General features: G+C 47.5%; 2 protein-coding genes across 3 annotated transcripts; both read right to left on the bottom strand.

The window, feature by feature from the left end:
* Positions 1-6,471: 6,471 nt before the first annotated feature.
* Positions 6,472-28,451, bottom strand: LOC144806136 (uncharacterized). The gene is made up of 2 exons (XM_078672567.1): positions 27,383-28,451; positions 6,472-8,685 (listed from the first exon to the last, which is right to left on the bottom strand). The coding sequence occupies exons 1-2, from the start codon at positions 28,449-28,451 to the stop codon at positions 8,018-8,020; spliced, it is 1,737 nt and encodes a 578-aa protein (XP_078528693.1). The 3' UTR covers positions 6,472-8,017.
* A 90,176-nt stretch (positions 28,452-118,627) lies between these two features.
* LOC144806152 (uncharacterized) lies at positions 118,628-262,398 on the bottom strand. 2 transcript variants are annotated; one of them, XM_078672582.1, is made up of 3 exons: positions 186,445-186,489; positions 166,557-168,358; positions 118,628-121,767 (listed from the first exon to the last, which is right to left on the bottom strand). In XM_078672582.1, the coding sequence occupies exons 2-3, from the start codon at positions 168,325-168,327 to the stop codon at positions 120,395-120,397; spliced, it is 3,144 nt and encodes a 1,047-aa protein (XP_078528708.1). In that variant the 5' UTR covers positions 168,328-168,358; positions 186,445-186,489; the 3' UTR covers positions 118,628-120,394. The 2 variants fall into 2 exon arrangements, with proteins under 2 accessions (XP_078528708.1, XP_078528707.1); XM_078672581.1 differs by lacking the exon at positions 186,445-186,489 and adding an exon at positions 262,300-262,398 and having other exon boundaries at positions 120,016-121,767.
* Positions 262,399-288,358: the final 25,960 nt, after the last annotated feature.

The following is a 288,358-nucleotide window of genomic DNA, read 5'->3' as shown; positions in this document are numbered from 1 at the left end:
TCTGGATCTCTTGTGTGCGATGGCGAGCCCTCCGTCTGGGCGGTGGGGGAGGTCCTTTCTCTGATTCTTGAATCCGTCAGGGATGCCGGTGGCGATGTCAGGGGCTGAGGAGGCATTGGTCAGTGTTTCTGTGAAGAAGGCGACTTCTGGCGAGAGGGTGGTGAGCAGGTCCCAGATCTCTATGGTGTGTCTGTGTATAGAGCACAGTTAGTGGAAGAGTTAGGGTTAGATAGTTAGTGGAAGAGTTAGGGTTAGATAGTTAGTGTAAGAGTTAGGGTTAGATAGTTGGTGTAAGTTAGTGTTAGATAGTGTATGAATTAGGGTCAGATAGTTAGTGTAAGAGTTAGTGTTTGAAATGTTCTAAAATGATAATTTGGAACCTGAGAGCAATATTGTTTGCGAGGCCCGGGGCTCAGATCATGCTTCTTTTTGTTTACCTAATTTTCACAGCTGCCAATCATAAAGGAGTAATCTCAAAAACAAGATTTATATAGTATATATCAGTAACCACTGCCTACCAATCACTGCCCTTTATTCTCCTCAAATATGGCCGGCATCATGTTGACTACCTCTTTTTTTGCTGCTCAGTAGCCAAAATGAATGCGGAAGTATTTGAGTGCAGAAGTTATTAAAGGAATGTGCCCCTTTTTGACATGGTCACCCCTACTTTATCCAGTATTTGATGCGATTTTGACTGGAAGTGCATTGGGTTCCTGCTAACCAGGTTCCCATTGCCAGATCCCTTTCCCAAAACTGTTCAATTGTTTCCACAAAAGGCAATATCTTTAGCACCCTCTGTAAGTCCTTAGTAAATGGTACCCCAGGTACCTAGGGCAAGGAGGATAGAGGGCACCTAAGGGCTACAGCATATATTGGGCCACCCTAAGGGACCCCTCAGCAAAAACATACACACTGCCACTGCAGGCTGCATGTCTTGGTGCAGACAAAAGTGAAAACACCACATCGCTCACCTCTCTGTGTGCCATGCCAGCATACACTGCATGCAGTGTGAATAAGTCACCCCTACAGCAAGACTTACAGCCCTAAGGCAGGGAGCACTATGCTACATGTGTGGACATATTTGCATGAGCAGATATGGTGCTGTGTTGGTTAGTTCCATTACTGCCTGTAAAAGTGAACAGGGAAGGCGTTTTAAGTGCATGTGCAGAACACTGGTGAAAACGAGTTCCCCAACTACATGATGGTATCAAACATCTCGTATTAATACGCCCATGCTGATTCCAGTGGTGATTTATTTATACATGCACCCAGAGGGCACCTTAGAAACCTACCAACTACTAGTGTGCTACGCTGCCTGGTCCTAGCCAGCCTGCCACCGCAGACAAGGTTCTGGCACCCAGGGGTGAGGGGCTTTCTCTCAGGAGGTCTGAAACAAAGCCCGCTCAGGCAGAGGGTGTTTACAACCCCTCCCACAGGATGACCAGTGAATTAGCATTCCAAGGCAGGGAGCTTCAAAGAGCCCACCGCCTTTGGGAACCTGGCTTTGCTCACAGGAGAGGATGCTGATCCCCCTTTGCCAGGGTCTGCTCGGTGCCTGGACAAGGTGGGAAAATTTGTAGTCAGAAAGGTGTGTTCACCTTCAGGATAGTTCCACCCCTAAGATGGGCTACCGGAGTGAACGTGAAATCTCAGAGTCATCTTTGTGATGGCAGAATTAGGAACTCTGGGACAGAGTTAAGCACACTTCCCTCAGGATTCTTTGGCTACTACCCTTCACTCCCCTAAATCTAGTATTTAGGGGAGCCCCGGCACCATGAAATGAGTTCCTGATGACCTGAAATAAGAAGACGGTTGTGAAGATTCGAAAGAAGGAACAGAAGACACTAACTGACTTGGTGCCAACCGGATTGCTGTCCTTGACGACTGCGACAAAGACCACTTGTCCTGCCGCGTCTGCAGAAGCCTGGGAGAAGTGCCAGCACTTCACCCACGAACCAGGATCGCCCATGGAGCAGTAGAGCTGCTTTCCTGCATCCTGCAGGCACCCAAACAGGACTGAGAGGACTCCAGACACCAAAAACCCAACACGGCATGCACCGTTGGCGAAGAGGACCAAAGGTGTCCCTGAGCATCATAAGAGCTCAGTCCACCTGCTGATTCAGCCTGACTGGCCTCCCAGTCCAAACCCGAAGCCTTTTTGCAACCAGACCGATCCCCGTAGATTAAAATTGGGCACCAGATGCTGTATTGCACCACTGCACCTGGCCGTCGTAGAACCCCTGGGGGTGACCTGTTGATGCTGCCTTGGACCTTGCCCCATACTCACCTTAAGACCAAGAGAGTGATCAGGTGAGGCGCTGTAAAGAACTTGTATGCAGCATTTGTTTTTCCCCCATAGGATAGCATTGACGCTTATGAAAATTGCACTGTTACCTGATCGTATTGATTCTGGTGCCTAAATATATATCAGGATATGTGTTTTTTTATAAATTGGTGTGGCTCTCCTTATTGAGTCGTGTGTACCATTTATTGACTCTGTGCGTATCACAGATCTCTGACACTCCTCTCTGATAAACCTAAGGCTGCTCGACCTCACTACTCCGTCGAAGAGCACCTTGAAGATTGCTAAAGCAAACCCCGTCCACTCATACAGGAACCCCTGGGCTCCGTGCACAGTAGACCTCTTTTTGGTATACTTTATAAAGAGCCAGTTTACCACAGTTATCATTCATATATCTGTTTGTGGTCAGATCTTCTTATATACGCTTATGTACGTGTTTGCTTCTTGATTGATTCTTTTATTTGATTGTTAATGTAATTGAAAGAGAAGCTTGTCTGCCGAGTGATGCAATCGGTGGGTAATTGTCACAGCGTTTTCATCTGTGGAGCAGTAGATTTGGGTCAGACTGCACCCTCTCTGATCGGAGGACCGCAGTCTTCTACTGCCTGCTTTGATGCACGCGCCCCAGTGTGCCCACTCTGCTTTGCACGAGCGATAAGCCCATGGCCGAGCTGTGATAATTAGACCCACAAGACACGTTCAATACCACCTCATACACTGATCGCGGGACCCTGAGGGCCTCATTTACCAAGAATTGGCATACAGCAGCATTGCAAGTCTTTTTTGTTGCCCTGCGCCAATCAAAAGGGCAGGAGTGCACCGTACAGGACACAGTGCATTACTGGCCTGTCAGGCGCACATTTTGCAGCCGAGCACCAACACAGACACCCTTGCACCATGGTGCTCTGGGGTCTATGTCTGCTGAAGAACGTGGCACACATGGAAAGAGGAATAAAAGAGGAGAAATTAAAACATTTCTCCTCATTATGCCTGCTTTGGGGAGGTGTAAAGTTTTGGCATTGCCCCAGGTTTACTTGAGTGTCTAAATCTGGGGCGGTGTCAAAATAAATGGGTGTTTGTGGGAAAACCCACATCAACACCCATGGAACACCTCCTTGATGCAGAGTAAGCTAATGCAACGCTTTGCACTGCCTAGCCTTACTCCATATCCATGAAGCGTTTTGCGTCGCCTTGTAGATATGATTCAGAGGCCTGCACCACACGAGCTTTAAAAGAAAGTGACGCTCCAGCTGGTCAGGCCTCTTGGAAATGAGGCCAGAGTTTGCACCAGCAAGATCAAAACTATTTTTCTACAGAGAGTAGCTGACAAGTACTAGGGTACTCGGCCCCTGATGCCCTTACCACTGAGAAGGACTACAATAATTTCATTAAGGGGGACCGCCCAGAACGAGACCTCCCTCCATGCTTATTTTTCAGGGTATAGATCATTCCATGTCAAATAACATTTGGGTGGGGGGAAAAGTGAGATATTTCTTTAACAACTGGGACATGTTGTCTCAAGACACCTGGATACTAGACACGGTAACAGACTTCAAGTTGGAGCTTTACAGCTCTTCAGCTGAGTGACGTTTATGCAACTATTGCAGGTTTCCAGGTTAGACAAAGAAGGTAATCCCATCTAGGACCGGGATATTGTGGTTGAACTGTTTGAAACTGAGCATACTCAAAGACGAGGCAGTAAGATGGTGCTGGCCATACCTGAGCATAATGGGCAGTGATTTGTGGACTGTGGTTACTGACATCATGGGAAATGTAGTTTTTTAGTGAACTGTTGATTGGTTGCTGTGCAAATTAAGTAATAGAAAAAGAAGCATTATTCCCACCAATATGTGCTTAATAACATTTTTAATTCTTGACGTGATAGCTCAAATAAAATTTCTCTCAACACGTACATACAGATACATAAACATTAGGTCTGGGCGGTGAACTCCGCTCCGTTTGTAGACATTGTGGAGTTTTTCGCACTCCGCAGAGCACTCGGAATTCAGAAAAACATTTCTTCGCTTGTGCTCACCAACGTTAAATTGAAGAGCGTGAGCAAGGAAAATCCAGCACTAGACCATCTCCCAGCCAAATTTCTCAACGCGGCTGCCCGGGGATGGGCACTCGCACTCATGTCGAGAAACCTTCCATTCACGTTGAGGAAGCTGCTGCTCTAGTAGAACTTCTACTCAAGTGGCGGAAAGATGCGGTGCCCTCTTGCACTGTGCGTGGTGCTGTTCGCACTGATTTTACTGCGCGGGACAAACATCTGGCGCCAAAAAATCACTGTGTTTTAGTAAATTAATTTTGAGTCTAATATGCTAGTAACTTGTACTTTTAGAGCCTGTGTAAGCCGAATAAAGTTTTATATCTGGCTGATATGCCGTAAATGTGCCAACGCAGCTGTAACAATCTTGTGACCCGCTGGCTTGCTCTTGACAATAATCCAGTATCACAGCTTCAGCTGAGGCCCCCAATTCCTAGTCTCATCATTCACCATTGGACACACATACATGCCACCATTGCTACTTAGTTCATTCCTAGAGATCCACACGTCACTGCAGATCCAGGGCTTGCTACCAGCCACAGCAAGCTCCAGCACTTGCCCAAATAGGATAGGATATAAGTCTATAGAGCGCTCGATTGCCGTGCCGTCTTGGCGCTAATGTATGTAGAATGGAAGTATGGCCTGTGTTACCGGGGCACCATGTGGAAGTGAACAGCCATGTTTTCAAGTCCTTCCTAAAGACCTGCTGATTAGATTGAAATTTCATGGCCATAGGCATTTTGTTCCATAACTTTGATGCACAACTTGATAAAGTCCTTCCATCCCATCTTGCCCGTCTGATTGTAGCAATCTGGATAAGGCCCAAATTAGCAGATCTAAGGGCACTTGGGGGGGTATAACATAGGAATTTTTTGGCGAGATCCTCAGCACCTCCACCATAAAGTGCTTTGTGCACCAGGCATAAGGCCTTAAATTCCACCTGCTGCTGGATGGGAAGCCAGTGCAGTGACTTAATTCCTGCCAAGGTTGATTGTCCTTTAGGAATGTTTAGAAGTAATCTTGCTGCAGTGTTCTGTAGAGACTGCAGTTTTCTCAGCTGGGTCTTATCAATGCCCAAAAAAAGGGCATTGCAATAGTCCAGTTTAATAGGAAGAGCGCCACCACCAGCGTCTTTTGCAATTCTTGTGAGAGTAAAAAGAAGCAGGAGGAAGTGAGACTGTTTACCTGGGCAGAAAAATTAAACTGGTCATCGAAGATGAATCCGAGGTTCCTGACCTTGGGGACAGGACACGGGCATTCCCCGGCCTCAACCGGCCACTAGGAGTCATTCCACAGGCACCGGCCAGGGCCAAACGCTATCACCTCCGTTTTGTCAGTGTTCATTTTCAGGAAGCTATGGTTCATCCAGGTCATGATCTCAGTGAGACAAGCATGAAACCTGGCGGCTGTGGCCTCAGGCTGATTGAAGATAAAGATAACAAGCTGAGAATCATCAGCATATGAGACCAGGGCAAATCCTTGCCTCCTGATAACTCTGGCCCAAGGAGAGACGTAGATGATAAACACTGTTGGGGATAGGGGTGTCGACATGGGTACTGGTGTCTGAGTGACCCCAGAGCAGCCTCGCACCAGGCATCTGTCTGTCCCTTGCTTCATGGTCACTGATGACTACGGGTGGATCTTGTGGGGGACACTCAACATTCACCAGGATGATTCAAGACTTCATACACTAGTGCTGTTGCTTCCATATAATAGTTTGGAGGCACGCCTTGTGCGCTCACAGATGGCACAGGGTCCAGAGTAATCAGACTATTTTAAGCCAATCAATTCGCTCAGTGAAAGAAAAGGTCCAAGGGACAAAGGTGTTCCCAAAGCAATTACACTATTACACTTCAAAAGTTGTCTTCTGAAACATCAACAGTGCATATTGTACTTGTAACGCTTGCACTACTCTAATAAACACAGTGATGGAGCGAACTACACCCTGGAACGCCTCACATCTGAGGGGCTGGTGGTTGCAGGGCTGCGGGGGAGCATAAGCTCCTCCCCACCCTCTTCCGGGACAGACTAATCACCAAGATAGAAAACAGACACTCTGAACGTACTGATGAGTTTGAAGTATCTCCCGTCTCATCACCACATGAAACAGGCAGGCAGATTGGTTTATTAGCAAAGTTTTATTGCGTAAAATAAGACATTCTTGGCAAACAGCTCACTGCGGCAGTATCCTTTGTCTAGTTTCAATCTCCCCCTCACACTAGAACAGGACACAACTGAACTCACAAACAACATCACAGCATGCAATGAAATACTCTTTACAGTGTCTTTATCAGACAATCTGCTTTGTTTTGTAATGTATGTGAACGTTAGTTTTTGGGTATTTAATTCTCACCAAAATAGCAACCAAACTCCGGCCGACTTCTACCATATGGTCAGGCTTTGCCCAGGCCTTGACCCCTTTTGGTCCGAGGTGGAATCTGAGCTCACACAGACCTTGGGTCGCCAGGTTCCACACGATCCCTTACATCTTCTCCTGGGTGTATTTGAAGGTTTGGACGGCTCTATAGCGGACAAACATTTTCTGGGAACAGCGGTCGCTGTGGCTAAATGAGATATTGCAGTGGCCTGGGCTCAGCCCAACCCCCTACTCTGCGAAAGTGGCACCAGGGAGTGAATTGGTGCGTGGCCCAGCAGGAACATGGTTGTCGCACGAGGTGCCAAATGGCTGAACCTACTGTTTTAAATTGCCAGCTTTGGCTCTCCCATGTAACGGGGTGCTGCTTTCCAGCTTGGGTGGCTTGCATAAATACGCCTACCCACAGAGTGGGGTTTTTTACTGTCTGTCGTAGATGGAATTGGCTTTACTGTGTAAGATGTATGCGGTCTTTTTTTTTCTCTCAAAATGATAATAAAATTGATTATATAAAAAAAAGAACATTCACACCAGAATAAACCATCTCAAAACATTGTGAATTGTGTCACGGTTTTGGCAGTTGAAACTACAGAATGATATGGTTGGTGCCACCTTTGCAAGTTGTTAGAATCTAGACAGCCATGAATCCTCTTTTGATCTCTCAGCCTGGATGGGTTGTACAGAATATTTACACAGCTGGTCCGAAGATACTGATAGGGAGTAGATGTTCCTGCTTTAGTGATGAACGGAGTTTATATTTTTTGCCCTCAAGTGGTTTTTGATTCCTATTTCTTCTCCTAGTTTCTTTTTCCCATGTGCTCAGGTCTTTCAATAGTTTTTTGTTGAATCCCAGACGTTATGTATATCAGGATAGTTTATGATCCACACTTGGTAACATGTCCTCAACACTGCACACATTTCATGGGAGTCGGACAGGTTTAATTCGCAGTGAAGCAGCCTCTACGAAGTTCGTTGCTTGGTGAAATGACATTAGTGACGTTGAAGAACCTACATTCTGTTTGGAGACGCTGCGAACGTTACAGTTTGTCCTTTAACTCAAAGCTCTTCTGACATTCAGAGGAAAGGGAGGATCTCAGCCCGGAAGGGTTGTTAGATGTCATAGGAGATCTAACTTTAGCTGAAGATTCTTAGATGATGTAAAAGATCAGATTTATTTTTTTAAATTAAGGGTTTTTGGCAGTGCTTCAAGAAGGCTTCCATCTTGTATGTGTTACTTGAGGTTGCTGAGCACCACCTTTTGTTTACAGCAGTTTCCATATCCTGTACAGCGTCATGGCCGTCGCCTGTGTGTTCTTTGATGGCGTACAAGGCTTGCCTTAAGATCAAAGCTCTTGCTACACACAGTGCAGTGATAAGGCCTCTCTCCTGTGTGTACGCTTTGATGCCGTACAAGGGTCGCCTTCTGAGAAAACCTCTTGGAACACACAGTGCAGTGATAAGGCCTCTCTCCGGTGTGAGTTCTTTGATGCATTACAAGGTGTGCCTTCTGAGAAAAGGGTTTGGAACACACAGTGCAGTGATAAGGCTTCTCTCCTGTGTGTACGCTTTGATGTTGTAGAAGATTTCCCTTCTGAGTAAAACTTTTCTCACAGACATTGCAGTGAAAAGGCCGCTCTCCTTTGTGAGTTTTTTCATGTGTTGCCTTATCAGCAAACCTCACTTCATTCTCAGTGTAGGGGTACCGATCTGTGTGTGTTTGTTTGTGCAGTAAAAGATGCGTCTTTCCAGTAAATGTCTTCTTACACTCAGTACAGGCGTAAGCTCTTACGCAGGTGCATATTCTTTTCTGCTTTGCAGGTAGTGTTTTATTGTTAAAATTCTGTCTTCTGTCTATTCCTTGGTGTTTTCTTTCATTCATTTTAAAAGCAAAATTCTTCCTTCCTCTAGAAGCTTTACGTTTCTCATTCCTATTCATACTTTCTGTCTGCGACTGCTGTGCTGCAGAATGAAATGAACACTGAAAATGATACGTGGGAAATATTTCTTGAAAGAAATGCACAGTTATAATATGAGAAAGGTGGACAGTAATATATATGAAGGAAGGAAAATGTTACTACCTGTAAACAATCATTTGTTGCTTGTAGTTCTACAGTTCACATGTGGTGATCTCTCATGGGTTGGGTTCTGACTACTAAAAATAAATTAATTGAAGATTGAGTTTTGATCTGGAGAACGACTCGTAATCCTATACAGAAAGGCATAATGCATCAGCGCGCAGACTTCAATTAAAATAAGTGTGTTGTTTTCTCCATTGGAGTACAACTGCTTATATGTGTAAAATTAAAAAAATAAACTGCTTAATCTGAGCAACCTATATACTTTACAACCATACAGCAAGTGGGTGATGCATGTGAGCCTGCAACATGCAAGTGAGTAACATTTTCCATTTGCAGCAAGCTGTGGCACATCACAGGTTGTGCCATAACTTAAAAGAATAGGTAAGGTCCAGAACGCCGCAGCCAGGCTCATTCTAGGGACACCACGCCACAAACATATGACCCAACACCTACGAAGTCTCCACTTGCATCCCGTTGAGAAGAGGATCACCTTCAAACTCCTCACCCATGCCTACAAATCCCTCAACATCGGACCCACATTCCTCAATGACCGAATTTGTTTCCACCTACCAAAGAGGAACCTCTGCTCCACTGACCTCGCCCTGGCAGAGTTTCCCCGCATCAGCAGAAACAGAACCGGCGGTAGAACCTTCTCCTACATCGCAGCCAAATCCTGGAGCAAGCTCGCGGTCAACATCAGGCGCTCCCCAACCCTCCACACGTTCAGGAAGGGCCTCAAAACCTGGCTTTTTGACTGACCCGGAGCTGCTCCCCCCACCCCCAGTGCCTTAAGACCCTCACGGGTGAGTAGCATATAAACCGCTGATTGATTGATTGAAACGAAAGAATGGCTAATTGAGTTACTAATATGCATAGAACAATTAAACACTTCTGGGTATCTTCCTTGCATTGATGTCACCAGAGAAATACTTTATGAAAATATGCACAGAACCACATGTTTCTGCTTTACAATTATCTACTAGAGGTATGTTGGGTAGAAAATCCATGGTTGCATCTTTATCACACGTGGACTCAGCCTGTGGTATTTCTATGTGGTGTCTCCGCTCTGCCTGGGTGGTAAATTCAATTCCACTTGCGGAATTTGAGGAATTTGGGTAATTTCACATTCCGCGGAGAAAGTGGAATTGCCAAAACCTCCGCAATCCCCGGCTTCGTAGAATTTTTTGCTTGTTCACGCTTTCAAAATGTGTGTTCGCAAGAAATTTCCCCCCGAGCACGCAAACAGCGTTCGCGTACAGGAAAAAAGCATTGTGAACAGGCGGAAGAAGCAATTCAGCGTGTTTGCAGAATTCTGCGTGCTCATGGAGATTTTTTTCGTAGAGCTTTGCGTAACATGACTACACAAATTCCGCCCACCCCTAGTCTCCGCACGAGTAGAAAACCATTTGCCAAATTGTGCCGGTGCAAAAAACGGTCTTATTTTTCATACATTTTCAATTCTGATAATGTAGAGCATGAGTGCATGTTTAACTCTGGGTGCATATTTAACTTTGTCTTTGTAAACTTGCAGGAACTGTTCATCTACTTATGGGGTGTGTAGTTTGCTAACTGTTTGAGGAAGTGACTGCTACTAGGTAGACAACTATCTCCATTAAGGCTTGCAGTCATGTAGTGGCTTAAAAGGTGGACTTGTTACTCTTGATAAAATCTTAACTGGATGCCAGGGGTGCTCTGGTGGGATAACCAACTTTCCCATGAACATGTTCACAAGAGTTTTTTCAAAAGTATTCAAACGTTAGTGTAGGCTTGGCCAGCTTCTTTATGTATGTATCTATATGTTATTTCTATACTGCAAACCTAGCCTAAAGCTAGGGCCAAAGATGAGCATAAATAATTTTTAAAGAAGGGAGTCTTCAACTCTTTCCTAAACGGGAGCAATGTCGGGCGGTCCTGATGGATACAGGGATGTTGTTCCAGATCATGAGTTCATAGATGGAAAAGGCCTGCTAACTTTTTTTTATTTTTTTTACAGTTCTAAGTCTGCAGTCTGATGGAGTTCTCCAACTTCGCATTGAAAATAAGAGCTGAACTTAAGGACAACGAGAATGATGAACAAGTGACAAGAAAGAGGTAATAGCTACAAAAGAGGAACTTTTAAAGGGAAAAGCAAGACTACTGTCCTCAAAGAGTCTTAAACTTTGTAAGATGATACGAATAAGTAAGGAGAGCAGTCAAAATATAATTGACACAAAGACGACATGAATTTCTGACAGAGGAATCAAGCTCAGAAGGTGACTTAGACAACTCTACCTAGGAAAAAAACGTACTTGCCACTTTTTTCGCTGAGTAGGGTTTACTGAGACAAGGACGGACAATGGAATATCCACACAAACAGAGGAAGAGAAAGACAGGAAAGAGCAAATGGAAAAGATAACTCACCCCTGTAAGATGATACGAATAAGTAAGGAGAGCAGTCAAAATTTAATTGACACAAAGACGACATGAACTTCTGACAGAGGAATCAAGCTCAGAAGGTGACTTAGACGACTCTACCTAGGAAAAAAAACTACTTGCCACTTTTTTCGCTGAGTAGGGTTTACTAAGACAAGGACGGACAATGGAATATCCACACAAACAGAGGAAGAGAAAGACAGGAAAGAGCAAATGGAAAAGATAACTCACCCCATAGGAAGAGAAATTAATTAATTCTCCATTATTAACTCATCACAACATTAAATGACAAGGGATGAACTAAATATCCAGAACCTTGGCTTATATTTCTGCCCTAGTAGGGACTTAGATTACAGTTCATGTAGAATTGACATATTTCCGTTTCTAAGATATCAACATAAAATCAGACCCAAGCCAATGAACATGAGAATGGGGGAGCCCAATACAGAAAATATGACTTGTGTTCAAGAGACACTGATACTTCATGACATTGGCTGGTCTGGATAATGGAAATATATGTGCTACGAAATAGCGGGAAGCGTTACTTGGAAATGAGGCACAGATAGATCAGGGAAGCCTAACTCGCTTCAAAAAGCAAGCTACATATAACTCCTCCTTGCCTCATGATAATCTGGATGTCTTTAGTGACTTGGTCGCCAAAGACTTGTTCAAATAAATTGTTCACCAGTCAAGGCAAGAAGGGAAGAATCAGATCCAACTTGAGTAATGGACAAAGGGAGGCCATTAACACATTCCGTAATGACAACATAAGTACCAATGTCATCCGATAAACTGCAAGAATGTGGTTTTATTTTATTTTATTTTTTTATAAACTTTTATTAAGAAAAAAGAAACAACATACAAGGCAAAATACAGTGCGCATGGACATGTGTTCACAGAGGAGGACATTCGATCAAAGTGTTATAAAGCAGATCAGCACTACAGAGAGGGGGGGGGTCAGCGGGGAAACAAATCAGAGATAACAGAAAGTACGAAGTACATAGAATGTCGGATCAGGGGGAGAGGGGGACATCTTGGCTCCCCATAAGTGGAGGTGTACATATGTTCCCCCGGTATGCGTTCTACTGGCTCCAAATTTTATTTCCTTTCCGAGGTCTGCCCCGCGCCACATACACAGGCAGCGTCTGGCTCCACTCCAGTGACCCTTTCCATTACAGCATGCACACGACTCCAGAACGTCACCACCTCCGGGCACTCCCAGACGATATGAAGGAAAGTACCAACCATTCCACAACCGCGCTTACAAAACCCATCAGAGGAATAGCTCATACGAATCAAGCGTGGACCCGTAACATATACACGATGTAAGATTTTGAGCTGAACGAGTCGGAGACTGGCAGGAATCGCCACTTCCTTGGGCGAGGATAATGCAGATTGTCAATCCTCGTCATCCAGCTCCAGACCGTCACTGGTCCAACCCTCCCTGAGGCGCACCAACAGATCCACCCGACTTTTGATCAACTTTTTGTATATCAAAGAAATAGTGCTGTCGGGCACGTAGCCGTCGAGGACCCGATCTTCAAGGGGGGAGGACTCGGGGATGTCGGTTCCCGCAGGGAAAGCCGAATTCAAAGCATGGTGAATCTGTGCATACCTGAAGAATTCCCTATCACTCATGTCATATTCTATCTTTAATGCCACAAAGGTCTTGATTTTGCCCTTGGCCCTGAGGTCCTCCACCCTACTGATACCAATCATATCCCATTTTTCAAAGCCTTTCGTTTTCCAGAGACATCCCAATCTTTCCGACGCATACAGAGGGGTCGCTCGAGTCAATCGATCCCTCCATCCCACAGCCGCAGTCGCATCATGCCACACTCGTACAGCAATCTTGGTGGGTCCAGATAAATCCTTCCCCGCCACCTTGGAATAGAGCGCCCTATTGTAGTCCCCGCCCGGTAGCGGATATTTGTCCATCTCAAATGCAGGGTTAGAGACAGGAGCATAGGTTGCATGATTGATCGCACTCAGCTGAGAGGCCCAATAATAACGCCTGATATCCGGAAGTGCTATACCTCCGTCGTACCAGGGAAGTGTGAGTTTAGCAAGGGCGATACGCGAACGGCCATCCCAGATTAAACGTCTCTGCAGGCTCTCCACCTCTCGAAAATAGCTCACCGGAATAGTATCGAACGTATTCTGGAGCGCGTACAAAAACCGCGGCAAGGACATCATTTTGAAAAGAGCTGCGCGCCCGAGTGGAGATAGCGTCAGTCTGCGCCAGCGCACGACATCTAGCTTTAACCTCTGAAGAGGAGGGAGCAGATTACGCTCATAGCGAGCAGCGGGGTCCAGAGATACAAAAACCCCCAAGTACTTGAATCCCGTCGGTGAGACCTGAATAGGGCACCTGCGAGGCAGGGGAGGGAGACCACCCGAAAGCACATACACAGAGGATTTAGTCCAATTGATCACAAGGCCCGAGTTCTTTCCAAACGAAGTGTAGCAAGTCAAACAAAACATTCAGCGATTTTCGAGGGGACATGAGATACAACAAGGTATTATCTGCGTAGAGCGATACGCGATCCTCGAAATCTGGGGACCATTGGATATCCTTAATCGAGGGCTTCCACCGCAGCCAGGCAGCCAGTGGCTCCAGGGCGAGGGTGAAAAGTAGTGGTGACAACCCTGCCGTGTGCCCCTGCCGAGGACAAAAGACTCAGATACTCGGCCATTCACGACCACCTGCGCCAGTAGCTCCTCATACAAAAGTTTCACCCAACCGATGAATCCAGGACCAAAACCAAATTTCGCAAGAGTGGCCCAGAGATAAGGCCACTCTAGTGTATCGAAGGCCATCGTGGCATTAAGGAAGCCAAAATGGCCGGCTCACGAAGAGACGCTGCCCTCGCGAGAGCACCATGCAAGCGCCGCAAGGTTGAGTGCCGTATTACGGTGTGGGATAAAACCGGACTGATCCGGGTGGACCAAATCACCAATCACCTTTATCAGACGGTTGGCCAATAATTTGGCAAGAATTTTCGGTTCGGCATTTAGAAGCGAGATGGGCCTATACGAAGCACAGCGATCCCGCGGCTTCCCCTCCTTATGAATCACCACGATAGTGGCAAGATGCTGATCACGAGGAAGGGAGCCGATGTCTCGTGACTCTAGAAACATATCACGAAGATACGGAGCCATTTTATTAGGACGCAATTTGTATAATTTAATGGGCAGGCCATTGGGACCCATGGCCTTGCCAGAACGCATGGAACAAATAGCGGTAGCTACCTCATCGGCCGAAGGTGCCGCGTCCATTAGGTCTCTGTCAGCCTCAGACAGGCAGGGCAACGCAATATCACGGAGCAACAGATGAGAGTCTTCCTCCGGCCTATCAGAGACCGGAGAATAACAGTTCGGAAATGTTCCACGAAACACTCAACAATGTCAGCCGGATCCGTCACACGCACTCCATCAAGCTTCTCAATCACGGGAACCACACGACTCGCCCTTTCTTTCTTGTCCAGCCACACGATCAATTTACCTGCCTTATCTCCAACATCATACAGTCTGCCCTGTTGCTCTCTATTCATGACTTTCGCAGCATCAGTCACCAGGGCTCTGTAATCTAGTTGTTTAAGGCTGAGGGAATGAAGCTTAGCACGGGTCATGCCAAGCTCCAAGTCACTTTCCAGCTCGGTTATTTCAGTCTCTAGACGGGCCACTTCTTCATGTTTACTTTTCATGGCACCAGCGATTAGAGACAAAGCCTGCCCACGGATCACAGTCTTAAAAGCCTCCCACAATGATACAGCAGAGGACACAGATCCCACATTTTCAACAAAGTAGTGATCGAGGGACTTTATCAACTCGGCGCGGGTCTTAGGGTTGTGAAGATACCAGGGGTTTATCGGAGCGACCTCCCGCCGCATTACTCATAGTAGTATCCATGCTGAGCCACAGTGGGGAGTGATCGGATATGCCCCTGGCCAGGTGTCTTATCTCTCTGACAGAGGAGGCTTGCGCCGCTGGCATCAGAACATAGTCGAGTCTAGAGAGACTGCCATGGGCTCCAGAGTGGAAGGTGTATTGTACCTGCTCGGATGCATCAACCTCCAACAATCCACCAGGCCCAGGGTCTCCAAAAACCCACTCAACCAGGATTGAGACTTGGTAAGATCTCTGGGGGGGTAGCGAGCCACGTTGCCGGAGACAACAGAGTTAAAGTCTCCGCCCATCACCAGGATACCCTCTGGTAGCCCCAGTACCACAAGCCCAAGATCCCCAAAAGTCGAGGTCTGTAGAACCGGCGGGATATATACAGTAATCAGTGAGACAGTCCTCCCCTCCCATCTGCCGGTGAGAGCAGCATAGCGCCCCCTATCATCGAGAATTACATCATCTATTTCCAAGGGGAGAGAGGACCTGACAAGGATGCCCACGCCCCTAGAACCAGAAGTGAATCCAGAGTGTACCGCGAGACGATACCCTCGGCGATTCATGGCATGGCACGTATTTCCAATCAGATGCGTTTCCTGCAATAGTACAATATCGGGGGAGAGGCGCCGGAGTAACACCACACCCCGTTTTATCCTATCTCCCAATCCATTGACATTCCAACATATTAGTTTCAACCCACTACCCCCCATCCCGGAAAGAAATGCAGAATCCACCCGACAACGAACACAGTAACCAAATCAGAAAGGAAAACAATACGTTGCCTTGAGAAAAAATACCAAACACCCAAACTCCCCCCTCCACCCCCCAACTTGAAACCGTTACGATACCCCCCACCCTGCACCCCTGCCACACCAACTTGCAGTGTGCCTGTCGCCCTAACATTAAACTAATCTACAGAAAGAACCCCTGAGGAGGATAGAGTCCCACTCCCCCGCCACCCTCGGGTATACATGAATAAGACACAGTGGTATGAGAAGCATCGAACCCAGCTGTATGACATGTCAATTGTTCGAGAGTCGGGAATCATAAAGTCACTCTTGTTCCAACAGGCCACCCTCGGCTCCACCCGGATGCCCGGTTCGGTCATTCTGTTTGGGTAGAGTATCCAGCCAGTCACTAACTCTCTCGGGACGATCAAAGAAGAATGTCCGGTCCTTGTATTCAACACAAAGCCTAGTTGGAAATAGCATCGCATATTTCAGGCCCATGTCTCTCAGCCTTCGCTTCACCCCGTGAAACCCCATCCTTTGAACGAGCTGGGTGAAGTCCGGGTAGAAACTCACCGTCGTGTTCTCGAACTTTACGGGGCCACCCACTCTCGAAGCCTGCAGGATAATGTCTCTGTCCATAAAGTTGAAAATTCTGGTGATGATAGGCCTCGGAGGGGCACCCGGCTTCGGTTTCCCGCCCGGCACTCGATGGGCATGCTCCACAGCGAAAAGTGTACTCAGTCCTGTAAGGGCGAGGTGACTTAAGACGAGGTCTTCCACAAGGAGATCCGTTGCCAGATTGTCGGAAGTTTCAGGGACACCAATGATATGTACGTTATTGCGTCGGCCCTGTTTTCAAAATCCTTCAGTCGATGGGCAATGAGGTCATTAGAGGATCGCAGATTTCCGATTTCCGTCTGCAGGTCGGACACATCGGTCGTGAGGCTAGAGGTCTTCAGATCTAGTGACTTGACCCTTTCATTGGTCTTCGACAAGTCCGCTCTAATCAAAGTAACATCAACGGCTACAGTGTCAATTTTGAGAGCTAGAGCCTCATATTGCTGTCCAATGGAAGCCTTCATGTTGGCAATGGCACCCATGACATCCTGCAGAGTCAATTTGGTCGACGCGGCCGGGTCTTCCTTGGAATCTGCCAGAGCCCGACTGGTGCCTTCGGGGGACCCCTTGGAAAGGGTATAGCGATCCATGATGTTAGTCTGGATCGGTCCCCCACCGTAGAGGCTTTTGGTTTTCCGCTTCTCGTTGTCAGCCCTAGCCGACATCTTGAAAAGTGTGCCCCGAAGGGGCCCGTGAGACCTGGTAAAAATGGCCGCTCACAACCAAACCACCGAACACCACAAAGGTGGGCTCCAGAGGCACAAGCAGCAGCGTAGCCCAACACCCAAGCATCCACGACCGCTGGCACACAATGGATAGGCAGCGTTAGGCTGAACCTCGGGGGGACCGAAGCAATCCTGTGATCTGATAAGGCCAAAGACCCAAAAAACAAAACCGAAAGTCAGATCAGGGCAGCAGGGGTAACCCCTCAGGCCGTTGTCGTTCAACTACTCCCCGGCGTCCTGGTGTGTCAAGCCCCCGGTGTCACCGTGGGGCGGGCCTCAAAAGTTCAGATCGATGTAGCGGCGGTTCCCGAAGTCCAAATTAAATTTTATTAACAGCTAAGGTGTCAGCTGAGGTTCATCTACAAGAACCCGTCATCAAAATCAGGATATCTTTCAGGATATGTGCGGAGGGCGGCGAGGGTCTCGGGAGCCCTGTGCTCACGCGGCCATCTCGGATGCGCGCGAAGCTCCTCCTCAAGAATGTGGTTTTAATGATGGTTTGCAATTATGAACGAAAGGCTTTTCAATAATTATTAAATACGGATTGTTGTGAAATGGGAAAACCAAAATTTCCATTTGTGTAAAACACTACCCTGTACTGTACCGTGCTTTTATCTTCTAACAAATGTATGCAAGAACAAGGGGGCGTATAGTGCCCTCCAACAATAGCTCACTGGAAAGCACAGCAATAAACTAAAACCATGTATTGCTGATTCTTGAGGAGAGCCTCCCATCATATTGTATAGATAGTGAGAATTATTTTCTACAAAAGATATACACAGGAGACAATCATATTTGACAATTACCTAGGATGTGATCTTGCTAATTATGAATACAACATACGCAAGGTCTAAGAGCCTACGAACATGCTTTTTGCAATAGACCAATATCTCCATATGACTATACATGGATGCTTAGGACCATGACTTTCGACAAAATAACAATATTTTCATATTTAACAATAGATATTACAGACAAATCTCAGGGACAGCAATGGGCACCTGCTCTCCCAGCTATGCAAATGTATTTGTGGTCTGGTGGAAGGAACAGGTCTGTCGTGTAGTTCCCACTAATCCGTAGGACCTGCGCATTTGTTGGATAACATAAACTTTGGATGAGGTGCCTAGACTGGCTCCGGGCACCTCCGCAGGATGAGTTGGCTTAGAGACCAGCTAGCTCACAGTGCCACCATAAGACTCCCTAACCTTACCAGGAAGCGAATGGTTTCTGGCAACCTCTGAATGTGACAACCCTGACCCCTCAGGGATCTTGGAAACAGAACAGAACCTTTCGCTCAGTCACTCAAGCTTACTTGCTCTCAGAGAAATATACAGAGAAAACACAGAGGGACGTTTTTAATATATTTATTGAACCAATGTTATTATTGTATAGAATACATAAGCTGCAATAATCAGTAGACCGAAGCAGCTGAAAGCGATTACAAGCCCGTAAATAGTAGATATAGTTCTATCATGGTGCTAAAACAGTGTATATATGCAGTCATATAAACAAGGCAGTAATCAGGCGGACTCCTACTATGCACTCCCTACTCTGCGTGTACCTAGAGTGTGTGTGGGTGTGAAGCCAAGAATCCCCACTAAGGGACATGACAGGAGAGAATGCAGGCCACAAATTGGTTACAAACTGAACACCCCCCACGGAGATGCCAAACCGCTGCACAGTGAAGTCTCAGCCCGCACAGACCCTGGGTGTCAGCTGTAGTGCCTCCTCTACTAATCTATTGGGATGCTCATTATTTATAATAGAAAGCATCTTGTGATGTACGTACAGGTTAGACAATGTTATAGATATGTAAATAGCCCTGTCACCCTGTGGATGAAGATACGGCATTTGTACATAGTGCGTCAAGAGGCCTTGTACTTAGTGTTCAAGGCATCGTGACAATGTTGGGCGAAGCTAGATGTGTAAACAAAGTAGTGTCAGAGAAACCAATCCAAAATTGTTGTGCATGCAAATATGTGCAAAAGGTCACAGCAGAAATGTTACAGTAAAAAATATGACAATATATGAAATGAGCCACTTTGCTACATGGGCCTAACCCGGGCACATAACAGGTGGTCTGGACATCACAGAATGAAAACATGACAAACCATGCGCTGATTTGGATCCGGTATATAGATGACCTTTCCCTGCTGTGGGACGGAAGTAGGGAAATGTCTAAAAGATTACTCCAGAGACAGACAAAAACTGATCTCAACTGACAATTCACTCATTAGATCAGAAATAAATCTATAAATGACCTGGCTATCCATACTGAGCTAGAGAAGCACACATGGTCACAAGCCTACATAGAAAGGAAAAAGCAGGGAGTTGTGAATAGCGTGCATCCACAGAAACTGATAGAAAGTATCCCCTATGGTGAAATGCTACGGATCCGTAGAAACTGTGATAGCCAAGAAGTGTATGAGAAGGAAGAAAAAAGTAAGCGGCCAGCAGCCAAGCGAGAACCCAGAACATGAATAAACTACTTTTAAATCAGAGACACCAAAGGAGAGACCTGATATTACAGTAAGGTTCATCACTACATACAATACGAGGTACACAGCAGCAAGACAAATTCTAAACATTGGAAAATAATAAAAGCTGATCAGGTGATTGGACACAATATTACCTCACATCCCTCCATCACATACCCTATCCTTAAAGGACAAACAAGCCCATAGCTATGTAGATAGTCCAATGAAAGAAAGGGGCCATCTAACCTAAAAGGTTTCAGAAAATGAGGGAAATGTATGGCTTGTAAATCTGGTATCAAAATAAAGGAGGTTATTCTTCATAACAGGAAGGAAAATCAATCAATTCATAACCTGTAGCACAGATTTCTGTGTCTATATACCTGAAAGAATGTACAAACAGAAAATAATATGTGGCCAACTTGATGTTCCCCATTGGCAAGTGATGGAGCACATGAGAGGCATCAAACACCCGGACTTAAATTCACCAGTGTCTGGAGATTTTGTAAAATGCCATGATATCATTGTAGACGCGCTCGGTTTCTTTGGCCTTATGTCAGAGGAGGTGATCAAGAGAAGAAATTGAAAAGGATCGATTTAAGATCTAATACAGAGCTGGGTACCGAGGAAGTCAAGGGCCTGAATAAAGATTGGGAATTACACGGGCACATAGGATGAATACTGATGTCGAATCTGCAAACTTTCCCACTACTGACACTCTCTGGAACACATGTTAAAAAAGCCATCATTTCCTTGCAAGATTCGAAATATAGAATTTCTTTACATTTCTCAGTGCACTACTTAGGGTAAAGGGGGTATACCCCACAATCATACTAGATTGATAATGCCCACTGAAGGCACAAAAAGTTGGACTTAAAAATCAGTGATGCCACTGCGATCCCCTGCGGCTACAAAACCACCCCCAAATACAGCGTCGACCGACCAGGAGAAGGCAAAGCCATCATCCGCAAGAACACCCACCAACTGACCACTTACTCGAATGACTCAATGACTACCATGGAACACTTCCCCTTCCAGATCCAGAGCAACCCCAACACCATCCTCCGTGGCTCCCTAATCTACAAGACCCCCAGCCCCCACCCGACCTTCAACTAAGCCATCGTAGACCTCATCGCACACCAGGCTCTAGCATCCACCGATTACATCCTACTCGGAGACCTCCACTTTCACTTGGACAAGCCCAGTGACCAAAACACCGACTCCCTACTGGAGAACTTCGCCAACATCGGACTCACTAGTCACTACATAGACCCATACAGCCAGACACACGCTAGAACTCATCTTCTCCATCAGTGGGAACCACACCTACAGCCACACCACCATACTCTTCCTGATCAACCCGCACTGTGTGCACTTAACCATTCCCACTGTTCACCGCCACCCTCACCCCCCCTCCGCCCCATCTGTTGTAGCTGAAACAAGGCCACCGAAGAACTTCTTGTCAACTTTCTCAGCATGAACGCACCACCAGCAGATGCCAACACCGCAGCACACAACCGTCATCAATGGATCTCCAACTGAGCCGACACACCAGCACCCCTGAAGAAGACACCAGGCAGGCAAAACTTCAAGAAAGCCACCTGGTTCACTTCAGCCCTCCACAAGTGCAAACGTATCAGCAGACAACTCGAGAAGAGATAGAGGCACAACAAAATCCCAGAAACCCAAGCAAACCGCTGTCAACGCACACCACCTTCTTAAAAGCACAAAGAAAACAGCCATCAAAGACAGAATCAACGCCTATGCACACATCAACACAGAAGTCTTTGCCATCGTCAAGGAGTTCTTCAGTCCCAACAGTGAGACCACAGACGTTTCACCCTCCCTAAGACCTCTGCAACAAACTCAGCACATTCTTCACCACAAGATCAGGCAGAACTACAACAGCTTTGACACCCAAGACCCTGCTACAATGCCTGCCACCACCACACACAAGAAGGCCTTACCCCAACATATCATGCTCAACTGGACTCCACTCACCACAGATGACACACTCAAGCATCCACTCCAGAGCCCCACTGGATCCTTGCCCGTATCACATCTTCCATTGAGCAGCCGCAGCACCATCAACTGCGCCATCAAAACAGCCACCTTCCCTGCCGCCTGAAAACACGCCAAGATCAACCCCCCTGCTGAAGAAGCCATTTGCAGACCCGCAGACCTCCAGTACCTCAGACCTATCTCCCTCCTCCCCTCCCTTGCCAAGGTCATCGAAAAGGCCCTCAACATCCAACTCTCCAAGTTCATCGAAGCGAACCATGTCCTGAACAACTCCCAATCTGGCTTCCAAAGCAATTATATCAATCCTCGACAATGGTGAGCAAGATGCGGGCACACAGCGGCGGCAGCTCTCCCTTAGCTGCAACGGCCCACAGGACAAATCACGATGAGGCAACGTTGGCAAAGGTGCGGGCGCTCAGCGGCAGCAGCTCCCTCTCAAATGCGGCGACCCACAGGACAGATCCCAATGATGCAAAGTTGGCAAAAGTGCGGGCACTCAGCGGCAGTAGCTCTCTCTTAGCTGCAGCGGCCCTCAGGACGAATCATGATGATGCAAAGTTGGAAAAGGTGAGGGCACTCAGTGGCAGCAGCTCTGTCTTAGCTGCGGCGGCACACAGGAAGAATCACGATGATGCAAAGTTGGCAACGGTGCGGGCACGCAGCGGCAGCAGCTCTCTCTTAGCTGCGGCGGCACACAGGACGAATCACGGTGATACAAAATTGGCAAAGGTGCGTGCACTCAGCGGCAGCAGCTCTCTCTTAGCTGCGGAGACCCACAGGAGGAATCACGATGATACAAAGTTGGCAAAGGTGCGGACACTCAGCGACAGCAGCTCTCTCTTAGCTGCGGCGGCCCACAGGACGAATCACGGTAATACAAAGTTGGCAAAGGATAAACAGAACTATAAGGACGGTCAGTCCATTTACAAGCGGGCTATTATTCATCAAAAAAGTGTGTTCTACTCCTCTCAAATTGCTTCTGCTCAGAACTCAGCCAAAAAACTCTTTCAGGTGGTTAATACACTATCTATCCCACAATCTAGTGAACCCACAGATATATCCCAAGAGTTATGCAACTCCTTGGCTGATTTTTTATCTACTAAGGTTACTAAGATTTATACAGCGTTCCCCATTCCACCCCTCCCTAATGACCTAAACCCCTCCCCTCCTCAAGAACCCATCCCCCCCTTCATTTCTCCATTTTGACATGGCCAGCGCTGATCAGATCAGCAACCTCATTTCATCCACTAGATCAGGGTCTCCATTAGACCCTTGTCCTCCTTCTATTCTCAAGCTAATACCAGATGTAATCACTCCCCCTCTTTTGGAAATCTGTAACACCATTTTCAGCTCTGGAATATTCCCCGCAGCCTGGAAACAAGCAGTGATCAAGCCATTATTGAAGAAACCATCCTTGGACCCCACTGCCTCCATCAATTATCGCCCTATAGCATGTCTCCCTTTTCCTGCTAAGATAATTGAAAAACTACTGAATAGGCAGTTATCTGATTACATTGAGAGTAACCACTTACTAGACGATACTCAGTTTGGCTTCAGACAGACCCACGGGACAGAGACGGCCTTGATTAAAGCAACGGACGAAATCAGGGTAATTATGGATCAGCAGTACTTATACTTTTGGACCTATCCGCGGCTTTTGACAAGGTCGATCACTCTATTCTGATCGACCGTGTCGCATCTGTTGGCATTAATCATCTTGCAAAGGACCTCCTGGCATCTTTTCTATCGGACCGTACGCAATCTGTCAAACTGGGTTCCTACTACTCTCCCATCTTTGCGCTTCCCTGTGGGGTGCCGCAGGGTTCCTCGCTAAGTCCCACGTTATTCAACATCTACGTCTTGGACTTAGCAAGGGTAATCAAATCATATGGACTGAGCTTAACCACCTACGCTGACGATACCCAGCTGGTCCTAGCAGTTCACAAAGATGGAGCAGAAGTAGCCTCAAGATTTCAGGAGGCGATGCTAGCCACCAGTTCATGGATGACCAATAACTGTTTAAAGTTAAACTCGGATAAAACCGAGGTCATGACGTTTGGAAATCCATCTCCCGTCTGGTCGTCCATCTGGTGGCCCAAAGTTCTGGGCCTTCCACCTCAACCTGTCCCCCAGGTTAGGAATCTGGGAGTGATGGTTGATGACAAACTCCTTTTCAACCACCACGTTAATAATGTGGTATCCTCCTCCTTCTATCTTTTAAAGAAAATCAAAAAATTGATTCCCTATCTTCCATCTTCGTCGAGTAAAACCCTTGACACTCCTTCTTAATGCCCAAGATAAAGTGCTGAATAAACTTCAGTCTGTGCAGAATGCTGCTGCGAGGGTGTTACTCCGGATTCCCAAATTTAAATCAATTACGAATGCCATTCGCCATCTCCATTGGCGTAGGGTCCGAAACCGGATCAAGTTTAAGGCCCTTTGCATCGCCTACAAGGCCATTAATAACTCAGGGCCTCAGTTTCTTGTGGATGCCTTTCGCATTTACATTCCCACTAGAACTCTTCGCTCTTCCACGGTCCTTCGTCTCCCTGTCCCTCGGACAAAAACATCATCTTGGGTAGACAGACGTTTTCTTGTGGCCACCGCAAAATTATGGAACTCTCTTCCCATTTCCATCAGAAGTTGTCCCACTCTCCTAATCTTTAGGAAACAACTAAAGACCTGGTTATTTAATCAGTAGCGTCCTCTTGTTTTTAGGCTGGTATTGTCCTATGCGCCGAGACACCCTAGGGTAGTTGTGCGCAATACAAATTTCCCAAACATAAACAAACAAACAAACAAAGGTGCGGGCATTCAGCGGCAGCAGCTCTCTCTTAGCTGCGGTGGCCCACAGGGCGAATCACAGTGATACAAAGTTGGCAAAGGTGAGGGCACTCGGTGGCAGCAGCTCCCTCTTAGCTACGGCGGCCCACAGGATGAAGGATGGTCTCGACCAGGCTGGCACAACGGTGGGCACTCAGCGGCTACAGCTCTCTGTTAGCTGCAGCAGCCCACACAGATTCAGCGAAGGTTCCGAATGTTCATATTCGGGCAGGCTCTCAGCGGTGACAGCTCTCTCTAAGCTGCAGCGGCCCACACAGATTTAGCAAAGGTTCCGGAGGTTCAAATTCAGGCAGGCTCTCAGTTGCGGCAGCTCTCGCTTAGCTGTAGCGCCCCACACTGATTCAGCAAAGGTTCCCAGTCTGCGTTCCTCACAGTAGAACTAGAGACTCCGGATTGCAAGCAGAATTCCTCACACAGGAATTCCAATGGGGTGAAGTCTAATGTCCCTGAGACTTCGGCAGGAGGCGCCCTTGATTCAGGCCCTCGAGTATTTTCTTCAGCAAGCTTGGTGAAAGTTTCAAAAGCCCTTTCCTCTGTTCACTCGGACAGAGTTTCGTCTTGACATCCACAAGGAACACACCTGGACAAGGTTCAGGGGCAGTGTTTTATACCTAAAAAGTCTTTGTTCTCTAAAGCCACAAATCACTAAATCCAGTCAGAACCAGTCGGTGGGGTCGGGGAGAACTTGGTTTATGAGGCGACATCTTGCCCTTTCAGAATGCAGGGGTCTCCTATCAGACGCACAGTGTGGGGGCGGGGGGGGTGGAGCCATCATTCACGGCCTTGCTCAGATCAAAGAGTCACCCCTCCCAATCCTCTGAGTACTGATCTCTCTCTCCAGCCAGGTCTGACCCAGCTGGCCCTGCTGCTCCAAAACCAGATGGCCAATACATATACTAGCAAAGCCTACAGGAAAGCTTAGGCAAGAAAACCTAGAAGAGCCATTTTCGAACATGGGATATATAAATGGTTCTTACGAAAAGGTGTATCTCAATGTCCTGAGCATAAACATATCAAACTTGAAGTTCCTATCAGGTTCTGGGGGTTAGATAGGATTATAGAAGGTAATGGTCAACCTGCCCATTCTGGCCTATGAGAACGATGGTAACAGTGAGATGGAAGGTAACTCGCTATTGGAACATGCTACACAGACCTAGGCATTATGGTTATCCTAAGTCATACAGTCATCTTTACACAGGGAGCATTTGTGCTGTGGCACAAGTGATTGGCAGTGGCACGGTGCCCAGAGCATCTAAATCCAGCTAACATAAAAGATAGGAAGAGAAAAGAGGAAGGGAGACCCACGCCAATGATGCTAGGTCTAACAAAACATAATTGAAGCAGCTGTTTAAAGCAACACATGGAATGTTGATTTTCTTTCTTCTGCTCTATTTTGCTAGCTTACTGTGACAAGCAGAGAGAACAAGCTTATTTATTCAACTCCTTAGATAGAGGAAAGGTGGAATCATGGAATCTTTCTGCATGTTTCTACATGTTCCGAGGTACTGCAGCTTTTATATGACTTGTATTGAACTGTTTCTAATATCTGTGTGCAAAAAATATCCCACAGGTTTTTGATGTGTTTAATTTTGCACTAGAGGCTTTATTTTTATTCTTCATGTTTGCAAACATAATTGCTCTTTCATATGAAAGAGCTACGCAACAAGGTTTTAAGTGGTTTGTGGGAAAGGTGATGGTGTGAACATGTATTATATGAGATAAAGTACCACCTGGCACACATTATAAGATTACCGCAAGTCACCTCGGAGTCACATAACCTTATAAATTAACTCTGCCTTCGGCCTCGTTCCTCTATATAGTTATGGAACTCCTCGCTGACATGCAATATTCTTATAATGTGTGGCCTGAGGTACTTTATCCCTAATATATTTTCACTGAATAAGGTTAAAGTGAAATTATAGTTGGTTTTGTTATAACACCTTAATGGATCTTTAAAAAAATAAAAAATAAATTTGCTTAAAAAACAAGGGTGAAGTGCATTTATAGTTAAAACTTAAAACTGATCAAACCACTGCAATATGCAAGTTCTAGTTAGAACCACAATCCATAACTCGCACTACGGGTGTGCAAACCCTAACTCATGATGCGATGAGATTTTACATACTTAAAGAGTTTGCTAAAGGCAGGATGTTGCTGTAGGGAGATCATCTCTACTTTTGTCTGTGCATAAAACAATTCATAACACACTTGGGACTGAGCTAGAGGTTGGGAGGGTGAACTCACCAATGACACATAACAAATCACTTTGTGTAACTGTCTATCAGGAGAAGGTGAGCAGTCCTGGAGAACCCTGCAGTGACAAGAACATCCCTGGTGGGCCATGCTGTTGAGGCTGAATACAGGCTAGGATTTTTATATCAGGAACTGGAGATGACTGCGTTTAACCCACTGTAACTGTGCAACAGGAAACAGTTCCCTCTCTAGACTGCGCATGTCTTCTATTCTCAATGAACACCACATCACTTGCATCAGACTATTAAGTTTGATTCCAGCCAGTAATTCCTCCCATGAATAGCTCTATTTCCAGTTCCTCAGCCTGGAATGGGGACGAACAAGGAAGGACGAGAGGTACTGGCCTACTTGTCTCATGCAGAGTCCCATTACCAGGCCTCTTTCTGCACAGGAAGGATGCAGTCCTGTGTGGAACCAGATAAGAGTGCAGGGACACATCTGCACCCTGTGTACTCTGGGGGTCAGTATCTCTCAGGGGGTTCCACCCACCCAAACCATATTAATCTCCTCGGAGACTTACTAAAATCTGCCCATATGCATTCCAAAGAGGTTACATGTGTTAGTGCCCTCCGCGTGTACATGTATAGCAAAACACATACCTGGGGTGGCTTTGGACGGCAATAAATGTGACTGTGTTGGTCCTGTCTCCATTGAGTCTGGGGGGGCGTCTTCATCTGCAGTAATTGTGTCCAGTTCTAGGCATGATGGAGGCACAGGCTGACCCCGCTCTTCTGGACAGAGCAGTTCTGCCTTGCAGTTCTGATGTTGATCCTGTGATTCAGGGTTCAGTAGCTTGTAGTTCCGATTTGAATCCTGCTCCTCAGGGTGCAGTGGTTCCACCGTGTTGTTCTGATCTGTTTTTTGTGCTTCAGGAAACACTGATTCTCTCTCTCGGAACACTGACTGTATGCTTTGATCTTCCTCTGGTGCCTGGCCAAGAACAAATTCTGAGTGAAGACACAGGTTTGCCTCCAGTGATCTGCCTGGAGGATCCAACTGAGAGCATCTGGATAGAGTACAATCCAGCTGTAGTCCATTTCCATCTGGAAACCCAGGCTGCATGCACTGGTCCTGCTGTGATTCATGTACATCTGGAAACTCAGGTTGCAAGCACTTATCCGCCCGTGGGTCACGTTGATCTGGAAACACTGGCTGTAGACAAAGGTTTGGCTCATATGGACGCACTTGAACATCAGTCGGAGAAGAGAGCGTACACTCCTGCTTTGGTGCATGCCCATCAGAGAACACCGGCTGAAGACACAAGCTCAGATCCCCTGTCCTGTCCAGTTGAGGTGTCACAGACCGGCTAACAGTACAATCTCTAATGCTCACTGGACAGACCATCTCCAAAGACACCGTATCATTATCTAGGGAACCTTGATCCTTTTCTATCCAGATTTTCTTAATCAGCCCAGCGACTCTAGAAGGTACGTCCTCCACAGTATTCATCAAGTTATCCAGTTTGGCTTCCAACTCCTCCAGCATGGATAAAAGGATAATGTGGGGGAGGTCATCCAGAAGCAGTTCCTGCTCCTGGTCCCTCTGAGCACCATTTCGGGATCCTGAAGTTGAGATGTCATGAAGAGGTAAAGACGGGACTATGGCTCTTACGTATTCACGTGAACACTGCGCTGTCACTTTCTTTCCTGGAGCCCGTCTTCTGCCCATTCTGGTACTCTAATTTTCAAGTCTCAAGTGTCTACAGAGGAGAGGAAATAGGAAAAGATAACACGTTAATACAGAACCACTAGGCCAAAATATTCCTTCCTGTCTCACCAACCCCAGTGTGATCAGAGGAAATTGCGAATTTCTAAAGCCAGAAAAAAATTGAATCATTAAAATTTAACAATATCCATAACATAGTTCATATATTATGAAAGGCACTGATTTGAAATGCATTTCCAACTCTATGTGTGTTCCTTGGTCTGCTCAAATTGCACACTTTTGTAAAAAGAATTTATACTGTAAGAGCCTTGCAGCAATGAAAGGTTTATAATACCCTAACAGACAAGACTGCTCTATCATTCTCACTTGCACTGTACACCTCTCTTTTGCAATATTCAGTTCAGTGACGGAAGCACGAACCAACATACCAAACCTCTACAGGATCTACAAAACACTTGTTATGTCATTACATGTAAAGAGAGCATGTTCAACCTGGGGTTTCTTGGAATTGAATCAGAAATATGCAAAATAGAAGACAACGAATCAGACCAGGGAAGAATGTGGTATGAGTAGGCTTGTGGGCTGTTAGATTTCTGGGAAAACACTTGAAGTTAGATTCAAATGGATTTAGCCGGGAGAGAGCTCCGTATGGAAGGAGCTTGTACCACAAAGCTGCGTCCACCTGATCTGATCACCTATAATTTCGGAATAGCAAGTAAATTCAAGTGAGATCGTAAGTTTTTTGCGGGTGTATCTTCTAATGAAGTGAGGGGCTAGACCTCTCAACCCTTTAGGGCTCAGGCAGAGGGTCTTAGACTGGATTTGTTATTTCAATATAGGTGTGACGTGTGCCCACCTCGGTAGATGATGTAGTAAACAAGCTGCTTCGCTGTGAATTACTTTTAGTCTATGAATGGTGATACTGGGTATTCTTACATATACTCGGTTGGCATAATGCGCTCTAGATAGGACTGCAGCCACCACTATTGCTTTTCTTGTCTGAAGTGGGAGGAGTTAGTTTCTTAAGCAGCTTCAGCATAAATCTGCATTTAGATCCTACGGCTCCAGCCTGCTGGTTCTTGCTAAGAATACTATCGATTATCACTCAGAGGCTTTTAGCTGTGGGTTTAGGCTCCGGTGTCAATCTAATTTTTGTTGGTGAGTAAAGTTGTTTCCAAATGTTCTTTTGAACTACAATCTCAGTTTTGTCCACATACGGTTTTAGCTGATTCAACCTCATCAAATAATCATCAAATTGCATCATATTTTGATACTGGAGTTGTGAGGCTGACATTCCATTGATAATAATTATCTGAGAGCTGGTGTAGTTATAAAGCCTGGAACTTCTTGAAGACAGTTCTCTGACCAATAGTTGTTGCAGGTTAAGGGAGCGGAGGTATTACCCTATAATTTTTGGTTATATCTGGGACTTCTCCCTGGTTTTTCAGTATCGTGAGCTCTACAGAATTTTGAAACACACTTGGAACGACAGCTTGAGCTGCTGAATTGATGAAAACGCTCTGCAGGGGATTGCTCAAAACATGGCACAGCAGTCTCAGCGCCCAGATACCATTAGGGGTGCACTTTACAAATGCTGATTGATTGATTGCTGAAGTCAGAGATTCCATGACTGCTGGAGGGCAAGGTCATTGGTGACCCGGATTTGACCTTGATCATAAATTCATGTAGCTTGTTTATTTCTTCAAACAAGGATAAGGTGGTTGAGTTCTTTTAGACTTGACATCAGAAAAAAAGCCTTACATAAGAAAGTAAGAGATAAGGAGATAAATAGGAAATGTAGGAAGCTGTACAATGAAGCTAGAAAAACTAGGATAAATGAAATGAAAGAGAAGGCTTGGGAGAACATTAAAGAAGCTTCAACGAGTAAAGACAGTTCCCTATTTTGCCTATTGACTTTTATATCATGCTGGAAAATGTAACCATGGCCACAAATGCAAGCAAGAGTAGCAAGGCCCCAGACCTGGATGGGGTACCAATTAATGTATTTAGGTCAATTCCGCAGCTGTGGTCCCCAATATTAACACAGGTTTTATGAGCATGCTGTGCAAAAGAATTTATAGATACATGGTGCGAACCGATCATTGTCCCACTTTTTAAGAAGGGGAATCGGGAAAATCGCGCCTGCTACCGCCCGATATCCTTATTAGAGTCACTTATGAAGGTAGCAGGAAGGATTGTTTTAGATCGGTTGCAAACACGGGCAGAAGAAAATAATATTTTAAGTGATGTACACTAGGGTTTTAGATCTGGTTTAGGAATCAACGAGCAGGCTCTTACTCTTAGTATTTTAATTGGAAAGTACACTCAGGCTAAATCAGGGACATTTTATTTGGCATTCGTCGACCTTACAGCCGCATTTGACTGCATTATACACAGAAAACTATGGGGCATTCTTAGTGATATCAAGGTCGACCCAACACTAATCCAGTTTATAAGAAAGGTATACCCTGGGGCAACAGCTATTGTTCGTTACGGACTTAAGGGAGAGTGTACCGCACTGTTCAAAGTGGAGAGGGGAGTCAGGCAAGGATGCGTTTTGGCACCACTCCTGTTCACTCTTTATACCAACGCATTGGAACAGGAGTAGGTGTCAAATGCTAGGGAGCCGCCTTATGTAAATAAGCGCCCGATAGTCTCCCTTCTCTACACGGATGATGCGTTACTTATGGCACGTACACAGATTGGTTTACATGGGGGTCTTACTTTTTATACTAGTGTTATGGACAACCTGGGTTTGAAAATTAATGCAAAGAAAAGCTTTATAATGACTTGTGGGAGAGGGAAACAAAAGTGTAGAAGCTTTCAAGCTTCAGGGAGCAGGGTGGAACCTATTAACTATTTTACATATCTGGGTGTCCTATGTAACCGTACAGGGTCTTGGGCTCAAGTGATCAAGACTAGGAACCTTTTGTTTATGAAGTCTACTGCGGCCTTAATTAATTTTACAAAAAACTGGGCTAAAGGACGCCCGAAATTCTCCTGAAAATGTACCAGGCTAAATGCGTGAGCATAGCAACCTTTGGGACGGGAATATGGGGATTTCACGATTGTGCACCAATCCAACATGTCGAAAATGCTTTAAGATTTATATTGACAGTTTCCACCAGCACCCCAGTTTTTACCTGCCACACAAGTTAGGTGTATCATACATCTCAGACTTAATCAAGGTACAACCTGTGCTGCTCTGGCATAGAATTTAGACCTCCACCAGCACAGGCCTAAATAAGGAAATCCTAACTGACGAAATGAAATTAGACCATGCCAGCAAGATTACTTGGCTAAAATACGTTAAAAACTTTATGCAGGATATTGAGCCTCCATAATACTTTTGCCTACCTGAAGCAATGAATTCCATACATCGGAAGGAATTCAAAAATGCTTGTATGACTTTCCTGGAAGAGAACAGGTAAGCTCTGGAAATGAATAAACGTATGGTGGTTCAGCACCAAATAATTACTATAACGTATAACATCCAACCGTATCTATTGTGCTGTACAGGGGGATACCATGGGAACGTGTTAACATGTTTTAGATTTGGGACCTTCCATCGTTTGATTAGTCACCCAGACATTAACAATTTGTCAAAGGGAATAATGCCCGTGCCCCTGCGATAATATCTCTCCATAAGCAACTATCCATGTAATCCTATTCTGTAAATTTTCCGTAAATGAACGACGTAGATGGATTATACCTCTATTAAAACAGGGGGGATGGAGACAATGCCATCCAGCTCTTTTGTATTTACAGATGTCGGATAACTATTATCGCATTGGAACGATGGTGGGTTTCCTAAAAAGCATACTGAGAGCAAGGAACATTTTAAATGTTAGGTGTCCAAAAGAAAATATATGCGATGTGTTATTTCTATGTTGACGAACTGGAAATAGCGACAGTAAATGAACTGTTTTATGAACTTGTACATATTTATGTTTACCATTGTATTTTTAGAAGTGAGATGAGATGTTTTTAATTGACTGGTTTTTTGATTTTACATTTGCTGCTTGTGGATCAAGTTAGAAAAATCTACCGGAATACAAACGCTGATCAAATTCTGATTGGACCATATGCAAGGAGAGATGATTATATTGGATTGATTCAAATTATACGCCCAGATCAGATCTAAGGGATTTTTTTTATGTGAGCTGAGCATGTAAACTCAACATTATTCACTCAGCAAATTCATTATCTTTAGGGACCGAGTTGAAGTCATCAATTCCAAAATTGAGAAAGGGAGCAGATCTACACCTTCAGTTTGAGTAATTTGTTTCAGAGATGTGCGGATCCACTGGTGAATAATTGCTGCTATCTCACCTCCTTTCTCTGAGCTCGTTCTCTTTTGGTTATCTTCGGGTATGGCTTCTGGAGATCTAGAGTAAATTCCTCTGACAACCAGGTTTCAGTTAAGAACAGGATGTCAGGCTTAGGAGATTCTAATAATTGTAGTATTTCCACCTTATCTTTGCCTAGGGAGGGTGGGTTTAGTTAAGCCGCTTTTAACTACTCCTCAATCTGAGGATGTAGAAGAGTCTTATTGTTTTTATGTCCGCAGTGAGGGCTGTTGAGTACCAGATTACTCTATATGTGTGGCTGGCATACACGCCATTTGCTTCTAAAGTTGAGACAAGCATGGGGGGATAATAAAATCTCTGTACCTGAAAGACAATAGATCTCATGCTGAATATGCAACATTTTGAGTATACTACCCGACTCCTGGTCCGAGCGGATATGGCTAGGCATGCCTGGGAGCAGACAGGCTTGTCTCTGGCAAAATGCTTGCAACACACACACAAAATGTTTGCAACACAGATGCACACAAAATAAAATGGCTCTTTAAAAACTCCATTCAACTGTATACTCACAGATGTGACACAAACTCCAACTCTTCTTGTACATCCTCACACCTCATTTATAAATGGATTAATGTAACACACCAGATTTCTCTCAAACACATCAAAAATCGTCAGTTCCACACAATGCTGCACAAAGACATACAATTACACAGGCATTCAGCTCTGCCGTGCACACACATTTCATGAAACACAATTCATACACAGATTGTACCCCAGGCACAAAGACGTACACATTAGAAAGAAGCAAATGTTTTTATCAGACTGATCAGTCGCTTTCAGACTCATATAATATTTAACCACCCAAGACGACCAGTCACACAAACAAACACACACACACACACAAATCACTTCCATACATTTAGTCACGGAACATTAGGCTCATTTAAGCCATTCACAGCCATCACCTACTCCCAGAGATCTACACACAGGGCGGGCAGAAGGCGGGCACAGTTCTGCACAATGACATGCAACACCTCAAATAATCACGGCTCACTCTTCACACAAAGTTCTTGCAGCCTCTTCAACAGAGCTGTGACATCCCAGAGTCTCTGAGGCAATGTGGAATGCTGTTGATGGAGTTGGAAGGTGTCAGTATCTGAGGAGGAAGCAGATCTGTGGATGGAGCATTCTGTAAGGAAATGAACTCCTCCTTTCTATCACCACCATGGACACGCGATACTTCATATATTAGCAACGCGCGGAAATATGGAAAAATGTACAGTGCTTCAATATAGCATTGTGAGAGTACTGAGGATCTGTGAATTTTATGTTAAAAAAGCCACCGAAGTGGGTGATAACACAAAGAAACTTTGTCACTTCTTCAAACACTCCGCACATTGCATGTGCGCTGCACTTCACAGCACAAACACAACCTGTGGATTGTGTAAGGATTACTTTATGTATAGGATTTTGTACTGAAATGGTGTGTTCCCAGTATGAATCCTATGCTGGACAGCACACACACCTGTGTCCTACGGTGTAAAGGTTTTGCGTGGCACTAGGAAGACTGTGTACTTGTGCTGGGGCAGTGAGCAGCAGCGTGCAGTATTTCATAAATCTGGCTCAGCGCTGCTTTCTCCCCCTCGCACATCATCGTGCTACAACTAATTGGTGCACTGTGTTGCACTAAAAAATAATAAATCTGCTAGGTAGTGTGCATGTTTGGTCTGCTCAGCCTTAACCCTCACATTCTCTAGTACATGCTTGGTCTGCCCAGCCTCAAACCTCACATTCTCTTGTACTTGCGTGGTCTTCCTAGTCTCAACCCTCACATTCTCTTGTGCATGCTTGGTCTGCCCAGCCTCAACCCTCACATTCTCTTGTGCATGCTTGGTCTGCCCAGCCTCAACCCTCACATTCTCCTGTGCATGTGTGGTCTGCCCAGCCTCAACCCTCACATTCTCTTGTGCATGCTTGGTCTTCCCAGCCTCAACCCTCACATTCTCTTGTGCATGCTTGGTCTGTCCAGCCTCAACCCTCACATTCTCTAGTGCATGCTTGGTGTGCCCAGCCCTAACCCTCACATTCCCTTGTGTATGTGTGGTCTGCCCAGACTTAACCCTCCCATTTTCTTGTGCATGCTTGGTATGCCCAGCCTTAACCCTCACATTCTCCAGTGCATGCTTGGTCTGCCCAGCCTCAAACCTCACATTCTCTTGTGCATGCTTGGTATGCCCAGCCTCAACCCTCACATTCTCCTGTGCATGCGTGGTCTGCCCAGATTTAACCCTCACATTTTCTTGTGCATGCTTGGTCTGCCTAGTCTTAACCCTCCCATTCTCCAGCAGCTAGTGACAATTGCAGTGAAATGAGTGTGTCTTATCACTCTCTCCGTACTTCACCTCACCGTCACGCTTAACATATCTATACTTCTCTGTGTACCTCCACCCTCTCTTTTATCTCTGAAATCTTTAGCTCAGCTTCATCTACCTCACCTCTCATCCAATATGTGTCACTCTTTTCACCCTTTGTATACCTCTTTCTCATGCCCTTGCCTCTCTCTCTCTTTAGTCTCTTTACCTACATCTATATCACTATTAATCCCCGCTCTCTTACTCAACTTTATCTACCTCATCCCTATCTCTGTACCACACTTATTTTGTTTCTCTATTACATCCCTGTTTCTCTCCTCCTTCCATTTCACTTCTCACTCAAACTCATCTCCAGCTTTACCTCACTTCCATCCTCTCTCCATGTCCTACTACTTTACCTCCCTCACCTTCTCTCTCATCCCTTTCCATGCCTCACCATTCTCCTCTGCTCTCTAGCTCATTTCTCTCTGCCTCACCTCTCTTTGCCTCACCAACCCCTCCCTCACTGAATATATTTTAGATGCATCTAATTATTAATTTACTACCTAATCTCTCCACCTCTCTTTCTCACCCTCTACCTCTGTTCTCTTTCCTTCACCTCTCTAAATATATTACTACTTTCTGGCTACCTCTATTGCTCTACCTCAACCATTAACTATTCTCTCTTTCTCTCTCCATCACTCGCTCTTTCACTCAAACACACATCATTCTCTGGAACTCCTTCTCCACATGACCTCACCCCCTCCATCTCAACTATCTCTCTCAAACTTTATCTGTCCAGATCGCTCTACCTAACTGTCTCTTCCTCTTTAATTTTCCCACAACTCGACATCTCTATTTTAACATCATCTATCTTTCTCCAGTTCATATATGTTTTCAAATTCCTTGTTTCACTCTACAGCGGATTCCTCTTTCTACACTTCACACCTCTCTACTCTCGTTACCTGAAATGTTGTGCTCTATCCCTTCTCATTTTGCACTCTCTATTGTGCATCGTCCACTTCTTGCTGCTTGTACCTCTCTCTAATTCACCTTTTATCTACATTGCCTCTCTCTTCACCCCCCCCCCCTTGGAAAACTGTCCTCTTCTGTCTCTCTACATTACCTTCTCTCTAAACTCTGCCTATTTCTCTACCTCTCTTTCACATCTTCCTCTTTCTACCACTCTTCATCATTCCATCCGGCTACCTCACATTTTTCTATATTCTTTTCCTCTCTCCACCTCCCATATCTTTCTACATAATTTTCGTCTCTTGCTTCCACCTCTACTTCATGTCTCTCGCTCTACTGTTCTCTTTCAGTCTCAGTGCATCTCCTGTATCCTGGCCGGTCCCATTATCTTACTCAGCAGGGTCACAAGTAACTGCCGAGCTGGAGAGGTTTACACATATATAGAAGTGATGATGGACAAGGCAGGGGAAGATAAATAAAGGGAAAGTTATTAGATGGGACTGTGAAAATCCTCAAAGCAGAGCTTTGATTTTTCGTTGCTGTAGCAGGAATGCCAATGGTGAAAGGGATATATTTACAGTAACATATTTTCTGCAACTAAAGCTTCAATTTCCTGTGCTATATGCATATGTCTTCTTATTGTAATATTATGCACTAGTCCACTAAACGTAGCAGGTTTCCCTGCAATGGGAATAACAAGCTGGCTGGATATCCACTTAAAATGTTTTTGCAAGTAAAAGATCTAGACTCAAACTCAATCTTTATCAATGTCTGTTCAAGCTTCTTTTGATAGTACCTGGCTGGTGGACTATAGCCAGCTTGGGCTTTAGACGCTTTTGCCGGCCCGGGGTTCTGAAGGTTTAACATGATTCAATCTTTTTTTGGCATCATAGGGACTTCAATTGAGCCTAAAAGTGGTAATAAATTCAAATGTATTCCAAATAGGGAGCCCCAAATATGTGTCGCCCGGGGTTCTACAAACCCTTAATATCTCAATGAACTGTAAGTTATAGTTTCATAAGCTAGTTTGAACAAGCATCGCCAACTGAATGCAACACAACTGCCCCAAGTCTGACCCAACTGTTCTGACCTGCGGCCCCCCTGATGTATGTTCAACCTCCGCCAGTGAGCCTTGGGAGAGACACCCCTAAATGAATGGAGGGAGGGGCAGCAGGAGTGGGACAGAGAGCCTTTGACCCCCAAGATACTCCAAGGGCCGATAACCCCTCAGTAAACACCCCTTCAGAGAGGAATACTATGAGAGCTGGCACTACAAGAACTGCATTCACACTTCATAGATTGCACGACGAGTGTGAGAGGCTCATCCATGCACACTGCATCGAACGCCTAACTTACCCCACTGTGGGTCATATGACTGTGTGAGCATTTAGTGCTGCCCCCTGCATCTGACCCCGAGTCATAGCACTTCACATCTGTATGAGTTCATGTGCTGCACCATGCAGTGCTACCACTGCAGCAAACAAGGACTGCAGGAGGCCTGGTGCTGCTCAACTCTCTGCACCCACTGGTTTTTGTTTATTAGTTTTATATCGCGCCAACTAGGCCAACCCCCCCTCGCCTTCCTCTGCCTCGGGCCCCACCTCCCCCCATCTCTGCCTCGGGCCCTCCTCATCACTCTGCCCTGCCCCCCTCCCAGCTACTCTGCCCCGGGCCCTACCCCCTCTACCCAGTACTCTCCCCCCTACTCTGCCCTGGGGCCTCCCCCCTTTGCCTGGGCCTTCCTCCCCCCTCTGCCTCAGCCCCTCCTCCCTGCGCCCCTCCCCCTCTGCCATGGGCCTCTCCCTACTCTGCCCTGGCCCCTCCTCCCTCCTCTGCCTGGGCCCCTCCTCCCTCCTCTGCCCCGGCCCCTCCTCCCTGGGTCCCTCCCCCCTCTACCCTGGGCCTCTTCCTACTCTGCCCCGGCCCCTCCTCCCTGGGCCCCTCCCTCCTCTGCACTGGCCCTCCTCTCCCCTCTGCCCCAGCCCCTCCTACCCCCTTCTGCCCTGGGCCACTCCTCCCCCTCTGCCTGGGCCCCTTCTCCCCCCTCTGCCCAAGGCCCTCCTCCCTCCTCTACCCAGGGCCCTCCTCCCCCTTCTTCTGCCCTGGCCCCTCCCCCCTCTTCTGCTCCAGCCCCTCATCCCCCTCTTCTGCCCGGCCCCTCCATCCCCCTCTTCTGCCGGGCCCCTCCACCCCCCTCTTATGCCCCGGCTCCTCCTCCCCCTCTTCCCCCACCTCTGCCCCAGCCCACCTAAGTCTCACCCTCTCCCCTTCCCCTCTCCTTTGCCCCGGCCCCTCCCCCATTCTGCCACAGCCCCTCTTCTGCCCCGACTCCTCCCCCCTCTTCTGCCCTGGCCTGCCTCCCTCCTCTTTCCCCCACCTCTGCCCAGGTCCACCCAAGTCTCACCCTCTCTCCTCTGCCCTGGGCCCTCCTCCCCCCCTCCCCGTCCTCTGCCTCGCACCCTGCTCCCCCCTCTTCTGCTCCAGCCCCTCCTCCCCCTCTGTTCTGGGCCCTTCTCCCCCCTCTTCTGCCCTGGCCCATCCTCCCCATGCCCTCCCCCCCAGCCCTGGCCCCTCCTCCTTCCTCTGCCCTGGTACCTCCTCTTCCCTCTGCACTGGCCCCTTCCTCCCCCTCTTCTGTCCTGGCCCCTCCCCCCCTCCTTTGCACAGGCCCCTCCCCCTTCTCTGCACCAGCCCCTCCTCTGTTCAGCCCATCTTCCACTCTCTGCTCTGGCCCCCCTCCCCCCTTCTCTGCCCAGCCCCCCTTCCCTGCCCCCGCCTCTGCCCCAGCACCCCTTCCCCCCTCCTGCCCCTCACCTCCCTCCCACTCCTTCCTCCTCTGCTTCAACCCCTCCTCCCTCCTCTGCTCTGGGCCCCTCCTCCTTCCTCCCCCCTCCTTTGCCCCTCCCCCAATCCTCCCCCTCCTCTGCCCTCTTCCTCCCCTCATCTGCTCGCCTCCTCTGTTCCCCCCTCCCTCGGGCCCTCCTCTCCTCACCTTCTTCTGCTCCTCCCCCCTCTGCCCCCTCCTCCTCCCTCTGCCCCTCCTCCCTCCACATCTGCCCATCCCCCCTCTACCCCCTCTCTGCCCTCTCCTCCCCCTCCTCTGTTCCCCCTCCCCCTCTGGCCCCCTCCTCTCTCTACTCCTCCTCTGCCCCTCCCCTTCTGCCCTCTCCTCCTCCCTCTGCCCCCCTCCTTCCCCCTCTACCCTCCTCCCCCCTCCACCTCTGCCAATCCCCCCTCTGCCCCACCTCATTTCCCCTCCCCCTCTATCCCCACTCCCCTTCCTCGCCCCCTCCTTGCCCCCTCCTCTCGCTCCTCCTCCTCTGCCCCTCCCCCCTCTGCCCCCCTCCTCTGTTCCCCCTCCCTCGGGCCCTCCTCTCCTCACCTTCCTCTGCTGTAAGAAACTGAACAGTTTCACTTCCGGGACAGCACGTGCTGCTTCTCCCTGGCCTGTGAGTGTAGTAATCACTCCAGGCTAGTTGAGATGTTTCAAGAGTATTTATTGTAGATCAAGAGTGCATCAGTAATACAGCCCCACCAGGAGCAGCCAGCAAGGCCCTCAGACCTTCTCCAACGGTGGTTTTCATACAACAACATTCCATGTTACATCATCCTCCCAGGGTTCTGCTGTTGGAGAGATGGATGATATAAACTACAACATAGCTAAAGTGTAATACATGTTACATCATCCTCACAGGGTTCCACTGGTGGAGAGATGGATGATACAAACTACAACATCGCTAAAATATAATCCATGGGACATCATCCTTACAGGGTTCCACTGGTGGAGAGATGGATGATACAACCTACAACATAGCTAAAATGTAATCCATGTGACATCATCCTTAAAGGGTTCCACTGGTGGAGAGATGGATGATACAATCAACAACATAGCTAAAACATAATCCATGTGACATCATCCTTACAGGGTTCCACTTGTGGAGAGATGGACGCTACAAACTAAGACATAGCTAAGATATAATCCATGTTCATCATACTTACAGGGTTCCGCTGGTGGAGAGATGGATGATACAATCTACAACATAGCTAAAATGTAATCCATGTGACATCATCCTTAAAGGGTTCCACTGGTGGAGAGATGGATGATACAATCAACAACATAGCTAAAACATAATCCATGTGACATCATCCTTACAGGGTTCCACTTGTGGAGAGATGGACGCTACAAACTAAGACATAGCTAAGATATAATCCATGTTCATCATACTTACAGGGTTCCGCTGGTGGAGAGATGGACGATACAAACTACAACATAGCTCAAATATAATCCATGTGACATCATCCTTACAGGGTTCCGCTGGTGGAGAGATGGATGATACAAAGTACAACATAGCTAAAATGTAATCCATGTGACATCATCCTTAAAGGGTTCCACTGGTGGAGAGATGGACGATACAAACTACAACATAGCTAAAATATAATCCATGTGACGTCATCCTTACAGGGTTCCGCTGGTGGAGAGATGGATGATACAATCTACAACATAGCTAAAATGTAATCCATGTGACATCATCCTTACAGGGTTCCGCTGGTGGAGAGATGGATGATACAACCTACAACATAACTAAGATATAATCCATGTTACATCATCCTTACAGGGTTCCGCTGGTGGAGAGATGGATGATACAAACTACAACATAGCTAAAATATAATCCATGTGACATTATCCTTACAGGGTTCCGCTGGTGGAGAGATGGATGATACAAACTACAACATAGCTAAAATATAATCCATGTGACGTCATCCTTACAGGGTTCCACTGGTGGAGAGATGTATGATACAAACTACAACATAGCTAAAATGTAATCCATGTTACATCATCCTTACAGGGTTCCACTGGTGGAGAGATGGATGATACAAACTACAACATTGCTAAGATATAACAGAGAGTAATAAAGACAGAGTCAGCACATGAAGAATTTCACTTCCGGGTCAGCGGTGGCAGCGACAGATGAGCTCCCCTCAGGTCTGTGGGTGTGATAGTGTGGGGTCATTTGTGGCAGAGTCAGCACCAGCAGCGGAGGCTGAGCTCCTCTCTTCAAGTCAGTGTGATCGTGTCCGGGTCAGCGGGGGCAGAGTCAGCACCAGCAGTGAGTCCTGTCCAGTCCCAGCCTCCTGCAGTGGGAGGAGCCCCTGAGGGTCTATGCCTCCTGCAGGGGAAGGGGGCCCTGAGGGTCTGTGCCTCCTGCAGGGGGAGGGGACCCTGAGGGTCTGTGCCTCCTGCAGGGGGGAGAGGTTCCCCTGAGTGTCTGTGCCTCCTGCAGCAGGAGGGGCCCCTGGGGGTCTGTGCCTCCTGCAGGGGGAGAGGGGCCCGAAGGTCTGTGCCTCCTGCAGGGGGAGGGGCCCCTGTGGGTCTGTGCCTCCTGCAGGGGGGAGAGGAGCCCCTGAGGGTCTGTGTGTCCTACAGGTGGAGGGGCCCCTGGGGGTCTGTGCTTCCTACATGGGGGAGGATCTTCTGAGGGTCTGTGCCTCCTGCAGGGGGAGGGGCCCCTATGGGTCTTTGCCTCCTGGAGGGGGAGGGGCCCCTGAGGGTCTGTGCCTCCTGCAGGGGGAGGGGCCCCTCAGGGCTTGTGCCTCCTGCAGGGGGCAGGGCCCCCGAGGGTCTGTGCCTCCTGCAGGGGGAGGGGCCCCTCAGGGCTTGCGCCTCCTGCAGGGGGCAGGGCCCCTGAGGGTCTGTGCCTCCTGCAGGGGGGAGAGGGGCCCCTTAGGGTCTGTGCCTCCTGCAGCAGGAGGGGCCCCTGGGGGTCTGTTCCTCCTGCAGTGGGAGGGGCCCCTGAGGGTCTATGCCTCCTGCAGGGGAAGGGGGCCCTGAGGGTCTGTGCCTCCTGCAGGGGGCGGGGCCCCTGAGGGTTTGTGCCTCCTGCAGGAGGGAGAGGGGCCCCTGAGTGTCTGTGCCTCCTGCAGGGGGGAGGAGCCTCTGAGGGTCTGTGGCTCCTGCAGGGGGAGGGGCCCCTGAGGGTCTGTGCCTCCTGCAGGGGGAGAGGGGCCCCCGAGGGTCTGTGCGTCCTACAGGTGGAGGGGCCCCTTGGGGTCTGTGCTTCCTACATGGGGGAGGATCTTATGGGGGTCTGTGCCTCCTGCAGGGGAAGGGGCCCCTATGGGTCTGTGCCTCCTGCAGGGGGAGGGGCCCCTGAGGGTCTGTGCCTCCTGCAGGGGGAGGGGCCCCTCAGGGCCTGTGCCTCCTGCAGGGGGCAGGGCCCCTGAGGGTCTGTGCCTCCAGCAGGGGGGAGTGGGGCCCCTTAGGGTCTGTGCCTCCTGCAGCAGGAGGGGCCCCTGGGGTCTGTTCCTCCTGCAGTGGGAGGGGCCCCTGATGGTGGGTCTGTGCGTCCTGCAGGGTGGAGGGGCCTCTGAGGGTCTGTGCCTCCTGCAGGGGGAAGAAGGGGCCCTGAGGGTCTGTGCCTCCTGCAGGGGAAGGGGCCCCGGAGGGTCTGTGCCTCTTGCAGGGGGAGAAGGGCCCCGGAGGGTCTGTGCCTCCGTCAGTGCCTCCTGCAGGGGGAGGGGCCCCTGGGGGTCTGTGCCTCCTGCAGGGGGAGGGGCCCCTGAGGGTGGGTCTGTGCCTCCTGTAGGTTGGAGGGGCCCCCGAGGATCTGTGCCTCCTGCAGGGGGGAGATGGGCCCCTGAAGGTCTGTGCCTCCTGCAGGGGGAGGGGGCCTCTGAGGGTCTGTGCCTCCTGCATGGGGGAGGGGCCCCTGAGGGTCTGTGCTTCCTGCAGGGGGGAGAGGGGCCCTTGTAGGGTCTGTTCCTCCTGCAAGGGGGCAGGACCCCAGAGGGTCTGTGCCTCCTGCAGCAGAGAGGGGCCCCTGAGGGTCTGTGCCTCCTGCAGCGGAGAGGGGCCCCTGAGGGTCTGTGCCTCCTGCAGGGGGAGGGTCCCTGAAAGTCTGTGCCTCCTGTAGGGGGAGGGGCCACTGAGGGTCCTTGCACTTATCCTCATTTTTAGACCCTCACAAACCTCAGACCCCGAGGGGGGGAGAGGGTCTGTAAATATCTGCTCAGGGAGGAGACTGTCAGCCCCTCCTTCTGAGTTTAAAGAAAAGACTGATTAATCCTTGAGCAAATCTATTAGTGCTGACCCCTGATCTCATGCCTTTGACCCCTGACCTCATGTCTTTGACCCCACTCTCTGTTGAACTGTGCTTAAAATGGCCGCTGAGACTCCATTTTGTGTTGCCATGCTCTCGGCAACTTGGTGAAGGATTGATTTCTGTGTCCCTGTTAGAACTTGCTTAGCCCTCCCCGCTCCTTGCGGTTTAGCAGATTCCGAGAAGCTGCTTGTGTACCTCTCCCCCGGTTGTGCCAGAGACTGACACTGTCAGTAGTTCAGCCTCCCACGACCAACGGCTGTGCTCCGTGACCACGACATCTGGGCGCGGAAGCCAGAGGCTGTGTACATTGTGCAATCAGAGACAGATACTCCCTGGCCACGATTACGCCACCCGAGACGGATAAGGAACTAGTATTTTGATTGGATATGAAAGGGTGTGGCTAGTGCTATAATTGTGTGTGCGCTGCAGAGTGAAGCAGCAGTCTCCGTAGAATTGTATTTGTACCATTCTCCGACCCTGTCCTTAGTTCGAGCTAATAAAGTAACTTACTTTCCTCCACAGCTAAGTTGTCCTGGTCTCTTTGGTAATGTATGAGTATGGAAGGTGAACCCGTAGATTCTAGGTGTCCCCTGCACCACTGGCTTTAACCCTCCAGTGGGGAGGGGTCTCCAAAAGCCGGTATCTCCACAACTTGCCTCTCTTTCACTTCACTGACTCAAAAGCATATGTTTTAAAATGTATCTTTTTAATAAATGTTTAAACATATCTCCATATACAAGAAAAAGAACAAAAGAAACTAAAGAGTGGCAGTTCCATTTATAAATGTAAATATAAGGAGTGACAACCAAAGTTATAAGAAAGATATCCAATTTCCCATCACACTTAATACATCTGTCAGTTTACCAAGTCAGCCTGCAGTATCAGGTTGGTAGTTTTCTTCTTTAGGGACAGGTGTAGTGCAGCGGCCAGGGCAGCTGACTCCGGTGCACAGGGCTCACTGCTCGAGCCCCAGCATTGGCCGCAGCTCAGCATCATGTGACTCTGGGCAACCAGATGGCCCCAGCACCTGGATACCCTTAGGGGTCATAAGTCACACTATATAAATCTGCAATTTAGGGACATGCTTGAGTAAAAGGAGGAATTTGCTGAATTCTTTCATGCTTAGGTGCATTCTTTTAATCTTGAGGGAAACAGCTTCTGTATTTAATGTTACTGGTGTTTCTTTTTCCTAGGCTGTTGTACTTTATAGGGCGTGGGTGCTGATGGCTTTTTCCACTTATCTTCTAGCGATCAGAGAGTCTGCCTTTCTGTATTTAAAGTAGGTGAAAGATATTCTTTGTTGATACTGTTTTTCACTTTCGTTTTGAATTTAGGTGCAAGAGTTTTCATGATGTTCCACCAGGGAGGAGGCATTTTCAAGTATCGGCCGTGCCAAGTGCCACGCATCAGGGGTTAGTGTAACACATTGCAGTGCATCGCACCACATTCCTGCACTAAATTACATTTATCACACCTTTTTAGTATTTCTTGAGGCGTTTTGCTTTCATGGAGGCTTGAGTGCAGCCACCCTGTATTTGTTTAATCTTATTGCAGTCTTGGCTGAGCCAAGAGAAGGGACTGGGTTGTCATGGAAATGTCTTCTGGGCTCAGCTTATTACAATATATGGGCATTGTTTCTCGCGCACACGTCCGGAAACAGTAATGAAAGCGTCTCTGATCCTGAGCACATGTCTGTTCCTACCACCAGTCCAGGGATGGACCAGCCTATAGGACACTGTGGCTGTGCCAGGACTGGTCCCACAGGACAGTATGGGAGCCATTGTGTTAGCCACTTGTGGGCCTGTTTCATGGACTGGTGGGAAATTTATGTACTCCAGACTTTCCTGATATTATCACATGGACTGCAATTTGTATAGCAACCAAAAGTCTGGACACCAGCACATTACCTGTATCCATTGGGGTGTTTCAGCACCCCCAGCATGCCTTAATGATTGTGCACCCGCCAATTTACAGACAGTGAAGAAGACCTACATTGGTCAAATCCAGAGGCTAACATTTCAGCCAACCAGGGCCTGGACACCGCTAGTGCTCCAGATTAAATCCCCCACCCTAAACTACTCCCTAAGGGTTTGTAACAGTCAAACTAAATCAGACAGACCAGGGAAGCACACTATTAATCGACCAGGACACTCTTCTATCATAGACTACATCCTGATATGTATCAGCATGTGGCACCAGGTGGTGGACTTTGCTGTTCTGACCCGACACAACAGCGACAACAATGCTCTAATCTTGGTCTTGGAACTGCCATTTAACGAGGAAGTCTCTGGTCTAAACATACTGAAAGATAACAGATTAACCTAGACCAACAACAGAAGAAGAGTCCGGTGGTAAACCATACAGCAATCCCATTTTAGGATGGCGTCCCTATATGACTTAGTGATTCTGTATCTAGTGGCAGCGGAACAGTCCATTTTCAGTGATGGTACATTCATCTCCTTCACTCGAGTTGCAGAGACCTATGAGGTGTTGATTTCCACTCTGGCTGATATATTTTTCCCTTGTCATACCCAAGTGCATGTAAAAAGACCAAACACCCCTGGTTTAAGGACATGTTGTCAGATGGCCAAGTGAGCATTGATAAAGGCAATCAAAACCAGAGATAGGCCCCTAATCAGAGAAAAGAGGCTGCTGTATAGAGCTAGCATAACCGAAGCAGAAAAACTGTGGGAGCTGGACAAGTGGGATACTTTGAAACAGGCCCTATCCACCCATGACATGAAGGCTTTTGGGTGTATAGTTAATACAGGTAGCAGGTAAAGGGAAGCAGGTCATCAAACCAAAAATTACAGCCAATGTCTGGAAACAAAATATTGAGACCCTGTATCTTAGGTTGGAGGATGAGGGCACTAGTAAAGTTAAAGATTTTTTTCCACCAAAGGACATCTACTCCTAGACCCCTTCAATTACGCTTACAGAAGGTATCAATGCCTTAAGCAAAATTGCCTCTTCCAAACTGTTTTATTTTGGCAGTGATCGGTGTTAGCATTTAGCTGAAACCATCTTGTTTTTGACAGCCATCTTGCCTGCCATGTGCTCACCATGTGCTCTGTACTTCCTTGCTGTTGTTTACTCTTGTACTCTGCTTACAGACAGACTATATTTAGGCTCTGCTACTCTGCACATGCACAGAAGAAACTGTAACTGTTCATACACCTGTTCTAGTATGTAAGTGGCAGGGTATTCTTCTTGGAGTCAGCAAACTGCTAGCTCCTCCCTACTGTTGACTGTGCATTTCTGTATGACCTTTTATATATGTAAACCTTCTCTTCTGTACTTGTACCACCTTCTTCTGAGCCCCTGTGTGGGTATAAAAGGACCATGTTCCTTCTGTTCAGTGTGCTACTTCATACACTACCAAAGGGTGTTGTGTGAATGTAGTTCCACCTCATGAGGGGAATAAAAAGCTTTGCTTTATATTACAGTCTCCGTGCCAACTTTTATTCTTTTGGTATGAGGACTTGTGTAGAGAAGGGCGAAACCCGAGCACTGGTAGGCCTAGCTGAGGCTCACATGGCAGACGAGATGGCTGCCAAAAACAAGATGGCTTCAGCTAAATGCTAACACAGATCGCTGCCAAATTACAACAGACGATCCTTTTAGCATTAGATGAAAACATTCATTCATTTGGGATAGTCCGAATTCACATCTTGTACGTTTATTAGCATAATTTCAGTAATCTCTTTATTCAGCATGTGTTGGGCTTTTATTTCTGCAACATTTCGCTTAGTTGGTGTACAGGCAGTGATACAGATGGAGCAAAGGATTGGACCACATTGTATACATATACATCATGTAAATAGGATTACAAGTATCACACCTAGGATGGTCAATAGCTTTCAGCCCCAAGTGACAAATAGTGTCCAAAACCAGCTGGCAAAAGTCCAGGTGCCAGTCTCTGGGGGAATTTCAGACAAAATAGGTATTGGGTGGGGATATAAAACTGCTGTTATTGTCACCTTCAATAGTCAGAGCCACAGTACACTCACTTCTTCCTACTGGAATTCTCCCAACACTGCCTTTACACAAGTCTGCTTTTGCTTTAGTAACAGAAATCACAAATGGTCCATTGTTCTTAATAGTTCTCATATTTGAGAAAACATATGGTGTGGAAATATTTTCAGGTCGATACTCCTCCCATTCCCATTTAGATCCCTCAGCTCGAGGATAAACATCGTCATCTGCAAAACACACTTTATTGAGGTGATAGTTAATCCATCCTACTGCCGTACCAGAGATGTTAGCCTTTCCAGAAGCAATTAAAAGCGCAAACTAAGTTTGGCAAGAACCATTGTACGAGAAAGGAAAAGGAATAAAAGGTGTTCCTCCTTTCTTCTGGTCAGCAGGTATCATCCCACACATTTAACAGTCAGTAGTATTCATGGCATTGTGAGTGTGATGCAACATCTGAATAAACGTATTGTTCAAATAGGATTGTCGATGCTTCTGCTCATGGTATGGAAGCGTAAAGTAATGATGTTCAGCTGGTACTGGTGTAGTGGTGATCAGCAGTTGCCTAGCAGGAGCCACTTTCTCAACAAACCTGGTTGTCACTGCTACAACTACCATAGCAACAACAAATCCTACAGCACAAATGGTCTTCTTGTTACAAATCTTAGCAACAGTTGATCTCCCTGCAGACGTGATCACTTCGTCATTAAATCAATCGTTGGAGCTCTAAAGTCATGGGCAGCCGTTGGTTTCTTCACCGAGGGTCAAGACGGGTGTCACTATGTAGGACTGATCCCCCCCTTGCCACATCAGCTTCGGTTCACAAACCCAGGACGGTAGCTCAACCAGTCTTTTTCAACAATGCAGGCTCTTTCCGTGGTCTCAGTTGGTATCGGGATACTCCAGGGATCGTATGGTCCGTGAAGACTTCCTCAAGTTCGTCAGCTGATATAGTTTGGCCTTTCTCTGTATTCCGAATCTCTCGATGGTCAGTCAGCACAGAAGGTTCCACCAAAGTAGGCGACACTCTTTTACAATGAGTGCTGTGAAATCAGTTCTTCCTGTTCGTCACTCGAACCGCTGCCCTTGTAGCTAGGAGCACCTGTTCCGGTCCTCCCCACCTGGGCTCCAAGCTGTTTGACCTCTCGAAGACCTTGACCATTACGTGGTCACCGGGTCGGAGTTCATGGGCCTCACCTCTAGACCTGTCAGGAAGAGCTTCTCGAACCTGTTGATTAATAGAAATCAAACTGTCAGTCAACTGTGATAGGTAGTCACTCATCAAAACGCATGGTACATCATGTATGGGGCGTGGCTTAACGACTCCCCAAATGTTCATAGGTTTCCCAAATACCACCTCATATGGTGTAAGTCAAGATCGTGAATGTGGCACTGATCTAATAGACAACAATGCCAAGGGCAACGCATCAGGCCATTTCAAAGACGTGGAAGCCTGTATTTTCGCTAGTTTCAACTTTAGGGTAGCATTATACCTTTCCACTAGCCCTGCTGATTGTGGGTGGCAGACTGCATGGAACTTCTGTTTGATCCCTAATCCTTCAGAACATACTCAACAACTTGCCCAATAAAATGAGGTCCGTTGTCACTCCAAAAATATTTGCAAACACCAAATCTAGGGAAGAATTCTTTCAATAGAACCTTTGCTGTAGTAAGAGCCGTATTATCCTTTGTAGGGTATGCCTCTATCCATTTACTAAAGGCACATATCACCACTAGAACATACTTCAAGTTATTGCAACATTCAAGCTGAATATAATCCATTTACAAAACGTCAAAAGGTGCGATTGGTGTAGCAAATCCTCCTCTAGGAGTCTGTGTCCCTTTACCAGGATTGTACTGCAAACAGATCAAACAGGACTGTACTATCCTTTGAGCTGTGCCGGCAATTTCTCAATGCTCCCAAACTTGCGTAAGCAATTTCGCTATTGTTGAAGCTCCAACATGTGCCGGCCCATGTGCCATATGAACCATAGCCTGTAAATAGGCTATAGGCAGTTTCCATTTATCCATCTCTTTATCGCGCCAACAGCCCTCATCATCCAACATTCCCTCTTTAGACCAATGCTCAAGCTCCTCCACAGAAGCAGATCTCTGTATGTCTAGCACTTCTTGTCTAGCATCATGCCCACACTCAGCTTGTGACTTCACTACATACATAGATGTAGTGCTTTGCTGCATCGCAGTCTCACTGGCTACGCGATCTGCAAAGGCGTTGCCTTGTTCTGTCTTGTCAATCACTTTCTTGTGTGCGCTACACTTGATAATAGCTATTTTTTACGGATATGTCAGCGCAGTCAGGAGATTATGCACTAGTTCTCCATGCAGTAGTAGTAGTAGTAGTAGTAACTTTATTCGACAACATTTTTATCATAAAAGTTGACATCAATTACAGTACCAAAGAGACCACCGAGCCATACATACATATAGTTCTCCATGCATTATCTGCATCCCGTGGGATGTAAGAAAGCCTCTTCCCTTCCACAGTAGACTAAAATCATGGTCCACTCCAAAAGCAGAGCGGATATCTGTATAGATGTTCACACACAAGTCAGTGCTAAGCTCACACGCTCGTGTCAAAGCTATTCGCCCAGCTGCTTGAGCTGACTTCTGTGGTATACGAGCTGTCTCCACTACTGTCTGAAGTGTCATATGCAGCTGAGGTCGTGCCATCTGGTAACTTCAAACAAGACCCATCAACCCATAGTTCCCCATCTACATCTGAAGGGGGCGTATGTTGCAAATCGACGCAACCCTTTGTCTGTTCCTCAGTAAGGAATATACAATCAGGAGACTCCTGTGACTGAGTCTGAGTCGCTGGATATGGCAACAAAGTAGCTGGGTTCAGAGTCGCACATCTCTTTAGGGTAATGTGAGGGGCCAATAGTGTCAACTCGTATCCTGTCAAACGAGCACTAGTTAAGTGCAAATATTGCTTTTCTGCACAAGAAATCCAAGGCAGGCAGCATAAACCTTCTGAAAACGATGATTTTGATCAGAATAACTCCTCAGATTGACATTTGGCTGCACTTTTTTGTGCAAGGAATCCATTTGGGGGGGGGGGGTGGGAGGAAGGAAGTGCCCCAGAGTCTCCAACTTGCTGTTCCTGTCCAGCAGGCTCCTCCCAGTGCTTTGTCAATGCCTTGGTCACTTTTGATTTGGATCTGGAGCTGGAAGGATTACTTTTTGTGGCTACTGCTGGATATTTGTATTTGAGGACTTTTGGGACTTTGGAGTTTGGATCACTTTTGGATTTGAGATTTTACAAGTAAGTTGGTGTTGTTTGTTTGGGGCATTGCAGTTGCTGCAGCTACAATTTTAAAACTTTTTCACAACTTTAAAAAAAATATATTGTGGGTAGCCACAGTATCCAGTAGGCCCAGGGTTAGGCATGGGTGCATGATACAACTGTTTCTGTGAGTTTTTTTTAACTTAAATCTCATTTATGTCATGGAATTTTAGCTCACTGTTATATGTGGATTTTTATTTTTTTATTTTGGGGTGCCTGTAAAGCCTCACTAGCCAGTAGGCCCAGGGGTAGTGAGTGGTGCATGTGCCACGTCTTTCTGTGAGGTGTCTTGAATGTAAACACCCTGCCTGGTGTGCAGCCTGGGCCTCTCCTGTTAATAAGGGGGCCAAAAAGAAAGGCCATTTATGTTCTGGCCACCCTGACGCTCGAGCGGCCTGTTCAAAATTTTGTAAAAAAGTGTCTGGGTCCTCTCCTGCACTATACTTCTGTAAGGGTATGGCCGGAAAAGCAGTTTGGGCTCCTGGTTTGTTGGGAACAAGTTTGTTGACATCGTCCTCTTTGTCAGATACCCTATATAAATTTTCAAGGTGTTGATTAATGGTTCTACTGAATAGTTCCCTATCAGTTTGGGCTGATGACATGTGTCTTTCTACAGCCCATTCTAATTGTTCCTGACCTTGTATGAGTTTCTGGATGAGGTTCTCCATTACAGCACTGTAATGGAATTATCCCACTTCTGACACCACGTGTGGATAATTATGAATAAACTCGTACTATGAAGTGGTCAGAAAAAGGGTTTTATTTAGGGGGATTCTCTAAATCCACACATATAATATATATATTTTTTATATATTTTTTTAATTATTTTATTGAAATTAAACAGACATACAGAGAAAACAAACCGAACTTCACGAGGCAAAAACACAGTAATACATCATCATGAGGCCATGCGGGCAGATCTCCAAAAGTACAGAAATGCATTGCTATCGGCTAATACGGGGATGGGGCGGACAAGGAAACAATCAGAATCATCAGCAGTAAGTGAAGGGTGAATGTCGATTAGGGGGACGAAGACCCATCAATGGTGACATCCTGTGGGGGGGTACATATATTACCACGATAGGCATTCCATTGGGACCAGATTCTACCCCACTTCTTGGGCACACATATAATATTTGGTGCACAGACATAATATCGACTCCAAAATATCGACTGGAAAGAATATCAAGTTGTAAATATCGTTTGGAGAAAATATCGACTAGACAGAATATCGACAGTCAAAATATCGTTTTTAAGGTAAGTGAAGTAATATCGACTGTAAATAATATAGACAGTGAAAATATCCAAGTATATAATCTAGATAGTAAAAAATATAGTTTTTTAAATAATATTTAATTATTTATAGTGTTTTTATGTTATATTATATGTGAAAAGTGTCATTTTTTTTAATTATTATTTTTAATTAATAATTTTTTTTAATTATTGTGTAATTTTATTCTGTAGCGGGTTGTGGGTTTATAGGGGAATAGGGTGGGAAGTAATTTAATTATAATAAATTAAATATGTAAATTTATTAATTGGTAGTAATAATTAATTAATTGGTAATTAAATAATATATGTTAAATATTTACAATTTAATTGGTAATTAATTTAATTTAATTGATTAATTGCTAATTATGTAAATTAAAATAATGTATTTTCTGTAGCGGGTTGTGGGTTTATAGGGGAATAGGGTGGGAAGTAATTTAATTATAATTAATTAAATATGTAAATTTATTAATTGGTAGTAATATTTAAATAATTGTTAATTAAAAAATATTTTTTAATTAATTAAAATGTAATTGGTAATTACTTTAATTTAATTGATTAATTGCTAATTATGTTAAATTAAAGGGGTATTTTTAGGGTTCAGGGTCAGTTTTCAGTTTTTGGGCAAAGGGGTATTTTTAGGGTTCAGGGTCAGTTTTCAGTTTTTGGGTAAAGGGGTATTTTTAGGGTTCAGGGTCAGTTTTCAGTTTTTGGGTAAAGGGGTATTTTTAGGGTTCAGGGTCAGTTTTCAGTTTTTGGGCAAAGGGGTATTTTTAGGGTTCAGGGTCAGTTTTCAGTTTTTGGGCAAAGGGGTATTTTTAGGGTTCAGGGTCAGTTTTCAGTTTTTGGGCAAAGGGGTATTTTTAGGGTTCAGGGTCAGTTTTCAGTTTTTGGGCAAAGGGGTATTTTTAGGGTTCAGGGTCAGTTTTCAGTTTTTGGGTAAAGGGGTATTTTTAGGGTTCAGGGTCAGTTTTCAGTTTTTGGGTAAAGGGGTATTTTTAGGGTTCAGGGTCAGTTGTCAGTTTTTGGGTAAAGGGGTATTTTTAGGGTTCAGGGTCAGTTTTGGGTTTTTGGGGTACATATACAATATTGCCTATTATTTAATTAAATTTTGTTACTATATATATATGTTTTAAGAAATATGATGAAAAAAAAATTATTTTTTTAGTTTCATTAATTATTTAATTATTAAAAGTTATTTTAAGTATTGTTAATTATATTTTAGTAATTAATTTTTATATTAATGTAATTAAACATTGTTTTTAGTAAAGTCGATATTTTTTACAACGATATTTTGTACTCGATATTTTTGTACTTACCTGTTTGTAGATAGAAACTCGATATTTTGACTGTCGATATTTTCTCAACGATATTTTGGGTAGTCGATATTCTTTCAGTCGATATTCTTTCAGTGATCCATAATATTTGATATCAATATGATGTGTAGGACATCTAACCTGGGCTTCTATTGGAATTATATAGCGCATATTAGCAAGCCCATTATCGCCGATTTAGCTGCAGTTTCCTGCCGCTAAAACAGCAATAATTTTAACAAAGTTCTTGCTAATATGCCACATAGTTCTCTCAGAAATATCACCAAGTCCGAGAACACTTTTACCAGGCACTTATTTGGTCTATCCGCCAGCTCTCCCCTTACACCGCTTCATTTGGACTTGGGGGTTAAGTCAATTGCAGACGAAATTGCCCTTAAACCCCTGATATATTGGCACCACGTATGGGTAAACTCGGAACTGGCTATGTATAGGGACGAGTTAAAGGAGATACTGGGCCTGCAGGGCGCAGGGAAACTATAGTGGCTAGCGTATGTCAGGAACTAATTTTTGAAGCTGGGCATAGCGAGGTTATGGCATAACTCTGAGGAAGCCTGTACTACAATCGCTAGAAAGGAACTGGTTTGGGGATACAGGGAGGGAAAACTTGCCTGTTTACGGGGATGTGGCTTACCAAGCCATCACGTGTGCTGAGCAAGCTCCATCTAGCCCGCTTTTCATCCTGCAATTATCCTGGTTCCTCTGACCCCCAAGTGATCCTGGAGGAGTCTCCACAGTGCTGACTCACCCTTGAAGGATGCCCGGTGTGATTTTGAGGCACCCACGCAGGCTACTGGCGGAGAGATCGTGCCGCATGAGGGGCACGGCCTGGTTGCCGGCCGAGGAGCCGGAGCGTTGCGTGGTGATCTCCAGGGGGCGCTGAGTGCCTTGTGACTATCTGGGTCCCACCCGCAGGCGGAGTCGACTATCATGCAGGCCTAAAGGGGACGGCGGCGGTGGCGGGAAGATTGCCTGCCATCCTGTGGCCTTGAAGTGAGGCCGGCGGCGAGACTATGGGGAGACGGGCGGGAGCCGGATCGGGCCGCGCTGGTGAGGAGAGCTGTAGCGAGGCCGGACCAGCGGCTGTGGTCTGGACCCCCTGATTATCAGAGCGCTTTTCAGTGGTTGGCACCTCGGTGGGGAGAGGCCAGCGATGTGGGTGCTAGGGGCAGCCTGCAAAGATTCCCCCCCCCCGGGGCCACAGTGCGGGATCGGCAGCACAGTGAAGCTGCATGGTGAAGGACTGAGTACTTACTTTTGGTCCCTCCCTCCTCTCGAGCGCTCCCAGGCCTGGAACGCACATGGCGGTGGCCTGTAGGATCTTGGCCCCTACCCGCACATGTGACGGATCACCCGGGAGGCCCTGGAGACATCGCGGCCTCTGGGATTGACTGCCACATCTCGGGTCTGTAGTGTCGCCTGAGTAGGACCGGAGAGAGAGGCATGGAGGTCAAGCCGGGCCGCGCAGGTGAGGAGAGCGGGGAAGAAACGAGCGCTGTGGCCGGTGGTGGAGTCTTCTGGTGTGGGCGAAGAGACGGCTCGTCGCAGCAGTTCCCCCCATACGTAGGGCTGCAGGAGGGGATCGGTGGCATAGCCTCGCAGCAGGGGATCGGTGGCACAGCCGGGCCACTTGGGGTGAGACTGGGTGCTCTGCAATCACGTCCGCAAAACACAAGGGCTCCCCCTGGGACACCTACATCAGCGGCTAATCAGACCACAGGGCCCTGGAAATTGGTGGTTGCTGTGATCAGTGGAGGCACACGCCTGGGACGTGCTTGGGCCCCTTCCATCACCTCATAAGCGTACTAACATTGGCGGTTGGTCGGACCGCACACACATTGCAAGGGGCCCCTAGCGGACTCGAGCCCCGGGGGGGTGACTCAGCGGCCCTGGTTCCGTGGCGACCCTCATAGGCGCCGAACGGGGTTTCAGATCGGACTGTGTGGCCTGCCCTGAAGAAGATCCTTGTGTTTGTGCCTGGCACAGCTCTTCCCAGGTCTGCAACAGGACCCATGGGGCAGCTATGACAAGGGACAAGGGTGGCAGCGGCTCGACCAAGCAGGGGCCCATTGACAAATTCACCGGTCCGGGAGCGGCGGCTGGTGCTGCTGGGGGGTCAACCGGAGGCTGTTCCGGACAACGCAGCCCTCATGGCAGCTATCACCCAATCCAGGGAAATGCTAGATGCTAAAATTGGGGCAGTAGGGTTGGATGTTATGCTGCTGTGACAGGACTTGCGTAATGCAGTGTCCCGTATCACCGAAACTGAGACTCGCATCTCGGAACTGGAAGATGACGTCACGATTCTAAAGCAGAAAATGGTGAAAATGGAGACGGCTCAGAAGGGTCTAGCGCTCCGCGTTGAGGATTGAGGCCCGGCATAATAACCTGAGATTTGTGGGATTTCGGAGGCTCCCCCCAGAAGCTATGTCACGGTGTTTTGTCGTGGAGCAGGCCCACAGAGCACTCATGCAGAGAACTCCGTCGGGGGCTCGCCCAAGCCAGTGATAGCAAAGCTCCTGAACTATCTTGACCGCGATGCCATACTGAAGCAGGCCCGGGCCAAGGAACCTCTGCTCTATGACAATGTGCGCATTTTAATTTTTCCTGACTACACGCGGCAAGTGCAACAACAGCGCCAATCGTTCATGGCTGCGAAAGGCCGCCTGAGAGACCTTAAGCTCCCATACACCCTCTTGTTTCCTGCTCATCTGCGGGTGGTATACCATTCCTGCACCCACTTCTTTGATCCCCCTGGAGGAGGTCTTCAAATGGATGGACGAAACAGTAAGAGTGAGGGTGCACATGCCGCCCAGGAGAGAGTTGGATTCCTCCTCCAGTGAAGTGGCCCGGAGGGGTCCCCGGAGACAGAAGCAGAGGGGCATTAGACGGTCGCGAACCCGGAGGCGCTCCTTGTCCTGCGGGGCCTCCTCTAGGGGGGGCCCTACTCCTGGGTGCCAGACATTGGAACCCTGACATCCGGGGCTGATGTAGTGCTGTGGAGTTCTCTTTGGTTCAGCGTGTATTCTGATGTATAATTGTCAGGGGAATCTTAATGTGGGCTGGATCTATGCCAGTCTCGTGCTGGTCGGGGTCATGCCCGAAGAACATGGGCTGTAAGTTGGGGATCCATTGGCTGTGGCGGTACTCGTTCCCCCATTGGGAATCAGGATCTAGCCCTGCCGCAACAGATACTTCAGTGTTTTTGAGGTGTAGGGTGGGGGGTTTGTTGGGGGGAGTTGTTTGAGGTTACGCGTCACACTTCCTCTATGGGTCCGTTATTCTACACACACACACGTCGCCACGGTCTTCTATTGGTGCTGCAGGAAGATTCCCTCCCCTATGGCTAACACACTTCATAGAGATTGGCTAACCCGGGTACTCTCCGCATTATAAGCAGGAACGTACGAGGGGCTCTGGACAAAATCAAACGTGGGGCTATACTTCATCTGGCAAAGAGGGCTAGGGCCGACATCCTTATGTTGCAGGAAACGCACCTCATGGGCACGAAGGCACTCTACTTGCAGCGTTAGGGGTTTCAGCAAGTCTTTCATGCTGGGTTCACAAGGGGCTAAAGGGGAGTAGCGATTCTGGGACACCACAGGATCCCATACATACACGCGCAACAATGGACTGACACACAGGGACGGTACCTCTTTATCCGGGGCAAGATTGGGGAGAACTCCCTGGTTCTAGGCTGTGTATATGCCCCCATCTTACAGTGGACTCTCGTGGAGAGGTTACTTGCCCTATGGGCTGATATACCCGATGTGTTCTCCGTGGTGGGCTGGGACTGGAATGATGTTATGGACTTGGCCAGGGACAGATGTGGATCTGCGGGTGGCCCAGGGAGTGGACATCCCACGAAATTACACTCGCTGGTGACAAGCCTTGACTGGGTTGATGTGTGGCGGCGTGTCCACAGTGACAGGCAGGAGTACACATACCTCTCAGTCATTCATAGGTCCTTCTCCAGGCTCGACTAACTCTTTATTCCCAGGGCAATGGTTAGTAGAGTGGCGTTGGCTGAGATTCTACCCCGCGGCCTCTCGGACCACTCCCCAGTGTCCCTTGAGCTCCATATGGGCAGGGGGCGACAACCCTTTAGGTGGCGCCTCTCGGTGTGGCAACTACAGAATGACGAGTATGAGATGCATATGAGCGAGGCTATTGCTCAATACCTAACCTCAAATGAGGGGTTGGTGTCCAGCACCAAGATTTTATGGGAGGCTCTGAAGACATATCATGGTGCGCAGCGGCCCGCTCGAATCGTAAGGAAGAGTTGACTTGGGTGGAGGCCGACATAGAGGCACTTGAGCGCCGGACTCGGGAGGAAGGTATGTGAAACAACTGCTCCTTGCTCAACAGTCCTGTTCCGCTCTCCTGATGGATGAGGCCTGCCAAGTTTGGCTAGCAAGGCGCAGCAGGATATACCAATGGGGGGACATGTCTGGCAAGATGCTTCATCGACTTTGTCAGGGCAACTTTCACTCCCAGGCCCTTACGGGTATTCTAGACGAGGTGGGAACACCGATTACTGACCCTATCGCTATAGCAGAGAGCTTCGCTACGTACTATGTGGATTTATATGCTCCCCGAGAATGTTTGCCATCGTCCACCGTTGATAAATTCTTAGCCAATCTACTGCCCAAATCGGTGTCGGATGAGGTGCGTGACCAATTGGAGCTACCCCTGACTGACGAGGAGCTGGGCATGGCCCTGGGTGAGCTCAATTCCAGAAAGGCGCCTGGACCCAATGGGTTCCAGAGTGAATTCTTCAGACGCTATAATACGCAGCTGGCCCCCTATTATCGGGCAGTGGTAGAGGAGGCCTGGGAAAAGGGCCTGCTCCCCCTGGATTGGAGGCAGCGGAGGTGGTGGTGTTCCTTAAGACCAGCCGCCCCCCGGAACAGCAGGCCTCATATCGCCCCCTTCTCCCTCCTAAGAGGCTAAAATCTTGGCCAAGGTGTTGGCCAATCGCCTCCTGCCTCACATCTTGACGCTTATACACCCCGATCAGACTAGGTTCATGCCCCAGAGGGCGACCAGGCATAATATAAGGCAGGCACATGTGGTGGTAGCAGCTGTTCGACAGAGGGGGGAATCAGCAGCACTCCTTTTGGTCGACATGGACAGGGCATTTGATTCCCTAAGTTGGGTATATTTATTTGCATTACTGCGCAGACAACCTTGGCCCACGTTTCCTTTCTTACCTAATGCTTCTATATACAGATCTGATGGCAGCGGTACAGGTGGCAGGTGCGGTCTCTTCCACCTTCTCCATTCGGAGGAGCACACAGCAGAGATGCCCCCTGTCTCCATATTTATTCGCCCTAGCCATGGAGCCATTGGCGGCATGGGTGCGCATTGATGCGCAGGTCGGGGTTTCGAGTGGAGTCCGGGTCTGTCCGACAGGATCGCACTATATGCTGATGATGTCCTGTTTTTCCTTACAGCTTTGGACAAGAAGGGGCCGTGACTCCTGCAGATCTTTGGAGAGATATTGGGATTATATATGAACCCCCACAAATCTACACTGTGGGTTCTGGGCGACTGGGCGACCACGATCCAGTTGGCTGTTGGGGTTCTGAAATACTTAGGGGTGTTCCTCTCAGACGTGCCAGCCAATTCCTGGGAGCGGAAACTTGCCCCGGGAGTGAGTCCGTGCTGATCTTAAGTCCTGGGCGCGTATGCCCTTGACATTATACAGCAGATCAGCAATTTTCAAGATGGTGGCGCTTCCTTGCCTACTTTACCAGCTACAGAATCACCCATAACCGATCCCGCCCAGATGGTTCCGGCTGGTGAATTCTGTGCTTGGGCACTTTCTATGGGAGGGGAGCCAAGTGCCTGTGGCTCTACGAACATGCTTTCTATCCACCTATTGTGGAGGACTCGCATCCTCAGACATTCGCTCGTATTACCAGGTCTCACACCTCCTTGTCCTCAAAGAATGGAGGGACCCGGCATATGCGCTGGAACGACGACTCATGGGGTCCAGTACACTGCATAATATCTTGTACTCGGCGCCGCTGCGAGGCGGGATGCCGTCAGCCACGCGTGTGGTATTCCTGATCTGGAGGCAGGCGCTGCGCCGCATGGGTTGGTGGTATACCCTGACTAAGGAGACCCCCCTTTGGAAAATGGGTGCCTGCCTGAGATGGCGGCCTTGCAGGGCTTCCGGGGATGGGATGATATTGGTATTTCAACTCTGGGGGATGTTATGAGGGGCGCGGCACTCAAGTCTTTCCGGGACCTACAGAGGGAATTTCTTATACCCCAGTCACAATTCTGCTGATACCTCCAGTTTTGCCATGCTCTATCCCTTATTCTGGAAGGTTTGGAATCTCTCCCTGAATTCAGCCCACTGGAGGCGAGAGTCTTTATGGGGGATCTGGAAACCAAAAAGATCTCCCGGATCTATCAATCTCTAGTTACGCATTGTTCCACCACACTTCAGAAGCTGCGGGGGGACTGGGAGAAAGATGTGGGCACACTGGAGGAGGAGGATTGGAGGGAGGCCCTGGCAGCCCCACGGGGAGCGGCCATAGCGATACGCCTTCGCCTCATCCAGATTAAATATTTGCACAGGGTTTATTTGACCTGAGGTACTGGGTTTTTCAGAACCGGTACTGAACCGGTAACCCAGTGGTGTCAGGGTACACCCTAAGACCTCGAGTACTTTCCTGATTCAGACACAGAAACTCAGAGTCTTCTAGGTGAAGTCAAAGATCGAATTTATTGGCTGCAACCAAGTAACAGGCGTCCTAGAAGTACAACAACACGGTGTGTATATTCTCAGGAGACTGCTCAATCTTACAAAGTCAGTCTTCTCTTTTTATACAAAATATTATGCTTCAGGCAAACATTCCTAGATTTACAGTAGACTATTCACATATTTTCACTACAAAGAAAAAGCAGAGTCATGATGACAAGCACATATTTCAGTTTGTCCAGCCCACAACAAATTACCCAGCAAGGCCCAACATTTTCATCAGATATCGGTGTACCTCCAATAAAAAGGGGCACCTCCTCCTCGTAAAGGGAGTAAGAGAGAAAGGAACAGGGACAGGTGGGAGCAAGATTAGGCAGGGTGTGTGTGCGATGAAAAGGTTTATGGCAGGCTGTGCCTTGGGGCTATGTCGCTCGGCCACTGGGAAAGGAACTGGCCGGGCAGGTTCAGCCTGGGGCAATGGTTTCAGCTTGCCCAGGTCAGAGAGAAGTCAATTAAGGTGTACGTGTCCTATGGAATCGAATTTAGCTGTATTATAAGCCTATGTGAGGGCAACTCACAAAATGGCTGCCGTACACAAAATGGAAGCCAAGGGTTCAGGACGAAAATGACGATTTCGAGGTGAAATCGTTACTGGAATATGACGAAAATGCGTGTACATAGTGTACTAGCCATTCTCCGTCTTTTGATACCAAAATCGTCATACTATGACAAAGTTTATTACACGAGTTCCAGAATTTTCAGAACCACAAACCCTCCTTTTGCCCTTACGTAGGCAATGAACCTATCCTCATGCTAATCTGAGTCCAGGTCTATATTCCTAAAGTCATTGAGATGTTGCTGTAACATCATCCTAGTACTTAGCTCGTCTCTTGATACAGGTTGCCTTACACATGATGTAGCACAGAGGCCACATATTGCAGGAGCACACTGCACGCACAGACAGAACAGGAAAAGAATGGCTAAGACCATCCCAATGACCATCAGAATTTTCCATCCCCAGGCGGATATCAGTTCCCAGAACCATCCCATTAACGACCAATCTCCTTTATCCACATGAATAGATTCGGAAATCTTATGTAATTTGGAGATGGCCTGGTACACTGTTGGAGCGTTATCTGGAATGAAAACACAGCAACTCGATTGGATCAATTTACATACCCCACCTCGGTCTGCAAGTATGACATCTAATGTGACCCTGTTCTGAAGGGTCATGAGACGATCCGACTGGAGCTCAGCAGTCCAGTTACTAAGGGCACCGGCAGTTTCAACTACGGTGGATTCAACCACCCTTGTCAATTGCCTTATGTTCCTGCTGTTAGCCATGGGTCCCCAGAACGGCAGAAAACCCTTTACGTCCCCAAATTCTTGTCCCGCAGTGTCTTCTTTATTCAAGACACCTCTAACTATCCTTGTCTTGAGGTAGTCCGCCGCTGCTGTGTAGGTGGGAGGCAACAGGAACGAAACAAAACATGTGCCCGAAAAGTCAGGGGGCAACCATGTATAGGCTCTGTCATGGCAGATGAAATAGGTACCCTTAGCTGCTAAGAACGAAGGGGAAATCTGGGCTGCAAAAACATACATTTTAGTACAGATACTCTTCCCTAACTGAGCTCTGGGATTCTTGCCATTACCTTGCAGACACAGGTGACCCTGATGGGGTACAATCCAAATCGGGGAAGATCTCTTAGCTTGCTGTTTCTCACTGAGAGTAGCTCCATATCCGGTCACGTTCCATCCTGTGTATACTAGTGTCTCATCTCTAGGGATAGTCTCGTAGGAAATATCTTCCTTAATCATGTCTACTATACCCTTAACTAGATCACTATTCTTAGGATTGTCTGTTACAGAACGTAGGGGGTAGACTTCATGTGCATAGATGAACATTGTTCTGTATGCCCACACAGAACCATTTTGGCTGAATGGCAGGACCAGAGAAGGGATACCTTTATCTGTTGAGTGAGGCATAAGACCACACACCCAACAGTTAGTCGTGTTCATTACTAGTTGGTGTTGGTGCAAAAGCTGAACGAAAGAGTTATTAATAAACTCTAATCTCCTAGCGGATTCATGTTCAGGAAGGGGCTGAAAAGAATGAGGGGAAACAGTAGAAGGAGGAGGCATAGGCGATGTAGTGGGTGCGAATGTCACTCGAAAAGAGAATAAAACATACCCTATTAAAAATATCATTACACTGAATAACATGAAAATGCATATTATCAAAAAGCTTTTCTTTGTCATCATTTTACATATTCTGCTTTTAAAGTTCATTTCCTTGGCAGGTCTTTCCATCTCGAAAAACTCCATCCTCTCTAATATGCTGCTCGCGATGGTTGGGTGTTCTATGCTAAGGAATGCTTCTGTCAGTCCAGGGCAACTCCCTTAGACCAACCAGAACTGTCGACCTAACGTCTTCAGCTGCACCCCAAAGACTTTGGGCAACCGCGACCCTACAGCGGAACCCGGATGGTGGTTCGAAAAACAAAAATAAAAAAGTTTCTCAGATGGGAGAGCTGCACTTTCAAAAATAGCAAAAAGGAAAATGTTATTTATTTGTTCATAGGTCTCGGCCTCAAATTCGAACGTTTTCTCCCAGGTACTGTTTGGTCTTGGAAAAGGAGTCCAGGTTCTGTAGTGTCCAATCGAATTGAAGGTGATACAGCTGGTTGCAAAATATTGTCACTCTCTTTTTCAGTAAGTGTTCCTTTTATACGTGCATCACTGAAAGGCAGAAAACGAGGCACGGTTTCAGTCTCTGAGTCGGCGACACCCTCCTGGACCCACCGGTCGTACGGCAGAGGCAAAGGCACCCTCTTGCAATGTACACCGTGGATCCAGTGCTTCTTTCCTTCCACTCGAACAGCTGATCTCGTTGAAAGAAGGACGAGGTGTGGGCCGGTCCACCTGGGCTGGTCTTTCTTTGTTCGTTGAAAGTTCTTTACCAGCACCCAGAATCCAGGATCGATTTGGTGACCTGGAGCTTCAGAGGCTTGAGGCAGAGTGTTGTGGACCTGTTGGTGTAAAACACGCAATTTAGCCGTCAATTCGTACAAATAGTCAAGCAAAACAGGGTGTTCGATTTCACTAAAGTTTGTGGGCCTTGGCACTCCCCATATGTTGGCCGGGCGGCCGAAAACTATTTCGTAAGGACTAAGTCCCACTCGCGAATGCACAGTCATTCTGGTTGATAGGAGTGCTAAAGGGAGAGCGTCAGGCCATTTAAGACCAGAGCTCACTTGAATTTTGGACAATTTAAGTTTCAACGTGCCATTGTAGCATTCTACTAGTCCAGCTGATTGGGGGTGATTTGCAGCATGGAATTTCTGCTGGATGCCTAGCCCTTCACATACTTTCTTCATCACACGACCCACAAATTCACTTCCATTGTCACTCCAAACCATTCTCGGCATTCCAAATCTAGGGAAGAACTCTTTCACAAGGGCATTAGCTGTGGATAAGGCAGTGTTGTCTTTTAGGGGGTAGGCTTCCACCCATCTTGAAAAGGCACAAACAACAACGAGTACATATTTTAAATTGTTGCACCTCTCCATGTGGATAAAATCTAGCTGCAAAACCTCGAACGGATACGTAGGAGGTGCAAAATGACCAGCTGGAGTTGGGGTTCCCCTACCTGGACGTATTTCAGACACACCATGCAATTCTTGACCACGCTTTCTGCACACTTGGGAATTCCAGCATTTTGCCATACTGGAGCCAACAACTTGCAAATCCCTTTCACACCGATGTGAGCCATTCCATGGGCCATTGTAACCACTGCAAGCACATACGCATCGGGTAACAACCATCTCTGATGCTCTGACAATTCAATCCAACAACCATTGGCATCCAATTTACCCATACTTTCTCTCCACACACTCAATTCTTTCTCTGTAGCTTCAGCTTGAATAGACTTCACACTCTCTATCGTGTCTTCACACATTCCAACGTCACCAGTCCATCTTGCAGGGCCCGCAACATACATTCAACTCATCACATTCCTTGCTGTTTCTTTCGCGATTTCGTCAGCAAATGCATTTCCACGACCAACATCATCAGTCACCTTCTTATGTGCACTGCATTTCACAATCGCAACTTGCAACGGCAAAGTAAGTGACTCGAGAAGCTCATTCACCAACTGACCATGCTGAATCTTAGCTCCATGCGAAGTCAGGAACCCACGTTCTTTCCACAATCGTCCAAAACTGTGAGCCACACCAAATGCATACTGGCTGTCGGTATAGATGGTCACTTTCATTCCTTTTGACAACACACATGCTCTCGTAAGTGCAATCAATTCTGCTGCTTGAGCTGAATTATGTGGGATACGTGCAGCTTCAACAATTGTATGCAAAGTCGTGACAGCATATGCTGCAGTCGTATCACCATTCGGAAGCTTGAAGCATGAACCATCCACCCATAAGGTACCATCACACTTTGCAAGGGGAGTATCTAGGAGGTCTATTCTCCCTTTGGTCTCTTCTTCTGTTCTAAGAAAACAATCATGCTGTTCAGAAGCATCTAACTCTGCTACACTTGGCAACAACGTAGCTGGATTAAGTGTGTTGCATCTTTTTATGTGCACATGACTTGCTAACAATGTTAACTCGTAACCTGACAATCGAGCACTAGTTAAGTGCTGTGTCTTGGTTCTGTTTAACAACGTGTCCACTGCATGTGGAACCATCACAATTAACATGTTATTCATCACCAGACCAGCAGACTGTCGGATAGAAACAGCTGCTGCCGCTCTCAAACAACTTGGCAATGCTTTAGCTACCAGGTCCAAAGTCGACGAAAAATACGCGCATGGACGCTGCTTGTCTCCAAAAGACTGAGTCAACACTGATAATGCACAACCTTCTTTCTCATGGACATACAATGTAAAGGACTTACTGTAGTCGGGGGTACCCAACACAGGAGCCAAACATAATGCTGTGTGCAATTCGGAAAAACTTTTCTGACACTCTTCAGACCATGGAACGGGATTCGGTGTATCTTTACAGGTTAATGCCACCAAAGGTTTGGCTAATAACGAAAAATTTGGTATCCATTGCCTGCAATATGATGTAATGCCCAAGAAAGCACGCACTTCTCTCTGTGTTCTTGGCACACTCAATTTCGCTATTGCCTGAATTCTTTCTGGGGTCAGTTTCCTTCCCTCCTTCGATAAGAGAGGACCTAAGTAGGTCACTTCTTGTCGACAATATTGCAATTTTGAGAGAGACACTTTGTGATGCAAATCACACAGATGACGCAACAATGACAATGTGGCTATTTTACAGATTTGCTCAGTATCTGCAGCAACAAGCAAATCATCAACATACTGAATGAGGGTAGCGCCATCATGTAAAACAATCGTATCAAGCTGTGTTTTTAGAGCTTGACTATATATTGATGGACTTTCACAGTAGCCCTGGGGAGCGCGTTTAAAGCGGAAGCTTTGACCTCCTAAACTGAAGCCAAAAATATCCCTACTCTCCTCAGCAATCGGGATGCTGAAGAAAGCATTCTTCAAATCAATCACCGAAAACCAGGTGGCAGAAGCTGGAATCATAGTCAATAGGGCAGTGATATCAGGAACAATTGGAAATTGTGGCACAACTATTTTATTGACCTCTCTAACATCGATCACAAATCTGTAAACAGGTGGCTGGGAAGGATCAGTTCGTTTCAACACAGGCAGAACAGGACTATTGCAAACGTTGCCTCTTGTCTCTTCAATCGCATCTTTTTCAATAAGATCATAAATGATCGCTAGTAAAGCTTTCTCACTATCACTAGAAATTTTGTATTGGGGAATTCGTGGCATTTTAACATTGGCTTTCAATGTCACAACATATGGCGGTATTTCCAAAAGACCCACATCATTAGGACCAGTAGCCCAAAGAATATCAGGTAGAAACGACAATTATGTCGGAAGTTTATCCCTCGATAAATACATTGGAGAAACCACTTTCTTACCCAGTGTAAGTTGTACTCCAGAAGGAGAACAATACAAAGTCGCATACAATCTTTTTAACAGATCCAATCCCAACAAGTTTTCACCACAACCTGTCGTTAGAATAAGGGGTGCTTCGAATTCACAAGGTCCAACAGAAAGGGACAAAGGGTCAGACATCGGGTTTCTAACTGGGGCGCCAGAAAAACCTACTGATACATTCGTTTCGCCAGACAAAGGTGCGCCAGGGAGTTTTGAGTGCATAATAGAACTCTTTGTAGCACCAGTATCCAACAGAAAAGGTTCTGACACATCTGATGTAATCACCTCAACGTAAGGTCCACTCTGATCTACTGGAACTGAAACAACTCCCTCTGTTTGTCTATGGCTGTCCTAGCAATCATTACCTTCCATATGCTCATCTTCTGCATAGTAATCATCAGCATAGTACTGAGCTGTCCTACCAGACGCGTTATTCTGCTGATCAAAACTATTCATTGAATTTTGAGGCAGAAAGGAACGTGCGTTCTGGGGGAAATTTCCACGTCCTCTACCTCTAGGCGCTTGCTGAACACCTCGACCTCGTGCACCTGAGACACCATTCGCGCGCTGTAACAAAACAGGGCAACTATACTTAAAATGACCCTCTTCCTTACAATACGAACACTGATTGGGACCCACAGGGACACGAGGTTGAGTATACTTGACTCTTTGCGAGTTCCTCTGAAACTGTTGAGGCTGCTGATAGTTATTCTGATTGTTACTCTGAGCACCACTATTCTGACCACCACGTGGCGGGTACGCTTGCTGTAACAGAACCTTCGTTTTTAACTCTTTAGTTTTCTTCTCTGCTCTATCTTTCTCATCTTTATCTCGATTTTCATAATATTGTGCAGTAGCCAGTATTTGTGCTGAAGAGGAAACTGCCCAAGAACTCTCTGAATCTTTTAACTTTTTACACAACTCGGGTAACAAATTGTACACAAACTTATCGATACACAACCGTTGGCCACCTTTTGTACTCATATCCTGACCACTGTGGTCGACAAACGTTTCTTCAAAGCAGGTGAAGAAATCTGACACCGTTTCATCTTTCTTCTGCTTACACGCAGACAATTTATCCCAATTTACTCTCATGGCAGGCATTAAAGTTTTCATGTAATTAATGATCCTACCAGGAAGTTCCGCTACTAAAGGCTCAGGTTTAGCACCACCAACTTGTCGGCCATCTGCAGCCGTGATGTTAGCCCATGAGTCACCTAACTCCTGATCATGATCTGCATGACGAATCTTTCCCCATAAAGGCTGTGGAACAACATTCCCAAATAACATGTCTATGTCCGCCAAATTCATAATGCATGAACCTGCAGTCTGTGACAATTCCTTGTAATACCCTGCAGGATTTTTACGGGGATCAGGCAATGTCTGCTTAAAGGCCAAAACTTCAGCTCGCTTCCATGGACCATGTACCCAAACACTCTGAAAATGTGCTGGTATAGCTGGTGGAACATTACCAGGACCAGCTGCTACTTCTTCCTTCCAAACTGCAGGAACTTCTCTCATGGGATATTGTCTTCCCTTCTTTTTAACAGAGGAATCAAACTCAAACAATGACTTAGAAACACCTTCAGTCCTAAGCGACAACAACGTCGCAACTGCTTTCTCAACATCTGAACCCACAATTGCGCCTTTTGAAAACTCAAACCGTACATGGCTCAACTCGGGCGGATTAGAGTCCAAATCATTTTCCTCTAAATCTTCACATAGAAAAGCACACATTTTCTCAAAAACGTATCTTTGCTTCGATGCTTCCCACTGATGGAAGACATCCATAACAGACTCTAGCCCGTACCTCGTCGGGTCGGTAACCTATTTATGTGCTAAATAATTCAACGTTTCCTTCTCCCTAGAATCAGGCAGTTGGCTACGCAACTGCTTACGCTCTGTGTCAGGAGTTACACTTGTTGCACCAAAGAAAGGATACAGAAGACTAGTGACAGTACTAGCCACTCTCTGATGAACAGAAGGAGAAGTCGATGAAAAGACAAGCGGAAAAGCAGGGTGAGGCGAGGCAGACGCAGACGCAGTATCAGAAGGAATACCAGGAGTGGTAGTCGTTATAGTAGTTAAAGTTGTAGGAAGTAAAGGCAGAGCAGATGTCAAAGCCGGTGGCCCTTGAGGAGGCTGCACCGGAGGAATAGGAACCAACTGAAGAGCAGCTGGTAGTTGTGGAGGAGCAGGAGGCAAAACAACCAAAGGTTGCGCAACTAAAGGTTGCGGAGGTGCCGTAGCATTCTGTGCATAAGGGGATGGCGAACTTAATAAATGCGACATTAGGGGATCTTTTTCAAGGTCTTTTGCTGCATCTTGCTGAAGAGGCGGCAAAACTGGGTAGCATGTATCGATTACCATTTTACGTTGCCTGTGCAACTGCTCACTCATCTGTTCCTCTTCGTTATCTTTAAACTGCATAGCAGCTTGCATTATCAAAATACCCCTTTCTCTCTTCTTTTTCTTCGCTAATTTAATTTCTTTCTGTTTGGCTTCCTTACGCCATAGGCGGAAAGAGTCAAACATCGCCGGCCGGGCTTTCTTCTTAAAAAGTTTAACTTCGAGGTTATCTAAGATTTCCTTATCAAAGCTACCATATTGGGGCCACTTTAAAACACCATCTTTTCTGGTGTATCGGATCCACACTTCATTATATGTGATGGGGCCTACTCCATGTTTCACATATAATTCATAAGTTGGAGTTCCAATCGGAGGAACCGGACACGAGTCCTCCAATCGGGAATCCCTATTACTACAACCAAGACAAAACAAATGTCCAAGTCTGCTAAGACCAGGCATCTTCGCTCTCTAGTCTAGCTTCAAACTTCAAAGGATTATCGATTACGATATTCTCGTGAATACACGAGTCCTTCGGCTTTGGTACTTGCAAGTTCCAAATCAAAGATCCCAAGGGGATACCCAAAACTAAGAACCAACTAAGGACTGGGAGACGCTCCACTTATACTTAACTGAGATATCGATGATGTCACCAGAAGACTCGTCTATCGTTTCGCTCTACCAAACATCAAGGGTCCAAATCAGGGCGATAGCCAGGGCAGCAGTCCTTCGTAGCCGTCGGGAAGCGGGGAACCTCGCAGCAAAGACTTTCGGACCACGTCGACATTCAGGGGTCGATGAAGTGGCGGCCGTCCTCCAGAATTTTCACACGAAGCTCCTCACGAACCTCTGGCATGGACCGGTACCGTTGGTATTGCCCCACGTTGGGCGCCAGCTGTGGATACTGGGATTTTCAGAACCGGTACCGAACCGGTAACCCAGTGGTGTCAGGGTACACCCTAAGACCTCGAGTACTTTCCTGATTCAGACACAGAAACTCAGAGTCTTCTAGGTGAAGTCAAAGATCGAATTTATTGGCTGCAACCAAGTAACAGGCGTCCTAGAAGTACAACAACACGGTGTGTATATTCTCAGGAGGCTGCTCAATCTTACAAAGCCAGTCTTCTCTTTTTATACAAAATATTATGCTTCAGGCAAACATTCCTAGATTTACAGTAGACTATTCACATATTTTCACTACAAAGAAAAAGCAGAGTCATGATGACAAGCCCATATTTCAGTTTGTCCAGCCCACAACAAATTACCTGGCAAGGCCCAACATTTTCATCAGATATCAGTGTACCCCCAATAAAAACGGGCACCTCCTCCTCGTAAAGGAAGTAAGAGAGAAAGGAACAGGGACAGGTGGGAGCAAGATTAGGCAGGGTGTGTGGGCGATGAAAAGGTTTATGGCAGGCTGTGCCTTGGGGCTATCTCGCTCAGCCACTGGGAAAGGAACTGGCCAGGCAGGTTCGGCCTGGGGCAATGGTTTCAGCTTGCCCAGGTCAGAGAGAAGTCAATTAAGGTGTACGTGTCCTTTGGAATCGAATTTAGCTGTATTATAAGCCTATATGAGGGCAACTCACAAAATGGCTGCCGTACATTAAATGGAAGCCAAGGGTTCAGGACGAAAATGACGATTTCGAGGTGAAATCGTTACTGGAATATGACGAAAATGCTTGTACATAGTGTACTAGCCATTCTCGGTCTTTTGATACCAAAATCGTCATACTACGACAAAGTTTATTACACGTGTCCAGAATTTTCAGAACCACAGACCCGGGCTCGACTGTGCCGAGCGGGTCTGATTGCTTTCCTGGAGTGTCTCAGATTTGGTCTGGAGGAGGGCACGTTCATACATACTATCTGGTAGTGCCTTTGTCTGGATCGTTTCTGGAGGGGGGTGTTCTCCTGCCTGCTGGAGGTCCTGGGGTGGGAACTCCCACGTACGCCGCGACTAGCTCTGCTCCACGTAATGGAAGGAATAGGGGGTTACATTTACAAATGACATCTCGTGAAACTAGGCGTCACATTGGGAAAGCGAGATATCGCCAAGGCGTGGAAGGCGCCGCAGGCCTCATTGATGGCCGCATGGAAAAACGGCTTGGACTTTTGCATGGGGATAGAACAGCCTGTTTTGGTAGCCAGGGGATGTCAACGTAAACATTACAAAATATAGAAAAGATGGGCGGATTATCGGGGTCTGTGGCTGAAGCCGCCAACTGTTGTAGAGGCTCATCCATTGGGATAATTTCTGATATACACAAGGATGTGGTGGTGCAGGGCAGGGGGGGATCCGGGGAGGTGTGTGCTATCGTGCTAAGACTCTGTTGTTCTGTATAAAGGCTGTGGCCAGAACTATGGGGACTCTGTGCGGCTTCAGGGGAAGGGAGAGGGAGGGGGGAGTTGGGGGGGGCTTTGTTGTATTACCTTGTTTATTTTCATTATGTATCTTGATGTCACTCACAAAAGTCAGTTGCTCCTGTGGTAATGTATGCTTTGATTCTGCAGATGTCTCTGGAGTACAGAGCCCTGCGACGTATGTGCAATTGACAAATAAAATATGTTTTAAAAAAAAAAAAACTTGCCCATTTACAGGGGTGCGCAACAACAGGTACACTAACAGTTGCATTTCTGAGAATAAAAGACCAGTACATCTTAGAGTCTGCCCTGGATGAGATACAACCTGCGCTAGCAAGGAAACTGTGTATTCAGTTTAGACATGAGGTTCTCACGCTGTGCGCTTTCTCTACAAATGGTCATGTACACTCTCTCCAGGTTGTCCGGCCTGTAACAATGCAGTGGAGTCAGAGCTGCATGTATTCTTTTTCTGCCATGGCTAAAGAAAATCCAGAAGCCATTGGCTGATCCAAATATGTAGAAACCTCGGGACCAAACACTATGTAGAGGCTTTTAGATTGCTGAAATACAAAACTCTATCCCCAATTGTATTTGCGGTGTCACGGTTCCTACTATCTATGTGGTGTATGCACAAGTCACTTCTGAAAATTAATGCACAGGATTAAGCTGACAAGACTCTCTTTTTCTATTTTAAATTGGGCTCCCTCTATCCTTCTTAAAGTAATTTTTATTTGTGATTTTAAAGAGTGCTTTTTAATGTTTTATTATTCTGAGATGTATCAGATCTATTTCTGTGAATTAACTGTATATTTTAATAATAATGCACTACGTTCCCCCCCTGCCCCATACTGGCCAGACTCCTGACTATAGAGACAGAGACCTCATTTTGCAAACGCCAGGGTGGCACCTCCAATACGGCTTGAAAACTCAGAGGTCAGCTTCTTTCCGGACTTTTCCCAAGTGGTACAAAGACAGCGTAGATCATTTCTTGAGATCAAGAAGCGTCTGAGGGACAGAGGCCTAAAGTATGCCATGTTGTTCCCGGCGTGGCTTCGAATGGAGGCCGGGGGAACGACCAGGTTTTTTGGCACTCCGGAGGACGCTGCCGGATGGATGGAGGAATCTGGCGGAACAGGGCTCCCAACGTGATTAGGAGGTACAGAGGCTCTGCTGATTGACTTTGGGATCATTGGGTTCCATCCGGGGTGTCTCCCAGTTGTACTCCATATGTAGAACAGGACACAGGACAAACAGGGACAAAAATGTAACTGAATGGTACAGGGTATCCATTTCATAATCACAGTGGGAATGGGGGAGAGATGAAAGAGAGTGCACCCCTAATTTTCTTCAGTTAGTCTTTGTTAAAGGGCGACAGGCACTCTGCATAGTTGGTAACATGGGCAGTTTGGAGTCCTGGGTGCAGGGGAGCAGGGAGGGGGCAGTTGGGTGGGGTTCATGTTTAGTTATTTGTTTTTAAGGAATCATCTAGGCACCGCAATCCGGCGACTTAAACACATAGGTGATACATGAATGTCAGGAATGGCGCAATGGGATGAAGGTTTCAGAATGATGAGCTGGAATGTCAACGGCTTAGGGGACCAAGTCAACAGAACGGTGGTGCTACAACACATCAAAAGGCACGCCACTGACATAGTACTTCTACAGGAGACACACTTGGTGGGTAATTCCTGCAAGGCCCTCAACAGGTGGGGGTATAACCTGGCAGCACAAGCGGGCTTCACCTCAGGATCGAGAGGCACGAGCATACTATTGAGAAAATCCTTTGCCCTCACTTTCAAATCGACATGGGTGGACACGGGGGGAGAAACGCGGGCATCACGGGCCAATGGGAGGGGAAAGTACTCACTCTCATGTTGGTCTATGTACCGCCAGCCCTCCAGAAACTAGCATTTAAGGACCTAGGATCTATCCAGATGACGATCCCGGAGGGACTGTTGATAGTGGGAAGGGACCTGAACGCAGTGGTAGATGACACCCGCCTAGAAGACTTCGCCCATCTAACAGTTGGTTGCCTAACTTTTTGGGGGCGCTGGGGCTACAGGATGCATGGCGCTCACTTCACCCAAGCACCACCCAGTACAATTTTCATTCAGATGCCCACAACTCATAATCCAGATTGGACGACTTGTTGGTCCCCCCTGACCAGATACAATATGTCCAGGAGGTCAAACACATGGCGAGAGGCATATCGGACCATTCCCTGTTGTGGATGCAACTAGTGGTGGGCCAACAGAGAGTGGGTAGAGTGGCACCCATCAACCCCTGGCAGCTCCGTAACCCAGTGGTTCATAAAGCGGTCCATGCCTCCATCAAACACTACTTCCTAGAGAATGAGGAATCAGTAAGTTTACACCAGACACTGTGGGAGGCGTTTAAGACTGTGGTCAGGGCTCAGGCTCTCTCCCAAAAAGCCGGGGTGAGGAAGGAAAAGGTCAAGGAGGTGGAAGCACTAGAGACTGAAATCTGTAGACTAGAGGAAGAACAGGCGGATCGACCTAACCCAGACACCTTACACACCTTGTAATTCAAACGGGATAGCTACAGGGCCCTGGTAACTGGTAAGGCCAAAGAGCTGGGGAGAGACACGTTGGGCAGAATCTACGATCAAGGAGACAAAGCAGGGAAACTGCTTGCTTGGCTCGACAAACAAAAACTGGCAAATAGACTGATTCAAGAGCTAATAGATAAAGACGAACACATAATTACAGACCCCCAAGACATAGCAAACACATTTGCCCTACACTTCCAGGAGATATAAGCTTCCCACAACCCATACTCAACGCCGGACTCTATTGCCCTTCTAGGAGAGGTAACAATTCAGAGCTTGAGTATCTGGAGGGGGCACTAACACCAGAGGGTCGCGTTAGCAACCAGAGGTCTCAACTCAGGGAAAGCGTTGGGGCCCAACGGGCTACCGATGGAACTCTATAAACTTAGGACAGATATTGTCGCCCCCCACCTCTGCTATATGTTCAAGGAGAGTAGGGAAATAGGGGAACGGCCAAGGGACCAATGACTAGCCACTCTGGTGATTATCCACAAAGAAGGTAAAAGCCGGACAGATTGCTCCTACTTTTAGGCCAATCTCCCTATTGAATGCCGAACCAAAGATCCTAGCCAAACTCCTTGCTAGTAGGTTAATTAAGGTCATCAATAACCTCGTTCACCCAGATCAATCGGGCTTCATGCCTCAGCGCAACACGGCGCTGAATTTGAGCAGGGTCCACAGAGCAATGGAGAGGGCGACTACAATCCAAGAAGGGGCGGTTCTGGTCTTGCTGGACGCCTCTATGGCGTACGACATGCTTGAATGGAAATACCTATTTGCAGTGCTAGAGAAAATGGGTTTTGGACCCCAATTCATCCAGTGGGTACGACTCCTTTACACGAAACCACTAGCCCAGATAGTGGTAAACATTAAAAAATCTGAAGTGTTTGAACTAGGCAGAGGCACGAGGCAGGGTTGCCCGCTCTCCCCCCTCCTGTTCGCCTTAGCCCTGGAGCCCCTGGCGTCCTGGATAGGGGAGGATCCAATGATCCGCGGATTCAGATGGTCAGAATCCTGGGAGGACCGCATCTCCCTCTAATCGGACGACATACTGCTGTTCCTAACTTCTCCGAAGGTCTCGCTCACAGCAGTACTTGACATCTTTGCCACCTTTGGCAGTTACTCATGGTACACCATAAACTGGCTCAAGTCAGTTCTATATGTCCTCAAGGGACCCCTCATATGCTTAGCCAGAGGCCGCCCAATACAAATAACCACTCAAGGCTTCAAATACCTTAGCATCTATATCACCGCCAACCCTGCGGAAAGATTCACGAGGAATCTGCTCCCACCTCTGCTGCGACTTAAAAGAGACTCTGAGCGCTGGCTACAACTCCCACTCTCACTGCTAGGTAGAGCAGCCCTGTTCAAAATGATTTCCCTTCCCCGATTCCTATATGTCCTACAAAACTCGCTAGATTTGGTTCCCACCAGCTATTTCAAGGAGATCGAATCCCTACAACGCCGTCTGCTATGGAATGGGAAACCGCGCATTGCGCTATCCAAACTCAATCTCACCTGATACGACGGAGGGATCACTCTCCCTGATCTCAAAAAGTATTATTGGGCTGCCCATCTGGCAGCTATCAACCATGGCACATATAGGCAAGTCGGCGACCGGGGCTATTCAATGGATCGCTGGATACTACCGGGAGGGAACTATAACCGGGCGCTTTATTCAAAGACCGGGGGCACCTTCTAACCTGGCCGACTAAACAATCAGTACAGGTGTGGAGGGAAGCCTCCAGGAGAATGGGATGGGACAATAAAGTAACCTTTGCAACGCCACTGTGGGACTCCGAAAGACTGGGGAACCTATGGTCCACTAAAGGTTTTGACAAATGAGACCTCATAGGCATATCAAAAGTAGGCGACCTATGTGTGAAAGGGGAGGTCAAGTCATTTTCCACGTTACAACGAGAGTACGAGCTTGCCTCCACAGAACATTTTAGGTACATGCAAGTCCGCCATGCCCTGTACTCCTGTCTTCAGAGGGGAGATGCCCCTCCTGACGCGACACCCCTCGAAGATAGGCTCCTTGATGTGTGGAAAAGTAAATTTTGCCATGTTCTGTGTCCCTACGTGTTCCCCATGTTATGTTATATGTGCATGATTAATATGCATATGTATTCCCATGATCGATTAAAGACGCAATTACAGTTGTGTCCATCTCTAGTATGCCAGTTCCCAGTTCTCGTGAAAGCTACGAGTATTAGGCCTATGTAAAGTTACGTTGCCACGTTTCACAGTGTGCACGTTATTTCATTGTAAAGTCCCCGTTTCTAGGCCTCAAAAGGGCCCGGACTCAGATTCAGCTCCTGTCTCCTGAACCCTCGCTGAGGAGCGATACAGCCCCCACCTGTATCCCTGACCCTTCACTTACTTCCTGCCTCACAGTGCCCGGCTCGGCCTGGCTCTGCCTGCCAGTCTGCCAAGAGCATGCTATGATTCTAGTTATCAGTCCAGCCCTCCTTCTCTGCATTCCTAAGCTACTGAATCGCATCAATAGTTTCAGTCATCGTCTAGCCTTTACGTCTCCATGTAAGAGAAATACTGTATTAATGGTCATTTAATATTCTTCAACACGCACTACATGTAGAATAATGCATGCACCAGTCTTAGAGTCTGTTAGCCTTTACCCTGATAACTTTTGGATTCTATCAATATGTTCTCTAAACATCAGATACTAGATAGTGTTTAGGTACATGTCGCTCTGACTCTCCAGACTTTAGTCTCTCCTTCCAGCGCAGAAGTCATAGCCCCCAGCTTCTCCCTAGTAACACGTCATTGCCAGCTCTCGCGCACCACTAGGTCAGAGGTCCCGGCTCCTTAGGTAGCCCCCTCCATGTTTTTTCGCCCCATTTATGACATATTCTGTTACGTTTACATCACATGTCTATGTATACGCCCTGTTCACGCCTCTCGTTACACCTACTTTCTTCCTTATCTTTCGCGACTGCTACAGGCCCTGCCCACTGCTACGCCTACTGTATGTACTGCAATGTATTTTGTTTAAGTATATATACTTGTGCACTGTTATTAAAAGTTGCTAGCCATCCCAGATCTTGCCCGTGCAGGTTGTCCTGTTCCTGTCCTTTATGCTATATTAAACCTGCAAACTCCAGCTACCTCGAATCTTGACTCTTATTTATTGAGCTATCTGTTATTAATATATCTAGTCAAAAATAGAGGTATTATTTATTTATTTACCACATAATGGCGCCCGAATAGGGACTTGCCCTTTCCCCACGCGCCGGAGAAGCCACGCAAGCCCCCTGATCCTCTGCAGCCGTGACGGAACCATCCTGCGCACCGGCAGATATTTCTGCTTCAAGTATCCCTCAGGTCCACGGAGGAGACGGAGGTTGCGGTCCAGCATCCAGACGAGGCGGTGGAGGAACGCGGCGAGTCCCGACCAGAGCCCAAGCCGAGAGTCCAAGGTCCGAGGTATCCGGAGGCCCACCCGTAACTGAAGTCCGAAGTTCGTCGTCCGTCGTCGTAGCAGTCCAGTCCAGTCCGAGGCCTTCCGTTCTTGCTGCCCGGTGAGTACCGTTGCTGGGGTAGTATCTAGACAGGGTCAATTAATTTGTCTCTGGTCCGTGGGTTTGGGTACACAGATCCAACACGAAGTGTCCACTCAGGTGGATGCGGGTCCTGACGTGTCTCTTTATGAGACCGGTAAGTTTCGTACTGTTTTAGCAGTGCATCTAGTTTCTGTTCTAGTCAGTTCTGTTCTCGAGAAAATTCATGTGTTCTGTTCTCAAGTATTCCAGGTAATATTCTGTTCGAACTGTTATTCTAATGGTATTCATGTATTTTTATGTCGTGGTATGAATGATCTGTTATTCACTGTGTTCATTGTGTATTGTATTGTGTCTAGACTCCAGCCCAGTCATGCCATTGTTTTCCAAGTTACGTCAGTTAAAAACTAGAAAAGGTCTGTTAGAAGAAGCAGTTCCTGTCCCGCCTAGGGACAGTCCAGGTCATTTTATGTATCAAAAGCATGGCATAAGTGCCATATTATATCTAGATTTATGGGTGGAGTACACCAAGGAATTAGAAGAAAAGTATAGATGGCCCGTATCAGGTACGTGGGATGCCGAGTGCATCATGCGAGTAGAAGAAGTATTATGGAAAAAGAAAGCCAGACAGTCACAGAAAGATGCCATCGAGTTATGGCGCAAAGAATCTCATAAAAGAACCGAAAAAGAAATCAGGAAGTCAGAATTAAGTAGAGAATCCTCAGAAAGAGCCCAAGAAAGGGAATTAATCGAAATAGGTGAACGAGTTAAAGCCGAACAGTCAGACAGACAGAGGAATGCCCTTATTAAGGGTATGTACCCTCTTCTTGCCGAGGGCTTGCCAAAAGCAACCCCGGAGGCATCCAGTAATTTTCCGCCACCTTTAGTTCCGACCAAGCTACGTCACAAACCGACCGCAGCTGATATTTTTCTCTCGTCCTATTTGGACGACACAGTCCCAGAATATGCAAATCCTGTTCCACCAGCTCCTGTAAATAATGTAATTCATGGTCCTCCAGTCACCGGGGCACCTGGTGCAGTACCTGTTACGGTACCCCCGGTTCAGCCCGTAGTACAAATTACCGCCACATCAGCCACTCTGCCAGCACGAAGAGTATCAGTCGACGATTCCAGTATAGGGGCCGCGGGAGGAGGTCCTCCTGGTACACCGCCGCCAAATAGACGTCTAGGGGTAGTCGAGTTACATGAACGTGCATTACAGCGCACGCCTAAATATCAGTCCATTGCAGAAATCAGGCGAGCTCTTACTGAATGCTGTTATGATCCAGTCCCAGGCGAGGATAGTATGGTTATATATTCCGTACGTATAAGGCAGGTGTCCGAGTATTTGGTCACCCTACCGAATATGAAAGAAGATCTAGACAGAATGTATCGTTTCATTCGTACAGGACAAGATCCAGAAAGTATCGGTGAAGTCATGTCTCACAGAAAATCTGAGATCCAGTTCATGCTATTAAAGTTTCTGATCAATTGTTTAATACGGGAACAAGATTCCCCGACTAAAAATCCGGTCGAAATGAAAATACTGACAAAGTGGAGTGATAATGTAGCCGAGGGTAAGCACAAGACACTCAATAGTATAGAGAGTATGTACAAGAGAATACGTAAAGAAATAATAAGGTTACACGAACAACGCAAAGAAGCTCTAGGAAGCGAGAAAGAAAATGACTCTCCTACTGAAGAGGTAGACGACGAGAATACCGCCAGAATAGCGTATGTAGGTAAATCTAGATTTCCAGACCGACATTTACGCCTAGAACACAAGAAAGTCTTTCATCTTCCAGCACCAGAACAAGGCTCTCTAGAACAAGTATTTCAAGCTACCGACCAAATTCTAAAATCACGAATCGGTTATAGTGAGTTAAGTACTAGGCATGAACAAGAACTAGCCCGATCAGCAGTCCGATGGATTACTGATTCTACCACTTTTCCAGACGAAATAGTGGCACAAATGTTTCTGAAACTGCCCCCAGCCGAGCAGCGACTGGTGGGTATGTATATGATCCAGCACCTCATTACATTGTATGAGGGTCAACATTCTGATCCAGGACCGTTACACGATGTCCTGAACGAGTTACTCCAGTATAGATGGAAAGGTTTAGGTACCGATTTAATTAGTGTCATTCTAGAACAGCGCCATAAATATAGAACGTTTTTGAACCCGCATTTTGTTCATGTCTCACCCCCGGAAAGCAAACCGTTTTACGTAGACAGACAGAATCCGTTACGAGAAGTACACCCAGTTAGGACAGCGGGTGGTGAAATGCAACGAGTATTTGTTTACACCCCAGTTACAAAGATGGAACTCTTAGAAATGAAGAAGTTAATTCCCTGTCACGACAAAGATCCAGCAGGGTTCCACCGAGAATTAAAAGACATGCTCCGTATGGGAGAATACACGTATCCAGATATAATTAAAATGTTAAAAGTCCTGTTGCCCGCAGGGGTATACGAAAAACTTAAGGAAAAAGATTGGGAGGTGGGAGAGAAAAAGATCGATTGGACAGCTCTAGAAGCTGAAGATAAGATACGAGTACCAGGTACCGGTCTTGGAGACAAATGTAAAGAATTACCAGAATTATTAATACAAGTTTTACCTAGATTATTAGCTACTAAAAAGGAAGACTGGGATGCAATCTCAGCCTGTAAACAGAAACCAGACGAAGATACTAGTGATTTTTATTCTAGATTCGAGAAATGTTTTATAATAAACAGTGGTCTCAAGACGAGTAGTGAGTCATATCCTCATCTTTTTGTTACTAAATTAGTCGAGAATTCAAGCCCACAAGTTAAGAATCGAGTTTTGAAAGTCGAAAGTACATGGCAAGCTAGTACCCCGTCACAGATGTTACAGATGCTCCAATATCACCAGAATAGAATCAGGGAAGAGCAAGACCACGAGAGAAGACGTATGAAAGACACGAAAATGAAAGTATTAGTTGCACAATCTGTTCCACAAGACAGCCAGAAGAGGGGTACGAACCAAGCCAGTCATCCTGCAGTTCCCGTTAAAGGGACATGCAATTATTGTAAACAGCCAGGTCATTTTATAAACGAGTGTGCAGTTCTGAAACACAATATAGCTACTGGTAAAACTAAAGAAAGACCACGTCCGCCTAGACAAGAACAAGTTTCACAGACTTCTCATCCACCACAGAATGCACAACAGACAGTTCCAGTACCGCAGCCTATTGCTGCAACACAGCATGTTACAAAGCAGATGTACCAGTATGCACAGTCCGAGTATCCAGAGTACCAGCAGTATTCATGAAACAGCCTAGAGAGGGAGGTAGGCTGGCATCTCATCGAGATACCTGTAGATCAAGAGGGTCCCTATGTTCATAGTCAAGTATTAGGGAAAGACAGAAAGTTTCTGATTGATACAGGGGCAAGTAGGACGACTATAAGTCATGACGAGGTTCCAGGGGCTCCGCTCTCAGGCTCTAGAAATGTTTCCCTTGGATTTTCAGGAAAGCCAATAGTTAACGAGATATCAAAGCCAGTTACTCTAGAAGTTGGTCCATTGTCCCGAACTACTGACCTATTACTTACGAAATCATGTCCCGAAAATTTGTTAGGCATTAAGACACTGAAAGAATTAGGTGCAGTTATTTGTTGTTCCCCAGAGGGAATACATTTGTTTTTACGTGACTTCAAGGGTCACTATGTATTACGTGATTTTGATCCAAGATTATTGAATGTTCCGCAGCATCTATGGGCACAAGGTCCAACTGATGTTGGTTTCATGCAAATCACACCCCATCGTGTGACTCTCAAGCAAGGCGTAGTCCTGCCACGAATCAGACAGTACAGATTGCCACCTGAGGCTGTAGCAGCCTTATCTAAAATTATTGACGAGCTCATTGCTCAAGGAGTGGTTGTAGAAACTGACTCCAATGTATGTAATTCTCCTATCATTCCAGTCATGAAACGTACTGATCCAAATGCAACCCCAGTATATCGATTAGTGATCGATCTTCGAGAACTCAATAAATGTATTATTCCCCAGTACCCAGTTGTTCCAGATATCTCATCTCTATTGACAGCCATTGATTCTGAAGCAATATTCTTTACCGTAATCGACCTCAAGAATGCATTTTTCAGTGTCCCCATTCATCCAGACAGTCAGTTCCTTTTCGGATTCTGTTTAAATGGAAGGAGCTATAAATTCACACGAGCTCCTCAAGGTTTCACAGAAAGTCCTAGCATTTACAGTCAAGCACTTAAGAGACAACTAGACAATATTCACATGCCAGCTGACACTGCCCTGCTCCAGTATGTCGATGATCTACTGATCACAGCCCGTTCTGAACGTGCTTGCGAGCGAGCATCACTTACAGTCTTGTATTTCCTAGCCGAGATGGGGCACAAGGTGTCCCCTTCGAAGCTTCAATTCTGTGTCCAGCAAGTGATCTACTTAGGCCACTTACTGTCCAAGAGGGGTAGGCAGTTGACACCTGACCGTATCCAGTTAATAGCGAGTCTTCCTCAGCCCAAGACCCAGAAGGAGGTACGTGCTTTTATCGGCCTCACTTCTTATTGCCGACAATGGATTCCTCAGTATGCATTCCTAGCCAAGCCACTGATACAGTTAACGACACAGGAGGCAGCCGTATCGACTGTTCTCCCTTGGACATCTGAACATACACTTAGTTTTAATGAATTAAAGAGAGCTTTATGCCAAGCTCCTGTTCTAGCTACACCAAACTACAGTAAGCCTTTTACACTTTTTGTCACAGAACGTGATGGTACAGCATTATCTGTTCTCACACAAGATCAAGCAGGACAATACAAGCCCTGTGCTTATTTTTCGAGTACACTAGACCCAGTAGCCCAGGCTCTGCCTGCGTGCCTCAAGTCAGTTGCAGCCACAGCATTAGCTATCAGACAAAGTGATTCCATAGTATTAGGACACTCCCTGACAGTACAAGTTCCACACTCCGTGGAAGTTCTCTTAAACCGAACACAGACCCAGCACTTGACAATTGCACGTTTAACAGGTTATGAATTGACACTGTTCCAGCCACACATAGAAATCAGACGCTGCAACGTTCTAAATCCCGCTACACTGTTACCGTCAGTTACTTCAAATCCGGCCACACATGACTGTGTGGAAGTAGTTAACACTATGACAAAGCCAAGACAAGACCTGACAGATATTCCATTACCAGATCCTGACCTGACACTTTATGTGGATGGTTCATGTATGAGAACAAGTACAGGAGAACTAGTAGCCGCGTATGCAGTGACTACTGACACTAAAGTTATTGAAACACACCGTATTGACACCCTGTCGGCCCAAGCAGCCGAGCTACTTGCTCTGACTCAAGCCTGCATACACGCCAAGAACCTGAAAGTTAATATTTACACGGATTCACGTTACGCCTTCGGAGTTGTACACGACTTCGGAGTGCTCTGGCAGGAGAGAGGTTTCATGACTTCTCATGGAACCAAGATTCAGCATGGTCTCCTTATTCAAGCTCTGTTAGATGCAATACATTTACCGACAGCTATCGCTATCATGAAGTGCAAAGCACATACGAAAGTTACAGACATTATTTCTCAAGGAAACGATCTAGCAGATCGAACAGCCAAGCTCACAGCTCAGACACCAGACATTCCAGTTAACAAGACACAGACACACACTCCAGATCCGACTACATGTATGACAGTTAAGGACCCCACACAAGATGTCATAGATATCCAGTCACATGCTACTCCCGATGAAATCAAGAAATGGTCCGAACAAGGAGGGGTCCAGACAGATCAGGGATGGTTGACGAAGGGAAAGGCCACATGGTTGCTCCCCGACTCAATGGTTCAAGTCATTATCAATACCGCACATAGTCCAGCACATTTAGGAGAAAAAGCTATGTTAGACAGTATCCAGAACATTTGGTTCAACAAGCATTTACGAGCTGCAGCCAAGCAGAAAGTCCGTACCTGTATGATATGTTGTCAGTTTAATCCAGGTAAAAGTGTCCCGGTGGAACAAGGTGGATTCCAGCCTCCTGACCACCCTTTTGAAGTCCTCCAGATGGATTACATTCAGATGGAGCGATGTCGAGGTTTCAAGTATGTCCTTGTAGTTGTATGCGCTTTGTCCAGGTGGACAGAAGCATATCCAGTTCCAGATTATACAGCCGCGACCACTGCCAAGCAGTTGGTTCGTGAATACTTCCCCCGCTATGGACTCCCTAGGGTCGTGTATTCTGATAACGGCCAGCCATTCTCATCCGAACTTATGAAGCACGTTTCCCTTCTGTTAGGGTACCAGTGGAAGTTCCATTGTGTACGCCATCCTGAAGCAGCAGGTCTCGTAGAGAGACATAATCAGACCCTGAAAATCCGTATTGCCAAAGTCTGTAAAGAGAAAGGTGTGGACTGGCTAGTAGCTCTGCCAGTTGCCCTATTTTATATGCGCATGGTCGCACATTCCAGATCAGGTCTGTCCCCGTATGAGGTCGTATTCGGCCGCCCCCCGAACATGTGGGGTACACCTAGACCCCGAAGTATTACAGATGTTTCCAGTAATATGCTGACAGATTACCTAGCTTCCTTGATGTCTGCCCTACACTCTTGTCGTTCACAGGTTGCCGCTGCATTTCCCGACAATACTGAAGTCAAGCCACACGAGATCCTTCCCGGCACCCTGGTTCTAATCCGGAATTTCGATCGTTCAAGTCCGCTGGAGCCTCGCTGGAAGGAGCCGAAGTTAGTCCTTTTGACCACCCGTACGGCCGTGAAGTTGGAAGGAAGAAAAGGCTGGGTGCATCTGTCACATGTCAAGAAATTTCACGGACTCCGACTAAAAACTGTTTCCAAGAACATTTCCAAGGATTGTCAAGATTTTAAAGACTGCCAAGATACTATTCTTAAGGACTGTCCCGCAAATGACATTGATACCAAGCCCTCCCTGTTAGAGAAAACTCCGCAGCAGGAGTATAAACAGAAGCTACGGTCTAGTAAAATAAGTCAGCCAGATTAATTGTCTAAGTCCTCCCCTAGGTGAAACGGTTAGACAGGTATCTGACATGTATGAAATAGACCCCCATAGTGAGAGAGTTAGTCAAAACTCAATCCGATGTATCGTTTTTCTAAGTTTTATATTATTTTTAAGCTTGATGGTTACCTGCACAAGTTATGCATTTCATTTATGTTTTCCAATTTCTCATATAAATATGTTTTCTAATGCTACAGTAGAGCACACGTTTAGTGATTTGCCTCCTCATGAACTATCCTATCGTCTTGCTATGCGCAACAATTCATTTATCCGTATGTTACACTATTCACACCAGACCAGCAATGCCACTAATTGTTGGGTGTGTGGTCGACTCCCCCCTTTCCAGACACCGAAGGGAGTTCTGCCACTGTTTCCTTATCCATTTTCACATAATGGGTCATGTGGAGCATGGTCCACGTTAACGTTATCCTCAACAGATATGTCCTTCCTGAACAGTACATGTTTTCCAGACAAGCAAGGTCTTCCCCACAGAACAGGGTTAGATCTAGAAAATGAAGTTTATAATTTAGGTAATTATTCTTCGAATTTTATGGTCCTGAATGTTCAGTCTGATCCTACTCCAGACTTACCTGCTATTTCAGTACTACCAGTCAAAGGCGAATTATGTGTCAGAAATAATGGTTCCGTACATGTAGGACACAGTGATTGTACTTCTATTGTCAAGTATAGTGACAGTGGGAAATCTATTTTCAAAGCCTCACGTCATTCTTATTTTGTTTGTGGTCAGACCGCATATGTTCGTCTGCCCCTCGATTGGGAGGGAACCTGTTACATTGCCTTCCTACTGCCACCAGTTTTCCTAGCCCCATCTGATTATCATAGAAACACACATCTAGTACACATTAGACATAGAAGGGAGATCGAGTCCCCAATTGTCGATCAAACTGAAACTACTCTAGAACAGTATCAAGATTTTAATAAAGGATTCTTCTTCTTTATAGGCCCTATCCAGAATAGTAAGCTAATCCGTAGGTTAACCAGAACCCTTGAAGCAGTAGTGAATGAGACTGCCTCTGCTCTGGGTAACTTAACCGAGGAGCAATCTGCTATGAGATTTGTCGTGCTCCAAAATCGTCTCGTTCTTGACGTCATACTGGCCGATAGAGGAGGAGCATGTAGAGTCATCGGATCTAGTTGCTGCATTTTCATTCCTAATAACGCGCCGTCTGTTTATTCAGCTATAACCAGACTTCATAAAATTGCCCATCTGTTACACCAGAATCCAGGCACCTGGACATGGTCCGGTTGGCTCTGGAGTATAATTTCTGCCTGGGGATGGAAAGTATTGTCATTTCTAGGTATTGCAGTAGCGATCATATTCAGTTGCTGCCTCTGTATACAATGTGGCCCTGCGATTTGCGGCATTTGTGCTACCTCTTGTATTCCTAGTCCCAAGTCCCGTTCTAGATCCAGTTCCAAGAAAATTCGAGACGAGCAAATGATACTGTATGAAATGATAGATGGTATCATGAATATAGGTGTTTCCTGATGGAAACGTAGTGACAAGGAGGGAATGTGGAAAAGTAAATTTTGCCATGTTCTGTGTCCCTACGTGTTCCCCATGTTATGTTATATGTGCATGATTAATATGCATATGTATTCCCATGATCGATTAAAGACGCAATTACAGTTGTGTCCATCTCTAGTATGCCAGTTCCCAGTTCTCGTGAAAGCTACGAGTATTAGGCCTATGTAAAGTTACGTTGCCACGTTTCACAGTGTGCACGTTATTTCATTGTAAAGTCCCCGTTTCTAGGCCTCAAAAGGGCCCGGACTGAGATTCAGCTCCTGTCTCCTGAACCCTCGCTGAGGAGCGATACAGCCCCCACCTGTATCCCTGACCCTTCACTTACTTCCTGCCTCACAGTGCCCGGCTCGGCCTGGCTCTGCCTGCCAGTCTGCCAAGAGCATGTTATGATTCTAGTTATCAGTCCAGCCCTCCTTCTCTGCATTCCTAAGCTACTGAATCGCATCAATAGTTTCAGTCATCGTCTAGCCTTTACGTCTCCATGTAAGAGAAATACTGTATTAATGGTCATTTAATATTCTTCAACACGCACTACATGTAGAATAATGCATGCACCAGTCTTAGAGTCTGTTAGCCTTTACCCTGATAACTTTTGGATTCTATCAATATGTTCTCTAAACATCAGATACTAGATAGTGTTTAGGTACATGTCGCTCTGACTCTCCAGACTTTAGTCTCTCCTTCCAGCGCAGAAGTCATAGCCCCCAGCTTCTCCCTAGTAACACGTCATTGCCAGCTCTCGCGCACCACTAGGTCAGAGGTCCCGGCTCCTTAGGTAGCCCCCTCCATGTTTTCCGCCCCATTTATGACATATTCTGTTACGTTTACATCACATGTCTATGTATACGCCCTGTTCACGCCTCTCGTTACACCTACTTTCTTCCTTATCTTTCGCGACTGCTACAGGCCCTGCCCACTGCTACGCCTACTGTATGTACTGCAATGTATTTTGTTTAAGTATATATACTTGTGCACTGTTATTAAAAGTTGCTAGCCATCCCAGATCTTGCCCGTGCAGGTTGTCCTGTTCCTGTCCTTTATGCTATATTAAACCTGCAAACTCCAGCTACCTCGAATCTTGACTCTTATTTATTGAGCTATCTGTTATTAATATATCTAGTCAAAAATAGAGGTATTATTTATTTATTTACCACAGATGGATACTTACTGACAAAGGCAATCTCGCTCACATACAAAAAGCTTGTGAATCACACAGAAGACCCCTTAGTGAAATTGAAAGAGAAATGGGAAGGGAACGGCATGATTCTAGATGATGAGGACTGGGTGGCGGCAGTGTCTTCGCCACAAGAGGTAGCCATCACAGCAAAGTTGAGGCTAGTACAACTTAAAATATTGCACCGCATCTATATCACGGGACCTGCAGCTGATGGTAAATGCAGAAGGGGTTGTGGAGGCGAAGGTACGTTCCTTCATATACTATGGGGCTGCCTGAACGTCCAGAGGTACTGGAAGTCATTACAGGAGACTCTGAGTGAAGTGTTAGATCAGACACTGGAGGCCAAGAGATGTCTCCTGAACGTGTGGGAACCGACAGACCTGAACAACAATCGTGTCACCTGGGTTAGATTGGGGCTTAGGATCGCTAAACGCATCATAGCCCAGAAGTGGGGGGCAGTGCGGACACCGGCTGTGGGTGATTGGAAAAAGGATATGGACTGGTGCATGTTTCCTGAGAAATATGTCTATGTGGCCAGGGGATGTCCCAGGAAGTAGTCCAGAATCTGGGAGGGCTGCAATGCATATAGGGGGAATCTCTGTACCCCGCCGCTGGTGCCAACTCAAGATGAACCGTTGTAGATATGACATGTATCACCAATAACTACATTGGGTATTTGTATACTGCCTTGTGATTGATTCCTATGGTTAATAAAAAGAATAAAAAATAAATTACGTCTACGTATGTTATGTACCTTGCTTATTTATTGGGGTGCGGGATAATAACTTGCAATAGTAATATAGGACCCTGTATGCTTTTATGATTTATAATCTAAATCGAAATAAAGCTCAATTTGATTGAGTGACCCTGGGGCCTTGAGTTTAGGCCCTGGTGGATGCTTGTATGTATTATCATTTTTATGCACTTGCGTTTTTATGGTCTAATGACCGCAATAAAGTATTTGAATGGAATTGAATATTAAGTTTCTACTAATTTGCCAAATGTTTCACTAACATTCTGTTTTTCTTGCCTGAAAATATATTGCTCATAATAAAAAATGTGGCATTGGATTGAATTTTATATTGAGCCCCTCTTTGATTTGATGGTAAGAAGCCTTGTTCGCTTGTAATATTTTCTTTATCAGTTTCTTCACTCCTTCACCTGCAAGGTTCTTGAGGTATTGGATTATCTTTTTGTTATCTACTTCTTCCAGTGCATTAATGAAATCATCAAACGTTCAATGCAGGCAGTCCACAATGCGCAATATTTTGTTTCTTGGCTGTATGAAATGGAAGCCGTGGTTTTAGGAATGCATTTGCTGTTCAGTGTAACCTGGGACTGCCGGATAAACTAATAATAAACATTGAGGTTGGAGGTAGACGGATATGGAACCAAGATGATGAAAATCACACAAGTACCAGTCAAAATGACAATGTATGGTCGTGGTTACTGTTGTACCTTGATTCATCCTCCCCTTAGCTGCTCAGCCAGAATGAATGTGATGTCTGCGTGGAATTTTGGAATGCTTGATCAACCATGCAGCTCCTGGTGGGACCTTCCATATGATCTTCTTAAGACCTACTAAGACTTCTATGGAACCTGTAACAAATTACCAATAAACCTCTTACATGGATATACCTCCTGGCTACCTGTGATTATCATTACAATTCATCTACAACATTTTGGCGACGTTCTGAGGAAAAGACCCTGTCTGCTGGCTTACTGAGGTACAATATTTGAATTTATTAAGAGACTCTTTATACTGGAAACTGAATTAAGAAAAGAAACAAGTAACAGTGAGATGAACGCCCGTTTAGTCTCACCAGTGTCCTCCACCATCAGGACAGTCTGCTCCGGGCGCTTCACACTCCTTAATTTTATTTATTTCAAGTAAAAAGAAAAGTGAAGATGTGGTTGTGTCGCTTGAAGACAACCTGTCATCTGTTTGAAGCTTCCTGCTTTCCATCAAGCGTATGAGAAGATCGTTTGTGATGAGAAGATCATTTGTGTATATTCAGTGAATTAAGAAGAAATCATTTATCCATGTTTAAACAGTGGATTACAACGTGAGAAGTGTTGTACATATTGCCGCCTTTGCCTCGGGCTGTGGAATGTGGAATCTGGAATCATGCATTACATCCACTTGATTCCGGGTTCCGATCATTCCTATGAGGCGGTTGCTGAGGCAGGATGCTTTGAACTTACCTCTTCTTCAATAAATCATACTGCTTCTCACTTACCTTGACTCCCGGAGCTGATTTCACTTACAATATTTTGGCGACGATCCTGCGAACCCGCTCTACCACCGCCAACCCTCTGCCACCGCGTCTCTTCAACAACCGACGCTGGACCCGACACTGACTCCTCGAGATCCTCCAGCGGTTCAGCAGTACTTTCCACAATTTTGATACTGCTGCCGCGATACTGCCGTGAGTGTGTTCCCCTTCCTGAATTTTCAAGGTAATTTACTTTGTTTGCTCATCTTGAGTTTTCAACCGTCATTTTGTGAGGCTTATACCGCGAGGCGCCACGAGACTCCTTCACGCGCACACTGAACGCGAGCTGCAGCATTCAGCCTACGCGCGCACAGCCTCGCACGCCTCCATTACGTCATCACGCTCACAGCCAGCACGCACAGCGGCCATTTTCTTCGCTTTTCCTTTTTGCCAACCAGTTTTTGCCAATCACGACGGTATCCTTACACCAAAGCTTCATTTTCAACGAATTCGCTCTGGTATTCAGCCGCAACTGTACAAGCATTACTAGTTTATTACTTATCTTCATTACAAAGGCTGTGATTTACAAGAAATTGGTTTATTATAAAAAAAAAAATTAAGACTTGCTACAAAGACTGTGATTTACAAAGAATTGTTTTATTATTGAAATTCTTACAAAACTTTGCTGTGCCAACTTTTAAGTTTATCCTGCCTCAGCTTAATTCCGCATACGATATCCACAATTATTTATTACAATGGCTACAACAGCAAATTCGACCATTGCACCACCTCCCATATTTTTAGCTGAGGGAGATACACCTATCTTAGAGTGGGAAGAATGGATAGGTGTTTTTGAAAATTATTTGGAAGCCATTGATGGCCTTAGATTTCCTTTGACTCGCAAAAAGGCGATTTTATTGAACTCTCTAGGAAAAGGAGGTCAGCATGTTTTTAAGTTCCTACCTGAACTACGTGGTGCAGATGGTGAGCTGGTTGATAATCCATATGTGGAAGCGAAAATGAGGCTTGAGAAGTACTTTGGGAAGAAGGTCAATATCGTCATGCAGAGACACAAGTTTTATACTATGCCTCAAAGAGACAAGGAATCTGTCGATCAAATGGTCACACGGCTAAGGGAACTTTCGTTGAAATGCGACTTTGGTCCCATGACCGATCAAATGATCAGAGATCAGCTAATTGTCCAATGCAAAAATAAAAGGATGCAACAAAAACTTTGGGCTGCAAAAAATCCAAGCTTAATGGAAGCTATTGCTATTGCCAAAGTGGTGGAGGAATCCGACAAGTGTATGGAAGAAATGCACAGTCTAGAATTGAAGAAAGATGATTCTGTCAATATCGTGAACAAAGTGGATAAGAACTGTACTTCTACAGATGTCAAGCCGAAAAACTTTGTTTTTAGTGAAGTTAAACCCAAGTTTTCACATTTTAAACAGAGAAACAAAAATGTTGTTTCTTTTGGGAAAAGTAAATTTGTGGGTTGTTTCCGCTGCGGCAGCATGGCTCACGCAGCTGATTTTGCAGGGTGTTTTGCTAGAGACAAAACCTGTATGAAATGTGGTAAGAGAGGCCATATCAGCAAGGCCTGTAGGTCTCCTTTAATCAATAAGGTTGCTTTTGTTGATGATGACTATGTTCCTAATGAAATGTCTTTATGCATTGAGGGTTGTGATGATTTGGGAACATGCCTTTGCGTTGGTCTTCAAAGGCCAAAAGCTATTTTTGTTGTAAATGGAGTTGCCATAACGCTCCTAGTTGATCCGGGATCTATGTACTCTATCATTCCCTTGTGTTTATTTAAGAAACACTGGCCCAATGTAACACTTCAAGTAAGTGACATTATTCCGAAAGGATATACTGGGCAAATCATCAATATTATGGGCGTTATGGATGCTTCATTTGAATTCAAAGGCAGATGTTCTTCTGGTAAAGTATACATTTCAGATGAAGGTCCAGCTATTTTAGGCTGGATACAACAATACGATCTGCACATCATTTTAGACCCGCGGTCAGCAGAGAGTTTCCTTGTCGTTGATGATTTTCCCAATATCAATGTAATTCTAGATAGGTTTTCTGATGTTTTTCGAACAGATTTAGGCAAATTAGATGGTTACATGCATGAAATAAAACTTAAGAAGGATGCTTCTCCCGTGAGACATGCTCTTAGGAGAATTCCTATTGCCATTCGCAAAGAAGTGAAAGATATGTTAGATGACATGCAGAAACAGGATATTATAGAGCCTGTAGAAGTTTCAGAGTGGCTTTCGCCTGTTGTTATCACAAAGAAGAAGGATGGAAAACTGCGTTTTTGTGTGGACCTTAGGTCCCTCAACCAGAATATTATTGTGGATAAATTTCCACTCCCTAACATTTCTGAGATGGTGCTTCTAATGGACAAGGCCAAATTTTTTAGCAAGCTAGATCTCCGTTCAGCCTACCATCAGGTTGTTTTACACCCTAAGTCCAGAGAACTTACTGCTTTTGTCACTGTAGAGGGAGTGTTCCAATTTAAAAGATTACCATTTGGGCTGGCCTCTGCAGCCAGCGTGTTTCAGCGCATGATGCATTCTTTGTTAAGAGACTTAAAACAAGTTCATTATTTTCAAGACGATGTTTTGATCACAAGGATCAATGAATCAGAACACAATGATAATTTAGCCAAAGTTTTACATATATTTTCTGATGCTGGTCTCACTCTTAGAAAAGATAAGTGCCAATTCTTGTTAACAGAAGTAGACTATCTAGGATATACCATATCCCATTCTGGTGTTAAACCCAAAGAAGATCTATTAAGGGCCATTAGATGTGCTCCTCTTCCCTCAAATAAGGACCAATTGAAATCATTTTTGGGGCTAGTGGAGTATTACTCCAAGTTTGTTCCTAATTTTTCTCACAAGACTGAAGCATTAAGACAACTTCTTAAGAAAGGTGTGCAATTTGACTGGGGTCCACAACAATCTGATTCTTTTGAAAAAATTAAACTTGAGATCATCGATGCAGGTATTCTCTCCACATTTGAACCGGGTAGAGATACTTTTGTGACTGTTGATGCCAGTGCCCATGGCATTGGCGCTATCCTATCTCAAAGAAAGAATGACACAGAAAGAACGGTGGCTTTCGCTTCACGCACCCTTACTGCCTCTGAACGCAATTATGCGGTCATAGAGCGTGAGGCGTTAGCTGCTGTTTGGGGAGTGTCTCACTTTCGCACATATGTGTGGGGCACGCATTTTTCATTAGGAACAGACCATAAACCACTCGTTAAAATACTTTCACCTGGTGGTGCCAACAAAGGTTCTCCTCGCCTGATGAGATTTGCTGCAAAATTACAAGAATATGATTTTTCTTTACAGCATATCTCTGGGTGGAAGAATGTTCAAGCGGATTGCTTGTCTCGCCTTCCCATTGATCCTCAAGAGTACTTTGATTTTGATGATGAGACTGTGTGTTTAGTTGCTGGTTTTGATGACGCTTGTTCAAGTTGTTTTAACTCTATTTCTAGAGAGGAGTGGCATCAGGCTGTTGTGGCTGACTCAGACTTTGCGGAATTGATTAATGCTATTCGTCTGGGGTGGAAACGAGAAGGTGACGTTAAACCTTCTTTGCGTAGTTTTGTGAAGGTGCAAGAAGAACTCAGTGTGGGTAGTTCTGATGACTTTGTTTTGAGAGGTGAACGGTTTGTACCTCCACAGTGCTCAAAGAATCTTTTTCTAAAGTGATGTATTAGTTAAAATGTATTGCTTTACTTGATTAACTATAAGTACTTAAATCTTTATATGCTTCAACTCTAGAGTGTATTTCTGCATTTCCTGTTCATACTTGTATTAATTTATTCTGAGCTCTCATGATTACAGCATTCTCATCCAATGTTCTCAGTTGACAATGTTTTATTTGCTGTTATACTCATTTCACTGTTCTGTAGCTTTATATTCTGTTTTGTCCATTAAGAAAAGAAGATATGTTGTACATATTGCCGCCTTTGCCTGGGGCTGTGGAATGTGGAATCTGGAATCATGCATTACATCCACTTGATTCCGGGTTCCGATCATTCCTATGAGGCGGTTGCTGAGGCAGGATGCTTTGAACTTACCTCTTCTTCAATAAATCATACTGCTTCTCACTTACCTTGACTCCCGGAGCTGATTTCACTTACAATAAGAAGCAAGTGCCAATCTTCTCAATGAAACTTCCTGTCTTCTAACAAGCAATAGAAGAGTTTGTTTATCTATATTTGAATTGTGATTTACACTGTTTCACAATGTGAGTGACTAGCGCCATCTACTGAGGCTTCCCGGGTACCTCATCTGTTTTGTCATCCTTTAAAGCTCTTGTGAGGAAACATTTGTGACGCTCGTAAATTTGATTTATGGAGGCATAAACTGGGTCAGTTTAAGACTCTCTTAATGCCATCTGCGCATTTTTAATGTGGATAATTTAAACCTATTTAAAGCCATCACCGGAGGCTATTTAGACTATGTTTGTTCATTTGCGCAGAGTTTTCATCGTTTCTCTTTGGTGAGTCTTTGTCTTTTATTTTATGAACGTTTTTGATGCTGTTACTCTATGTGGCATGTCACGAGCACACTGATTTGAATGAGCGTCTCGAGCACAGATTGAATACAAGTGCATACACATCTCACCTGAGCCTCCAGTATTCGGTGATGTATGAGGTCTGAGGATGCGTCATAGTGATGGCCTGCCTGGCATAATTGAGGAGCACGTACGCTCTGTGAGCCATCCTACCCAGATTATTCTGACGTGCCGCCATCTTGTGTTTCCATTGCAGTTCTGCACTTCAGTGACGCTGTCCTCTGTTGTTCTTCCGAGGATGTGACATTGGTAAAATAAAGTTTAACTTCAATGGTGCTCCTACGCAACATCAATGCATCATGCCGGTTTCCTGTCAACCTTCGTGGCTTTTCAGAGAAAGTTCTTTGTTTTGAGAAACACTGCAACTTACTCATCATCCCGACTTTAGACATAACCATGGTCACAGCAAGCGCGACGCAGCTCCAGCAAGGCTCGGGGGTGCCCATCTTAACAATGCTGCGTCAAGACCTACGCCTGCTTCAAGCAGGCGCAGGCTTTTGACGCAGCATTGGCCTGAAAGTGACTGAGTGAAATCTCATAGATTTCACTCAGCCACTTTTGTGAGGCGCACCTGCCCCGGAACGCCCCCCCTGCGCCAAAACGCCCACAAGCGGCACAGGGCTTTGCAACGTGACGCATCTGCCTAGATGCGTCACCTTGTAAATTTCCGTAGAGATGCGCCACGTTTACGCCGCCTTGCGTGACGCAACAGCGGCGTAAACGTGGCGCAAGGGCCTCATAAATCTGCCCCTTAGTTTTATCTTTTAGGGTAGGAGTGTATAGGAGCAGATCTCCATACACGTGTTCTTCCCTTCAGTGTAGGTGTGAGCACACCTTTTCACTGTTCCTACCCTACATATTTTTGCTGTGCCTAACATTGCACCACCCTTTAAGCGAGTTTACTTAGCCTTATGCCTTTGGTGATGAGTTATGTATTCACACTTTTGAGCCTTTGTGCCATTATGCTATTATAAGTTGTGATAAGTGTATCCCGTTTCATTCTTGATATTTACACGGGTTAGGGTAACCCTGTAATTTACACATATGAGTGTATCCCGTTCCGTTTGTGTTGTTTTCATGGGTGAGGGTATTCCTGTAATTTACACAGATGAGTCTATCCTGTATTCTTCTTGTTGTTTACATGGGTGAGGACATTCCTGTAATTATCACGGGTGAGTGTATCCCATTACTTGCAATTTACACGGATAAGTGTCTGTATTATTCTTGTTGTTTACATGGGTGAGGACATTCCTGTAATTATCACGAGTCAGTGTATCCCATTACTTGTTATTTACACCGTTTCATTCCTGTTCTTGAGCTATGAGTTATAAGTTATGCATTCATACCTTTGAGCCTTTGTGCAATTATCAATTATATATTATGTTTTTGTGCCTGGTGCGATGGGCGATTTGCCTTACATTGGGTTGTCTATCCCATATAGTTGGGTGTTTTACCATCTCAGCTTTAATCTCTTCCTATTAAAAATAGCCCCTTAAAAAAGAAAGGCTCGATAATTAACCTCCTTTTTAGGAAAGTAAATAAGCTAAGCAGGCTGCAATTTACAAATTTCTCTCCAGCTAGGAAGGCCAAAATTTCCACCCTGAAGGAAAGACAAAAAAGGCTCTGCATGAAAGAAAATAGAAGAAGAATGGACAGATACTGGGTAGACCTGCAAGAAGCCATTTAACGTAACATAACATACGCCTCCCTCTCCGAGTAGGGGTGGTAGTGGAGGTGACTCGGGCATTTGAGGGCAGGTTCACGGCTCTGAGTCTGAGAGGGCTTTCTTCGGTCAGCCAGGTCCAAGCCAATTCCAGGGTGTCAAAGAAATATGTATTATCCTGAAAGACAATGCGTAGCCGAGCTGGGATGAGCCATCTATATTGAAGGTTAAGAGTGCACAACTTTTGCTTGACTTCCATGTACAAACGTCTTTGGGTCTGGACCTCCCTTATGTAGTCTGGGAATATCATAATAGTATGGTTTTGGTAGGATAGGGTTTTCTGAATGCGGGCCTGTCGTATGATTGAGTCACTGGCTCTGAAATTGAGGATCCTCACAATGATGGGCCAGTGCAGGGCACCTGGAGGGGTTTGATGCCAGAGAGCTGTGGGCCCGTTGTACTGCAAACTAAGATGATAAAGCGTCTTTGGGCATCCATGAGGTGATCCATTGCTGAACAAAGGACTCCACAGGGCCTTGCTCTTAGCCCTCTGGAAATCCCACCAGGTGCAGATTGTTGCATCCAGATCTGTTCTCAGCCCGTTTATGTAGTTCCTTGGCTTCGGTTTGATGTTGGGTCATCTGTTCTTTCAGTCTCTGGGAGTAGTCTTCAACCGAGGAGATGTGGGATTCAGTTTCTGTAATGTGGGCTGTCTCATTGCGGTGATCCAGTCGTGCTGTCGGAGCAGGACTTTATCCACCTGAACCTCCCCGATCTTATTGCCAACCGAGGCCTGGGAGGCGCTAATGGCTTGCAGGATCGTATTAAGGTCGTATCCTACCAGAGCGGGCCTCTCGGCGGTCCCGGACAGGGGACTAGCATCGTTGCCAGTGTATTGGTCGATTTTGGTCTGCGTTGCAGAAGGTTTTGGACCGCAGTCTTTCCCCATGGTTCACGGAAAAGAAGGGCAGGCAATGGATATTGTTGAGGCTGCTTAGAGTCGGGCGGTCTTTACAGTGATTCCCGTGGTTGGTTTTGTCCAGACATCTTGTGGGTTCATGTGAGTCCTTGCTGGTCTTTCGGGCGGAGAGGGGGATCCCGATATCGCCCAGGTGGGGCCGATTGGCGGTGCTGAGGTAGGTTCCAACGTCAGGCAGAGCGGGTCCCCACCGTCGATGCCTCAGAGCCACAATAAGGATGGGGGTAGGCAAGTCCTTGGGATATGGCCACTTCAGCCCGAAGTTTCACTAGATTCTCCGATACTTGAAGTGCAGGGCTGATTGGGTTGGCTGGGGAAAGACAAGGTCCTGGAAGAGCTCGTGCCAGGGGTTGCCGCCGTCGTCGTAGTGTGCGTTTCTCTTCCGGGCTGAGCCTCCAGTGGCCGTGCCCGATGGGCATCGCCTGGGGTGGTGGTGGGGGGGAATTGGACCAATTTCACTCAATGTCGGGCCTTCCCCACTCAGCCCCCCATGCCTCCCCCTCCGCCGGCAGTCAGAGCAGTCCAGATCAGTCTGGTGACAGCTGCACACCCGGCACAGGATGCTGTTGCTGGAAACCATGTGCTCCCAGGGCCAAGTCAGGGGTTCGCCCCCCAGTCTGCCCTGCTTGGTGACTGCTGCCTGTAGGATGCGGGAGTAAGGGTTAAGGTCTACAGCCTGTAGGCGCAGAAGGGATGTACTCTGTTCCCCTCGGGCATCCAGAGTTGGATTGGGGTTTTCCGGTTGGATTAATGGAGGGGATAGTGAGCATTAGCCAGGTGAGGACACCAGAATGAGGAATCTTGGGAGGTTGGGGGGGTGCAGTCGGGAGGCCCGGGGCAGATCCGACTGCTGCACCTCGCGTTTCTTGGGTCTGCTCCATGCCAACATCCACTCCTGGCTGCGGTTAGATGGGTATCTCTGCTGGAAGGGGAGGACAGCAGCCTATGGTGGCGGATCCTCAGAGCGGATGACATAGGGGTCCGGAGCACTCTCAGAATGCGACTGCCATCTTGACGCTCCGAGCCACACACTCCGAGAAATTTTGATCAAGAATAAATATCTTTAAAAAAAAAATAGTACAGTTTAATCTACTTACATTTATTTAGGGAGAGTTTTCTCCCAGTCTATTGGAACTGCCTTACATTGTCAATGAACTGAATTCAAAATAGTATCCATGCAAGTGCTATAAAAAAGTTGTATTCATCTACTGGGAGGCAACATTTTTCAGCCCTCTTGGAAATTTATCGAACAAAGATTATCCCTATTTTAATATATGGTTTAGAATATATTTCTATAAAATCTTTTGTTTTTTTTTAAATCTCAAGGATGGAAAACTCTTACGTATGCTTACTACTACAAGTCAAGCCACTCCTGTTCACGTACTCCGACTGGAATTAGGGGTAGTGAGTGCATATACAAGAGCCTTGGCAAACCTTGTCAGGTGGGCTTATAACATATTGCATGCACCTGAAGATACGTTGAGAGCAATTATATGTCAAGAAACTTTAAGGCTGGGCCAGGAATAAATATGTTTAAAGGACATTTAGAGATTGATTTGGAGCACTCCCAGTGCTCAAAGAATCTTTTTCTAAAGTTTTTTCAGAAAAAATCTACTTGGAGCTTGAGATATGAAATGGATAAACTTTATTGTCAACAGTTATCGCATTATAAGCGATCACTAGCCAAGGTGGAGTATAAAGAGATCCCAAAATATTTGAGTTTTACACTGGACCATAAGGTTAGGCGTTGCATCCTGATGGACATTACCACTAAAAGATATAACAAAAAAAGGGGCAGTGATTTTGATAAAACCAGCCAATGTGATTTGTGTCGAGGAGAAATCCAAGATTTGGTACATGTCCTATTTGTCTGTCCAAATAGCAGCTTGGCCGATGCCCGCAATCAATTCTTAAAACCGATTTGCACAAATTATAATATTTTTAGAACAATGGATCTGCCTGAGCTTATAAGACCCCCACCAGATGAATTTGTATGTCACAAAGTTTAATTATTTGAAAGTGTTTCTCCCGCTATTTTAGAGATGTTTAAATTAAGAAGAAGAATCTCTTTTGTATATAATGTATTTCGTGATATATCGTGGTACTATGGAATTGGAAATATGTATAAACTATTTTAACATATTCTGGATCTCGGAAGAGGTTTATACCAATTAAATTAAATTTCATTTCACTAACACTCCCTAAACTCTCCTGATATTGTCACACCTCTTATACCATCCCACTCCATTCCCCTTCATTATTAGCGCTGGCCGCTCTCATACCACTGCTGGCCTGGACAACCCCATGAGCCTCTGCAGTCTCTTTACACCTTTGACCCACTTGGGCTTTAAAACTTCATGTTTATGCTCTTAACTTCATTTCTCAGAGATGACGTAAAAACCTTAACGTCCCCCAGGTCAGCAGAGCAGTCTCCATTCACATGTCACATGCTTTCATCCATCTTGCGTTTCCTAAGAGAAAATCGTTTTTTCAGATGATGTGTTTCTGTGTCTTTATTGTCATACAACATATGACTCTAATGTATTACAAATTGTGAGGTCGTCCCCCTCAGGTCTGGGTGAGCTCAGACTGTGGTTGGGTGTTTATGATGGGCACGATTGAGAATCCGGAGACTGAAGGCTCGACAGGTTTCTCACAGTGCCTGCCAATGGCGCATTCAGACTGAATGCAAAGTTTGTGAATGTATAGGGTGGGTGGGATCCATAACGGGGTTGGTATTGTCTAATTTGTTTTGTTAGGTAGAAGTGTGTATGTTGACAATTTGGCTACTCGTAACTGCACTTGATCCACACACAAAGCCGCAGATTAGACTCCTCACATGGAATGTTAGAGGGTTGAATGACCGTAAGAGAATACGGAAGGCAATAGAATATCTCAAACGCTACAGTGTAGATGGAGCAATATTACAGGAGACGCACCAGGCCCCCAATCGTGATGAATTGACGCAACGTAGATTGCCAGGTCAATCAATCAATCAAAGTACTTTACTCAGCTTTTGTATAAAAAACCTAAAAGTCCAAGTTAGATTGTAGCGGACGGATCCCGTCCATGAATATCATTGAATAAATAGTTTTAATTCATTATAAAGTACATGAAAAAAAAGCATTTACAATGCAATGATTTCGCCTTTGGAAAAGTTAGAGCTATTGGCATTGTAAATGACAAAATTTGTATTTATGTGTTGGTTTTGAAAACAGATAAATAAATGGCATTGTCATTTACATTGCCATTACCTTAATCTCTGCAGTCACTCTGCAGTCCGTAGCACTCCGGGAATGGGGCAAGGGAGAAAGCCTGGACAGAGAGAGGCAAAGAGATGGAAGGCACAGCGAGGGAGAGGTGCAGAGAGGCACGGAGAGAGGGAGAGGCACAGAGAGGCACGGCGAGGGAGAGAAACAGTGAATAGGGCCGGGGGGAAGAAACAGACGAGGGGGCAGAGGAAGAAAGGACAGCAAGGAGGGGCGAGAACGGGAAGGGCAGAGAAAGTAGGCATTTATGGGTCATTAAATTCAAAGGGGAGACTGGAGGAAACTCAGACAACACTGGATTTAAAGAAAGAGATGGACGTGAGGTGGAGTGGAAAGAGAGAAATAGGCAGAGGGTGCACAGGGAACAGTTTGGAGAGGCAGAGAAAAGAGTCAGGGAGAGGCAGAGAACAGGGCAGGGGGAGACCGAGAAAGCGAGAGGCAGTAAACAGTCAGTGAGAGAGGAAAATAAGGGGTGTCTGCGGGGGGGCACAGAGAGTAGAGGGGGAGAGGGCAGTGAAGAGGGTAAGAGTGAGGCATGAGGAGGGAGAGGCACGTTATGGAGGGTGACAGGCAGGGAGACGGGGAGCAGAGAAACGAGGGCGAGGCACAGAAAAGAGAAGCGGGCAAAGCAGGGAGAGAGAGAAAGGGGCAAAGTGAGACAGCAACATCGGGAGGGCAATGGAATGGACGAGGGAAGGAAAGAACCGGCGAAAAAAGCACACTGGTGAGAGAAATGTGTAGGGGGTCGAATGATGGAGGAAGAGAGAAGCAAAGAGAAGAATAAGAGAAACACACACCAGCAGTCTATTGAGACTGCGGACACACAGCCTGCTGCAGAGGGCCCCGGGGCCCCTCTCAGAATGCGCGGGAGGTGTCTGCAGTCTCAGCTGAGATGACACCATAAGGGACACACACACACCAGCAGTCTATTGATACTGGGGACACACCGCCTGCTGCAGAGGGCCTGCGAGGGTCCCGGGGCCCCTCTCAGAGTGACCGGGAGGTGCCTGCAGTATCAGCAGATTTTTGACAGCGTAACCCTATTCTGAGAAACTGTTTACAGGCCACTAAATGTTTGGACACACTTGCAGAGAAGGTTTGCCGACATCTGTCCTAATGTGCGTTAGGACCGCATGCAGTGCTTCATGCAGCGCCATTATCTATATTTCAGCCCCGAGTAGAATCCTTCCCGCCTACACACCTTTAATTTTGACAGAAATAGGAAACCAGAGGTGCAGAGCGCCCTCTTTCGCAGGCTGAAGCACGTGCTGTGATCTAATACCACGGAGTACCATATGTTCAAAAGAGCTTTGCGGCAAACAAGCTAATATACAAACGTAAAACATGCCCCATCATGTGGAGACGGCTGCACTCTCACTCTGTATTTCACACCAAAACACTATCAGTTCCTTTAATCAAATCAGTCACAAACCATTCCATCCGCACAACTCCTGGTGCTTACGGGGTCTGCAGAAGGTTTCTATCCAATTTTATGCAGTTTCAATGACATTCATACATTCTTTTCTACGCAAAACAGGTTAAAATGTACCGGAATCGAAGCAGATATATTTTAAATTAAATACTGTTCCCTGGCACCACTGACGACTTCCGGTCTGCATTTCCCTGCCGATTGGTCAACTTAAAAGAACGACTTTTCCTCTTGCACGAGGCTGCTGCACCCCAAACACCATGTAGTGTAAAACGCTGACCAGTCTCCATAGGAGTGGGTTAAACACCACGTGGTGTAACGCGCTGACCTGTCCGTAGGAGTGGGTTAAACACCATGTGGTGTAATGTGCTGACTAGTTCATAGGAATGGGTTAAAGCAACGAGTAGTGGTGTTTGAAAAGGTGCTTATTTTAGACACCCCAAAGGTAGTTTAGAATAAAAACACTGACCCCATTGGTTATGTGCATTAGTCTGGCACTTATTAAAGCATCCCCTGGAACTCTGACTTAGCCGCCCCGCCGACAAGACCGCAATATATGCCCAGCACCCCTTACAGGGGAAAACACAGCAGGCGCTCACCGTGCCATCAGCCCCCCTCCTGGAGGAGTCCACCTTCGAGGGCCTGGCGTTCAAGTTCCTATCCGAGCTCCTTGCAAACACTTCTGCTGCTCCTGATCGCGGGCTCCATTCCTTCCAGGACACGCCCGCTGATCGCCTCATCTGCAGCCTGTAGCTCCGGCGTCCATCGTATATCCTGCAGAGGAGAGAAAAAAAATTATTCTGCCCCTTGCCGGGGGGCACGGAGCAAGCCCGGGGAGCGTGGGTGCGGCGGGCGGGTGGGTGTGCAGGACAGCAAGCACTCACCCGAGGACTTCTTCCGGCCGCAGTCGGGGGAAATGGAAACCAAAAGCGCAGGCCATCACAAAAAAAAAAAGTAAACGCTCACCGCCGCATGACGCACGAAAATGGGCGGGATGAGTAAAAATCTCGGGAACGCCCACGAATCTGCTCCGGCTATGACGGACAGATCTGTCTTCCAATGGCTAGCCTCCATTTATGGAGCTAGCAAATGGAAGACAGAGGCGGGAGAAAGCTCCATACTTGTTTACAAAAGTTTTCGCCTGCGCGAATCGCTACTTGCGCAGCTTTTCGCTAGGTCGAAACCTAAAAAGGACCTAAAAATGTATCTACATCATATATAAAATCAAGAATGCTCCCACTTTCAGGACTACATCATACATGAAATTTAGTCGCAGCTAGATCTAAGCCTAACTGTAACCTTTAAAAAGCTAAGAACGTGCCATAAAGTGGACCCTGAAAGCATGGCTAAAAAGGTAAAAGCAGGGCAACACTTGGGTAAAGTTTGCTAGTTTTAAAATGGGGATTACAAACATCTCCCTCTGCACCTCATAATAACTACAAAACATTAAAAAATTAGTCATATCCTGAGGGGATTTGCCATCGCAACCACATGGCAACAGAGTCTTGCCTTTTCTACTCCCCCGCGGGTGGGCGAGGAGAAGGTGAAATAAATCAAAACGTAATCTTGTTAACCCCTTTGCTGCTGGCATCGGCCAACGGCCGTCGAGCGCACTATCTTCATAGTGCTGCGCATGTCCGTTGGCCGACGTTGCACCGCCCACTGTGCTACACCGCCGCACCACGGCTCAATTACCGTCGCGGTTTATAAAAAACGGTCATGCATTTTGGGAAGCCCTAGGAGGTACGGTTCTATTGTGGGTACGTCTTAAGAATAATATATTTACGTACACTGGACTTCATTAACTCACGCTCTTCCCTGTTCACCAGCCCATGTCTAAAAAAAGTCTCCTTGGCCCAAAGAAGATCTTTTCTTTCTTTGAATTCGGATTACTATAGAGATCCACCCTACCAAGAGTCCTATATCCATCCTGGATGTATTTTAACCAAGGAATGTAGTGGCCATGGTCCAGAGCCATAAAATCCCTTAGGATCTCTCTATTTAGGGTGATACCCTTGTTCAACCAGACTTTGAGCCAATGAGAAAGGGGGCGAAACGACAACATATCAATTTGTTGCATCAGTATTTACCTCACATCCTAGAGGGATCCTTATCTGGGATGACAAATAGGCAGGTGTGAGGATAAAAAATTTACACATTGACCCAATCGGTAGATTTGTAGTGGACCGTTGTTATAAGGAAGTCCTGTTGGTTGGACTCTACGGTCCTAACTATGATGACCTACCTACCTGCACCAGGACGATGGCTTGCCTCAGATTTGGAGGAGCGACTTTAATTGCTTCCTGGACTCTGCTAAGGATAGATCAATGGACCCGGCCCGCAGACCGGCAGCGGCTTCAAAAGCCTTCACAGATATAATGGACTGTTTGGGAATGGTGGATATATGGAGACATTGCTCAAATACGGGGGCGGGTATATGCACTATTCCACCGTACATGGCATACCCACTGGGATAGATTATTGGTTAATCTTTAAGAGCCTAGTGCCTAGGGTTACCCAACGTGAACCTCCCCCCGTACATATTCGGATCACTCGCCAGTGATATTGACCATGGAGTTCTGACAATGCCAGACCTCTGCCTTTACTTGGCGATTCCCACCGTACTCTTCCTAGACTCCGCCTTTAAAGTGGAATTGAGCCAGCTAATAAGTGAGTTTTTCTCAGGCAATGTAGGCTCAGTGGATATATTTGCTACGGTCTGGGAAACATTCAAAGTCTATATCGGGGGAATGGTTATATCAAAGCACACAGGGGTACTGAAATCCCTCCGGAGTAGGTGAACACTCCTAGAAAAAGAAATATCAGAGCTAGAAACGAAACATCAATGGTTGGGAGATAAACAAATGTTAAGGTACATCCAGGTCAGTCTAGAAGAGTACAATGAAATAGCAGCCCTGAAGTTTCAGCATATGGGACAGTATGCGGTAGCCAGAGCATACGGAGAAGGGGAACACCCGAGGACCGTGCTAGGAGCATTGGTGCACCCTAGGAGAGAGGTAGAGACTCTGTTGTAAGAGTTAGATGAAGGTGACAAACCCCTACATGAGCAGCACCATATAGCCGAGAGATTTCGCAAATACTATGCTGAGTTATATAGGTCTTGAATAACCCCGGATGAGGCAGCCATAAATGACTATTTGGAGCACATTAAAATGATGTGAGAGCATCTGGACCCGGAGGAGATCCGTGCAGCACTGGAGGGTATGCAATCAGGGAAAGTGTCGGGGATAGATGGCATAACTGTGGCTTTTTATAAAGCATATCAAGATATACTGATACCACACTTAGTCACACTCTATGAATAAATGGTACAGACCGGAATAATGCCACCTTTGATGCGCGAGGCCCTCATATTTGGAATACCTAAACCTGGTAAATGTGTGCTTCTCCTGTGGGCCTTTATCATTATTAAATGGTGACGTGAAAATATACGCTACAGTACTTGCCAATAGGCTGGCATTGATATTTTACCAGGGGTGGTGGGGCCAGAGCAGTCAGGATTTGTCCCGGGTCGGAGTCTGCATACTAATCTTAGGACGCTGCTGGATGCACTACAGCTCCTGGATCCCAAAACAGAAGCGGCCGCAGTCTTTTTGGACGCTGAAAAGGCGTTTGACTCAGTCAAGTGGGTATTCATGAGAGCAAATCTTTTTATTGGATTTCAATCTTATACATGTCATACAGGAGACACACCGTTTCATGAGAACAAACTTGAGACGAATTGGAGTGGGAGGAGTATTTCAACAATTGGTTAGGACCCTGCACAACAATCTGGTGGTACGTGTGAGAAGTTGGCCTGATAGGTGATGTTTCCAATTCTGGAACCACCGGTTATCAGACCAAACAATCCCTTATGGTGTCTGGTTGTAAGTCAACCTTATTAGACAAGCTATCCTAGGGGTAGCATGGACTAAGCAGCCTAAAGGCTTAACTTAAGAGGTCGTGTTAAGCGAGCTGTTTTACCACATACAATCCTGTAATATCAAATGAAAGGAAACCACACAAGTATATATTATAAAAATATATGTATTTATTACTAAAAACAATCCCCAGTATTCTTTATGAATAAAGGGGCACAAGCGTTAAATCAAAAGCACAGTTTAAACATACAAAGTTGCACAATTATGGATGAGGGCGGGGGGCCACTCAAACCATATACTAAACAAGTGGTATAAGAGATACCAATCGAACAGTGGTTAGGCCTAGGGCCTAGGGAATCGCTGGGAGCAGTCAGGACAAGCAGTGCTGAAGTCGGGAAAAGCCCGCGGGATTCGGGTGCAGTGCTAAAAGCGCACGCGTGCACCAATGTTAACCAATGGTGCGTAAAAGTTGTAAAGTTAAAGTTTAAGGACACTTCCGCTGAACCTAGAGGAACAAAACTTAAGACACAGACCCTAGACATGTGTACCAGTGTGGGAACACCGGCGGAGCAAAGTTACCTCACCTACAGGAAGCGGGTGCACAGGGTCGAAGTTGAGTCGGGTTTCGTCACGCAGGCTCTTGGTGCTTGAAGCTGAAAGGGCTGCAGGCGGGGTGAAAGAGAAGTGTCCGGTGGAGTCCAAGGGTGGACTCAAGTCGAAAATTACCTGAAAGCAGAGGGGACAGAGTCTGGGTCACTCAGCAGTGACCAGGGTGGAACCAGGACGGAACCAGGCAATGTCGGGCGCAATCAGGTGGTCGTCGAAGAGCTTCTCTCCGCTGTCACGTGGGCTCTCGGGCATCTACGACGTCCAGGAGCGGGTCACGATCTGTCCCACGCAGGCTCTCGCCGTCGGCGCTGTCGGCTTCAAGATTGGAGCAAACAACACTTGGCAAAAGCAATCCACGCGGAACCGGGAGATTGCTTCTCACTCGAACCAGGAGGGTCAGAGTGGGGGCTCCTTTTCAGGGGAGCTGGTGCAGATCTGGAGCAACCAGATTCACAGGTCGAATTTCAAAGTTCGTCGGCACAGGGGCCACTAGCCGGCTGGCAAGTGACCGGGCCAACGCGTTGAGCCAAAAGTAGCAGAAGGGCCCCACGCAGCACTCGATGAGTGTAGAGGGGTGAGCTTCGGTGCAAGAGTGGCTCAGGGTTGGGGCTTCGCAAACCCCGGTGTACAGCTTCGAGGGTCACTCGTGGGCTGCACGGTCAGCGTCTCGTGGTCTTTTCAAGATGGCGTGCCCCACGCTTCCGGTCGCCTCCACGGGTCTCCGCTCTGCAGGGACTGTGGATCGGGCTGTTGGAAGGCAGGCAAGCTTGATCTCGTCGATCTCTGTCGCTCGAGTTCCGGCGGGAACTACGACAAAGCAGACGTCGAGGGCTGGATGGTGCCTGTTTGCACAGGGTGGTCACTCCTTGACCACAAGGGAGATTCTTCGGGCTTCTACGTCGAGTAGGATTTCGAAGGGTCCAGAGTTTCGTTTCTTATGTTTCATCAGGATAATCTGAAGTGTCTTGGCACTGCTCCCACTCTTATTCGAATCTGGGGGGCTGGATTACCTGCTAGGTCCCCTCCTATGGGTGGGACCCAGGAAGGGGGTGGATACACCCCTTTCCTTTGATCCAGGCCGCCCTGGCACGAGGGCTGGAGTGCCCCAGAACCGGTTTGGCCGGATTATGCAAGGGGCAGCCTTGTGCTCCCCATGCAGTGTCTGGTTTCTTTCAAACCTCCCTGCTACAATCCACTATCTCCTGTCTGAGGGGGTGTAACACCTCCCTGCGACAGGAAACCCTTTGTCCAGGCCCCATTTGGCTGAGTTTCGGTCAGCTGCAGGGGGTCAGACTCTTGTCTGTGGCAGAGGCATCCATTTTGTGGATCTAAGGTCCTTTTAGAAATTAACCGCATTTAAGTAAAGTAACATGTCTTACCCCTCTAGAGGGGTGGAATGCTATCCCCGTCGCCAGAACTGGCGAGGGGATAGTATTCCAAATCGTATGACACCTTACACGACATGTTTTGATAAAGCCAAACCAAAGTTGCTATATAACCGCGAGGATTATAATGCACTTAAGAGTATATGGTATGGCATTATCCCGAAACAGCTTAGGGAGTTGTTCCCGACAGCTGCAGACAGGCTCAGCTCATGCTAGGGCTCCATCTCACATTAAACCACGCACTCTGCCTCCAGGATTGATGAGGCCTTCCATAGGAGTGGCTCACAGGTTTATATGTGTCCAGATATAGGTTTAGATATAGGTATACTATATCTAAGTAAGGGGTGATTACACCACCTTACCCCAGCTGAGTGATCAGCCAGTTGGGTCAATTTAAGAACCAGCCAGGGGTGGCAAAAGATATGCTGCAGCCCCTGGTAGGCCTTGGTGGCCCCTATGCCCTGGGCACCTATAGTGCATTATACAGGGGCTGACAAGGAGTCCATTTCCAATTGTGGTATGTACCTAGGGTACATGGAATCCATTTTACAGAGAGAGCAGATGGCCTGGGGCCCTGATTAGCAGGGAACCAGGTCAACTAAGTCAAAAAACCAGCTAAACACAGGCAAAAAATCTGGGGTAACCATAGTCAGGTAGCCACCTTCCTACATAACCCCCCCCCCCAAACGAAAGGAGATAAGGCTATCCTTGGCCAGGTAAGCCTATATTGCCTGAGTGGCCATATAAGGAAGTACCTGCACTAGCATGGGTACCCCCTGTCTCATGGTCCACTAAGCAGTCCCTCACCCTTTGGGTATTAGAGGGTCTCCACCATAGGGAATCACTACCTTGGGTGTGTTTATGCAAAGTTAAAGGCTGGTTTGGATATGGAGTATTGAAGTGAGGCTCCACTAATTTAGGGCTCCTCTTCCTCCAATTATCTTCCACCATGTGTGCCTTTCTTACTTTAACTGAGTTGCACTGTGCTCTCAGGGTCAACCTCTGGCTACCTAAAGCTGGAGGCTGGGTCCCTCTGTTTGGCTTGCTGGAGGGACAGTTCAGGTTTGGGCCCCTTGGGTCCCAGGTTTGGCTGTGCCCAACAGAATCCACCTGTAGGAGGTCCCTAACTGTTTTTAAGGGGGCTCCCTCAGGAGTTTTTAAAGTTTTCACCTCACTAGGGCTACTAGTTTTGGTGCCCCTAATCTGTTGATGGGGGTGCTTTATTTGACAGGGGACCCTCTGGGTCTTACTGTCCTTCTTGTCCTCTGCAGCCCTGGGCTGAGTAAGGCATGGTAGCGAGGGGCAGGTTACCTGCTCCAGACTGGGTCCCACCTGAGAAGGGTCCACTGACATCAGAGGTTCTGTCAGGCTAGGCCCAACCACCTCTGGGGCAGTTCCTTCATCAGGGGTAAGATCAGTTCCCTGAGGAGGCTGATCCTGTCCTAAAGTCTGGTGAGGGGGAGATTTCTCTTCCTCCTCCATGCTCTCAGTTTGTGTGGAGTTATCCATCATTTCAGGCTTCACAACACACATATCAGTTTGAGTTTGGGCTGTGGCCATCACAGCCCCACCAACCTTTTCAGGAGGAGACTCAGTTTGGGTTTCTGCTGTTATCATAACAGCTTTGCTATTCTGTTCAGGAAGAGCTTTGGCTAAAGATGGGGCAGAGAGTTTCTCAGCCCTACCAACCTTTTCAGGAAGGACATCTTGAATTGGGGCTGTAGCCATTACAGCCCCACTAACCTTTCCATTGGAATTTACCATTCTAGAATGGGTTTCCTGTTCAACCTCAGCCCAGGCTGAGATTTCCAAATCATTACCAAGTAGGCAGTCTACAGGCAAGTTTGATGACACTGCCACTCTCTTTGGGCCAATGACACCTCCCCAGCTGAGACTCACTACTGCCATGGGATGATTTGTTTTGAGGCCATCAATGTTTGTCACCTGGTATGTGGCACCAGGTAAAAGTTGTTTAGAGGGGACTATACAGTCAGCCACCATGGTGATGCTAGCCCCTGTGTCTCTAAAAGCTTCAACTTTCAAACCATTGATGATGGGCTCTTGTCTATACTTGCTCAAAGTATTTGGGCAATCAGAGAAGTTGGCAAACCCCATGCCAGTCTCATAAACAAGATCATTGGGTGATGGGGACCTGGATAGGCCAGGGTCCATCCGAGCTCCAAAAGTAAACCCACCCAGATTCCTGGGTGTGCTCCCACTTCCTGGGGGATTACTGCTGACAGTAACAGGAGGTGTTGGAGCTGGCTTTGGAGGTATATTTTCTTCATTGCCATTCTTGGGACAACAGTTGTCTGTTTTGTAATGCCCAACCTGTTTACAGACATGACAATAGGGCTTTTTCTCTGTTGAATAGGTGTCTTGGGACCCACCCCCATTCTTGGAGTTTTGGGGCCCTGGGGAAGTCTTTTCTTTATTTTTATCCCCACCCTTATCTTGAGGCTTGGTAGACTCCTTCTTCTGATTACTGTCCTGATTCTTAGGCCTAATCCTGGTTCTGACCCACTTGTCTGCCTTCTTTCCCAATTCTTGGGGAGAGGTCAGATCAGAGTCCACCAGGTGCTGGTGTAAGAGCTGGTTCTGACAATTACTTAGGATCTGCTCGCTCATAATCAAATTATACAATCCTGTAAAGTCATGTACTTTGCTGCCATGTAGCCAACCCTCCAGAGCCTTAGTTGCACAATCAACAAAATCAGTCCAGTCCTGAGTCTGTGTCTTCTGGGTGTCTCTGAACTTCAACCTGTACTGTTCAGTGGTTAAGCCAAACCCATCTATTAGGACACTCTTCAGGACTTTGTAATTGTTTGCATCCTCATGTCTAACAGTGAGGAGCTTATCTCTCCCTTTCTCTGAAAAGGAGTACCATAAGATTGCTGCCCACTGTTCCTCAGGAACCTGCTGTACCATGGAAGCTCTCTCAAGAGCAGTTATCCACTTGTGGATGTCATCCCCTTCCTTGTAGGGGGGCACAATCTTTGTCAGGTTTCTACTATCATAGGACCTGGGTTTCTCTTTAGGAATATTGCTGCCACCAGTGGCATCTAAGCCACACAATTTTTGCTCTCTTGCCAAGGCAAGTCTAGCTTGAGCCAAGGCTACCTCCTCCCTCTCTATTTGGAGTTTGACAGCCCTCATTCTGGCCCTATGCTCTAGCTTTTGAGAAGCAGTCAGGCCTCTCTGAGATTCTCTTGAGGCACTAGAAATATGAGAGTCCCCTGAGGGAGCTCTCACTCTTCTGTTGCCTGGGAGAATGACATGGTAGGATCTGGGGAGGTGCTGGCCCTCTCCATTTCCCAGTAGGTCTAAGTTGGCCTGGTTAAGCCTGGCAACTAGGACCTGGCTACCCCTCTGATCCTGATTCTCTGGGTCCTCTACATCTGAGTCCTCCTCCTCCTCCTCTTCCTCTTCTTCTTCCTCCTCTGGAGTGGCATCAGTTACAGGGGGGTTCACTCCTTCTCCTGATTCTAAGGGAGCTTCATTTCCCTTCTCTAAGTCATCCTGTTCTAGAATGGCTATCAGGATAGGACAGGTGGGACTTCTGCCCCTTTTTAACCCTCTTGATATGCACAAGGCAATCAAGTCCTTTCGGGTTAATTTGTCATAGCTGGAAGTTGCCTTGGTAAGGTCAACTGTCACAGGAGCAGACCCTGAGGCTTTTCCTGTGTCAGACATGACTCTAGTGTGGTGTAAGTGATGCACCTACCTACACTAAGTGTTTCCCTACTGTACCTTGCTAGTGAGTTGTAGTCAGGGTGTGCTAATCCCTTTTATCTACAACTACTAAGTTCAGTAGAACTGAAGTATGCTAAGCTTTTGATTTTATATGTACCTAGAGGTACTTGATGTGATCTTTCAATTTGATAAAAGATTGCAATGGTAAAACAACAGCAAGCTCAAATCCCACCGCTGCTCACCAATGTGAGAAGTTGGCCTGATAGGTGATGTTTCCAATTCTGGAACCACCGGTTATCAGACCAAACAATCCCTTATGGTGTCTGGTTGTAAGTCAACCTTATTAGACAAGCTATCCTAGGGGTAGCATGGACTAAGCAGCCTAAAGGCTTAACTTAAGAGGTCGTGTTAAGCGAGCTGTTTTACCACATACAATCCTGTAATATCAAATGAAAGGACACCACACAAGTATATATTATAAAAATATATGTATTTATTACTAAAAACAATCCCCAGTATTCTTCATGAATAAAGGGGCACAAGCGTTAAATCAAAAGCACAGTTTAAACATACAAAGTTGCACAATTATGGATGAGGGCGGGGGGCCACTCAAACCATATACTAAACAAGTGGTATAAGAGATACCAATCGAACAGTGGTTAGGCCTAGGGCCTAGGGAATCGCTGGGAGCAGTCAGGACAAGCAGTGCTGAAGTCGGGAAAAGCCCGCGGGATTCGGGTACAGTGCTAAAAGCGCACGCGTGCACCAATGTTAACCAATGGTGCGTAAAAGTTGTAAAGTTAAAGTTTAAGGACACTTCCGCTGAACCTAGAGGAACAAAACTTAAGACACAGACCCTAGACATGTGTACCAGTGTGGGAACACCGGCGGAGCAAAGTTACCTCACCCACAGGAAGCGGGTGCACAGGGTCGAAGTTGAGTCGGGTTTCGTCACGCAGGCTCTTGGTGCTTGAAGCTGAAAGGGCTGCAGGCGGGGTGAAAGAGAAGTGTCCGGTGGAGTCCAAGGGTGGACTCAAGTCGAAAAGTACCTGAAAGCAGAGGGGACAGAGTCTGGGTCACTCAGCAGTGACCAGGGTGGAACCAGGACGGAACCAGGCAATGTCGGGCGCAATCAGGTGGTCGTCGAGGAGCTTCTCTCCACTGTCACGTGGGCTCTCGGGCATCTACGACGTCCAGGAGCGGGTCACGATCTGTCCCACGCAGGCTCTCGCCGTCGGCGTTGTCGGCTTCAAGATTGGAGCAAACAACACTTGGCAAAAGCAATCCACGCGGAACCGGGAGATTGCTTCTCACTCGAACCAGGAGGGTCAGAGTGGGGGCTCCTTTTCAGGGGAGCTGGTGCAGATCTGGAGCAACCAGATTCACAGGTCGAATTTCAAAGTTCGTCGGCACAGGGGCCACTAGCCGGCTGGCAAGTGACCGGGCCAACGCGTTGAGCCAAAAGTAGCAGAAGGGCCCCACGCAGCACTCGATGAGTGTAGAGGGGTGAGCTTCAGTGCAAGAGTGGCTCAGGGTTGGGGCTTCTCAAACCCCGGTGTACAGCTTCGAGGGTCACTCGTGGGCTGCACGGTCAGCGTCTCGTGGTCTTTTCAAGATGGCGTGCCCCACGCTTCCGGTCGCCTCCACGGGTCTCCGCTCTGCAGGGACTGTGGATCGGGCTGTTGGAAGGCAGGCAAGCTTGATCTCGTCGATCTCTGTCGCTCGAGTTCCGGCGGGAACTACGACAAAGCAGACGTCGAGGGCTGGATGGTGCCTGTTTGCACAGGGTGGTCACTCCTTGACCACAAGGGAGATTCTTCGGGCTTCTACGTCGAGTAGGATGTCGAAGGGTCCAGAGTTTCGTTTCTTATGTTTCATCAGGATAATCTGAAGTGTCTTGGCACTGCTCCCACTCTTATTCGAATCTGGGGGGCTGGATTACCTGCTAGGTCCCCTCCTATGGGTGGGACCCAGGAAGGGGGTGGATACACCCCTTTCCTTTGATCCAGGCCGCCCTGGCACGAGGGCTGGAGTGCCCCAGAACCGGTTTGGCCGGATTATGCAAGGGGCAGCCTTGTGCTCCCCATGCAGTGTCTGGTTTCTTTCAAACCTCCCTGCTACAATCCACTATCTCCTGTCTGAGGGGGTGTAACACCTCCCTGCGACAGGAAACCCTTTGTCCAGGCCCCATTTGGCTGAGTTTCGGTCAGCTGCAGGGGGTCAGACTTCTGTCTGTGGCAGAGGCATCCATTTTGTGGATCTAAGGTCCTTTTAGAAATTAACCGCATTTAAGTAAAGTAACATGTCTTACCCCTCTAGAGGGGTGGAATGCTATCCCCGTCGCCAGAACTGGCGAGGGGATAGTATTCCAAATCGTATGACACCTTACACGACATGTTTTGATAAAGCCAAACCAAAGTTGCTATATAACCGCGAGGATTATAATGCATTTAAGAGTATATGGTATGGCATTATCCCGAAACAGCTTAGGGAGTTGTTCCCGACAGCTGCAGACAGGCTCAGCTCATGCTAGGGCTCCATCTCACATTAAACCACGCACTCTGCCTCCAGGATTGATGAGGCCTTCCATAGGAGTGGCTCACAGGTTTATATGTGTCCAGATATAGGTTTAGATATAGGTATACTTGTGGGGTTTCAGCCGGGGAGTCAAACAAATCCACTGACAAAGGGGTTGTGGGTAGTGCAGGTTTTATTGTTTTATACAGTCTACGCTTTGCAACCGGGACCCGGTAGAAGGGTAGAGGGTTAGCAGCCTCTTCAGCGGCCTCCCGTACTCCGCTCCGCCTCCTTGTTTCCCGGTGTCTGCTGGGAGTCGTAGTCCGGGCTTCCGCCGTGGTCGCGTGGAGTCCGGGTGAGGTTGCCAGAGTGCAGAAAACAAAAGAGAACCAGGGTTACTCGGCTGTTCTAGCCGAACAGTGGTGAGGGGTGGGTAGTGAGGAGACACGCGTGCAAGTTATCTACCCCGCTATATGTGAGGGATGGTGCAGGGGAACGTCGGGGATTAAAGATAACTGTGCCGCGTAAGGGTCAAGGTGGTTTGCCCAAACTACGTCCCGCCCAGCCCAGGAAACGAGACCGTACCTGTCCGAGCCACACTTCCCGGGAAGCGTGGCTGGGCGATGCGCCTTCTCGGTGGCCTCCTGGCGTGTCGCTGCTGTCTCGCATCTCCGTGGGGATGACTCCGCTGCTCTCCTCTCCCGGTCCGTCCTGGTCTCGCCTATTCCCGCTGTGGCTGTTGTCTTTGCCTTCCTCCGCTCCGTCCTCGGTTTTCCTCCACTCCTCTCCGTCCTGGCTCGTCCTCAGCTCCTCTCCGTCCTTGATCCTCCACCACTCCTCTCCGTCCTCGCTCCCACGCCTCTCCGCTCCGTCCTCGTTCCAACGCCTCTCCCCTCCGTCCTCGCACTCCAGTCTCCACTCCACTCCTCCAGGTGTATCACACACCTGTCTCTGTTCTGGGCAGGGTTTTACCGAGCTGATGTGGGAGGGTCCAGGCTCCGTTGCCGCCCACTTAAAGGTGCAGGGGCCCTCACTTTCCAACACCGGTAGACAGCTGGCAACGTCCGCTGATTTCCACGAGTCTGTGTGCTGAAACAACATAGGCAACACATGAATAGGCAGGCCAGGGGGGCCCGAGTCCGGGTCCCCCGCGTCACAATACTATATCTAAGTAAGGGGTGATTACACCACCTTACCCCAGCTGAGTGATCAGCCAGTTGTGTCAATTTAAGAACCAGCCAGGGGTGGCAAAAGATATGCTGCAGCCCCTGGTAGGCCTTGGTGGCCCCTATGCCCTGGGCACCTATAGTGCATTATACAGGGGCTGACAAGGAGTCCATTTCCAATTGTGGTATGTACCTAGGGTACATGGAATCCATTTTACAGAGAGAGCAGATGGTCTGGGGCCCTGATTAGCAGGGAACCAGGTCAACTAAGTCAAAAAACCAGCTAAACACAGGCAAAAAATCTGGGGTAACCATAGTCAGGTAGCCACCTTCCTACAGTACGTATTCGTATTGGTGCAATAACCACGTCCCAAAGTTCGATTACAAGAGGCAATCGTTAGGGCCGCCCCCTATCGCCCCTGCTATACGCTCTCATAGTGGAGCTCCTGACGTAGGCACTCCGAGAATATCATGGTCACAGAGCCCCGAGCTACAGACTAGTCATATCAGCATACGCTGACAACATGTATGTTCGGGAACCAGGGGAGAATCTTACGCCTATGTTAAGAGAAGTGGTACGATTTGGGGGTCTTTCAGGGCTAAAGGTTAACTGGGATAAGTCCATCATTTTTCCATTTACCCCATTCACAACCCACCAGTATTGGAATTCCCCTTGCGACAGAAGCAGTATGATATTTGGGAATACAGATTCATACAGATCCAGCAATAGTCATACTTGAGAACTACGGTAAGGCAATACAAATGTTAGAAGAAGATGTGAACGGCTGGGTCAAATGACCACTCTCTCTCATTGGGCGCATAGCTCTTATGGAAATGGTAGTCCGCCCTAGGTTTCTGTTTCTGAACATACCTATTCTCCTGCCTAAAGCAATTTTTGCCACATTATGCAGTTTTCTGACAAAATTAGCATGGGCGGGAAAGCAGCCAAAGGTTCGGTGGGAGGTCCTCACTCTACCTTATGACATGGGGGGGTCTTAATGCGCCAGACCTAGAATTGTACTATAAAGTGGTGCAAAGCTCCTTCACCTACTACTGGATTCATGGCCCACACGATCTGCCTAATCAGTGCTTGGAGAGAGACGACGCACACCCCCCCACACTCCCACAGTAACCTTTGTGGCTCCAACCCGCCAAATTGGAGTCTTTGATCTACTGAACACTACATCACATGCACGGTGGAGCTTGTGAGATAAACAAGGGGCACACGCTTGTATTCTCACATGTTAAACTAGAGCGGTGCACCTGGCTCTCGTTAGTACTGGTAACAAATATGAGACCTGCCCTGCAAACGCAAGGGGTAACAAAGATGGGAGATCTTTTTGACAAAGTAATGGTTGGGAATTGGAGGAATATCCCTGAGCAAATCACCCGCCATCAGCTCTGACTCGATATCACTGCCATAAATTGAGAGAACTATTAGGACAAGACTTGCAAGAGCCACCAGATATGCCGGCACGTTCTGCCCTGAAACAGAAGAAGCCCCAGACAAGTTAGTAAGAGTGCTCTATGCTTACGCACAGGCAGGCGCAGACCCAGTGCGATTGAAGCAAGATCGGACTAGCCGAGAGACTTGGGTCGGCCCATAGAAGATAAGGTATGGCAGTTCTGCTGCGCTAGAATGAAGGAGTGATCTGTAAATGGGGACACCAGTTGATACACTTTAAGTACATAAACCGTGTGTATTATACGCTGGAAAGATTGTACCGATATGGCCTACGGGAATCTGCAAACTGCCTGCGATGCAGTGAGCAGGAAGAAGGGTTTATACATGCTGCTTGGTACTCTCCGGCGATACTTCAATTCTGGGAGGGAGTTTTCCAGGCATGGACGGCTAGAACAGCCTCACTATACAGATGGAACCAATGCTAGCTTTATTGGGATATGATAAGGACCTAGAAAAATCGGTCAGGAAGCTAGTAGCTATTGGACTACTATTAGCTAAGCGCAGAGTAGCGATGCGCTGGGCAAGGGTCCCAGCTCCAAAATTGGGGGATCGGCACTCGGAGATGGCACACTGTAATGAGTAGTTGGACACTTCTAATGTGCAGAACCACCCTAGGGACTACTGGGCCCTTTATAAGGCATACTTAGTGGACAAAGGCGAAAATGCCGAGGAGGAAGGGCACGCAGAGGGGCGATGCTGGACACAAGATACTAAAAGAGGATTGCAGGGTGCAGCATGGTGGGCTATGGAATGGGTCTGCGGTAACACCAGACCGCTGCAAAGGACGAACAAATGTATGCAGTTGAAGAATGTACGGGCGACAGGTCCTCTGGGGCAGATGTGTGGGGAGAGGTCTATCGAATGACTGTCAGCAGTAGAAAGGTATACTGAAGAGCGCACCTTACCACTGAATGCTTTGTACTACTTTCTGTATGATACAAGAACTATGTTGTGCAGTGGGACTACGAGGTGGTCAAATGTGCAGGTGTGATCTTTAAAATGTTAATAAAAAAAGAATAAAAAAAAAAAAACAGCAGAGAGGAGTTGGACAAGAAAAGAAAGGAATCCCCTGAGAGTGTGAAACATTTTCTGGACTATACAGCTATTTCTGATATTTCAGGAATTACCTTAAATAAATGGAAGATCCAAACTACCTGCTTGTGGAACGGTGGACGTTGAGTGGAGCCTGCAACCCGCAACCAATTCTCAATTGCATTTTGTTTTCGGTGGACTGGTAATGGTGAGCCGCAGCACAGTGAACATGAAATGCAAAGTGCCACAGAAAGAAAGTGCTTGTAGCTACTAAACAGAAAGGTTTAGGCGATCCTCTAAACCAAAACGTTTGTTGATCCTCAGTTACAATTGACATACATACACAGTTGTTCCTATGTCTTAGTAAGCATGTAAGGTAGCGCAGATGGTTAAGGCATCCACTCCGGACATCTGCAGCATGCAGAGCACAGGCTTGAAGCCTTTTAAGATGCAACAGGTCCTCGACCCTTCTTTTGTGAAGGCGTCCCCTCCCTATGATGGGGAATGCTATATAACACGTGGATTGGAGTATAATGGACATAAGGTGTGGATATTCTTAAAAGGGTTGATGCGTGTGTGTGTCTGTTTGTATTTCCAAAACACTTGCAGGTATAATCCTATGTGCTGTTCATCCCACTAAAAGCTAACTTTGCCGTAGCATTTAGGAAGCAAACTGTGTGGTTAAATGAAACATACGGGAACCTTATTTTAGGCAGAATGAAGTCCCGCATGAACCAAGAAGAGGTAGACGAAGGGTTTCTGCTACTCAGGCGTCGGCAGTGCAGAGACTCGTAATAATGATCATTTTATCTGAGCATGGTCCTGAGAGATCGACTCTCCTTCCAAAACATACAGCCCTCCATCAGTGCTCGCAGGAAAGTCCTGCTCGGGTCTATGCATATTTGTGGAAAGACCAGGATGCCATGAGCTCAGGTGCAAGCAAAGGAAATCACCAATTTGACTGTTGTTGGGCTGCTAATATACAGTAATTTACAAGGTTCAACTGGCCCCTCACAGCCCTGGGCCCCGTGCCACTGCACCTGCTGCACCATTGATAAAGTGCACAGAAGCATGAGGAGTCAGCAAGCACCAGCAGGAGTGTGTGATGAATGGACCAAAAACAGCAGGAGGATCTGCCGTCCGCTGGGAAAACACGAACATGGACTTCAAACAAAATATTATCTCCAAGCCTAAGACTGAAAGAGATATCTTCAATCATGAGGAGCACCAATAAATGAATGCTTGTTGTGATTAATTTGTTTTATAAAAAAAAAAAGCCTGTGCCAGTGCTCATGCCACCGCTGTTGCTGCACATGTGCAAAACTGGCGCTGCACCATTAGTTTAGTACCCGATTGGCTAATTCTCCAGCTGGGGGAGTAAATTATTAGGGGCCCCATGTACAAAGCATTTTTGCAGTCGGAAACGCCCAACCACAAAAATGCTTTTACATATGTACCAAATACAAATTGTGATTCAGTAACACGCTACCTACTTGCAATTAGTGTTTGCGATTTGGTATTTAAAAGGGGCGTGTTTACGGCATTTCTTCCAATTACTGAATCTGAATGGGCTGTATGAAAGTTTTAAACCGAATTAAGGTCAAGTTTTACTGACTCCCTGAAGGAGGTGGTAACCCATTTGCATATAGGTACGGGTCCTTTGAAGAATGGAAAACAAATATTTTTAAGAGCAGGCGGCTGTCCCACGGACCCCACGGTCTACTCTTAAAAATTAAACGAAAAAGCGTATTTTTTTTCTTTTTAAATGCATCCCATTATCCTTTAAGGAAAATGGGCTGCATTAAAAATAAATAACCAGACTGCTTTATTAAAAAACAATCATAGACATGGTGGTCTGCTGACCTCAGCAGGCTGCCATCTCTGTGATGGTTGTGATTCCTAATGGGTCTCCAATTGCGACTTACCACACTAATATGCATGAGGTAGCTCTATGTGAATCTCGCTAGCAATCGCTAATGAAACTCAAAAGAGTTGCTTTCATACATTAGGAATTCCGATTTCCAAATTGCGACTCATAGAGAATCGCAAATAGGAAATCGGTTTTCCCGATGCTAGTACATCCTGCCCTAAGTCTTGTTGTATTTTGCATTGTTTGAATGAGGAAAGCAAAAAAGAACTGGGATGAAAAAAGAAATTTAAAAAATAAGTATGGACACAATACTTACTCCTGACAAGAGGTAAATCAAGTTATACCTGGCGGTACTCATAGGCACGGTGCTGCTTGATGGGTTAACTGATTTCCAGTTGGTTGCGGCAGCGCTCTTCACTACCGAAGCCTGAGCTCTGTAGAGCTTACAGAGTGACAAAAAAATAAATGCGAGCCCTATAGGAGGGGATCTTAAATGCACAGAATGCTGACTCGAACCCATTGCAATGCAAGATACAGCAGGATTTATAGAGGAAAAGAGGTCTACATACATCTGCAATAATCACAGTTCAGCTACTAACTCTTAAACAAATGTGGTAAAAGGTATGATGGGAAGGTAAAAGACACCACGTTTCTTTCTGCAGCTCCAACGGTAATCACGCACCACAAAGAACGAGCAGGACCTGGGCTGAAGACGAAAGCCAGTTGGTTCCGAGAGGCGAGTACCTCTGTGCACTGCAGAGGGGATACGGGCTTCGGTTAATTGGGACTTTGGCATCTCTGATGAGGGGTCTGTGCTGAGAGCCCTGGCTGTGAGCTAAAAGCTGTTGTGACGTGTAAGTAATAGTTTAGTGTGTGTTTTGTAAGACGGTGTGATAGTGTTGCGGCTGTGCCCTCATGTAATGGCGTGAGCGAGGTGGTAAATGAATCCTATATTCGGTTGGTACAATAGAATCAACTAGCAGTGAGAAAGACTCAGAACATTTATAAAGAAATAACACAAGGATGTGATTGGTTACCAATCATATCTCCTTACATTCTTGTACGGCTGCTCGCAATCACGCTTCACAGGTGACCAGAGCTGCAATTACATAGCCCAGGTCTAGGCCGGGAAAATGACTCAGCTGAATGACGCTGCCTCACTGGGGACATATATGCCTTAGCATGCTTGCGGCAGGGTCAGAAATGACTTCACTAAATAAATTTAGCACAGGCATACCATTATGAACGGAGTGCTTGCCTTTTGAACACTTTTAGCTGGGACTTAAACATCAGTATGCCGTACATCATGCCCTTAAATACCGAACAATGCTAATTAGTGCATGGACTGTTAAAATTAATTAATCTGCAAGGCGCGGATCACGCCCAGAGAGCCACAGCTGCCTGTAAAGCCCTGCAACCTCTCTCAGAAACTAGTGCAGCAAACAGCATGCGAAGAAGAAACATGCTGCACAACTTGTGACCCTCTGCAATCTGATATCTGCCGTTTAAGCGGCACGCTGCAACATTCTCCCCTCTTCAACAGTGGTATGTTGCTAGGCCCAAGATCTGCTCTCTGTGCTCCTTCACGCCAGAGAACTTTTTTTCCACGCTGCTCGCTTTTTAAAAGCAAGAGCTGCAAATGGTGCTTCAGTGATTTATGAAGTGTATGAGCTTCGCACCGGAGTTTGCGCACTCAGGGTTATTACACTAAATGCACATACCCTACAGGGAACACTGACCATTAGGAATTTATGACTATAAGCCCTCGCTAAATTACAACATTCCAGTAAAACTTACTTTGGGGTAAGCAGGACATAAGATTGTTACAGTGAAAAGGGATCTAGTTTGTATTTATTGGTGTTATAGAAACGTTCATTTTGAGTGAAGTTCCTGGCATAAACTGTGCAGTGATAGGGTTCAGTTTAGTGTGTATTATTTGGTGCCGTTGCATATGGGCCTTACCAGTAAAGCTCTTCCCACACACTGTGCAGTGATAAGGCCTCTTTCCTGTGTGTGCACTTTGATGCCAAACATGGCCTTTCTTTCTAAGAAAAGCGCTTGGAAGACACTTTGCAGTGATAAGGTTTCTCTCCAGTGTGTTTGGTGTTACGAGACTTGACTTTTAATTTAAGCTCTTCTCGCACACAGTGCAGTGATAAGGTTTCTCTCATGTGTGTACGCTTTGATGCCGAACAAGGGATCCGTTATCAGCAAAGCACTTGGAACACCCTGCTGCAGTGATAAGGCTGCTCTCCGGTGTGTGTTCTTTGAGGCAGAACAAGGGATCCGTTATCAGCAAAGCACTTGGAACACCCTGCTGCAGTGATAAGGCTGCTCTCCGGTGTGTGTTCTTTGATGCCGTACAAGGTAAGACCTACGAGAAAAGCGCTTTGAACACTCAGTGCAGTGATAAAGCTTCTCTCCTGTGTGTACAATTTGATGCCGTACAAGGGCGCTCCTATCAGCAAAGCGCTTAGAACACAGAGTACAGTGATAAGGCTTCTCTCCTGTGTGTGTTCTTTGATGCAGTACAAGGTTTCTCTTCTGAGAAAAGGTTTTTGAACACACAGTGCAATGATGAGGCCTCTCTCCTGTGTGTACGCTTTGATGCTGTACAAGGGTCTCCTTACGAGAAAAGCGCTTTGAACACTCAGTGCAGTGATAAGGTCTCTCTCCGGTGTGTATTAGTTCGTGCTTAAGTAGATGCGCCTTTTGACGGAAGCTCTTCTCACACACAGTGCAATGATAAGGTTTCTCCCCTGTGTGTTTTCTTTGGTGCTGTAGTAGATTTGCCTTTTGACTGAAGCTCTTCTCACACATGGTGCAGTGAAAAGGCTTTTCTCCTGTGTGTATGCGTTGATGCTCATGAAGACTTTTCTTTTGAGTGAAGCTCATGGCACATACAGTACAGTGATGAGGCCTCTCTCCTGTGTGTACGCTTTGATGCCGTACAAGGCCTTTCTTATAAGCAAAGCGCTTGGAACACACTGTGCAGTGATAAGGCCTCTCTCCTGTGTGTACACTTTGATGAGGCCTCTCTCCTGTGGGTACACTTTGATGAGGCCTCTCTCCTGCGTGTACGATTTGATGCCGTACAAGGCCTTTCTTATTAGCAAAGGGCTTGGAACACACTGTACAGTGATGAGGCCTCTCTCCTGTGTGTACGCTTTGATGCCGTACAAGGCCTTTCTTATAAGCAAAGCGCTTGGAACACACTGTGCAGTGATAAGGCCTCTCTCCTGTGTGTACACTTTGATGAGGCCTCTCTCCTGTGGGTACACTTTGATGAGGCCTCTCTCCTGCGTGTACGCTTTGATGCCGTACAAGGCCTTTCTTATTAGCAAAGGGCTTGGAACACACTGTGCAGTGATAAGGCCTCTCTCCAGTGTGTGTTCTTTGGTGCTGTAAAAAAGTTCCCTTTTGAGTGAAACGCTTTTTACACGTTTCGCAGGGATATGGCCCGAGGCTGATGTGTCCTTTTTTGTGCCTCACAAGAAGTGTCTCATTGATAAATCCTTTCTCACACACATTACAAGCAAAGCGTCTCTCCCTCATGTGCATTCTGCGCCGTTTCCTTAAGTAGATATTTTGAGTTATATTCATCTTGCCTCCGGAACCTTTACGGCTTTCTTTCCCATTCATATTTTCTAGATGTGATTGTTGTTCTGCAAAATAGAAAAAACATTGAAAATTACATGAAGAAAATATTTCTTGAAAAAGCTGCATTGATATATTATGGAGAAGTGAACAGTTACAATTCAGGGAAAAAAAATGTAAGTTCTAAGAAAAAGAGTCACACTTCCCTTTGAGACACAAATGGTGGCTAGTCCTTTAACATAAAGTGCGTTTTTTTTTTTTCAGAGTTTTATATAGCGCGAACTACACCCGAACCGAATCAGGTATCAGAGCGCTTTACATATTTTTCCAGTTACGTTACATTTTACGTTTTCAGTTACTTTCATTTTAGGCACGGGGAGATTAAGTGATTTGCCCCAAATCACAGGAGGTTTTGGCGTTGACCTGGTCCTGCAGCAGGAGCATGCTGGCAAATCAAGTGATTCACAAGAACCACTGTTGGACATGGGGTTTCTGGTTGGCTAGGGTAGGCACCGAAGCCAGGCAGAATCCACCTCTCTAGTCAGGGTAAGCCAGATACACACCCGAGATAATCTGCGCTCACCCTCTGGTAGCTTGGCGCAGAGCAGTCAAGCTAGTTTAAAGAGGCAATGTGCAAAGCATTTGTGCAACACACTCGCGCAGCAACACAGTGAGTAAACCACAAAAGGGAATCCACGCAGGATTATGTAAAAATAAAATCTATATTGTACATCAAACAAGACCAAAATGTCTTAAATCACACCGTTAGTGCAAATGATGCAGGTTTGACAGAGAAAAACACAAATTACTATGAAAACATAGGTCACAGCGCACCTGAGCTTCTATTGCACTTCATCTGGTAACTGTAGTGAACGTGGATGAAGTGATTGCATTTAGAAACCAAACATAGGGCGCAAGAGCACCTACTAAACGCTAAACAGTAATTGAGCTCGAGTCTTCCAGCAGTTTTCCTCTATGGACGGCCATGCGCCATTCTTGAGGTCATCTCCAGAGCAGAGACAATGCTGAACAAGAAATGCCCCTCACGCTCTTGCAAATTTGGAGCCCGCCAGGGCTTGAATCGCGTCTCTTTACCCAATGTAAACCAAGCCACCCGTGAAGGAGAGCAGGGCGGCTTTACCACTCTTCTGGACCCAACCCGCCTCACAGTACCTTTGTGGGTGCAGGGTCACTGTCCTCAGGGCATCTGTAACTGGTTAACAATGTTGTCATGTCTCGGGAGTGGGACCAGACATTGAGAGCTTCGTGCAGTATACGCGTTAAAACCAGAGGGCGAGGCTGGCTGGAATGAGCCTTAGAATGCTGGCCCGACACATGTTACAGAACAACGTGTCGTCGAAACGCCTGCCTTGAAGGCTTTGTGCAGCTCCTGTAGCTCTACAGCTTTAGACGCTGCACTGTACCACCTCAGAGCAGTACAAGTCTTCAGGGGGCTGTTCCTCGAGTCTCGCGACCAGAGGGGCCACACTAGTTTATTCTTGGTGGCATCTGATGGTGGCGATATCTTGCCAGACTCCGGGGGTGAGGTTCACAATACAATTCAGTTGCAGTGAGCACTGGCGACATGCTAGCCCTTGTAAAATGGGCTCACCCAGCAGAAGTCTTAGAGAAAAGAGGCAAAAAGGTCTTTGATGGCCCTGAGATCTCGAGAGAACAGGGGGCAAGCAAACAAGCCCTTGGAGAGCACTTCAGGGCACAAAAGGAGGTGGCAGCAGACAGCACATGCAGTTAGGTTGCAAATTGGTAGTCCGTCCTGCAGCCCAGCTGCAGCAAGTCAACACAACAAGGCAGTTAGTTGAAATGGTTGTTGCTCCTGGCAGCACAGCAGTCCTCACGGCAATGAGCAGTTTGTACTGCCAACAGTGTCTGGCTACCAGTCCCAAGAAGCGTCTAAAAACATGGGATTAGAGCTCCAGTACATATACTCAAAAATGTCTTTGATGAACAGGTGACTTCAAATGAACCCTCAGAAGTGTGCAACAGTCCCTTGCAGCCCATTCCTGGCTCCAGACAATCACTAGGGGGTAAATCAGCCCTTTGAGTGAGGACAGGACAGAACCTATTCAAATGTAAGTGTGAATCACCTCTCTCCCAGCCCAAGAAGACTATCATCATGCAGATGAATGCAGATGTATCCCCTGTCACACCCAGCCCCGTCCATTGGGAAAGTTTGGTTGTCATGACTCTTCCAAACATGATAGTTGCAGGGGTTTCCTCTGTGGTTGAGTGAGGGCGTCAGACGGTAACCTCAAAGAATAGTGTTCAAAACACCTTCGAGGTCGAGCTTCCCCAATGTAGAATGCTGAACAGCTTTCTTTAGAGTACTCATGAGGCGTTCTACCAGACCATTGGCCTGGGGTCAAAGGGGAGTGCTTTTTTTGATTCTTTGTATTGAGGTGATTTAGAACGTTTTTGAATTCTGGACTATTAAAAGGTGGGCCGTTGTCAGATTTTAAGATTGCAGGTACAAGTCATGACGCAAAGATGTTATCTAGTTTTTGAATATCCTTGCTCATGTGTAGTGGATGAAAGGTCTTCTACCAATGGAAAATGGGAGTACTGATCAACAATAACTAGAAGATAATGTCCATTATCCAGAGGGCTATAAACAATCAATAGCAATTCTCTCCCAAGCATGATGTGGCAATTCTGACATAATCAAAGGTTGCTGACTAACTTGAGATGAAAGACAGTTGCATATGTGACAAGTCTTCAATTCTTTTTTTACCCTTTTGTCAAGATACTGAAACCAGACTCGATCACGGAGAGCTCTCATAGTGGCAACTATTCCTCGATCTCCTTCTTGGGCAAATTCAACTACTTGTTGTCAGAGACTTTGGTGAATAACAATCTGTGTACCTTGTAGAATGAGGCCTTCCTGCGTTACTGAAAGTACATCTCACATTTCTGAACTTCACATACTCGCTGTCATTAGTGAGAGGTCTAGAATACTGGTTACACAACTTTTAATTTTGACATGCCACTACCTTGGCTCGTGGCAGTGGCAATTTGCTCTAAAGACATGGCAGTTGGTGTACTCGATTTCACAATAAATTGGATGTAATCCTCCACTGTCTTACATGGGATACCAGGGCATAATCAGCCAGTTTCTGATCTTTCCCTGGACGATGAAGAATCGTTTAGTTGTAATTCTTGTGACCTCAAACCCCAACGCTCAATTCTAGGAGGCATTTTTGCTGTAGGATTGCCAAATACCATCAACAATGCTTGGGGATCAGCCACTAATGTGAAGGGCTTTCCATACACAAACACATGGAAATTATTCACAAGCCCAAACCAGTGCCACACTTTCTTTCCCAGGGTGCGAGTAAGCACGTTCAGTTTGTGACTGGCTCTTATTGGCATGTACCACGATATGTCTCCAGGCATTTTGCGGTCCGTTGTGCTGTGCAAGGATTGCGCCTAACCCTACAGGGCTAGCATCAACTACAACCTCTGTATGGAGTTTGGGATCAAAGTCGGGCGTTTCAATGGTGCTCTCAATGGCTTGTTTGTGTTTTTGGGCGCTCTTCTCACACTCACGTGACCAATGAAAAGACACATACTTTTTGGTTAGTTCTGGTGCAATGACCATAGCAAAGTCTTGTATGTATCTAGAACAGTAATTGACCGTTCCAAGAAATGACTGTATCATATAAATGCCTTGTGGGGGATTTGCAGTAGACAATGCTTGCACGCTAGCTGGATCAGGTTTCATACCCCCATCACAAAAGACATGGCTGAAGAATGTCAAGCTTTTCTTGTGGAATTCACATTTGTCAGCATTCAGAGTTAAGGCTGCATCATTCAGCAAACGACATACTTGCATGAGTCTTTTGTAATGCTCTTTCTGTGCAGCCCCACAATACCAATATATCACTACAGTTAAATGCATTTACTACATGCTATATGATAAGTCAAATGACGACTTGGAAAAGTTCTGCAGCAGAGGATATACCAAAACTCAATTGCTTGTAGCAAAACAAACCAATATGCGTAGAAAAGGTTGCAACGTATCTGGATTTTTCTTCAAGTTCCAATTGGTAAGATCCTTTATTTAGGTTGAGTCCAGTGAAGAATTCTGCGCCATTCAATTGAGTTATTATATCAGCAATGTGCGGACTATGAGGCTTCTCTCGCTCAGTTGTCTTGTTGGCCTGACGCATGTCAACACTTATGCGTACAGCTCCTTCCCGGTCTCTTTTAGGCACTGTTACAATGGGAGAAAGCCATGGTGTCGGACCAATGGAGCGTTCAATGATGCCATGTATAAGTAAAAAATGAAGTTCCTTTTCAACAGCTTCATGTAAGTGAAACGCAACTCGTCTATGTTTTTGATGAAAATTCTCATTTATGTGTAACTTTACTTTCATTGTTTGAGTTTTCCTGACCCATGAAATAATGAAGGAAATAAACTTACAATTTCACAATGAGCATTCATAGTGTAGTTCACTGATATCAGTCCCATATCAGCAGCACTATGGAAACTCAGCAAACACTTGAACCTGTTCCTTGAAGTACATGAAGATGCACATTCATCACAGTTTTCTTATGTTTCATCGTGGCTACAAATTTTTTATTTGACTTTTGAAGGGCGTTGAGGCAGCCCATGAGTATACTTTAGTCTTTGAATTCATAAGTTGTTGTACTGGAGATAATTCGCGATAAATCTCCAGCGGCATAATATTTATCGACGTACAGCTGTCTTCATGTTGAATTGTCTTCATTTTGGATATTTTCTCACATTCGACTAGCCCCATATGTGCATGCCTTTTTGAAGTAAACATCAATATTGCACAATTGTCATGGTCCCTTTTATTGTAATCACACAAGGAGGAATTCTTTCTCGATGATTTAGACACGATTATCAACTTCATTTTGCGTCGATTTGCCTCAATTGGTGTGACCGCTTAGCCTTGTGGGAGTACGTCGAATGTCACTGATGTAGCGTTTGGTCGGCCATTTTGTCTTCACACTGCAACACACTTACTTTTATCTTCGCGTTGCAAGTCGTCACAAAATGATTCGCTTTACCACAGTCTATGCATATCTATCCAATGGCGGGACATTTACCTTCGTGTGGAAATGACAGTCCGTATCTGTAACACGTTTTGTTCTTCTGTGGAGACAGGACCTCGTGTCCCTCGGCCTTGTACCTTGGCTTACTTTTCGTACTCATGACGACGCACTTTGGGCACCTACGGCCTCCATGTCAGTCACTTGGCGATAAGTACGCTTGTCAGCGCAAGCAGCCTTGAGGACTTGATACAAGCTCAGTTTCCATCAGCATTCGTCGTTGAAATGCTTACGACAGACATCCATTGATCACTCTGAGGAGGGTAGCCTCCTCATCATAAATTAATTGAATTTACAGTGCTTTACCAAACATCCAGTCTTTCAACAAACTCATCAATGGTCTTAACCTGGTCTCTGGATGAATATATATCTTTTATAATTCACATTTGGCACTGGCTTAAACTTGACATTAAAGGCCTTTTTGATTTGATCATATGTCTTTTCACCTTCTTGTAAATTCTTTTTCATGGCTTCTTTCCTCCTTCACCGGATATGTTTCTCAAGATACTTTATACTCTTTTTCATCTATTGCATCTAGGAACTCTTCAAAAGTCTCTATCCATCCATCGATCACCAATATTCTGTTGTTTTGCAATATCAAACACAGTTGGCGGAATTAAGAATGCAGCAGCCGTGTATACATTGGAGGACAGTAGTGGTCTCTCAGGCACTCCCGGTGGAACTTGATCAGACAGAGCTTCTCTAGCACCTCGTGATGTGCTTCGAGGTCAGCCTTAATGACTTTTGGAGCTTGGATCTCGCCCTAGCTCTCCATCGGAGCATTGTATGTTATGGCTGTCTAAGGAGTTGTTCGGGGCTCTTAGGCAGCAGCTTTGGTGGTGGGCCACTTCGTCTGTGGAAACTAGGCAAACCCAACCCAACCCACTTTCTGGGACTGCTCTCCAGCATGTTGTGAGACAATGATTTGTTGATGGATTAGAGAAGGAGATAAATCTTTGTACACTACAAGTACATGAAAGCAGATAACACTGGTCGATTTTGTGCTGAAATGTTTCTTCACAAACACCTTGTTAATCTCTGCTTCATAGCATGTGAATTTCAGTGTAATATGTACTTCACTATTTCTGTGTGCTTTCCTTCTCTACCTTTAGTTTTCTTACTCCACATAGCATAATCGTATTAATTTGCGTAATGGCGCCATATATTCTATTAGAAGCTGTTTCGTTCAGTTCCTGTCCAGCGACATGTAGACTTTCAGTGTCGCTGTCTTTATCTTTAAGCATTTTATGCAGGCTGGCACTGCGCTGAGACTCCACCAGTGCCAGCATCGATTCTGCACTTCAACTGAGGCACATGTGGCACGCACGAGCAGTATGCTTGACCACGACAAACTCTCTGGAAGAGCGCTTTTAGTGTACGGGCTTCGTATCCCCTATCTTGTCACCAGTTATAGCTTCCTTACAGCCCTGGTACTCACCAATAACCAAGCCACACATGGAGAGTAGTTGAACACATCTTGATTACACTGCGTGTACGTCAGAACTCAACATTGTACACCGGCCTTTAACTCATCTCTCCAGCGCTTACGTCCTTACCGATGATATACCTTGGAAGTCACTTATGAAGGATCGATGCTACTACTGCAAGAATAAGCTTGTTAGTTGCACTGAAGAAAATAGTTATTGAATTTGGTAGACATGGCCCTCTCTACAGGATCACCCCAAACTGGTGCCTCCACCCTTCCTATTTTTGGTGAATTTCTTTCTGTTGGCCTTAGGACACCACGCCACTGTGAACCCTTTGTGGTACCCTTTGTAAAAGCTCTCAGGAGCAACTAGGCTACCCCACTGGTACTCCCTAGCTGTCCGCGGCCAGGACCAGGCCCTAGGCTACCCAGATGCCACTGGTCCTTGCCTATCCACAGAGTGGGGGTAGTTACCCCTGGCACATAGTACCCATTCTCCACTCTTCCCCTCATAAGGGCAGTTCTAGACAGCCACTGATCCTCCACCCTGGGGTCCGCACCCTCAGGCTGACCAGAAGTCATGGGTGAGGCTTTCCTACCCCTACCTCTCCTCCTAGGGTTCACCACTCAATGTAAGTGGATGCAGTCCTTTGACTCAGTTCAACATGGACTGAATGAACTTGATACCACATTTGCCCAAATGGCCCTCATTGATCCTGAATGAACTTGTTTGGTTTTCTATAAAGGCTGCCGCCACAATAGAGATTGCACACCTAGCAGAGTATATAAGGTCAAATCTCTCCCTGTTAAGTCTAGCTAGTATGTACAAGCAAATACGTATATGCAAAATATTGAGGATCCATGTCTAATTCCGGAGACTCCGGTCTCTACTTTGATCTGCAGACTGTTGTAACATACCACTTGTAATAGACGATCCTGTTGAATGTATTTTAAATGTTTCCACTGTTATGTACTCAATAATATACTCATGTCCTATGATAGTTGGTTGATATTGTGATAACAAGCGTGTAACCCACAAGCTCTTTCATACACCATCAGAATGTCTCTCCGAAATTCAATTTCTAACCGATACCTGCAGAGGGAGAGCTCCTACGGTACTTATAAACTAACAAAGAGTTTGATACACGTTAGGGACAGTGTTATCTTTATATTTATTTTCAATCAGCACGCCTCATAAGATAGTGCCAGGGGCTAAGCGTTTCTCCTCCTGTAGGACCACGACTCAGGGGACTAGAACCTAACATCTACCCCTAAGCTTTTAGCGAGTTTCCGACATATCTCCCCGGTCCCTTAAACCTGATCTACGGCGGGCTTTCTCATTGGTTGAGCGCAGTCGAGCCCCTGGGCAGCATAGAGCGGCTGCATTTCGAGGAGACTCATACGGAGACCAGATCCCGACCGGCACGCACACGGCGGAGTGCAGATAGGCAAAGAATATGAATAGGTAGGATGCCATTATTTCAGAGCACTAGGGCCGTTACACTAAGTGTGCTAGTATATAGATGGCACACGGCCATATACGATTCAATTGGTTTACAGCTAACTTCACTGTCATGCCTTAAGATTGGGTTCCCGTGCTGAAGCAATCATTTTTCACGAGGGGCCCCTTCATAGTCTAAACCGTAACATTCAATATCACATTGACATGGGTCACTTTTTAGACCGGACGCAATGCTATTTCCCATAATTGATACCATCTGGTAGTTTCTGATATGATGTTTAATGCTTTATCGATTCGCAGTGTGCAATATGCAATGAAGTGGGCCACGCGGGGTACAGTCAGGGATTGAGTCCTAACCAGGTTGTTGATACAGATCACCCACAAGTATTAATTTCCATCCTCACAGAATTACCAGGCAGCTGTGATGATCTGCACACCCCTGTAGCTACGGACCGGACAATATTCTGAATTGGATGATTGTCTCACTCTAGTAAGTGTCCCCCTTATTTAATCATTACCAGACAAGGACATTCCTTCTATGTACCTTTTCGTAATTGCCGTCCATTCAATTAATTTCAGGATGAATCACTCTTAATAGGAACCCAAGGAGGTCCAACCAATATGGTCACGGAATAACCAAATGTAAAGTATGTATTCAGTTATTTGGCAATCCTTTGTTACTATTGATTTACTATTAGGCATCGATACATACAATTTTAATTTTATTATTTATAGGCGCTCTCGTTTTGCAAATGTCCTGATGAAGACCCCAGAATGAGGTTTCAACTAACCCTTACAGAATGCGGGGTCGAAACGTAGACTGCTGTGTACTACCTCTCTAAACATAGGATTAAAGCAGATGGAGTAAACCCCATCCTATGTGATAAGAGATACATGGAACTGTGGATCTAATTCAGACTGTAAAGGACGTATTGAGTTTTAATTGTGATTGTGTTATGGTCACAACACCTTTACGCAGTCCCCACACTTATCCCATCAGACCTATCCCACTCAACTACCTTTCTCTTTCTTCACTGAGAGTGCGTCGATATATATGTAGATACTATTTCGTAACTTTGATTGATAAAAGTTATGCATGAAATTTAAGGGGCTTATTGATTGATGCTAAGTCTCCGTTTACTTATTTCTGTGTTAAATAAAATGTGCCTTTGAACATTGGACTGACTAATATTTGTGACACATATAGTGTGGACATTAATTGCACTTGAAAGAAATGAACACTGACCCCTCATTTATATGTACCTAATCATTGGCCCAGGTCAAGTAGTTTTAGGGTATACCCCGTTAAAACTTAACATGATTTAGTTATGAGCTGTTGTTCGCTGGAGAGGAACCGGTCAGAGCTGGCCCTTATCGGAGGAATGTAAATGGAGCTTGGGTTTAAGACGCAACAACAGGTGGCCACTGTGGGAGCGTTGAGAGCCCGGGGCTTGGTACAAGAGTCTGGTGGGCGGCAGGTTACTGTCTGAAAATTTCCACGAGCGAAGAGCTCTCTATATTATCGAAATGCAGAAAGGTAGAGCACGCAGACGATTCTTGGACAGGCAGATGATCTTTTGGAGAGAAGGCAGACGATCCTTTGGAGAGACCGAAGCTACGTCATGAATTGATCTATTAGAGCAGTTGGAGTTAGTTTGTGACCAGAATTGGAATAGTCAGAGTGAAGACGTTAGTTGAACGGATGGTTCTCAGAATAGGGGAAACTGTATCATTAGATTGAAGCTTGGAAGTGAAGACGGTTCGTGTTAGAGGAGAAGTCAGTGCAGATTTATTGGTGCAGAGCTGAGAGACAGAGACGAAGACCAGAGAAGGGTTCCCATGCTTTGGAGGGGTGACGGAGGTGAAGGAGCATAGCGGTGCAGGCGTGTATCCGTGGGTGCAGAGCAGAATCTGAGATGAGCCGAGGCACAGATGAGAGAGGGACCCAGACGACAGCCAGAGTCAGACTACGTAATTATAAGGTGAAGTCTGTCCTGCTATTATAGTGCACAATATATATTAACTCTTTCCTTTACTTTTCAGGCTATGCTTAGATTGCTAGGTGCTAATATGATTTTATAATGCAATGTTCATTTTTATTGTTTAATAAAGGGACCCCATTTCTTAATAAATATATTTGAGTATTATTTCCGTGGTGGAGCTAACCTTTCTTTTTAGCCAGGTACTGTCGTATGGAAGGATGGGCTATTCCCTTCCTACAGGTAACTGATGACGGAGAGTAATGTGGGTTTCATATCAAGGAATAATTCTTGAATGTAATAATCTGGCAGTTCTTGTGTGAGAGGATCGGATCTCCTATCCATTACAGGAGGGATAATAATTCCTATGAGATAGAGTATCTTTCCAGTAGGTGTTAGGTATTTAGGAAATCCCCAAAGAGAGAGAGCAGGAGGTATTAATAGGATAGTGGGAACACTATAAAGAGAGATCGCTCAGGATAGGGCGTTATACACTGGAGCTGCTCCCCGAGGAGCGAGGGGGTAGAGTAGTCCGGGCCGGATTGTCGTGGGACTACAAGTGGGGACACTATAAAGAGAGATCGCTTAGTATAGGGCGTTATATATTGGAGCTGCTCCCAGAGGAGCGAGGGGGTAGAGTAGTCCAGGCCGGATTGTCATGGGACTACACGTGGAAAAAGCTGCTCTCCGACATGAGTGAGAGTAGGTTAGCCCAGGCCTGATCGTCGTGGGGCTATTAGGTGAGATCATAGGATATGCCATGGAATTCCGTAGTTATTAGTGGTTTTTTGGTTGTATAAGCTTGTATATTGCGAGTTCCCCATTCCCAGGGAAGTACCCAGGTACTGTTGTAAATAGGATCTGGTAAGGGATGAAGTTACGTGATGACTGGGTTTGAGGTGTTTAGGTGAGCTGATAACTTGGTCAGGAAATCCGGTCATTACACCCTCCCTCCAGGTCAGGCAGATCCTTAATCTGTCCTCCCAACCCAGGGACCAACCCCTGCGGTTGAACACTTGCCTGGTACGCCAGGACTTCTGGGGGCGCATGTGGTACATAAACAATGATGCGTAGTCCAGGTGTAGTAGTAGATCCCTCTTTATTAGCAGGTAGATAGGTGGCAGGTTACAGGGTAAGAAGATACAAGGAGAAAACCCCACCAGGAGAGAGCTACCAGCTCCTCAGCCTGAGATGACCAACTGACAATCTCACCACAGTGAGGCACTCAAACATTCCATGATGTCACAGAACATTCTGATAAAGTGGTAGAGAGGGAAAAGATATAGAAACCATTTACCACAGCGCACACAGCCTCAACCCCATGAGGGTAACACATGACTCATGTGCCGTGTGAAAGTCTGCCTGACACAGATCTCCGACCCCTGTTCATCTGACAGCATGCGAAGATCTCCCAGGACAGAAGTGGTGGCACCATTGCCATTCAATGGTGACTCAGTCCTTCTGGCTGGCCCCTGACCCACTGGTTCTTTCACTGGGGAACACATCCCCCTCTCACCCCTCAATACGGACTTCTGCACCCTCCCAACTGGAGTGGTACTACCAGACACCAGAACCACTGTAGCTCCGTTTACAGATGCTCCAGGGTCTCCTAACACTAGGAGATCCCCCTCAAATGGATTCCTAGTGCAGCCTAGGCCCTCAACCTGGTGTTCCCTTAAGGAACCCTCCAGGCCCGGAGACTGGGTTTCGGGCACCTGGGAACACACAGTCCCACACTCACGCCTACTCCACTGAGACAGGACGTGAGCCCCTACACCCCTCCCACTACTCTGGGACCTAGCTGGGCTACACTGAACCTCTTCCCCCACACAGGACGAGAAGATACCCAAGCCGCTACTTTTGGAATCACTCTCCAATGCTTTGGCAGAACTTCCGGCACTTATCCAGAAGTGCGCCTCCTGTGCAAGTTCCCAAGGATTAAAGGACTCACACTCCAACAGGTGTTGGCACAACCCCGGCAAACAACAACTGCGCATGTGCCCTTTGATAATCATATTGATCAGTCCCTCAAAATCATGCTCTGGGTTAAACGTCACCCAATCAACCAGTGCATCATGACATTCATCCGCAAACTCCCCCCAAGGCTGGTGAGACAGTTTCTTACTGTCCCTGAACTCCAACCTGTACTCTTCTTCTTGGGAACAAGGTACCATACTTTGGGAACTGGGAATGGAACTTCCTGTACTGGACTCCATATTGCTGCCACCACTGGACCCCACCCTCACTGGTGAATCCAGAAAACCACAACTGCACTCAGGGGATAATCTACCCTCCAGAGCTAATTGTTCCCTGGAGAAGGCCCTCTCCGCCTCTGCCATCTTCTCCTGCACTAAGACCCTTTCGGTCTCTAGCTTTTTGTCCTCCACCCTCAGCTGCGCTATCTCCTTGGCATGCTCTAACCTGAGCTTCTCCACAGCCAGCTGATGCTCCCTTTCTTCCCTCCTATCTACCCACTCCTCTGGGGATAGGGAAAGGGATGGGGCACTGCCCCTGACACTGGACCCAGCTAGAGACTCCCTATCTATGGGGTTCTCACTATCTACTAAAGTCCCTGTCCTGTCATTTTCTTCCTCCCCTTCAGACTCCACAGGGCCCCCCTCAGACCCACCACCCTCTTGGCGGGCGGCCAGGGCCCTCCTCTCCTCATTGTGCTCACGTTCCCATTCATCCTTCTGCGATTGGATCAGGTTTTTCCGAAGTTTTGACGTGGTGTCTGACCCACTCACTGCTGTGTCTCTCTCCTCACAGAACCCCACCAACTCCCACATACTGTATCTAAACAGACCAAAGAAATTAAAGGCAGACTCCATTTTGGCAGGACGCTCAGAGACACGAGCAACACAGGAGACCTAGGTGCAAGAGCTGCAACAGTTCAAGTTCAAGTTCAGAAATGTATATAGCGCACTACTCACCCAGAGGGTCTCAAGGCGCTTGGGGGAGGGAGGGGTATTTTATTTATTGAATAACCAAGTTTTAAGTTGCTTTCTGAAGGAATGGTGGTTCTGTACAAGGCGGAGGTGGGTGGGGAGAGAGTTCCATGTTTTGGCCGCTAAGTAGGAGAAGGTTGTTCCACCCATGGTGGATCTATGGATGCGCGGGATTGCGACGAGGGCTTGATTGGATGATCGTAGTTGGCGGGAGGGGGTATAGAAGGATAGTCGCGTGTTGAGGCAGTCGGGTCCTAGGTCGTAGAGGGCTTTGTGTGCGTGGGTAAGGAGACGGAACGTTATTCTCTTGTTGACGGGGAGCCAGTGGAAATCTTTCAGGTGACCGGAGATCTGCGCTTGACGGGGAATGTCCAGTATGAGTCTAGCTGAGGCGTTTTGGATGCGTTGGAGTTTTTTCTGTAGTTTGGTTGTGGTTCCGGCGTAGAGGGTTTTTCCGTAATCCAGTCGGCTTGTGACCAGTGCGTGGGTGACCGTCCTTCTAGTTTCGATGGGGATCCATCGGAAGATTTTTTTGAGCATGCGTAGGAAGCATGAGGATGAGACGGCGTTGACTTGTTTGGTCATCGAGAGGGAGGAGTCCAGGATGAAGCCCAGGTTACGTGCATGATCCGTAGGTATGGGTGCGGTTCCCAGGGCCGGTGGCCACCATGAGTCGTCCCATGCGGAGGGGGATGATCCTAAGATGAGGACTTCTGTTTTGTCCAAGTTCAGTTTTAGCCTGCTGTTCTTCATCCACTCGGCTACTTCTTTCATTCCTTCGTGTAAGTTTGTTTTGGCGGTGTTTGGGTCTTTGGTGAGGGAGAGGATCAGTTGGGTGTCGTCTGCGTAGGAGATGATGTTGAGGTTGTGTTGGCGTGCGATGGATGCGAGGGGACTCATGTATATGTTGAAGAGGGTGGGACTGAGTGATGATCCTTGTGGAACGCCGCAGATGACTTCGGAGGCCTCTGATCTAAAAGGGGGAAGGCGGACTCTCTGGGTTCTTCCGGCGAGGAACGAGATGATCCAGTCTAATGCTTTTCCTTGTATTCCGACGTTGCTAAGGCGTTGTACGAGGGTGCTATGACAGACTGTGTCGAATGCCGCGGAGAGGTCAAGTAGGATGAGGGCAGCGGTTTCTTCGTTGTCCAGTAGAGTTCGGATGTCGTCTGTCGCTGCGATGAGGGCGGTTTCGGTGCTGTGTTTGGCTCGGAAGCCGGACTGTGAGGGGTCGAGGGATTTGTTGGCTTCGAGGAAGGCGGCGAGCTAACTGTTGACGGCTTTCTCTATAACTTTGGCAGGGATTGAGAGGAGCGAGATGGGGCGGTAGTTCTTAAGATCAGTGGGGTCCGCTGTGGGTTTCTTCAGAAGGGCGCTGAGTTCGGCATGTTTCCAGCTTTCCGGAAAGGTAGCGGAGTTGAAGGAGCAGTTGATGATGTCACGGAGATGGGGTGCGATGATGGGAGTCTACTTTGTTAAAAATGTGGTGGGGACATGGGTCGGTTGGCGATCCTGAGTGGATGGAGTTCATCAGGCGGATGGTGTCTTCAGTGGTGATTGGGTTCCAGGGGCAGAGGTTGTTAGAGGGGGGTGTTGGATCGGAGGTGGGTGCAGTGGACCGATCTCCGGACTGGTTTTCAAAGCTGTTATGTATGTCGGCGATTTTGTTGTAGAAGAAAGAGGCTAGGGAATCGCAGAGGTCTTGGGAGGGAGTGATGTCGTTGGTGCCGGCGGTGGGGTTGGTAAATTCTTTGACGATGTTGAATAGTTCCTTGCTGTTGTGGGCATTGTTGTCAAGTCGATCCTTGAATGTTGATTTCTTGGTGGATCAGATTAGTTGGTGGTGTTTGCGGGTAGCATTTTTGAAGGTGGTCAGGTTGTCAGTGGTAGAGTTTTTTCTCCAGGCTTTCTCGAGGGTGCGGCATAGCTTCTTGAATTTTTTAAGGTCGTCGTTGAACCAGGGGGCTTTTTTGTTACCTTGCTTGATTTGATGGTTTTTCAAGGGTGCTAGTTCGTCTGCGCTGTGGGTGATCCATTGTGTGAAGTTTGTGGCTGCTTAGTTTGGGTCCGATGATTTGGCAGGGGGGTTTTGGTGTAACGATGTGAAGAGCTGGTCGGTGGTAATTTTGTTCCAGTTTCTTTGGGGAATAGGTTGTGGGGGGTTGTGGGTCGTGGTCTTTTTGTAGTTGAAGTGAACGCAGCTGTGGTCCGTACAGTGGAGAGCTGTGGTGTGATTGAAGGAGATGTACTTGCTTGAGGTGAAGATTGGGTCGAGCGTGTGTCCGGCATAGTGGGTGGGGGTATTGACAAGTTGTTTAAGTCCGAGGTTGGCCAGGTTGTCCAGAAGGGTGGTGGTGTTGGAGTCGTTTTTCTTTTCTAGGTGGTAGTTGAGGTCTCCCAGTAGAATGTAGTTCTCGGAAGGGAGGGCGTGTGGGCTGATGAAGTCAGTGATGTCATCGCTGAATTGTGTGCGGGGTCCTGGTGGTCTGTAGATGAGGGCGCCTCTGAGTGTTGTTTTAGGGCCGGTGTGGATCTGGAAGTGAAGGTGTTCGGCGTTTGTGAGGTTGTCGTCGGAACTGGTCGTGATGCGGATGGTGTTCTTGTGGACGATGGCGATGCCTCCTCCAGTTTGCTTGCTGCGGTCCTTTCGGATGATCTTGTAGCCGTCCGGGATGGCTATGGCGATGTCGGGAGCTGATGAGGCGTTCATCCAGGTTTCTGTGAGGAAGGCGATATCCGGCGATGTAGTGTCGAGTAAGTTCCAGAGTTCAATGGCGTGTCTGTGGACCGAGCGGGTGTTGAGCAGGATGCAATTTAGTTGGTTAGTGTCGGAGCTCTGATTGGGGTCTGTGGATTTGGTGTGGGTCCTGATGCAGTCGAACTTGCAGGAATGGCAGGTGAAGGGTCCATGGGTGTGTCCTGGGGCGGCTAGGTAGCAGTGAGGTGGGCGGCCGGGGTTAAGGGCTGAGAGGGTTGCAGCGTCGTATGTTGTGCGGGCGGAGTGGATGTTGTGGGGGCCAGGGGGTCTGGCGCTGGGCGCGGACCAGGCGCGGACGGGCGTAGACAGGCTTACCTTTGGCGCGCAAGGGGCGCGACCCCTGCGCGTGGACGCTGGCGCGTAAATGTATCTGACATAAGTGGATAGTGGAGGGGGAGGGGTGAGGGAGGGTCAGCTGGGAGGCGGGAGCGGCGTGGAGAGGCGGGCTGGAAGTCACAACAACAAGATGGCAGCAAAATGAAAGCAAACAGGACGAGATTGGGGTGGGCAGAGGCGCAGGCACAATCAGGCACAAATTAACTGAGAACACAATGCGAGCCTGCAAAAGTGCTACGATGGCACACAAGTGCTACAATATGCATACAATTTAATCAACTCAATGTGGGCTGTGCAGAATAGCGTTACGCTATAATCAGGCAATGCGGCAATTTTAGGTAATCAAGACGGAGCGCAGTCAGTAATGGAAGCAATATTAAAGCACAATACAATGTTTGCAATGAAGCGCTACGATACCAGCTGGAGCCAGGGAGCGAGGGGAGCGACCGCTACTGACGGAGTCAGGACGGTCACCAGGGGTATGTTAATCAAAAATGACACTTTTAGGAGAAAAAAATAAAATAAAACTCGGAACCAATAATCCCCAAACACGTGATTATCTAAATGAAGGGTGTAGAGCAACCAGTTGTCGCTGTGGTACTGTGCAAATGCAAGTCCTATCCTCACGCTGACCACCAATGTTAGAAATTGGATCTCTGGTTGGCTAAGGCTTGCGCCAAAGCCAGGCAGAGACCACCACTCTAGTCAGGGCAAGGGAGTTACACACCAAAGATAACCCCTGCTCACCCCTTTGGTAACTTGGCACGAGCAGTCAGGCCTATCCGAGAGGCAATCTGTAAAGCGTTTGCGCAACATACACAGCAGCAACACCCTAGGCACACCACAAAATGAACTCCAAACAAGGTTATATAAAAATAGCCTTTGTATTGTCATAAACACATTCGAAACATAATCACATAATATACACTGTGCCAACTGGCACAAGGCAATATTCACAGGGGATTATATACAGGACCAGGCCAATCGGGCCCTGGTCATAACCATCAGAATAGGTAAGTAAAACACAAGTAATGAAACAACCAGTAACTACTGGCACCATAATGACCTCAGCATTATCACCTGTAATAAACACATTATGTCTGCATTACTTTGGGCATACACACATTACACTATCTCCTTAGGCATAAACACATTAGGATAGACCTCATACTCATAAATCACCTTAGGGCCTGGCGCCATACAAACCTATTAGTCCCCCTGGCCAACTGGCCCTCTCAGGGGCTCTAATGCCCTATGTTCCAAATGTCAGGGCTGCTCCCAATGCAGCGGAATTCGCAGTGTGCAATTGCGCTGGACAGAGGAGTGCATCTCACACCTGCCTCATTCAGAGATGCCCCCGAAGGAGTGCTGGCCTAAATGTGGCAGCTGCCCTCTACTTGCTGGGCTGCTGTGAAATCCATAAAGATGGGCACTGGCACCCTCTGTCCCCCATTGGGACTCTAACAAAATAAATGGGCCCACACGTTGCAGCTGCCTGCGCTTCGCAGGGGAGCTGTGGGAATGCACCGGCAGTCCTGGCACTCACTGTGCCTTTGACGCCCAAAACAATGCCCCACAAGCAATGAGGACGGGCACTGTGCACATGGTAGTCCCGCCCTCGGACTCTGAAAATAAACTCTGCCTCAAATGTTGCAGTTGCCCACTGTCACGCGGTGCAACTGTAACAAAATCTTGCCAACACGGGGAAGAGCACAGGAATGTTGTTGGAGATTAGACTGGAGAAGGGCCCAGAACGTTGCAGCTGCCCGCTTCTGCGGTCCAGCGGAGAAAATGCCACAAGCACCGACAATGTGCTTCGAGCTGCACCAACACGGCGGTGCATTCAGCCCCCCTCACTCACAGGGGTGCACTGGCAGAATTCTCTGGGGTCCCAGTGGGTGGGGGCACGCAATGTGCCTCGTCTCTCTCCCACCCCTGGCCCCCTCCTCACCTAGTCGGGCGGTCTCTCGCTTTTTTTGGTCCAAGGAGCACGGGGTAGGCTCCCGTCTGCTTCCTTTTTCCTTTTTCCACAGGAGCACGGGGTAGGCTCCCGGATGCTTCCGGCTTCTTGCGGAGTGCCCCACCCGTAACCAGGCCGCTCTGCCTGGCTTCCGGGTCGCCATGGGCAGCGCGGTGGCCACACTTGTAGATCCTCTGTGTTCTCGGCAGCAGCCTCATGCAGGGGCCAGAACCGGCGGCGTGGGCTCCCGCTTAGTTTTTTTTTTAAATTACTAATCCGTGGACACAGCGGCAGTGGGAGGTGGGCACCCACTCTTTCAATAAAGATGATTGCGGGGTGGGCACCTGCCGGCAGCACACACAAATGCAAGGTGGGTTTCTGCTTCAATAAGTAGCTCAGGGGGGAATCCCACACGTCGGGATTCCCTCACAGCCTTGCACTGCAGCAGGGCCTGCTCCTCTTCCCTTAGGCAACCCAAATACAGCGCTCACGAGGCGCTAGGCCACAAAAGTCCTCAAAAAGGCAGAAATAAGAGAGTCCTTGGTGCTGGGCAGACCCCAGCCAAGTGCAGCGAGGCAGGCCAGCACGCAGTAGCGGTTCCTCCTGGCAGAGTGTCCTCCCAGAACAAGTGTAACACTTCATGGGGTCACAGCCCCTACATTTATAGGACAATTTCCTTTGTGTTACAGGATTGGGCTTGGGAAACCAGATGCAACTGGTTTTGGAGCACTCTGTGTACCAGGCTCCTCTTCTCTATTGTTAGGTGGGGGCTCAGTGAATAGACGCACCACAGGGGGCGGAGCCAGCATTGTGGAGGGAAGGCACAGCCCTATTCAGGTCCCAGGTGCAACTCCTCCCTCCCATCTGCATGCAGATCTCTCTATTCATTACTGGGCTGACTCACCCTGTCTCCTGGAGCCACCCACACCACCCAGCCCCGTCACTCACAAGCCAGACATGCAATTCAAATCAGGCAGGCAGACACACAGCAATGCCAACTTCTAAAAGTGGCATTTCTCCACCACTCACCATAAATCTGTGCACACCATTGCGCAGCATTTATTCTCACGAGTTCATACATACTAAACTCGACCCTGCACTCCTCTCATACCAGGAATTACCATGGACACACATATCCCCCATGCATTCCTGTGGGAGGGCAGGCCAATCTCACCACAGCACTCAGAGAGCGCAGGCACTCTACACTGGGCCACAGTGCTAAAGTGCACAGATGTCTAAAATCAATACCACCATGTCAGAGCTTACGGCAAAAAGTTCAGGAGTGAACCTGCCAAAAGGGCCAAGTCCAACACAGATGAAAAGTTGGCGGAGTCTAGGGAAGAGAGAGTGCTACACTCAGCTTTATAGTTACAAAATAAACCTTAAACGGCACGGCTGAAGCGGCAAAAGGAGAGGGGGTTGTTTGTAGTGTTGCTTCTAGTGTATGCAGCAGAAGGGGGGTAGGGTTGATGAAGAAATCAGAAAAAAATGTGAGTAGACTGACAGCAACATACTGGTTACCTTGGACTTCTGTGCATTATATACTAGTATCCCCAAATCAGGGGGGATTGCTGCCATAAAGCATTTTTTTTAAATCGGAGACGCCATTCTACTTGTCGAGTAAAGAGAACCTGCAAGGGATTTTACTACGAGTAACTTCTGGTCAGTTATATGATTGAGTCTGAAAGTTTCACTCCAGCAGGAGATGACTTCAAAGTGCCAATGGACAACTGGGCAATAATGCAAACAGAAAGGAATAACAACACGGGAGAACTTGGATATTTTGAAAATATCAGTCTTATTTAGACATTCAATATTCGAGTAGGGTACAAAAAAAGGTAAAATATTTACAGCAACATCTTTATGCAAAGAAGCCAAAATGACATTGTGCTAACAATACATAAAAAATAACTATTCCAAATGTTTAAATGAGAGTCACAAATTAAACAATAAAAATATGTAACTTTCAAAGGAAAATGATTTCCACTTGGAAATAGATGCAATGGTCGACGTTTCGGTCTGTTCCGCTCTCGTCTATCAGACCATCTTCAAACTCACCGTCCTGAAGATGGAATAGTTATTTTTTATGTATTGTTAGCACAATGTCATTTTGGCTTCAACTTCGGCAGCGCGGAAAGATACGCCCCCAACTCATTTCTGCAAAACCTCTCCAAACACACTGCTAAAAAGTACAAACACAAAATCCTTAAAGAACACCCAGAGACACTAATAACAGACATCTTGTACAATCCAACACACGTAAGTCTTAAAATGGACTTCATCTTCTACACTACGAAACCCGCCAAATGGAGAGAAAACGTCATTCAACACCTTCATGTAATTATTGCCACCAATGTTCCTTATGGATCTAAATAAACTATATCCCTATCCCAGAACTTTATTGGAGATCGGTCCATAACTATATACAGCCTCCCTAACACTAACACTTAAACAACATGCCACTGATCAGTGTACGTTATATTTCTTGCTCTTGAGTTTTTGTACTAACGCTTCCGATGGTGCACAGTGTTCACAATCCACGAACTGGTCTGCAGGAAAGTGGGTGCGCGACTCACAAAGCTGGCAAGGGATAGCTACCTGTACAATATCCTGGCCTTACTCTGCAAAATAATGGTGACAAATCTATTTAAAAATCACGAGGCAGAAGAAAAAACAAGCAACAGATGCTTGTTTGACAAAGGACCTTTTTATTCTGGCTAATTAAGCAGTTGGAAGGCCACGCTATGAAAGAAGGCCAATTAACCCCTAGGAGAAGGAAGGCAATACTGCACAGGCCGAGCTGCTGAATGTGACAAGATTAGCTTTTCCCTAAAGTTGATGGGCAAAACCTAGGCGCAGCAATGGCGTTACAGAGCAAGCATGCTCCACTGTGCTTCGGATGACATCTAAAAGAATGCTGGACCGGGAAACATGACAAATGCCATACATTACAAATTTCAGAATCACCTCATATCCTGCTGCCTCTATGACATATTTCCCAATCACAAAATCCTATTCTTAGTTGAATGTCACTCTCCTGTTTGACCTCTGCAGGCAGCACTGCCTCCCCACACGTAAGAATCACAGGAGACCATTATCCACACAACGTACGCTACCAACACTTACGCACCCCCTTATCCCTGTGCATACAATCTCACTACTCACCGCTGTAGCCACCACTCCCCAGCCCACGGCACAGTGCACTCAAGGAAGCCGCCAACTGCCAAGCTGGAGCTTTTGCAGTGACGACACCAGTGCGCACCGCTCGCGGGAATAATTGAATCGGAGGGAAGCGAGTGTACAGCGATCAAGTGGCAAGCATAAACTCAGGGAATCAGAGAGTAAGCATAAACATTTCAGTCCGATGTGTGCATGCGAAGGATGAAGTAAGGCGTACTCGGAGGCTGAGCCAAATGACACATTTGCATGGCTTGCATGACACTTAGTATCCAGAGTAAAAGCAAGGCAGCAATGCCGGTGTAAATAGATACATTTTAAAAATGACTCCCTTTTAAGAATCAAATGTTTTCTAAAGTCCTTGAAATATCTGCACACATTACTAAAGTGCTGATGCCAGGAAGGTGACAGTAAAACAAACAACGCGCGTTAGGTGCACAGATCCTATCAGTGCAGCTCACGGTCAGTATCACAAGCTGGGGCAGTTAGGCACAGATCAGAACTACAGTAGGCATATGGTATTGAGTGCAAACTTAGCCAAAAGGCAGCGGAGCGCTGCACAGGTTCAAAGGCAGGAATACGTTCAACGAGTCATCGGAGAGTTAGCTGGTTCTTGGAGAAAAGTGAACTTTTTCTTCATTGTGCTGTAGTGTTCGTTAAGAAGGCGAATCTTAAACTCTATCCTAAATAGGTATCCCGGTAGGCATGATCTCTGGTATCACAGCTCGCGGGTATGTATGTAGGGAGCTGCCGAAAGGCATCAGTCACGAAGACTACAGCCCTCCCCCAATCCCCATTCCCTGAAGAAGCTCTCTCAGCCCGCTCCGATGGAGGTGGGGAAGGCGCGTCAACCGCAGAAACAAAGACGGCTCCCGGAGAGCCCGCCCGCCCGCCTTCCCCATCCCGGTGAAAGCCCGAGGTCCACTCACCTGCCAGCTGGAGGGGTGAGAATGAGAAGTGGAGTCGCACAGACGACACTGGGAAGGCACAGCCCCAGCTTTGTGCATGCACTCAAGGACCGGCTGCGGCGAATACCCCAGAGAGTTGACCATGGCAAAGACGGCTCCCAGAGAGCCCGCCCGCCCGCCCTCCCCATCCCGGTGAAAGCCCGAGGTCCACTCACCAGCCAGCCGGAGGGATGAGAATGAGAGGCGGAGCCGCACAGACGACGCGGGGAAGGCACAGCCCCAGCTTTGTGCATGCACTCGAGGACCGGCTGCGGCGAATACCCCAGAGAGTGGACCATAGTCGCTGAGACTGTTGATGCAGTGGGAACCGTGTTTAATAGACTTCGCACTTAAGAACACTTTTTATTTTCCTAGAGCGGCAGCTAGGCCTTGTGTGAACGTACAGCGCAAATTAAGAACGCGTCCGATGCTGCACGAGCAGCAAGGGTTCTGAGTGACGGGTGACGTCATAGGGCTAAAGAACGAAAAAACCCGCCCCCGAATCCGAAAGAGACGGGGCTTTATTGGAGTGACTCCATTCTCCTCCAATGGCTGGCCTCCGTTTAGGAAGCCAGCCAATGGAGGAGAATGGAGGAGAGAGGCGGGTTCAAAGCCCCTAACTCCAAAACATTAATTCTTCGGGACTCCGCCCCTCACTGCTTCGCAGTGAGAAGAGACATCCCTCGACCTAAAAAATGGGAGAACTACTTGACATAGAATCCCCTTTGAAACTCAAGAAATCATAAGTATTCCTTCAGATCTTGGTTTAACAACGACCTTAACAAAGAGGCAACAACTCCGATTGGCTGAAAGAAACTGGAGACAAAAACCCTTGTTAACACATCTTGCGATACCGGGAGCTAAACGCATAAAATACAAAAAACATATCTTCAGAGAAAAATCCCCCTTCTTCGGAGTACAGACCTAAAGACCTTCTCAACATCATCAAACAGCAAACCTCCTCTTTCCCTCAACACTCAATAAATGACTCTACCATGCACTGCAAAGAGTTAGCAACATTCTTCTCTGAAAAAATATCTAACAATGAAATCTCTCTTGACCCACCCATCTCTCCGTCCTACACCAAAGATGTCCCCCCTAGCAAAGAGGGTCTACCCAAGGCCCTACGTCCAACTAATGGTCGTCTCACCAAACTCACCCTATGGCAGTTGGACTGAATTAGACAACATCCATTAAGAAGAAGTGCTCAAATTATTCGCTTGCATTAAACCAACATCGCACATTTCCGATCCCCTCCCTCCTGAGCGTATCAAGAATCTCAGTCACATCATATCTCGCCTGCATGGACCAAAATCATCAACTCCTCCTTTTTGAGAAGCCCCATACCAACCTCCCTCAAACTCGGCCTAGTCACCCCCCTCATCAAACAACACATTTACCTTCAGAAGCATGTCTCATCAAAGCACAAGAGTGCCTGACAAACTTAGAAGTCCATACGCTGGTACTTTTCAGACTGGATTATTGAAACTCTTTCCTGTCTGGCCTTCCCCGAGAAAATTAGCATCACTGAGAGACATGCTTCATACAGTTATCCTCTTTGTGACAGGTCACAAAGTGTTTAAATCACATTTCTTCTATACTTCTCATCCTACAATGGCTTCCAATTGAATCAACAGACCAATGTAACACTGAATGCATCACCCACAAAGCCCTCCACAACTCCACACCCTCCTACGTGGTAGAAAAACTCAAAATCTCTGGATCTGAACAAGGATCACGAATTTGTAAAGTCCTCCTGCTGGAACAAGCGACATTCAGGCAAGAACGCTTTATAAAGCTCGCCTTCTCTGCCAGCGCTACAAGGATCTGGAGCTCCCTCCCACAACCTCCTTGAACAACCACAAGTCTTGCCACAATTATAAACTCAAAATCCTCCTATCTGAGAGACGCTCTGAATAATAAATCTGTGATCGCTTTTCTGCATCCACTTTTCTAATGTATCCAGATATGAACTGTTTGAACTTTCTCCCTTGACGTGATCTGTGGGATTAGTCTATTGCTTATCTGTTATTTTATGGTGCATCTAATATGCATTTTGGTCTTTCTTCTTTAGAAAAGTGCTTCAATGCCCAGGATTGTACTATATAAAACCACAAAAATAAACACATTTGGTATAATAAAGAGAAACCAGAAAAACATCTTTTTAAAAAAGTTTGTGCAGATTTGTCAAAAGATTCCAAAGTTATAAGCAAAGAAATAATTGTTTTTCAATAGAAACTCTTATAACCACAAACTACGTGGGATGGAAGGAAAGAAGAGCGGGGGAGAGATAGAGAGAAAGAGAAAGAGAGAAAGAGAGTGGGAGAGAAAGATAGAATAAAAGAGAGAGAGAGAAAGAGAGAGAGAAAGAGAAAGTTAACAAGAGAAGGAGAGAGAGAGAGAGAGAGAAAGAGTGAGAGAGAAAGAGAGAGAAAGAGAGAAAGAAAGAGAAACAGAGAGCGGGAGAGACAGAGAGAGAGAGAGAAAGATAGAAAGTAAGAGAGAGAGAGAGAGAAAGATAGAGAAAGATAGAAAGAAAGAGAGAGAAAGATAGAAAGGAAGAGAGAGAGAGAGAGAGAGAGAGAGAGAGAGAGAGAGAGAGAGACACACATACACACACACACACACACACTATGGTTTAAGTGAGTTTCAAATAATTTTTAAACATAAATTAAGATGTTAAAAGCAATCCCAATAATAACTTCACTGTAACCTTTGTGTTTTTGATCCAAGACTGCCAGACAGCGCTAAAGACACCTTGGGGCTCTTCAGAAAGCATCCCTGGGAACACATTCCATCCATCCCTTACCATTGCATTTGTGGTTGGTAACTCATATCCGTCCCTCTTGCTGCCCAAACCTTGTTTACTGTATTCTTCCACAAACACGCTTTCTGTAAAAAGGCCTTTAGATTAACACTGGGCGTAGTTGGCGTAGTAACACTACACATAGCTTCACGTAGTATACTTTGAACTTTGCGTAGTACTGAACTTTGCGTAGTGTGTAGCATATGGCACTGTGTACTTGTTCGCACTGTGCAATAATTGCAAAGGGCATCTTGGACAGCACCAGCTATAACAAAGTAAGTGTCTTTATCTCGATATGCTAAAGCAAAAGTGAATGAAAAATTAACAAGCAGTGAGAGAGGTGATGATTTTGGGATCCTCCCTAACCTAGGGAGAGAACGAAGCAGATGCCTTGAAAACAAAAAGCACATCTTATTGAACGATTCGGTGGTGATCCCATCCTCTTAGGACCACCCCAAGCACAGTTATTGGCAAAAAAACAATCCCAACCAAAGGCCCTGCAAAGCATTATGGGATGAGATTAGGAGTAGGCAATGAATATTATAGTAGCCAATATCAAAATAATTCTACAAAGAACTGCAGTTCAACTGGTCGTTACTAGGTGTCCCTCACGAGTCAAATGAAAAAGCATTGAAATTATTCTTACATCAAGCTGCAGTTCCACTAGTTGTTACTAGATGTTCCTCACGAGTCAAATGCAAACACTTCATGAAAGGGTTTCAATGCTTTTGTATTTGAGTCCTGAAGGGCATCTAGTAACGACTAGTTGAACTGCAGCTCTTTGTAGAATTATTTTCATCCAATCTACTCCAATCTAACGTACTTCACCCCAATCTACCTCACTCTACTTCAGTCCAATTTACATAACTCCATTTCAGTTTACCCCACTGCAATCTATCCAACTCATCTACACTCATACCACAATTTACCCACTCCAAACTCCCACAATCTACCCCACTCCAATCTACCATAATGTACTGCACTCCACTGTAATCTACCCCACTCTACCCAATCTATCCCTCACCACTCCATCCAATCTACCCCACTCCATCCAATCTACCCCACTCCATCCAATCTACCCCACTCCATCCAATCTACCCCACTACAATCCACACAATCTACCCCATTCCACTCCACCCTAATCTACCCCACAACACTCAACTCCAATCTATCCAATTCCACTCCACCCCACTCTACCCAAACCTACCTCATTCCAGTAGAATCTAATCCACTCCACCCTACTACAATCTACCCTACCGCACTCCATCTCAGACTTACCTATCCCAATCTACCCCATCCAATATACCCCACTCAAATCTACTCCAATCAATTGCACCACACTCTACCCCACCACAACCAAATCTACCCTACACCACTCTATATAACTCCACTCCATTCTACTGCAGTCCAATGAACCGCAATCCAAACTACCCCAATATACTGCACTCTAATCTACTCCACTCCAGTCTTGCCCACTCTACTCCAATCTACCTCATTTCACCCCACTCATTCCCAATCTATCCCACTCCAATCCACCCCAATCCATCCTACTCCACCTCAATCTACTCCACCCCACCCAAATCTACTCCAATTCAATCTACCCCATTTGACTCCAATCTACCCCATTCCACTCTACCCCAATTTATCCCCCTTCTTGCTACCCCACCCGACCCCATGCCCTCAACTTTTAGCCATGCCGAACAGCAGTCACACTGGTGTACATAATGGCTAAAACTCATTGCCAAAGTCAATAGCTTTCAGATAGGAGACACCTATTTGCTTTGCCAATTCTTCTTTGTAGTGTTTTTTTTCCCCATCATATACACACGCAACAGTTCCCTGCAGCCAACTCCAAGCTGGCACAGGTGTTCAACGGTGCCTGGGAACAGCAGGGGATTCCCTAAAGGGCCTGGCTTATGTTTTTTTATTTGTTATTTTTAAGGGTTCCCAGACACTTTCTTGGGGTTCTCGGACCATTGCAAACTTGTGTATCCTTATTGGACATCGATAGGGTTTCAGACCGAGCAGCAGGTCTCCGAACATCACAAATGTCCACCAGGATCCAAGGCCAATTACTGTTCCTGCGCAGACACCTGCCTAAGTTTGCAGACCTCAAGGGTCATGATGTGGAATCCAACCTCTGTCTCAAAATCAGCAATTTATTTCTACGTTTTAACATTAGGCAGCCCCTGTGCCAGGGAGAGACAGGATGGCACCACAGCTCTTTATGGCTTCTTTAGTATTTTTACAGGATGCCGGGAACAAGTCTCTTCATCATGTAATGGTTCGAGATGTAGCCAGCCAATCAGGGAGCTTCAGGTCTGCAGACCCAACTTTGGGTTTACATATCCAAAATGGATGGGCGAAAAAGCTCTCTCATCCAATTAGATGCAATATATTTTTACATTTGGGTCCGCGAGTCCAGATGCATGGACCACTCATGGGCTAAAGATCCACCTAGCTCTATCTTAAATTACTAGTGGCTTAATTTGAGGACCACAAAAAACACTGCAGGAAACTAACCATTTGTCACGGGGTCACGGGATCATGCGAAGTATCCCCCAAGAGTGACATTCGATCTCCTCCACAGGATTGGAGCGGGCCCTTTAACGAAGACCTAGACTTTCCAGAGCCAAGGCCTGCCACCGCGACGACAGCGCTCGTCGGCCTATCCCGGCCAACTACATTGGAGAAAAGGGCGGACACGGAAGAACCAAAGAGAGAAGCCGGGAGCACAGACGGAGAGCAAGCAGACCGGAGTGGAGATTCGATGAACACGCGGAGGGACTTCCAAACAGCGGAGAAGACCCGAAGGAACCATCGGAAGGAGAGCCAGGAAGCCAACGGCAAAACGCTTCGCCCAGCCACGCTCCTGGAGACGCGTGGCTAAACCAGGTACGGAGAGAACTCCGGGGCCTCTTTTACCTTAAGGGTGGGAACGGGTAACTGAAGTGGGCGGTCTACAGTATTGCGGAATACTCTGCTTCGTTTCTTTCTTTAGAATCACGTCACGCCTTATGGTACGAGGAATTGCTGCCTGTCACGAATATTTTGTGTTTACACTGGTGGTGGCTGTTTTCACAAACGTTACCTGCACTCCCTTCCCCATATCGTTTGTAGTATTCAGAGCAGTTGTCTAAATATTACGTATCCTCTTTTCTTTCTGGGGCACGTCCGGTGACGAGAGCCGAGGAATCAGGAGGACCGAGAAGAAAGGAAGGACGCAGGAAATATTCAGCCCTGCTACTCCAAGATGGACTCTGTTTCCAATCAAGTCACCACATTCTTGTAACCCCAAATAAACCCTCGTACGTACAATCACTTTGTTGTTGGCTCCTTCCCTCCTTGTTAGCCCCGTCAGTTTACAAGCGGCGAGCCGGATAGGAGTTTTACGTCTGACAAGATGGAAGCCTTAATAAACCAAATGAGGGCGGGACAGGCCAAACTTGAATGGGCCATGGGACAGTCGACCGATCAAGCCGAGCAAGACCGAGCGACTTTCACTGCCGCGATACAACAACAGGCAGACAACCTAACAAAGTTAGCCGAAGGACAAACCCAGATGCTGGCTGCGATAGGACAAACTCGGGCTGCCGCACCTCCGGGGGCTGTAGTTCCACTTCAAAAGTATGTTGCCGGAGATGATCCCATCTCATTTTTCTTGAACTTTGAGAGGGCGGCAATGGCTGGGAGAACGCTGGCCCTTTTACCTAGCCCCCCTTTTGTCAGGGGAAGCCCAAGCGGCTTATCAGTTGGCCAACAGAGACGGGACTGCCACATATGGCCACGTAAAACAGTTTGTCCTGGATCGAATGGGAGTAGACGATGAGAGCCATAGACTGCGGTTCAGAGAAGAGCGAGGGCTCCCCGCCGATACTCCTAAAACTCTTTTTTTTAAACTAAAGGACGCAGCTGATAGGTGGCTGAAACCCCTGGACTCTACGATGGATGACGTTATGAACAAGATCTATCTTGAACAGTTCCTCGAAGCCCTGCCATACGGAACCCAAAGATGGCTTAGGCAGCATGCAGGGTTAACCCTGGAGCAGGCCATAGAGATGGCCAATTCATATGCCAGGGCCCAGAGAACCGGAAAGGGCCACCAAAACCATACCTCCTTCTAAAATCGAAAAGAAGAACCCTAAAACCGTTCCAGATCCTCCTTTTCGTGTTCGCCCCAGTGAGCCCGAAACTCCTGCTGTGATGGGACCACAGTGTTAGGACTGCGGGGAATGGAGGCACATAGCCCAGTATTGCCGAAAATAGAGAGAGAAAGGGGAAGAAGAACTGATGGAAGTAGGCTACATGCCCCACGCCGTCATGTATGCCCAAGAGACAGGACACAAAACACGAGCTTTGTTGGCTCCGGTTGTCGCCATTCAGTTGTCAGACAAAAAGTTATCCCTGCTTCATGTATCCTGATAGGGCACACAGTTGGGATCAAATGTGTACATGGGGACATCAGGACCTATCCATTGGCCAGGGTAACGATCACAACCGAAAATGGTAAAGGGTTACAGTGTGAATTAGGGGTACTCCCAGAGTTACCCGAACCCCTCATTATAGGTACAGACAACTCATGCTTCTCCACCCTTATGGCCAAGTCCCTACAGAAGAATAGGGCGACTGGTGACTCCAATTTTCGAACTGCTCAACTCAACGATGCCTCTCTAGCCCAGGCATGGCAGAATGCACAAGACAACAAAACCCGGGGCAACCGTACTTACTCCTTTATTGTCGAACAAAAGGGTCTTCTCTATAGTCTAGGGACCGAAAAAGCCCAACCCCAGCTGATAGTACCAAGCGATTTCTGCAAACAAGTTATGTTTTATGCCCATGCACATCTTTTGGCAGGGCATTCAGGGACAGAGAAAACCACTGACTCCATTACCCAACATTTCTTTTGGCCAGATGTGTATGCTCAAATGAAACGTTTTTGTCAAGAGTGCCATATCTGTTAAAAACGGAATACCTACATTCCCCCAAAGGTTCCACTAGTTCCCCTGCCTATCATAGGAAAACCATTCGACTGCGTAGGGGTTGACATCGTAGGTCCCCTTCCCAAATCAACCCGGGGATATCAATATGTAATGGTTGTCGTAGACTACGCCACCCATTATCCAGAGGCGTTCCCCTTAAGAGCTGCGACATCAGCAGCAATTGCACAACGCCTGGTAGAACTATTTTCACAAATGGGTTTTCCCAGGAAACTGATAACTAACCAAGGCACTCCATTTGTCTCCCGCATGATGAAGCAAATGTGTGCCCTCCTGCACATAAAACACCTTTGCACTTCGGTTTACCGCCCGCAAACCGACGGGTTGGTGGAGTGGTATAATAGCCTCCTTAAAGTCACCCTGAAGAAGCTACTGACGGGGGATGGGAAACAATGGGACCAGCTGCTTCCCCTGGCTCTGTTTGTTCTACGCAGCCAGGTACAGAGCATCCTGGGGTCCTCCCCGTTTGAGCTCCTTTTTGGTAGGAAACCCTGCAGCCTTCTTGAAATCATTCGGGATAGCTGGGAAAGGGAGGGGGCTCAGGACGCACACAAACTGCTTGATTATACTAACCAACTCAAAACCAGACTTCATAAACTAAGAACTCTCTTCTATGAGACCCTGGAGAAGTCCCAGAACAAACAAAAAAACTTTTACGATAAAGGAAAGAAATGGAGAGAGTTGGCAGTTGGTGATTGGGCCCTTGTGTTATTACCTACTTCGACTCACAAACTCCGAAAGGAATGGCAGGGACCCTATCCCGTTCAAAGAAAAATTGGAAGAACCACCTATGTGTTGCGGCTCTCGCCGACCAGAACACAGATATATCACATCAATATTCTAAAAAAAATGGTTGGGGCCACCACCCTGTTCCCCCCAGTCGGTGGCCACGCTTACTCCGGTCCTAAATACGGTGGACCAAACCGTTATAAACCCTGACCTTACAGAGACCATGAAAAAAGAAGTACTAGACGTTCTTTTGAAACACCAGACAGTATTTTCAGACCAGTCTGGCAGAACATCCCTGGCGGTCAATTCCATTCCCACTCCAGAAGGCGTAACAGTAAAACAAAAGCCATATCGGGTACCTGAAGCACGACGCCTGTTATTGAAACAGGAGGTAGAAAAAATGTTAGAGTCAGGGATCATTGTACCCTCTAAAAGCAACTGGTCCTCCCCTGTGGTACTAGTTCCGAAACCGGACGGAAGCACTAGATTTTGTATAGACTTCTGCGCCGTCAATAGGGTCTCAAAGCAAGACGGCTACCCTTTGCCTAGGGTGGACAAACTAATTGAACGCCTTGGTGAGGCTCAATATATAACAACCATTGACCTCACCAAGGGATACTGGCAAGTCCCCCTTCAACCACAAGATCAGGAGAAAAAGGCTTTTTCGACACCCGATGGCCTTTTCCATTTTGCTGTTCTTCCCTTCGGCCTGCACGGTGCTCCAGCGACCTTTCAGCGTCTCATGGACACCCTCCTGGCCCCCCATCATCAGTACGCTTCAGCGTATTTGGACGACATAGTCGTCTACAGCCCGGCCTGGGATACCCACCTACACCACATGGGGCAAATACTAGGAGCCTTACAAAACGCTGGTTTATACATAAACGCAAAAAAGTCAAGAGTTGCGTTTACACAAGTCAAATACTGGGGGTACGTCTTGGGTGAAGGAAACATATTTCCACAACAAGAGAAAGTAAGAGCAATCCAGTCCCAGTCCTTCCCCACCACTAGAAGGTATTTAAGGGCGTTCCTTGGGTTAGTAGGGTATTACCGCCGTTTCATCCCCCACTTTGCTACGGTGTCTGCTCCACTCACTGACCTGCTCAAGAAAACAGCAACCTCCTCACACTTGAAACATCCTTCCCCCCAGGCTTGTTCCGCCTTTCAAACACTTAAACAAATATTCACCTCTGCCCCTGTTTTAAGAACCCCAGACTTTGAGAAACCATTCTTTCTTCAGACAGATGCCTCGGGTGGGTTTAGGTGCTGTATTGTCCCAATTGGATGATGAGAACAGGGAAAGACCAATTTTATACCTACGTCGCAAACTCTTCCCTAGGGAGATAGCATACCCTACAATGGAGAAGGAGTGTCTGGCGGTCAAATGGAGTATTTACAAGCTCCCTTATTATCTCGAAGGCCGTCACTTTACGCTTTTTACAGGCCATGCCCCATTGACTTGGTTACAGCAGAACAAAGGTCGAAATGACTGCATACTACGTTGGTTTCTCTCTCTCCAGCCTTATGACTTTGAAGTCCGCCATAGGAAAGGGATGGATCAAACGAACGCTGACTTTCTTTCTCGTTATCCTCTCCCCCGAGAGGCGAAAACTTGGGTGGAGATTTGTCACGGGGTCACAGGATCATGCGAAGTATCCCCCGAGAGTGACTTTTAATCTCCTCCACGGGATTGGCGCGGGCCCTTTAAAGAAGACCTGGACTTTCCAGAGCCAAGGCCTGCCCCCGTGACGACAGCGCTTGTCGGCCTATCCCAGCCAACTACGTAGGAGAAAAGGGCGGACACAGAAGAACCAAAGAGAGAAGCCGGGAGCAAAGACGGAGAGCAAGCAGACCGGAGTGGAGATTCGACGAACATGCGGAGGGACTTCCAAACAGCGGAGAAGACCCAAAGGAACCATCGGAAGGAGAGCCAGGAGGCCAACAGCAAAATGCTTCGCCCAGCCACGCTCCTGGAGACGCAAAGGCCTGCCCCCGTGACGACAGCGCTCGTCGGCTTATCCCGGCCAACTACGTTGGAGAAAAGGGCGGACATGGAAGAACCAAAGAGAGAAGCCGGGAGCAAAGATGGAGAGCAAGCAGACCGGAGTGGAGAATCGACGAACACGCGGAGGAACTTCCAAACAGCGAAGAAGACCTGAAGGAACCATCGGAAGGAGAGCCAGGAGGCCAACGGCAAAATGCTTCGCCTACCCACGCTCCTGGAGACGCGTGGCTAAACCAGGTACGGAGAAGACTCTGGGGCCTCTTTTACCTGAAGGCTGGGAACGGGTAACTGAAGTGGGCGGTCTACAGTGTTGCGGAATACTCTGCTTAGTTTCTTTCTTTAGAATCACGTCACGCCTTATGGTACATGGAATTGCTGCCTGTCACGAATATTTTGTGTTTACACTGGTGGTGGCTGTTTTCACAAATGTTACCTGCACTCCCTTCCCTATATCGTTTGTAGTATTCAGAGCAGTTGTCTAAATACTACGTATCCTCTTTTCTTTCTGGGGCACATCCGGTGACAAGAGCCGAGGACTCAGGAGGACCGAGAAGAAAGGAAGGACGGCAGGAAATATTCAGCCCTGCTACTCCAAGATGGACTCTGTTACCAATCAAGTCATCACATTCTTGTAACCCCAAATAAACCCTCTTACGTACAATTACTTTGTTGTTGGCTCCTTCCCTCCTTGTTAGCCCCGTCGGGTTACACCATGCCAATCCCAAATAGTTTTGTGCGGATTCATTGAACTGTACCAAAGTTATTATATGTATATATATATTCACTGAAAAAACCATAGGTTATAGACCATATATAGTTAGGAATTAGCATTTAGAAAACCTTATTTTACTCACACAAAACCATTGAAATTCCATATATAGTTAGTTGCACTAACTATATATCGCGCACCCGCAATCCACTGCTGATGATGTCACATATTACATCATTCATGACATGGTCAGTGACATCACTGATGACATCACTGATGACATCTCAAATGACATCACTGATGACATCATCTAGTGTCTGTGTGTTTTTGTAAAGTTTAAATACGTTTTACATATTGAAGAATGACTGGATGTATGGAAGACTGAGTGTGTGTGTGGCTGGCTGGGAGGTGTGTGACTCTGTGCATATCAATGTGTACTTGTATCAGTGATTGTATAAGAGAGTAAGTATGTGTTAGTATATGTGTGAAAAGTATGGTGTTCTGTGTTTAACTATAGATGAGGAAATCGAAGTGTGATTGATTCTTCACAGGACTGACTAGGTGTATGAGTGCATATGATAGTGTTCTAATAATAAGTGACTGTATGTATGAGTAATTGTATGGGTGAATGAGTGAATGTGTGTGTAGACGTACGAATCAGTGAGTGTGTATGTAGTAACTGGTATTGGTGTGTCATGATGTCATCAGTGATGTCATTTCAGATGTCATCAGTGATGTCATTTCAGATGTCATTAGTGATGTCATCAGTGATGTCACTGAAGTATGGTGTTCTGTGTTTAACTGTATAGATGAAGAAATGGAAGTGTGATTGATTCTTTACAGGACTGGCTTGGTGTGTGAGTAACTCCATGGATGAGTGGCAGTGTGTGACTGTCTGCATAGGTGTATGAGTGCATATGATAGTGTTGTAATAATAAGTGACTGTATGTATGAGTGATTGTATGGGTGAATGAGTGAATGTGTGTGTAGACGTAGGAATCAGTGAGTGCTTATGTAGTAACTGGTATTGGTGTGTCATGATGTCATCAGTGATGTCATTTGAGATGTCATCAGTGATGTCATCAGTGATGTCATTTGAGATGTCATCAGTGATGTCATCAGTGATGTCACTGACCATGTCATGAATGATGTAATATGTGACATCATCAGCAGTGGATTGCGGGTGCGCGATATATAGTTAGTGCAACTAACTATATATGGAATTTCAATGGTTTTGTGTGAGTAAAATAAGGTTTTCTAAATGCTAATTCCTAACTATATATGGTCTATAACCTATGGTTTTTTCAGTGAATTTTCAAGGTTTTGTAAATGCTAATTCCTAACTATATATGGTCTATAACCTATGGTTTTTTCTGTGAATTTCATTGTTTTTTTAACAGCTAATATCTGTAGCTGTAAAATGTATTCTTCTTTAAATCCAAAAATATATATTATATGTTTATGAATAATTTTTTTTTTAAATATTTTTTTTTCTTCGTTCCCGCTTCGCGAATCGGGAAGCTTCCCGTTAGCTGACCTTGATGCCGCGAAATAGACCGCGAGCCGGTAAACGTTTCTTTACCGCAAGTGCCGCGTTAGAAAACAACATCGTGACGCCTCCCGTCCGCATGACGTTTCACGTTGTCGCGTGATACGTCATATGACGTACAACGTTAGCGAACTGGTACGCGAAGCGAGTCGCAAAGCGCAGGTTTCTGGAAGCAAACCGGGAGGCCCTGCAAAGCGCTTAACGTAAACACAGCAAGTCATGAGACTTGGTAATAACACTTTTCATTGGTTCATTTCACTTTTGGTTTCCTAATGATGTAAGACTAGGTCATATAATCTAAAATGAACACTTTTGATTGGTTGAGAACTCTTGTTTTTCCCAAATGATGAAAATCCCTCCTTCTTTCCTCACTCTGACTTTCATCATTGTGAGAGAAAGACCCTTTGTGATCACTGAGCAATGGCTTCTTTATTAGCTTCAGCTGGTGCTTCCCCACCACCTCCACCACATCCAAGGAAGAGTGGACCACCTGCTCAAGTTATAATTCAACAAGGAGAGGAAGAAGAGGAACAGGAGGACGAGCACGAAGAGAGGCAGTTTTTGCCTGAGCAGCCCAGGACGTCTCACCGGAAAGAAAACTTCATTTGGCAATTTTTTAAAATTCCCAAAGGTCAGAAAAAAGTAAATGCAAGATACGTAACTTGCCTTATATGTCAAGATAGACTGTCCAGAGGGACCGACAAAAAATACAGTTTCGGAAACTACACAATGCATCGCCATATGACTAGGTGGCATCCTAACAACTACAGTGCTGCACAGTTTCGGAACGACCTAGATAATCTCCCTATTATGGCCAGAAGATCTGTTGTACCGGAAGTAACGGGACCAGAGGGCAGGGAGATGGTGCCAAATATACAAATGAGATTTGGTGATGTAAAACACATCTGCGTATTTTGCGATGGATTCATTTCCTACGGAGAAAAAAGCATCACTCTGATCAACAGAGCTATTGACTATCATATGCAAGTTTGTACGAAACGCCCAAAATAATAAATACTTCTTTTTTTTGTTTTGTTGCTCCTGTTGAGCCCTTTACAATGAATCGTTTTCATTGCCCCCTCCAAGAAAAACCCCAAAAAATATAAAACTGTTCAGAAAAATTCAAAAAAAGTAAAAAAATGTTCTGAAAAATAAAAATAAAAGTTCTTTTCAGAACTACCTCCCCGGTATTAAAAAATTGGTACAATATTTGGAACTGTGCCAACCTCTATTTCTCTTAGTTCGCTTCCCAGTTCGCTCCCCGGTACGCGAACCGGAAGCGAACCAAAAACAGTAAGTATAAGGGAAGGAAACAGACACTTATGTTAAAAGAAAGACAGCTATAGGGGAGTAAACTAGAGATACTATTACCCGTAATCCACTGCTGATGATGTCACATATTACATCATTCATGACATGCTCAGTGACATCATCAGCAGAGGATTGCGAGTTTTTTGGCAACGTGCCTTATCCACGGTTTAATAACGCTGCCTTTTGCTTTATATAAGTTTTCAAATTGTATGAAATATATACCAATAGGTCGTTATGTACCTTTAGGTAGTGCTTTTCTTCATGAGGTCTGGTCGCTTCCATACACATACAGATGTTTCAAAGATGATCAAGAAGTTTATCTGAATGGAGAGGAATGCACTGAGACGCCAGATCATTCACTAATGTGTAGGCACATACAGTTACACGGTTCATGCAACAAACACCGACCAAATATGGCTTGCGTGTTGCAAGGCACGCCAGTTCCTGCTATCATCCCCACGTTCAAGTTGTTGGAAAATGGTAGTTATTTGATGCTCAATAATGAAGATTGTTCTGAGTTAATTAAAAGTATTCCTTTAATCGTAACAGTAAGTGAACGGGTTATTTGCTGCAGAAATGTTCTATTTCCTCCCACACATGAACATAGGGAGTTTTCAATCTGGCCACAAATACCAACCTTGGGACAGATTTCAACGGCATGGCAAGAATAAGAGCTCTTTTGTCTCAGAGAGAGGTGGCCTTGAGTTCGGCCCGTGAAACTTTCGTACTTCACATAGCGAACACCCGTACAGAGGTGCACACACTTTTCAATTCAGATTTGCCTTTCAAATTCAGCAAGATGGTTCCGACTATCTTTAACGCATCCTCCGCAAAGTCCCTGGCGCACTTTTTTAAAGTTGTTACCAGTGGTCTCGTGACTTCATTTGAGAAAATCTTTGGACTCATCCCTGCTTCCTTTCATTCTATTTTCTCCACTCTGGTTCGTGGATTGGCATTTTTACTTGCATTACCAGCGGACGCTCTTGTGCTTTTTTACATTTTTAAATATGGATGTCCCTCCTATGCAACCTCCCACCCTGCAGCTGCTGACACTGTTCCGCAATCGCATGCTAGAATATTATGGCACAATGCCGTTGGCGATATTAAGCACGGCATATGGATTATCTTTTCGATTCTCCTACTTCACCTGTGTCCAGCCTGTATTTCACTGCCTGACCTGTGATTTCGATTGGGCCATTGATTTGTGTCTCTGCGGACCGGTTTCTCCTGACGTCGACTTTAATCAGCTGATGACTCCTATCATTACTCACGAGTTGGTTTGTCCTGGCGAAAGGATTATGGCTGTGGCATTGATGCATGGACTACTTGGTCCCTGGAATTTACTGGCGGCAGCACAGTCTTTCTTGGAACAGAGCTTTCTTGAAAACCCACCGAGCTGTCCTCTGATGGTGATAGAGGATCCGGTGCTGGGAGAGCACGTATGTTCTTTTCCGCTTTTAAATTGGATGGCTGAACTGTTTTCGGATGAAGACGGTGACTTCCTATTGGAGGCTGTTGCAGCTTATTTTGCATACACAGTTATGTCATAGACCTTTTTCATGTTTGATATGCTGAGTACTAGCATTTCATTGACAATTCATTGACTTATTTGTCAAGTTTTTATTATTTACCTTGCCTATTGGCTTAAGACTCGATAAAGTACTTGGCTGTTTTATTTTTCTTTAGCATTAAATTTTCCTAGTTTTTAATGCTTTACCTTGCGGACCGTCCACATATAAACTTGCAATCTGCTCTCATGAGATGGCACTTCTATTATCTTATTCAGTTCGTTTCCGGATCATGGGGAGGTGTCATCTAGGTCCTGGATATCTTTACACCGTGTTAAGTTAGCATGGGCTCATTACCGGTTTAAACGCCATTTTTCCTTTTTTGCAACTTCTGCACACGACACTTAGTTGTTGCTTTAGCTTTCAACCTAGTAGTTCATCGTGGTTTACATGAGAATAATATGTTATTGCTCTACTATCTGCTTTGCTTGTTAAACTATATCTGTACAGCGAGTGCTGAAGTTTCAAGAACAACACGATACAGAATTGTTATGAGGTCTGATCTCCACGACTTCATACTCATAACATAAGTGCAACTTCTGCCAATTCTGGGCATGAGGCGGGTTTTATATTGCTTTGCCGAACACACATACACAACAGTTGATGCGGCTCACATGAAGAGAGAGCTGGTGTATGCTGATGTGATTCCTTCAAATCTAAGACACTAAAGTATGGGCACGCCCTAAACCAACACAAAGAGACCTTCTTAGCAAATAATATAATATGTGTATTAGGGAGGGTGAGATATAAGCAGCCGCGGGCCGTGGAGGGAGTTACGGTGAGGCAGGGAGGCGGGGAGGGGGAGAAGCAGGGTGGAGCCCTCTCTACCTTGCCCCTCCCCCTCCCCGCCTCCCTGCCCCACCGTAACTCCCTCCACGGCCCGCGGCTGCTTATAAGTGTTGCTAACTCTTATTCATTTACAGCATGTTAACATACTATCACCATTCGCTTTTTATGTACTAGTAACTATGCTGGTAATTTTGCTACTGATAATATGTGTACTTGTATTATCTAAGATACTACGCCTGTGAAGACGGCATTAGTAAATAAACATTTCAAATACACATGTGTTCTTCTTAACTCCATGTTCTGGTTTCTAAGAAATATATAACGACCGACTGTTCATGAGTTCCACGTATCCTGAGGTACTATAAGTTCATATTCTGGATTGTCTAAACATTGAGAGTTTGTTATATCCAATGTGACACTGTACCTAGCTTGCTAAGGAGTTTTTGATTACTAACGTGAGTTTTGGGACACCCTAATTCGCCGAGGTTCCAATCCTCTGTCCACAGTTCTGTGTGAGAACAGAAACCCTGCGACAGGGGCACCCCCGACCCTTGCTGGAGCTTCATCACACTTGCGATACAACTCCAGCAATGCGCCACCTTTACGGCACAGATACATCACGCATCTGTGCTGTTTTTGCCCCATGATGCGCCGCATTGTAAATGCAGCACACCATAGGTGACGGAACAGCGGCACAGAATGACTAACACATCCCTGGTGATGCGCCAGTCATCATAAATGTATCCCTATGCTTCTTATCTTGTTAGAGATGAACCGCCATATGTATCATCAAAGTTTTTTGCATTTCCTAAATAGCGAACTTTAAGGAATAAATAGCGATTCTTTACCATTCCTAGTTTGCGATGAGCTATTTGCTAATTACAAATTACCCATTCATTTCCTTCATTTCCATAGGGCGGTTGGACTCACTTTTAGCTCGAACGGCTGAATGGATTTCCACGAAACTTGGCAAAATTGTAGGGACTGGTAGCCCGATGTGCCTTTGCTATGTCTCAAGATATATGCTCCAGTGGTTTTTACGAAAATTAACTTTGAAAAATATATATTGGGCTACATTGGCCTGTATATATGTTGGAGCCCAAATGTAGCCCAATGTAGCCCAATGTAGCCCAAAGATGGCCGCCAGACACACAAAAAAACAAATGTAGCCCAAATATCAGCCAGATGTAGCCCAACTATAGCCCAGTGACAGAATGACCAATCAGCTTCGCAAACCTCCGTTACGCGAAGCGGAGCGCTGTTACAGATATATATCTTTTTTTGAACGTTAATTTCTCAAAATCCACTGGAGCACATATATTGAGACCTAGCAAAGGCACATCGGGCTACCAGTCCCTAATATTTTGCCAAGTTTCGTGCAAATCCATTCAGCCGTTCGATTATTATTATTATTATTTTTTTTTGCCCCGCGGGGCCCTTTTAAAACCTCCACATCAAACCTAGGGGGTCAGCGAGGATCTACTATGCCCCCTTATAGTTATTTCCCCCTTTGTTTTGACCTCCTCTTGTCTCCCGATCCTACCGAGAGACAAGATGGCGGCCGCTACGGACTGTTTGGAATGTTGACAGACGCCGGAGAACCAATCAGCTTCGCTTCACGAAGCTCCGTTGCGCGAAAAGTACGCGTCCTGGGCCGCTGCCCAGTCCGCTGTTACAGATATATATCTTTTTTTAAACGTTAATTTCTCAAAATCCACTGGAGCACATATATTGAGACCTACAAAAGGCACATCGGGCTACCAGTCCCTACAATTTTGCCAAGTTTCGTGCAAATCCATTCAGCCGTTCGGGCTAAAAGTGAGGCCAACCGCCCTATGGAAATTAACATGGGAAAAACGCGTTTTGGGACCCCCCTTTTTTCTCGGCCCCCCCTTGACGAACCCCCCCAAAATTTTCAGGGGCTGCTCAGAAACAAAACGTGCCATTTTCCTGAAAATTTCAGCCAATTCCGTCCACAAACGCCAAAGTTATTAGACATAGAATTTTCAAAAATCCCATAGGGAAAAAATCCTAACTATATATACCTACTGGCGATCGCCAGTAGGTAATAATTATATTACATGGGATTCTGTAATCCCTGTATAATGGCAGTCTCTATTTTCTTTATAATCAGCAATTTGTGACGCACCAAGTCAGTGATTATGAAGAAAAGACGTCAGAACTCTGCTTTTATAAGTTATTACTGTCGAGTCCTGAGGGCACAATGCCTGCTGCCAGCACCAGCAGCTGAAGGTCAAGTCACAAACCATAATTGAAGCAGCTGTTTAAAGCAAGAAACAGAACGTTGCTTTTATTACTTCTGCTGTATGTTGTCGTCGAAAAACTTTATTCGATTCTTACGAATCATAAAAGTACATGATTACAGTGATAAAATATATACAATGCATAAAAAATTATTCCATATTACATTTTGTAAAAAGTAAGTGTAACCAAACAGCATATGTAGTTTAAAAACAAGATTTTCTGTAGGCTGCCAATTTCTTTATATCAGTCCAAGGGTGTCAGAATAAATAAATAACCTAAAATTACTTAAAGCCCTATTCCCTGATTTCCCTATCACAATTCATATCTTTTCCTGATTCACAAAGCAGTTCTAATAAAATTTAACACAGCGCAACAAATGACGGCATTGGACAGAGATCGTAAATGATTAAAACCGTCCAGATATGAACAAGGAGCAATTTCCCTCAGAATGGGCCTAATAAAATGTGCCCTTAAATCTTTATATAACGTACAAAACAGCATAAAGTGCATTGTGCTTTGTTCGGCTGAATTATTGCATGGACAGGGAGTCAGTCTCTCACACCAACTCGCCGGGATAGGAAAAGCCGCTAGAAAGTGCAATGTGCAGAAACGAAACCTCGTCAGAAGGAAGCGGGAATGTGTATGGGTACTAAAAGATAAATAAAATTGTTGGATTTTTGGCAAACCATAGAATGGGGTTTCATCATCCAGGTTAGGTATAACTAACTCATTGTAATAGGCATTTTAATCTTTGATTTTATATTAGATGGTGTGCCATCCGGATTTTCAAAAAGATTTCCTAGGCCAATCTTATTTAAAGCATTTTTGACATAGCAGAGCCAGGGAATAGACAAAACATTTTCTAAACTTAAGCAATCCCTTATAATCGCTCTGGTGAATGATAATTCTTCGGATGACCACACTTTCCCCCATAGAATCAGGGGAGCGATTTTGGCTCTATCTTCAACACAATCCAATCCCAGCTCTGAATGGCAACATTTTGTAGGAGAGCTGGTGGGAACCATCAGCAATTTTTTTATGAATTTATTTTCCAGAATTTGCAATTGACTGGTTTTGTGACTTCCCCATATTCCTGCCCCATAGGTTGTGACTGACTGACATTTTGATTTATATAAGGTAAGAATTTCTGCCACTGGCTTATGACCCAGTTTAGATGCAAAGTGAAACAGGCCCTCTATAATTTTGCTGGTCTGTTGTGCCCTAGTCGCTATCAAATTGTCCCAGTTTAATTTGTTGTTAAAAACATTCCCTAAATATGTAAAAGAAGGGACCTTTTCAATGTTTCTCCCGTTTGCCACAAATTTCCTTGTTTTTGTGGGGGGGTTTTTCGGGCCACAGACCATAATGAAAGACTTATTAAAATTGACCTTAAGATCCAACTCCGTCATAAAATCAGTAAAAGCGATCAAGGCTTTTTGTAGACTATTGGCCGTCAAGGTCATCAATACGGTATCATCCGCGTATGATAACAGGGGAACCGGATTTCCTCCTACAGTCGGGTAATCCAAGTGCTGCTCCATTAGGAATTTCTCCACCCCATTTGTGTATAAAAGAAATAACAATGGGGCCAAAATGCATCCCTGACGTACACCCTCTGTGGATGCGATGGACCTAGATTTTTCTCCTCCTGGTCCATAATGTATGGAAACAGAGGTAGATGAGTGTGTCCTACGTAGGAGGGTAATAAGTGCCTCCTCAAAGCCCATCTTTTCCATCAGTAGCCACAGCTTTCCCCTATTAACTGTGTCAAATGCACTGGATAAGTCCATGAAGGCCAAGTGGATCGATCCTCGCTTTGCCTTCATGTACTTACCCATGACTACGGCCAAATTGAGGCATTGTTCATTCGTACCCATCCCCTTTCGGAAGCCGTATTGTGAATGGGATATCAGGCCAGACTCATTCAACCAAAGCTCAAGACGGGCAAGAATTACCCTCCCCAAGACTTTGCATGTTGCGTCAATTAGAGAGATAGGATCATTCCTACTGCCCTTCTTGTATATTGGGACCACCACGGCTTCTTTCCAAGAATCAGGGATGCGGCCCACTATTACTGATCTCAAAACATTTGCCAGCAACGGTGCCCAAATTAGGGGGTTACTTTTAAACATATCTAGAGGGACACCGTCTGGCCCTGGGGCTTTTGCAGAAATGCCCTTCAGCATTGCAGCTTCAACCTCCCCAACCTTAATGGACAGACTCAATTGGCTTGCAGTTGCAAAATTAACGGCTAAGTCTTCTTTTTGGTTTTGCAATGATACACCCTTGGGATTAAACATTTTTGAAAAATTGACTAGCCATACATCTTCAGTTATTATTGATTCCATGTTCCTCACCTCGTCTGTAATGAGTGGGCGGTTTATGACTTCCTAGAAGCCTCTGGAGTCCTTGAGGGCACCAGCTCTCTCCAGGTCATCCCAAGCAAGGCTCCTTAACCCTTTTTTTTAAACTACATATGCTGTTTGGTTACACTTACTTTTTACAAAATGTAATATGGAATCATTTTTTATGCACTGTAATCATGTACTTTTATGATTCATAAGAATCGAATAAAGTTTTTCGACGACTGCTGTATGTTAATAGCTTACTTTGAGAAGCAGAGGGAATATGTTTATCAGTTTCCTAGATAAAGGAAAGGTGGAATCTTTCTGCATGTTTCTACACGTTCCGAGCTACTGCAGCTTTTTTTTAAATGGACTTTTATTGAACTGTTTCGAATATCTTTTTGGAAGTAATATCTAACAGTTTTTTAATGTTTACTTTTGCACAAGAGGTTTTATGTTCATTTTTCATGTTTGCAAACATGTTAGCTGCCTCATATGTAGGAGCTACGCACCAAGGATTGTGGGAAAGGTGATGGTGTGACCATGTATTATACGGGATAAAGTAGCACCTGGTGCATAATATAAGAGTATTGCAAGTCACCTCAGAGTTCCATAACCTTATAAAGGAACTCTGCCTTCCTCGTTCCTCTATATGGTTATGGAACACCTTGTTGACTTGCAATATCCTTAGAAGGTGTGGCAGGGGTACTTTATCCCCAATATATTTTCACTGATTATGGGTAAAGTGAAGTTGTAGATGGCTCTGTTAAAACACCTTAATGGGTCTTTAAAAAAAAATCAGAAATTCACTTAAAAACAAGGGTAAAGTGCATATATGGTTAAGACTTGAAGCCGAACAAACTCCTGAAATTTGCAAGCTATGGTTAGAACCACAATCCGTAACTTGCACTACGGGTGTGCAAACCCCAACTCAGTATGTCACGTGGGATGATGCGATGACATTTTACACAGTTAGTGAGTTTGCTAAAGGCAGGATGCTGCTGAAGGGAGATCATGGCTACTTTTGTCTGCCCATAAAACAATTAACTCTCTTTACTGAGCTAGAGGTTGGGAGGGTGAACTCACAAGTGACACATAACAAATCAATCACTTTGTGTATCTGTCTACCATGAGGTGGTGTGCATTCCTGGAGAACACTGCAGTGGCAACAACATCCCTGGTAGTCCCGGCTGTTGAGGTTGAATACAGACTAGGATTTTTATATCAGGAACTGGAGACGACTGCGTCTTACCCAATGTAACTGTGCAACAGGAAACAGTTCCCTCTCCGGACTGCGCATGTCTGCTATTCTCAATGAACACCACATCCCTTGCATCCGACTATTAAGTGTGATTCTGGCCAGTAATTCCTCCCATGAATAGCGCTATTTCTAGTTCCTGAGCCTGGAACAGGAACGGACAAGGAAGGACGAGAGCTACTGGCCTATTTGTCTCATGCAGAGTCCCATAACCAGGCCTGTTCCTGCACAGGTAGGATGCAGTCCTGTGTGGAACCAGAGAAGAGTGCAGGGACACATCTGCAACCAGTGTACTCTGGCGGTCAGTATCGCTCAGTGGGTTCCACTCAATCCCAAATGATCCCCTTGGAGACTTTCTAAAATCTGCTCAAATACATTCTGAAGAGGTTACATGTGTTAGTGCACTCCGCGTGTCCATGTATAGCGAAACACATACCTGGGGTGGCTTTGGACGGCAATAAATGTGATTTTGTATTTCCTCTCTCCATTGAGTCTTCATCTGCACGATTTGTATCCAGTCCTAGGAATGATGGAGGCACAGGCTGACCCTGCTCATCAGGACAGAGCAGTTCTGCTTTGCAGTTCTGATGTTGATGCTGTGATTCAGGGTGCAGTAGCTTGTTGTTCTGATCTGAGCCCTGTGCATCAGTACAGGCTGGTTCTAGCTTGTAGTTCTGATTTGAATCTTGCTCCTCGGGGAGCAGTGGTTCCACCGTGTTGTTCTGATCTTGTTTCTGTGCTTCAGGAAGCACTGACTCTAGCTCTCGGTCCTGTGCCGCAGTGTGCAGTGGTTCTAGCTTGTAATTCTGATCTGAACCATGTGCATCAGTATAGGCCGGATCTATTTTGTCATGATTGTCTGGTTCCTGTGCTTCAGGGCGCATAGATTCCAGCTCGTAGTTCACGTTTGGATCCTGCGCATAAGGAAGTCCCTGCTTCAAGCATAGGTGTTGCTGTAGGCACTGGGTTTGTTGTGACCCCAAGCCACCAAAAGACAACAGCCCAGACTCTAAGTCTTCGTCTGATGACATCCCATCAGGTGACACGGGTTGTAGGCTGCGGTTCTCCTGGGGATCTTGGCAATCGAAACACATCAATTCTTCCTCCAAGGGATCATCAGGTCCCTTCCCATTGGGTAGCGCAGGTTGTATACGGTGGTTTTGCTGTGGTTCGTGTCCTTCAGGAAATAGTGGGTGTGGGCCGAGGTTCTGTTGCTGGTCCCAGCTTTTAGTAGACAATGGGGATGATTCTTGCTTCAGGGGCCCATCTGGTTCCCTCTTTTCTGGGAACGCTGATTGTATGCTCTGGTCTTGCTCTGGTGTCTGCCCATCAACAAATTCTGAGTGAAAACCCAGCTTTGCCTCCTGTGATCTGCCTGGAGGATCTGTCTGAGGGCACCGGGATAGAGGACAATCCAGCTGTACTCCATTTCCATCTGGAAACCCAGGTTGCAGGCACCGGTCTCGCTGCGACTCGTGTACATCTGGAAACCCAGGTTGCATGCACCGGTCTCGCTTCGACTCGTGTACATCTGGAAACCCAGGTTGCATGTACTCGTCCTGCTGCGACTTGTGTACATCTGGAAACCCAGGTTGCATGTAATCGTCCTGCTGCGACTTGTGTACATCTGGAAACCCAGGCTGCACGCACTGGTCCTGCTGTGGGTCACATCGATATGGAAACATTGGCTGTAAACAAAGGTTTGGCTCCTCTGGACGCCCTTGAACATCGGTCGGGGAACAGAGCGTACAGTCCTGCTTTGGTGCATGCCCATCAGGGAACACTGTCTGAAGACACAAGCTCGGATCCCCTGGCCTATCAGGCTGAGGTGTCGCAGGAGACCGGCTAACAGCACAATTTCTAATGCTCACTGGACAGACCACCTCCAAAGACACTGCACCATTATCTAGGGAACCTTGATCCTTTTCTATCCAGATTTTCTTAATCATGCCAGCGACTCTAGAAGGTACGTCCTCCACAGTATTCATCAAGTTATCCAGTTTGGCTTCCAATTCCTCCAGCATGGATAAAAGGATAATGTGGGGTAGGTTCTCCGAAAGCGGTTCCAGGTCCTGGTCCCTCTGACCATTATTTCGGGATCTTGAAGCTGGGACGTCAAGGACAGGTAAAGATGGGACTGTGGCTCTTATGGATTCACGTGAACACTGCGCATTCGCTTTCTTTCCTGAAGCCCGTCTTCTGCCCATTCTGGTACTCTGATTTTCAAGTCTCAAGTGTCTGCAGAGGAGAGGAAAAGAGAAAAGACAACACATTACCACAGGACAACTAGGTCAAAATACTCCTTCCTGTCTCACCAACCCCATTGTGATCAGAGGAAATTGTGAATTTCTAAAACCAGAAAAAAATTCAATCATTAAAATTTAACAATATCCATAACATAGTTCATATATTATGAAAGGCACTGATTTGAAATGTGTTTCCAACACTATGTCTGTTCCTTGGTCTGCTCAAATTGCACACTTTTATGAAAAAAACTGAATACTGTAACAGCCTTGCAGCAATGAAAGGTTTATAATACCCTAGCAGACAAGACTGCGCTATCATTCTCACTTGCCCTGTACAGCTCTCTTTTGCAATATTTGGTTCAGTGACCTCTACAGGATCTACAAAATGCTTCTTATGTCATTGCATATATAGAGAGCATGTTCAACCTGGGGTTTCTTGGTCCAAGGTCAATGACGACGAGACACGCAAGGTCATGAACTCCATCCACTCAGGATCTACGTCAGACCCGTGCCCACACCACGTATTCAACAAAGCAGACGCAGCCATCGCACCCCAACTACGGAAGGTCATCAACATCTCCTTCGAAACAGCGACATACTCGGAAAGCTGGAAGCACGCCGAAATAAACGCCCTCCTCAAGAAGCCCAAGGCGGACCCCAAGGACCTCAAGAACTTCCGGCCATCTCCCTGCTCCCGTTCCCGGCAAAGGTCATCGAGAAAATCGTCAACAGGCAATTGGCCCGCCACCTGGAAGACAACAACATCTTGGACCCGTCCCAGTCCGGATTCAGACAAAACCACAGCTCCGAGACAGCCCTCATCGCCGCCACAGACGACGTCAGGTGCAAACTAGACAACGGCAAAACATCAGCCCTCATCCTCCTGGACCTGTCGGCCGCCTTCGACATAGTCTGCCATCGCACTCTAAAGACACGCCTCCTAGAAGCCGGAATCCAAGAGAAGGCCCTTGACTGGACCACGTCCTTCCTCTCCAGCAGAACCCAGAGCGTCCACCTCCCACCCTTCCGATCCAAAGCCACTGACATCATCTGCGGTGTCCCCCAGGGCTCACCCCTCAGCCCGATGCTGTTCAACGTCTACATGGCCCCCTCGCACAAGTGGCCCGCCATCACGACCTCAACATCATCTCCTACGCTGACGACACCCAGCTCATCCCCTCCCTCACCAAGGACCCGCACACCGCCAAAACCAACCTCCACGAGGGAATGAAGTCCGTCGCCGACTGGATGAGGAGCAGCCGTCTGAAGCTGAACTTGGACAAGATGGAGGTACTCATCCTCTGACCCACCCCCTCAGCCTGGGACGACTCCTGGTGGCCGACCACACTGGGAACAGCACCAACACCCACCGACCATGCACGCAACCTAGGATTCATCCTTGACTCCTCCCTCTCCATGTCTAAGCAGGTCAACGCCGTCTCCTCCTCCTGCTACAACACCCTCAGCACGCTCCGTAGGATCTACAAGTGGATCCCGACCGAAACAAGTAGAACGGTGACACAGGCCCTCTTCAGCAGCAGACTGGACTACGGCAACGCACTCTACGCAGGAATCCCAGCCAAACACCTATGACGACTACAACGCATCCAAAACGCCTCCGCCCGACTTATCGTCAACATCCCCGGCCGCAGCCACATCACCCCCCACCTGAGAGACCTACACTGGCTCCCCGTCGACAAGAGGATCTCCTTCAAGCTCCTCACCCACGCACACAAAGCACTACACAACGCCAGACCAGCCTACCTGAACAGCAGACTCAGCTTCTACACCCCCACCCTCCAGCTCCGCTCCGCCAGCCTCGCCCTTGCCGCTGTCCCCCGCATCCAACGAACGACCTCCGGCGGCAGATCCTTCTCCTACCTCGCCGCCAAGACCTGGAACACCCTCCCTACCCACATACGGCAGACCCAAGACCTACTCGCCTTCAGAAGACTCCTCAAGACCTGGCTCTTCGAGAAGTAGCACCCCCCCCCCCCATTCCCCTCAGCGCCTTGAGTAAGTAGCGTGCTCTACAAGTACTCTGATTGATTGATTGATTGACTGAATCAGAAATACATAAAAGAGGAGACAACAATCAGACCAGGGAAGAATCTAGCATGAATAGGCTTGTGGGCTGTTAGATTTCTGGGACAACACTTGAAGTTAGATTCAAAATGGATTTCACCGGGCGAGAGATACGAATGGAAGGTGTTTGTACCAAAGCTGCGTCCACCTGATCTGATCCTCTGTAATTTTGGAATAGCAAGTAAATTCAAGTGAGGCGATCTCTGGTTTTGTACGGGTGTATGCATTTCCACCTGGCTTGCAATGAAGTGAGGGGCTAGACCTCTCGACCCTTTAGAGGTGAGGCAGAGGGTCTTAGAGGGGATTTGTTATTTCAATATAGGTGTGACGCGTGCCCACCTCTGAAGATGATGTGGTAAACAAGCTGCGTCGCTGTGAATTACTTGTAGTCTATGAATGGTGATACTGGGCATTCTTACATATACTCGGTTGGCATGATGAGATCTAGATAGGACTGCGGCCACCACTATTGCTTTTCTTGCCTTAAGTGGGAGGAGTGGGGTTATTTTCTCAAGTAGTTTCAGCACAAATCTACATTTAGATCCTACTGCTCCAGCCTGCTGGTTCTTGCTAAGATTGCTATCGATTATCACTCAGAGGCTTTTAGCTGTAGGTTTAGGCTCCGGTAACAATCTCATTTTTGTTGGAGAGTAAAGTTGGTTTCAAAGAGTGTTCTTATTATTTAGAATTACAATCTCAGGGGCATATTATCAAGGCGGGCAATAAGAGATTATCGCCGCTTTAGTGGCCATTCTCGGACGCTTAGCGGCGATAATTTTATCACCCTATTAGCAAGTTCTTCCTAACAGCAGTTAGCGACAGCATGTAGGCGATAGCAAGTGGTTTGGGGCCCGCTTTGCATGTCAGCGATATTTATCGCTAATGACATGCAAAGTGGGTGTACCCAACCTGTTAGCAACTGAAAGCAGTCGCTAACATCGCTATCGCCTATTATCAACACAGGCGTAGCGATGGAAATATTCGTGCTAAGCGCGAATATCTCCAAAACCTAACGCCTACTCAGACCAGTTCTTAGCCTGTATATCCAATGGGAGGTGGATATTCAGGCTAAGTCCCTATTAGCGATAATGCCTGAATATCGCTGGATTTCCAGCGATATTCACGCATTTCGCTGCTATCGCCGTAAATGTTATCGCTTCAGAGATAAATGTTGCTAATAGCACGTTATCTCTGCGATAAAATCCGGTGATGCGCGGTGATAAAAAAAAAGTTGCTAAGCATATTTAGTGATAAATATCGCTAGTTGTTGATAATATCCTCATCAAGTAATCATTAAATTGAATCATATTTTGAGACTGGAGTTGTGAGGTTGATATTCCACTGATAAGAATCATCTGAGAGCTGGTGTAGTTATAAAGCCTGGAACCTCTTGAAGACAGTTGTCTGACCAATAGTTTTTGCAGGTTAAGGGAGCAGAGGTATTGGCCTATAATTCTTGGCTATATCCGGGACTTCTCCCTGGTTTTTCAGTAACGTGAGCTCTACAGCATTTTGAAACGCGCTTCGAGCGACAGCTTGAGCTGCTGAATTGATGAAAACGCTCTGCAGGGGATTGCTCAAGACCTGGCTTTTCGACAGAAACGCAGAACCCTCAGCGCCCAGATATCCTTGGGGTGCACTTTATAAATGCTGATTGATTGAATGATGAGGTCAGAGATCCCATGACTGCTGGAGGGCAAGGGTCAGTTGGTGACCCGGATTTGACCTTGATCACAAATTCATGGAACTTGTTTATTTCTTCAAACAAGGATAAGGAGAGTAGAGTTTATTTTCAGACTCAACTTCAGAATTACTGCTGCTGTATTTGTTCATACTATCTTTAAAGAATGTTTTTGTTAAGTATTTAAATTGTCACAGAATGCCTCAATAGGAGTCTGGGAAGTTTTCATTTCATCTGGGGGCGACAAATCATTCAGGATATCAAAAAACAATTTTTATTATTTGTGTATTAAGAGGACTTTGCATGAGCGGTTTTGCCTTTATATTCTTCAAGTTCGGTTTTAAATTTGATTTTGCTCTTCATCCTCCCTTTCCCGTCAGTGTCGACGCAATGCAGGTTTCACCTCCTTTAACTCTGGCTTGTACCAGGACACTGGTCTGGTGCAGTTTATAACATGATGTTGGATTTGAGGGGTATGGGTCACTAGCATGTCTGAGCCACAGAGTGGATTCTTTTTCTTTGGAGAGAATGTCTTCAATTGATGGGAAGAGGGGGGAGGGGTTTGAAAGCGTTGATAACACTGGCACTGTATTTATTTTTCGCCATTTGCATATGGTTTTAATTTCCTGCTTATGGATCAAGTTAGAAAAATCTACTGGAATACAAAAATTGATCAAATAATGATTGGACCATATGCAAGAAGGGATGATTATATTGGGTCGATTCAAATTATACGCCCAGATCAGATCTAAGGAATAACGTTCTATGTGACCTGAGCATGTAATGTGTTGGTGTAAATTCAATTTCATTAACTCAGCAAATTCATTATCTTCAGGGGCCGAGTTGTCGTTATCAATTCCAAAATTGAGGAAGGGGAACAGATCTACACTTTCAGTTTGAGTAATTTGTAAAAGAGATGTGTGAATCCACTGGTGAATAATTGCTGCTATCTCACTCCTTCCTCTGAGCTCGTTCTCTTTTGGTTATCTTCGGGTATGGCTTCTGAAGATCTGGAGTAGATTCCTCTGACAACCAGGTTTCAGTTAAGAACAGGATATCCGGCTTAGGAGATTCTAATAATTTGAGTATTTCCACTTTATCTTTGCCTAGGAAGGGTGGGTTTAGTAAAGCAGCTTTTCACGACTCCTCAATCTGAGGATGTAGAAGAGTCTTATTGTTTTTTAGTCACAGTGAGGGCTGTTGAGTACCAGATTTCGCGATATGTGTGGCTAGCATTCACGCCATTTACCTTTAAAGTCGAGGCAAGCATTGGGGAGATACTAAAATCTGTGTACCTGAAAGACAATAGATCTTATGCTGATAATGAGTAATATTGAGGATACTACCTGACTCCTGGTCTCAGTGGATGCAGCCAGGCGTGCCTGGGAGCAGACAGGCTTGTCTTTGGCAAAATTGTTGCAACACACAAGCAAATAAATTGCTCTTTAACCCCTTGCATGCTTGTGACGGAACTGTTCCGTCACAAGCCTCGGGTGTGCTGTGCTTGTGACGGAACTGTTCCGTCACGACCCGCTCGCCGCGCCTGCGCGGCGTGAATTCCGCGCCTGTGCTGAGCGTTCTATTGGGCGGGCGTGGCCGTGACGGAACCGTTCCGTCACAAGCACAGCTCGCCCGAGGCTCGTGACGGAGCGGTTCCGTCAGGAGCAAGGGAGCGCCGCGCGGCCCCCCCTCCCCCTTAGCACTGCGGCGGAATAGCCGCCGCAGTGAAGGGGTTAAAAACTCCATTCAACTGTATACTCACAGATGTGACACAAACTCCAACTCTCACTTGTACAGTCTCACACCTCATTTATAAATGGATTAATGTAACAAACCAGTTATCTCTTAAAAACATCTTCAATGTTGCTCTGCAGTGCACACACACGTGAAACACAATTCATCCCCAGGCACAAAGACCTACACACTGGAAATAAGTAATCAGACTGATCAGTCGCTTACACGCTCATATATAATGTATCGACCCAAGCCGACCAATCACAAACAAGCACATACACACTGTCTCGCACACCCAAATCACTTCCATACATTTTGTATTGAAAGGTTAGGCTTTGTCCAAGCCATTCACGAGCATCACCTACTCCCAGAGACCTACACCCAGGGTGGGCACAGACTGCACAGTGACCGCCCGGACCTGCTCCTGCACGGTCGCTCCCCCACGCTCCCCGATCCTACTCCCTGCTGGGCTGCTGCTGGCTACATTTTGCATCGTGACCTGTGCTGTGCTGTTGCATTTGGTATCATGATCTGCGCTAAGTTTATTTATTGCATTGTAGTCGGACTTGAATAACGCTTGCCTCACCTCATATTGTCATTTTGCTCCGCTCGCTCTGCTGAACATTTATTTATTTTTATTTTAGCGCTCTCTGCTTACTGGGACTTTTGTGCTCACGGGGCTTTGATACATCTGCTGCCCCTGCCTCGCTTCGCCTTTGACCCTCCATTTTGTTTGTTGGTTTCCCCTGGTCCGCCCCTCCTCCCCGCTACCGCCTTCCAGCTGCTGACCCTCCCACGCTCCGCTCCCTCCACTATCCATTTAAGATTGATGACCCAACGCGCAGCGTCCACGCGCAGCGTCCACGCGCAGCGGTCGCGCCGAAGGTGCGCCAAAGGTAAGCCCGTCTACGCCCGTCCGCGCCTGGACCGCGCCCAGCGCCAGACCCCCTGGCCCCCGTACCACCCACACCACCCGCATTACATACGACGCCTCCACCCTCTTAGCCCTAAACCCCGGCCGACTCCCCAACTGCGCCCAAGCCGCTCCTGGACACACCCATGGACCCTTCACATGCAACTCCTGAAAGTATGACAGCACCAAGACCAACTCCTCATCCACTAACACCAAACAGAGATCTGACACCAACCACCTAAAATGCATCCTGCTCAACACCCGCTCAGCCCACAGACACGCCATCGACCTTTGGAATCTACTAGACACCATCTCTCCGGACGTCGCCTTCCTAACAGAAACATGGATGAACGCCTCCTCAGCCCCAGACATCACCATTGCCATCCCGGAAGGCTACATGATCATCCGAAAAGACCGCACCCACCAAACAGGAGGAGGCATCGCCATCGTCCGTAAGAATTCCATCCGCATCTCAACCACCTCAGACGTCAACCTCGCTAGCGCCGAGCACCTTCACTTCCAGATCCACACCGACCCCAAGACCACACTCAGAGGCGCCCTCCTATACAGGCCACCAGGACCCCGTGCACAATTCAGTGAAGACATCACTGACTTTATCACCCCACACGCCCTCCCCTCCGAGGACTACATTCTACTCGGAGACCTCAATTTTCACCTGGAAAAGAGCAACGACAACAACACCACCACCCTTCTGGACAATCTCGCCAACCTCGGACTCAAACAACTTGTTAATACCCCCACTCACTACGCAGGACACACACTCGACCCTATCTTCACCTCCAGCAAACATATCTCCTTCAGTCACAGCACAGTTCTCCATTGGACGGACCACAGCTGCGTTCACTTTATCTACAAGAAGACCACAACCCACAACCATCCTCAACCAACTCTGCGAAGAAACTGGAACAAAATCACCATCGACCGGATCTCCTCATCGCTTCTTCAAAACCCCCCTGCCCACTCTTCGAACCCCAACCAAGCAGCCATTAACCTCACTCAATGGCTAACCAATAGCGCCGACAACCTAGCACCTCTGAAAAAACGTCAAATCAAACTAGGCAGCAAAAACGCCCCCTGGTTCAACGATGATCTTAAGAAATCCAAGAAACTGTGTCGCTCCCTTGAAAAGGCCTGGAAAAAAGACCCAAACACCAGCACCAGGGACGCCTTCAAAAACGCCACCCGCATACACCACCAACTGATCCGGACTGCCAAGAAAGCCGCATTCAAAGACCGACTAGACAACAACGCCCACAACAGCGAAGAATTATTCAACATCGTCAAAGAGTTCACCAACCCCACTGCCAACTCCAACGACATCACTCCCTCTCAAACCCTTTGCAACTCCCTAGCTTCCTTCTTCCACTACAAAATCGCAGACATCCACAACAGCTTCAACAACCAACCCGGAGACCAACCCTCACAACCTTCTGCCGTACCTTCACCCCCCTTGAACACCCTTAATGACTGGAACCCAATCTCCACTGAGGACACCATCCGCCTGATGAACTCCATCCACTCAGGATTCCCCACAGACCCATGCCCTCACCACATCTTCAACAAAGCAGATTCCATCATAGCACCACACCTCCGAGACGTCATCAACTGCTCCCTCAACTCCGCCACCTTCCCGGATAGCTGGAAACACGCCGAACTCAGCGCCCTTCTGAAAAAACCCACAGCTGACCCCACCGAACTCAAAAACTACCGCCCTACTCGCTCCTTCCATTCCCGGCCAAAGTCATCGAGAAAGCTGTCAACAACCAGCTCGCTGCCTTCCTCGAAACCAATACATCCCTCGACTCCTCACAGTCCGGCTTCCGAGCCAAGCACAGCACTGAGACCGCACTCATCGCAACAACAGACGACATTCGAACTCTACTGGACAACGGAGACACAGTCGCCCTCATCCTCCTCGACCTTTCCGCAGCCTTCGACACAGTCTGTCATAGCACCCTATTACAACGCCTCAGAAACATCGGAATCCAAGGAAAAGCACTGGAATGGATCACCTCGTTCCTCGCCGGAAGAACTCAGAGAGTCCGCCTCCCACCATTCAAGTCAGAGGCCACTGAAGTCATTTGCGGCGTGCCACAAGGATCTTCACTCAGCCCCACCCTCTTCAACGTATACATGAGCCCTCTCGCAGCCATCGCACGCCAACACAACCTTAACATCATCTCCTACGCTGATGACACTCAGCTGATCCTCTCACTCACCAAAGACCCTAACACCGCCAAAACCAACCTACATGAAGGAATGAAAGAAGTTGCCGAGTTGATAAAGCACAGCCGTCTGAAACTGAATTCAGACAAAACAGAAGTCCTTATCTTAGGTACCTCCCCCTCCGCCTGGGACGACTCTTGGTGGCCAGAGGCCCTTGGAAAAGCACCCATCCCGACGGACCACGCACGAAATCTGGGCGTCATCCTGGACTCCTCACTCTCGATGAACAGACAAGTCAACGCCGTCTCATCATCTTGCTTCAACATTCTTCGCATGCTCAAAAAAACATTTCGCTGGATCCCCACCGAAACTAGAAAAACGGTCACCCACGCACTGGTTACAAGCCGCCTGGACTACGGAAACACCCTATACGCCGGTACCACCGCAAAACTTCAGAAAAAACTCCAACGCATCCAGAACGCATGAGCCAGACTAGACATCCCGCGTAAAGACCACATTTCTGGTCACCTGAAAGACCTCCACTGGCTCCCCGTCAATAAAAGGATAACATTCCTCCTCCTAACCCACGCACACAAAGCACTTTACGAACTTGGACCCGAATGCCTCAACACACGACTTTCCTTCTACACCCCCTCCCGCCAGCTACGCTCTTCCAACCAAGCCCTTGCTGCTGTACCTCGCATCAACAAAACCACCATGGGAGGAAGATCCTTCTCCTACCTGGCGGCTAAAACCTGGAACTCACTTCCCACTCACCTTCGCCTCACTCAGAACCACCTAGTATTCAGAAAGCAACTTAAAACCTGGATATTCGACAACTAATTCCCCACCCATCTTCAAGCGCCTTGAGACCCTCTGGGTATGTAGCGCGCTATATAAATTAATTGACTTGACTTGACTTGACACAATCACATATAACACCTCAAATAATCATGCCTCACTCTTCACACAAAATTCTTACAGTCTCTTCAACAGAGCTCTGACATCCCAGAGTCTCTGAGGCAACACCCAATGTGGAATGCTGTTGAGGGAGTTGGAAGGTGTCAGTATCCGAGGAGGAAGCAGATCTGTGGGTGGAGCATTCTGTAAGAAATAAACTTTGTATCACCTCCATGGACACGCGATACTTTATATATTAGCGACACGCGGAAATATGGAAAAATGTACAGCGCTTCAATATCACATTGTGAAAGTACTGAGGATCTGTGAATTTTATGTTAAAAAAGCCATTGAAGAAGGTGATAACACGGAGAAACGTTGTCACTTCTGCAAACACTCTACAGCTCAAACACAACCTTTGGAGTGTTTAAGGATTACTCTATCAATAGGATTTTATACTGGAATGGTGTGTTTCCAGTACGAATCCCATGCTAGACAGCACACACACCTCTGCCCTATGGTGTAAAGGTTTTGCGTGGCACTAGGTAGACTAGGTACTAGTGCTGGGGCAGTGAGCAGCAGCAGGCTATATTTCATAAATCTGGCTCAGCGCTTCTTTCTCCCCCTCGCATATCACAGTGCTAAACCTAACTGCTGCACTGCGGTGCACTACAAAATAATAAATCTGCTCCTAACTGTGCATGTGTGGTCTGCCCAGCGTCAACCTCACATTCTCCTGTTCATGCTTGGTCTGCCTAGTATTAACCCTCACATTCTCCGTCAGCTGGTGGCAATTACAGTGAAAGGAGTGTGTTTCATCACTCTCTCCGTACTTCACCTCACCGTCCCGCTTAACCTATCTCTAGTTCTCTATGTACCTCCACCCTCTCTCTATCTCTGAAGTCTTTACCTCAGCTTTGTCTACCTCACCGCTCATCCAATATACCTCACTCTGCTCCATGTTTAAATTCCTCTCTCTCATGCCCATGCCTCTCTCTCTTTAGTCTCTGTACCTACATCTTTATCTATCACTCTTAACCCTGCTCTCTTACACAAATCTCTCTATCTCATCCCTATCTGACATCATCCCTATTTTTGTACCAAACTTATTTTGTTTCTCTATTACATCCCTGTATCTCTCCTCTTTCCATTTCCCTTCTCACACAAACTCATCTCTAGCTTTACCTCACCTCCAGCCTCTCTTCACGTCCTTTTACCTAAACTCTCTCACCTTCTCTCTCATCCCTTTCTGTGCCTCACCATTCTCTTCTCCTTTCTAGCTCATTTCTCTCTGACTCACCTCTCTCTGCCCCACCAACCCCTCAATCACTACATACATTTTAGATTTAACTCGTTATTAGTTTACTACCTAATCTCTCCACCTCCCTTTCTCACCCTCTACCTCTGTTCCATTTCCTTCACATCTCTAAATATCTTACTACTTTCTGGCTCCCTCTATTGCTCTACCTCAACCATTAACTATTCTCTCTTTCTCTCTCCCTCACTCGCTCTTTCACTCAAACACACATCATTCTCTGGACCTCCTTCTCCATTTCACCTCACCCCCTCCGTTTAAACTATCTCTCTCAATCTTTATCTGTACGGATAACTCTACCTAACTGTCTCTTCCTCTTTAATTTTCCCACAACTCGATATCTCCATATTAACATCACCTCTCTTTCTCTAGTTCATATAGGTTTTCAAATTCCTCGTTTCGCTCTACAGCGGATTCCTTTTTCTACACTTCACCCCTCTGTACTCTCGTTACCTGAAATGTTGTGGTCTACCTCTTCTCATTTTGCACACTCTATCGTGCATCGTCCACTTCTTGCTGCTTTTACCTCTCTCTAATTTACCTTTTAGCTACATTGCCTCTCTCTCTTCACACCCCCTCCCCCCGGATTACTGTCCTCTTCTGCCTCTCTACATTACCTTCTCCCTACCTCACTATAAACTCTACCTATTTCTCTACCTCTCTTTCACATCTTCCTCTATCTACCACTCTTCATCTTTCCATCCGGCTATCTCACATTTTTCTATATTGTTTTTCTCTCTCCACCTCACATATCTTTCTACATCATTTCCGCCTCTCCCTTCCATCTCTACTTCATGTCTCTCGCTCTACTGTTCTCTTTAAGTCGCAGTTCATCTCATGTATCCTGGCCGGTCCCATTATCTTACTCAGCAGGGTCACAGGTACCTGCCGAGCTGGAGAGGTTTACACATATATAGAAGTGAAGACATACAAGGCAGGAGAAGAGAAATAAAGGGGAGTTATTAGATGGGACTGTGAAAATCCTCAGAGCATTGCTTTGATTTTTCGTTGCTGTAGCAGGAATTGTTGAAAACCAAAGAGAGGGGCTCGTTTTTACCCAAAGGGAAATCGAGCACCGGTATACTATCAAGTAAAGAAGAATGTTTTCCCTGTGGGAGATCCAAATAATCTCAAATCCAAACGGAATTCAGAGACCTATCTTACTTAGTTCACATCACTCATTCAACGGTCAACATTTAACTCGGGGAACACTCACCAGAAGGAAGAAACAATATTCATATAAAAATATACATTTTATTTGAGAAATAAAAAACATATGAATTCCTATGCAATTCTAGTTAAAAACACATTCAGTTTACAATAAAAACCACCTAATGTGGGACTGGAGAAAAAATGGGAAAAGACATTGGTATTTATCTTAATCTTGTCAATTCGGACCCCTGTTTGACAACACTGGGAAGGATTTTCTTTCCTTGTAACCAATACGTTTGTTGACAACACCAAATTTGACACTTTCTGATTGCGTCGACGCATTTCGGAAGCCTTGAGTATTTATAGCCTCCTTCCTCAGGACAGTATCTATAGTTTTCTCCACACTGTATATCACCCATGCAATCGCATCTTGGTGAGTTGTATCAATTATTTTGTTATCTGGGGTCGTTAATTGAGTTTTCACGATTTCCCGAAGTCCTCGATGTTTAAAACGACGGAAGATGTCGAATGCAGTATTATTCAAATTTGTATACTCATGTTCCATTTGTTCATTCGAAATCCTCAAGATATTGTAATGTGGCCACAATCTCGTATGTAGAAACGGATATCCTTCCTGCTTCTGTTTCTGTTTTCTAGGGAAGGTCTGTATGTCTTAGTTGCCTTGGTGCCCCCGGGTAGTTAACGCTCGTAGCTTATTTTAATAGACGGCACGTATTCCCGGGGTGCTTCTTCGGCGTCGGTCAGATCACCATTTGAAATTGAGCACAAAAAAAAAAAATGGTGATCTGACCGACGCCGAAGAAGCACCCCGGGAATACGTGCCGTCTATTAAACGCCGACCTGCTCAGACATACCCACATTACCCCACACCTCAAGACACTCCACTGGCTCCCCGTCCACAAAAGGTGTCAATTCAGGACGCTGACCCACAACTACAAAGCCGTACAATACCAAGGACCAGCTTATATCAACCACCACCTAAGGTTCCACCAACCCTTCAGACATTTGCGCTCCACCTCCCTGTCTCACACCGCTCCGCATCCGCCGAAGCAACCGTAGGGGACGCTCCTTCTCCTACCTCGCAGCGAAGTCCTGGAACAGCTTCCTCCTCCCCCTCCGGCCTCAACCTCCATTCAGGGAGAGACTCAAGACCTGGTTGTTCAACTGATTCACCCGAGCAGCATGGCTACCAGTGCCTGGATACCCTAGTGGGTAATTAGCTGGGCTTTATAAATCTGCTTCGATAAAACCCTCACAATACTTTAGAGAACAAAGTTTGTAAATCAGAGTTCAATGTATGGAACTGTGGGCAAAAGCACTTAGGAATGTATTAAAAAAGATTAAACTAATATTTTTCTGTAAAAATACGCTTTTGTTTTCTTCTATCACAACTGTTAATCCATTAGAGTGATAATCTCCCCCAAATAAAAAACAAGGGTGTATTTGTGAAACTGAGTAAGAACCCCAAATGGACCCATTCTGGACCAATTCCCAATATAAAGGAGTTTAAACCCACACACTGAGACCAGATTGAATCTTTGTTGTACTATAACAAGGTCACAAAGTGACCCCATTGCACAGTGCACCGTACAGTCCTAAATTTCAGCAAAGATACATAGCATTCTGGGACGTGTAGTTTGGGTTTAAGCACTGTTAGTATGGGTTCTAAAATATCATAAGGCAATGTGCTGTTAATGACCCATGGCTAACTGAAGGGAGTCATATATAACATTGGGCCATGTAGAACTGAAAGAGAAGCACCCCAGGGAACCTATGGAGAAGCTCACCGGGGAACCGAAAGAGAAGCACCCCTGCTAACAGAAAGAGAGGCACCCGGGGGAACCAAAAGAGAAGCACCCCGGGGGAACCGAAAGAGAAGCACCCAGGGGAACCGAAAGAGAAGCACCCCTGCTAACAGAAAGAGAGGCACCCGGGGGAACCAAAAGAGAAGCACCCCGGGGGAACCGAAAGAGAAGCACCGGGGGAACCAAAAGAGAAGCACCCAGGGGAACCGAAAGAGAAGCATGCCATCCCCGACTGTATCATGATGGGGGCGTAGGCCTTCAACTGACAGAGGTGGGTGAACCTACTGGGACCATGGTGGATCCTCCAAGCCACATCCTGGAGCAGCGGAGATAGACGCGGGTGAAGCTGATGAGCTATGTCCAGAGCAGACAAGACTGAGAAGGCGGGAGGGAAGTGCCTGGAGCAATGAGCTGACCAGCCCTCATCTGGTGTGGTAAAACTGTAGAGTGCTGGTCGACCGAACGGTTCACAGGGCTGGTCTGGATAAGACCTGTGGCCCCCCTGATGCATGATTATCAAAAAGAAGGGAGGTCTCCTCACAATTCCGTTTAGGGACAAGGAGTAATCAGTAAAAAAAGGGGGACCCTATAGTTACCACACAATGGTTTGTTGTCTGTATACCGCCATATCTCAAGAGACCCTTACAGTTTGCCACCACACTAATTATTACATATATTTAAACAAACAGCAAAAACTTTTTGTGCATTTGTACCATTTATTTCATTTTTACATAAATTTGTTCTAAGCATTAACAGTGCCTAACATCAAAAAATGTATTTACACTTCCATGTACATCATTTATAAAGTGATACAGTTGATACCAAAAACAGTTAAAAAACAATTATTTTCGTTAAGAATAAACAAAAGTGTCTAGTTAGGGATAATTAAAATCAGGTTGTCACAAGGGACAGTTAAAAACCAAGTTGTCACAAGGGACAGTTAAAAAACCAAGTTGTCGACGCAGCGTTTCGGTATTTTTAAAATGACACCTTCTTCAGGACAGGGTTCTTGTTGAGTTGAAGCGTTTTATTTAGCATTCAGCTATGGACCTCTGTTCTCAATTCACGAGGTTACCCATTCGATATTCAGGATGTTTATTTGTTCATTTTAATTGAGCATCTTTGGAAAAGAGGATTCTCTCTTTCTTTATTAGATGCGACTTCTATGGTGGAGGACAAGGGGGCCACCGTAATGTATAGATAGGTCTGTATTCTCCCTGTGGTCTGTGCTCTCCTTAACAGCAGGGGTTATGTTTTCAAGGCTGCACGTGACTGGATTAGCACTGTGTCCCTCGATTTTTCGGTATTTTTCAATTTACCGTTTGATGCATGTTCAGCCCCCACCAGTGAGCCTTGGGTGGGACCCCGTAAATGAACAGAGGGAGGGGCAGCAGGAAGGGGACAGAGAGCCTTTGACCCTCATGATACCCAAAGGGCCGATAACCCCTCAGTAAATACCCCTTCAGAGAGGGATACTATGAGAGCTGGCACCACATGAACTGCATTCACACTTCATAGATTGCACGATGAGTGTGAGAGGCTCGTGCATGCACACTACATCCAACGCCTAACTTACCCCGCGGTGGGTCGTACGACTGTGTGAGCATAATGAGCTGCCCCCTGCATCTGACCCCGAGTCATAGCACTGCACATCTGTATGAGCGCATGTGCTGCCCCCTGCATCTGACCCGAGTCATAGCACTGCACATCTGTATGAGCTCATGTGCTGCACCCTGCATCTGACCCCGAGTCATAGCACTTCACATCTGTATGAGATCATGTGCTGCATCTGACCCCGAGTCATAGCACTGCACATCTGTATGAGCTCATGTGCTGCACCCTGCATCTGACCCCGAGTCATAGCACTTTACATCTGTATGAGCTCATGTGCTGCATCTGACCCCGAGTCATAGTACTGCACATCTGTATGAGGTAATGTGCTGCACCCTGCATCTGACCCCGAGTCATAGCACTTCACATCTGTATGAGCTCATGTGCTGCATCTGACCCCGAGTCATAGTACTGCACAGCTGTATGAGGTAATGTGCCGCACCCTGCATCTGACCCCGAGTCATAGCACTTCACATCTGTATGAGCGCATGTGCTGCCCCTTGCATCTGACCCGAGTCATAGCACTGCACATCTGTATGAGCGCATGTGCTGCCCCCTGCATCTGACCCGAGTCATAGCACTGCACATCTGTATGAGCTCATGTGCTGCCACCTGCATCTGACCCCGAGTCATAGCACTGCACATCTGTATGAGCTCATGTGCTGCACCCTGCATCTGACCCGAGTCATAGCACTGCACATCTGTATGAGCTCATGTGCTGCACCCTGCATCTGACCCCGAGTCATAGCACTTCACATCTGTATGAGATCATGTGCTGCATCTGACCCCGAGTCATAGCACTGCACATCTGTATGAGCTCATGTGCTGCACCCTGCATCTGACCCCGAGTCATAGCACTTCACATCTGTATGAGCTCATGTGCTGCATCTGACCCCGAGTCATAGTACTGCACATCTGTATGAGGTAATGTGCTGCACCCTGCATCTGACCCCGAGTCATAGCACTTCACATCTGTATGAGCTCATGTGCTGCATCTGACCCCGTGTCATAGTACTGCACATCTGTATGAGGTAATGTGCTGCACCCTGCATCTGACCCCGAGTCATAGCACTTCACATCTGTATGAGCGCATGTGCTGCCCCCTGCATCTGACCCGAGTCATAGCACTGCACATCTGTATGAGCGCATGTGCTTCCCCCTGCATCTGACCCGAGTCATAGCACTGCACATCTGTATGAGCTCATGTGCTGCACCCTGCATCTGACCCCGAGTCATAGCACTTCACATCTGTATGAGATCATGTGCTGCACCCTGCATCTGACCCCGAGTCATAGCACTGCACATCTGTATGAGCTCATGTGCTGCCCCCTGCATCTGACCCCGAGTCATAGCACTGCACATCTGTATGAGCTCATGTGCTGCCCCCTGCATCTGACCCCGTCATAGCACTTCACATCTGTATGAGATCATGTGCTGCATCTGACCCCGAGTCATAGTACTGCACATCTGTATGAGGTAATGTGCCGCACCCTGCATCTGACCCCGAGTCATAGCACTTCACATCTGTATGAGCTCATGTGCTGCCCCCTGCATCTGACCCCGAGTCATAGCACTGCACATCTGTATGAGCTCATGTGCTGCCCCCTGCATCTGACCCCGAGTCATAGCACTTCACATCTGTATGAGATCATGTGCTGCATCTGACCCCGAGTCATAGCACTGCACATCTGTATGAGCTCATGTGCTGCCCCCTGCATCTGACCCCGAGTCATAGCACTGCACATCTGTATGAGCTCATGTGCTGCCCCCTGCATCTGACCCCGAGTCATAGCACTGCACATCTGTATGAGCTCATGTGCTGCCCCCTGCATCTGACCCCGAGTCATAGCACTTCACATCTGTATGAGATCATGTGCTGCATCTGACCCCGAGTCATAGCACTGCACATCTGTATGAGCTCATGTGCTGCATCTGACCCCAAGTCATAGCACTGCACATCTGTATGAGCTCATGTGCTGCCCCCTGCATCTGACCCCGAGTCATAGCACTGCACATCTGTATGAGCTCATGTGCTGCCCCCTGCATCTGACCCGAGTCATAGCACTGCACATCTGTATGAGCTCATGTGCTGCCCCCTGCATCTGACCCGAGTCATAGCACTGCACATCTGTATGAGCTCATGTGCTGCACCCTGCATCTGACCCCGAGTCATAGCACTGCACATCTGTATGAGCTCATGTGCTGCCCCCTGCATCTGACCCCGAGTCATAGCACTGCACATCTGTATGAGCTCATGTGCTGCACCCTGCATCTGACCCCGAGTCATAGCACTGCACATCTGTATGAGCTCATGTGCTGCCCCCTGCATCTGACCCGAGTCATAGCACTGCACATCTGTATGAGCTCATGTGCTGCCCCATGCAGTGTTACCACAGCTGCAAACAAGGACTGCAGGAGACCTGGTGCTGCCCCTACAATGCTGCTGAAATCTCTGCACCCACTGTTTTTTATTTTTTAGTTTTATATCGTGCCAACTAGGCCCTCCCCCTTCCCTCTCCTCTCCTCCCCCCTCCCCTCTGCCCCAGCTTTCCCCCCCCTCCACTCTCTTCTACTCTGCCCCCTCCACCCTTCTCTGCCCCAGCCCCCCCACCCCCACCTATCCCCTGGCCCCCTCCTCTGGCCCCACCTCCCCCTGGGCCCTCCTCAGTCTCACCCTCTCTCTTCCTTCGAAGCCTTCTTCAGCAAGAAACTGAACGTCAGAGTCACTTCCGGGTCACCTGTGTCAAACTCGGCGCCAGGAGCAGACTGAGCCTTTCCCCGGCCTTTGTGGGTAATAACGTCCGGGTTAGCGGTGGCAGCGACAGCACCAGCAGCAGAGGCTGCGGAGCTCTTTTCTTCCTGTGAGTCTGAAGAGTCTCCGGGTCAGCGGTGGCAGAGTCAGCACCAGCAGTGAGTCCTGCCAGGCCCAGCCTCCACTGACTCCAAAGCAGAGGTTTATAAATGTATCTTTGAATTAAATGTCTAAACATTTCACCCCAGACAAGAAAAAGAGCAAAAGAAACCAAAGAGAGTCAGTTCATTTATAAATGTAAATATGAATGAAGAACGAGTCAGTTCATTTATAAATGTAAATATGAATGAAAAACCAAAGAGAGTCAGTTCATATATAAATGTAAATATGAAAGAAAAACCAAAGAGAGTCAGTTCATTTATAAATGTAAATATGAATGAAAAACCAAAGAGCGTCAGTTCATTTATAAATGTAAATATGAATGAAAAACCAAAGAGCGTCAGTTCATTTATAAATGTAAATATGAATGAACAACCAAAGAGTCAGTTCATTTATAATTGTAAATATGAAAGAGAAACCAAAGAGAGTCAGTTAATTTATAAATGTAAATATGAAAGAGAAACTAAAGATAGTCAGTTCATTTATAAATGTAAATATGAGGAGTGACAGCCAAAGTTGGAAGAAAGGATCCAACTTTCCATCACACTTAATAAACCCGTCAGTGTCCCAAGTCAGCCTCGGTATTGAGGATCAGGTGTGGCGCAGCGGCCAGAGCAGCCGACTCCAGCGCACAGGGCTCCGGGGACAGGTGTGGCGCAGCGGCCAGAGCAACTGACTCCGGAGCATAGGGCTCCGGGGACAGTTGTGGCGCAGCGGCAGTTGTGGCGCAGCGGCCAGAGCAGCTGACTCCGGCGCACAGGGCTCCGGGGACAGGTGTGGTGCAGCGGCCAGAGCAGCTGACTCCGGCACACAGGGCTCCGGGGACAGGTGTGGCGCAGAACAGGGCTCACTGCTCGAGCCCCAGCTATGGCCGCAGCTCAGCATTATGTGACTTGGCAACAGCTCACTTCATCTCCCCGACGGCCCCCGCGCCTGGATACCCTTAGCAGCCCTGCATCAGGCGTGACGCCAAGGCATTGCAGTTCTGGTGTCCGCATTACCGCACTAAATTCATTAGTCATGCATAATTAGGGACGCCGGACTACCCCCAGGCATGCTGTAACAAGGAGCTGCAACAGCGAGCTGACTGTGCTATAGAAAGCGTGCCTGTGTCTGACTGTGAATAGATGGAGAACTGGAGGGCACGAAGCCTGCTGAATGAATAAATAATCAACAGCACATCCAAGCGAGGCTGTCTTTTGCAGCTTGTCGTCGTTGTGTTTTCCAAGGCACGCTGCCCTGTGGGTGATTGCTGCATGCCGGGTAGTTGGCCTCCTAGGAGGCGGGCGGCCGGTCTCTGGCCGCCGGCGATATGCTCAATCAATCAATCAATCACTGTATTTGTAAAGCGCGCTACATACCCGTGAGGGTCTCAAGGCACTGGAGGGGGCGGCTGCTACTGATCGAAGAGCCAGGTCTTGAGAAGTCTTCTGAAGGCCAGCAGGTCCTGGGTCTGTCGTAGGTTCGTAGGGAGAGCGTTCCAGGTCTTGGCGGTGAGGTAGGAGAAGGATCTGCCGCCTGCGGTGATTTTCCAGATACGAGGAACTGGGGCGAGGGCGAGGGTGGCGGAGCGGAGGTTCGGGTGGGGGTGTGGAAGCTGAGTCGGTCATTGAGGTATGTGAGTCCAGTGTTGTGTAGTGCTTTGTGTGCGTGGATGAGGAGTTTGAAGGTGATCCTCTTGTTGACGGGGAGCCAGTGTAGGCCTCTCAGGTGGAGTGTGATGTGGCTGCGTCGGGGGACGTTGAGGATCAGTCGTGCCGAGGCGTTCTGGATTCGATGTAGTCATCTCAGTTGCTTGGTTGTTGTTCCTGAGTAGAGGGCGTTCCCGTAGTCGAGTCTGCTGGTGATGAGGGCATGGGTGACGGTTTTTCTCATGTCGGGAGGGATCCATTTGAAGATCTTACGGACCATCATTCATTCTTATTCTGTCCCGCCTGGTTATGTAGCACCCTGCATTTGAACTAGCAGTTACATAATACGAAACATCAGATGCCTCCTGGAAAAATCGAGTTGTATTCTGTGCATAAGCAGGAGTCACCTTTATACAACAGCACATGGTGAATAATTATGCAAGGGGTATTGTTTCATTTTTCTTTTACCTTTTGTTTTCAGCAAAAGGGTGCATTTAAACATTTGTGTCTGCGCACTACCAAAGTCTTTTCATCATTATATTTTGAATTGAGATTGAAAGGGTTCTGCATCATCAGATTTAAGGTTATAATTTATTGTTAATTTAGGCAGCAATCGCTGCATTTTGGGCTTTCTACAATTGTTGTGATTATCACTTTTCCTTTGCAGTGTGCTTGGTCTCATTTTCAGATAGTAAACATAGTGAATGAGCAGAGTATAACTGCAGAGAGTCACGTATTTCTTTTATTTCTTGGCTCAGCTTGCAGTCACGTGTTTCTAGATTAACTCCGCCGCATGTTTAAAATGATTGTTTCCACCTGTATTGTTTATGAGGAGCTTGCTGACTATCACTTTGTTTGGAGGATGACTTTGTTTGTATTAGGGATGGTATAAAGGGCTGCTAAGTTGCAGACATTGTCCTGAATATGCTGATTTCCACACTGGCTCTTCTCTGTACACATATCATAAATCGTGCATTTGCTTAAGTTTGGCTTATTTTTAGTTTTCATGGATGCTTTTACTTGCCGTCGCTTTTTGCACCCTAAGTTAGTGCACTTTACTTCAATTACTTCTTAGAGTTTCTTGTTGCTCAAATAGGTGTAATTTCTGATATTTATATGTTTCATTGCTTGATTTTTGCTCGCGAAAAAAAGTGTCACTCATATTCGTTGAAATGTCACTCACAATTAGAATGAAATTATTAAAATGTCACACATGGCACTCTGAAACCTTGGCAGCTATGCCTTAGGGGTGATAAGACACACTCTACAAATCTGCAATTTAGGGATATGCTTGAGTAAATGAGGAATTTGCCAAATTCAATCACTTTTAGGTGCTTTTATTTGGTCTTGATGGAAACAGCTTCTGTTATTTAATGTTACTGGTATTTCTTTTTTCCTAGGCTGTTGTACGTTATAGAGAGTGTGTGCTGATGGCTTCTTCTACTTACCATCTGGAGATCAGAGAGTCTGCCTTTCTGTATTTTGACTAGGCAAAAGCTGTTCTTTGTTGATTTTGTTTTTCACTTTCGTTTGGAATTTAGGTGCAAGAGTTTTCATGATGTTCCACCTGGGCGGAGGCATTTTCAAGTATCACCCATGCCAATTGCCACGCATCAGGGGTTAGTGTGACACATTGTAGTTCATCGCACCACATTCCTGCACGAAAGTACATTCGTCACACCTTTTTAGCATTTCTCAAGGGGCTTTGCTTTCAATGAGGCTTGAGTGCCGACGCACCAAGAGAGGTGACTGGGTTGTCATGGAAACGTCTTCTGAGGTCTTTGAGGCCCTCACCAGCCTCAACCTGATTCAACAAATCACCTCGCCCACTCACATCAAGGGCCACATCTTGGATCAGATCTGGACTCAAAATCTCACTCTCTCTCCCCCATCCATCTCACCCTGCCTCTGGTCAGACCACCACTTAATTGACACCACCCTTACGATCAGTGGCAGAATTTCCGCCCCATTGATGGCTGGCGGCTTTTCTCGCAAATGGAGTTCTTACGACTCCCAAGGATTTCTTACGCCCCTTTCCGACTCACGGCCTGCCCTCAATCTGTGCACCAACATCGACAAGCTTGAAAGTGACATAGACACCTGGCTGAAGTCAGCCAGCGACCAATTTGCCCCCTTAATCAAATTCCCCCCGACCAGACACCACAACTCCCACAGATGGTTTACGGACGACCTCAAAAAATTCAAATTAAAGGTACGCCAGCTGGAAAGGACATGGAGAAGCAACTATTCTGAATCAGATAGATTGCAATACATCTCAACCCGCAGAGACTACAAAATTGCAATCGCCTCAGCTAAATCAGTCCAGTTCTCTAACCGAATCTCATTTTCAGATAACAAATCTAAAGAAGTTTTTAAAATTATGAACAAACTTACCTCCGATGACAGAACTCTTCCAGGTCAAACTCCCACCCAAGAAACCTGTGATGCTCTCAACCTTTTCTTCATTGAAAAAATTAATACAATCAAAGCCTCGATCCCAACCTCCCCTCAGGCCATCACCCCCGATACCCCCCTCAATAACTCATCCATCTTCACCGATTTCTCCTCCCCCACCCTACCTCCTTGGCACAGCTCGCGTCCCGGATAAAATCGGGCTCCCCGAATGATGGCTGCCCGCCCCCGGTCCTACGGAGCGTTTGTCACTCCCTACCCGAATGCATCTTACCCCTTCTGAACGGTTCGCTCAACACAGGCATCGTCCCCAGCTCTTTTAAACAGGCCATCTTAGTCCCGCTACTGAAGAAACCTGGCGCGGACCCAGCCGAACTGACCAACTACCGCCCTAAATCACTTCTGCCCTACCTCTCTAAATTACTCGAAGCACATGCCACTCGATGCCTCTCCAACTTTATTGAGACCTCATGTTACCTGGAGCCCAATCAGGCTGGCTTTAGGCCTTCCTTTTCCACCGAGGCTGTTATCTTAGCTGTTCTTGACACGCTGAGGAGGAATGCTGACTCGGGGACCCCCCAGGCCCTCGTACTCCTGGATTTATCGGCCGCGTTCGACACGGTGGACCACAATATCTTACTTCACCGTGTCGAACAGGCTGGTATCCAGGGCTCCGCCCCCAGCTGGATTCAGTCTTTCTTGTCTGGCAGAACTCAAGCTGTCCAGCTGCGCCCTTATATAGCACCCAAATCCCCCATGACATGCGGCGTCCCCCAGGGCTCCTCCCTGTCACCTCTACTGTTCAATCTTTACCTCCGCCCCCTGCTTCACTCACTCCGTAACTGGGACATCACAGTCTATAACTATGCTGATAATCTGCAGATCATCTTTCCACTGAACTCCCCGAATGCGGTAGAAAATTTTCACTCGGCTATGCTTCACATCCAGGACTGGATGAATTCTAATCAGCTGAAATTGAACCCTGGGATAACCGAGCTCCTTCTCCCGGGTTCTAGCCCCTCTTTTTGGGGAACCCAGTTCTGGCCCACCAAACTGGGCCTTCCACCGACCCCCGCAAATTCTGTAAAGAGCCTCGGCGTGACCATCGATGCCGAACTCTCCCTTCGATCCCAAGTCAGTTCTGTAATATCATCCTGCTCCTTCCAACTCCGGAAGATTCGGAAAGTCAGCCACCTACTTCCCCCAACTGCTCTGATCCAAGTAATCATTTCTCTCGTGCTCTCTCGCTTGGACTTTTCCAACTCTCTCTATCACGGACTTCCTAAATCACTTCTCCACCCCCTTCAGGTAGTCCAGAACCAAGCAGCTCGCCTCATTTTCCAATCTCCCAAATGGCAATCGGCCAAACCCCTGCTGTACAAACTGCACTGACTGCCTGTAGAGCAGAGAGTGGCCTTCAAGCTGGGCTGCCTCACGTTCAAGGCTCTCCACTGCCCCAGCCCCGCCTTCCTGACCTCACTCATTAATCCCTACCGTCCAAATCGTAACTTACGCTCTCCCTATCTTCATTCGCTTGTCGTACCCAAAACCAGAACTATTAAATTCGGCGGGCGAAGGTTTGCCCTTTTGGCCCCGAAGTTTTGGAATTCCCTTCCCCTGATCATCAAATCAAGCAGCTCCCTCCTCCATTTCAGGAAGCAGTTCAAAACCTTCCTCTTTCCCCCACCCTGCTAACCCCCCCAGTCTGTGTCTCACCTCTGCTCTACAGCGCCAGGAAACCCATGGTGTCTGCGCGCTTTACAAGTTTCATTTAATAATAATTCTGGGCCCAGCTTATTACAATATTGTGCATTGTTTCTCACGCACACGCCCTGAAACAGTAATGAAAGCGTCTCTGACCCTGAGCATCTGCTGTTTTCACACCTCCAGTCCAGGGATGGACCGGCCTGTAGGACAGTGTGACTGTGCCAGGACTGGTCCCGCAGGTCAGTATGAGAGCCATGGTGTTGGCTGCCTGTGGGGCTGTTTCATGGACTGGTGGGCCATTTTGTTTACTGTAGATTTTCATGCCATTTATTATCACATAGACTGTAATTTGTATAGCAACCAAAAGTCTGATCCCCGACGCATTACCTGTATCCATTGGGGGTGTTTCAGCACCCCCAGCATGCCTTAATGATTGCGCACCCCTCCAATTTGAAGACAGATGTGTGATCGAGTGGACCTCCCTAAGTCATGGGTTGCTCTCCAAGCCCCAAAGCGATTAAAGCTTTTACAGGAGCTCATGTCCATCAAAGCTTTTACAGGAGCTCAAGTCCATCAAAGCTTTTACAGGAGCTCATGTCCATCAAAGCTTTTACAGGAGCTCAAGTCCATCAAAGCTTTTACAGGAGCTCATGTCCATCAAAGCTTTTACAGGCGCTCATGTCCATCAAAGCTTTACAGGAGCTCATGTCCATCAGAGCTTTTACAGGAGCTCATGTCCATCAAAGCTGTTACAGGCGCTCATGTCCATCAAAGCTTTACAGGCGCTCATGTCCATCCCCTGCCCCTTGCTGTTTGTCAAGAACCGGCGTTTCGCGTTATGCGTTATGGGTGTATTGGAGTGGTGGGAGGAATTAAGATTGTTCTGCTGGTGCCTCAAGCAGGGCGTTTCCTCATGGGCGGTGTGGCTGCGGGGCCATCCTTCACAGTAAGAAGGCCAGTCAGTACATTGAGTTGAGGTGGCGTTTCGCGTTATGGGTGTATTGGAGTGGTGGGAGGAATTAAGATTGTTCTGCTGTTGCCTCAAGCAGGGCGTTTCCTCATGGGCGGTGTGGCTGCGGGGCCATCCTTCACAGTAAGAAGGCCAGTCAGTACATTGAGTTGAGGTGTCACTCTCTTAACTGATGGGAGAGGATGTGGCATAAGGGCCAGAGTCATTGACTTTGGAAGCTGCGGCATCCCTGGATAAAACAGCCTCCCTGGGGGGTTTGAAGCTCTTTTACCCTAATGGGGAATGCTCACTGTCGTGTCGTCTCGCCTGGCCCCTGTCTTGGGACAGGACAGGCGAACAGGAAAGGGCGGTAACGGAAACAGGAACAGGAAAGGGATTTAGTTTGTAAGTCAGTGAGAAGCTGGCAGGGAATAAAGAAAGACGTGTTACCAGCATCTCCGACTCCACTGTTTTAATTGCGAGGGGTAAATGTGACAATGGCGACGAGGATGGGATCGTACAAACCCCACAAGTAAAGTCACAGCCCAGCCATCCTCAAGTGGCCCGACAGGCGAGTCTGCAGTTGAGCACACCGGCAAAGCGGAAACGGAAAAACCCGCGAAGTCAAGAACCGACGCCGAAACTGCCCAGAACAGTATCAGCCCACCAGGGGATATCACGCACACCCAGAAACAGCAACGTGGAGCAGGAGATTTCATCTTGCCGCGCAGACGGCCACACAGAACTTCTCGGACCCAGAGCTGCACTCTCGAGGACGCGAGCATCCCATCCGCCCGCAAAGACGCGTGGAACTCAGCGAGAGGCAGGGGTGAGTCGAGTATCAGCGACAACAAAAGAAGCAAGAGGGCGTGATTGTAGCGCCATCAGGAGTGTGAGCGTGCATGTGGGCAGTGTGAACAGCAAAGCTCAGAGAGACACAGCGTCCCATACGGCGGCCATCTTAAGGTCAGGCGCCAGCCATTGAGCAACCCACGATCCAGCAACGGCGGCCATATTGAGGTCAGGCGCCATCTACTGAAAGACATAAAATACAATGGAAAGAGCGGGAAAACTCTCATTCAGATGCAACTAGATACCCTGCGCCAATAAATGTTTCACAGACTCATAAACTCTAACAAATCCAACGAGAAAGCCCCCATTTACTTGACATAAAGCCAGTAACTACAAAAAGGGCGGGAACAATCTCCAAAAATGTCCAACACTGGACCCGATAGTACGTCTGGAGGGAACGCCACAGCAGGTCCAGCCCCACAAGCCAACGCAGCCATGATGCCTCAGGCACCCATGGGAGCCCCCTTTATGCGACAACCGCAGCCACTAGTGTTGACACCAGGCAACAGCATGGGGCCGGCATGGAAGAGCTGGAGTGAAGACTTTGAGGATTACATGATCGGATCTTTAGTACAAGACCCCAAACAAAAGCTAGTAGCCTTACGAAACTTAATAGGCCAAGAAATAGCGCAAATTATCAAAGAATTGCCAAACGCAGCAACTGCCACATATGAGGAGGTAAAAGGTGCCCTCGACGGACGATTCCTTCACAAGCGCAACGTAGACTACGAGCGATACACGTTCAGTTTAGCCACTCAAGAAAAAGAGGAATGCATGAGCGATTTCATCATGCGCATCAAACGGATGGCACGATATTGTGACTTTGACAATTTCAAAACGGAGGACGCCTTGCGACTCCGCATTATTGATGGATGCCAATCTGAATCTCTCCGCCGGAGACTTCTAAAGAAGCAATACACCCTAGAACAGATTGAAGAACTAACAAGAATCAATGACCAGGCAGAAAACCATGCCAAACGGATGGAAACTCACAAACCGGACCGGAAAGATCACGCTCTCCGGGTCCAGACGCACAGAACTACCAGACCCACGTCACATTCCCACAGGTCAAGCAAGCAATCCTACACTCCTCGGAGATCATCCTCCAGACGAAACTCGCGACACACCAAACATACCAAATCAGTGCCTACTTGCTACCGGTGTGGACAAGATTACCCACACTCAGGACAATGTCCAGCAATTGGTCAGCAATGCCATCGCTGTGGGAGAGATAATCACTTCGAAATAGTGTGTCAGGCCAAACAGTCAACCCACAGGTCGTCATACAAAGGTCACAACACGCGACATCACGCACGTGCCATAAAAGGGAGAGAAGGACGTTCTTCCAGCTCCTCAAATTCCAGCCTTCAATCAGCACACTCGTACCGATCACGAGGTCGATCCACAAGCACTCACCGATCCAGAACCAGACGACAGAGTCCTACCGGACGCGCAGAACCTCATCCAGCGACTCCTCATCACATACGCCTGTATCGCAGGACAGCGATGAATATATCTGCATGGTATCAGACCCTGACCGTCTGAAACGATACCCAAAACTGGACATCATGATAGGAGATCACCCAGCGAAGTTTGTCCTGGACTCGGGAGCGTCGCTAAATTACATCTGCGCTCTAGAATATCACAACATGAGACAGCGACCTAAATTGGAGCCAGCAGCCGTTCGCATATTCACATAGATGTCACGCAAACCTCTACAGTGCTTAGGCCGTTTTCACACAACCCTCACATTCAAGGACCGGAAAATCTCAGCCTACATCCACGTGGTAGAAGGACCAGATGTGGCAGACTGTTTGCTCAGCTTACCCACAGCAGAAAGGCTGAAACTAGTAGAACTCCTCTACATGACTGAAGACGCCCCCGACATCGTGGCAAAATTCCCGAACCTCTTCAAGGGCCTTGGGAAAGTGAACCATTTCAAGGTGAAGCTGCACATTGATGAAAGTGTGACACCTATCGCTCAACACCACAGGAAGGTGCCATTCCACCTACAACAAGCCGTCGACGATGAGCTCCAAGATTTTCTACAAACGGACATTATCGAGCGCACGTCAGGACCTACCCCATGGGTGTCACCGGTCGTGTTGGTCCCCAAAAAGGGCCAGGACAACAAGGTCAGGCTGTGTGTGGACATGCGCGCACCCAACACTGCTATTAAGCGGGAGCGCCACCCAGGACCCCACATCAGTTTTATGATCACGAAACTCAATGGCGCCACCGTGTTCTCCAAGCTCGACCTCAACAAAGGTTACCATCAGCTGGAGCTTCATGATAGGTCGAGATATATCACGACGTTTACCACGCATCAGGGCCTCTTCCGGTACAAACGTTTGAACTTTGGCATTTCATCGGCCGCTGAGATCTTCCAGGAAGCCATCCGACGAGTCATTCAAGACATCCCCAACGCTTTCAACTATAGTGATGACCTGCTAGTCTTTGGCAAAGATCAAACTGAGCACGACACCGCTCTGGACAGGGTATGCCACGCTCTGCTGACTGCAAACCTGACTCTTAATGCCAGCAAATGCGAATTTCACAAGGACACCCTGAAGTTTTATGGACACATCTTTTCCAAAGAGGGGATGAAGCCTGACCCAGAAAAAGTAGCTGCCCTCGCTGACACCCCGACACCCCGGGACGTGAGTGATCTTCGCTCCTTCCTTGGAATGGCGAGTTACTGCGCGCGTTACATCCGCGACTACGCCACGATCAGCTACCCCCTGCGAGAACTCACACGCCAGGGTCAACCCTTTGAATGGACCGATGCATGTAAACGAGCATCCACAGTGATCAAACAAGCCTTCGGATCTGCCATAAATCTTGCCTACTTTGACACAAAAAAGAAAACCGAAATCACAGTTGACGCCAGCCCGGTGGGTCTGGGAGCCATCTTGGCTCAGTACCGTGAGAACTCTGACCAGCGTCACATCATCGCGTACGCAAGCCGTAGTCTCACAGACACTGAAAAAGCGTACTCCCAACCAGAAAAAGAAAGCCTAGCCGTGGTATGGGTGTGCGAACACTTCCACCTGTTTGTCTATGGCAAACACTTCACAATCATCACAGATCATCAGGCCCTCCACACGATTTTTGGAAATCCCAACGCCAAAATGCCGCCACGCATTGAACGGTGGGGCCTACGCCTGCAAGATTACATATTCACCATCATCCATAAGCCAGGGAAAGCTCAGAATCCAGCTGACTTTATGTCACGACACCCCCTAGTCGGTGCCCGAGCTGATCCATCTGTAGCTGACGACTACATTCACTTTGTTGTTGACACAGCATGTCCACCCACGGTCCCTCTGGAGGCAATTCAAGAAGCATCAGCGCGTGACCCGCTTGTGCAGGCAGTCATGACCCGCGTCCGCACGAACTCCTGGAGGGATGTGAAACGTTTGCCTCAGGACTCCGACCAGCTCCTTCGCGACCTCACACCTTTCCAGCGTGTACATGATGAACTTTCCATCAGTGACAATGGGCTCCTCTTGAGAGGGGAGAGGATCGTAATTCCACACAAGCTACGCCAAGGAGTCATCAATTTGGCACACGAAGGCGACAGAGGCATAAACGCAACAAAGAAGACCCTGAGAGAACGCGTCTGGTTCCCCACATTGGATCAAATGGTAGAAACAACCCTGAAAGACTGCATGACATGCCAGCTGGTCAGTCGAGAGGAACCACCTGCACCGCTCCAAATGTCGGAGCTACCAGAAGGGGTATGGCAACAAGTTGCAGTCGACTTCTTCTGACCACTGCAGTCAGGACAATATATCATAGTCGTCATGGACGAATACTCCCGATTCCCATTTGCACATCTGATAACATCCACCAGAGCAACGACGGTCATCCCAGTACTGGATGAAATCTTCGCGGCATGGGGCATTCCCCTACGGGTGAAATCTGACAATGGGCCCCCATTCAACGGCCATGAATTCACAGAATTTGCGACCCACCTCAATTTCAAGCATCAGAAAATCACTTCACTATGGCCCCAGGCCAACGGCATGGTAGAACGATTTATGGGGACACTTAAAAAAACAATTCAGCAAGCTGAGCTAATACACCGAGACATCCAACAATCACTGAATGAAGTATTAAGGGCATACCGGACCACGCCGCACAGCACTACAAATCAGTGCCCGGCCACCGTGATGCTGGGAAGGGCGCCCCGCACTCGACTACCCATGGCAAACACTACACCCCAACCACGAACCATCACGGTTGATCACAACTCACTGGTCGAGATGGACCACGAGAAGAAACTCAAAATGAAAACATATGCCAACCGGCGCAGACGCGCTAAAGAAGCTGACATTCAGGAAGGGGACTGGGTGATAGTTCGAGGGGACCGGGGAGCAAAGGCAAACAGTCGATATCTTGACATTCCCCTACAAGTCACCAAAAGGAAAGGAACTATGATCACGGCAAAGGCTGACCACAAGCAGATAACAAGGAATGTATCGTACTTCAAGAGATGCGATCTACGCAGCAACTACGAGACGTCCTCGAGTCAAGGCTCAAGTGACTCAGCAAGCCAAAGTGACAGCAGTGACCGAAACCGCCACAGTCCCACACGGGTCACCAGTGCCGTCAACCATCCCGTCCAAACACCAGGGCGAGAGAGACGCCCACAGCGCCTGATAAGAAAACCGTGGCGACTAGTCGAGGAAATATAAAGGAAGATGAGACTTTGAACAAAAGGGGGAGATGTCGTGTCGTCTCGCCTGGCCCCTGTATTGGGACAGGACAGGCGAACAGGAAAGGGCGGTAACGGAAACAGGAACAGGAAAGGGATTTAGTTTGTAAGTCAGTGAGAAGCTGGCAGGGAATAAAGAAAGACGTGTTACCAGCATCTCCGACTCCACTGTCTTTATTGCGAGGGGTAAATGTGACACTCACCTGACCACAAACATTATCTGCAGCAAGCACAAGCACGCAAAGTCTCCCATACCTTGCAAAACACCCGCTCAGTGTGTCTTTGCCGGACCAAAACGACCCCAATTCCATATCAGGACCAGAGACGAAGATTATGCATATCTTTCTTCACCTTTATTAACATAGCAGGTTCAAAGGTAAAATAAAACAGCAACTTCACAAACTTCATCTCCCATGAACCTTAGGGAGTAACCATAGTAACCAATAGTCCAATCCATTCACAGTCTGACAGTCTATAAAACCCACAATGAACCGTAGTCCTTCCTCTTTCTTCACTCCTACGCCGTCAGTTAAGTCGCCTTACTTTTCCTTCCTGACACCGTTAGCAGGAGAGTGGGACTTGGTTTGCTTCATTGCCTTGAGTGCTCTATTATAGCGATTGCCTTCTCCCTTGCCTAATTACCTCAGGCTTACTGCGCGTCAGGCAAACTGCCCGAGCGTTTCTTTTTCTATCCCGCGCTGGTGTGCTAGGTGCCACTCTTTCGCACCTCCCAATGCACTCTTCGCGGTGCAGAGCGGCTTGTCAGCGCTCCATATGCAGCGTTGCGCTGAAGAGACGATTTGCCTCCTCTCCCCAACCCTCGCCTGACACTGTGGAAGTGGTAAGCTTTTAGGGCTTAGCTCATTGACATTCCCTGACGGGTGGCAGACCACATGTGCGGCTGAGCATTAGTAAACGTCTACCTAAAGTGGTTTTTCAAAGTGTACTATGCCACTTGATACTCTCACCCTTTTAAATAAATATGCAGTCACAAAGAGAACATGACTATGCACCCTCTTGCACTTCTGGGAAGGTTTGCCCCCCCCCCCTCCCCACAGTGAAGCATTTTTGCAGAAGTGGACAAGTTTCCTTCCCAGGCAACATCCCAGGTGCTTGGCCCTTTGCAGGAAAGTGTTGCAACACTGTCGTCCCACGTTTACAAGAGCATTGGTATACTGGGAGACAAGGGGCTGGGCCAAGTGGGGTGACCTCGGTCTACACACGCAAGACCGGCAAACGTGACTTGGGGCACCTGTAAGGTTTCGCCAGTTTTACTCAAGTCTTCAATAATAGTGCGCACACGTTTAAAGGACGCACCCTACCGGGAGGAGGAAACTCCCAGGATAATGAGTGATGACCTCACAACGGATCTTGACCCCGAGGAGTTGGCGGAGGGTGACATTGAGGACGACAAAGCCTCCTCTGATGAGGCCCAAGACTCAGGCAGCTTCTGGCACCCGCATTCCACCAGTTCAGAATCACTAGAGGGGGACTCTAACCATAGCAACATGTTTGACCCTAGGGAATTTACCATCTACGCTCCGCAGAATGGATCCCAGAGAACAAAGTGTCGGACTATGTGGCAAGTAAAAGCCGCCAATCTCTCTGTTGGGCTTGGCCCTTCTGGCAAGTTCACCCCTGAACTTTTTGTTACATCATTATAGTGATTTCTGGTCTTTGCGCACTTTGACAGTGTCCCAGTGTAAAGTGCGTGCGCTCTCTGAGTGCGTGTGTGTGATTGGCCTGCCCTCCCATAGGAATGCATGGGGGATATGTGTGTCCATGGTGGTTCCTGATGTGTGGGGAGTGCAGGGTCGAGTTTGGTATGTGCAAACTCGTGTGATTAAATGCTGCGCGATGATGTGCGTGGAATTATTGTGTCTAGTGTGGAAGTGCCACTTCTAGAAGTTCGCCTGTCTGTGCAGTGAATGTGAATTGACTGTCTGGTGAGCCTGGCTCCAGGAGTCGGGATGGGTCTGCCCCGGTGGTGAATAGAGAGATTTGCATGTTAATGTGAGGGAGGGGTGCACCTGGGACCTGAATAGGGCTGGGCCTTCCCCACACAATGCTGGCTCCGCCCCCTGTGGTGCGACTGATGTCCCTAGCCTGTCCTGTGAATAGGGAGAGGGGCTGAGCACAACAAAGTGCTCCAGAACCAGCTGCAACTGGGTCTCCCTCTACCCTGCAGCCTGAGACAAAGAATTTATGTGTATAAAAAGGGGCTGTGACGCCCATGGAAAAGGTTCTCTTGTTCCTAACCAGAAAGGGGGCCTGCTGCTGCTGGGCGCCAGGAGGATACCACCACTGGGTGCAGCCTCCTTGTTGGAGGGCCCTGTGACTCGCCCCATGGGCCCAGCCTTTGCCCCTCTGCTTCCTAAAAAGACTTTCTTTGGACTTTTGGATTTCTGCCTGCCTGCCAGTGCCAGGGAAGCACTGGCCTTCCCCTTGATGAATAGCGCATTGTGTCGCTGGAGTGGCGATCCGCTTTATCGAGGGATTCCCCAGCATGGGGATCCCCCTTTTCCTCATTTTCGGCGCGGGTGCCCACCCCACTTATCTGCGTTTTATCGCACATGCAGGAACCTACCCCGCGTATTTACACTTTTCTAACCCCTGACAGGTGCCAACCCCGCCAGGGACTTGTGCATTTTAACGGGTGCCTACCCCGTGTTGCAGGCAGCCTGCCCGGAGTACGTCGAGGGCCGCCGCGCTGCCTGCGGCGACCCAGAAGTGCAGGCATTACAACCGGAAGCGGACGGGAGCCCACCTCGCGCTCCTGTGACCCGGAAGAAGATTGACGCGTCATCCCCCGGGGCTCCCAAGAGCGAGGGAGAGCCCCGGACTGCCCGCTGGTGCCCCGTGAGGATAAGAGAGCGGCTGAAGGTGCAGGCGGGGCTCCGGTGTTGGAAGAGAGCCCCGCGCTGCCCAAAGGAGGAAGAGAACCGGCAGACAAGTGACCAGACCGGAGACCAAGGAGCAGTCAGAGGAGTCCCGCAAAGCCGGTGAGTGGTGCCCCTGTGTTCAGTGTTTTGGAGGGGGGCGTCGGGGCACATCGCTGGTGCCCGCCCCTTCCCTCCTGCCGGTGCTGTGTCTAGAGCCTGAGAGGCTCCTCCGGTGCAGGGGAGTTTCTGGTGGTAGAGCGGCCCCGGTTTGCAGCGGGACACTCCCACAGCGTTTAGCAGCATTTCCAGGCGATTTAGAGCCCACGTGGCTCCCACACACTCGGGGCATTGTTGAAGTCCGAGCCCACGAGGCTCCAACGATTGCGGGGGAATTCTATATCTAGAGCCCGAAAGGTTCCAATGTTGTGTGGCCACATACTTGATCTCGAGCCCACGAGGCTCCCACGTGTTTGGGGCTCAGTTGTTTCAGAGCCCACAAGGCTCCCACGTTGTTTTGGGCCCTATTGTTTATTTGAGAGCCCCAGAGGAGAGCCAGGAGGCACGCTTGTGCCAGGCTCTGTTCCCCAGCTGCCCAGCACTTAGTGGAAAGCTGCATTGTTTAGGCCTGTGGCGCATTCTACTTTGGCTGCCTGCGCAGCCAGCCCAGACATTCTGGACATTGGGCCTGTGAGCCCCTGAGAGGCCAAGTTGGCCTGGGGTCAGTTATGTGATTTTTGGCATATACCTCTAAATGTGTTTATGCTTAGGAGGGTGTTTTTCCTAGTATAGTTATGCTAGTGAGTTCCTGGTTCCCTCTTGGTGGAATGTCCACCTCTCCTTTAGAATCAGGTAGGATGGGAGCGCTTCCCAGCACCACAAGACTGCACTGAAAGGCCTTCCATGCATAAACCCATTTTGCAAAGTTCAAGATCCCTTGGATGGCGCTCTGGCGAGAAACCACACAAAGGACAGGGAATTGTCCCCTCCCTGTCCAGGTCCTCCCTAGAAAGGTGCCCAGGGGTCCTCCAGGTGGTTACTTGATTCTGCCTTGTTGAGTCTTGGCCCCTTGGAGCCTTTGACTGGCTAGGACAGCCGAGTAGCATCCTTGACCACATGTGATGGGTGGATCAACAGGAAAGAGGTTCTTCCCCTTTTTATGGTTACTTATCAGCTCCCCTGAGGGTGGGTCCTTAGATTTGTCCAGACAACAACATCTAGATCCAATTGCCTGTTTTCTGAAGACTTTCCATAGACTCTTCTGAATTACTCTTACTGGGTTAGTCCAACAGGCCTTGCTGGTCTAAACACAGTATCCTCTCCAATGAACCGGTGCTTACATTTGCCAAGGCTTGTTGGTGATTCTGCCGGACACTGACCTTCCTTCACTTGTCAACCAGCGTGGGACAGATCGTTGATGGCTCCAATGCGGCTCTGATGCTCCAGCATCGTTGCCTGGGCTCCACAACTGCTGCGTCATCCACACCGTGCTACGTCACAACCCGCTAGAAGGGCTCATATTGTGCTCCTGATCACCTCCGGGGAGGGGGTGTTTAGACTCTGTCCCCTCTGGTTTCAGGTTCTGCTTACCTGGAACCCATGTCCTAGTTCCACCAGCCTGGTCCACGGGACTCTGTAGCTGCTGATCTTCCAGGAACCTCCATTGGCATCTACGGAAGGTTCTGACACCACTTTATCCATATGCACCTGGGCTCCCTGGTGTAGTCAGCCTGGTTCCAGGGGTATCACGGGTGGGGTGGCTCTCCAACCTTCCTTGATCCAAGTGGGTCCTTCGGGGTCCTTTGGGAAGGGTCCTAGAACAGTAAAATCCCAAACGCGACTTACCCTATGTTATCCTATGGACGCTTGACCTGGTGTAACCAGTCTGTACCCGGGTGCCTTGGGGTCCCTGGCTATTTACCGTGAGTGGTTCCGTGGTTACCCTGGGGTACTCAAACCTTGGGTACTAGTCCAGTTTTGATACTCACCTCACATTCCACTATTTTAGTACATGGTTTATCTCCCCTTCCCCCCCCCCCCTGTTGGGCCCTATGTGTTTTCCAATGCTATTTGATAATTCCTCTTGTATTTAGTGTGTGTAATTGATACCCCCGAGTAGGAGATATACCAAGTTAGTGTCCAGTGTGTAGTAATAAATATAAAGTATTTTCATACTCACCGGTGTGGTTCTATCGTGTGTGAAAGGCTTACGACTGACTACAGTGATAAATGTAAATGCTTTACACCCTCATCGATAAGCCTCCGCTGCTCTCCGCAGCTGCCCCTCGAGAGCTCTGGTTTTCGTGGACCTAAACACTATCACTAAGGGTTGCCTGGAATCAGTGCACGGCCCCTCACCATAGGTGGACACCATATACTGAGCCAGCCTCCTACATTGGTGGTGCAGCGGTTGAGATAAAGACTTGCATTTGCTTTACCACGTTGTCACAAGCAAGGTTTCCACAAGAAACCACTACTACTTTGGTAATTACAAAATACTTGTAAGGAAAGACATTTCTAAAACCTTTAGATTAGATTCCTCCAAACTTTGTTGTTGTAAGTATATATTCTTGTCAGTATAGATTGCTAGTGTAGGGTACACTATACTCTGCTAGCACGATGTCCACTAATGGGGAATCTAGCCAGACTCAGGAGTCTAGGTACTATGCCCTTCCGGTCCAGGTGCAAAGGACTTAGAGCAGATGGTAACCGCATTAGGTCTTTTCTGTTGGGATTCCTCCTCCTAGATAACATTCAGAATCCTGCACGGTCACTGAAGGAGGAAGGCCTGGGTGAGGGGGATGACATGGACGAGCAGGAGGTATGCAGTACCACTGGCTCGGTCAGCGGGCATGGCCAGGAGGTACCTGAGGAGGTTCATCTGGTGGACCCTATACCTGTAGAGAGAGGTACTGATGCTACTGAAGGAGGTCATGACAGTATGCCCCTTCTCACTCCCCCTGGTTTGGTTCACAGGGTTTCTAGGAGGAGCCGCTCTTCCTCATCCTCATCCTCCCTTTCCTCAGCATCAGTTGCTGGGTCCACTTACTCTAATTTAGATGAGGCCATCCTGGATAGGGGGTACAATCTGCTCCAGCTTGAGAAGCTCAAACGCATGCTGAAGAGGGAGAAGTTGGCCTTAAAATGGAAGTCATAGAAGTGGAGAAGGAGAGGAAGAAATGTGGGACTAGACCCCCATTGACGGCTGCAATGAAGAGTCCAGAGTCAGGGAGGAACACTTTGATTCTAGGAATCCTAGCAGGATAATGCTCCTTTTTAAAACTGGATTAATGCTATAGAGAGGGCTTCCTACGTCCAGAAGGTCCCCCGGATGCAGTGGGCAGCTCTTCTGTGGCTCTCCTTTGCAGATAAATAGCAGTGACAAACTCTTGGCAGTTAGAGAAGAGGATGCAAACAACTATAAGGTTTTGAAAGAGACACGTATTGAAGGATGAGGACTTACTTGTGAAGAGTACAGGGTTACATTTAGGGATACCCAGACTCTTCACAAGACTGGGTTGTTTTTAGACTGTGCAGTGTAGGCTCTGGAAGGCTGGTTAAATGGTAGTAATGTACATGACTATAATGACCTGCATAATTTGATCATGAGAGAGCACATCCTTAAAATCTGTGTTTCCGAGAAACTGCACCAATACGTGGTGTGGTCGGATCTGTAGGAAAGAAGGTAGACAAATTGCTTCTTCTCACCAGGGTGAGCGATAAGTCTCATGGTGGAGGGGACCAGAAAATGAAAGATACATCTAGGGCCAAGAGAAAGATGGGGAGAAATCTAAAACTAACATGAAAAAGTCTTCTTCATGTCTGCAAAAATCCCCTTCTGAGAGTGGGTCACAATCCTCCTAGTAATAAACCTCCTAGGTGCTTTGTTTGTAAACAAAAGGCCATAGGACAGATGGTCCAATGTGTCCTAAGAAAGGCACCAAGACTGCTACTACTCACCCTAGTGCCCCTAGCAGTAGCACTAGTAGTTGAAAAACTCTTGCTGTGATATCCAGAGCTCTGACATCCGTAACTCACTGACATGATCTGAGGCATAGGACGATGGCTAGCTTAGCCGACAGCTCCTTGTGGGACAGATGTTGGTTATCCTGCCAACCCAGAAGAAGTCTCGGCACTCGATTAACATCCCACAAACCTGAATATCTATAGGTCGACAGTCGGAGCCTTGCATCAACTTAGAAACCCAGAAATGCTCCCTGGCCGGCCCAGCTTCAACCCTCTCATTCTCTTGTGCATGCTTGGTCTGTCGATCCTTATGCCTCACATTATCTTGTACATGCGTGGTCTGCCTAGCCTTAACCCTCACATTCTCTTGTGCATGCTTGGTCTTCCCAGCCTCAACCCTCACCTTCTCTTGTGCATGCTTGTTGTTCCCAGACTTAACCCTCACTTTCTCTTGTGCAAGCGTAGTGTACCCAGCCTCAACCCTCACATTCTCTTGTGCATGCGTGGTCTGCCCATCCTCAACCCTCACATTCTCCTGTGCATGCGTGGTCTGCCCATCCTCAACCCTCACATTCTCTTGTGCATGCATGGTCTGCCCATCCTCAACCCTCACATTCTCTTGTGCATGCGTGGTCTGCCCATCCTCAACCCTCACATTCTCTTGTGCATGCGTGGTCTGCCCATCCTCAACCTTCACATTCTCTTGTGCATGCATGTTCTGCCCAGCCTCAACCCTCACATTCTCTTGTGCATGCGTGGTCTGCCCAGCCTTAACCCGCACATTCTCCTGTGCATGCGTGGTCTGCCCAGCCTCAACCCTCACATTCTCTTGTGCATGCTTGTTCTGCCCGTCCTTAACCCTCACGGTCTCTTGAATGTTATGATTCTTACAGATGAAATGGCAGGAAGCAGTTCACAATGACGGTGCCTGAGGGGGAGGTCTGTTTACTTAGAGCAGTTCTGGTGGTAGATCAAAGGGGCCCATGTATTGATGGAGAAATCAATGGCCAACCCACTTCATTTCTGAATGACATGGGGCCTACCCGTTCTACAGTTTGTTCTGTGGAAGTTCCAAACCTACCCCTCTCAGGCAGAGAAGTCCAAGTTGTAGGGATCAGTAACAGTAAATTGTTAATCACTTCAGGTTTCAGCAAATTTCCATTTAAAATGGGACCAATGGAAAATAAAAAAGTTTACTTTGTTTGGTACAAGCCCAGTGTACTTGCTTGAAAGGGATCTTTTTTACAAGGTGACTGTGTTTTTTATTGCACACTAGATAATGTTGCAGTAGAAACACAGGATGAGGATTCAGTTTTTAAATTAGACTCCGAGGACACCAGATTAGAAATGTACCCAGTTTTGACAAGAGAAAACTTACCTCCAGATTTGATACATTCAGTTAGAGTTGAGGTATGGGATTTTACTGGAAAATAAATTGGGTTGATCAGAACCAGTCAAAATTAAAGTTAAAGCAGATGCCATTTTCCCCTGCACTAGACAATAGACTAACAAAAGAGGCTGAAGAGGGAATGAAACTAGTATTTGAGAAAATTACTGAACAGGGAATCCTTCTAGGAGTGCTTGGTAGTCCTTGGAATTCTCCGGAGAGGAGAATTAAAATGCTGAAGGGCAAATAGAGGATCGTACAAGACCTCTGGAAAAGAAGTAAAATTGTGGTACCAAATCCAGCAGTAATATTGTTCCAGATTTCAACCGAGGCAGAATGGTACACAATCAATGACTTGTGCCAAGCGTTCTTTTCAATACCAGTACCGGAGGATTCTCAGCACCTTTTTGCATTTACATTTTTTAATACAGTTCTTGCGTGGTGTAGGATCCCACAAGGGTATCCAGAAAGTCCATTGATTTTCTCACAAATACTCAAAAAGGAATTGGAAAATTCTAAATTGCCATGTAACTCAACTCGAATGCAGTATATCAACAATCTCTTAATAGTTTCTAAGACAAAATAAGATTGTAAGCGTGATACCATTGCATTGTTTGAATCATTTGGACGAGAATGGAAATTAAGTCTCCCCAGCAAAAATGTAATTTTGTGAAAAAGAGGTTATTTATCTCAGACATAATATTGAAGAAGGTGTGCGAAAGGTTTCAAAAGAACATGATTGTGCAGAGTATATATCTATCCGAAGATGCAATGGTTTGAATCTGGCAACACTGCTTCTGATTTCAGACAAATGCATATAGGGATAGTGGATTTGATAATGAAATGGAGCTCGATTGTAACGATGTGACCAAATTATGCACAACACCAAGACCAGACATAAAAGAAGTCCCCTAAGAGTTGTCAAATTAGACCTGCTTTTTGATGGTTCTTGTTTGAGAGACCAATATGTAGGATTGACAGCTGCTTATGCAGTATGATGTATTACAGAGACAATAGAAGAATCCTCTTTACCTGATGGGACCTCAACTAAGTAGCAGAGTTGATTTCTTTAACTAGAGCGTGCTGCTTGTCAGAAAATGTGGATGTAACGATCTATACAGATAGCCCATATGGTTTTGGTGTTGTGAGAGGATTCAGGATGTCCTTGGGTGCTTAAGAACAGTGTGCGTATTGGTTCTGTTAAATGCAGTTCAAAACCCAAAGGCAGTTGTAAAGTGTCAGACCCATAAGGCTGGCAACGACTTGGTCACCTAAGGAAACACACATACTGACCGAATGGTGAGGTATTGTGCGCTGCAGGAAGAGTGAGTTGCTCGAGAAAGTGGAAATGTAAAACTTTCAAGTGTACAAGGCTCTAGTAAAGTAAACTGTTTCTAACTGGATTGAAATCAGACTTCTTTGAGTGAGTTAAGAAATTTACAGGAAGATGTTTGTGAAAAAGAAATGGGAAAGATTTGGTTATAAAAAGAATTATCAAGATCTGTATGTAAATGTGAAGCACAATGTATATTTGCCAGACTTGGTGTTGTACCCTGGGTGTCAATATTTGCAAAATTAAACTAATGCCCATTTATGAGATTGCAGGCAGACTCTCTTGAGATGCCACAATGCAGTAGCTTGAAGTACATCATGGCAGTGGTCTGATTCATAAAATGGGTTTAGGCATTTCCGACTGGGAGAGCAAATAACCCTACAGTTGCCAAATTATTGTTAATGGAATTAATACCAAGATTTGATCTCCCAGCTTCTATTGAGATGGAGCGTGGCACTCACTTCGGAAAGGAAGTGCAACAATTTGTACAGTTTTTAAGATCAAGTGGGGGTGGTGGAGTGAACCAATTGCACTCTCAAGAATAAACTGGCAAACGGTTGTGTTTCAACAGGATTAAAATGGACAGATGCATTCTCCCTTTTCTTTTCTTTTCTTTTTGTGTGTTCCTCATTGCGACCAGTTGTACATGTAATTTTTACCTGTTAATCCTTTTTATGATGTATATTTTGGGTGTGTAATCATTTATGTCAATTTCAGAATGCAATGCACTACGGCCCCTCGCGGCGGGATGCCTGGCTTTCACCTTGTGAATACCCTGCTGGGGTATCTCACAGGGGAATACCAGGACGGGTTCCCTAAGCAAGCGCCTTGAGACCCCTGGGTGATTAGTGCGCTATATAAATCGAAATACATTTACATTATATGATCAACTGTAATGAATTGTCTTGATTCCTTGCGTTGTTTTTAAAGAAAGATTCTTTTTCAGAGATTACTCTTTGAAATTTTAATTTGTCAATTGATGTATATTCTTTTATATTCCAATTAAAAAGACTGTGAACGTTCGTATTTTAGTGTGGAAATTTAAATTCCTTTTTTATATTAATTAGTTGATTCTTTTTAAACTTGAGGATTGAATGCATAGACAGAGTGGTGCGTAAGTTAAGTAGTCTATACTTGAGTGTGTACCCAGGGATTTCCCTTTGACCGCATTCTCCCTTGTGCCAATGAATATGAGAAGTACTCCGAGAAAGACAGGACTGTTGCCTCATAAAGCAGAGTAATGAGACTTGCACAGCTGCATTTGTTTTAATAACTCATTACATTTTACAGTAATATTGTAACGGTTGTGCTGATGTGGTGTAATCTGTCTCTTATCGGGGGATTGCAGTTACAGAAGACTACAAAAACGCACCCTGCCATGGTCTAAACGGCAGTGGTTGGGTGTTCATTCGCACGCATGTCAGAAGAAGTTGTCTCGGTGAACGTTGGAGTGGTCCTTTCCAGTTGACCCGACCATCAATTAAATATGCGGGGTGCCTCAGTGGATCAATGCTGGTCACACAAAGAGAGTGATAGTAGCTGAAACAGTGGATGAGGCAAGATCAGATGATGAAAATGCACAGTCTGCTAAACAACAACACAGTCACACTCTAATTTGCAGCGCGTATCCAGAGGGAAGGGGGTGAAGATTTGTCTGTAACTGTAAGATCAAACAAAAGTCATGAAGGTCAAGCAGAAAGTCAAAGAAAACAGTTTCAGGCGAAAGTTGAAATGAAGACCCTGAAACTTCTGAAGTCCAGTTACAGAGTGGTCAGAGTGAAGGGCTGATGTGATGCAAATGCATGAGTGACAGCAAGAAGAGAAAGTCACAGACCAAAGCAGAATCAAGTTGGAATTGGGAATCAGAGTTGAAAAGACCTCTTCCCAGAAAAGAAAGTTTACTGTGAGAAAAAACGAGAGAAGCTGAGTCAAGTTCAAATTTTATCAATGTGTTGAGGAAGAAAGAGACCAAAAGACTACTGCTGAAGAATTACCCAGAAAAAAGATTGCAAAAGAAAACATTGTGAATCAGAAAAAGATCTAAAGAAAACATTTGAGCTGGGAAAATGAGGGGTGAATAGCCTGCTGCCAAACAACCACTTAGAGAGTTCCTAATCGGAACTATTATTCAGCTGAGTGGGTGTACCTAGTAACAGTGTAGGAGGAAGATACTGACAAAGATGACTTTTCAAAGGAATAAGTGCCGCCATGTTTTAGAAAAAGGTTTAACTCATGGCGGTGAAGAAGAGTCACCATAAGCAATAACATAGCTTCACCTTTTGCCACTCGGGGCGATCCCTGTGTTTCCCGCCCATTGACGGCCGGAGGAAGTAAGAGCAGAGGGGGGTTTGCTGGTGACAGATTATGACAAGCAGGGGATGAGGGAGTGCTGGTGACAGATGACAATGAGCAGCGCAGTGCTGAGGACAGACAATGATGGAGAATAATACATATAACAATTTTAAAAACAGGAAGTCTTAACTTGTGCCCGTCGCCCCCAAAAACAGTGACATCACTGACCAAGAGGGGGAAATAGACACTTTTGAAATACTGAATTTTGATGAAAATCACGATTTTGAGACAGGAGAATGGTACCTAAAGACTGAAAAAACTAGAGAAAGAAAAAACACAGATAATGATAATACAGAGACTGATGAGGCTGATTTTTAATCTTTATGTGTCCTCTTTACAAGGACTGGGAACTGAAAACTAATTTTTATTATAGTCTGAAAGAAGGAATTAATAAAGAAATTAATTGTAGGAATGATGTTATTGATAATGATATTATTCGTAGTAGTTGGCCTGTGGGTAATGTTTCAGATCAAATCACAAGTGAAATTGAAAGTAGACAAGTCATAAAGAGATTAAGCAAGCAGTATCGTTAAATGAAAAACATTTAGATATTTCTTTTTTAAAATGTATTAGTTTATACACAGTACCACACAATATGCTGACCACTTCAGCGTGCAGTAAGAATCCAAAATAACATAGGATAACGAGATGTACCATATGCCATTACCACTGCACCCATCTTTAGCACACCACCATCTATCCTTCTATCCAGTAAGTATCTCTCATTGGTACGGAGCTCCTCCCTTCTTTGGTTTAATGAATTCTCTCATTCGTTATTCACTTTCTGCCCTCTACCAGCAGGTTAAGCTCTGTGTGAACTCCATATACCCCACGGGCTTCTTCCCTTGGGCTGCAGCCTTAAGTATGTCTCTGAGTCCTCATTACAGGATGCCAGGTTTGTGAACCACTTATCAAAGTTAATGGTTTTAAAGAAAATGTGTATACTAAAATGATTAAAGAATATATCAAAAGTATTAAAGTTGGCAGTTGCTATGTATGCATTTTCCTTTCTACTTTAGCTAGTGAAGAGGCCACCTATTTCGAAGTGGAACTTTCTGATTCTCCTGTAGTGCTTTTCTACTGATCTTTAATTATAAGGAGTTTCTTTCCCCATAGACGGAGTATCATGAGACTTTTGCGATTGTACTCATTAGCGTAAAAAGGAACTTGAGTATGGCGAGCATTTGAAATAGATTGCACATACCAGAGTCATTACTAACATGACATGATTCCATAATGAATATAACGGAAAAGGTATAAAGGTGGTGTGAAATTTGGAAGATCAAAACATTGCATTAGATTAAATTAGGGAGGAAAAAAAATGTAGGTTCTCAGGGTTACATCCAAGGTTGAAGATGGAGCAAGATAGAAAAGGTGTTTGGTAAGGCATAGTTCCATAGGAGAGTCAGGTTTGTTGGTGAAAGTATATCTGATAAAACGTATGTACTGGAGATTTTTTTGATTGGAGAAGAACGTGTTATGAGAGATTTTTATTATGTTTGTGAAAAGGCTGCTCATTTCAATATATCAAAGAACTGAGGGCCCGATGTAGGTGGCCCATTACCGGTCGGTAAACCCGAAATTCGGTAAATTTCAGGTTTACCGACCGGTATTGCGCCATTTGCTATGTAGGGGAGATTCGGTAAATACCGAAACATCATTTACCGATTCGGTATTTACCGAATCAGTAAATGACATGTAGGAAGCACTTTGAAGAGTGCTTCTGTGCTTTAAGGATTAGTTATTTACCACCAACTATTAGTTGGTGGTAAATAACGAATACCTCTGAAAATGCAAATCTGTGCATTTTCACCGGTGCCATGTGGCAGACATACATGCCCTTAGGGAATTTATGTGTGCCGCAAGCACTATTCAGGGGTGCAACAGGGTGTCAATGTGACACCCTGCCATGCTTGACTAGTTCCCTATTTTACAGAATCGGTATTTACCGATTCGGTAATTCACATTGGGAAATACCGATTCGGTAAATACGGAATTTTAACGATTCGGTAATTCTTACCGAATTTTTCCCTACATAGTATTTACTGATTCTAAAATACCGAATCGGTAAAATTCGGTATTCTAGAATCGGTAAATGTCCCTCACCTACATATGGTCCCGAGTGCGTTCATGTAAATGTAATGTAAATGTAAATGTGTTGGACTTGTAAAGCGCACAGCTGCCCGTGAGCGTCCCGGCGCTGAAGACCGATGAGGAACCCGTCCTGGCTTTCCCTGTGAGATGGTCCCTTCTGGGTATCTCCAAGGTGAAACCAGGCATCCCCGGCATCTGTGGGGGGCCGTTGTAGAGATGAGGCAAGCTTAATGCCCAGAGTTGCCGAGTGTGATCCCTGGTTAGAGTAGGCACCGAGGCGAGAATTTTCAAGTCTGCTGACCTTGGTCCACGACCCTGCCGCGTCGTGAATTGAACCCTGGCCCCGGGCCGTTCTCTGTTTCCGGGTCTGCCGCCTCTAACCAGTGAGCCACACCTCTCCACTAGCCACACCTCTCCACCATGTCATCTTGGTTTAGTTTTCCCTAGAATATATCATGAAGAGGGGGTAATAAAGGAACATGTATTGAGGAGAGTGAAAAGAGAATTTGGTATGTAGTTATGGAGTTTTTAGGGGCTATTATTCCTTCTAAGGAAATACCCATGAATGATGTGATGATTTGGAAATGAGCTAGGTTCATAGATAGATTTGCAGTAGATACTGCAGGATCCTTAAAATTAGTGAATAAAGAAATGTTGGCAATGAGATCAATAGTGATGCAGAACCGGCTCGGTTTAAATATATGCTTGGCGAAGGAAGCCGTGTCTGTAAAGTAATTAACGTGAAGAAGTGCTGAACATACATACTGGATTATAGTGGAGTGATTGACTCTTACATTACTTACATAACAAATTTGACTCATGAGATTAGGTCATTAGAAGAACCAGGTTTGTGGGCAGCTGTAGGATCTTGGGTAAAGAAAATAGAAAGTGGATTTGGAAAGGTAGGTAAATGGCTAAGTAGTTTTGGTGGAGGAGTTTTATAAGCAGAGTTAACACCAATCACAATAATATTGATTTGTGTAATTTCTCTATCTTACTTATTAAAATTAATAGAACGTATGGTTAGATGGTATACTAAAATTAGTAGGAGTAGTGAAGAAAATTCTTCAAGGAAGAGATCCAAAGACTTAAAATGAGAAGATTACTGGGAGAAAGTGTTCCAACAGGTTAGGCAGATGGAGTAGAATGTCCTACTAATCAAGAAGATGAATATGTCAAGGCCAATAGCCAACTTGGAAAGTCATGAAAGGTGTTACGAGTCCCCAAATTGGAATATGTGATGATACTTTGCAAACTAAAACAACGCATACCCTACCCCCAGTCCGCTCCCTAAACTGAACTACCCTGCACGACCCCTCCCGACACTACCCTAAACCCTAAAACACTACACTAACACCACAACACTACCGTAAACCCTAAAACACTACCTCCAGCACAACCCTACCCCTACCCTCAGCCCGTCCCCTACACCGAAACACTACCATACACGACCCCCCCAACACTACCCTACACAAACACTACAACACTACCCTGAAACACTACCCCAAGCACGACCCTGCCCCTACCCCCAGTCCGCTCCCTACACTGAAACAATACCCAAAAACACTACCCTACACTACAACACTATCCTAAACCCTAAAACACTACACCAAGCACGACCCTGCCCCTATCCGCTCCATACACTGAAACACTACCCTATACCACAACACTACCATAATCCCTAAAACACTAACCCCTGCACAACCCTTCCCAATCCCCCACTCCTGTCCCTACACACAAACACTACCCTGCATGACCCGCAACACTACGCTAAACCCCAAAACACTACTCCTCAAACACAAACCCTTTACAAATGCTTAGCCCCTCTTACCTCTCTCTCTCCTCTGTGCAAGTCCCTTGTCTGAGCACCGGCGCCTCTCCCCTACATGTTCATGCCACGCCGCTCAAGGCCCCACAGCTCATCAATCCATACCCTGACTTTACAAAGAGGCCTCCTCCGCCCCACTGCCATCATCGCTTCCTCCTCGGGTGAAGTCTCCACTGGCCTCCGCCCCACTGCAGTCATCCCTGCCTCCTCGGGTGAAGTCTCCACTGGCCTCCGCCCCAGCCAAACATGCATTACAACGCATGCGTTGTAACAGCGAATGCGAAGTAATAACATGCGTGGTAAAGGCTAGTCATTGTTACAGCGCATGCGTTGTTACGCTTGCGTTGTAATGGTATGCGAACTAAAAGTCACGTACTAATGGCTGTTTATCCCCAAATTCAACTAAAAGTTTCATCAAGAGGCTCACCATCCCAAGAGGATCTGCCCTCTCAAACAGCTTTCCATTTCCCCATTCATTAGGCTCAATGGCCACACTAGTGATCAGCAGCCCTAATTTCAAGCTCCCCAGGTCGTACTAGAAGTAATTTGCTCCAGAAACTTCCAAATACCCTCTTATGACACCTACCAGCTAATTTGTGAGGTTGAGTAGCTCCCCTTCCTGATGCCCACAGCCCCCTTCAGGAACCTCACCAGCTTTTCTTCTATACAGACATTAAATCGCTCTGAGGCCAACACTTGCCTCACTCTAAAGAGGCCAAGCAAGTGCTTCAGCGTCCGACATAGGGGTAGTAGCCTCTACATGAATGCTGCAATACAATACAATAGCCTATTTCACATGACTCAATAATAAACTTCAATAGGTCAACAGCCCCCTGTGAAAGGCCACAACAGTCTTTGAGGAGAATAGAGCTCTCTCAAGAGCAGCGAGCTCCAGCCTTTTCTGTACAGAGAGCTACTCATGTTCAATGAAACGCATTGAGAGAAACTAATATTATTAGTGTTGTATAACCCCAATTTTTTTTATGTACATTAATTCAACGAGGCAAAATCATTGCACTGTATTAATATGGCCTGCACATAGGTGCACTACTCAGGGGTAGCTGGAGACATACAGTAGCTCATAAGCTACTGGTTGGAGACCGTTGCTCAAGAGGCATACCATCCACAAGAGGCTCTGCCACCCCAGAGGCTTTTCAACCCTTTCTTCAACAGGTGCAACGGCCCACACTTGGTCCAACAGTCCCTCACTTAAAAACAAGCATTTGCAATGCATTAGGTCTCGCATTAGGAAAGTTTGAGCTATTGGTATTGTAAATGACACATATTTTTTATTTATGTGTTGGTTTTGAAAATAGCCAAATTAATAGCTTTGTCATTTACAATGCCAATAGTTTTAACTTTCGCAAATGTGACACCTATACCATTTGTAATGCAATATGTGTTGTATTTACGTGACTTAGATGTATTGATATTACAAATAACAATGGCTTTAATAATTAATACTTAAATAAAAGTTATTGTAATTTATAATGGCAATAGCTTAAACTTTTGTAAATAACGTTTGTGAAGATGATGTCCATTGTATTTTATTGTGACGAAAATCAAAGAACAGAAGTGAAATATTAACATCTTTTTGTTTCATTTGTAATAAAGCTTGAAACATTGAGAGAACATATTTGAACCAGTTGTTGTTGAAAGGTTGCACAGATTGATGCTGTGGTGATGCGATAGATAGAGGGATGGCGATAGAGTGAGGGCAATAGAGTGAGGGCGATAGAGTGAGGGCGAAAGAGTGAGAGTGAGGGCGATAGATCAGGATGCAACACAGAAGGAGGGACGGCATGTGGGAGGCAACACAGAGGGTGGATGGTAGGCAACACAGAGTGAGGGAGGGCGGTCAGTAGGCAACTCGGAAGAAGGGCTGAGGCAGCACAGAGGGAGGGTAGACAGGATGCAATACAGAGGGAGGGCAGTCGACGGTAACGGATGTAGGAAGAGTGTTTGGAACGAAACACATTTTGGCAACAGGGAAGGAGCGAGGGTGGATGGGAGGCAACAGGGAGGGATGATGGGTCGGAGCCAACAGTGAGAGATAGGCATCAGTGATGGAGGGTGGGTGGTTAGACAACAGGGAGGCAACACAGAAGGATGGTGGGCGGGATGCAACACGGATTGCGACACAGTGGGTGAGTGGGTGGGCTGCAACACAGAGGGTGGATGGGTGTAATGCTACACAGAGGGTGGGTATGGCAACACGGAGGGTTAGGCAACACGGGGGGTTAGGCAACGCGGGGGTTAGGCAACGCGGGGGGTTAGGCAACGCGGGGGGTTAGGCAACGCGGGGGGTTAGGCAACGCGGAGGGTTAGGCAACGCGGAGGGTTAGGCAACGCGGAGGGTTAGGCAACATGTAGGATGGGTGGGCCAGCGGTAAGCCCCACGAAGGGTGGGTGGGCGATCGGCAACACGAAGGATGGGAGGTAACACGGAGAATGGGTGGGCGGCAGGCAACACTGACGGTGGTTGGGGGTTCGCTAGGCAACACGGAGGGTAGGTCGTAGGTAACAAAGAGGGTGGTAGGCAACACTGGGTGGGTGGGCAATAGGCAACACATTGAGCGAGAGGCAACACATTGGGCGAGAGGCAACACACTGGGTGAGAGGCAACACATTGGGCGAGAGGCAACACGGAGGGTGGCTGGGTGAGAGGCAGCACAGAGGGTGGCTGGGTGGGAGAGAGGCAGCACGGAGGGTGGGTGGGCGAGAGGCAGCACGGAGGGTGGGTGGGTGGGCGAGAGGCAGCACGGAGGGTGGGTGGGTGTCGGGCGGTTGTGAGGCAACACTGTTTAAGCGGGAGGCAACACAGAGGGAGGGTGGGCGGGAGGCAACACAGAGGGAGGGTGGGCGGGTCGGCAACACGGTTTAGGCAGGAGGCAACAAAGAGGGAGGGTGTGCGGGCGGGAGGCAACATGGACAGGCAACATGGAGGGAGGGTGGACATTCGTGTGAAAATAACTAAGTGTCAGTAATGTTCGCGGTGTATGTAGCAGCCTTGAGTTATTGAAATAAGATTAACAAAATAACCAACAGTATCAAGGTCATCAAAAGTTATAACAACTCAGATGTCGTATGTATAATGTAGCAACAATGCGCAGTTATTCTATTCACACTTTGTCTTGACCGCCAGCTGCTCTGCCATGAGCATAATTGTCTGCTAGTAGTTTTGGAACAGGGGTTAATTGTGCGGACCTTGGTAGATTAAAAGATCTGAACCAGCTGGAGAATCTGTTACTTTATTTGCCCGATACAAATCTTTTCTCGTCTGTTGGTATAGTGCAGTACTACTTAAAGCCTCAACCAAGTACATAAGCAAGTAGGAAGAAAACGTTCTTTTACGAGTCTTCCAACGCATTGCGAATAGAAGAAAGGTAACAAGAGTGCCAGATGCAGAGGTGCAAAAGGCGAATAGTGAATAACAAAAGGCACAAAGGACCAATTAACATGATACATCAAGAGGGCACTGAGTCACTCTGACTTAAGAGTTTTATTTTGACAGAATGCATAGCATTTTTCAAATGTTTAAGAAATGCACCATTATCAAATTATTTTGGCTTTTATTGTACTGTTATCTAGTTAAACCAAAACACTAAGGTGGAGTATTTGCAATGTGTAAACGCTTTCAAAACAAAACACTCGGAGTCTGAATGCCAGTCAGGAGAGGGAGAGAGAGAGAGAGAGAGAGAGAGAGAGACAGACAGACAGACAGACAGACAGACACACAATATCTGAGAGGGTGAAAGGGGCTGGTATTTCAAAAGTTAGAATCGAAAATTGTTCTTGCCAAGTTAACATCAGTAATCACAAACAACGCCCTTATTTGCCAACTTAATTGTGTGAACCTCCGGATGATGAAAGGCTAAGTCCGCTCAGGTAGTATGCAGAACTGTAACTTACAGATTCGTACAGATCTCTTCATGGAGTGTGCGCCCCGCTGAGATTTCTCACTAGTATCCTATTGTTAAAGGTATTCTGTGTTGAAGCTTCTCGGTGATAACAAGAAAAGCCTGGGAGTGAACTGAAACCAGTATGAATAGAAAGCGGATTTGAATCACGGCTTCCTCTGTTATTCAATGTGAGCATCAGCAAAGAGATTTATCTCCATCACAGGACAAAATCGGAAGTGGTTAGAATAGAAACACACGGACTGACACCCGATAATAAGCCACGCTGTGGAGTCGGTTATTCTTTAAATTCTGTGAGCACCAAGAGGCAATGCAGTTTGCAGTTTTGCGCTATATACATGTATCATCCTCATGAATTCAACAAAAGTTAAAGAGATCGGCAGACTTACATTTGGGAGTTAGGAGATGGACTCTCGTCTCTTTCTCTGTAGCGCCTCCTTGTCCAGCCTCTGAGGGGTGGGCGGAGGTCTGTGCAGCCCCAGCTGCTCCATGATGCCTCTCTTCACCGCCTCCAGCTGTATCCGCTTCTCCTGCTCCCCCAGGGGCCGCAGCTCCACCGCAGTCAGGAGGACGAGGAGGGCTAGGCAGGCCTTGGAGTAGTGCCTGGTGCCCTGGGCTGAGCGCCGTGATACAGGACTCCCCGAGCGCGTGGTACACACAGAACACGCTGTAAACAGCCCTGCTATATGAGTTATGGCCCTGAATGTGGGATAGGGGATGTGCACGGTGCCGGGCTGGGCGTGCACGCCCACGAGGTAAAATCGCCGAGGGAAAGCGCGTGCACATCCCCTGTCCACCTGTAGGAGGGGGATCAAGAAGACTTGCAGTCAGTCCTGAGGGAGGGACCTTTCAACTGATATCCCGCCATTTGGGTACTTCGCTGTGCAGGTCCCGTGTATGCCCTCCAGGCGCAAACTACAAGCTGGCCGTGATACTGCGCACCTGACTGGGCCCTCGGGCCCAATTTCCGATTACTCCGGAGGTGTTTGGCTGCCCCCCTGCGGGGCATCGGATCTAGTGGACAGCGGTGAGATGACCAGAACCGATAGGAGAACGCTCAGGCCTACGAGGCTGCAGCCACCATTTTAGCGCCCGCAGCTGCAAGAGCCCATGACCGAGTGAGCATCACGGTCAAGCCTACACTCTCCACCTTGAATCAGCAGCGACTTGCAGTGGGAGCTGTGAGGGTAGTGTGGGGCTGAGAGGCCTTGCGGTCGGACCCTGGAGAGGGAACTCTCTACTGACATCCCATTTGGCCACCATTTTGGAACTCAAAAGAGCCGGTTCCGGCCGGGGCCCCAGCCAGCAGGAACGGAGACCTGGCGGGGACATTCACAGCTGACTGGGCCCCCGAACCTTGTTGCTGATGGTCCCAGAGGTGCTGGGCTGTCCTTTGGGGGGCCCCGGACCTTGCGGGCAGCAGCGGGAGCGGCACTGGCAGGAGAGCGCGACGACACACATACACACAGCCGCCATTTTGGGGTCTCCAGCCACCGGCACCCCGGAGGGAACAGACACCGCAAAAAGCTAGCATCCTCTGCCCGGGACCCGACGGCAGCACCCAGCAAGACCTGAGGTGGAGGTACGGGGGCTGAGAGACTCTGCGGCAGCCTCTGGAGGGTCTCCTCGCGCCTTGCCGCCATATTTAGACTCCCCTGTGCCTACCATGCGCTCGGTCCGGCCGGAGATATCCTCAGACCGGCGAGGATGTCCCGTGCATGACCGGGCCTTTCAGACCACACTGCTGACGTATCCTAAGGTGTTGGAATGGCCCCTAAGAAGTCCCCGCTCAAGGAGCCCAATTCAGCCTGCTGACCGTCTTTGATCCCTGCTGCCCTGCGCCTCGGCCACCCAGCGGAGTCCTGATCTTCCTAGTTACTACTCCCTGCGACGTGGAGCACCGTGCGGCGTCACCTGATTGGGCCTAAGTTGTGGGCAGGAAGTTCGGGTGCGTTAAGACAGTCGGCTCAGAGAAGCAGTACTGACGCGGGGCAGAAGTGGCGGCGGCCGCCAATGTGGTTCGTGCGTGAGTGGGGGGGGGCGTTCCCTGCGGCTCGGCTCGTTCACAGACCTGAGTCGGCTCGTGCCCAGGTCTGGAGCGGCTCGTGCCCAGCTCTGTCTCCCTTGGGAGAGAGCAAGGCGACAATAAGTCTCGTTGGCGGCAGCGCTTCGCGCTGCAACACCAGCGAGACCTAATGACAGTGGCTACGACAAGCTTATCGGGTCTATTAAGAGGTCCACAGCACCTTCAACAAGCATTTACAATGCAATAGGTCTCCCAGTATTAAAGTTTGAGCTATTGGCATTGTATATTACAATGTGTTACATTAATTTGTTATCAAACTCTGAATTGTTGTATAAAGATGATTTGTGTCACGTGACTTCCCTACCATCTCCTGCATGGCCTGCTGCCTGCAATGTCGTAATGCAAGAGGATGTTCCTGAAAGAACTTTACAATCTACTTCAGCAAAGACAATCAGACACTGTCAGACACAGAGACGAACCAACACTGTCAACAAACCATAGACAAACGGACACTATCAGAGACACCCAGAGAACAACCAACACTGTCAACTAACCATAGACAAACAGACACTATCAGAGACACCCAGAGAACAACCAACACTGCCAACTAACCATAGACAAACAGACACTGTCAGACACCCAGAGACGAACCAACACTGTCAACTAACCATAGACAGACACTGTCAGACACCAAGAGACGAAGCAACACTGTCAAATAACCATAGACAGACACTGTATTACTCAGAGATAAACCATCACTATCTAATACACATAGACAAACAGACACTGTCAGACACCCAGAGACGAACCAACACTGTCAACTAACCATGGACAATCAGACACTGTCAGACACCCAGAGACGAACCAACACTGTCAACTATCCATAGACAAACAGACACTGTCAGACACCCAGAGACGAACCAACACTGTCAACTAACCATAGACAAACAGACGCAGTCAGACACCCAGAGACGAACCAACACTGTCAACTAACCATAGACAAACAGACACTGTCAGACACCAAGAGACGAAGCAACACTGTCAACTAACCATAGACAGACACTGTCTGACACCCAGAGACGAACCAACACTGTCAACTAACCATAGACAAACAGACACAGTCAGACACCCAGAGACGAACCAACACTGTCAACTAACCATAGACAAACAGACACTGTCAGACACCAAGAGACGAAGCAACACTGTCAACTAACCATAGACAGACACTGTAAATTACTCAGAGATAAACCATCACTATCTAATACACATAGACAAACAGACACTGTCAGACACCCAGAGACGAACCAACGCTGTCAACTAACCATAGACAAACAGACACTGTCAGACACCCAGAGACGAACCAACACTGTCAACTAACCATAGACAAACAGACACTGTCAGACACCCAGAGACGAACCAACACTGTCAACTAACCATAGACAAACAGACACTGTCAGACACCCAGAGACGAACCAACACTGTCAACTATCCATAGACAATCAGACACTGTCAGACACAGAGACGAACCAACACTGTCAACAAACCATAGACAAACGGACACTATCAGAGAGACACCCAGAGAACAACCAACACTGTCAACTAACCATAGACAAACAGACACTATCAGAGACACCCAGAGAACAACCAACACTGTCAACTAACCATAGACAAACAGACACTGTCAGACACCCAGAGACGAACCAACACTGTCAACTAACCATAGACAGACACTGTCAGACACCCAGAGACGAACCAACACTGTCAACTAACCATAGACAAACAGACACAGTCAGACACCCAGAGACGAACCAACACTGTCAACTAACCATAGACAAACAGACACTGTCAGACACCAAGAGACGAAGCAACACTGTCAACTAACCATAGACAGACACTGTAAATTACTCAGAGATAAACCATCACTATCTAATACACATAGACAAATAGACACTGTCAGACACAGAGATGAACCGTCACTATCAAATTCACATAGACAGACACTGTCAGACACCCAGAGATAAACCATCACTAATAACTACCCATAGAAAAACAGACACGGTCAGCCATCCAGAGATAAACCGTCAGTACCAAATACACATAGACAGACACGGTCAGACACCCAGAGATCGTCTGTTACTATCAAGTACCAGTAAACAAACAGAAGTTGTCAAACACCCAGGGATGAACCAACACTATCAAAAGTCCCAAATATTGTGCAGCGGAGGGTTGATGCTTTCGAGGATAGTGGAGGAGAAGGGAAAGGGTGGATGGCGGTGTGTAGAGTGGTTGGTAGACCAGAGGGTTCACACAAGTCCCTGTAACTCCTTCGGTGCAGAGAGGGGGTGCCTTCAAGGGCCCCATTCAGCTCAAAGCCGATGTGTGTTTGTGAAACATTGGTGACTCGAGTCCCTTATCACATTCAGGAGGGGGGGGGGGGGGGGCGTCATTCTGCATTGTGACTTCAGGGGCTGGAACCAGGGCTCTGTGAAGAAGAAACTGTGAAAAGGACCAACAGAGGCCTTTGGCTGCTTGTCTGCAGCGGGAGGGGGGCGGGGGGGAGGGGGCTTTAGGAACGGCAGATTTATTTATTTATTTATTTATTTATGCATTTTTATATAGCGCGGACTTTACCCGAAGGTGACAGAGCGCTTCACAATAGGAACAGATCGTCTGGTGTCCTTTGCTTCTTCTGACCAGCTGTGTATAATTACTTAAATCATGTTTACTTTTGATGACTCCAGCGGAAGGCATCTTGTGACTTGACCCCAGTGACGCTAGTGATGCCAGTGACGCTCTTGCTGGTGCACAGCAGGAGAGGATGAAGGGCGAGGCGGCAGTCAGTCCGTGTTTTTGCAGCACACACGTGTATGGAAACATATGCTTCACTTACACACTAACAGTGCAAAACATTTCAAAAGAAAACGGCAACTTTGAAAGAAGTGGTGTGAGGGAGAGGAGGTGGAAGAGTGGGGTGGAGGAAGGGGCGAGCAGAGAATGAAGTTTGGGTTGGGGAGGGCAGAGGATGAAGAGTGAGTGACCCGGGGAACGAGGGAGAGGGCAAGGGGCCCCTCACAGCTCACTAACCGTCTCCTCTGGTGCCGTGAGGGCAGGGTGTCTCTCACACCTCACTCGCCTTCTCTGGGGCTCGGCTCGGTAGCTGGTGATGTCCACAGATTGAGACCCTCAGAGGCCTGCACAGAGCATCCCTCGACTCTGAGGGTGAGGGTCCGGAGGGTCCGAGTCCAATCTGGTGAGTACACATCACAGTTCACACCCGTCCTCGGAACAGGGGTCCTCAGACAGTTATCCCTTGACCCCTCACCCCACTTCCTGGAATCGGAAGAGCTCTCTGGTGTAGCAGTCCCGGCTCCAGAGAGGCCTGGCCGGGGACGCGCTTGCGCAGCAGTTGCGCACCATTTAATTAATGTAGAACGAACCTCTGAGGCCTGGCCGGGGCAAAGGCTGCGCCTGCGTGCTGTGTACACCATTTAATTTATTAAGAGGCTGGGGGGCCCCCAGAGGCTGGGGGCCCCGGGGCAGGGGATTTGGGGCCGGGGCCCCCCCGCAACGCCGGGGCCCCCCCGCAACGCGGGGGCTGCGGGGGCCTGTGTTACGCCCCTGATGAGGGCCTCTTCACGGAGTAAAACGATGATAATACGGAAAATGGATGGGCACATTATCTGACTTCTGTTTTAGCGCAGTTCGAGAAAGGCTGCATGGATTACATTACCTAACGTGGAGGTGAAGAACACTGGTTCTGATCCATTCCCAACATATGACCTACCACCAGCAGATATTGGCCGCCCAGCCAGCACTTCATCTCAGCGAACCTGCTCCTGTACTCCCCAGCTGGTCGTGTGCGCGTGAGGAAAACTACCGTGGGGCGGGACTTCCGTTTCCTGCTGGAAGCCGCGCCCACGGAGTGCCTGCCCAGGAGAGGAGCGGTGGCGGCTGAAGTCCGGAGTGGCGGTAAGTGGGGGCGGGGGGGCGCTCGGTGCACTTGTGGGTGTGTGTGTGCACGCGTGTGTGTATGCGACAGCGGGGGTAGGTTCTCTGTATGTGTGGGTGCGTGCGTGCATGGGCGCTTATGTGTGTGTGTGTGTGTCTGTGTATGCGTCTGTGTATGCGCATGCGTGTTTGGTGAAAGAGCTTCCCGGGAGACAGCAGCTGAGCGCGTTCGCGAGCGCGTGCCCCGCTCAAATAGCCTCCTTGAAGAGGCAATGCGCGCGGCCAGCCCTGTCTCCTGGGAAGCATAGTCACTGACAAAAGATCTCCTGGCGGACACAGCGCTGACGCGCTGTTAAATGCCAGGAGACCTAAAAACATCAAAATCCCATTACTCACAAGCCAACATAAGCGGTTCAGCAGCTCCACTTAAAGGGGCTGCAATACCCCTCCAGAGGCTTCCATTGGGAGGTCAACAGCATCTATAAGAAGTTCACTTGCCCTTAGGAGATGCAGCAACCTCTCTTAAGAGGAAAACAGTTCCTTCAAGAGGTGTATCACCCCATCCAAAAGGCCAACAGCCCCATGACACTCATTAGCTTTGCTAACTTCCTTCCAATCTGGCTCTTGAGCGGTGGAGAAGGATATATCACAGAAACAGTGATGTTTAAAAGCCTAGAGAACACTCATCGCATGCTTGATGAAGGGGGGTCGGCCTGCGGGTCCTGTTAGACTCAGTTCATCATGATATACTTCTGAATACATTGGAAGCAAGAACGGGCTTCAGTGGTGTAGTAAACTGGTTCAGATTCTTACTTCTGGGACGCTCTCAACTGCTCAATCTGTTGACCTTTACGTCACAAGCAGAACAAGTATATTGTGGCATCCTGCCAGGCTTCACGATCCTGCTTGTACTGTTCAATGTGTACATTGAGCCTGTAGGACTCACCATAGAAGACCCAGGCCTAAAGCTCCACGGATGACACTCCACCTTCCTTAATACGGTCTTCAGCCCATGACTTACACACATTCCAGGGGGTATGACGAAATTATACAACTGCAGCTAGCAGCTAGAAATGTAATCCAGAGAAGACAGAGCTTTTACTAATCTCCTGTAAGGCCAATATTAAAATTGTTCCTTATATGAGTGAATAATTAATAGAACTTGGCAACTGTCAAATCAATAAAGTTCTTGATTGACACTTTATTATCAATTCGTCAGCGCGGGAATAAATGAGCTTATTCTCCAACGATCATCTTAACAAATTTAAAAAAAACTATTTTTTTGCAGCAACCAGATCAAAACTGTATGCATGAATCATCTTAAGGATCGAGGCGGGGGGGGGCGTGGCTTGGTCGTGGTGAGGAATGGAGCGTGAGCTCTGCGCTCCTCGCTGGCCTTCCCGGTTATCCTGATTAAAATCCCCTCAGAGGCGCCCGCTGACAGGCGCTTGCCCACATCCCCATCCGCGCACCATCGGACCCTCGCTGACCCGGAGGAGTGGTCCTGGAGACAGCGGAGGGGCGCGCTGGCCTTGGGATCTTCGACGCGGCGCCGGCCATTTTGAGCGGCCTGGGCGCCCAGCGAGATCCCCGACCTCGCGTGTGCGAGTGGCTGACCCGCGGTGCGGGCTGCCCGGCCGCCACCGACCACACGAGCCGGCCCGGCGGAGGTACAACCGGAGCCTCGGCGGAAGGAAACGGACCATCCCGCGGAGGCACAGGGGGAGCGGCGGCTAGCGGAGCCCATCAGTGGACAGGCCGACCCGGCGCTGGTGTCGGCGGGGGCTTCTGGACACGCGACATACCCCCGGGAGCGGACATCTGCCGGTAGGTGGCGCCCCCCTCCTAACTGCCTCGCTCAGACCACTGGCAGTGGGAACCTCGAGGACCCAACGTTGGGGGGACCACCGAGGTGCTTCAGGCCGGGAACACTCTGCTGGGCACTGTAGGCCTGGGCGCTGATATACTGGGGAGACCTCTGGACTGTAGGCCCTGACTCCCGGGGTTAGTGCTGGCTGGATGTAAACTGGGGCTGGCCCCCTCGCTCTGAGACACGGTCCCTCCACTTTGGAGGGGAACACACGTTGCCGTCGACTGCATTCCCGGCTGGGGGGTGCTGGGCCCGGAGCCCCCCTGTGCTGCAGTGAGGAGCTAGTGGGGGCCCCTCTGCACACTTTGCGCCCTCCAGGAGGTGGAGATTGGAGAGACGCTTCGCGCCTAGGCCCGGCTGCCGCCATGGGGCGCCGCCTCAAGCCTGCAACAGACGTGGAGGAGGGGGCAGCGAGCAGCCAGAGCTCTACAGTGAGCGAAGGCCCGAAATCGGGCCTCCCGCAGGGCCAACTGGAACAGATTCTACAGGCCATTGCAGACACCAGGGAGGCACTTCGTCTAGATATCGGCCAAGTGTCCACAAGCCTGGGACTACTGCGAGCGGACCACGGCAAGTTAGCAGACCGGGTCAAACAGACGGAGTGTCGAATGGACACGCAAGAACCGACGGCCAAGGCGAATGAGGTTGCCATGGGGGAGCTGCAGCACAGGGTGCACTTACTGGAGTAGAGAGCGGAAGACGCGGAAGGGCGCAATCGCCGCAACAACATCCGCGTGGTTGGCCTGCCGGAGAAAATTGAAGGGACGGACATGCTGGGCTACCTGGAGCCCTGGCTGCGCGACGTGGTGGCGCCGGAGGGCCTGACCCCGTTCTACACGTTGGAGCGCGCTCACCGGGTACCGGCTCGGCCCCCAGCTGAGGGCAGACCTCCGCGTCCAGTGGTGGCGCGCTTGCTACACTTCAAGGACCGTGACTTTATCCTACAGAGGGCAAGGGCGCTGGGGCCCTACCGGGTGGACAATGCTCAGGTCTCTATATACCCGGATTACTCCCTCGAGGTGCAGAGGCAGCGCTCCACATTTCTGGCAGTCAAGAGAGCACTACGGGAGGAGGGCATCCGCTGCTCGCTTCTGTTTCCTGCATGCCTGCGGATCATGTTAGATGGTAAATCTTCTTTCTACAACTCTCCAGACGAAGTGTGGGACTGGCTGGAGCTCTACAAAGCTGGGACGGATGCTCACCCTGCACCTGACGGACAGCGAAGGAAGACACAGAAATCCAAGCAACCCCGGAGACCCAGAAAGCGACCGCCGAAGGCTGGAACACCCTCTATCTCGCAAACCGCGCTAGAACGCAAGGAGGCCCTTCGGGCGGTCTCTACTATCTCCAGGGCGGTAACAGCGACGTCTGCAGCGGAAACGGGCTCCCGGGAGGGCTCGGAGGATGCAGTGTCGGAGGAGTCGAGTGCTGGTGATAAGGGGCCACCTCATGTCACGCCTGGGACAGCTAATGGCTTATTGGATGAGTGACCCTCAGGACCTGTCATGCTGGTATCGTATTTGCAGCTGGACCCCTGTTTGGGACTAGGGCGGAGGCACATGGCTGGGAAGGGCGGAATGATGCGGGGTGGTGGAGGGATTCCCTCCCGCTGCTGATGATTTAGACCTCTGCGGGGGCGGGGATGTGGGGCAACGGGGGCGCACTGAGGAGGGCTGGCCCGGTGGCATGGTTCGCTCACAACCTGTTGGAGGTAGCGACAGGCCGCCCCCCCTTTCTCACACCTACTGTGGGACTCTGGTAGTTACCGGAGACTGTTAGACCAAGGTTATTGACATTTGGATGGGACTCTGCTGTTTGGGGCCTGTTCTGGGGATGGGTGGGACATGGGGTTGTTGGGCGGTGTTCCGGGGTTGGTTCGGGGGTGATGTCAGTGTGCCCAGACTCTTATCTATCGACGGGGCTGCTATTACTGTTGTGAATGGGGACCATACCTGACCTAAAATGTGTAACCTGGAATGTGAGGGGACTGAACTCCATGCTGAAGCGCCACAGGGTACACGCCTATCTTGTTCGTAGAGGGGTACAAATAGCCTTTCTACAAGAGACGCATATTGACCAACGTGAAGGGCGGGCTTTACAGCGCAGGTGGCGGGGTCAGCTATTCCACACGAGCTACTTGGCCTTTGCGAGAGGGGTCTTGGTCTGGGTGTGGGCGGGGATCCCCTTTCAGCCAGTGCAGACGGTGCTTGACCCTGAGGGGAGGTTCGTAGCTGTACAGGGCCGTTTGGACGGGAGGGATGTGACACTCTGCAGCATCTATGCCCCCAATGTAGACCAAACTGCCTTCTTTGCGCGCCTCTCGGGGAAACTGGCGTCAGTACTAACCAATGCGGTCTTATTGGGGGGGGACTTTAATTCCGTACTTGATGTGGGGTTAGATAGGTCTCACCCTCCACTGGCGCAAGCAGCGGCGCACAGGCTAGCGCAGAGTAGGCGAACATGGCAGAGTAGCTGGGGCCTGGTTGATGCGTGGCGAACCCAACACCCGACAGAGAAAGATTTCTCGTTCTATTCCCCTCCGCACGAGCTTCATGTTCGCCTTGACAGCATTCTATGCACGCCAGATGTTCAATGCTTGGTCCGCCACAGTGAATACCTGGCCAAAACAATTTCTGACCATAACCCTGGCCTGGTGACGATCCACTGGACGCGGCAACGCCAAGCTGTACCGACGTGGCGATTGAACCCGCTGGCGCTGGAGGACACTGTGTTTAGGGCAGAGGTAGGCAATGGGGTAGAGGGCTATTTTGGCGCTAACGCGGGCACAGCTTCCAGTAGGGCGCTGGAGTGGGACGCCTTTAAAGCAGTGGTTCGGGGAATCTGCATCTCAGCCACGGCGGGAGTCCGCAAGACTCTCCTACGGGACCTCACGCGAAGCGAGGATCGCTTGCGCGAGGAGGAGAGGTGTTACCACGCGACCCCGGACGCTCGCGCGGCGGTTTCGGCAGCGCGGGAGGAAGTGGCGGCGGCAACGGAGAAGTTGCGCTGCTTTGATTATAAAGAGTTCCTTGTTCGGGCCCATGCTGAGCGCGACAAAGTGGGTTCACTTCTAGCCTGGCTGGCCGCTCCGGGAGCCCGCGGCACCCCGATTGTAGCTCTATCTACGCCTGAAGGGAATGAGGTTTACACTCAGTCTGAGATCAATGGCCAATTTTTCACGTATTACGCGCACCTTTATAGGAGTGCGATGCCGTGTATGCCAGAAGACTTGGGTGAGTTTCTCCGGGTGGCGCAGCTCCCCAGGCTTGACCCTGAGCACGTGGCCCCACTGGGCGGAGACATCTCTGAGGGTGAAATTCGAGTGGCCATTAAACAGATGGCTCGCCGGAAGACTCCCGGTACGGATGGCTACCGATCGAGTTTTATGCAGCTTACGCTGACGTGTTGGTACCGCGCTTGCTTGTGGTATACCAAGAGGCATGGGAAACGGGGACCCTCCCTGCAACAACCCGCGAAGCCTTGGTGATCCCCTTACTGAAGCGGGACGGCGAAGCTACCTCACGCTCGGCCTACCGACCCCTGTCCATGCTCACGACGTACTATAAGATTTTGAGCAGGATTCTTGCGACGCGACTGCTGCCCCACATGCGCGCTTTAGTGCATCGGGACCAGGCGGGGTTTATCCCCCAGCGCACTACCGCCACCTGTGTGCGTCGACTGCTTCGGGTCGTGGGGGGCTATGTTGATGGTCCGCCGGGAGCCGCTGTTCTGTCGACCGATATTGAGAAAGCGTTTGACAGCGTCGAGTGGCCATACTTGCTTCGCGTACTGGAGACCTTCGGCCTGGGCGAGCGATATGTGAAGTGGACCTCCTTACTCTATGCTGCGGCCACGGCCCGAGTCAATACCGGGGCCACTATTTCGGCCCCATACAAGGTAGAGCGAGGGACCAGACAGGGGTGCTCCTTGTCCCCCCTCCTATTTGCGTTAGCTATAGAGCCTCTGGCAGCTCACGCCCGCCTGGGCCATGCATATGAGGGCCTACGACTAAGAGGCGACACCCACTACATATCCCTTTACGCCGACGATTGCCTACTGTTTTTGGCTGACGCGGACGCTGCCCTGCGCGGGGCTAGACGCCTGCTGTTTGATTTTGGCCACTTCTCGGGACTAAGGGTCAATTGGAAGAAGTCCTGCCTCTTCCCGCTGGTGCCGGGAACGGACGACTCCCAACCGGAGGACGAGCTGCGGTGGGAATATCATTGCCTCCCTTATCTAGGTACGCACATATACCGATCACAATTGGACCTCCTGGAGGGTAACATTGAGAGAGCGATTCGGAGCCTGCGTGGCTGTATAGGGTTCTGGCGGACGCTCCCGCTGTCGGTCGCGGGGCGAGTGGCGTTACTTAAAATGGTGGCGCTGCCCCGCCTATTATACTTATTTCGCACGCTACCGGTCTGGATCCCGGCATCTGTGTTCACCAGATTGTGCTCCTTGCTCACCGAGTTCATTTGGGGTGCGGGCAGGAGGCGAGTGGCGCTGGCCACATTGATGCGTCCCAGATCGGACGGGGGACTAGCTGCCCCTGATTTCGAATGGTACTATTTAGCGGCCCAGTTACAGTGGCTTACCCAGGCAGTGGCTCTTGAATTCAGAGGCCCGGAAGGAACTGCAGGCGGATTCCTTCCGAGACATGTCATGTCCTTCATTATTCTGGCCCAGAAACTGGACCTTTCCCTACTCTCATGCGAGGAACGGACGATCCGCAATTGCTGGCTGCGATGTCATAAGCGAGCCGGCGTCGCTCGCCCATATGCCCCAGAGATTCCACTGGGGATGTGCACTGCCTTCCCGCATGGAGGGGATTGGTCGGCACTGGCGACTTGGGAGGACCTAGGCCTGCAAATGATCGGTGATTTGTATAAGGAGGGATCACTGCTATCATTTCAGGAGTTGCGCGACGTTTACGACCTCCCGAGGGGGGATTACCTGTTGCACGCCTCGCTGGTGGCTAGTATCCAGAACCACTGGAGGAGGGGCCTTTCTGAGCCACCGACATCTGAGAGCTGTCAATATGTGGTTATGGCGGCTGGTACTTGCAAGGCTGTCACCTGTCTCTATCGAAGGCTGTCGACGGCAACGTTGCAGCCCCTGGACGGGTTGAGAGCCAAATGGGAGAAGAATATTGGGCGACCGATTCCCGATACGACTTGGCCGCAGCTTTTGCGGCGGGCGTGGAAAGGCACAAGAAATGCCAGGTTCCAGATGGTCCAATTTTTTTCTCTTCACCGTGCTTATCTGACACCGGTCAAGATTTCACAGTACTTTGAGGGCGCGTCTTCACTCTGCCCTAGATGTGGAGTGGAGGATGCGGATTTTGCCCATATGTTCTGGGCTTGTGCGAAGCTAACCGATTATTGGGAGGCTGTGATGGCCTGCCTGAATGCTGTCACGGATCGCCAAATTGAAGCGGATATGGGCGTTTGCTTATTATTGTGGTTCCCTCACACCCCCCGCACTCGCGTCACCAGCAAATTCTTTGACTTGGGCCTGATATTGGCCAAGCGGGAAATCACCATGCATTGGATGTCCAGCCGGGGCCCTAGCTACTTGCGCTGGAGATCTACCCTGGAGCGGTGGGCACAGGCAGAGAGCGCATTGCGGCTGCAACAGGCCAGGCGACTAGATAATGACAGGGCGCTAGAGACAGCCAGGGCGTGGGAGGCCCTAGTACCCGAGCTGCAACTCCCTGAGGGTGGCCAGGACGAGGATAGTGAGGCGCCGACGCCATAGGGTGCTTCAGGGGTGAGGATCCCCGTTTCGGATGCAATACACAACTGACATGAATAACGACGGAGGTTATGAGAGTTCAGTTCCCCCAATGGGAGGCATCACCTACCTCTTCCTTTCGACTGCCCTGAGGGAGGGATGGATTGCTGAGTATCGGCTGTTGAGAAAGAGGACATCGGCGCACTGACAAGGGGGGTGTGATACAGGGAGGGACTGGTTGCGGGTTTGTTACCATAAAAGGCATATTTTCAGAAAAGAATTATTATCCTGTATGCTCAAGTGTGACTGCAAATACTGAACGATATCTTGAATTGCTTTATTCTAAAATGCCAATAAAAATAGTTTTTGCAAAAAAAAAAGGATTGAGGCGGGCAATGCCACCTTGGCAAGCCTGCGGTGACCACCCTGCTCCCCTCAAAGCTATCCACATTCCACAGCCCACTTAATTACAAAAATCAATCATATGCTATTGTTCCACTTCTGAAGGATCTTCATTGGCTGCCTTCTGCAGTGCGGGTAAAGCCTGCTTCTCACATTAAAATTTCTACATGCGGTCAGGTCGAGCATATCCACATGCATTTAGATATCCCAGGTCTGATCTATCCACGTGCATTTAGATATCCCAGGAGCAAGAACCTGCTACGTTTGGAAACACCAATTTTTCCAAACCTCCCATGCCTTAAAGTAATCTTGCTCTGGTGCTGCCATGACCACCTAGAGCTCCCCACAATTACACCTGAAATTAGCCCTAAACACCCTATCATCCAAATTAGGTCGAAAGACTCACCTTTCCAAGATGTACCCGTAAAATACACAGTGACCAGGGAAATTGTCTGAAAATAGTAACTGCAGGTTACAATTCAGTCTGGATACTTCCTTGACAGACTGATCATGGGTTCTTTCCTCTCCGTCTCTGACACCTTGCATTTTCATGTTTCAAATGTAATTTTCCGTACCTGACTCTCCATCCTCCACTACGTATCATCCCCTCCCACATCTAATCAACAGATTGTTCTCTTCCTAACTTTTTCCGAGATATTACCACGATCTCAGATTGCCATCAACTTGAAAAGGATTTTTTTTCCCAACAATTTTATTTAGATTTTTTTAACAAATACAGTTACAAAAATTGTCGCAAATCTCTGCAAAGGTAGGAAATCATATAAATAACATTAATAAATCAATAATTGTATTATTAGGCAATTAGGTAGATAAATGTGACAGAAAGATCCATCATATTTTAAGCTACTAAGAAACATACTAAAGTAATTGGGTAAAAACTGAAAGAAGGAAAGAAACAAAATATTAAAGAGGTAGGACAAGGGAAGGAGGTGATACTACTGTAAGGAAATAACATATATGTACAATATATTCAATGAACAGGTTATTGTGTCCATTATAAACTGACCATTATAAAACTTAAAGATGTTAGATGCTTATATATGAAACGGCTTGGCAACACATTCTCAGACACCACAGGGGCACATACATACACCCCAGGGCACTCGCATACACCCCAGGGGCACTCGCATGCACCCCAGGGGCACCCACATACGCCCCAGGGGCACTCACATACGCCCAAGGGACACTCACATACGCCCCAACGGGCACTCACATACGTTCCAAGGGGCACTCACATACGTTCCAAGGGGCACTCAAATGTACCCCAAGGGGCACTCACATACACCCCATGGGCACTCACATACACCCCAAGGACAATCACATACAGATACTCAAAAATATGTTCCCCGTCCATAACTATCTCCATCTTGTCCAAAGGGTTCGGGTAGCGGACCTGTCTAGCGTACTTGTGTATGCTTAGACCTTTTACTCGTGAACAGGGGGAGGCCGAGGCCCCATAATCCTAATGTTTCTGATTCACAGCAGTTCTAGCCAGACAACTTGCAAACCCAGCATGGTCTAGTCGGAAGGGGAGAGGGTGGGAGAGGGTTTTTTTTTTTTTTTAATGTTCCTTTATCTTTGTTTTACTTGGCATGCAAAGCGTTCTAACACACTCAGCGATACTGTGCTGAAAGGCCTCTATCTCTTGTCCCCCATAGGCAGCTGGCCCAATTTGGGTTGCAGGCGACATGCTGTGTATTAACATGCCCACTTTGTGATTGCTACTTTGCTGTATTTGGCTCTGCTCCTCGGTATGCATCTGAACTTCGCGGCTGGCCTGTAATGGGTTGTAGGCGGTTTGCTGTGTATGTGATTTGCCTAATTGTCTGCCAATAAAAAGATTTTGATCCTAAATAACATGAACAAATGAGTGATGCGAGGTTCGCTTGACTGACAAACATCTCTTGCGCCACTTCGTGCCCAATTTAAATGTTGGCGGAGAGAGATCTCCGTCGCAATGATGACAGAATTCTCTTCTCACCAATATTATGGCCGGACCGCCTGATTTAGATTCAGGCTGATTTGACGACAGGTGGTCAAGCCTCTCCAATGGCCCTTTGCATGTTGGAGGTCTAGCCGTATGTCCGCCCACCTAATTTAGATGGATGGACATACAGCCACTTTTCAATACCCGCTACCGCCAGGGAAAACATATTGGTAAGCCGGATTGAAATGTGCGAAAGAGAGAGGGTTTTTGCATTGCAGATAACAAACACGGTTTAAACAAGAGTTGCATTTCATGGCTACATTTCATACTTCCACAGGGTAGATCATTGTTTACACTCTGCTCTGTCTAGCTATCCAGATACATGCAAAAAAGCTTTTTGACTAATTATTTTGACTCACTGCTATTTTATGTTGGTGTATTACTGGTATTAGGGGCTATAGCAGGCGTGGGTCGGTAAACTTCCCCTAGGACCCCTCACTCCCAGTGTTTTTGTTGTTACATTTCATGGCAGCATTTTGTGGCTTCAGAGCATCCTGTTCTTATAAGATTACACTTTGCAATGACCACTAGCCCATTCTCAAGTGCTAACTCCCCAAGGCTCATCACCGGCACATACACAGTTGTTACTGCTGGTCATCGGTGCACCCACGGTGTTATAGATTGGAGTGCACACCATCACTGCTGGTTGCTACATGCTAACTGCCCACTGTTGGATAATTTCCTGGATTAATTTCAGTTTCTCCAAGAAATTCTTGAAATACATTTCCACCCAGCCTAATATGCATTTATTCCCCAGGTTGTCCACCTCAGCTTGTAGACATGGGAGTCAAGTGCAAGCCTCAAAAGAATCCAGCAAAAAAAGATCACATGGATTTGAAGTGCATGACAGAAACAGAATCCGTTATCTGGGTGTGATGTACATACCTGAACAGAATACAACAACAACATATTACATTTTTCCCTAAATGACAAGCAAAACTATAAAAGAAATGTGGTCCTCAGCATGAACCTTGCAGGCATCCGATCCATGTGTTCCTTGTTCTACATTGTCACCTACAGCTCATTCAAACACATATTCCAAAAAATGAAACTGTGTGGTCCAAATACCAGTTCTACAAAAAACCTTACAAGCATCAAGCCTAAGTCCTATCCCACTAAGATTGGAGCCCACATTTTTCCTCAAGTGCTACCCTCGATGTGGAACAAAACGAGGGTGCATCACTGTGAGAAGTTGGCCTGGTAGGGGATGTTTCCAATTCTGGAACCACCTACTACCTGACCAAACAACCCCTTATGGTGTCTGGTTGTAAGTCAACCTTATTAGACAAGCTATCCTAGGGGTAGCATGGACTAAGCAGCCTAAAGGCTTAACTTAAGAGGTCGTGTTAAGCGAGCTGTTTTACCACATACAATCCTGTAATACCAAATGAAAGGACACCACACAAGTATATATTATAAAAATATATGTGTTTATTACTAAAAACAATCCCCAGTATTCTTTATGAATAAAGGGGCACAAGCGTTAAATCAAAAGCACTGTTTAAACATAGAAAGTTGCACAATTATGGATGAGGGCAGGGGGCCACTCAAACCATATACTAAACAAGTGGTATAAGAGAGGCCACTCGAGCAGTGGTTAGGCCTAGGGCCTAGGGAATCGCTGGGAGCAGTCAGGACAAGCAATGCTGAAGTCGGGAATGGCCCTCGGGATTCGGGAGATGTGCGGAAAGCGCACGCACGCACCAATGTTAACCAATGGTGCGTAAAAGTTGTAAAGTTAAAGTTAAAGGACACTTCCGCTGAACCTAGAGGAACAAAACTTAACACACAGACCCTAGAGGTGTGCACCAGTGTGGGAACACCGGCGGAGCAAAGTTACCTCACCCACAGGAAGTGGGTGCACAGGGTCGAAGTGGCGTCGGGTTCTGACTCGCAGGCTCTTGGTGCTTGAAGCTGAAAGGGCTGCAGGCGGGTTAAAGATGAAGTGTCCGGTGGAGTCCAAGGGTGGACTCAAGTTGTAGAGTACCTGAAAGCAGAGGGGACAGAGTCTGGGTCACTCAGCAGTGACCAGGGTGGAACCAGGACGGAACCAGGCAATGTCGGGCGCAATCAGGTGGTCGTCGAGGAGCTTCTCTCCGCTGTCACGTGGGCTCTGGGGCATCTGCGACGTCCAGGAGCAGGTCACGATCTGTCCCACGCAGGCTCTCACCGTCGGTGCAGTCGGCTTCAAGTTTGGAGCAAACAAGCCTTGGCAAGAGCAATCCACGCGGGATCGGAAGATTGCTTCTCACTCGGACCAGGAAGGTCAGAGTCGGGGCTCCTTTTCAGGGGAGCTGGTGTGGATCTGGAGCAACCAGATTCACGAGTCTTCTTAGTTAGTTCGTCGGCACAGGGACCACTAGCCAGCTGGCAAGTGACCGGGCCAACGCGTTGAGCCAAATAGAGCCAAAGGGCCCCACGCAGCACTCGTCGAGTGTGGAGGGCTGAACTTCGGCTCAGGAGCAGCTCAGGGTGGGGGCTTCTCAAACCCCGGTGCACAGCTTCGAGGATCACTCGTGGGCTGCACGGTCAGCGTCTCGTGGTCAATTCAAGATGGCGTGCCCCACGCTTCCGGTCGCCTCCACGGGTCTCAGCTTTGCAGGGACTGTGGATCGGGCTGTTAGAAGGCAGGCAGGCTTGATCTCATCGATCTCAGTCGCTCGAGTTCCGGCGGGAACTGCAACTAAGTAGACGTCGAGGGCTGGATGGTGCCTGCTGCTGCAGGGTGGTCACTCCTTGACCACAAGGGAGATTCTTCGGGCTTCCACGTTGAGATGGAGGGCGAAGGGTCCAGAATTTCGTTTCAAATGTTTCTTCCAGGAAATCTGATGTGCATTGGCACTGCTCCCACCCTTATTCGAATCTGGGGGGCGTGATTACCTGCTAGGTCCACCCCTATGGGTGGAACCCAGGAAGTGGGTGGATACACCCCCTTCCTTTGATCCAGGCCGCCCTGGCACGAGGGCTGGAGTGCCCCAGAACCGGTTTGGCCGGATTATGCAAGGGGCAGCCTTGTGCGCCCCAAGCAGTGTCTGGTTTCTTTCAAACCTCCCTGCTACAATCCACTATCTCCTGTCTGGAGGGCGGTGACACCCTCCTGTGACAGGAAACCCTTTGTCCAGGACCCCTTTGGCTGAGTTTCGGTCAGCTACAGGGGTCCAGACATTTGTCTGTGGCAGAGGCATCCATTTTGTGGATCTAAGGTCTTTGGAGAAATCAACCGCATTAAAGCAAAGTAACATGTCTTACCCCTCTAGAGGGGTGGAATGCTATCCCCGTCGCCAGAACTGGCGAGGGGATAGTATTCCAAATCGTATGACACCTTACACGACATGTTTTGATAAAGCCAAACCAAAGTTGCTATATAACCGCGAGGATTATAAGGCACTTAAGAGTATATGGTATGGCATTATCCTGAAACAGCTTAGGGAGTTGTTCCCGACAGCTGCAGACAGGCTCAGCTCATGCTAGAGCTCCATCTCACATGAAACCACGCACTCTGCCTCCAGGATTGATGAGGCCTTCCATAGGAGTGGCTCACAGGTTAATATGTGTCCAGATATAGGTTTAGATAGAGGTATACTATATCTAAGCAAGGGGTGATTACACCACCTTACCCCAGCTGAGTGATCAGCCAGTTGTGTCAATTTAAGAACCAGCCAGGGGTGGCAAAAGATATGCTGCAGCCCCTGGTAGGCCTTGGTGGCCCCTATGCCCTGGGCACCTATAGTGCATTATACAGGGGCTGACAAGGAGTCCATTTCCAATTGTGGTATGTACCTAGGGTACATGGAATCCATTTTACAGAGAGAGCAGATGGCCTGGGGCCCTGATTAGCAGGGAACCAGGTCAACTAAGTCAAAAACCCAGCTAAACACAGGCAAAAAATCTGGGGTAACCATAGTCAGGTAGCCACCTTCCTACAATCACCCAGCACTAAGCATGCCCCATTGCAAGCACACATCCTGCCTCAACCCATCCACAAAGCGCCTATTCCAACACAAGTTTTTCACTTTGGCAGAAGTTGTAACACTAAAATAAAAATGAAACCAGCAAATGAGACACCTGTCTATGCCTGAAAGCTTGTGGTATCTTAGCCTATGAAGGTGTCACTTCATCCCTTGTGCAAGTACATAAAGAAGTAATTATACCACAACATTACTGACTTACCACTACGAAGGCCACCTACATTTTCTGGTAAAAGGCTCTTTCAGATGCCCCCAAATAACTTTTTTACTTCTTCCACAATTTTCCCATGTTTAGCTTCTGTTCCCCCCACTCGTTCTTTGTTGCCCTGCTCTAACTACATAGATTGTAGTTTTGTCACAACTGAACTTTTCTCAGACTGCTAAAGAGAGGCCAGAAATAGGGCCTATAATGGACTGGCAGCCCAGTGTGGTTTTATAATTTTAGAAAGTTGAGTACAGCATATATACAGAAAATAACTTCATTTCTTATTGCGCTCAACACCACAGTTTTATACTTCAAGTACTGTAAATAGCAGGTATAATACTTTTCAATTTCTGGGCATCTTGCCCATCACCTATATCTACAGGAAATGCTGCTTGGAGTTAGGTCCAGTTATCTGAGCTCCTAAATTCGCACAGTGCCTTGCTTTCCAAACCAGGGTTGTGTTGAGTGGTCCTGGTGACCATGCTGGTCAGGGCCGGACTGAGAACAAACACGGCCCTGGCTAAGTGCTCAGCCGCCCCCCCCGGGGGTTTGGGAGTGCGACCGAGCTCTTTGCCAGGGCCCCTTTTCAGCCGATTTTGTTACATGGCCGGCCCCCAGGGGCCCAAAACCAGCCCCCACCCTTGCAGCCCACCGGAGGGTTGCCCGGTGCCCACAACGGCGAGTCCGGGCCTGATGCTGGTGCGAGCTGTCATTTTCTGCAGTATTCTTTCATTTGTGCACTCGTTTTGAGACTGATGTTGTTCTCATGTTCCATGAAGGTTAGTGAGTACAAGATGAACACATGCACCCCCTGGTGGTGACTCAAACTTAATGACAGATTAAACTCTTCCTACATTTACTATATGAAGATTGCTTGTCGCTGATATGTATTTGCTGGTGAATGAATAACGTTTTTACCCTGGGAAATTTCTCCCCACCCTCAGGACTTTTATCTGCTTCTTTTTATCCCCCTGGATGTATTCTTTCATGCGCATGCATGGATGAGGAGTCAGTAGATCTCTTTCTACAGTCACTACTTGTGCCGAGTTTCTCACTGGAGTTATTGTCTCCTTTTTGGTGTATTTATTTTTTATTCAGTTAGATTTAAGTTACTGCTGACATCAGTCCCGTGCCCAGTGCGACGATGTGGCTTATTTTCTGTGTGTACCTTTTGGTGCATCTTTAAACGATCGATTCTGCCATATGATTTCCCACAATCTGTGCATGCGTATTGTTTCCCTATGTGTATGTCAAGATGCCTCTTTAGTGTTGATGAGGCAGTGAAGCTCTTCTCACACTCCGTACATGGGTATCGTTTCCCACTGGGTTTTTCAGGTCGTCTCTGGATGGAGGATAAGCCACTGACGCTTTTTTCACTTTCAGTGGGTTCGATGTTTGTGTCCTGGTGTGGGACGAGGAACGGAGATCTAGTGACATTTGTGTCATTATTGGTATTTGGGGGTAGCTTCTCTTCTACAACTGTCTTTTCCTGCTGATGTATTTGCAATGATTGTGGGATATTTAAAATATTTTCTCTTTCAATAGCGGGATATAATTTTTCCTTTATTTCTATTTTCTGATGATCTGTGGCTGTAAATCTTTTAAAATATTTCCCTAATTCATTAAACATTGCTGAATTATCTCCAATATATGTCCGTTGGTGTTTGTGTACCTTCTGGTGCATCTTTAAATTAGAGGTTCTGCCATACGATTTCCCACAATCTGTGCATGCGTATCGTTTCCCTATGTGTTTGTCAAGATGCCTCTTTAGTGTTGATGAGGCAGTGAAGCTTCTCTCACACTCCGTACATTGGTATCGATTCCCGCGGGGTTTTTCCGGTCGTCTCTGGATGGAGGATAAGCCACTGATGCTTTTTTCACTTTCAGCGGGTTCGGTGTTTGTGTCCTGGTGTGGGACGAGGAGTGGAGATCTAGTGACATTTGTGTCATTATTGCTAGTTGGGGGTAGCTTCTCTTCTTCAACTGTCTTTTCATGGTGATGTATTTGCAATGATTGTGGGATATTTAAAATATTTTCTTTTTCAATAGCGGGAGATAATTTCTCTTTTATTTCTATTTTCTGATCTGTGGCTGGAAACCTTTTAAAATATTTCCCCAATTCAGTAAACATTGCTGAATTATCTCCAATATATGTCCGTTGGTATTTGAGTAGCTCTGTTGGTCTGCAAAAACTTTTCCCATATTTAGCACAAATATATTCCATGGACTTCTTTTTATCTCTCGCTTTCTTCAGCTTTGACCTGGTGTTGGCAAACTGTCCACTTTCAGTTGATTTATCTTGTGTGTTTGCAGCAGATATTGGCTCGTTTTGCATTTTGTCCAATTGTTCTGGGTCAAGAGATGGCACAGTTGTATTTTCATTGTTTTCTGAGAAAGGCACTTCTATTTTGAGTCCTTCAGGGGAGCCGCCTGGCTTCTTTGGTTTCTGTTCAGTATGTTCCTCCTGTGAGTTGTGAGTTTCATCCTCTAAGCTCATCCAATTACTGTGCCTATCCTTCTGATATTCTTGTAAACGGACTGGTGTCTCAACATTACCATCGGCTTTAACTGTTCCCACTTCGTGCTTTAGAAGGTTTGGTGGAAGATCGTCTTTCTTAATCTTGACACACTGTGTGGTTGCATCAGAACACTCTTCAGTGGCAGGTACAGCGCTGATGCTGCTGCAGGTACAGGGGTTCCAAACAACCCCACTCTCACCTCTACGAATACGAGCTGCTAACCAGAGTCGTTTCATCCTTTTCGATCCACAGGTAACGCTCAAAGGCCAAGAGACTCAATTATTTGTCAATTCACTGTAATCTCAGGACGTATCCTTCTCAATCTTCATAATCGAAGACATGGAAGAGAGTCTGTTATTGATAACCGCATTATACAAGTACCAAGTAACAGGTTGATTTTGGCCACCAGATTGTAACATTAGCGTTCTGGTTGTGAGTTTATTTTGTGTAGGCCAGCGACTAAAGAGCAGTCTTTCGCTCAAATTTTCACTTACAGTGGATCACACTTGTCGGCTTGTTGTGATCTTTTTTTCTCCTTCTAGACTCATCTGTTTCTGAAAATGAAATGCTTTTCTCTCTTCTCATGGAAATATGAAGGTTCCAGTTTTTCAAATTCTTCTCTGCTTATCATCTTGTTGTATTTGCATGGGTCTGCGCTCTGTTGGTTATAACGACATTTGCAATTCACCATTAGTTAAGGTTTAATGCAGAACACTTTGCTAAAACAACTTCTCACATAATTCAATTATCATTCCACTTTTAAGCCCTTGAAAATTAGCAGAAAAATATTTTATGCAAGACGTCTACTCCTTGTAGTGATAATTAAAAATAAACAAACAGTTCAAAGTAATCAAAAAATTAAATATTCTATGACACGTGAAGCATCACAATCACGTCAAACTTACATTACGGACATCTCAAATATGTGGCCAACTGATCTTTCCTGCCACCAAAGTAATGCCCTGTATCATATAACATGGGGATCCCCAGCCCTAGCCCTGTGTGGATAATATAATGTGCCCTGACTCATCAGGTATAACCCACACGTGTGATGTAATATACTACAGTTCTTCAATTTAAAGCCCACACTGGGTGGTATAATGTACCTTGGCTCCTCGGGTAAAGCCGACGCTGGGTGGTGCAATGCAACCCGACTCCTTGGGTAAAGCCCATGTGGGGTGGTGTAATGCACCCCGACCCCTCAGGTAAAGCCCGTGCTGAGTGGTGCAATGCACCCCGACTCCTCAGGTAAAGCACACGCTGGGTGGTGCAATCCTACCCGACTCCACTGGTAAAGCCCAGGCTGGGTGGTGCCATGCAGCCCAACTCCTCGGGTAAAGACCATGCTAGGTGGTGCAATGCAGCCCGACTCCTCGGGTAAAGCCCATGCTGGGTGGTATAATGTGCCCTGACACCACTGGTAAAGACCAAGCGGGGTGGTGTAATGCACCCTGACTCCTCAGGTAAAACCCACGCAGGGTGGTGTAATGCACCCCGACTCCTCAGGTAAAGCTCACGCTGGGTGGTGCCATGCACCCCGACTCATCGGGTAAAGCCCACGCTGGGTGGCGCCATGCAGCCCGACTCCTCGGGTAAAGCCCACGCTGGGTGGTGTAATGCAGCCCGACTCCTCAGGTAAAGCCCATGCGGGGTGGTATAATGCACCCCGACTCCTCAGGTAAAGCCCATGCGGGGTGGTATAATGCACCCCGACTCCTCAGGTAAAGCCCATGCGGGGTGGTAAAATCCACCCGACTCCTCAGGTAAAACCCACGCTGGGTGGTGTAATGCACCCTGATTCCTCAGGTAAAGCCCATACGGGGTGGTATAATGCACCCCGACTCCTCAGGTAAAACCCACGCTGGGTGGTGCCGTGCAGCCCAACTCCTCGGGTAAAGCCCATGCTGGGTGGTGCAATGCAGCCCGACTCCTCGGGTAAAGCCCATGCTGGGTGGTATAATGTTCCCCGACACCACTGGTAAAGACCACGCGGGGTGGTGCCGTGCAGCCCAACTCCTCGGGTAAAGCCCATGCTGGGTGGTGCAATGCAGCCCGACTCCTCAGGTAAAGCCCATACGGGGTGGTATAATGCACCCCGACTCCTCAAGTAAAACCCACGCAGGGTGGTGTAATGCACCCTGACTCCTCAGGAAAAGCCCATGCAGGGTGGTATAATGCACCCCGACTCCTCAAGTAAAACCCATGCGGGGTGGTATAATGCACCCCGACTCCTCAGGTAAAACCCACGCGGGGTGGTATAATTAACACTGGGCATAATACTAAGCTACTCTAACGGAGCATGCAAAGCTTGTGCTAATTCGCACTTCGCAAATTGCACGTAGCACAGTACAAAAACTGTGTTTAATCACGAAGCGTAGCAACTAAATCAACAACATCCTCAGATGCTTTGAAAAAGTAATTTTACATGCTTAAAAGCATATAACCTATTCGCAAAAGTGAACTTTAACAATGAAAACATTAGGCAATGACAGAGCTGATGATTTTGCCCCCCCCCCCCAACCTAGGGGGAGGACCAAGCAGATGCCTTGAACTCAAAGAGCATAAACAAAAAGCACATTTTGTTGAACTTCAGTGGTGATCCAATCCTCTTAGGACCACCCCAAGCACAGTTATTGTAAAAAAAAACAATCCCAACCAAAGGCCCTGCAAAGCATTATGGGACGAGATTAGCAGTGGGCAGTGAATATTATAGCATCCAATATCAAAATATTTCTACAAAGAGCTGCAGTTCACCTAGTCGTTACTAGATGTCCCTCACGAGTCAAATGCAAAGCATTGAAATTATTCTTACATCAAGCTGCAGTTCCACTAGTCGTTACTAGATGTCAGTCGCAAGCCAAATGCAAAACCATTGAAACCCTTTCATCAAGCATTTGCATTTGACTCGTGAGGGACATCTAGTAACCACCAGTTGAACTGCAGCTCTTTGTAGAATTATTTTGATATTGGATACTATATAATATTCACTGCCCACTGCTAATCTCATCCCATAATGCTTTGCAGGGCCTGTGGTTGGGAATGTGTTTTTGCAAAATAACTGTACTTGGGGTGGTCCTAAGAGGATGGGACCACGACCAAATCGTTCAATAAGATGTGCTTTTTTGTTTTCAAGGCATCTGTTAGGTACTCCCTAGGTTAGGGAGGATCCCAAAATCATCACCTCTCTCGCTGCTTGCTAATTTTTCAGTTTCCCTTTTGTGAAAGTACTATATGCACTTTAGCATACAAAGCTAGAGATTCTTGTTTTATCATAACTGGCACTGTGCAGGATGCCATTTGCAATGCAGACAAGTACACAGTGTCATCAGCTACGCTACGCAGACTACATGTACTACGTGAAGTTCAAAGTATACTACGTTAAGCTACGTGTAGTGCTGCTACGCAAACTACGCCCAGGCCTAGTATAATCCATCCCGACTCCTCAGGTAAAACCCACGCTGGGTGGTGTAATGCACCTCAACTCCTCAGGTAAATCCCATGCTGGGTGGTATAATCCACCCCGACTCCTCGGGTAAAGCCCACACTGGGTGGTATAATCCACCCTGACTCCTCAGGAAAAGCCCATGCGGGGTGGTATAATCCACCCCGATTCCTCTGGGTAAAACCCACGCTGGGTGGTATAATCCACCCCGACTCCTCGGGTAAAGCCCACGCTGAGTGGTGTAATGCAACCCGACTCCTCAGGAAAAGCCCATGCGAGGTGGTATAATGCACCCAGACTCCTCAGGTAAAACCCATGCTGGGTGGTGTAATGCACCCGACTCCTCAGGTAAAACCCACGCGGGTGGTATAATCCACCCAGACTCCTCAGGTAAAACCCATGCAGGGTGTTATAATGCACCCCGACTCCTCAGGTAAAACCCACACGGGTGGTATAATCCACCCCGACTCCCCAGGTAAAACCCACGCTGGGTGGTGTAATGTACCTAGACTCCTCAGGTAAAACCCACGCTGGGTGGCGTAATGCACCCGACTCCTCAGGTAAAGCCCACGCTGGGTGGTATAATCCACCCCGATTCCTCTGGGTAAAGCCCACGCTGGGTGGTATAATCCACCCCGACTCCTCGGGTAAAGCCCACGCTGAGTGGTGTAATGCACCCCGACTCCTCGTGTAAAGCCTACGCTGGGTGGTGTAATGCACCCTGACTCCTCAGGTAAAACCCACGCGGGGTGTGTAATGCACCCCGACTCCTCGGGTAAAGCCCAGGCTGGGTGGTGTAATGCACCCGACTCCTCAAGTAAAGCCCACACTGGGTGGTGTAATCCACCCCGACTCCTCAGGTAAAACCCATGCGGGGTGTTATAATGCACCCCGACTCCTCAGGTAAAATCCACACGGGTGGTATAATCCACCCCGACTCCTCAGGTAAAACCCACGCTGGGTGGTGTAATGTACCAAGACTCCTCAGGTAAAACCCACGCTGGGTGGTGTAATGCACCCTGACTCCTCAGGTAAAGCCCACGCGGGGTGTGTAATGCACCCCGACTCCTCGGGTAAAGCCCAGGCTGGGTGGTGTAATGCACCCCGACTCCTCAGGTAAAGCCCACGCTGGGTGATGTAATGCACCCTGACTCCTCAGGTAAAGCCCACGCTGGGTTGTGTTAATATACTCCAGGTCTTCAGGCTAGGCTCACTGAATGATGATTCTGTGTCTTCCAGGGCCTCAGCCACGGGTGGTACAATGTGCAGACCTGCCAAGTATCAGGCGAGACTCTAACGCATTTCAGTGTGGTGTTCCGCATCACCGCACTGAAATGCATTGTCACGCATTTTAATGCCACTGTCTCAACACTGTGTGCCAGCGCTGAAAATGGCTACGCCAGGCTGCTTGCGCGCATGCTGATGCCTGTGACAACTCTGTGCGCTCGCTCTGCTGCTCCCCGACAGGCTCAGTAAATAGTAAATGATCTTGTCTGCAGCGGCTGAGTGCTACAATGTTACATTATAGCCTTGTCAGCCTGGCTGCACTGAAATATCCGCCTGCGGTGCGCGGCTGTCTGTCAGAGTAACTGCCCAATTATACTGAGACCCGAGGTAGGGCCTGCCCTCTGCAGTGGTTGCATCCTGGCTGGCGTGTGACCTCACGTCCTGGAAGGAAGTGAGGTCGGATTCTCGAGAGGCGGGGGGCTCAAGTGGAGTCGACTGGAGTGCTCTGACTGTTGTCCCGTCGGGAGATTAAAAAACTACGAGTTTAAACATTTTAAAAATGAACTGCCTACAAAGAAATGTTAGACACGACTCATATAAGCACATTAAGCGCAATTCGAGCTATAGAGCAGGGGTCTCCAACCTTTTCAGTAGTAAGAGCTCATTCTGATCAAGGAAAGTCCTGCTGAGCTACTAGCATATTTTATCACCGTAAAATGCAGATGATATGTATTAACATTACACTATGACCACCCTAAGCACAATTATCAGTAGTAACCACCCAAAAAATCCAAGTGAAGTTATCAGCAGAATGCTAGAAAAACGTTTATCAATATTAAATGCTTGTAATCAAGTAAAATTCAAATCATCACATGCTGTGTGCCACAAAGCGTATTACCACAGCAGTAAGTCTCCCCAAATCAAATTGAATTATCATTCAGCTAACAACTTTAAATGTGTTTTAGAATTGCAATATTTTGTCTTCATTTGCATGTTAGTTTTTGAAAATACACATACTTTTCTATCATAATCCCTTTCCACTTTGAGCAATCAAACTCAATTTTCCAGAAGAAAAACCTTTTCAGAAAAAGCATAATTTTTTCCTTTAAAAATCAAATCAGTTTTCATTGTTAGAAAATACACAGTCCCTAAACATCAGCTTTTAGTTTTCATTGTATACCGTCATGTAAAAATGTCTCTCATGGACAAATTATGCTTCAAATACCCAGGTATTGGAATCATAGGCCATGGTTCCTCACCATAACACTGAGAATGCCTTGGTTATGCTAATAATGCCCACCATTAAACCAGGGCTACCACTGTGCCACAGCTGGATGGCCAACATATATCAGTTATGGTCATTATTATGGGAGAAGCAGTTGCCACTCTGTCAGGAATGTCTAAAAGCAGGCCAGTCATGCTCCTAATATGTCAGTGATGGCAGCAAGCATGTAATTACTCTACTTGTATGCCCAAAATAGTCAAGGACGAAAATATTATGGCTATGGCACAATTATACCATGAATAGGCACAATTGAGTCAGAGATAATACTCTTATGATGGAGACCAGCATACATATTTGGCAGTCCTTTACGCTAGGAGTAGCTTTAAGGGATCAACGCTGTTTATTTGCGAAGGACACAATGTCACACACCCACACAAAAATAAATTTGATGCTTTTAATTTTCTCTGCCCTGGATGCATACTCTCCTCTCCTCAGCTCTTTGGTTGATCATGCTCCCAACTAACACATTTTCACTTTAGTTCTTGCAGTCACACCCTTTGGTGGGTCAGCCCTGGTTACTGCTGCTACTATTCTTTGATGTTACACACAGTGTGACTGATCGAGCAGGGCGGATAACATGGTCAATCTCTTTCTTAGGTAGATTTAAAGTGGATAAAGATGGTTCATGTGGCAGACCCATAGGCCAACGCTGTAGCTTCCACAAGCTTCAACACCCTCCGCATACTCAGCAAGACCTTCAAATGGACCCACCCCCCGAATCCAGGAAGACCGTCACCCATGCACTCATCACCAACAGGCTGGACTACGGGAACGCCCTCTATGCCGGAATCAACAAATCTCTACTCCACCAACTTCAGACTGTCCAGAACGCCGCAGTCAGACTCATCCTCAGAATCCCACTACAAGACCACATTACCTAGCATATACGAGACCTAAACTTGCGCCCCGTCGAAAAAAGAGTGACTTTCAAGCTGCTCACACACACCTATAAAGCCCCCCACAACACCGGACCATAATACCTCAACGAAAGAATCTCCTTCTACACCCCCAAAAGAAACCTCAGCTCCGCTGACCAGGCCTTGGCTGAGATCCCCTGCATCCACAGAACGAGAACAGGAGGCACATTCTTCTCCTACATCATGGCCAAGACCTGAAACAAACTCCCCCTCAGCATCAGATGAAGCCCCACACTGAAAGCATTCAGGAAGAGCCTCATGACCTGGCTTTTCGAATGACCTGAGCTGCCCAAATCCCCCCACACACTCCCCCAGCACCTTGAGACTCTCACAGGTGAGTAGTGCGCTCTATAAATCCCTGATTGATAGGCCACCACAGTGTGTGTTTGAGTGGCATCAACAGGCCCTCCCATTGGTTTGGCTGTCTGTAACTCTTAAGGATAGTGAAATTAGCAGTACTGCCTTCTATAATATACATAGAATCTCCCAGATTGGATTGGTTTGGCTTCACCTCTGAGAGCTACTTTGAGGGTGCTGGTGAGCTACCAGTAGCTCCCGAGCTACTGGTCGGAGACCCCTGCTATAGAGCCACTCGAGGTTGTGGAGTTGTTAAATTCGCAATTCCCAGACAATGAAGCTCAAGTGACGGGTCGAATCTGAGGTGGAATTCAAAACAGCTTGGTGCAATGCCTTGGAGGTGGAGTGAGATAGGCCCTTTACCTGGTTGAAGCCACGTCATTTGTATAGAGTGCTATGCCACCGTAAGGCAGGAATGTAGGTTGCAGTACGGTTAAAGCAGCGGCTGCTAATGGCTGCGGTACATTGTGAGAGCTCTGATGCCTTTCCTCTGGGGCCAAGACAGCCTCTTCCTAAAGCAGCTAAGCAGCAGAATTGACTGAGGTCAATAATATGTGAAGAACCGGACTGATGCCTGACTTGCGGCTGGTCAACTTGCAGCTGCCCACTCTGTGCCCCAATTCACAGAGAAATAGCCTCTGCCCCTGCCTACGTCATGACAGAAGCCAGCACCATTTAATGGAAACAACAAGCAGCGCTGAGACCCCTCTGACACCTCCAGCATGCCCCACTCGTAAGTAGGGTTGCCACAATTTCAAAAGAAATGCCTGCCATTTGTTTATATAGTTTTAAGGCTCGAGCATGCCATGGAAAGTTATAAAAAGCAGTCTTTATAGGGTTTATTCATTTTTACGATGACCTTTCTGTCTTTCTTTACTCTAAGCCACTGATCATTAACTTGCTAACTCCAAACTATACTATCTGCTTATTATTGCTTTTAAAGTATGTACTGATTAGGGGGAAAAATACAGTTTGTGTGTGCTTTGTACTATTTTTGTATTGACCAGATCAAGTAAAATACTGATCATGTCAGTGAAAAAACAGCCAGGCAACCGTCAAGGTAAGTAGCCAGTACGAGAGGACATATCTGGGAACTGATGCAGTAAAAACAAAGACAATAATCAAAGTGGGGGAGGGTGAATCTGCATATTTAGCACCCTCTGGGCCAGGCCTCGCTGGAGCTTGTGGGGGGTGGGGGGGAGACTGGAAGTTATACATGAGAGGACATGTGTGTTAGAGGGCGGCTCACAGGGTCATCTCACAGGACACCAAGGACTGCAGTGCCCGGCCTCAGCTGTGGCCTCACTGCTTGCTGAGTTTGAAATGTTGTTCCTTTTGCCTGCGTTGTTTTAATTCTATGGCCTTTCGCCAGGAAGTTCTTTAGTCATTGTAAAATTTGTTATATTTATTCCTGTTTTTGCTTGTACAGTCTGTTCATGCTGTGCTTGAGATTGTGTGCCTTTTGCCTGCTATTTTTGTTTGCTCTATTCCTGCAACAGTTCTCTCATGTACCGTCACTGGTTCTATTGTACAGCGCTCAGACACCTTTGGGTAAAGTCCGCGCTTTATAACAATGCATTAAATGAAATAAATCAAATAAAACTAAGTGGGTTTAGCCTTTTGAGCTCTAAACGCTTTGCATGCTGGGAATAGTAGTTTTCTCTCGTTTGCATTCAAAGCTCACCCAGCTGTAGAAACAAAGCAGAGTTGGCTCAATGTGGCCTTTCTCTTGAGGGCTCAATGTGGCCTCTCTCTTGAGGGATCAATGTGGCCTCTCTCTTGAGGGCTCAATGTGGCCTCTCTCTTGAGGGCTCAATGTGGCCTCTCTCTTGGGGGCTCCATGTGGCCTCTCTCTTGAGGGCTCAATGTGGCCTCTCTCTTGGGGGCTCCATGTGGCCTCTCTCTTGAGGGCTCAATGTGGCCTCTCTCTTGAGGGCTCAATGTGGCCTCTCTCTTGGGGGCTCCATGTGGCCTCTCTCTTGGGGGCTCCATGTGGCCTCTCTCTTGGGGGCTCCATGTGGCCTCTCTCTTGAGGGCTCCATGTGGCCTCTCTCTTGGGGGCTCCATGTGGCCTCTCTCTTGAGGGCTCCATGTGGCCTCTCTCTTGAGGGCTCCATGTGGCCTCTCTCTTGAGGGCTTCATGTGGCCTCTCTCTTGAGGGCTCCATGTGGCCTCTCTCTTGAGGGCTCCATGTGGCCTCTCTCTTGAGGGCTCCATGTGGCCACTCTCTTGAGGGCTCCATGTGGCCACTCTCTTGAGGGCTCCATGTGGCCTCTCTCTTGGGGGCTCCATGTGGCCTCTCTCTTGGGGGCTCGATGTGGCCTCTCTCTTGGGGGCTCAATGTGGCCTCTCTCTTGAGGGCTCAATGTGGCCTCTCTCTTGGGGGCTCCATGTGGCCTCTCTCTTGGGGGCTCCATGTGGCCTCTCTCTTGGGGGCTCCATGTGGCCTCTCTCTTGAGGGCTCCATGTGGCCTCTCTCTTGGGGGCTCCATGTGGCCTCTCTCTTGAGGGCTCAATGTGGCCTCTCTCTTGGGGGCTCCATGTGGCCTCTCTCTTGAGGGCTCAATGTGGCCTCTCTCTTGGGGGCTCCATGTGGCCTCTCTCTTGAGGGCTCAATGTGGCCTCTCTCTTGAGGGCTCAATGTGGCCTCTCTCTTGGGGGCTCCATGTGGCCTCTCTCTTGGGGGCTCCATGTGGCCTCTCTCTTGGGGGCTCCATGTGGCCACTCTCTTGGGGGCTCCATGTGGCCTCTCTCTTGGGGGCTCCATGTGGCCTCTCTCTTGGGGGCTCGATGTGGCCTCTCTCTTGGGGGCTCAATGTGGCCTCTCTCTTGAGGGCTCAATGTGGCCTCTCTCTTGGGGGCTCCATGTGGCCTCTCTCTTGGGGGCTCCATGTGGCCTCTCTCTTGGGGGCTCCATGTGGCCTCTCTCTTGAGGGCTCCATGTGGCCTCTCTCTTGGGGGCTCCATGTGGCCTCTCTCTTGAGGGCTCCATGTGGCCTCTCTCTTGGGGGCTCCATGTGGCCTCTCTCTTGAGGGCTTCATGTGGCCTCTCTCTTGAGGGCTCCATGTGGCCTCTCTCTTGAGGGCTCCATGTGGCCTCTCTCTTAAGGGCTCCATGTGGCCTCTCTCTTGGGGGCTCCATGTGGCCTCTCTCTTGGGGGCTCCATGTGGCCTCTCTCTTGGGGGCTCGATGCGGCCTCTCTCTTGGGGGCTCCATGTGGCCTCTCTCTTGACGGCTCATGTGGCCTCTCTCTTGAGGGCTCCATGTGGCCTCTCTCTTGACGGCTCATGTGGCCTCTCTCTTGAGGGCTCCATGTGGCCTCTCTCTTGAGGGCTCGATGTGGCGTCTCTCTTGAGGGCTCGATGTGGCCTCTCTCTTGAGGGCTCGATGTGGCCTCTCTCTTGGGGGTTCGATGAGACCTTTCTCTTGGGGGCTCGATGTGGCCTCTCTCTTGAGACAACGTGTATAGAGGGTAAAATCGGGTCTGGTAAGCGCTTGTCCCCATCGTTCGATTGCACGAGGGAAGATAACATTACGTCTGCTGGATTTTTTAGAAAGTTGAATTTGTTTGGTATACTGGTTGGTTTGACACACATTCTGTACACCGTCGCAATTAGAGGTTGCACCCCACCTTCTGGTCTGGCTTTGTTGTTATTCTTTACCATTGGACCTTGAGGTTTCCTTTTCCTCTTTGTTAGTGGGAGTGTCACTCGCTCTCTACCTGATATCATGGCGGCTATCGAGAGCACCTTTAGCTTGCCTTGCCTTGCGGTTGATGTTTTAGATCCACTATTCGGGGCTGCCGCGGAGTTGTGTATGACATATTGCGTCCACAGTCCACAATCCACAATCTGTGAGCCGTAATCTATACTCCTGAAGGACCTGCAGATTCTGAAGGTACTTCAGTTATACTGATACTACTCCACTGCTAAAGCTACTGCCAGCAGCATTGTTTGTTTGTTTAGATGTTTTTAGCTGTTATGATTGTTTTCTTCCCCACAGCAGGTCAAAAGCAAGTTAAAAGCGACTGACTCCTTGTAACCATTGTTTGTTTGTTTAGGTATTTATTAGCTATTTTTAGCTGTTATAATTGTTTTCTTCCCCACTCAGTGCTTTGCAACTTGCAACTGCTGCACTGCTTTTGTGCCCTCCCTTTCGCATTTGATGACCAAAAACCTCCACTCGGTCCACCGCCCCCTCAGGCTGCACACTGGCGTGACCGCACTGGAGAGAGAGGCAGGATACGAGGGGCAAGGTGAGCAAATGAGGCTCGTAGTCCTGCGCCCCACTCTGGATTAGTCGGACGATGGAGGGGTTAAGTGGTGACGAGAGTGGCGGAACCTGCGGAGAACGCTGATCGCGGGTGAAAGCCCTCGGCCGCTCCTGCCAAGAAAGCTCTCGACACACCAGGGCCCTCCCGCTACTCCTGCTCCTTGCCGCGCTTGAGGCTGCGCCTGAGGCTCACCTGTGCCAGCGCCGCGGCGAGATGAGGGACAGTCTCGAGGGAGTCTCACTCTCGCCCGTCTTCCTCCGACCTCTGTCCTCTATCCGTGTGTTGTATTTCCGCGGTAAAACAGGCAGCCTTCCCACACGGCTTACTCAGTAGCAGCTACAAACCAAAACGAGCACCACTATTGCAAACAGAACCTTTTTAACTCCACGTCACATATATGAAGGAAATTGTCTTCATATATGTGACGTGGAGTTAAAAAGGTTCTGTTTGTATTAATACAAAGAAAAATTTCCCATTTATATGGTCCTTTTGATGGAAAATTAATAAAAAGTTTTTGATTAATTCTGGAAAAACTACCCCGGAGAGTTACTGTTTTTTTCAGTAATTCGAGCGATCATTTTTTGATCCAAGTTGAAATAGATAGACAATAGTGGTGCTCGTTTTGGTTTGTAGTTATTGATTGTGAGGCTTGTCCTTATTGCCAGTGAGCCCAGACCCTGTCTCGGTAATGTTACTCAGTAGCAGGGCAGCGATGACTTTCCATCCGCGAGAATTCCGCGAGTCTTTCCTCGTCCTCCTGGTCTGCTCCGGGTCTGCCGCTCGATCCGCTCGGTCTGCTGCTCAGCTGCTCGACGCTCCTTTCTGCTTGGCGTAGAGCAAGTTTTAATTCTTTTAAGTCAGTGGAAAACCATTTCTGGGCTTTGTGGCAACGTGCTCGTTCGATTTTCCTAAGAGGGACATGTTTATTGCTGGCCGTCAAGAGCTAGTCCGACAAGTTTTTCTCACTCTCATCTATAGAGGATTAGGTGATGGGGATTGTATTGGACAGGGTTTCGAGAAATTGACATTTGTCGATGGTCTTCCAGCTCCTAAAGTATCCACGGTCAGTTTGGGGTATTTTAAGTTTGGCAAGGTTATTTATGAAGAATTTAATTAGATGGTGATCTGACCAGATACAAGGAGTTACACCTAAATTTGTCATAGTCAGGTTTGTGGACCATACCTGGTCTAATATATGCCCTTTAATGTGTGTAGCGGAGGTGATGTGCTGGCTGAGGTTTAGCCCCATAAGTAGGTCAATTTAATTCAGCTGAGTGAGGTCCACCTGCTGGGTCATTGGCCCAGTAGTTGAGATCACCAGAGTAGTATTTTTGCATGATTTGTTATGAGATATGTTATCTGTTCGCTCAGGGACTGTAGGAACTGTGGCATGCTCTGTGGTGGTCTATAGAGTATGACACAGACTAGAGGGGGAGAATCGGACTCTAGTTTAATCACTAGGTTCCGTACTTGTGGTAGGTCCACGGGGTAAGTACTGAGAATTTTAAGTCTTGGTGTATTATATCTGCAACCCCCCTTCCTATTTTTCCCTAGTGTCGGTTAGCTTGGAGACTGAAATAATTGCTAGGTAGTGCTGGGCTCCTCTGCTCCGTTCCGCGGGGACCTAGGCAGGGGGGCTCTCCTTTACCAGGGCTCCCTCCTCTGCATGGGAGCCCCGCAACTCTGGTGTGGCGTTCTGCTGGCGGCCCCGGGGCTCTCCCTAATTCACGGGAGCCCCGGGCCACTGGAGGCCATGACTCGGCCAGGCTGCTCTTCCCGTCTATGCAGCGGGGCGGGCAGCCAATCGCGGCGCGGTGGCGGGCGGGACTTCCTGAAGCAAGCAGAAGTCCCACCCCGCTCCAGGCGCCCGGCCGCCTGACTTCCTGTCTGCGGCCCGGCCGCGGCGGTGATTTAACAGGGACAAAATGAGGGGTGAGCACCCTCGGTTTAAAAAATAAATGTAGAAGCGGGGTGGGCACACGCTAAGGAGCACATAAAAGGGGTGGGCACCCGTTAATATAAAATACCATAACGAGCATAATGCAGGGTGGGCACCTGCGATGAAGGGGCCACAGGGGGAATCCCTACGCTCGGGATTCCCTCGCACACTGCCACAGGGGAAAGGAGCCCCGCGCTCCCAGGGCACCCACAGGCAGCATCAAGTCCTGGGGCAAGAACAACAGCAAAGAAACAGGTCCTGGAGGTCAGGGAGGCAAAGCAGGGCCCAGGGCCCAGCACACAGCGTACTCCAGCAAGGAAAAACAAAACAAAACTAGTAAGATCTGACGGCCAAATAAATTAGCCATACTGGCATGAAATACACTATGTCAGTGAGTGCTATAAATGTCACTAAACAGGGTAACAAAGTGTGAACCACATATGTGAGAAGCAAATGTAATCACGGACTGGTCAACAAAATCCAGAGCAACTTGTTGTGGATAACCATCAAACAAACCAAGTGATCAGTCATATCATTTGATCGTCCACACTGTGACCAGGCCGGCCTTTAGATCATCTAGACCCCATGCCACACAGTAAGATGTTAGTACAGGATCAGGTCCACAGTGTGTTGTGAGCCACCAGTTGTTGGCCAGTTAGTGATGGTTAAAAGTGGTGGAAAAACAGTGCAACATAACACAAACGTGGTGAATCTAAAATAGGGTGATATGTCAAAACTACTCTTTATTGAAAACAAGGCATATCCCCTAGCTAAAACAACAGGAACAGTGCAAAAGACAGTATGGAAAGAATGACTGTCGCTAATAGGGCTGACATGTTTCTGCCTAGTGGGCTAAACGTCCCTTGGCTTTCATCAGGGCCACTGCTCTAACGTGTTGCTACTGTATCAAATCTGTGAAAAATAAACAATTCACTCTAAATTAATCAGTGAAAATGGAACTGAAAAAGCAAGTGCAAGTAGGAACGATACAACCTGTACCTACATATATGTACACATCCTCCTGGTCACCAGGATACTCGATGGTTATCCACATATCTCACATATGTGGATCACACTTTGTTACCCTGTTTAGTGACATTTATAGCACTCACTGACATAGTGTATTTCATGCCAGTTTGGCTAATATATTTGGCCGTCAGACCTTACTAGTTTTGTTTTGTTTTTCATAGTATTTATCTGGGGAAGTGAACTGGTAGTAGGTCTTTAAACTCTTTTCCCTTTGACCCTCCTCTCCCTGTTTTTTGCAAATACTCCAGCAAGGAGGCAGCCTCCATGGCGGTCCCTCCTGGGCCCCACCATCAGCAAAGCCCCCTCTGTCAGGAATCCAAAAAGTAGAAGAGTCCTCCAGGCATCCAGGGGCTGGGCAGGGCCCAGGGAGGTAAGCCTTCCCCTGGGCCCCAGCAGCAGCAGGCCCCTGGTAGATTCAAGTCAGGAAACAAGAACCTTTTACAAGAGGTCACAGCCTCTTTTTATACACACAATTCCTTTGTCTAAAGGTACAGGCAAGGGGCGAACCAGATACAACTGGTTCCTGAGCACTTTGTTTTGCCCAGCCCCTTTGCCTATTCACAGGGACATCAGACTCACCACAGGGGGCGGGGCCAGAATTGTGTGGGGAAAGCCTGGCCCTGTTCAGGTCCCAGGTGCACTCCTCCCCGGCCATGAACATGCAGATCTCCCATTCACCACCGGGGCAGACCCATCCTGACTCCTGGAGCCAGGCACACCAGCCAGCTCCAGCCAATCACAAGCCAGACAGTCACTGCACAGACAGGCCAACTTCTAGAAGTGGCACTTCCACACTAGACACATGAATGTCGCACACATCATCGCGCAGCATTCAATCTCACGAGTTCGCACATACCAAACTTGAGCCTGCACTCCCCACACATCAGGAACTAACATGGACACACACATTCCCCATGCATTCCTATGGGAGGGCAGGCCAATCCCACACACGCACTCAGAGAGCACACACACTTTACACTGCGCCACAGTGCGCAAAGACCAGAAATCGCTATTATTATCTCAGAGTGCAATGCAAAAAGTTCAGGGGTGAACCTGCCAGAAGGGCCAAGTCCAACACAACCCCCTTCCAGCCAAAACGCAGGGCAGACCAATCACCACTGTGATGGACTTCCCTGCTCTGGGCGATAGAACACGGATGCGGGCCCGCACTGCAGGGACACCCTCCGGTTGGGTCTACGCCACATTGTTCCACAAAAACAAGCACACACAAAAAAAATTCAGGCCTAACCAGGCTACCCCACCGTTACTCCTTAGTTGTCCACGGCCAGGATCAGGCCCTAGACCACCCAGATACCACTGGTCCTTGCCATCCACAGAGTGGGGGGTGGTAACCCCTGGCATACAATAGCCATTCGCCACTCCCTTTTTCAGTGTAGTTCCAAACTACCGCTGGTCCTTCAACCTGGGGTCCGCACCCTCAGGCTGACCAGAGGTCACGGGCAAGAATGCCCCACCCTACCTCTACTTCTGGGGTTGCGCTGTCTCCCAGGAGAAGCACCCTCCAGAACACAACTCTCCCACCAGTTTAGGACCACTCTCCCTCAACTGGTCTACTACCTGAGATCAAAATTCACCGGATGCACAGGGTCAGACTCCCTCTGACCCACTTCCAGAGTTCTGCACCCTCCCAACCGGAGTGGTACCTTTAGAAGACAAACCGGCCAGGACGCTGGCTACAGTCGCCCTGCCGTCCAGGACAGGCAAACACCTGAACCTGGCTCCCCAACCTAGGGACGCTAACCTTTGGTTAAACGCCTGGCGCACCAGGACTTCTACAAGTTGGAAATAAAGTCTAAGACTTTCCTCCTTCAGCAGAAAGGCAACCACTGCAGGCCAATCCCCCAGGTCAGGGACAGTACTCCTCCATACAGCTTACCCGGTTCCTTTCCTTCAGGCAGAAGTTCCTTCTTGTAACTTCAGGACACTACTTACAGTTGCCCTTATGTCCAGATCTGGAAACACCAGCTACTGGCTCCCCAATCGAGGGACGTACCCTTTGGTCAGATGCCTGGTGGACCAGGACTTCCTTGAGGATGACACATAACTAATGTGTCGTGTGCAAGTCTGCCTGTCACTCAGGACAGAAGTGGCATCACCATGGTCACTTACGGCGACACATTCCATCTGGATGGCCCCTGACCCACTGGTTCTTCCACTGGGAGGTCTCCCCCTCGCACCCCTCCATCTGGACTTCTGCACCCTCCCAACTGGAGCGGTACTGCCAGACACCAAAACTACTGGAACCCTGCTTACAGAGGTTCCACGTCCTCCAGACACTCTGGAAGATCCTCCTCAAATGACCTATTGGTACAGCCTAGGCCCCAGACCTGATGTTCCCTTCAGAAACAATTCAGGCCCTGAGACTGGGTTTCGGGAACCTGGAGACATGCAGTCCCACCCACTCCTTCTCCTCTGAGACAGGACATGAGCCCCTACACCAGGACTCAGCTGGGCTACACTGAACCTCTTCCTACCACGCTGAGCTGGAAGACACCTCAGCCACTCCTTTTGGAATCACTCCATCCCCTATGTCTCTCTCCTCCCAGAACCTTACCAACTCCAACATACTGTATCTTAACAGACCACAGAAATCAAAAGCAGGCTCCACTTCTGCAGACGTTCCTGGGAAAAGTTTAACACAAGGAACCTAAGGGTCTGAGCTAAAACAGTAGTCCAAACCAAAGTATTCAGCAAGCACCCCATCCCAGAGAACTTACACCATTCATCCACACATACTCCCCCCCAGACTGGTAAGGCAGTTTCTACCACCCTGATTTCAAAACCTGACCACACGTGACACAGGTACCATTACTCCGGGAACGGGAAATGGGACGTTCACATTCATCCAGCGCTTCACACATTCATCCCCAAACCCCTCTCAAGACTGGTAAGACACTTTCTACCGCCCCTGATTTCTCAACCTGACCTTCACGTGACGCAGGTACCATTACCCTGGGAACGGGACGGGGAACACATGCACTGGACACACTTATGCTGCCAACACTGGATCCCACCCTACTGGTGAATCCAGAAAACTCACACTGCACTTAGGGGATGATCTACCCTCCCGAGCTAGGGACACCTAACTCACAGTGCACAAGACATACATTTCCAAAGAAATTACATTTTTTAGAACCAACTTAAAAACAATAATCCCTTTCCATGTGACTATCTAAAATGCAGAGTTTTGTAGTGGAGCCAGTTATCGCTGTGGTACTGCGCAAACACAAGTCCATTTCCCACCGCTGACCAACAATGTTAGAAATGGGATTTCTGGTTGGCTAAGGCTTGTGCCAAAGTCAGGCAGAAACCACCATTCTAAGTCAGGGCAAGGAAGTCACCCGCCAAGATAACCCATGCTCACCCTCTTGGTAGCTTGGCACGAGCAGTCAGGCTTATCTCAGAGGCGATGTGTAAAGCATTTGCGCACGCACCCACCAGCAACAACAACCCAGGCCCCCCACAAAAGGAACTCCACACAAGGTTATTTAAAAATAGCCTTTGTATTATCAGAACACATCATAATCATAATCACAGAATGCACATTGTGCCACTGGCACGGGCAATATTTACAAGGGATTATATGTACACAGGACAGGGCCACACGGACCACTGTCAGGACTAAGCACTTGGTAGAACTAGCACTTGTAGAAATAGAATTAGCACATAGAGCATATCATAACTGTAGCACCAAATAACAAATGTAGCACACAACCAGTAACCACTGGCAAAAGGTAAGTACCACCTACGCAACCCTAACCACCTTAGGAAAATATCATGCAGGGAACCATGAACACACTAGTATAACTATACTAGGAAGAACAACCCCCTAAACATGAAAACACATTCAGAGGTATAGGTAAGACACATGATGCATGAAAACACATTCAGCGGTGTAGGTAAGCAACTTTGTACATGATGCATAAAAACACATTCAGAGGTACCAGTACACAGGGTGAGCAAAACATACTACACACAGTACATTTCCTAATACCCAAAGCATCAGCACATAAATCAGCATTTAGCGCAAAAATCACATTTAGGTCCAGGTGGCGCCACTGCGCCAAAACCTAAAGGTAGCAGCTGCCCACTACTTGCTGGGCAGCTGGGGACAAGAACAGGGCCTAAACGCTGCAGCTGGCACTAAGTGCTGCGCAGCTATGGAAGGCCAAGTTAGGGATGAAGGAGTGCGACTCACTCCTGAGTCCAAAGAACAAGTCCCCTAAAAAGCAAAACCTAAATGGTGGAGCTGCCTCTACTTGCTGGGCAGCTGTGAAACAGAACTGCGACAGGGCTCTCACTAGCCCTCTGGACAAGGACTGCGCCAACTGCTGGAGCCATCTGGCTCTGAAATAAACAGGTGCATTGGAGCCCTCTGGCTCTTAAAACAACTGGGGCCCTCAGGGGCAGAACACGGGCCCCTTCTGGAGCCTCGGGGGCTCGAAACAAATACTACTAACTGGGGGGGTGCGGGCCGCTGCCAACCGGGGCGGCTCTACCCTCCAAAATGCCCCTGCAAGCATGTGGGCGTAGGTAGGAGCCTACCGTGGGCTCGGAATACCATGATGCCCCCGGGGTCATGGGAGCCTCTCGGGCTCGAGGTAGAACATGGCCGGAATCGTTGGAGTCCCTCTCGGGGGACTCTAAATCAATCAATACCCCCACCGCTGGAGTCCTCCCTCTGGGGACTCGGGAATTATGCGGCCAAAATTGCGGGAGAGCAACGGGGGAGCGGTACGCTGCCAAGCAGGGCCGCACTACCCTCAGACCGGAGACCCACCAAGACGCCCGCACTCACCGTCAGCTGGGAGGCGGCGTCCTCGCTGGGCTCCTCTGCTCCGTTCCGCGGGTATTTAGGCTGCGGGGCTCTCCTTCACTGGGGCTCCCTCCTCTGCATGGGAACCCCGCAACTCTGGTGTGGCGTTCTGCTGGCGGCCCCGGGGCTCTCCCTAATTCACGGAGCCCTGGGCCACTGGAGGCCATGACTCGGCCACGCTGCTCATCCCGTCTCTGCAGCGGGGCGGGCAGCCAATCGCGGCGCGGCGGTGGGCGGGACTTCCTGAAGCAAGAGGAAGTTCCACCCCACTCCAGGCACGCGGCCGTCTGACCTCCTGCCTGCAGCCCGTCAGCGGCGGTGATTTAACGGGGGCAAAATGAGGGGTGAGCACCCTAGGTTTAAAAAATAAACGTAGAAGCGGGGTGGGCACCCGCTAAGGAGCACATGAACGGGGTGGGCACCCGTAAATATAAAATACCATAACGAGCATAATGCAGGGTGGGCACCTGCCATGAAGGGGCCACAGGGGGAATCCCTGTGCACAGGATTCCCTTGCACACGGCCACAGGAGAAAGGAGTCCCGCGCTCTCAGGGCGCACACAGGCAGCATCAAGTCCTGGGGCAAGGGCAACAGCAAAAAAGCAGGTCCTGGAGGTCAGGGAGGCAAAGCAGGGCCCAGCACACAGGGTACTCCAGCAAGGAGACAGCCCTCATGGCGGTCCCTCCTGGGCCCCACCATCAGCAAAGCCCCCTCTGTCAGGAATCCAAAAAGTAGAAGAGTCTTCCAAGCATCCATGGGCTGGGCAGGGCCCAGGGAGGCAAGCCTTTCCCTGGGCCCCAGGAGCAGCAAGCCCCTGGTAGATTTTTAAGTCAGGAAACAAGAACATTTTACAAGAGGTCACAGCCCCTTTTAATACACACAATTCCTTTGTCTAAAGGTGCAGGCGAGGGGCGAACCAGATACAACTGGTCCCTGAGCACTTTGTTTTTCTCAGTCCCTCTGCCTATTCACAGGATGGGTCAGGGACATCAGACTCACCACAGGGGGCGGAGCCAGCATTGTGTGGGGAAAGCCCAGCCCTTTTCAGGTCCCAGGTGCACTCCTCCCCGGCCATCAACATGCAGATCTCCCATTAACCACCGGGGCAGATCCATCCTGACTCCTGGAGCCAGGCACACCAGCCAGCTCCAGACAATCACAAGCCAGACAGTCACTGCACAGACAGGCCAACTTCTAGAAGTGGCACTTCCACACTAGACACATGAATGTCGCACACATCATCGCGCAGCATTCAATCTCACGAGTTCGCACATACCAAACTCGAGCCTGCACTCCCCACACATCAGGAACTAACATGGACACACACATTCCCCATGCATTCCTATGGGAGGCAGGCCAATCTCACACACGCACTCAGAGAGCACACGCACACGCACTTTACACTGTGCCACAGTGCTAAAGTGTGCAAAGACCAGAAATCGCTATAATTATCTCAGAGTGCAATGCAAAAAGTTCAGGGGTGAACCTGCTAGAAGGGCCAAGTCCAACAGGTGGATACTGATTGCCTAGCTGGTGTAAGACCGGGCGTAGTTTTAGTTCATATTTTTTACCTTAAAATGCAGGAAATTAGTTTGCATTACCTGGTGCCTCGGAAGAAGCTTCTTGGATCACAAGAAGGTGTCCAAACTTCTGAAAGATACACAAATTTGTTTATCGGTTTCCTGTAGGACTGCTGTTTTGTGACCTGTTAGATTGACAGAAAAGTAGAATAAGTGTTTCATGAGACAAATTAAATACAAATCATTTGAAAGAATCTATATAAAATACCTGTTTCTTCAACAGTAGTAACCTATGTGGAAGAAAGTTTGGAAATTCCTTGCACACATCAAAGGGTGAATAAACAGGATTATCATCGATTATAGCTCCTCCGCAAAATACAGTTTATCCTAAGACAATGTACACAACACGGATTAAGACATCCCCCTATACGAGCCTTACTATTATTTTTACACAATCCTCATTTAAGTTTACTCTAAAAATATTCTAAATATAACAACAAACAATATGAGCAATTATGGGAGCAAATAAATCAACATGAAAAGTGGTAAACCAGGGACAAACAACATGAAGTGCTGCTTAATAGAGAAAATACCAACAAGAGTGATCTTTAGATTGTCTTGCAATATTTAATGTACTTTTTGGGGATACCTATATTTTCCTACTAGTCTACTTAAAGTCACCCCATGACGATGAGACTGCACTTATGCCTTCAATGTAGCTTTTTGATATGAACAACAAACTAATTTAACATTTTTAGATCTAGCGTGGAAAACCTTCATACAAATGAAAAGGAAGATGTTATGGATCTACACGCTTTAGCCATTGGCTTGTTTCTGGAAGCCGCCGAAAATGAATGCTTATTTTGAAGTATCCTTAATATTTAGGATCAGTTGTTTTGTTCATTTCATTCTCTTTCTTGTTTCTGGTGTCACGTACAAGGTTTAATGGTTTGCATTGTTTCAGTGTGTCCAGAGGAGTGCTCCTTTGCAATTAATACATTTAAGACCAGCCTTAAATTGTCTTTGCTCTAGTTTTGAGAGGAACATTGCTGTGCTTAATATAGTCGTACAGGACAATAGCCTGCTACCCCTTACTTGTCGTTCCTCATCAGCATGCAATGTCAAGGTTTCCAAAATCAAAAAAGTTAATTGGGGTGGCAGAAGGTTTATCTACTATACAGCAAAAAGATGGACCTCCATACCTTTCTCACTTAATGCCTGTACAAGCCTTTATGCTTTCAAAAAAAGGCCTGGAAACATGTAATCAATTATCTCTTTTTGGGACTGGCTTCTCTGCTTGGCCCTGTAGTCTCATTTGTCTCCTCTACAGAAAAGCATCACATTGATGCCCTCAGGCAACAGTGGTGCTTTATAAATAATTATTTCATTTCTTTTCAAAGCCCTAGCACCAGATACCAAGGAGAACTTCTTAGTTTACATGGCTATGCGAGTGTAGTAGCAATTTGTATCTAATTTTCAAGAGACCATAAGAAGAGCTATTAAGAAAAGACACAGTTTGAATGGACTACTGAACAACTGAAAGATTTCGGTGTCATAAAATCTCACGTTGCTGGTGCACCAACACTTTGCCCTTTCTGTATAGGAAAAACGAGTAATTACAACAGATGCTTGTTTGTATAGTGTAGGAGTTGGGGTATCACAAACAGAAGGCAATGAAGAGTGGACTGTTGTATTTGTAAACCACACACTGCATATCTATCTCCAAGAGAAGACAGGCAATGACAGAAAGGGAGTTACAACGGTGTGCATGGACTACGGAACATATTCGGAATAAAGTGTGGGGCGCTCAACTTATACTAAGAAGAGACCAAAAGCCTCTAGTAAGTATCCTTTCTCCAAGTGGAGGTTGAGATGCTACTGCCCACACTGCCAGACCGGTTTCAAAGATGCAGGAGTACAGTTTTACAATTGAATATGTGTCTGGGAAGGGAAGCTAACTCTGACAACAGTTTGCTGGCCCAGGTAACCTGTAGGTAGCGGGGAAATGAATAACACAGGTGATATGGATGTTGTATGGACAGTAGGTGATTACATTCTTTAGGGAGGTGTTCTTTGTGGAAGGTTTTCCAAATTGCCTTTTAAAAGACAATTGATTTTGCAAGATATGAAGGACCTTCTTAAGAATAGTAGTGTTGACCACATCACAAAGGGCCTTTATGTAATGAGCGGTTTGTGAGATTTAATAGAGTTCTGAAAAAACACACTAGAGAGGCGAGGAGTTGCCACGGTGATTGGAAAGATTATATTCAGTAAGATTATAGAGTTATCACATCACTCCGCATAGTGATCGATGGGTGAGTCTTTAAACTGCTTGAAGGACGTGAAACTGCTTCTGACTTGCATTCATGGCAGCTTAAAAGACCTAATGTGGTTAGGAGCAACAGGGAGAGGAAGTAGAACAGAGGCCTTTTTTTGTAAGTAATACAAAATGAAGGAGAAATATGATGAGGAAAAGAAAGTGTGATTGTCTACTTTCAAAGAAGGCGATTGGGTTTCCTATTGCAAACCAGGGTGAACTGCCGAGAGTGTGGTGACACAGGATGGCAAGGTTTGGAATGTCTGGAATGTGGCAAACTATAGTAATGGTTTGTATAGTATAGTGCCCAACTTAGGCTCCACCCATCAAAAGACGTAAGTACTTTTATTGAAATGTTTCACTGTCCCCCAAACTACTGTACCAGGGCGCTCGCGGTGGAGATTCGGTTGGCTTTTTCAGGAGACCCCCAGAGCGAAAAAGGTTTCAGGCAGGGCCTATATAGTTGATGCTATTCAGACAGTGTTCCAAAGACACTGGGACTTTTCTCCCAGGCCATGCTTTCTTTTGCAGATGTTTATATGGCTCAAACTTGACCAGTTACATTACAAGGACACATTCATTTGATTGCTGGGCACATGAAAATGAACCGATTTACCCAGAATCACAGGATGGTGTGCCGGAGTCACCGAGACTCGAACCTTGTTCCCAGTGCCAAAGTCAGTAGCCGTGGATCCTTTTACCATGACCAGCACCACCATGTTCTGCATCCTGGGTGCAGGAAAAACCACAGCAGATTTGATTTGCATTCTTATGTATGCCACACCAAATTGCAGCAGTTGACGCCCCACACCCCTCCCGCAAGGTTTCTATGACGGTGGAGCTACTGCACATTCAGCATCGAACACACAGAGGTACCCAACCTCTGAATGAGGAGGAGCGGGACTGGGTGGAGCGGGCGGGAGGAGGCGCTGAGAGGTAGAGAGATTATAAAGCCGTCAGTTTCCGGGGGGGTCCCATTACCTGCCACCTCTAAATGAAGGCTTTCTGCTGTTTGGAGTCCTCCTGTTATTGCGCCATAGGCAAGCAATCACCAGTCAGTTCCATGGGGCTCCTACCATGCCAATCCAGGTTACAAGGGCACTAGGCCTGAGCCTTTCCATTTCTGGTGCTTTGCAGCAGTTAACGTCTTAGGGTTTCTTGTTGCTCCGATGGGTGTCATTTATGATATTTAGACGTTTCCCTCGTCTTCATAGCTTAATTTTGTTTGCAAAAGTAACTATACTCTAGTCCCTCCCAGCTGCCTACAAGGGGGGCCTCCTTGACCACAATATCATGGGAGGGGTGTCAGCCTGGAGGGGTGAGCAGGGCGTGGCAGTCTCTGCCCCCAACCACCACACTTCTAAGCATATACGTGATGACCATGCACATTCCCAGTGTGTCCCCCTCCACACTCATACAGACGTCATCAGCCATTTCCAGGCCCTGCCATCTCGCTCTCAGCACCTGGAAGCCATCTACTAATCTCTGCTTTGTTTGATACAATGCTTAATATCCACCTCTGCGTTTGTCATCGTCAACTTTGCAGCACCTGCCTGCGTAGGGACAGATTTCTTGGCGCTCTGCCGCCGGTAGCATCACCCATTCCCCTGAGCATGCACAGCTCGGAGTTCACTATGAACAATGACTGAGCGTGCGCAGTTCGGGCGCTAGACCTGCATATCTGAGCATTCGTAGTTGACCTGGGCATCTTTGTATCTGAGCATGCACAGTCCAACATCACTAGCTTGTATCTGTGTCGCGGTATCTGAGCGTCTGTAGTCTAACATCAGTATTGGAGCATGCGCAGTTCGATATGTGTGGTGTCCCAGTATCTGAACCTGCGTAGTCCAACATCACTATCCGTAATCGGATATCAGTGAATTTTCTCAGTATCTGGGCATGCGCAGTTTGTGACCGAGCGGTGTTGCAGCCCCTGCAAGCGGACGTGTGGCCTGCCCGGTTCCCAGAGACCGGTCCCGGGGCGGATAGAACGGGTGCGAGGGCCGCACAGGGGTGCCAGAGCAGAGACAGCATAGCCACCGAGGGTTCAGACTCCCTGGGTGTGATTGACAAGGTCCTATGAGTCACTTTACACGTAGAAGGGGAGAGGGTCTGGAAATTCACTCTTCCACCCGAACCCCCATTTAATCTCATTTAAACACAAAGTTCCAGTCACTTGGTGATATGCACTATTTTATCACTTTGTATGTTACGTGTATTAAGTGTTGAGTTTTGTGGTCTTACGTTTTGTTGCGTTTGATTTATTATTTTACCCCCTCCCTTATGCTCCGCCCTGAGTGTGGCTACACCAGGGCGTTTTGTAAGCAGGCCCAATGATGAAGCATGTCACATACTTCGGTATATGAGTGAGGGCAGTTTTTCTACACAGATGAGTTTTTCTGTTTTGTTATATGTGTTGTTTTGTGCTCTCCACCCCTGATTGTATGTTTAAGGTCCTGTGAGTGACAGTCTCCTCACTAGAAAAATCAAGCAATCAAGACAAAGTGAACATATAAATATCCGAAATTACACCTATTTGGGCAACCAAAAACTGTAAGAAGTTCCAAATATATGACATTTTGAGCAACACTTTCTCACAAGGAAAACCAAGCAATGAAGTGCTTAGAAAAGAGCTAAATAGCAAAAATGAACAAACTTTTGAGCAATGGGAATCTCTAAAATCTCTTGAAACTAAAGCAATACCCCTGTAATGGAGGGTTACTGACCTACAATCTCTTTCTAAGATGACTCTACAGCAGAAAACAATTACATCACCATCATTCATCAGAATTCAGACTCTCAATGAGGAAGTTTGCAGAGGGCCTATGCTTAGCCTGACAAAACATCTATTGTGAATCGATACTGTGCCACAGGAACTGAGAACATTTTAGAAAACAGCGCACCTGAAAATATGAAATTAAGAAAAAACATAACTCTGGCTGTCAGTATAATATACCTAAAATTGGGAGGACAGTCAAACAAATCAGCTCACACACCATTTGAAGGAGCAACTAACATCGGTGTACATAAGTGACAGCCTAGTAGAAGCGAGGCCCCCATCCAAACACAGCTGAGCATGAATTATACGAGAAAGTGAGAAAGACGTGCTAGCAACAGAGACCTGGGGCAGAACCAAGGCAGCACCACCCACCAGGCTCCACCTCACATGATCATACCAGGGCTTGAACATGTCGGCTCCAGTGTGACTCTTTCTGCTGTGCCCCCTCTGGAAAACTAGATGTAAATTATATTGATAATGGCTTACATTTGGGTTTTCCGTTTTAAATCATTATATTTTAGATTTCTTTACGGGCCTTAGGAGACCAAGAGCAGCGAGCTATACAGGCTCAGTCAGGGCTATAAAATAAATTATATTTTCAAGTATCCACTGCCATTTAAATGGCACAGCTCCGCCCTCCTTGGCACCAGTCTCTTGACTACCTATATGGGTTCTTCCAGGAGTTGGTGCGTAATCAGTCATGTGGTGTTCCTGGTGCGGCCTGGGGGCTGTTGTTGTGTGTATTCAGGGCCTCTTCATCCTCTTGTAGTGTGCTATCTCTTAGTGCCTGTACTATCATCTCCCACGCTGCAGCCGTGTCTATTGCTCTCTCGTCTGTTTTTTTACGAGCTGCTTGGAATCGGATCGTGCTTTCACAAGTAGCCCATTTTAGAAGCTCATTCACCCATTTTCTGTGTGTAGGACCCACCCTCGCCTTCCCTACTCTCGTAATTTCTCTCTTGGCCAGAATCAATCCCAAGTCTATAAATTTACTAGTGGTTTTATTCTTAGGTGTTTGCGGGAACCAGTGCAGTATGCAGGTCGCCATATCAAAGGTCACTGTTCTGTCAGTGACCTCGTTAAGCGTCTCACCAATCGCCTGCCAGTATTCATGCAGTTCTGGGCAGTTCCATAACATATGGTCCAGCTCCGCCCCTTCCAGGGTGCACCGTGGGCACCCCGCCTCGGCCACCCCAAAGAATTTCTTAATTTTGCCCGGTGTCATGTAGGCTCTATGTAAAATGTAAAAGTGGATCTGTGGAGAGGTGTGGCTCACTGGTTAGAGGTGGCATACCCGAGAGCAGAGAACGGGCTGGGGCCAGGGTTCGATTCCTGACGTGGCATGGTCTTGGACCAGGATCAGTGGACTCGATAATTCTCGCCTCGGTGCCTACTCTATCCAGGGACCACACTCGGTAACTCTGGGCATTAAGCTTGCCTCATCTCCACAACGGCCCCCCACAAACGCCAGGGATGCCTGGTTTCACCTTGGAGACTCCCAGTAGGAACTATCTCACAGGGAAAGCCAGGACGGGTTCCCCAGCGGTCTATAGCGCTACGAGGCCTGCGGTGCGGGTAGCAGTGCGCTTTACAAGACACACTTTCATTTCATTCATTTCATTTCATGTTGGAATCTCGCGTTCCTCGTGCTCTTACTAGCCCGTCGCACTATCTGGGCCCAGGTGGTATCTGGGATGTCCTTGCCAATATCTACTTCCCACTTGGATTTAAACACCGTGAGTGGTGGAATGTTCTCCCTCAACATTCTGGAGTACAGGCACGTTACTGCCTTATAAGTCCCTGCCGCCATCATCGTATATTGGCAAGCCATGGTGGTGGTCGGTTCCGTCAAGCCCCACTCCCAATGTGCTCGGATGGCCCTCGTCACTGCTGCATGCAAAAAGTATCCTCCCCGTGGTAGGCCATATCTCTCCTGAAGGTCCTGGTAGGGTATCAGCGCCCCTTCCTCATACAAGTCGCCAAGCATCTGCAGCCCCGCCGCCTCCCACTGCTGTAGCTGTGACCAATCTCCCCCATGTGGGAGCGCGGTCACCATCCCCAACGGGATTTCTGGGGCATACGGGTGCTGCGGACCCGCCCGGCGCTGCGATCGGTTCCAACACAGCCGGAACGTCTGTTCCTCAGGAGTTAAGCCAGTTAGGGCGATTTTCTGTTGCAGAGTTATGTACGCTAGTATGTGACGTGGCGTCCCCCTCTCTCTTTCCTATTCCGGGCCACGGTATACTTTTGCTACTTCTTGTGTGAAGAGCTGCAATTGAGCCGCGAGGTAGTAGAGCTCAAAGTCCGGTACGGCTAATCCGCCCTCGTCCTTCGGACAGATGAGTGTCGTCAGTGCCACTCTGCATCTCCCCGAGTTCCATATAAAGGAAGTGATCTGCGATCGTAATCCACAGAATACAGAGTTGGGCAACCAGATGGGCAAAGTGCGGAAGTAGTAGAGCAGACGCGGCATGGTGATAATTTTTAGCAGGGAAATACGGCCTATCGGCGACAGCGGTAGGGTAGCCCAGAACTCCATATTACCCTGTAGCGTTCTTATGCATCTTCCAACGTTACCCTCCAGTATGTCCGCTGCCTTATGGTATATGTATACCCCTAAATACTTCAAACAGGTGGGGGCCCATTGCAGCTGCAATCTGCAATGCGGTTGCGGTGTACCATTGCGCAGTGGAAACAAGCACGTCTTTGACCAATTGACCTTCCATCCCGATATCCTACCAATATTGCTAACATTCTCTCCGCTCCCTCCAGTGCTCCTCCCGCGTTTTCTAGAAATAACAACAGATCATCCGCGTAAAGCGAGATATGTTGCAGGCCTCTGCTGCTGTCTAGGCCTCTGAAATGAATCCCTGTCCTCGCCATCGCCGCTAGAGGTTCAATCGCCAGAGCGAACAACAGGGGGGACAGGGAGCACCCCTGCCTAGTCCCTCGCTCTACTGGATATTGCCGCGATATAAGGGGGCCCACTAGCACTCTAGCCACTGCCGCAGTGTACAACACTCTGGTCCATCTGATGTATCCCTCTCCTAGACCGAATTTTTCCATAGTTTTGTATAGGTATTCCCATTCCAGGCTGTCGAAAGCTTTCTCTATGTCAATGGATAGCACTAGAGGCATCGAGGCAGTCGTGCATGGGTCTGCCAACAGTCGTGTGAGTCTTCTAATGTTTATGGTGGTGTTGCGTGCTGGGATAAATCCAGATTGGTCTGGGTGTATCAAGGTAGGCATGTGTTGCAACAGCCTAGTCGCGAGTATGGCACTCAGGATTTTATAGTCTGTAGTCAGCATGGAGAGCGGCCTATAGGAGGCTGGATCGTCGCTCTCCCTTCCCTGTTTCAATAATGGGATCACCAGCGCTTCCCGCATAGCCTGTGGGAGATAGCCAGCAGTTTTGGCCTCGTTGTACACCACTTGGAGGCGGGGTGCAAGGATGTCTGAATACTTGCTGTAGAATTCGATGGGCAATCCATCAAGCCCCGGTGTTTTGTTGCAGGCCATATGCTTTATCGCTGCCCTGATTTCGTTGCCCTCTACATCTCTACCTAGAACATCCGCCTGTTCCTGTTGTAGTCGAGGCAATTGTAGGCCCTCGAGATACCCATCAATGTCATTGCTACGCCTGACTAGTGTACTCTTATCGAGGGCCCCATAGAAATGCTGAAAAACCTCTAGTATCCCAGGTTGGGTGTACTCCATTTGTCCGTCCGCCCTTCTTATGGCTAGTATCGGTGGACTCCGTTTAGAGGGGTTGGCCAGCCACGCTAGTAGCGTCCCAGATTCATCCCCTTCAGCGTGTGCTCTCAGCAGATAAGCCTTGTGGTCGAAGCTTTGGAGGCGTTCCACCTCCACCGCCTCTCTAACTCGGTTAACCTCCTCCTGCTTTTCAGGGCAGCCAGGCCTCGCCTTCTCGGCCTGCCTCAAATTATCATCAGCTTTGGTCAGATCATCCTGCAAAACCCTGCGCACGCCCGCGTGCTTTCCTATGCATTGGCCTCTTATGGTCGCCTTAAAGGCGTTCCATTCTATCGCTCTAGAGGCCGTGGATCCCTCGTTCTCCTCAAAATAGTGTGTGATTCCTTCCTGTAGCGCCTCGTGAAACAACGGATCATCCAGTGTCGCCGGGCGTAATCGCCATGTGGGGACACACGGAGTCTCTATCATCCAATTTAAGGATGACAGCACAGGATTGTGATCCGACAGTGTTCTGGTGAGGTACTCAGTTCTCGCTATAAACGGCATCACAAGCGGAGAGCATAAGAGTGCATCGATCCGCACATGCAGGTCATGCAGTCCCGAAAAAAACGAGTAATCCCTTTCCGTTGGGTGTTGTAGACGCCAGACATCTAATAGCCCCCAGCGTCTCTGCCAGTCCACCCTACCTTTCGTGAGACGGTGCACAGGTGAGCCGTGGAGGGGCGGGTGTGATCTATCTAAGGCGACATCCGTTATGGAGTTAAAATCGCCCCCAAGAAGAACAGGGCCCGCCAAGTAATGCGCCAGCGTGCCAGAAAGGTGCGCCAAGAAGTATAGTTGCTCAGTGTTCGGCGCATATATACTAAATAGCTTTATGTCCCTGCCCCTCAGCCTCCCCTCTACTGCTACATACCTGCCCTCAGTGTCAATCACGTGTTTCGTGGCCTGAAAAGGGACCCCCGCCATTATCCAGATTAAGACCCCCCTAGAGTACGCCGAATAAGTAGTGTTATATAACTGCCCCCTCCACCTCATCTGTAATGCTACACCCTCTTGTTTCGTGAGATGCGTTTCTTGGAGAAAGGCGATGTGTATCCTCCTACGAATCAAGTAAGCATGTATTTTGTGTCTCCTCGTCATTGAGTGTAGCCCCTGGACATTCCAGGTTATGCACCGTAACACACCCGTGCTAGCCATTGTCCCCAATGAGGTGCCGCAGCTTGTCACAGTGGTCCAGTCCTACTGTGGTGGTGAATGTCCCCCAATTGTCCCCAACACTTCTACAACTCGCACTTCTCCAGTGCGCAAAATGAATCTGTAACCAACAGATAAACATCCCTACAACTCCCAAAACCTCCCTCCCCAGAACAGGCCCCAATATCGGTCTATCGGCACCCATCCAAACTCAGGTGAATCCCCCTGCTCCTCAACTACTCCACAGTCGTGACCGTGGATGCCTTAAGGGCTAATGAGGTGTGGCTCAGATTAGACGGTGGCCACGGTCGCCCCCCCCGCGCCCATGGATCCCCAAAAGTGTTAGGGCTCGTGCAATGGTCCCGAGTCCGCCCCCCCCGCATCAGCTCCACTCCCCTGGTCCCCCTCTTACTCATAGAATGTCCAGCGCCCACCGCCTTCATGTCATAGGTTCAGGATCTCATCCGAGGTCTGCGGCGTCACCAGCGGGCCATTAGCGCTGAGTGTGTCCGAATGGTCCGTTTCCGTGCCGGAGACATGGCCGTCTGATTCTGTGTCCTGCTTAGCTGAGGAGGCTTCGTCTCTCGACAGTGATTCCACCGCTTTCAGCGCCGCTCTTCTCTCCTCATCCGTTTGGGCTGCTGTGGGTTTTCGCGATCCCTGCCGTTTCCCACGTATCCTCTGCGATTTCCGCACTTGTGTCAACCCTCTCTCTCTCGCTTCCTGGATTCTAGCTCCGTCCGTGCCGGCTTTGTATGTGTCCCACCACGACCATGCGTTGGCCGATGTGGAGAAAAAGATCGATTTATCATCCACCACCACTCGAAGCTTTGCCGGGAAAAGCAGAGAATAAGGAATGCCCTCAGTTCTTAGTTCTCTCTTGATAGACAGGAAAGAGGCTCTCAGTTTCTGTGTTTCAAACGTGAAGTCGGGGAACAATGTCACCTTGCTGTTCGCCACTTGAAATGGCCCCGCATCGCGAGCCCTCTGGAGGAGCACATCTCTGTCTCTATAGCGTAACAATTTGGCAATGATCGGTCTCGGCGGCAGTCCCGGTTTGAGCGGCCTGGACGGGACACGGTGGGCTCTTTCCAGCGTGAAGAAAGGGGAGAGGCCCTCAGGGGCCACCACCGTTTTAAGCCTGGTGTCCAGGTATTCAATCATATCTCCTCCCTCTGATTTTTCCGGCATACCCACTATGCGGATGTTGCTACGTCTATTCCTGTTTTCCGCATCCTCGGCTCTCCTTTCTAGCGCTTGTTTGCGATCTAGGGCATCCGTTAACTTTCCCTCTGTTGATTTGCGGGCTGGGGATAGTTCCTGTAGGGTGGACTCCACGGTTTTCACTCCGTCCTTGAGTTTGTTGTGTTCTGCGTGGAGAAGGCCCAGGCCCGAGGCCACCTGCGCGATGTCCTGCTGTAGGGTGTCCCTAGTCGCCGCGATGGCCTCCAGTATCCGGTCCTGGAGCTGTTGCAGGTCCGCCGGGCCCATCGGACCTCCATCCGAAGTCTCCGATGACGTTGCCCCTTCAGTTTTCTTGTTAGGCTTCCCCATGGTCACCGCTAGATACTGCGTCGGTTGCTCTTGCACGCGATTATGCCTCTATGGGCGTCGCCATCCCCGAAATAGCGTTCTCCAGCAAACCCCAGTCCCAGCTGGGCCCCGGGGACAGGTTGTGGTCAGTGGCAGAGGTGCGAGCAATAGGCCTCACCCCCGGGTCCTCCGCACGGGCCCCGTCGGGATTTCAGCCGCGGTTCCAAAAGTGCCTAGGCCCCTGGGCTATGCTTCCTGATGTCCTTCGCCCACCAGCCTCCAGTCCAGCAGCGGTGCAGCAGCGCCCTCCGTGCCGCCCTCCACCGTCAGTGCCCCTTCAGTGCTCTGCTCCGGGCTCACCTCTCTTGGTCAGGAGCCCCCGACCACCGCTGGAGATTGTCTCTGTGGCTCATCGGCGGGGGCCCCGTTCTTCAGGTGTGTTCCGGCTGAGCCCCAGGCGGGCTCCGCGCCACCGCTCTCACTCCTCGCAGCCCTTCACTTCTGGGCCGGACCCGGGCGGGCTCCCCGCCGCTGGCTCAGTGAAGGACCGCCGTCCCCCTGCTTCCGAGTCCCACAGTCGGCCGCCTCCGCTGTCCAAGAGCACCAACCGCAGCGGCCACCAGCTACTGTGCTCCCTCCTAGCCGCCTCTTCTCCCGCAGTTAGCAGCCACTGCTCTTTAGGAAAGTTCAGGGACCTCTCCTACCTCCAGCGATCAGTCCAGGCGACTCCGTCACCACCGCCGAGCACTCAGATGCCGCCGCGGTCTCGCTACGACACCCCCCAGCAGGAATGGCACGTCGGCTCCACAGCGGCTCTGATCAGCGGATCAGTCTTCTTTGTGACCTCAGGCTCGGCCAGGTTCAGTACTCGGTGGGCGCCGCGCCGCCATTTTGCAATCGGCTCCTCCCGCAGGTCGAGTCCCAGCGCAACCGGGGTTGATGCGTCCGGCAGCGGGGCCGCTGCCGACGGGTCCGCTTCAGTCGCCGAGGGTCTGCTCACAGTGTGCGGCCGTCGCCCTCAGCAATCAGTCCTCCGTGCCGCGCAGCGTCTAGATCCTCTCAGCTTCGGCCTGTGGTTCTGAAAAATCTGGATCCATATAATAGTACCGGACTCAAGAATAAAAACTTCGTCGAAATAGGACGAATTTGGTATCAAAAGACCGAGAATGGCGAGTACATCAAGTACATGTATTTTCGGCATATTCGAGTGACGATTTCACCTCGAAATCGTCATTTGCCCTCTGAACCCTTAGCTGCATGTTGCCCTCTACATAGGCCTTAATCCAGTCGAATTTGATTCCACAAGGACACATACTCCTTAATCGACTTCTTCCTGACCCCAGTACAAGTTAGAACCATTGCCCCAGGCCGAGCTCGTTAGGTCAGTTCCCTCCCAGTGGCCGAGCAAGATAGCATCTAAGCCCAACCAGCCATAAAACCATTTCAGCACGCACACCTGCCATATCTCGCTCACATCTTTCTCCACTCCTTTTCCTCACTTATTTTATGGTGGGGAGGTGACCATTTTTATTAGGGGTCCATCGGTATCTGATGAAATGTTGGGCCTTGCCGGATGATTTGTTATGGGCAGCACGACGTGAAATATGTACATGTCATCATGACTCTGCTTTTCTTTTGTAATCAGTAACCATAAATCAAATACCACGCACCCAAGGAATGTTTTGCCAAAGGGTGAATATTGTGTATAAGAAGAGAAGCCTAACTTTGTGAAAGTGTGCAGTCTCCTGAATATACTTGTATCGTACTTCTAGGACCCTGTCACCTTGGTTGCAGCCAATAAACTAATCTTTGACTTCACCTGGAAGACTCTGAAGTTTCTGTAGGTCTGACTCAGGAGAACCCGAGGTCTCTGGTGTGTTGATCCCCTGGCACCGCTGGGTTACCGGTTCTGTACCGGTTCTTAAAAACCCAGTACCTCATTTGGCGCCCAGCGTTGGAGCGATTCCAGTGGTACCAATCAGCCTGAAGATCGTGAGGAGCTTCGTGTGAAAATTCCGGAGGAGGGCCCACCACCTCATCGACCCCTGCATGTCGACGTGGTCCGAAGGTCTTTACTACGAGGTTCCAAGCTTCTCGACGGCTACAAGGACTGCTGCCCTGGCTATCGCCCTGATGTTGGACCCTTGAAATTTTCGGTAGAGCGAAACGCTGAGACGAGTCTTCTGGTGAAGCCATCGATATTTTTCAGTTAAGTATAAGTGGAGCGTCTCCTAGTCCTTAGTTGGACTTACTTTGTGGTATCTTGGAGATACATAAAGGTTTTTATTGGTTCTTGCAAGCACCATAACCGAAGGACTCGTGTTTTCACGAGCAATATCGTAATCGATAACTCCTTTGAAGTTTTGGAACTAGACTAGAGAGAAAGGATGCCTAGTCTTAGACTCGGGAATTGGTTTTGTCTTGGTAGTAATAATAGGGACTCCCGATTGGAGGACTCATGTCCGGTTCCTCCAGTTGGAACTCCGACTTACGAGCTGTACGTTAAACATGGGGTAGGCCCCATCATTTACAACGAAGTATGGATTAAATACACTAGGAAAGACGGTGTTTTAAAATGGCCCCAATATGGTAGCTTTGATTCTGAAATCTTAGACAACCTTGAAGTTAAACTCTTCAAAAAGAAAGCCCGGCCGGCGATGTTTGACTCTTTCCGCATATGGCGCAAAGAAGCCAAACAAAAAGAAATTAAATTGGCCAAGAAAAATAAGAGAGAAGGGGGACTTTCAGTAATGCAAGCTGCCGTGCAGTTTAAAGATAATGAGGAAGAGCAGATAAATGAGCAATTGCGCAGGCAACGTAAAATGGCAATAGATAAGTGTTATCCAGTTTTGCCGTCTCTTCAGCAAGGGACAGCAAAAGAGCGTGAAAAAGACTAATTAATGTCGCAATTATTAACTTCGCCACCCCCCTATGCGCAGAATGCCACAGCACCCCCACAACCTTTAGTTGCACAAACTGCGCCTCTGGCTCTTCCACAGCACTCACCAGCTGTTCTTCAGCTGGCTCCTACTTCTTCGGTGCAGCCTCCTCCAGGCCCACCGACCACTTCTGTTTCACCTGTGTTTTCTACGATTTTGCCTAGTACCACATCTATTATTCCTCATACCTCTTCTGCCATCTCTGCACCCGCCTTATCTCACCCCGTTCTTTCATCTGTTTGTTCTTCCGTTTCACCTTCCCTTCGGCAGAAAATGGCCAGCACTGTTACTAATCTTCTTTTACCTCTTTTCGGGTCACCTGCTACGACCCCTAACATAGGAAGAAGACAGTTGCAAAGTCAACTGCCCGATTATCAAGAGAGATTCCCTGAATAGTTTAGCTCGGAAATGGGTCATGGACACTGCAAAATATGATTTACAGTCTGTCATGGAAGTTTTCCATCAATGGGAAACAGCGACACAGAGATATGTGTTCGAACAGATGTGTGTTTTTCTTTGCGAGGATTTAGAAGGCAATGATCAGGATTGCCTCCCACAAGAGATGTGTCGTATAAGGTTTAAGTTTAGTATGGGTATGATTGTAGGTCCCGATGTGGAAGAAGCAGTTGAAATGCTATTATCATATCGAAGTAAGGGAAGTAGTTCTGGGTCACCATCGGAATCTAGTGCATCTAGTAGGAAAAAGGCACGACAATACCCTATGAGAGAAGTTCCCCCACAGTGGAGAGAGGGTGACGCGACAGCTGTCCCACCTGTCCTGCCCCACTTTCACCGCGTATGGGTACATGTTCCATGGAAGCGAGCTGAAGTTTTAGCACTAAACAAACACTACCAGATCCGCGTAAAAATCCTGCAGGGTACTATAAAGAATTGTCGCAAACTGCTGGATCATGTATAATGAATTTGGCCGATATCGATATGTTATTCGGGAACGTTGTTCCACAGCCTTTATGGGGAAAAATTCGTCATGTAGATCATGACCAGGAATTAGGTGACACGTGGGCTAATATTACTGCTGCAGATGCACGACAAGTTGGTGGTGCCAAGCCTGAGCCTCTGATAGCGGAACTACCTGGTAGAATAGTCGATTACATGAAAACGATAATGCCTGCAATACGCGTAAATTGGGATAAGTTATCTGCATGCAAGCAAAAGAAAGAAGAAACTGTTTCAGATTTCTTCACCTGATTTGAAGAAACATTCATTGACCACAGCGGTCAAGATATGACCACAGAAGGTGGCCAGAGATTGTTTGTCGATAAATTTGTCCACAATCTGCTTCCAGATTTGTGTAGGAAATTAAAAGATTCAGAAAGTTCTTGGGCAGTCTCATCTTCAGCCCAGATATTAGCTACCGCACAGTACTATGAGAATAGAGACAAGGATGAGAAAGATAAAGTAGAGAAGAAAACTAGAGAACTGAAAACGAAGGTTTTGCTACAGCAAGCCTATCCGCCACGTTATGTTATGTTATGTTAATAACATTTATTAGGCGCAACAGCTGCCCCAGCGAAGGGGCGTCCTGGCGCCTGATCATATGCAACAACACAACAGATCAGAGCTGAAAAAGGGGGATATTAGCTAACAGAGATAAACAGGTGGGTTTTAATGGCTCTTCTGAAGAGGGTCAAGCTATTAAGGGCGCGAATGTGAACAGGAAGGGAATTCCATAGGTCCGCCGCCCGCACGCGGAAGGAACGTCCTCCCATCCTGCTAAGCCTGAACCTAGGCTTGTTCGCCAGATACTGGGCTTCGGATCTGAGGGAGCGCGTGGGGACATACGAAGAAATAAGGCCTGTCAAGGCCGGGGGAGAAGAAAGCTTTAAAATCTTGAATGTCAGACAGAGAGCCTTGAATTTGATTCTCTGTCTGACCGGAAGCCAGTGCAGAGAGGCCAAGACAGGAGAGACAGAACATCGTCTCGGGAGACCTACAATGGCCCGTGCAGCAGCGTTCTGCACCCTCTGAAGCCTAGTCGCCTCGGCCTGGTTGACTCCAAGGAGCAAGGCACTCCCGTAGTCTATCCGTGAGAGGATAGAGGCCTGAACCACCAGTTGACGTGTGGGAGGATCGAAAAATTTGAGGACTGGTCTAAGTCCTCGCAGAATGCCATAGCAAGTAGCTGCTGTCTTCTTTGTATGGCTGGTAAAAGAAAGGTTAGAATCCAGCCATACCCCCAGATTTTTAACTTCGTCCACTGGAATGGGCATCGCCCCCAGGTCGAGAGGCCACCACTGGTCTCCCCAGAGTTCCGCCTGCTTCCCCACAATCAGGACCTCAGTTTTCTTGGCATTAAGCTGTAAGCAGTTGTTACGCATCCAGCTAGCCACAGCTATCAGTCCAGCCCGGAATCTGGGCGCAGTCACCTCAGGGTCCCCACTGAGTGTCACCGCCAGCTGCGTGTCGTCGGCATACGATCTCATCATAAGGCCATATTGCCTGACGACAGCAGCCAGCGGTTTCACATACAAGTTGAATAATGTGGGGCTAAGGGCAGAGCCCTGAGGGACTCCCAGTTCCAAAGAATGGTACGAGGACTGGCCAGGTGGAATGGCTACTTTAAAAAACCGGTCCGAGAGGAATGAGCGGAACCACTTAAGAGCCTTCCCGACGATCCCCACTTCCTCCAGACGCCGCAGCAAAATGTCATGAGACACCGTGTCAAACGCGGCGCTCAGGTCTAACAATAGGAGCGCCGCGGTCTGCCCCGCATCTAGCACTGACCGCAAATGCTCGATCATAAAGAGCAGAGCCGTTTCAGTGCTGTGTTGAGCACGAAACCCATTTTGACTCTCGTCTAAGATATTGTTACGCGAGAGGTGGGCAGACAGAATGGTATTCACGTGTGCCTCCGTGACCTTGGCGGTCCAAGGCAGGAGGGAGATGGGCCGATAATTCTCCGGGAGCAAGGGGTCAGAATTAGGTTTCTTCAAGATGGGCTTGACCACAGCCTGCTTCCAGGATGACGGAACCACGCCCTCACTAAGGGAGAGATTGATCAGCTCCAGAATGGGCTCACGACAGAGGGGCGGGAGAGAAGCGAAAAACTCCGGCTTCAGAGGGTCTGAGGGAGAGCCTGATTTAATTTTGAGGCTCAGAGTGTCGAATACCTCATTAGACATAGTCGGCAGGGTTGACAGGGGTTCAGACACCAGGACCTCTACTTTGCTAGGAGCATCCCCGGGGGCAGCTGGTACGAATCCTCGGTAGATTTTCTGTACTTTCTCCACGAAAAAGGATGCCAGGCTTTCACAGTGCGAGTCCGTACAGATTTCTTGCGAGGTGGCCCGTTTCCCCATCAGGTCTTTAAGTACCTTAAAGATTAACTTAGAGGGGTTGGGGCTGTTGGAAAACTCAGCAGCGTAATATGCGGCCCGGGTTTGACAAATAGCTCTGTGGTAGGACTTAAGCTGGGCAAAGTACAACGATTTTAACGTGGGGTCAAAAGCTTTTCTCCAGGCCCTCTCAGCTTGCCGGCAGGTTCTCTTAAGCTCGGCAAGAGTCTCATTATACCAAGGGCTACGATTTTTCGCATGACATTTTGCCCAACGCAGAGGTATGAGAGAATCGAGGGCAGTAAGAACCCAGTTGCAGAATTGTTCATAGCCCTGTTCTACATTCTGCAGTTTGCCTAGGGGTTGTGCCTCCAATAAGCTGACAAACTCCTCCACGTGGTGGTGGTAATAGAAATAATAATGGTCAGAATCACTACCGGAACACTTTTCAGCAGCCTCAGAGAAACTTGCAGAGATTCGATTACAATCAAAACCGCGTAGGTCCCAACCAGTGTTTATACTGCAAACAAGAGGGTCATTACAAATATGACTGTCCTGCCCTGCCGCAACGTACAAATGAATTTTCTGGCGTAAGAGGTCGTGGTAGTCAGCAAGCGCCTAGAGGTAGAGGGCGTGGAAACACCCCTCAGGACGCACGTCCCCTTCCACCACAAAACTCTATGAACAGGTTTGACCAGCAAAATAACGTATCTGACAGGACAGCTCAATACTACGTTGATGAGTATTACACAGAAAATGAGCAGTGGGAGAATAATGATTGCTAGGACAGCCTTAGACAAGGAGAGGGAGTTGTTTCAGTTCCAGTAGATCAGAGTGGACCTTACGTTGAGGTGATTACATCGGGTGTGTCAGAACCTTTTCTGTTGGATACTGGTGCTACAAAGAGTTCTATTATGCACTCCAAACTCCCTGGCGCACCTTTGTCTGGCGAAATGAACGTTTCCGTAGGTTTTTCTGGCGCCCCGGTTAGAAATCCGATTTCTGACCCTTTATCTCTTTCTGTTGGTCCTTGTGAATTCGAAGCACCCCTTATTTTGACAACAGGTTGTGGTGAAAATTTGCTAGGATTAGATTTGCTAAAAAGATTGTATGCGACTTTGTACTGTTCTCCGTCAGGAGTACAACTGACTTTAGGTAAGAAAGTGGTTTCTCCCATGTATTTGTCGAGAAATACGCTTCCAGCAGAATTGGCACTCCTTCCGGATATTCTTTGGGCAACTGGTCCGAATGATGTAGGTCTTTTAGAAATTCCACCATATCTTGTAACATTGAAGTCGAATGTCAAAATGCCACGAATTCCCCAATACAGAATATCAAATGAGGGCGAAAAAGCTTTGCTAGCGATTGTTTACGAGTTAATTGAGAAAGACGTAATTGAAGAAACACGAGGCAATGTTTGCAATAGTCCTGTTCTGCCTGTTTTAAAACGAACTGACCCTTCTCAGCCACCTGTGTATAGATTCGTGATTGATCTTAGGGAAGTAAATAAGATAGTGGTGCCACAATTCCCAGTTGTCCCCGACATTACAACATTATTGACTATGATTCCAGCCTCTGCATCCTGGTTTTCGGTGATTGACCTGAAGAATGCTTTCTTCAGTATCCCGATTGCTGAGGAAAGCAGGGATATTTTTTCCTTTAGTTTGGGTGGTCGCAGTTTCCGCTTTAAACGCGCTCCTCAAGGCTACTGTGAAAGCCCCTCAATATACAGTCAAGCTCTGAAAAGTCAGCTCGACGCAAAGGTTTTGCCCAAAGGTTCCACTCTCGTACAGTACGTGGACGATTTGCTCATAGCTGCGGATACCGAGAAAATATGTAAAATGGCCACGTTGGCACTACTGCGTCATCTATGTGATCTACATCACAAGGTGTCACTTTCCAAGCTCCAATATTGCCGACAAGAAGTGACCTACTTAGGTCATCTCTTATCGAAGGAGGGAAGGAAACTGACCCCAGAAAGAATTCAGGCAATAGCAAAATTGAATGTGCCAAGAACGCAGAGAGAAGTACGCGCTTTCTTGGGCATTACATCGTACTGTAGACAGTGGATTCCAAATTTTTCGTTATTAGCCAAACCCTTATTGGCACTAACGTGTACAAATACACCCAATCCCATTCCTTGGTCTGATGAGTGTCAGAAAAGTTTTCTCGAATTACGCACAGCATTATGTTCGGCACCTGTGTTAGGTAACCCCAACTACAGTAAACCTTTCACATTATATGTCCACGAGAAGGAGGGTTGTGCATTGTCCGTGCTGACTCAGTTATACGGAGATAGACAGCGGCCATGCGCCTATTTTTCGTCAACTTTGGATCCGGTAGCACGAGCATTGCCAAGTTGTTTAAGGGCCACAGCAGCAGCAGCTGTTTCTATTCGACAGTCTGCAGGTCTAGTAATGAATAATACACTAATCGTGATGGTCCCGCATGCAGTAGACACATTGTTAAATAGGACCAAGACACAGCACTTAACTAGTGCTCTGTAGTGTAGCTCCTATTTTCCCAATAGGCTCTGCGCATTGGAATAGTACCTACAGCAGTAAAGGCCTAGGCCAGACGTTAACTAGGTCTACTACTGTCGATACTAGACTTAATTTTTGGGTTTGCCAGCTAAGCTCAGAGTTCGCTAGAAACTTTCTCGAATGTTCAAGGAAGGATGAACTCCCCTGATTAGACAAGAAGGGATTTAGTTTCTGACAACCATAGAACATGACAACTTTGCTCTCCCCTAATCAAGAGTCAATCTCGAGAGTCGTGTGAGCACAAGGCAATTATTTTACTCAGTCAGTACGTGCATTCTTAGTCTCATCAGAATGTAGAGAAAAGGAAGAGACGGGCGTGTTCAATAAAAGATGTTATTTATTGATCAGTCTCTTTTCTCGTACAAGAGAAATGGATCGATATTATTGCAATACTTATAGTTAAGTAAAGTGCATACATTAGAAGCAATAGTATAAAATAATACTGTAAAAACATTGATATGGTTTCTGAGCCATATGATGTTTAAAATGATTAAAATATATTTACATACACATATACATTTGACTAAACGTACTCAACTGGTGTTTCTAAATACGCCTACCCCGTGTACCTGACCTAAGTCTAATGCGTGGGCGGGAATAGAAAGTTACAGTTTAGTTTAAGTTTGTTTTTGCCAAGTGAATAACTAAAGAATTCTCTAGGAGGGGTTATTCAGTTCTGTACCTGGAATTTAGGATGAATGAGGAATGGTATCTCTTTCTCTGCTCTCGATATTCCAGGCTGCCTGCGAGGGCTGCCCAGAAGCGCCGGTGCTGGGTCTCTCGGCTTGAGATAGCAGCGCGTCTCTCAGCGCGTCAGGAAGGCGGGGCTGCTGCCTGCGGGGTCTGCTTCTGCTCTCGGCTTCGGCAAGTATGGCTGCTCCGTCTTGTCACCACGCGTGTGTTTGCATAGGGCAAGGTCGGCAATATTTATACCTTAAAGGTGCCGAGATTGACGTAAGGATGGACATAGGTACGTCAATAAAGATGTCATACGACTTGCTCGTTAGCACATTCTTTACTAAAGTTCTCTGTGAAATCAAAACAATGGCCGCACGGATTATCCAGGTTGTCATAGGTTTGATTTGTTATGAGAACGTCGTATGCCTTATCAGGGGCTGGAGGAATATCGCTTGTCTAATTAGATCTCAAGCGTTATGACCTAATCAGATAACACGTTCCTGTGCCGTAGTGTGACTGCGTCAGATAACGGTATCTGCATCATGGGGGATTTCTTGCCTCATGGGCTGACTGTTAGTTAACTAGCTAGTAAGTTTAACCAGAATAGGGTCAGGAATAGGGGGATCGAATCAGAACCTATAGAAATACACGACACCCACTCCACGCTAACTATGGTCATATCTACTAATCTATGCATAGTATAACATAGTACAACATACTATAGAGTATAGTGTATACCTTACCACCCCAAAATACATAAATGCATTTCGAAATTTTCAAATATACTGAAAAATTGCAGTCATATATATTGTATGCACTTAAGCTATGAATTAGATGCAAAAGTGAACACGCATTGTTATGCATTATTGATTGTTGGTATATGAGAAATACACATGAAATGGCTCTTAATATGGCTATACAGAAAAAAAGTCGAAACCATTTCATCACATAAAATCTATTGCGAACATACCAGCGGGCAGCTAAAGTCTATAAAGTCTATAAAGTATCTAAAATAGAAATCTTAGTTCTCTAGGAATAGTCTCTTACTTTAAGCAGAAAATCAGTGTCCCGGGAAAAAATATATAGAAAAATATTTTAGGGGCTTGCTGAAAAAAGTTGCTGTCCGTGAACTGGATTGTAATTGTTCATGTGACTTTATTTTTAAAGTTGAAGGCCGAATTCAGGGAACGCCGTGTGCGAGTTTACTCAAAAGTCTCTATTTCTGTTCCGGAGAGAACATCATATCATTCAGGCTTTCGAAAAAACTGTCAACAGCTTCATGGGAAAGTTCCTCTAAGTCGGAAATAGGGGTAACCATGCATTCATGCGCATGATTGTCTCCATTGACATTCTGATTTGCATTGCTGACAGAAGGTCGTACCTGTTCGATGCTGCTTTCATCTTGAACTTCACTACTCTTCAATCGCAGTGGTGAAGATTCCAGGAATGCCGTCATCAGAATTGGCAGCCTTTGAGGGCAGCACAGTGCGTGAACCTTGGTAGGAACCAACAGTGTATCTGCATCCACCGGCGCATCCGATTGTAGCGTCAGACAGGTGTCTAACACGCATTCTTCTCCGCATAGCAGACACCTTAGTACAGGTAAAACACACCTTTGCCACATTGGTCGAAATGATAGAAACCAAGTCATGTTTAGGTCTCTAAGCCGGGATAGTCCCAGGATTTTTGATATCCGGTCCCGGTATCCAATGGCTAGGATCGTATCTTCCATTGTCGCGAGAGTTTGATCTGTGACATGGGTTGCCATAACGAAAAATAAGGACTAGGAATAGGATTCCTGCAATTAGTCCTAGGATCAGGGGAAGTCCGCCAAAAATCGAATGGACGAAGTCTGGAAAAATACCCAGTATGGCTTTGAATGGTGTTAATGCCATCGAAAATACTGTCTTAAATACCTTTGAGACCCCTGTGGTATCAGAAATATTTAAGATTTCGCTCAGGATTTCCGCGAAATGTACGGGGGAATTAGTTGATAATAATGTATGTATCTCTGCAGTCGTCCTTGCGACTTGTAGATCATACGTTTCTTTAGATGACGTGAGCCTTGTAGGCGTCTGAAGAAGCACTGTTTTCATTCTGCTTAAAGTGTCTATTCGAATAGAAGTAATTTTCAAACTGGGCCATGCCCTCGCCTCCCTGTCTGGAAAGGAGCTGGGGAACAAAGAACGTCCACAGCACTTGACCTTCGCCGTCGTAGTGACGAGATAAGGAGTCCCGGGCATAAGACTACAGCATCTGCGGTCTACAATAAGAATGTAACTCCCATTATAGAGTCTTTGAAAGAATGGTTCTATTTCAGTTGCAGGTGCGCCTTGCTGGTGACATGAAAGGTTGTATGAATTCCCTTCACAGGCTCCGTGCAAACTAATACCGTTACACAGAAGCGTGCCGCTTAGTGACATAGCACAATTGATGCCACTAAGAAACACTTTCTGTCCTTTGTTACTGACACATGCATGTGAATAGGGCAGGTTCCATGTTGTTTTAAGGTACCCCTTTCCCAATTTCTCGTACATGCCAGCCTGTATATATTTTTGGCAGTATTGAAACCTGAAGGTTGAGATTGGAATATTTATGATTCCGTGGATTATCCATTCACTGACAGGTCGTTCTGACATTGTCAACGGTAATCTTTCTAGTTTTTCAATGCTCAAGATTGTATAATCAGCACCCTTCTGCGCCATACCGATTTGTCTATCAGTAAGGTTAAAGATTTGAAATAGTGACGTTGTGTTGATTAAACGCCAAGGCACATAGCCTGAACGCAGATTTTGTAACGTCCAGCCAAGCTGTACAATAGAACGCAATTGTGACTGACCATGTTGTAATAACAGTAAGTCTTGCGATAATATATCGATTGCTGAAGACACAATGCTGTCCAATGAAAAAATTCTGGAGGACAGAGTCATTAACCCATTGTCCACTACAGAAAGTGATTTTTCCAAATTAATACGGTCAATTTCCCGTATTCTTTCTGCTGTCTCAATTTGAGTAACCTTCCAGGCCTCATTGTATGCTGCATATACAGAGGCTGCTATGAAACGCTTTTGACGCTGTTTGCGTGGTCCCATTATGAAATCACGCAAGTCAGCACCATCAGTAAGTAAAGTTAGGTGTTGCTTAATTTCAGGCAGTGTGGAAGTTTGTAGCCATTGAAGGCATAATTTGCCCACACTGTAGGTTGTTATTATCCCCGGGTGATGTCTTTGGGGATATCTAGGGTCTGGCCTGTTCATTTTGAAACCCTGTGTTTTATTCAGGAATCTATCTTGACAGTTATTTGTATCTGTGGGCCAGATCAACCATTGTTTCCAATCAGGATGTGTTCTGTTTTGGTTAAGTATATGGTTTATGTCTATTTCTTCATCTGTTTCAGAGTTATTGCTAAACATTGTTGGCTTTGGAATAGACAGGTTATTTAAATCTTTGATTTTGGCTAAGCCAAGACAGGTGGTTTGTTGAACGGTGTCATTTAAAAATATCATTTGTTCTGGGATCATGCAGGCTCTAAACAAAGCTTCTATACCCTGTACTTGCCATTCTTTTGTACCCCAAACACTTTTCAAATCAACATGTTTGTCCCAATAATCAAATCCAAAAGTATTCATTTTTTCAAAGAAAGAATCTGAATATATCAATTTTGTGTTGGTTATCATGGTTTTCATCCCTGTCTTGTTTGACAATTTGTAATAAAATGTTTCAGCATTAGTTATGTTAAAACCTGAAAAATATGAATATTTGCCATACACGGTTCTAGAGCTCCCTTTTGGAGGTGTAGCACAATGTTCCCATTGATTAAAATTTAAAACATTTCTAGGTTGTGCAGATTTATGCAAGAAATGGTTACCATAATGGTTATAGCAGTACATGCTGTCATAATTTGTAGAACCCTGCAAATAATCATGTTTTGTAAATTTAGCAGACATTACTAAGTCAGACATCATATTGTTTATACTTTCAAAGTCCCAATCATCAGCAAATGAGTTTGGTTTTGCAAAGTCACTCAAGGAGATCTTGATTTGGTGTGGATATTTCAGGATCTCGACCGGACCATAAATTTCATAGTCAGTGTTGTCCCAGGCTACCCCACCAGATATTGGAATTGCTGTGAAGTTGGCTGAAGAAAGTTCTGAAGAAAGTTCTCTTTTCTCGACGTGTGAAGATGTGTGTGGTTTGAGGACCAAGTTGATGTTCTGACTTGCTGTGTCCATTTTAGCATATTTTCCCTCAATGAAGCGTCCCAAGGTAAATACCATGATGAGCCAAAGTATGAGGATAAATGCACCAAAACCCACCCAAAATTCAATCCATGGAGAAACTAGATATGTTTCTTTTAGTTGTTTCAAAAGTTCCTTCGCTTTGTCTTTAAAGGATTTTGATGATGGCTTTGTCTTTTGTTCGCTGAAGCCTTCAGAGGAATCATCGAAGTTGATGAAGTAACCGGATGCAGTTCTGTCAATTGTTCCAATTGGTTCAGGATTTTTGTTTCTTGCATTTTCACTTGGTACTTCTGTATAGATTGGTGTGTCTCTGCTAAATGTCTTTATTTGGGTTTTCAGAGGTCTAAGTTCTATTGCATTGTTGCATAGTCCTTGTTGTTCTTCTGTAGGCGTTTCGAATGTGATGAGCCTCTTTGATAGGACCTCTGTACTGGTAGCAAACCTTGGTGTTCTGCTACTTATTGGGAGTCCACTTGGCCTACTGTTGGTTATCGGCCACATGTTGTGGTTTTACCAGGTCGATGGATACAACTCGGTTCTCCTTTTTTCCAGCAAGTGGCGGTAGTACAACTGATCTTGTCCCGTTGACAGACAATACAGGAACTGCTTTTCTGTAAGAAGGCCCAAATTCCTTCTTTACCGCGATCTTCTCCCTGACTAGATCCCCGACTTTTGGAATCCAGACAGGTCTTGCTGGGACAGGTGGTGATTCTTCAGTGGTCGTTGGCTGTTCTTTCAACTGTATGTTGCTCAGGTCTTTTCTTGTTTTGTTTAAGTCCTGCAAAATAGCCAAACGGTCTTTGACATCAAAGCTTTTTTCTGTTACCACTGAAGTCTGACTATCAAGGTCAGAGGTCAACATCCTAGTTCCGAATAATAATTCGTACGGACTGAATCCCTTCAGAG

Source organism: Lissotriton helveticus (assembly GCF_964261635.1).
Source record: "Lissotriton helveticus chromosome 1_1 unlocalized genomic scaffold, aLisHel1.1 SUPER_1_unloc_5, whole genome shotgun sequence".
Classification (NCBI taxonomy): domain Eukaryota; kingdom Metazoa; phylum Chordata; class Amphibia; order Caudata; family Salamandridae; genus Lissotriton; species Lissotriton helveticus.
The sequence above is the reverse complement of the archived record's forward strand: the minus strand, read 5'-3'. Positions and strand labels throughout refer to the sequence as shown.

What these genes read in the sequence shown, in the direction of transcription:
- LOC144806136 (XM_078672567.1), bottom strand. Translation starts at nt 28,451, where the DNA reads ATGGGCAGAAGACGGGCTCCAGGAAAGAAAGTGACAGCGCAGTGTTCA. An exon ending in GCCGTCCAAAGCCACCCCAG is followed by an intron (nt 8,686 to 27,382) that starts GTATGTGTTTTG and finishes TTCATTCTGCAG; the next exon opens with CACAGCAGTCGCAGACAGAA.
- LOC144806152 (XM_078672581.1), bottom strand. Translation starts at nt 168,327, where the DNA reads ATGGGCAGAAGACGGGCTTCAGGAAAGAAAGCGAATGCGCAGTGTTCA. An exon ending in GCCGTCCAAAGCCACCCCAG is followed by an intron (nt 121,768 to 166,556) that starts GTATGTGTTTCG and finishes TCTATTTTGCAG; the next exon opens with AACAACAATCACATCTAGAA.